Source organism: Siniperca chuatsi, linkage group LG19 (assembly GCF_020085105.1).
Source record: "Siniperca chuatsi isolate FFG_IHB_CAS linkage group LG19, ASM2008510v1, whole genome shotgun sequence".
Classification (NCBI taxonomy): Eukaryota; Metazoa; Chordata; class Actinopteri; order Centrarchiformes; family Sinipercidae; genus Siniperca; species Siniperca chuatsi.
In genome coordinates this window covers 10,592,126-10,877,319 of record NC_058060.1, presented here as the reverse complement: position 1 = coordinate 10,877,319, position 285,194 = coordinate 10,592,126, and the positions used below count along the sequence as shown (strand labels likewise).

The following is a 285,194-nucleotide window of genomic DNA, read 5'->3' as shown; positions in this document are numbered from 1 at the left end:
GGATTTACTGCTTTTCTCTGCTTCATGTGATAGTAAACTAATATCTCTGGGTTTGTTAGTGGGACAAAAAAAGACATTTAAAGATGCCACCGTGGGCTTTTGGGAAACTGTAGTGGGCATTTTTACCATTTTCTGACATTTTATAGACCAAATAATTAATTGATCATGAAAATTAACACAAAAAAAACCTTAAACTAGATATGATGTTTTTCATGTTAGTTTCTTCAAAAAGTCAGCCATGCATCAAGGACAAGATAAAATCAAAAATAAAACCAGACAGGAACGGAAGGTGCAGGCAGCACTCCGACCCCCCGTACATCTGTCTGTCTTAATCTCACAACTCACAGCCTTCTCCCAAACTGTCACCCAACTGCCTGACGCCCGTCCCCATGTTCACTCCACGCTGGGGATCCGACCTAGCACCAATATGCAATTTCACCAATCCGTGCTGACAGCGTTCATGTCGACTACTCACAACCAATCCCTCCCCTCTCCTTCTGCAAGCATCTGTATGGTTAAAATACAGTATTCAGTCAGAGAGCTTTCACAGGTCATGAAAGGTAACAGAGGAGACAGGCGGGGCTGTGGCCCTGCATCCAAATCAGTGTAACAACATATTGTAAGCTACAGACTAAGCAGAGGGGGATATATCCACAGGACTGAGGCTGTGTTTATGGCTATGCCTGCCTTGGGAAGCCCCACGGCACTATCAGTGACCCCCACTGTAGATTTCCTTACTAATGTGACCCCAGATTGTGTATCACAATCGGCATGAGAAAACTCCCACAGGCTACAGTTAGTCCTGGGCACTGGGGATCGTTGTCCTCAGCCCGCCTGAGTACAGACAAGATGTGGCAGCTTGGAGGCATTTAGTTAAAGGAGACGCACTTTAACGCTGCAGGCATGCATTTATGGAAGCCCTACTAGGGTAAAAGTGTATGACGTGCTGGAGCCTGAAAACAAACAGCAAAAGTGGAAGGTTAGATGAAAAAAATAAACTGAGAATTAGCCTTACCTTGTTCCATGGCATCTAATCATTTGTGATAGTCTGTGTACTCATTCTTATAATTAATTTGTTTTCTGGGACAGCTTTTTCTCAACAAATTGGGTTTAAAAATATCATCTGTTCTTTTATATTAAGTACACACGGTAAAAGGGAAAGATGTGGATACATGGGTATGTGCAAGGCAATAAACATCAATGAAAGCAGTTCACATGAAGCACAGCTGCTGCCTATATGAGAATCAAGAGGTCATAGATACTCAACATTTAATAAAACTAGTAGTTCGTAGGCATTCGTAGTTATCTTATTATGTTATCATATTCAGTGAGCACAATTGATTTGCTATGTTAAAGTTGATGCTATGTAGAAATATGATAAGAAGCATGACAGCACTGGAAATACTCTGTGTAATCTAGAACACCATAGGACTACTGAGTATATACGATGACAATCAGGTAAAAGATAGATAGACTTCTTGTATTTTCTGTGGCCGTCTTGTAATTATAAGCTGAACGGTGTAGTGTTGTATACTTTGCCCTAAAAAGTTAAGCTGAATTCCATGATGTGGAATATGGACATCGTATTAACCATTTGCCTCCTTGTGGTGAAAAAATATGAGCCACAAAAGTTCAACTAAAAAGAGACAAATATAGACAAATGTATAATAATATATAATACTATGAATATATATTCATGGATACTGCTGTTGGCGCTCACATGCCTTTTTCATGGAACACATTGTGACATGTCACAGCAGGAAAAGCACAGGTGTAAATAATAAAATGAATGATGACTCACTGTCACACTGTCAGGAGTACTGGGATACTTGAATAGGACTCAGCCCTCGTTAATGTAATTAGTAACACCTGTGCTACTATGACAAATCAAAATGTCTGCCTAATGTATTGTGCTGCACTGAAAATTATTTCCTCCAATTAAGTGGCTGATGACTCCACACTTAGGCAGATTTCCAGTTTGTCACATGCACCTACTGGCTCCCTTGTTTATTGCACTGAACAGTTTTGGTCCTGTACGCAAATCCAGTGGTGGAAAGTCACTTAAGTACATTTAGTCAACCAAAACCAGCTACAATAATAAAATACTATTTACAAGTGAATGCATCAGTAATAATAATCCAATATAAGAATATATAATAATATAACAGTGACGGGAGCAATTCTCCCTGTAAAACGAGTACTTCTACCTAAACTTAAATTTTATTTTAGTTAGATTTGACTTTCACTTGTACTGCAGTGTTTTTAAATTGTTGTATTCCAACAATTACCTATGGACCTGAATATGTTTTCTACCATGGCATAAATCTGCCCAGCCACTGTAAGTAAATGCAGCCCTCATAAACTACAGTACAAAGTTGCTACAGTGGGCTTCAGTTTAGACTCGCCAGCGTCTGTCTTCCTTACTCCCCATCTCTTATATATTTTATTACAGTCTGAATAAGGTCAATAAAAATTCAAAATATGAATTTGATTGGTATTGCTACAGACATCACCTCGAGCCTTGTCATCCAGGTGAGCTGTTATAAAGTGGCACCGCTGGGAATGAAAAGAAAGCTTGTTGTGTGACACCTTAGCCCAGCTGACACTCTCTCTGGTGTCACACACACACACACACACACACACACACTTCGACAGCATATAGTTAATAAGCCCAGTTTTGACTGACAGGTGACATTTCATTATGGAGAAATCGTAGAGGCACAGTGCAAATTCAAACAGACACGACACACACAATGTCACAGCAAGACACACTGCAGAGACAGACAGACAGGACAGGAAAACTTTGCTGCAGGACTTCAGACTGAAACTCCAGACCTTCCACTGTCATTTTGATTCTATTTAACCACAAATCCTCATGAAGAAGTCCTGCGAAAACAGACATGTTAGTATGAACTGGCAGGATTGCATAACACTCATTTTTGATCAGGTCACCCCACGCTGCTGGGGGTGGGTGTTTGGATTACAGAGTTGAGCCCACCTATATGCTGGGATATGCTCATATCCAATAAAAGCATACTGTACTGACAGGGTGCAGTGTTTGTGTGTGCATTTAGTGAAGCCAAATTAAATAAGTTTTTGGAGTTTCTTTTGTTTGTAGTCAAACATACTCACCAATCACACCAGTCTAGCAGATCAAATCACGACAGATGTGGGGGAGGGGGTTTGTTTGTTTGTTTTTTATACTTGTAGGCACTTTATGGTAATCTGTGATTAAACCTTTTGTAATACTGTAGCTGATGTGTGAGAATGATGATTCCAATGTGGCCTAGAATTAGAAATTGTGAAATCTACTTGCAGTTTATTTTAGCAGTTTAAACCTACAGTAAAATATTTCCTTTTACATAGGGAAGATGTATATTTTCTTGATATTCTTAAATTTCAGATTTAAATTTCTGCTTTCTCCTGTATAAAAATGTGAATTTACACCAACACATCCTGACATAAAACTTTGTGGTCCCTATACCCTATTTTTATAACTGATATTATAGCCGATCAGACAAAAGAAAAAAATAATGCTCTTATAAGTGTGAAAAGTAATAACATAATATGGTATTATAATTTAATTTGCAATTTCACTTGTGAAGTTAACCCACTGTCGAATATTATATGTAATTGAAAGGATGATGGCTCATTCACTGATGCAATGTAATGACGGACTCGCATGCTGTGCTTTTATTGGCTAACGCTACAGTCGGTCAACTGTCGTGGGCGGGAGTTGACAGTTTTACCCAATCAGATCACACACATACTGCACTGCCCCTCCGACAGTCAGAAACATGGCGTTACGGGAGCTATCGTCGCTGGAGAAATACTTAGGCTTGAAAAAGCCGAACAAGTACAGTACACAGGGGGATAAAAAGGTGACATAACTGTACATCTTTTTGGCGTCCACTGTTGGCTTTAAACCGTTATTTAATTTTATAGGAAGCTCATAAGCTATTGTAATTAGCACACAGTAGCTAACTAGATAATGCTAAGAAGCTATTCATGTGTGTTGAAAATATAGGTCGTTTTCGTAGCATAGTTACCTTGTGTTATCATTTGATAGTCAGTGATCTTTTTCATCGATTAGGCTGATACTCAGAGCAAATCCAGGCAGCAACATTTGATGCCAGCTGTCTTATTTCCACAACTCAGTACAATGGAAATAACTCCATGCTTTGCGCATGCCCGTTCGTAGAAGTAAAGTGAGGGGAGGAGTGGGCTGTCACTGTCTTCTATAGATTAGCTGTACGGAGTTACACTGTAGCTCTGTAATATGAATTGCACCTTAAGTATTGATGACTGAAAGGGGAGGAGAGAATTAAAAGTGAGGGAGAAGGGCATAAATCAAAATGTATGGCTTCTGTCTTCAAGTCTGCTTTACTAAAGGTTAAAACAGCCTAATCTTAAAGGAAAAGGTTGAAACAATTATTCTTGTATCCCCATATTGAACATGTGGATGTTTAATTGATCTATTTTATCAAGTGAAATGTTGATAACCACTGTGCATATGACACACTCCCTCAGAGCAAAAACAATTTTATGCGTGAATGTGTAAAGTTATCAAGGGGGCATGCTGCTGTCTTTGGATCTGAAGCAACATGTTCTTTAAGGAGGTGTAAAGCAAATATGTCTGAACTTGAATCAAATAAAATGAAAATCACATTTTTCCCGTTTTTCTCTCTCCATCTCACTGCCCACTCTCTGTCTCACCTCTCCATGCAGGTACCTGTGCTACAGAATAGTAATGGTCCTCCACTGGTGGGGCTGGTGACCATCGCCTGTCACCTAGTGAAAGAGGCCAAGCGCCCAGAGCTGCTGGGTGACTCTGCAGAGAGCAGGGCTGTGGTGCAGCAGTGGCTGGAGCACAGAGTCACCAAGCTGAACGGCTGCACAAAGGAAGACACCAAGACCATCCTGAAGGTAGAGAAGCTGATATTCAAGGAAGTCTTTTGCTCTTCCAAACTGCTGTTGTACTGCATCTGTAGACTTAAATGCATCTGTAATGACGATTGTCCCAGATTTGAATGCAGTTGATTCCAAGCTTGCTCAGAATCAAGCTTTTGCTTCCAGCTAATTCTGCTTGGGGTTTTTTAGGACTTTTGAAAAGGCAATAATTTAAAAAAAAAAATCATTCTCTACCTTTGAGAGGCGCCACAGCATCTCAGTTTCTCTTACATTCTTTCTCTGTCTACCAGCTAGGCCACTGTGCGTGCGCGCATGTGTGTGTGTGTGTTTGTCTTGTTAAGGCACAAGCGACAGGAATACAGACTGATGTATGGCCCTTCAGTGACATGGCCCCAAATGACAGAGAAAAATGCTTTAATGTGCCTGACGCCAGTCAGCGTGAAATGGATCGCCAGCCACTGGTCTGCTGGACGCTAGGCGCCTCTTGGCACTGTCATGTCAGCATGAAGTGTTTGTGTGTGTGTGTGTGTATTTGCACACTTCTCAGCGTGACACACTGTTGTGGCATGGCTGAGGAATCATGCTGTGCGGCAGCATGTTATCTGGACAGGCCTCTTAAATATTTTAATGGTGCCACTTACAGAAGGAAGTTGCCCTGAGCAGCTCAGCTCTGGTGCCTGGTGGCCCCTGTCCTGTCCTGCTGCTTTAGCTCCGTCCTTCACACTCTTCTTTCAAGCACACTAGTCATCTCCCATTAAATTATCCAAAGATAAAAACTGTCAACTGCAGGACTTCTTAAACTTTCTCACCTCAGGATGCAAATATGAAATTCATAGTTTTTCAAGCTGAGACTTGTTTCTGAAGTGAATATCTTGTCACTTGTGTAATGTGACGATAAACAAGCAAATTTGGCTTATTTGGCCTTGAACCCAAAGTTAACTGAATGTTGGAGAAAGTCTGTCACTCCACCTTAAACCATTTAGACTAGTATTGGGTGACTTCCTGCTGCCACAGAAGTTGATTATTGTCATTGGTTTTATGAAGCAAATGCTCAAACATACAGCCAATTTACATCTGGGTCATTTCCCACTTTGTCTTACGTCAACAGAGAGCATCGACATCTTGAACTCCATGTACTGCATTACATGCACCATTAATATGAAAGATAGAAAACAGTTTAATTTCAGATTTTTCTCAAACTTTTAATGGTATTCAGGCATTACAATTTTGAGAGTTGTGAGCTAGGCATCAACAGTAATGGTTGCCTGAAGGCCCAGGGCCAGTAGAAAGTGGTGTTACAGTGACCTCACAGTGAGTATACTGTATCTGGATCAAATATGTAGAAAGGCAGCAACAAAAGAAAATGGTCTCTGGACTATCGTGACAGTAGTCAACTGTCAGCTTGTACAAAAGTACATCAGAAGACATGGGCACAAAGACATGGAATGAAGTGCAATAGCAATATAAATATATCTTGCAGTATTCTTAGTTATTCATTAGTTCCATTTCTGTCTAATATAAAAATTAACAGCCTGTACATGACCTACCCAAAAGGCAAAAAATAGAAGTTTTTCACATTTTTTTTGAATTCCTGAAAGTGTCTCTGTCTAAATTCTAGTACAAACCAAACTTTGCCAGCATTGTTTGTTTGTTGTTGAGTACACAGTTAAGGCGGGGGCAGGTAGAGAAGAACCCAGTTTTGGTGCTCCATGTGCTGGGTGGGGGTGGCAGGAGAGCTGCCTCTCCTCTGATGCTCGACTGGGCTTCAGCTCCATGGCTGTAGGCTAAGAAAAGCAAGGATCTGATTGTGGAAGGGGAGGAAGTCTGCAGTCTTCATGCCTTGTTTGGCATCACCCACTCTTGCCGCACAATAACTCCATTTGCCCCCAAGATGCTCCGTGTGCGTGGAGTGTTTCCTTCACACAGTGTACAAGTGCTAAAGATGGCCCCTTCCCCTGGGACCAGCACTTCCATGCACGACTTTGCACACACAGACATTGACTGAGAAATACACAAAATGATGCCCAAGTTTAGGATAGCTTCATTAGATTTGCAAGCGAGAGTTGTAGTCATTTGGTAGTGGAGTAAACAAATAGCCTGTTTTGTACAGCATCTGTGCTAAGTCGCCAGTCATGGGGAGAGATGCTATATCGCCTCAGGTTACATATTCTTCCTATCCACATAGCACAGCACAGACACACACGCAAGCTTGGGTCCAGACTCATGTACCTCACGCACCCACAGATATATAGGTTAACGAACCTGCTGTCATACCCTCTTTTCGGTCTGTAGTGTCCATCAAGAGAGTAACCTTTTGTAAACAATAACAATTTTACATGAAAGTCTTACTTTACGGAGCTCACTTTACTTTCTCTTTTGTTTCAGTTTGTTTTTCAGCGTAGCACAAAAGATTCAGACTTTGCAGTAAATCTATAGTGCAATGTAGAATAAGTCATGATAGGGCCGACAACAACACCACCTCTCTTACAGGAGGCTTCATTAGTGATTCATATAAATGTCGTTTTCTATATAATGTATATATCTGTCATGTGTTTACATTGAAATACATACTGTAATGCATAAATTAATGACCTCATTTGCATAGCTGGTTATGTTGTGAAAATTATTCTTGCAGGACCTCAACCTCTACCTGCAAGACAAGGTCTACCTGGCTGGCAACCAATTCACCTTAGCTGATACTTTTATGTACTATGGGATCCATCCTCTCCTAGTAAGTTAACCTTTTCTCTCATTTCCGCACCTCTAGTTGACACATGATTCAGATTTCCTAGTGCTTATTGTCGGCACTACTGGGACACATTTAAAGATTTTTGTAACTAATAATGACTAAAACATAAAGGCACAAAACCTTTGAGAAAAACTTTAAGATTTTCCTTAGTTTTCCAAAGTTGTGCGGGATTGCATTGTGAATATTGCATTGTGAATATTGCATATTCAGGGGTAAATGTGATTGATTTGTTATGCCTCAGTACCGTTCTCACCACCATTTACCAAGGACTCACTCATCCATCCCTTCATCCCTTCATCCAGCCTTTTCCCTCCCTATCAGCGCTAACTTCAGTCAAACCACAACTTTAATAAGCAATTTGTCACAGTGCATAACACATAATTAGACCAGTCATGTGGCCAAAGGGCATCAAGTTGGCAATAAACATGCGGGTTATAAACACATTCTCACTTTTCTTCAGAGAAATAAAGTGATGCGGCACAAAGTGATGTCTTTAGCCGCAGACCAGGGACAAGGAAGTTTGTTATGCCTTCCAGGATAAAAAAAAAAAAAGAGTTTAGAAATGGGAAAGACGGAATGAGATGGAGGGAGGGAGAGATCACATGTTGTGAGATGTCAGTGGTTGTGGTGGAGATGGAAGGTTGCCCCCCCTGCCACCAGGCAGAAGAGCGTCACTTTGGTTTGCAATCAGTGTGGTTTTAACCTCGGGGACAAAGGGTCAGCTAGCCCAACCCTTAACCACAGCCTGTCCTGATGTTCAATTCATGGAAAACAACATTACACAAACATTAAACCTGACTGATGCTAAAATGGTTTCAGGCTGGATTGTTGTCTGTGTGGGGAATTTCCACATTCCAGTTAATTAGATGATGAAAAAGCACACGCCTAATAAGATTATTTCCAAGGATGTCCTGATGCATTCTGATATTATGCTTTGTTGTTGTTGTTTGCCACCTGCATCGTGCAGTAACAGGAAAATATGTGTTTGACACAAACTTGTCAAACAATGCCAGTTCCTAGACCGCTTTAATAAGCTTTGTCCTACAGTAAATTTACACTCTTCCCATCATGTACTGCATTTGTGGTACTGAGAGTCTGTGTGGCTATTGCAGTGCCCCACAGAGGGTCTTTCCTGTAGGCCTGAGTAATTCAGTTCAGAAGTTATGATTGGTTAATAGTCATTACCATCAACGCCACATACGTTGTTTCAATTACATTTTTAAATTCCATAAAATATTAAAGCACAATGCCCTCCATCTTTCACAGCCAACAGCATTTACTGAATAAAATGGATTTAGCAACCTCACCAGCTTTCACATATGGTGGCTGATGTTTTTCCTCTTCTCTCGCACCCAGGTGGACTTGGCCATCCAGGAGAAGGAGCAGTTTGTGAATGTGACGCGATGGTTCAACCACATTCAGCACTACCCCGGCATCCGACACCACCTCCCTCCCGTAGTTGTGCTCAGGAACAGAATTTACACCGGCAGACACCACTGAGACCTGATCCCGCCCAACCCAGCCTGACTCGTCACAAGCTCGTCTGTCTTTTAGACCAGACCAAAATCCAAGAGTGTATCATATCACTGTCGTCATCATCATCACAATTTGAGTTTCCACAAAGTCACTTCCATCCTAGAGCTCCTTTTATTCCTGTTTCTCGGCTCATGATCCCTGTCTTTATGTTTTGCCCTGGTCACATACCTGAACTCTACCTGTTTAACCAGGAAAATCAGTAAAGAACAAAAAAAAAACTAAAACCTAACAGTTTTAGTGTATGAGGTACTGAAACTCTATTAAGGGATTGCTTGCTAATAAAAATCTAGTTCAGTTCATATTCTTTAAAAAAATGTCTGTTTTTAATAATTATGTAACGGTTGGGAGTGGAAGCAATAATCTCTCGGTCATTCAGTCCTGCTAACACTATTTATAAGAAGTTTGGTCTCTTAACCCTTATTCAGTAACTAGGGAGCAAAGATGTGAGACAGTTACGTTGGTCTTTTGTGTTTTTTGTTGGGAATTTTTGTAGTACTTTCCGAAGTCTACATTTGTATAGTTGCCTAAAAAAGGGAAGGCTGTGTGGGTTGCGGTGAAGTGATGTGCTGCTAGCTTGTTTAAAACGTGTTTCTATTTATAAATGGTGGTTAAATGTTGATTCTTTGTTTAATCTGAGCCTTGAACATTCAATGCGACAAAGTATTACAGGTTCAAAGAAGACTTGAGATGTTACTTAACTGGCAGTACATTATGTCCTTAGGAAAAGCAGCTTCCTTCCTGCCATATCAGAGCATTTTCACCAACAGTTTGTTCAAATAAATGTGGTTCCTGGTTCTACATCATAACCTCATAATGACCACAGTCACTGCTGAGTCCATTTTGTTCTGCCATTTCTCTGCCCTGATGAATATAGTCGGTCTCTCAGCTCGCGTCCCTATCAGGACTGTGGTGTTGGGGTTTTTTCTTACGATTTTATGCTTTTCACATGAAACTCTCAGCCATTTCACTGGACAGTTAAGTTTCTGTGTGTGTGTGTGTTCCCCGCTCTCTGTCCCACTTCCTCACCACCAGTCGTGTGGGCAGCAGTGAGCAGTTGAGCGTCAGCCCCAGAGTCAGAGATCAGAGTGAGGCTGCAATCAGTCCCACTACCACCACTGTTGATGCTGCAGGCCAGAGAGAGGGCAGCGGGCTCACCAGCTGCCACACAGATCCAGCCAGCCAAGGCCAGAACCCAGGCCCCTGGGTGACAGTCAGCCAGTGTGTGTCATTTCAACCCTCACGCTCCCACGGGGCTACTGGAGAGAGAGGGACGGGAGGGAGGGAGGCCACAGAGAGAGAAAAAGAGCACCCAGAGGCCGAGGGATCTTTTTGTGACATGTGAACAATGATCCGTGCGTCTGAAGGCCTTACTGCTGCTGGCTGGAGGTTTGCTATTAACACCATTAACAGGTCAAGGCGTGGCAGTGGTGGCAGAACCTGTAAATTAACAATATGACGGTAATGATAAAGAACAGTAGGAAAATGAGGTTAGATTAGAGAAGCAACTTATTGATCAAAGTTCCAATTTTGCTTGTTTTTGCTGGTGTATCACACTATTAAAAGAAACGTGTACACATTAAAATCTTTGAGCACGAAAATTGATAGTTCTAGTGGATAATTCTTATAATACTGGATGCTTTTGTTTGCATCAATGCTTCTGTTATTCTTTACTATCGTGTTTTAAAATGCTCCCATTTCAGCCATCTGTTTATTTTACTCCATCCTAGCAGGCTCTTCATATCTTTGTCTGTCGCTTATAGCTTCAGTGGTTTTGTTATCTGATGCAGTCATGATGTTCATCCTGTGCCAATAAATCAAAGGGATACGCAGCTCATGGCCCCTGACTTCTCTGCAGAAATTTCACTGTGTGCTTTTCACATTCTCCAAGATTTTGTTTTGCGTAAACCAGCCAGAAGACAGAGCCATTGTTCAGTGAAGTTCCGTAAAACAGCTCGCTGTGTGTTTGTGGCAAGTGTTATGAAGAAGATAAAAACGGCTTGCAGTCATTTGAGCAAGCCTTGTGACTTGTCTGGGCAGTTTATGGTGTGGTCTACCATCAAAGAAGTCCTTGTCCTCTCGGTTATGTTAATATTTGGTTGGAATGCTGTGTGCAATGTCAGACAGTTGTGCTTATTTCTGAGGTGTAAATCAAGCTTTGCCCACAAACGTTGCAGCTGGACAAATTGTTCTAAATTCACTTTAGAATAATGTGTTTGTGATGTAGCCATGGTTACAGACCATGCAAAGTTAAAAATACTTTTGTTACTCAAGCAAGGTCAAATTATAAGAGCCAGGTTAAGATGTTTGACTTTTAGAGAGCTCAAGATGACCACTGCCAAAATGTCCTTAAATAATTGAGTCATTTGAATTTGGTGAGTGTTGATGATTTCCTTTTTTTCTGTTTTAGTGTATTCCAACAAGATATTCTTCACTGTGCTTAAAAATTATTCCAACTCTAAAACATACAACGATGATTAGTGAGTCATTCTGAAACTACTCTTTTCTTGTGTGGCTTTGTGCTGACTGTTGGCAGAATCTCAAAATGCTAGTGTGGTTTGGTCGCACAGTCGGGTTCCTCCCTGATCAAACCTGAGAGCAGTCAAAGCCGGACGCAGTGATGAGGCCACAGCAGGTAACCAGGACAGAGGCGCCAATTAGAGGCGACCTTCCCACCAACTTCTGAAGGCGAGAGGAGCAACACTCTGCGGGGGGCGGCCCTCACACCTAAAAACTCAAGACCCACCCACTTCATCGACTGTGCCCGCCCCCAGCAGCCTTTTTGACCTTTGACTGCTCCCCACCGCCTGGTGAGGGAGAGGTCAAAGGTCAGTAAGGTAGGGTTATCATCAGCATTTACTGATGACTTAATCTCTCACCATGGAGCTGTCGCAGGGAGCGGTGCCTCTCTCTCTTTCTCTCTCCAGCAGAGTTTAAAAGGGCAGAGGTGGAATAAGCTGTGAAAACCTGTTTAAGAATATAACACTTTGGAGGGTTTTCTAACTGTATTTCAGGTTCAACTGAACTGAAAAAGTTCATATTCCATGTGTCCATATGCTCTTTATTGACTCCTAATACAGACATCAGACCCATTAAATCTGCAGAATTCGGGGGTATTAGTTCTCTAAAGGCCCCCAAACAGTGGGCTTTGGGGCTGTTATTTCACATAACAATAGTAATATACAGAGATGCATTGACTACAGAGGCCCATGCAAGCAATCCACACAAGAAGCAAAAGAAAACCAACAAATCAGCAACAACAAAAATATGAGTACAGGCCCAGAAATAAGTACAGTCTTAATAATAGAGCATTAATAATCACTGACATGAAGTAATGGGCAGCATAATACATCACTACCAAAGACGTCATGACCCTAGGTGGCCCTATTCCCTGGCCTACATCAAGTCGTCTGAGCATTACAGAGTCAGCATTGGAGGAAAAACAAATAAAGACAAACGACAAGAAATCTAAATATCTATTCCCTTACCTCAAGTCACCTCCCCTCCCTAAATGAAAATGAATCCTACTCATCTAAACCACTCTATCTGGTGATTGTGAGCACACCCGAAATGTTGATAGTGAGCCCTCATTGCACACGCTTTGCCTGTGCAATGAGTCCAAGTTGAAGTATGAAGTCGGCCTGTCCAGTTACACAACAAGATCACAATATGTTTATTTACTTTCTAAATTGTCTATTGTCTTAATTTAATATTGGGTATGTTAGCACTAAGTGAACACGTGTCATGAAATAGTGTGTCTAACTGTGAGCATGTGATAGTTTTGCCCAAGAGACTGTCGTTAAAAACAACGACTTTCTTCTATAAGAGGTGGACTGCATTACTATACCAAGTCATATGTAGGACTATATAGAGGCCCTATTTATCAAATTGACAGAGCACTCTGTGGAGGTTGACAGTCATGAAATGTGACAGAATGTGAAATCTTTGCTTGTCAATCCAAAACAGCGGTTTTAGACACGTACGCTGACGGACGATTTAGAGTTTTGGAGGCCAAAGACAGCTTACGTAATGACAGTGTCAGAAATTCAGCACTATATTCTCCAAATGTGATTGCTGCTACGATCCTCAATTATCATACAGTCTGACACAGATTGCGACCGAGGTTTTATTAAACCAATCTCGTACACTGTGACATGCAATCAACTTGCAAGATCGCTGTTATCGTACAGTGTGGGGGAAGCCTTGAAAGACCCTATGAAACTGCAATATCGAATTTAAGTTCAGCTAAGGACCCTTGCTGTATGTCATCATCACCTGCACCTCCCAATGTTTCCTGTCACCTTCCACTGTCAACTTCCTAATAAAAGCCAGAAAATAATCTTTAAAGAGCTGTTGAGCTGATGATTCTAGCTTCCAGTAACACTACACAATGTAAACAGAGGTAATTGCCCAGATTCTGGAGGTGAGATGGACTCACAGATTCATTGGGATCATAACAGGATAACAAGACCTGCGACACTTTAGTCACTGTCCCACAGTGAGCCAAAAGCTGCAGGATTTATTTCAAGCAGGTGTCACTGTTTTTCCTTTACAATGAGGGAAAGGAGCGTTCAGCTCTTACCCATGTCACCTCCTCATCATCTCCCAACACCTTTGTCACCTCGCGTTTACTCACCGTATTAGATAGACAACCACCCACGCAACAACAAACAGCCATTCAGCCGCCACCACCCTTCATTAATTCTTATTAGCAACATCAGGAAGAGGGAAACGTATTGGCCGCGACATCTGCTAAGAACAAGACTCCCCGTCTCTCGCTGACTGATTCAGTGGAACAATCAACACTGTGTGGTGGTGAGGGGAGCGTTGGCATGTCGTAAGCTCTTTTGACAGGACTTATCGGCCGCACTTTATCGTGGTGTTACACATTGTGACAGTTGTACCATGCGCCTATAAAGATGGCATCTGATTGTCCATTGCAGTTACATGAGCGTATGAGTGAGGATGCAGCTATGATGGGCATGGGGGGGGGGGGAGATATTCCTGTAGACATGAAGGAGAGAAATGTGTTACCTCCCAAGGAGCAGGAATGTATATGCTCACATTTTGTGCTCACATGCATACTTTACTGCTTGCTAGCTCCAGTATACAACTTATATCTTATGATCAAATATACTTTCCTCAGTTATAATTGATAACATTTTTCTGATGCAGTTTGCAGGAAGTTAAACATATGGGGTGGTGTTGGTGTCAAAAATAGTATTTGATGCTCAGCAAGAACAGTATTAAACTGGGTGATTTTGGGGCGGGATGACAGGCCTTCCATGTTATACTTCTGAAGGTGTGTTGACTTCATCTAATAAAACATCTGTCATGTTGGTGGATGAGTAGACAGCTTTAGTAATGCAGATATTAAAGGATAATTCTGGTTTATCACAAGTTGGATCTTTTTTGTTTTTGTTTTGGCCATTGTTTCTATCAGTTATGTTAACATTGTACATTGAGACGGTGTAGTCCCTCATTCGTCCAGGAGTGTTCTATCGTAGAAAAGGTTTCGGTCGTAGTCATCTGGACACTGTTTTCAGAATCAAGACGTTTCGGCTCCCATCCGGAAGTCATTCTCAATTGTGAAAAAATTGGACGGGAACTGGAAATTTAAACTACTCTGAGTTACATAAGCCCTGCCCTCAGGAAGGAATCTGCCTGAGTATCTGTTAATAGCTAGTTTCACCTGAAACTGACCTAATAGTTTCAAGATGGCCCAGTAATCAGTAATCAGGCCTATTGTTCTCTGGCTGCATCTACTTCATCACTGCTAAGTGCCTGATTAGCATGTGATAGGCGTGACCAAGGTGATAATACACTCTGATAGACTTTGGGCAGATTAAATCTCAGACCACCATTTCTGTTCAAAGAGGGTTCTCTTTTTCACAAAAATGGCTTCCTTGACGCCCGTTCAAACCAACTGTTCTCTCTACTAAGAATCTTCACCTCGCTGTCTTCAAATGTGTGGTTTGTAGCTTTTAAATGCAAATGCACGGCGCTCTGTAATCCTGAGTTAACTCAGGATTACAGACTACGACTGAAACCTTTTCTACGATTGTACATTGAGTGTGACATCACTCAAATGAAGTATGGCGGGGCAGTCCGACAATTATACAGGTTGTAAACAAATGGGATGGGAGCCGAAACGTCTTGATTCTGAAAACAGTGTCCAGATGACTACGACTGAAACCTTTTCTACGATAGAACACTCCTGGACGAATGAGGGACTACACCGTCTTATGTTGTAAACAAACCCCATTATACTAACCCAATCTGTATCAGATGTTGAGTTGTTTAGCTTCATTTATACCTCTGCGTTAAGGGGTTACGCCATACCTACATGTATGGCGGCTACCAGTTGAGCCGTAGCTGACGACTCAAGTTGTAATAAAATAGTTATCCTTTACCGTTTTTGATTCGGGGGCTAGTGAATGCCGATCTTATGGATGTATGCATATTCTGATCTTCTCTTTCGTCACCATCTGTGGAATAATACATATATAATTTAACAACTGAATCAGACATCTGTGTGATTGCTTACCTCAGACTATGGCTTTAGGGGTTTTTTATCACCATTGTAATTCTGCAAATACCAGTTTACCATATGTATGTATGTATGCCAACAGAATTTCACGAGTTGTTTTTATTCTCTCTATCCCTCTCTAGCTCTCGCAGCCTCACCTTGGATTGCATAAGGATCCCAGGTGTGCAGCGAGACCAGAGTTTTACGAGATGCAACCACTCAGCTCATCAATCAGAGAGATGGGTGGCTGATTCGGCACGTTGGTGCTAAAGTACATATGTGTGACCCGGGGCAAGGAGATTGCACAAGATTGCACCTCAAGTCTCACACACACACACACACACACACACATACACACACACAGATAACTGTTGTGGAATTAGCCGCCTCGATCGCTCCTCACCCCTTCTGCTGATCTACCTCAGCTGCAGCTTCGCATTTGTTTCTGTGTGTGCATGTGTGTGTGTGGTCATTCATTGGGTTTATGGTTTTGGCCTGGGGGTAAGAGGTGAATTAAGGGTGAAGCAGGCAAAAAAAAAGCTAAAGAGAGGGTGGACTCACTCAGCTGAATGAGTTCAGAAAACGGGCCTGTAGCAGTAGTTAAAAAATGTGAAATGTAAAAAATTCTTCTGAGACACACACACACACACAAAATGTTAACCATTTTTAACTGTCCTATTAAAAAGATTTCATGCTATAGAACGCTTGGGCTTGGTTGATTCAAGGACTTCTCATTTGCCATGCCGTCACATTGTGTGGCCCTGTCACATTCCTCATCCCTTTATTCAAATGTTCCACAAATTAGCCATACATTTATCCCCCCCACCCCATGCTCTATCCAACCCACAGGTCATGCCACTTAACTTCAGCCTCCCCCTGCTATAATAGGTTCTGATAGGAAGCCTCTAGGGAAGTTGACTTCTCACTGAGAAGTGATACTAAAAGTAATTGCAGCTGAAACCCTGTGACGAGGGGGGGGGGTTACTTTGAAAAAAAATGGAGAGTGCAGCACAGAGAGGGTGGCATTTGAAATAAGCATAGAGGATATTTGGGGGGGGGGACAGACAAACTCCTGGGTGAGCAGAGAGCACTGCCCTCAGCCATTTACTGTAATTTGACCTCCATGGGAAAAAAAACAGCAACGGCCTCCTAATTTACATATTTCTCCAACTCATCTGCATACGTCACCAGGACGGTGTTTTTTTATTCCCCATCTTTTTTATTATAACAGTTTGGTTTTAATTTGAGATGACTAATTTATTTAAACCTGCAGTTAAATGCAGAGTACTTTCTCTAAAAAAAATACAGGGGGCTGATGACAATGTAATAGAACATAAACAAGGTTTCATATAATTAATTTTGAATATGAGTTGTTAACTTAATGACTCCACTCACTTTATTATTCTTGTGTGAAAACCAGCTAGTTGTTTTTTTTTAATGAGGACATGGATGTGGTGGTTACGACTGACAGAGGAATGCTGTACGAAATGACCTGGCACAATACTTTCACCATAAAAACTAAAGATTTTATTCCAAAGAGAGAGGAGAGTCCATCTGCAGGCAATTTAAGAAAGCGCTTAAGTTTCAGTACTTTAAATGTAAACTCTCCCTCAAGAATCACTGGCTTCCCCTGGGCAGAGATTAATCCAACAACACAGATAAAAAGTATTTCTCTTAATAATGTTATGAGCTCCTCTGTTTCCATTTTAAAGATTAATATAATCACCATTATTTGATTCATTTTGAAACGTTACACTTCCACCTTTTCTTGGATACGTCTACTATGATCTACACGACTACAGCAAACATCCCTGCCCTGTATCCTCCTTGTTTCTTTTTTAGGAAACATGATTTTCATCCTTTTTACTTGAACTGAAAATGTATCTTAAACCCTTTCCTGACAGGCATTCATATTGTTGCACTTGTTTGTACAAATAGAAAGTGACAGAAATAATTGTGTAAAGAATTCAAAAGAGAACGGAGAGCTTGAGAAAGAAGTTCAAACCCTGCTTACCTCCTCAGCTCCACAGAAACAGTAAATGACCTCAATTTTGTTGAAAATGTTTATCAAACATGCAGAATTACAGATAAATATGATGGATAGAGTTTATATGATGATGTGAATATGAATGATGGCTGTACAGTATAGTGCAGTACATCATACAGTATGAGTGAGTGAGAGCAGCCAGTCAACGGTACTTTAATACTGAAACACACATTTTACTCTTGTTCTTATGTGTGTGTGTTAGAAGGGTGGCTTCACTGCTGACTGGTTATCTAGTGGACTAAGGGCATGAAGCTACAATCTGGCACAGGCAGTCCCCCCACCAACACACACACACACACACAGACAGTCTGCTCAAATGGCTGCTTTTTTGCTCTCCCTCAGTCTCACACACACAAACAGACAGTACATAGAGATGCATACATGACATCCCACAGAAAAACTGGGCTGGGTCCGTCTGACGGGGAGAGAAAGGGAGTGATGGGTGAGACATGCAAGAGGAGGAGGAGGATGAAGAGCCAGCACTAAACCAACTGGTCTCCTGAATTCTCATAAGTGAACCTATTGAATAATTTATTGGTTTGTATATATTTGACTTTGTGGACATATAAAGTATTCCTTTTTGCAAAGATTCACTTTACTGACACAATATCTGGCTTACAAATGTTTGGGTTTTTTTGCATTTACACGTCACCTTGCATGTGTGGAATCACTTGCATTTATTAGTGAAATCAAAAAACAAAAACCCACATGTTGCAATTACATGCTGGTAGAAATACATCCAACTTTTGAGTGTGTAAAATGTCTACGTAGGAAAGGCATTTCTTTTCTCTCTTTTTTTTTGTTACATTTTCTGCTCCCAGCCCATTAACTCACACACTGTATGCTACCAGTCCAACGTTAAAATGGGAACCCAAGCAAACTAGTGACAGATAAACCCGGATATTTTTCTCCAGAGTCTGTGAACCAAAGAGTTAAAACATCAGCTGATACAAGAATTATGTTTGACAGGTGATGAGAAATGATGCACATGTTTCAGCTTGTTAAGCAAATATCAAGCTTTGTTGATGCAAGTTTATTTCGGAGTCTTTCCACAGTGATCAAACAATAATGTACACAAATCATCATTTATTAATCGTTAAAAAGTAGTTCCTGAATCACTCCAAACTCCGAGGACTATATAGTAATAATAATAATGATACAGTAAGAAGTATCATAAAGTAATAATGATACACAAAAAGTAATGAGTAATTAATGAGTCGTTACTAGTTTTGTGCTGCTCAGTTCATTAATACAGTATCTCCCAATCTCTTCTCTGGTAACTCATCATTATCTACCCAAAATTCTTCAAAATAAGACGGTGTAGTCCCTCAGCAAAGAACGGTACATAGGCGAGACCAAACAGCCACTTCACAAAAGACTTTATCAGCACAGACGACATGCTAACTCAGGATTACAGAGCGCCGTGCATTTGCACCTAAAAGCTACAAACCACACATTTGATGACAGCGAGGTGAAGATTCTAAGTAGAGAGAACAGTTGGTTTGAACGGGGCGTCAAGGAAGCCATTTTTGTGAAAAAAGAGAACCCCTCTTTGAACAGAAATGGTGGTCTGAGATTTAATCTGCCCAAAGTCTATCAGAGTGTATTATCACCTTGGTCACGCCTATCACATGCTAATCAGGTACTTAACAGTGATGAAGTAGATGCAGCCAGAAAACAATAGGCCTGATTACTGATTACTGGGCCATCTTGGAAACTATTAGGTCAGTTTCAGGTGAAACTGGCTATTAACAGATACTCAGAGTAACTCAGAGTAGCTTAAATTTCTAGTTCCCGTCCCATTTTTTCACAATTGAGAATGACTTCCGGATGGGAGCCGAAACGTCTTGATTCTGAAAACAGTGTCCAGATGACTACGACTGAAACCTTTTCTACGATCATCATTATCTACTATATAGTCCTCGATTCAGAGTTATTCAGGAACTACTTATTAACGATTCATTAATTGTCAGGTTGTTCCTGATTCGTTCTTCAGTTGTGTTGCAAAAGAAAATAGTTTTCCTTCATATTCTATTATATTCAGCTCTGAAATCCAAAATAAAATCAGTGAGAAAGACGTGTTCCAGGAAAATAAAAAAAATTTAAATTTCGTCACAGAGATGCAGACAGCGCCTCATCAAGAACTCCAGCAGGCGCAAAAACATAAACCATTAGAATTTGAAAAATTCAGTTCAAATGTTGTACTGCATGTCAAAAACCTTCAGCTTAAGGGTAGACTGCGTGTTTAGAGCATGCATGTGTGTTTAACAGTGACAGGCATGGATAAGCAGAATACAAACAGATTGCTGAAAGGTTCAAGGCAAGCTAATTCTCCAATTTGCAGAGTGTGTGCTGTTGAGGGCGGGTTTTATTTTCACTGGCTGTGTCCCATGAAATGAATTACAGCCTCTCTGTACAATACAATAGCCAGTGGGTCTTCTTGTCAAAGTGAAGGGCTAGGGGCCTCAAGTCACTTCCTTAAATCCAAGTGCCAGTTGCATCTTAAAAGTAGACGGTCATTGCATGGCATGATAGTTGGATAGTTATAATATAACTGATTGTTCTAATGAAGAGAATGTATGCCCAAAAACGGTGGAGCTCCTGTCGAGTTAGGAACCCAGAGGGACAGTCACTGATTTGTGTGTGCGTGTGTGTGTTTTAGTACAGTGTTAGTGTTTGATCTTGAGGGATGACCAAAAAACACTCCTTATTCAGGCTAAATTTAACAGCACATGACACACAGCTGATCACTGGCTTCTTTGAAAAGCAACTGCAAACGAGGGTGGTGTGAAATCGACATTTGGACAGGAAAACACAAAGTCATCTCTGTATCTCCTGATCCTCTAAAGTTGTGCTGCTGAGGTTTATACACACACACACGCAGTGAACTATCTGTCCATCTCAAAGATGCCTCAGCATTTCATAAACTTTGACCCATCCAAAACCACCACCAGTCTTTTGAAGTGAAATCCTGAGGATATAAACACACGGTCACATACACACACACCCACACACACACATGCACGCACGCACGCACACAGCCTGCCTCGGGGGTGAAGGTGGGAGGGTGAGTCGGCAATGAAAGATGCTGTTGATGAGGCGGAGGGATGGGTTAGGGGATGGAGGATGTGGGGCGCTGATAAAGCGCTGATAAGCTCTACAATAGACTCCAGTGTGTGGCATTTAGCTTCAGGATCAGCCTCATGCAGGCACAGAAAACAACAACACTCAAATGCATACACATTTTTTAAAACATGCACATACTACATACACCATGACTATCATATTTCCTCACAGATACATATAGATCCACACACACACACTGCCTTCTTTACCGCGCTGGTGGACTCCCCTTGTGACTTTCACAGCTGTCATGCTCCTCTTTACAGCCTTCATTCATCCACTAACCTCAGGGACAGGAGCATGTGATGATGCCTCACACACACACACACACACACACACACACACACACACACACACACACACACAAACACGCAAACACACATAGTTAATGTACACAGATGCATAGATACAATTAAAAAATAAACTCGCCTGACATGGTGTTCATGTGGTGTGTTATTTGTCCTAATCTCATTTCACACTGTCTTCTGCCATTACAATGCTAATGATATGGACTGTTATCAAGTTCTGTGTTAGGGCTAATTATATCAGGAACTTTATAAATGTTGTTGTTATGGGTCAATTTGATCAAAAAAGGTTATTTTTCATGATAAAGGTGGGAAACTTTTGTCCTCTCTCAATAATCTGTTTGTCACAATGTCAATAATGCAAATTAGATCCGTTTCTGATGCAGTTTAATCTGAACAAAATCAATCAATGTGTGATTGAAATGTTTTAGTCACTGTAAATAAAAGCACTGCATTCATCAGAGGAGAGGGTTTCAGCAAATTAAATGATCCTTGCATGCTTTCAAAACTAGTACATTCTTCATTACGGCACAAAAATAAGATAATGTCACCTTTCCACAAGGCTTTTATTTAGAAGAACTTCCTTCTACAGCTAATGTGACACCACAGTCTTCAATGCTTGAAATGAAAATGTCCCCTCTCTCCACAGCATCGCTATAGAACAGTTGAGTAGCTTATATGACTTTTTTTTTTTTATCGCTGTAGCCAGGAGTGTTATGCACCCCGTCAGTTGGCTTTTGTGCTTTTTATAGGCGACACAGTGTGATAGACCCTGCCCGCAAACCTTCCATCACAATCATATTGGTCTCCTCTCAACTGTGTTCCTATGGGGCACCGTCACTGCCAAGGCTGGCTGAAGTTTAGTCAAAGACATTAAGAGAGCACCTCCAGGGACAAACATCAGCAGAGAGAAGAGTTGAATGAATGCAGAAACCTCAAAGCTGCAAGCCATAACTTTCGGCACGTTCAGAGATGTGTCTAGTGTGACATTTGTGAAGCTGTTTCAACATGTTGTAAGCATGCAATGAAAAATACAACCAGGTAATATGAATGCGGCTATTTTATTTCCTGAAATGATGAAGTTAGACAGCATGGGCACCGTCCACCATTCTAGTGTTACTCCAAACTGTGCTCTAACCCTGCTTTCACACCACATTTGTTATTCATGATTTTCAATAGAGACTGTGACTGTGCTCTCCTGATCATCTGTTTTAGCCAAAGCGGCATGTTCCGCCAGGTTTTGTGGCCAAAGTTCAACTAAACTGAACTTGTCTAGTGCCGTTCCTGCATTGATAGGAGGCAGAAGTTACGACCGCCAATTTCACAGACAGAAGCGAAGTTAATTTTGTGTCTCTTCAATTATAGCCTACTTTTAGTCTTATGTGAGGATTATTAACGTTATGTTTTAGTAGTGTTTTATCTGTTGTCCGCTTATGTATTGTTTTGTCTGAAAATTTTTATGCTGCCAGTTTCCGACCTCTATGGGACTTTCTCGGTTAAATATAAAAATAATATATAACTCTATTCTTTGATCCTACCGGGACGTCAGAGAGAAATGATTAAGATTCATTAAGATGAATCATCTGGGGATCATGAATGTCTGCATAAAATTTTTTAACGGACCAACATCACACAATCTCTCTGGGTGGAGTCTGCATGTCCTCCCTGTGTTACCGTGGGTTCTCTCCGGGTTCTCCGGCTTCCTCCCACCGTCCAAAGACATGCATGTGTAGGTTAATTGATAACTCTAAATTGCCCGTATTGAATGAATGTGTGAGTGAATGGTTGTCTGTCCTTGTCTGTGTCTGTGTTCGCCCTGCGACGAGTTGGCCACTGTCCAGGGTGTGCCCTGCCTAAGGCCCGAAGTCACTGGGATAGGCTCCAGTCACCCGCGACCCCCTAACGGGGACCAAGCGGTAGAAAATGGATGGATGGATGGTATGTAGGGGATATTTCAGTCTGGACCAAAGTGCTCCCCTGCTAGCGTGGCTAAAAATCTTAACTCAAGGTCAACTTACTAGCTTTTTCCAGGGCTTTCAACTGCATCTCACAGTTTTCATCAGTGTATGGAGATTGTACAGTTGTCATGGAGAAACTGTAGTTGTCATATATATCATATATATATATCACATCCACTTTGTGTCATTTATATATGTCATATCATAGATAGCCGTTTTGTAGATAAGTAATGCTCTTTATCCTATGCTCCACCTCATGCTCGCTATTATATTTGGCTTGAAACTTGCATAACATCTTTTACATATTCAAGCTCTAATGACCAGTAAAAAAAAAAAAGCTCCACATAAACTATACTAAGTGACCATATTCTTTCTCAAAAGACATAATGAGAAACATTTTTTCAAAACCACAATTCTGAAATGTCCATGGTGAAAACATGATCTTCCACTGAAGTATGTTATTTTCAACACACTTTTCAGGCCTGAACAAGCTCAGCAAGTAAGAACAATCACACACCCACACTCATACAAACATAGAAGAGTGACAGTATCTCCCTCAAGGAGGAGTGCTGCCATCTCTCGCCGTGGTGGTCATCAGCGCTAAACTCCTGTCAGGTTCCATCTTACACCCTAGCGCACAAATACACACACACACACACACTGGTCTGACTCAGGGCAGGACAGGGTCTCCAAAGGGGTCAGCGTGTTGTCACACACACCAGGGAGCAGTGTTGTTGTTGGCAGTCCCTACCTCCTCACTTTTGTCCATGTCACCTCACACACAGAAAACCTGCTGTGGCTATTAGCGTGCCAGCATGGCAGGGACACTTTGGGCCCAGAAGGACATCACCCTGGCTAAAACTTGGCAGCCATCTTTTATTTATTTATTTGTTAGAATAAGGGAGCAGTTGTTTCTCCTGCTCAGTTCGCAGGCAGTGCACTGTACTGATAAAACATCAGAGAGACAAAACTGAACAAAACCTATTTTGTACCAATTCATTTTTGAGCTTGGTACATAACAGGTCTGGAGTAGTGTATACTGCTTAAAAAAAATCAGCCACTCACTTTTCATAATAAGATGCAATGAAAATCATGATAGGCTATTAATTTTGGAGTAATCTTGGTAAAGCTTTACTTTCTGGGTCTGTAATTTTCTAGGAAGTTTCCTGAAAATACATTTGTAATTTGGAACTAATTACAGTGGGAAAAAAGGAATTTCTGTGAAAGAAAAGCACAATTTAAAACCAAAGTAAATGTTCTTTCATTATTCATTCATTATTGGAAAATGTATTTCATACATGCTGAGCTGTAGATCTCCACATTTTACATTTTGCATGTTCAGCTGACCTGTGTTTGAGTAAATAATTTACTTCACTTTTTGAAAAGATTACGGCAAGGAACTGTTCAAAAATTCTTGGAGAGAGGGCAGTCATGTAAGGGGGAGGGTTATGAAAGTTTTTGTTCTTGCTAAAGGGAGGGTAGTCTAATTTCTTTAAGGCAGGGGAGGGTCACATAATAGATGGCTTTTGTGAGGGCCACAGGTCAAAATGTTGGCTGTCGATGGCTTTGTGAAAATGACTGTCCAATTGACATATTATGGTTTAATTAGTTTAGATCATTTTAACACAAAAATAATTGTACCAATTTTGTAATGTTTTATTATTTGGAGATACTGTGATTATTTATAAAGTGAAACATTAACAAAAGGTTCCGCCCTTCTCCTCACGCCATTAATTTTGTACAATCCCTTACCGTAATCTTTTCAAAACACCCATCCATTATCTATAATCACTTATCCTTGGAGGGTCGCGGGGGCCTGGAGCCGATCCCAGCTGACATTGGGTGAGAGGCGGGGTACACCCAGGACAGGTCGCCAGTCAATCACAGGGCTGACACATTGAGACAGGCAGCCATTCATGTCAATTAACCTAACCTGCATGTGTTTGGATTGTGGGAGGAAGCCGGAGAACCCATGTAGGCATGGGGAGAATGTGCAAACTCCACACAGAAAGTACATTAAACATTTCTTAGTGATGAAGTGACCACATCAACAGCGCTAGGTTGGGCAAGTTGTTTTATGTCTTTCATTCATTTATGTCTTTTGTGTATTATGTATAAGTTCATTTAGTGCATGGTGTCTCCTTTCATGTTGCTGCACTACTTAGAAACTAAATGAACTATGTTTTCAGTTTGTCACAGTAACTACATGATCTCATTTAGACTAAATTGACTTAATCCTTAGGGCTTTCGATCATGCACCTTTTTACACATTCAACAGTTGTTTCAAATCTCACTTTTCAAACAGGCTTTCCTTGATCATTTCCTGTGATGTAAATGTTCACTGAGGAAACATTTGATGTTTTGTTTAATGTCATTTTTGATCATGTGCCTGACATTCACAGCTGTCTTACAACTGGGACAAGAAGAAGTACAACAAAAAAAAAAGCCTTGGTGGAAATGCCATTCCACTCAAACATGGTACATCTCTCCCAGGTGACTGCTTAGCACTGGCAGTAATTGAAAACTCGCCCCTGGCACTGTGTATGTGAGTCTGTGTGTGTGTGTCTGTGTGTGTGTGTGTGCATGTGTGCATGTGCGTGTGTGAGTGAGCACGTAGGGTGCACACGTGTATATGTGCGTGCAAGTCATGAGGCGTGTGTGCATACAATAACAGTTTTTTCTGTGTCTGAGCATGTGCATCTGCAAGTATCAGCATGTATGTGCGTGCATGTGTGTGTTCGTTGGTGTTGGAACAGTGTGTGTGTGTGTGCATACATGTGTCCTGTGTGTGTGTGTCTTCATTACTAGGCCTCCCCCCTCCACAGGTTCACACTAATAAGTCCACCTTTCCTGATTTTCATGTTGTTGGTAGTTTAACCATTTTTCCCAACAGGAGGATGAATTAATAACATTTTTTTAATACCACCCTCCCTTCCCCCCTCTTTTTTGCTCTTCCACAACGAGGGGCCAAATCTCTTCAGCATTTCCAGCCCTGTGAGCTAATTTGACAGCTCACGGGGGTGACGCTGATTCCACTTCGCAGAGACAGGTACCCTAGGGCTAGCCAGCTGGATCGCAGCGGATGCTTACAGATTTGGCTTTAGCTTCATGCTGGGTGTCATCTGTCTCTTTGGTCTGGCGCGGGATAATTTTTGTGTATGTGTGCATGTGTGTGTGTGTGTGTGTGTGTGTGTGTGTGTGTGTCCGCCCTGACATCATGTGCCTGAGCAGTTTGTGCCTGGCAGGCCTTGTCTGTCCAGGTTGGCCATCAAACACAGCCAGCATGGCCCTAATCTGACGAGGCACTGCTCCAAACATGCCACAGCAGCCCGAGAAGTGTGTGTGTGTGTGTGTGTGTTTTGGTACGAGTGTGTGTTTGAGTTTGTGTGCATGTGTGTGTGACCCAAGGGCAGACCCCCTTTTTCCTACTCCTTGCCTTTCTCCTCTGCTCTGTCCCACGTCGAATATCACCGAACACACACACTCACACACACACAAGCTGAAGAAAAACTTCAAAAACCATCAAGTTGAGCTCAGTCAACGCTCCCCCTCCACCTCACAGTCTCAACTCCTCTTCTGCTCAAGTTGTAGTGCGTGTGCATGCAAGTGTATGTGTTATTAAAGTGCATATGTGTGTGTTTGAAATGCTACAGCCAGGAGAAGCGATTTTGCCCGCCACAAACGGAGAGATATCCTCGTTCAGCGCTCCCTCCACCCCAACATCTGTCACTTTGATTGTGGGCACTTTGCGGGACGCTCTGCCTCAACAGGTTTGGAGCCTCCCCCAGCCTGTTGCCCTCAGTCGACTTCGACACTGCCTCTTGGAGAATGAGACGATCCCTCCCCCATGTTGGGACGGGAGAGGACAGGGGGACAGCCCCCCATGGGAGAAATGACAGTGCGGTTCCCGTTAATCTCGGGGACGAGCCCCGAAATGGCGGCAGGGGCCCGCCGCAAACGCTAATCGTAGCCGACACACTGGTCTCCCCCTACAAACACATACACTCCCAGTCCTCCCTGAATGCCTCAGTGCCGATCTCAAGCTCCAAGGAAAAGGGGCAGTTCACCGTCATCGCAAGATGAGCCTGACAAGGTTTCGTTCTGTTTTGCTGTGAAAGAGAAAAAAATCTTTCCTTCCCTGAAAAGCGCAGGATGATGAGTACATATGTTGATTTTCAGGCTGTGAGCCATGTACCGCCACTGTGTCTTCCCATCAGGCCTTGGGACAGAGTGACAGCGGGATAGTGTCATGCTACACAGTGACTTGTAAAGTGCCACTGCGAAAGGGCCTTGAGTGTGTTTTTTTTGGGTCTTTACCTTCCTGCTGCACTCAGTGCTTCATTTTTTTTTTTACTGTCTACCTTTTATTCTATTTTCTGCTTTCACCCGCCCACCTCCTTTCCATGGTGGACAGTTCTGAAGCATACCGCCTCCAGCAGGCAGAGGGGCAAGAAAGTGGTGGCGCCAGGACGAACGACCCCAGGGACTGAAGGAGAGAGAGAGACAGTAAACGAAATAAGAAACTGGATATGGAGAGAGAGAGGGCAGAAGCGGGTAGGTGGGTTGCTGGGCAGCAGGTCCTCTGCTACCACCCCTCCACCCCCACCTCCCCTCCGGCCCAGAGGCCTTGGCATCCAGTGAGTAACACCCCCCTCCTTCCCTTCCCTTTCCCCCTTTCGCATCCCCCCCCACCTGTTCATAGCCACGGTGCAGAGAGTGGCGTACAGTGCGTTGTGAACACAAAGCAGCGGCCCTGCGGCCCTACGCCTGGACCTCGGTGTCAGGGCCCAGCCGAGCTGAGAGAGAGAGAGACAGAGGAAGCATGAGAGAGAGAGAGAGAGAGAGAGAGAGAGAGAGAGAGAGAGAGAGAGAGAGAGAATGGAGAGCAGCAAAATGCAGAATAATTATACCCAGTGGGTAATGCGAGCACCGTCGTTACAAGGGCGGTGTGGTCGGGCCGGGGAGGAGAGAGGCACAGAGGCAAGAGCGTCACCGGGGCGAGCTTGCAGGGCCAGTGGGCATGTTTGATGAACCACACTCACAGACCTCCCACTGCCCTGCTGAAGCACCGTTTGTGGAAGTGCTGCAGGAGATCATCTGGATACTGGCGAGCATGTATGCACGGGGGGTGAAACACTGCTGCTTTGGTCCTGCATACTGTGTACAGATCATATGTGGAAGTGTAATAAAAAAGATGGGGGAGAAATGTTGTGTCTTTTATGACAAGGAAAATAGATACATGTGGTTATAGTGTTTATTGTGTTCACTGTGCTCACAATAAAAATGTATAAAATAATTCTTCAGTGGTTTGGCTTTAGTACTACAGTCTTGGGCTTCAAGCTGATAATTCAAAGAGACTCTATAACAGGAAATACATTTTAATATACATACAGTATATGATTAAATATGTTTATTTAAGACATTGTTAAAAATGTATTTGGGTTAAGAGGGAAAATCGGAACAATTCATGATTCATGATTAATTAATTTCTCAATTTCAGCTTAATTCATATTTTCCAACCAAACAATTAAATAGTATAACTGAAATCTCATTTGCAGAGCTTCAGCTTAATATTAGCATTTCTATATTTGTTTATACTACTTGACAATATATTAAATAAGTCAGCCACACAGAAATAGGATAATGTAAATATTATAATAAAGTAATGAACTGAGTTAAACTGGTGCTGAACTGCATTCAATAAAACTATTCTGAAAGGCTTTTAAGTCTGAACAGAATTAAAATGATCTTATCTAATCTAGACAGCTACTGAAAAAGATATTATTCAATTAAGCGATGGCATATTTACCATGAATACTTTTCAATTCTCTGTTATAACTTTGAACACTGTCTTTTCTTTTTTAAGCGACAATTTTATAGAGTGCCCCAGAAAGGCTTTGTGTTCTGTGCAGGGGTGTCAAATAAAAAGCACAATTCACTTTATAGACCTGTGGGACAGAAATATGGACAAACACATGATCTGCTCTCATGCAACGAGCTCACGCATGCAAACTGCAGCCGAACATCAGGACGCTTGCAGATAATGATGCAGAAGGACAGATATTTCCTCGTTATGTTGATGTTGGCCCGGTCCTCCAAATTCTTTAACACTGTGGAAATCTAAACTTTGGATAAGTTTAGAGTAGTGGAGGTTTGAACTGCTTTTTCTCCTGTAGAGTCTTTGCATTATTTAAAATCTAATTTAAACCGCATTTAATTGTTTATTAAATTTCAAAATAATGCATATAATAAATGATTTAAGTTCACATTTTGTAGAGAAGTTCAGAATAATATTTTAGAACTCCAAATCTAAATCATTATGCTAATAATGGAACATGGATTTATTAAAGACTTCCAATAAATATATCATATTTTTAGTCCGTTATTATTGGTCTACAAACAGAAAATTTTGAGTTATTAAACTGTTACTACACCATTTTTTATTAATCTACAAAATATATATAAAAATATAATATACAGTAAGTATAAAATAATTCATCAGATGATTTTAATATCTTCTATTATTTTTATTATTGTAAACCACAAATTAGATTTTTATGTTCTGCTGTGCTTTAAATATGGTAATGAATGCTGCATTTAACTGGCCCTTCTACCATTCTCAAAGTTGATCTTAATAATTTCACCCTGCAGAGTCATAAATAAACAAAACAACAGGATGCACGTTCCTGTTACGGAGGCCTTTGCTGGATCCGACATGTTCTGTTGTCAGAGATCCTCTCGTGCTTCTTCAGACGGCTGCAGTGGAGGGCTTGTTTTTATCCCTTGGCTGTTGATCAATCATTTAATCTCTTTAATAGGCCCAAATCAAAACTAATGGTGCATGTAATAAGTGTTTAACTAAACAATGTGGACAGTGGGGGACTTAAGTGGTGTCTTAATGATTTTCTCTTAACTGAGCATGACAGTCCTAATAAATTTAGGGCTCACAAACAAACTTTTGACAACTAAAATGCAACATTTGCCCCAAACAATGACTCACCATGACTGATTATCTGCATGTACTTTGCTCTTGCCACAAGTGCTGTGTTTATTAATACAATTATGCCAATATATTTGCATTTCATCAAGTGTAATAAAAGCATTTGCTAATCCAAGATAATTCAGTCAGCCCTGGACTTTAAAAGCTAACAGGAGAGATTTTGGTGCCATCTTGTGGTGACTGTGGTAAAGACATTTTTTCAAAGAAACATACTTAAAAAATATACTTGTATCTAATTTCTCATTCTAGCTAATTTCACTATAGAGACATTTTGATGAATGCAAATTTTGTACACCTAAGAAACTAATTATGAATTTAACTGTCCCAACGTAGAGGTCTTACTGTGTGCACTGTATATGATAAAGTCATTAAACATTAAATAGGCCTATGTAATACTCAGTATTTCTATTTGTTAATAGGGCAGTTATAAGTGTAGGAAATGCATTAATAAATACTTGTGGGTTCACACTTCCTAATAAGCCATCAAGTCATAAATGTTCAAAGTTGTTAATATAATGGAATTTGGTTTAGATACTCTGCAGGTTTTCCCAGACGGTAAGTGGTCCATTAGAGTGTCTACCTAATGAGCAAAAGAACTAAAAGATAATGTAAGTGTAGGACTACTGCTGGAGGAGGATAAACACCAGCTACAGGGATGTTTCACAACCTGGCAACCTTCAAAGTAATTCTTATTAATGGATTATAATTCATGTATAAAGCATAAGTAAATTAGCTCTCAACCGTGAATAAAGCCATTAGTTAAAATGTCTAAACCCTTTATTTAGGATGACTTATTACAAGGTGCTAACAGGCTTTAAATGAACCAGTTGGGGAAAGAGTACAGACTGTGGACTCCTATTTGATTGTAAGCCACATAGTCAGGAAAAGTGTAGCGTCTATATGTTAAAACGACACATTCCTATATCATTGGTCAGTTCAGTGTATTTTGAACAGACAAGTAATGTGTGGAAATTAGTTTTAAAAGCAGGTTTTGATGCTACTTTGTTCTACCACAGAGCAAGACTGACATCTGCTGTCCTCAGTCTGCACTGCTGCCTCTCATCCTGTGCCTCACACACACAAGCTTGCAGACATTTAAAAGCTCCAGAGTAAACAGCACGTGACCGTAGCCTACCTCAAAGCAAGACTCCAGAACAATGTATTTCATGTGGACTGGTAAAAAAAGATCAAAACGCGAGTGGACCGCTTACTAAGCTGAATGTGACACCCCTCTTTCAGCCGCTTGGGTCAGTCCACGGCCTCGTACCCGGAAGTAGTAGTAAATATTTACACTGCGGTCAGCTGACTTCCATTCGCCTGACTACAATTAAAAAAAGACCATTGCAATTCTTTCATAATGTAGCTGATATGTATGACTACAGCATTAAAGGATAGGCTACGTTAATGACTGATGTTTTAGTTCTGCTTAGTTTGCTCTTTCGCTTTCACAATTAGCCGCCAGCTAGCTTCGCATTTGGAATATTTAGAAAGTGATTAGCAGCTAGTAGCTGGTTGAGCTACCTGCTCCAAAGGAAACAACAGTTTGATTTATCTACTAAAACCAACGTTTCAGCGGGGTTTGTAATAATGGACAAGATTGCTCAAGGTGAGTGACATCCACAGCAGAAAAATCCGTCTCATTGTCGGCATGTTTGCCTCGCTGCTAACCTTTTACAGCTCAGATTGCAGCTGATCTGATAAGATACAGATAGATAAGAGGCTGTTCAAAATATCAGTGTGTCATTAACAGTGTGATAGACATTAGGATTTGTTATCCTAGGATCTTTATTTGGCATCTAAAAATTAGGCTAATAATGATAAAATGATACCTTTTATAGCATGCAGGCTGACTAACACAACATTAAAAGCATGCACAGTCAAGTGTGCTTAAAGTAGGCTATTGTTTTAAAACATGATACTAACTTGTCACAATAATGTTCTAAACATATTGTTGTGTTCTTGTTTAAACTGCATATAATCTGAGCTGTGTTGGTCCTGCAGATGTGGGTGATATCCAGTCCCGACTGTTAGACCACAGACCAGTCATCAGTGCAGAGATCCGCTACTTTGTGAGAGAGTTTGAGGTACTTGACATGAAATGATTAATTATTGAATTATTATTACACTGTGACAACAACCATGGCCCTACAAACAGCTACACACACGCTGAGAATCTACATGTCAGGAAAAATCGCTTTCTTTTCAGTATTAGAAAGACATTAACCATGGACATTAAATCTGGTGAATGCACAAATGTCATAAGACCAATATCAGAACACCTGCTATGAATACATACAGAGACATGGCTAAACAGAAGAAAAAAATCTGTCGGGGGACACAATAGAGATGCAAACACCAATGTTTTTTTGGGTCACAGATAAATTAAAAAACATTATTTTGTAGTTTTCATCATTATGTTTTATCCATGTACCCCAATAAATGCATTGCAAATTTCCATATACTTTCCATTTATTTCCACTTTAAGAAATTTCTTGAAGTACTGAACTTAGTTTTTCTGATTAAGTGAGAGAATCTATCTGTTGTTTTTACTGCATATTGACTTGTTCAGAAATATTCCCAAGCCAAATAACATCTTTAGTGGAGTGAGCAATATGCTTTAAAGATACAGTATTGTCTCTTGCTCAGTGCCAGGTAATGATTTCACTCATTTTAATGGAAGCGGCATGTTAAGACCCAGTGCTGGACTAAATGACTTATGAAGCGCATGTTTTCAGTGTACTGCGTGGTATGTGTGCGGTGACACTAAGCTTTCCTCTGCTGCTGTTTAGGAAAAACGTGGACACAGGGAGAGCAGACTGCTGGAGAGCCTCGATAAAATGGTGCGGGAAGCAAATGAGCAAATGCTGCCCACAAATTTAGAGGACATGAACCAGCAGCTGTGTGACATCACTAAACGGTGTAAGTCTCCTCTCTTAGATTCACACTTGACTTTGTTTTAAATTGTGCTAGAATCGTGTCATTTCATGCTTGATCTTTTGAATCCCTACGATGGTATGATAGGAAACCTACTCTGACGAACAATACTGATCTTAAAAGTATTTTTATGTCTGTGTTGTGTTGTGGTAAATGTACATTTTGAATATAAGTATTAAGAATATTTGTCTGCTTTTCTCCCACAGTGGAGGCTGCTAATCACATGGTAGAGAGAGTCCAGCAGAGGGAGCTAGAGGCACAGCAGGTAAAAACAACTCCAGGCAAAGGACTTAATACACAATGTCATAGGATTGCAGATTGTACAGGCATTTATGATATTGTGTCCTCTCTGTGTGTATATACAGCACAAGGAAAATTGAGACTAACTTTAAGACATTACACACTGACTTGTAAGCTGTCTTAATCGCTTATTTACTGTAATTGTCCCCTAAAACCTCTGGTCAAGCTGTGCAGTCAAAATGAAGAATCTTGTCTTTTCTATGGATACGAATCAAGATCGGTGCAAGACATTTGCAAAAACTCTCCGCCACTCTCCGTGTTGTGTGCTCATCTTCTCGTGTCCTTCCAGAGCACCCAGCTGCAGGCGAACATGGAGCGTTTGAAAGATGAGTGGGCGGAGTTTCTGAAGGAGCAGCAGAGATTAAAGGAGGAGGTGGATGAGGAGCACGCCAAGGCTGTTGGACAACTGAGCGCTCAGTACACGGAAAAGAATAAGGACTTGACCAAGTTTCCACCCCTCTAATCATTTGATGTTTGTGAGGGTGTAAGCGAACAAACACACACTCTCTTATTACATGAACGCTTGTGTTTTTTATGGATATGGACGTCTGTTCTGCACGTGCAAAACAAAGTTATTGGCTTTCATTGCTGTACTTGGTGGTTGGCATAAAAAAAGGTTTTGCTGCTGCACAAACATTTTCCAAATCATAAATATGAAAGTGTTATTAACAATGTTGCATTTTCACAGGCCAGCAAACTCGCAATTTTCTGTCTTTAGCACATGGAATTTTCCCGGCACCTAAAAGGCCTGGGACATGTCGTTTTTAAACAAGCAGCATTCGATTGCTCCTTGGCCATGAAGTTTTCAGCATTTCAAGATTTTTAATGGATGCCTGCCCGAAGGGTGCTGATGATAAATTTGCATCAGCCTCAAGTTGAAAGGAGCCCAGAGTTTGGCACTAAGGCGAGATATTCTTAGCACTGAAAGCGAGATCATTAAAATGGTAGAAAAGCCCTTCTGAGCAGGTGTGTTTAAAGCACAGGTCAAGTGTTGTAGAAACGAGCTCAAACAAAGCCATTTCCAGAACAAGCCATCCCTCACCAGCTCTCCTGTGTTTAGAACATTTGACCTCTGACTTTAACTTCAAGTAAACCAACAGTCTATGAAGTAACTTTCATTATAAAGGGCCTTTGCTGAAACCCATTTGAGTGATCAGCAGCAGCTGTTGTTTGTTTGCTTTGCCACTGCAAATCAGATTTTAACAACTCACAAATCCAATAATTTATTGCTGTTTAAACAGGAAAAAAACATAAATCAGATTTTGGTCTTCTGGTTTGAATTTCCTTCTGGTCATGTATACATAACAAAAAAAATGTCAGTGGTTGTCATGCTTAGAGTGCTTAATCTACACAGAATGATAAACACAAACTGCAAGTGTTCATTTCTATTTAGCTCTATTAGCACACCGAGGCATATGTTACAATGTAAATACTCACTTCTTAAGTATTTATAACAGCTAGCACAATAATATATAAAAGTTGTAATATGAACTACAAAAGCAGTGAAATCATGTGTGTGGGTCTTGACCCTGAAGCAGAGAATCTCTGAGGGAGATGTTAGACTCACAGTACTTTTAATGCAGTGTTTTGTTTTTGCTCCCGACAATGGTGGGTTGTTGGACAGGTTAATGGATGGGTGGGCACACTGGGCACATTCCTGGCATGGCTGAGAACAGAGTTCATCTCAGACAATGTAATAGAACAAATATTTTAGATACCACACATTCACATCCCTACCACACACACTCCTTTAAATTGCCCAGACACCTCAGTTGTCAAAAGGCCCATCTGAAGAAGCAGATTTGGACTTCACCTCATCCATCAGCTGAAGTAAAAAAAAAAGAATAAAACAAAAGAAGACAGCAGTGGAAACAATATGGAAACATGGCCCACCAAGGCACCTTTTCATCTGCCCTCGTTTATTTTTTGGGTTTTCTCTGGAAAGAATGAAAAACAGTCCGAGTATACGAAAGGTCACCGTTAAAGTCATATGAGTGTTCGCTATTCATACGAGAGTCATACACTTACAGTAAGTACTTGTTGGGCCTGATATGTACATTATTTATATCTGTTATATTGAATTTTGACATTCAGAATCAGAATCAGAAATACTTTATTGATCCCCGAGGGGAAACCTTTTTGCTACAGCAGCCCACTATCACATCAGTGCACATTGCCGTGTTATATCAGATTTAGAAACAAATTCGAGTCAGCAACATTTTGGATCATTTTGTGAATTGATTTTGTAAGTAAGCCCAGGTTTGTTTTTTACATTGACAGTAAAAGGAACACATAAAAGTGGTTCTTCCAGGATTTAAAAACTAGTCATAGGTGCACATGTAGATCTCGGGACATGACTTTGACCATGTTTCTGGTTGTTGCCAGGCCTGCTCCTTGCTGGTTCAAATCCCCCAAAACAGAAAATACCTGCCTAATGGATCATGTTTAGTCAGTGTGGGAAAGCCCCCAGGTTAGAGCAACCTTCCACCGTCCACAATCGCACTACAAGACCATTGCTGTCAATAATAACATGCTCTTCGCCAAACTAAATTGACATTAAGCAATCTGGGCTTTAGATCAACGTCTATTTGCAACCAAGGGATTGCAACAACAACAGGTTTCGACATTCATGGGAATGTTGGTTCTAAAGCCAGAAACCTCAGCATCTGGTCAAGTGATTGTTGAGTGACTGGGATTAATCAACAACCTTATCAGTGTCTTATTTAGTGGTATAAAACACGAAAACTAACTAACATTAAGGGCTAAAGCTATCTTGTGTTTTTAGAGAGAATCTGCTTTATCTGGATAGATATCCGTCAAACATTAAGGGGAAGCTGTCAAGCATCCCATCTGCACAGGCTGCTGGCACAGAAACTTTCATACACAGACCAGAGCATACAATCCAGTAAGACGACATGTGCAGTGAAGGGTTGGGCGCCGGCTGAAATCTCCTGTTATCATCCTCCTCAGCCTGCTGCCTCATGCCTCTGGACACTTGTTGGTTTGTTTTTTTGTCTCCAGTGTGCATCAGAGAGCAGTGTGTTCTTCCTGTTTTGAAAGGAGAGCAGTGCTCTGGGGCCATGGAGCTGCCGTTCCCCGTGCCAACATAAATGGTAAAGGAAACGGCAGCACCCAGCTGGAGCCCCATTGGGCGAGGGACATGGAGAATGGGTGTGTTGGTTAATGCAATCTGATGCTCTGTCTGAAAATGAGCTTTCCACATCCACTGGAAAGGAATGAAATATATCACAGGGGTGAAATGTGCAGTTCACGTTATGAAGACATTTACTAAAAACAGGATTTGATTTTAGTACTTCATGCTGGATTGAGAGTCTATAGAGAACAAATTCAGGCATGTGCGAATGTACCCAGATTTATCAAGCCACCGTGTCCCATGGCAGTCCAATTTAAACAATCAGTCTAATCAACACTACTCAGCGCAAAATATTGGCATACCTAAACCCTCCCAACATCTGCCAAATCTCAACGTGTCTTCTCTCCGTGTCCACTAACCTCACATGGTGCTGTCGCCAGCCAACATCTTACCTAACATTTTCCAACCTCACCATCACTCTAGACAACAATAGGCTGGCTTGAAAGAAGTCATTTGGTTTTCAGAGATTGAACTGTACCCTTATGAACTGGCTAAAAGATCATTCCGATGAGCTTGAAACAATACAAGCTTAGTTATATCAGCTGCCAGCAGATTTAAAGTAAATATGTCAAACAATTACGGCAGGAACTAAGGACGATTCTTATTACCAACATCTACGATAGCTGTGCTATTATAAAGTACAAAAATACCCATTTCTGTGTTTTTCAACTCAGCAGACTAAAAATGTGTGAATCCTTACTTGCATTTTTCAGACTTATTAACTACAGCTACTAGTACCGTCCAAATTATATCATTTTAAATGCCTCAGTTGTATCACTATATCAGATCACCAACCAGTCTTAATAGTCACCTTCATCACATGTCTACCCTTTACTAATGGAAACCAAAGGAGAGAGCTGAAGTTAATGTAACCTGTAGCTGACATCTTGTTCTCCTCCATCAGTGATCCCTCTGGGCTTTCACACACAGCTGTGGGGATATTGATTGGACTGAACTACATGAGCCTGAATAGTTACACATTCATCTGAGTGGTGTGCAACATGTGGTGTGCAGATATCAGTAAAAGTATGTTTGATTCTAATTGTATGCATAAGAACTATGTAAGGTGTGTTTTATTTATTTCTGGCAACCCACCAAAAAATGTATAAATATAGTTTTTGGATTTGTTAAGAATATGCCCAATATACTGTACGTGTAATCCATCCGTCTATTATTTATGCACAGGGAACACTTTACCACAAACTTTGGCCTCAAGATTTAACATCTTGTGTTGAATCCACAGCTTTCTGACGGGATCTTAGCAAGTACTGGATATTATAAGCTTAAAGCTTCATAAACGTACGGGTAACTGTCATTGCAGGATACTGCAGTGGACTGCATTAGTGTTCATGATAATGTGTCCACCTTCTGTGTATGTACCCAATTCCATCCATGGTTCTATCCCCAGTGATTTGTCCACAGTGCGCTCTTTTATACATCCTGACAGTGGCCATCTGGGTTTTTATGTGTGGATTCTTATCTTTGGCTGCTTTATCAGGAGAAAATGTACAACGTACACTTTTACGAGTGTTAGACAGGTCAAATGCTGCTCATGTTATGGCTTTATATTTAAATGTCTATTCACTCTTCTTTACTGCTGTACTGTTTGAAAACTAATAAAATACCAGCGGAGATTGAACTTCCTTGAAGAAGCAAATAAAATACACATGACTTTAGAGGACTGCTACAGTTTCTATGAAGCTGACGGCAAGCTTGGCCTCCCCAAATATTTTCTTTTTGGCCTGATCACCTTTCATTTCAGCTGACTGATGAGAAAAAACAGGCCTAACAGAAACACAATTTCACTATTTTGTGTCGGAACAATAGAAAGCGGGGAGGTATTCATTCACACTCACTTTCCTGACAGCTTATGAGAATTTTCAGCCTCTGCATGCTCACTCTCTTTCTTTTGTATTACATGATGGGCCCCTGTTACTCAATTACTAAGGGGTCCAAAATGAAAATGCCAATGAACAAAAGCACCGTGCTTTCAAGTTAATAATCCGGCATAAAACCACCCCAGGGGGTCGGTGATGGGTCCTGGGCAGACTGAAATGCAGGTGGTAATATGAATTCTTTGGCAATAGCAAACGTTCACCCAGTGGATCGCTAAATACGCAAGGGAGAGCTCTCAAAGCTGCAGTAAAACAAATTAGGAAATTGATATTTCTCTGAGGGAAAGTTGCAAGGCATGCTGGATAGTCTCACCAGACCCTGGCAGCTTAGAAAATGAGCACTGAGTGGCATATAAAAGCAATCATTGGAAAGAAAAGGGATGGAAGTTAAACGTCCCACCTTTCACCATAAATGCCAGCGTTCCCTTATTAGCAAGCACTGATATGCTCCCTAGTGAAGGCTGACACTGTAATATGTCAGTTTTTATTCTGTGCAGTGAACAGAGTCAGTTTCTTAACCATATGTCTTGATCAGGTTATCTCTGTTTGAAAGACACACATTCCATTACATCTTTTGTGCAACAGAGGTCTAATTAGCTGAACTGTACGTGATGTTTTGCGTCTGTTCAGTTTCATCAGACAGCCTTGCTAATACAACAGCTCAGTGTTCCTGCCAGGTCCAAGAAACACAGATAAGAGTCCAGCAACAACAAACACCTTCCTCAGTCAAATCACAGGGCAAACAATAGCCAGAGAGGACGCAGAGAACGGCCTGTCATCGGCCGGTGGCCACCAGCAGCAACAAAGCTTGTTGTCGTCTAGATTCCTGAACCGTAGAGTCTGGAATGTCTGGCTTCACTGCCAACCACATACCTTCTCAATGGCTCTGATTTTCCCTGTTTTCTGTACCAGGCAGGTATTTACCTGATGTTATCTCTTTGACTGTTGCAGTTTCAATGATGCTAAACCCTAACACTATAGAACATCACTTCTTATGGCAACCAAATAGCAAGAAAATTTGCAGATATAAAAAAAGGTAAACTTGCCCAAAATACAATAACTTAATTTTTGGCCACTTGCGGGCAGCAGAAACAACCTTTTCAGTTGATGGCTAAATTGTTAGCAAACATAGTTGTCTTCTTTACCCATCCAGCAGATATGAAGCAATGTTAGCATTCATTTGGAGTTGTGTTTCTGTCCACCCAACGAATGTAAGTCCAATATCAACTCTCTTTTAGCTCTATTTTTGATCTCCACCAACTCCTGAGGGAAATGTCTTTTGGCTTTTTAGCAGTTATGTGCTCGCTAGTCTTTGATGCTGGGCAGGAAGCATGCAATGGGCTTTTTTTCACTAAAACAGCTGCCAGTTGTGGCTGGAAATGTCGCTATGAGAGCTGTGAGAATGAAACCAAAACAGTAAAGTTGCCACAAAACAAAAACAATGAGCTGAAAGATGCTAAAAAGCTTCATAGAGCTGAGAGAAACTGCAAAGACGTGCAATAATTCTCTGTGAGTGTGTCACTACGTGTGATCCCTTTCACATACCAGTAGTCATGTGGTTTATTGTAAATATAAAACTATTGATTATAGCCACTTGAAATAATCAGCTCACTAGAACAAGCTCAAGAGAATTCACTTTAGTCAATTTACCTGACTCCATTACTGAACTTCCTGCCAGCTCATTGCACTCTAGATTTACATCTTCTTCCCTTGAAATGTCCCTGTTTTGACATTGTGAAATAAAGCCTATGATTTAAATCTAATCCACTGGTCATGAGAAAACCATTTGGTCTGAGTCTTTTCAGGCTTAGTTAGTTATTTATAACTCATTGTCTGGGTACTGATTTAAGGAAATAAGTCATGGAACAGAGAGGAAAAAGGTAAGCAATATAAAGGATGATTCAAGGCCTTGGTGACTGAAGTAACAGATGTTGAAGAATACAGTTTGTGAAGAAAAAAACTTAGAAAATTGAAAATGAAACACTCAAAATTTCCAAGTATGTTCATCAGTTCAGTGTTCAGTGTATGTTCCTGAATGTGACTTTGTGAGAACTTAAGCCATACCCACAGGGCTTTTCCAAAGGAATATTTTCAGTTACAGCGTCGTAATACTATAAAATAAAACTGATACAGCTGTAAAAGTTCAAATAAAATAAGACACCATTCTCAGTGAAAAGGCACAACAGGTGGTTTCCAGATTTGCGGAAGATGTTTGCAGCCACAATTTCTTACTGATCAGCCCTAGTTTACTGTCACTTACCTTAAATCTATAGAAAGAAATGGAAGTCACTGCCAAGAAATAATCTTTCAAATACATTTTCCAATGCACACTTTTTTATTAGCTGGTACAAGAGGTTTCAAAATACTTAAGTTTACTGTTATCAAGTTTGTATGGAAATCCCAGCAGTATACCCTTAAAATCTAATTACACATTAAAATCATTGATGGTCATATAAACTGCACAAAGAAAAATGAGAATTGGCTGTTATTAACAGTGACTGAAGGATTCTCCTTTCTTCCAGTGTAGACAGAAGCTTTTAAGATGCCTCTCAGCTCATGATATATGACAGGCATCTTAAAAACAGGATTATCTATCTCTGAACATTTCTGTGAGGCTGGACCAAAGTGTAATGAAAGAAAAAGATGAGCTCCCCAAGTAGTGGACATTTCACAAAGCTAACTAAGCATAACAGTCCTTAAAAAAATACTTTTGTCCCATTTTGGACCCAAGACAGTGGAATTTCTCCCGTTGTTCTCCGAGCAAGCCCTTTGCTCTCACTGAATGATCTCACAATGAGATCTCCAAGGAGCATCTAATATCCCACCTACCTCAGCCCCTGAAATCCAATAAATCAATCAGTTATGCTTTACAAGCCTGCGTGTGTGTTATTCAGGAAATAGAGAATCCCTGCTGTGGATCACAGCTAAAAAACCATCCTGACTAACAAAACAATGAGGGAGACAGGAGATGGTGGAACAAGGTGCATGCATGAATGTGTGTGATTCCATACTTGTTTGTGCCTCTGCGTGGATGTGATCTTTGTGTCTGTGTGTGTTTGTAGCAGCTCCAGCCCATGAACCCCCATCTGAATGTGAGTCAGCTTCTCATCCCGGCTTTCTCCAGGGAGGCCCGGGCTCTTGGCAGAGGAATGCATGGGAGTGGGCTCCTTCAATAAAGACAAGTCTCTTTCAGGGCCCCGGGACGGCCCTGGGCTTTACTTTTCATCGTTTCCCTCCCTCTGTCTCTCTGAACCCAAGTGGGCTGCTGCTTTTGCTACTGCTGCTTCGTTTCAAGCGTAATGGCTTTACCTTGAGGCTGAGAGAGAAAGACACAGAGGAAGGGAGGTGTCCAGAGCTAAAATTATGACTCACCTACTGCATGCCCGTGTTAAGCACTGGGTGTCATGACATCTTAGAGCTCAACGTGATTTTGTCTGTCATCCCTCAGATAATGGTGAATCACATATTTAACCAGACATTGGATTTTGCACCAGCTTAGGTAGAAACTGCATGTGGAGAAAACAGGAGAAACATATGGGTGAAGGAAAGTTCTGTAAAACAAGTGTGCCCCTCCTAAATTATAGACATTATCTTAAAGGAATAGTCTGATTATTTGGGAAATATGCTTGCTTTCTTGCCGAGAGTTATATGTGAAAATGAATATCACTCTCATTCCCGTAAGCTATATATGAAGCTACAGCCAGCAGCAGCTTAGCTCACTTTTTAATTAGTGAGCTTTAGAGGAGTTGGTAGGTGGATTGTGTTACTTAAGGACAGAGCCAGGCTGTTTCCCTCCTGTTTCCAGTCTTTATGCTAAGCTAAGCTAAAGGGCTGCTGGCTTTAGCTTCGTATTTAACACACAGACATAAAAATGGTGTTGATCTTCTCATCTGACTCTCATCTAAGAAAGCCAATAAGCTAATTTCCCAAAGTGACGAACAATTCATTTTAAAGGTGAGGAGGTTTAACACCTACTATCCACTTGTTCATTCTGAAGGAATTGCCTGCATAATGAATCAGCAAAGTTTCCTTGTTAGCAACTTGCAAGCCTTTGCTACCTCTCTTGCAACGATCCATTGAATGCATAAATTTAAACTTGCACTCATTGCTCTGCACCCAGTAGTGTCGTTGAGGTCTAGCAGATGTGTGGCTGAAGTACAACTAAGCTCTTTGACAGCTATCATATGGGGAGAAGAGAAAGTGAGGGGGTGAAACACAAAAAGAGAATAGAAGAAAAGACATCTGAAGAAGGAAAACTTGAAGGGGGGGGGGGTCAAGAAAGAAAAGGTCAAGGAAAAAGGCAGCAGATAAAGCAGAAGAGCCATTAAAAATAAAGACAGACAAAGTAAATGGAGGTGATGACACCGATAAGAAAAACTGAGAAAGGAGAGGGAGAAACAGAGGAACAAAGGAGGAAGACAAAGATGGGATGGAACGGAAAGACACAGAGAAGGGAAGACTGGTCCCTGGCCTGCAGATCAAAGCAGGCAGTGAGCAGCAGCTCCAGGCCGGTCCTCCCAGCACCTGCTGCTGTGCCACAGCCAAGTCAAACACATTATTCCAACAGACACACTGCTTAATGGCTTCTGTGGAGAGACCTTTACCGGGTCCATGACTGCCTCTGCAGACGCTCAGAGGTGCAGGCTGCACTGACACACACACACAGAAACACACAAAGGCTTCCTAAAGCTCGTTCATACTCACTGCTTACACAGGGTGACACATCCAGGAGAGCACACACACACACACAGGCACAACTTTCCTATGTGTGAATCATCAGATCATTTTATTGCACATCTGCTTGAGAATGGACAAATCCAGACACCTGTCAGAATCATAAACTCACCTAAAGTACCCACGGACTGATGAAGCATGCATACAATAAAAGACATTAACAATACAGCATAAACACCTGGTTCAAGCATTGTGCCCCTGTCTGCCCACTGTAACGCAGCGCTCTGTTAAAGGGACCTGGGTTATGGTTGGACCCAAGTCAATATTGAGCAGAGAACAAATCATCCTTAGAAAAACAGTAAACATCTGTTTTGTGACTTGGCCACCTCTCACTGGCAATGTCAGCCTGACCTCAACGAGGCTGGGCCCCTTTTACATTTTCCATGAGAGCAAGCGGGAGTACCAGTAAGTGGGTGACAGCATCTGTAATTTCTTTTTTTTTTTTTTTAAAGCAGGGAAAAATAAAAACAAACCCTGACGCAATGAAGGCAGGTACTAGGGCACTCTTAACATGTCTTGCAGTATGTCCAAAAAGAATAAAACCATGGACAGTCTTTATATACAGCTTTTGCTGAGGCAAAGTGAAACCTCATTGGTTATTGATGACATTTATGGCTCGCCTCGTATGAAATACTGTCTGCTGAAATATCACTTTAGATCCCCCCTTTCCTTGTAGCTTCAAGCCTTTATGGCAGCCGCTTGATTTGTAGTCTGTCAATGATATTTGGATGCACCACTCATGTAAGAGCAGACCTAGCATTTTCTTTTCTTGGACACAAACAGTATGTCATCCTCTATTGATCTCTGTAGGGAAATTCTGTTTTCTATTTCAGAGGCTGGGCCCGGCAGCATTTCAATGTCTTGCTCAAGGACACTTTAGCATAATGGATGCTTTCCAATGTGTGGGCTTCAAAGAGGTCTCTGTTATTTTTTATACCATGATATTAATTTGTGTAGCATATACCGTTTCATAATGCTAAGGGGGATAGATTAATACTCTATTTAACCCTTTTTAAAACTGGATTGTAATGGATTTAAAACATCTCAAACACGCTAAATATCCATCCATACATAATTCATTTTAATGATGAACATGTCAAGTTTCCAAAGGCCCTAAATTAGAATGACTCATTTACAACTTTCCCACTGAGGCACCAACGGACTAGATAGACTAAAGTGGCTGGCCTGCAATCTGGAAACACCAGGATGTCCACGAGTCCAGGTCCTCTTTTCTCCTCTTCTCTCACACTCCTTCTTCTCTACCTTCTTCTCCCTCTCTCTGCCCCACCTCACCCCCCTCACAATCTGGCCAGTATATCCTGATGGCTTTACCAGCAGGAAGTGGGGCTTTTACAGTGAAGGCTCTGGATCAAGGAGTGTCTGTGAAAGGCAGACTCCAAGTCGAGGTGGGTCTTGTCGCCACCTGTCATGTCTCACCTCAAGCGACACGTTTGAATGTTCAACAAATTGCAGTGCTGTGCAACCTCTTTTATTTTTTAAACACTTGTTAACATAGACAAGGAAATAAATGGTAAGTGATAGCCCAAGCCTAAGTCTCATGACAGGGTGCTTAAAACTTTATGGTGATCAGTATAGGCACCATCAGCAGTGTGTAAACGGGATCAGAAAGTCAATGTGTTTGCATTTCACAAAGGAAATGAAACTCTGCTGCATACTGTAGAAAATCATTTTCTGCTAGGGGCACTATTTGGTCACCCAGGCATAAAAAGAGGATTTCAGTCAAGCTTCTTTTTTTTTTGCCAGAAATGTCAGTTGAACAATCACAATTTGCACCGAGAACATCGATCAAACATGACGATCTGGAGGAAGTAAAAACTGCAATAAGTTAGTAAGTAGGCGAGCCTACAAAAGGATCATTCTCTACCTGAAAACCTAAATAATAAATCAGATATGCAGATCAAAGCTGCGCTCTAAATAGCTTAAAAAACAGCTTGTAAATGAACAAGGCTAAGAGTCTACAGCCATGCTATCGGCTCTGTGAGAATGTACTTAGGCACAGCAGTGCTTTGAGCTACATGCTAACGTCAGCATGCTAATATGGGCACAATGTCAGTGCCAACATGCTAATGTTAAGTATGTTCATTATCTTAGTTTAGCTATTGCTAATTAGCAATAAATACAGTACAGCTGAGGCCTATGGGAATGTCATCATGCAGGTATTTGGTCATAAAAAAAAGAAACAATTAAAATTTTGACCTGAAGATGGCACTAGATGAAAAATGAAGGATCCCCAGAGTGATTACAATTCATCTTCGGGACAACATGAATGTGTGTATCAAATTTAATGACTATCCTTCCAACGGTTGTAGAGACATTTCATGTAAAACCTCAAATGTAAACCTCAGTAGTGCTAGAGGAAAAGTCAGGGGATCACCAAAGTCATATGAATCACTTGGAAACCATAAATGTATGTACAAAATTTCTTGGTAATCCATCCAATAGTTGCTGAGATATTTCAATCTGGACCAAGTGAATGAATTAATGTGTTTTTTACACATATAGTCCTATATCATAACTATTGAACTTCAGGTCCTGTAATCAATGTGTTGCTACATGAAAAAAACCTCCTGTATGAAATTTTGATCCGTTGCCAACACATACATCATTAAAACATTTTGAGGTCATTTATGTGTTGACTCAATTTCATGATGGTTGACGCCTATAAAAAACAAAGGTCATTTTTGCATATGGTCTTTCTCAAACAACAGCAATTTCCAGTCGCACCTGTCAATATCCAACCTGTTTACAGCGTCTGTGTGGAGTTTCCAGCAGTGGGAAAGCAGCTGACCCTGTAACTACACAGGCCTTGTGGAAAATGATGGTAATTCCAATACTGTAGATACCTCAGGAGACTTGGCACAGCATTAGTCATCCGCCTGGATCCAGCAGAGAGCAGTAGAACATAAAAACACTTGGGATACAGTGGGAGTTGTCATGGTAATCCACAACCACCATAACCATTTCTCATATCCCTACTTCATTTATCTGATTTCTCTCTCTATTGCACCCCTTTCTTTCCTTTCATAAACAATTTTTGCTATTACTATATAGCACTTTCTTTCCTTTGTTCTTTCTTGCTTTCTTTCTTTTGTTCATTCATTCTTTCTTTCACTTTTCATTTCCCTCATTCTCTTTCCTTCTCTTTTTCTCCTCTCTCACACTCTCCTACTTCCTCTCTCCCTCTTTTAGCCACCCAGATGAAAAGACAAGGTGCTTTTCAAATTTCCATCCCTTGACGTTTGTTTCTGGAATTATTCCAATCATGTGGGAGAGCCCTTTCCCCACTGTCTTTTCCCAGCACAGGTGCCTACAGCAGTGGCTCTAGTAAGCTGTCTGCAAATTACATTGGTTCCCCTCCGTTGGTCACATCCTGTGTCCCGGATATGATACTGCCATGAGTCTCTAATGGAAACAAGTTGGCTTTGGATTGCATGATGTCCAGTTGTGGGAAGACGGTGCTGAAAGCATTTCTACAGAAAGACTGAGTGTCCGACAAGGTAATTCCCATATGTTTACATGACAGAATAAGATTTGGTCAGAAATAGCCTCTGAAATTTCCAGAAAGTCTTCTTAAAGGTCTTTTCTCAGTGTGTTCCTTGGCAGTGTCGAAAAGCAGACCCCTATTGGAAATAGATGTTTGTGAGCGGTAGTCTACAGCTATTAGAGAGGAGGGTCAGTATTGTTTCTGCAATTTATTTAAATTGTATGATGATCAAGTAAATTACTTCATGAAGATTTTTATGTTCACTTAATGTATGTACTTGCGAGAGTGTCATAACATATCAGTGGTGTTGATCTTCTCATCTAACACATCTAACAAGAAAGTGAATAAGTGTATTTCCCAAAATGTCAAACTATTGCTTTAATGATGTTATTACTAAACACGTGCGGAAAGCATATTGTTTGTTTTAACCAGCAAGTCAAAGAGAATCTAGACAATCAAAGGAAAGTATTTTGGTGTCTTCTCTATATCCTGTCCCTGACCAGCCTGAAAGACAATGTATTTTGCTCTGACTGGAGCACTTTTGCATTCGGGAAATTTACTTGTACTGTAGACCTGGGTTATTCAATTACAAATTCAATTGAGCCAGATTTTAAAACCAGGAAATGTAGACATTTTCAGCAGCCTATTTAAAAACCTTTTTTTTAGTTTTTGGTAATGACAAATTTTAAAGAAATGTAAATGAATGTAATAAAAAGTAGCAGGTGTTTGGAGATGGCGGTAAAATAAATAAATACTTGCCAGTCCAGGTAGAGTTAAACTGAAGGTTTCAGGGTTGACAGAGACATATTTCCCTACTTGTGACTGTCAATAGCCAGATGTTTTGAAAAGCTGTGGTCGGAACTCACATGAGACAACGTTGATTTGTGAAAGACATGATTGGCGGTGTCGTCCGTAAACATCCTGCCCGATCGGTACTGCGCATGTGGAACTCTCAACAGAGATGAGAAGGAAGCGAGATGGCTCACTCGTTAGCTACTTCCATACACTATATATGTAGTTTACTTATTTTGTCATGTATCAGATTTATGTATGCTGGGCCACTCGGAGGCTGCTTCTGGACCGGACGTGGCCCACAGGCCGCCAATTGAATAGGCCTGCCGTAGACCATAGAGACACCTCATGATGAAAATCTTGGCACCCTGCCTTGAGTTATTGCCCACTCTCTGAACTTAGTGGCCTAGAACAATATCCAACTATTATGAACTAAATTCACACACACTCCTCCTCTCTGTTATTCGCTGTCTCTCAGTTCTCACTTTCACCCGGTTTGCCACCTGCAGACTCTTGCACTCTCGACCGCTAACTTGAGGCAATTAAGAAAATAAACAGAATGTCCTCGGGTCCCCAGGGTTCATTAATCTTTCTTTTTCTTATTACACCATGCTGTAGCTGGCCTGGCAAGGTGCCTGGCCATCAACAATGGGTAACCAGTAGACACCCACAACTATGCAGCCTCCACTTCACCACTTCAAAATGTAGAATGTGTCAGCAGCAATTTGCTCATATTTACCACAGCTATATGACATGTTGAGATTAAATAGTGATGTGTAGTTATTGGCTTGCCATGGTAACCATAGAGCCCCTTTGGGTGAGTTGGGTCTGTGTGTAAAAGTCAAGGAAAATAATCTCATATATAATTTTTCACCTCCAATTAACTATAAAGGCGTTTGTGTTTCACTGAGCGAGCAGCGGCTGGAATGTGAGAGTGTAGTGAGAACTCAGCGGGTCACGAGTGGATGTCAAGGCCATTTTTTGATATAACAGCACAAATAAACTTTAGTGGGTGGCAGTTCTCGTACTGCCGACCCCATCGTGTCAGCACAGTGGACTAAATCAGAGCAGGAATATGATCACAGCAGTCATAACAGTTGAGACAAAAATACCTTTGATGTGAAATGGAAAAAATTCAAGAAGGCAGCACTCTTTCAGTGTTCTTTCAGTTAGTGTAACATATGGGTGTTTATTAAAGGAATAGACACTTTGGGAAATTAATAGTACTGTGAGAATCTGTCAGGGTAGAATTTTAAGCAATAGCATAACATTTTGGGAGATATGCTTATTCGCTTATTCTCTTGCCAAGAGTTAGATGAGAAGATTGATACCACTCTCATGTCTGTCCTACAACCAGCAGGCTGCTGGCTTTACTTAGCATAACTGGAAACAGGGGGGCACAAACACAAGACAAAGATAACAAAATCCACCTACCAGCACCTCTAAAGCTCACTAATAAACATCTTGTATCTTGTTTATTACATTGGACAAAAACTGCAGTTCAAAAACGGCATTTTGCCATTTTCTGGCGGGGTTATGTGCCATGTAGCCTATTTCTTGGAAATAGTTCTGACCAACCTTAAAATGGCAAATTGTTGCTTTTACACAATGGGACTTTTGCATGGATTACACAAACAAGATAAAACGTGTTAATTAGTGAGCTTTAGATTTGCTGGTAGACAGATGTTGCTACCTTTGAACAGGCTAGCTGTTTTCCCCTCCAGTCTTTATGCTAAGTTAAGATACCTGGTTGCTGCATATTTAGAATACAGACATAAGAGTGCTATCAATCTTATTATCTAACTCTCAAGAACTAGAATAAACATACTTCCCAAAATTCAAACTATTCCTTTTACCCTTTGGCTATCAAGAGAAAATTAGTCTTTCTTCAGGCCCACACACATGGAAACAAAATGCACTGTGTTCTTTATGGGGAGGCCAAACAAATCAGTTTTGGTCACATTGCACAATTCAAAAAGCATTCAGGCGTCTGCTGACTGCTGACTCTTTGGATTTGTTGTTGCTCTCTGCAAGTGAGGTCATGGCCAAAAGGTAAGACATTTCAAGTTCTTCAAAGAGAAAGTATGTTTGAGTTTTTACAGCCGAAGGTTAAAGATCGTCTCTTGTCAGCCTTGAGGTCACTGTAGCATCATCCATCTCTGTGAAGGAGTCTCTTACAAGTATATTGCTTCTCCACTGAATGTTTGTACTCCCTGTGGACAGAATAATCTGTGTGTGTGTGTGTGTGTGTGTGTGCATGCATGCATGCATTGTGTGTATGTGAGAGAGAGTGAGAGAGAGAGTGCGTGCCTGTGTGTTTAACAGTGGAATTTAAACGGTTGTCAAGGGAAGAGCAGAACAATCTCCTGACACTAGTTGCCTCCAAAGTACCAACACACACACACACACACACACACACACACACACACACACAGGACTTCATAAACACCTCAGCCTGTAACATATATATATAACTTCAGACACTAACTGTGAATGGTAAGATCATTTTCACCCTCTTTTAGCATATAGACATTCAAGAAGACCGGGTTTTATGAAAGAGCTGAGACAGTCTGGAATAGTGTTATATACGGTACCATAGTGCCGCTCTGGGCGCCACCTCTGTCTGTTTCCATGCTGTAACCTCTTCCTTTCCTCTTCTCACGCTTCCTGTTGTCCAGATGAAAGGAAAAAGGGGGATGATTAAAGAGAAATACTGTACATATGGCTGTCTCCATTTGGTTTCATGAAATCATGACTATATTAAAAGTGAAGAGGAGAGGAGAGGAGAAGGGAGGACTTGCCAAAGAGCAGTCAATCCCTGAAGCCAGCAGGTACTTGCTACTCTGGGAACAGACACACACAAACACACACACTCTGTCGTGGGAATAGATGCATGATTTATATACACTGTCGCCATTACGCGAGGCTACAGTCCCCATGAGAGGCACTATTTATCCAATGTAATAAATTGGATTAATTATATTTGCCTAAAATGTTCTCACTCTCAAGCATCGTTTCCATCATTGCGGGGGCAACTCTGACTCATATCTGACCATCAGTGTAGAAAACCAACAGTCCATCTGTCATCTGACCCAGCAGTGATGTGACACCTGAGCCATGGTGCCCATATTTTTACAGTTTAAGCAAAACGCTAACTTTGTGTTCTCTTAATCCTGTGTGTATTTTCATAATATTTCATCTTTTCATGGATGTCTTAATAGATTTATACCATTGGGTATTCTAAGAGCAGCCAGTTTGTTCTAGAAAGACAGCCTTAGGTGTGAAGGAAACTTAGACTGCCTGCCAAAGCGGTGCAGTCGACCGGAACTTACCGGACCATTTATAATCAACCAATCTGGCTTTTCCTTACTCTACCAGAGGTGAACAAACTCTCCTAAATGTCTCTTAAATTATATCCTAATGACAGTTTTCCCACTGAGCTTCCTACTATGACTTCATTGGCTTTCCTTTAACATTTAAAGTGAAACTTCACATTTGAAATTTTGTTAACTTCATATTCATCATCTTAAATATGGCGTTAAACTGTTAACCTTGTGTATGTCTACCTGTCTATAAAAGGTTACCAATAATATAACTGCGGATGTAGGGATGTGGCACAGCTATCACCCAAAATTTTTAAACTTAACGATGTAACATTTTTATGTTCATTTCAGCAATTCTCTGGGATTAGACAGATTCATTCTGTGTAAAACAGTGCTCCAACACCTATTTTAGAATAAACTACAGACTTTTACTTAACTTCCAGGGGATGCTGTCAAATCCAATCAAGTCAATTTTATTTATATAGCCCAAAACCATAAATCCCAAATTTGCCCCAAAGGGCTTCACAATCTGTACAACATATGACACCCTCTAATGTTAGACCCTAGGTTCAGATATAAAAAACTTTGCTTTATCAGCAAAAAGCTAATAAATTATACTCTAGTGGCCCCACTTGATTATAAGTTAGGTATTGTACTGATGTTGGATATTGGTACAGTCTGACAATATACTGTTTTCCTGGGTTGGTATTAATAAAACTGCACTACTTTGGTTCAGCTTAGATTTACTTAATATGTTCAAATCATTGGAAATCGTCATCAGTTATTTTATCAATATTATTGTTCATGGAGACCAAATGTTCATGAGACCAAACCATAGACTGTATAAAATAGGACCAAACCTAAATAAATACCCTATGACTATTTGAGTCTATCATGCAGCAATAAAAAAAACATAGGACAAATGCACGCATGCATACACCATTGTAGGAATGATGCACTGTATCTTCTTTAGTTTTAGTAAGATATGGTATTTATGCAGTATCTCCCTTCTAGTAAAGTCGCTTTTACTAAATAGGCTTCCATACTTCTTCAGAGAATGGTTTGAACCTGTCAGGTTGCATAGAGTTGCAAAGAGCTTGCGGGCTGCCACAGATCTACACAACATCCAGTTTGCATGCCCGGCTAGAATAAGAGGAATCCCCATATGCATGTTTCCCATCCACAGTCCACATTCCTTTAAACTGAGGCTGCCAGAGGGGCGTGCACGTTGAGAGTCGGTCTTTTCACACCAGCAGGGACACTGTTCACCCACCGAGAGATTCACCATGGCCTCAGCACTAAATTGCACACCCTTTATGTTGTGTTTTATTTATTTTTCGTTACTGTTTGCCAGTGTGTTTTGCGACGATGATGCAGAAGAAGATGAGCATGCCAAGCACACGTACACGGTGGAGATGTTCAACGAGGCGGTGCCCACTGCACCCCACTTTGTCATGTTTTACGCCCCATGGTAAGTGAGCAGTTAGTTACCAAGTTTTTTCCAGACGACGTTGAATAAATGTATCGGCAATAACCTTTGTTTTTCTTTAACACCGCCATACACAGCGAAAATAGGGGAAACAAATGTTAAAGTTGGATTAGAGCTAACCGGCAAGTTAGCAAACAAGCTATTTAGCAGGCAAGCTAGTTGGCTATCTAGCCCCTTCCTTGTGGTCAACCGGTGTGGTTAGCTTAGCTGCTAACAGTTAGCCAGCTGCAGTTTAGCAGATTGGAACATTTTCACAGGGGGCCTCCGTGCTAACAATGCTAGTAATTCGCTAGCTGTTGAATTTTAGTTGAAAACGTTCTAGTGAATGTTGAACGCTTAAACACAGTTTGTGACGCTATGTTGATTCACAGTTAGTGCAGATATAGTTACTCACAGTTCAAAGTTGTAGTTTGGGAAGCTGTGCTTACGTGGCACGCAGTGATTGACTGATGATTGTGTCAGCGGTTCCAAAAATGGGGTGCACGGAGGTCCTTGAGCTGGTCTCAGGAATTCGTAGTAAAAGGAGTAGTTCAATTTGATCATTACCCAATGTAATGTAGAGAGAGAGAGAGAGAGAGAGAGAGAGATTGTATCTGAAGATAAAATCAGAAGTTAAACTCTTTCCTTTCCTAATGTTAAAGACCGACCACTAAAGTGTCAATTATCTCCCACGGGTATCTGTTGTTGGACCAAACCTTTGTCTAATACCCAGACTGGTATTCTTGGCATGGACTATATCATTTATCAGTTGCATGCAGTGTCTTTCTGCCTTCTCTACATTTGAGCTAAATATCCTTTTACTGCAACAAAGCAGTACTACCAACATGTTTCTTCTCAAATTTCTGACTTTGTCACTGAGACTTTTATTTGCTTTTTCATTGACATGTATTCACATGTTTGTGTCTGTACTCATTAGGGGATGGTATGCACAATAGTAAGAGCTACTCTTACTTATTATTAAAATATTACATAAAAGCTCTGTGTGGCTCTCAGTGCCTGAAATAACCACAAGTCTGAACTGAAAAGTAGGAGGCATGTTCCTTTGTTGTTCTTGTAGATTAATCAGAGGACAGTGAAGAAATCAAATGTTTCAGTAGTAGGCCACTATCTGCATTATGATATTTCTAAGAATGCAATGCCTCAGAGACACCATTATAAACCTGTAAACCTTCATACCATCTTTACCACATAGGCTGTAATGCGTTTAATTCCACATTTCCTTTGAAGGTGTGCTCCGATGATGGCGTTTAACAAGGACCGCAGTTTAGTTATTTAGACTAAAAGCTTTAAGAATAACTTATGTTGTACACTGACAGTATTTGTACCACTGTTGTGTCCAGGTGCGGCCATTGCCAGAGGTTACAGCCGACATGGAATGAACTGGCAGACAAATACAACAGCATGGACGAGCCCCCGGTGTATGTGGTAAAAGTAGACTGCGTCCCGGACACCAAGTTCTGCTCCAATGTCCACGGGGTTAGGGGCTACCCCACGTAAGTACTCGTCGTGCCAAGTCTTGAATTCATAAATTAATATTCATTCGTTGCACTAGATATTTCACATTTTTAGATCAACAACTGAAACAAATTAATTGAAATGTAGGATAAAAACAACTCTTGCAACATAGAAGTAAACAGTCCTTTTCATCACTGATTGACAGAGAAGTGACACATTGACCTGCATTTAGGTGAATATTCTGCCAGTATCTTAATGACATCCTCTTAAATCTTGGATGTTGCTGACTGTATACTGTACCTGCAAACACAGCAGTCACTGGATAATGACTGACAGAACTTTTATAATAATAATATAATCAACTGTGCAGTCCTAGATCTTATAATGATGATTGGATAGACTAGTTAGAAAATAGTGTGTGCATGCAAGGGTCAATGAGTTTTAGTACACTTTCTTGTGTAAGCTCTAGACTTGAATCTCAAGTCTGCCATCCCACAATTTAATTCAATTTCAAAAAATTTTTTTGTGTTATGTGTAGGCTGAAGTTGTTTAGGCCAGACCAGGAGGCAATTAAGTACCAGGGGCCCAGAGATCTACAGTCGCTGGAGACCTGGATGCTGAAGACACTCCAGGAGGAGCCTTCGGTGAGTTGTGAATTCAGATAACACCTCAAGTTTATAAACCAGTGACCCTTAGAGTGCAAGAACGGTGTTGTCCATAGCTGCTTGTTCTTGTGTGTCCTCCAGGAACCAGAGAGTGAACAGGAGCCTCCTAAAGCCCCAGAGCCCAAACAGGGCATGTATGAGCTCACTGCTGTCAACTTTAAGGCCCATATAGCCAAAGGTAAAGCTCTAGTAGAACATTTATAATCATGAAAGTGCTGTTGTATCACTTAACCCAGGAAAATGAATGGTAAACTTCATCTTGTGTATTTATGCAGCTGCATCCTGCCTGAAACAGATGAATTGTTTCTGTTACTTTCAGTTGTACTTTCAGTTTTCAACCACACTAAGTAGTGTTTCTAGATCCCTCGTTAGAGAATGGAAACACTTCATTGCCTTGATTGACATAACTGACATTTCAACACGAGTACCTGAGCCACAATCCACAAAGTTAGTCAACACGAACCAACTGTATAACACTTGTCTCCTGTCACCTCACGTTTCTGGATTTTCAGACAACGGCTGCAAAAATAAACAGTGCTCACGATAATTGTCTCGTTGAAATTGTGGCTCTTAAGCTGCGCTGAAGTTGAAATGTTTTGGTTTTGAAGAAAAATAAATGATTTCTTGTTTGGAGACGAAAAAAGGCAGGATATGACATAGGTATTTTTAAAACAGTGTTTATTGGTCCCACCTTCACGTCTTGGCAACACAGCTGCAATAAACGTTGTGTAATTTGTTGCGCATAACCTCTGTGTATATTTTCATTTATGGCTGGCTATGTTGAGTTTGTAGTGGAATCAGCTTTTTACATTGCTCCATCAAATCAAAAATCTGAACACATACACTTGTTTAGTACAGAATTGTGCACTTGTGTATAATTATGTCCATGTAGAAATCGGTACACTTTGCAAGGCATTTTACTTTTACTTATTGTATGTATTATTGTATGTTCTTTTCTTTTCCATTTGTGTTTAATTTTCTTGTTAGCTATCTGCAGTTTCTTTTTCTAATATGGCTTTTTTCTTCTCTTGCTTCAGGTGCCCATTTTGTCAAGTTCTTTGCCCCATGGTGCGGTCACTGCAAAGCCATGGCCCCAACCTGGGAGCAGCTGGCCACCAGCTTTGAGCACTCTGATGACGTCAAGATAGGAAAGGTGGGTCCTTCAGACTGTGTACAGGTCAGCAGGTTTGTGATACAACCACTCATAAATGATTAATCAGATATTAAAACAATAAAAAACCACGTACCTTGACACGGGTAAAAACAGGGCAACTACAGAGGTATTTGTTTTTACAATAATGGTCGCCACAAAAAGAAGTTTCCTGGGGTTTTTTTTAGCCATTCAACAATGTGAGCTTCCTTTGTGACACTTGTTGGCAAACGCTGTTATTGCAGTGTTGAAGCAGTGCTCGTTTTGCTCTCTTGATCCTGTTACCTGTTTGACAGAACAGGATGCTGGTCATATGAGAAGCCACCTGTTTGCATACTGGCTTACAAACAAACACCTTTTTAAGCAAATTTTGCTGGGGCAATGTTTGCACTGACATGTTGTTTCATTCTAGTTTAATAACGCATGTCCATATATTTCTGGCCTAGGTGGACTGTACACAGCACTATGAGGTGTGCTCTGAGAACGGCGTACGGGGATATCCCACACTGTTCTTCTTCTACAACGGACAGAAGGTATGTAAGAAGTTTTGGACTGCTACGGACTTTCCATTCCAAATGATCTCTGCGAGCACAGCCATTTGACTCACTCTTATAAAACAATAATAGATTTTCTCAATTATAGTGTTCTCCGGGGTCGATGTTGAGTTCCAGAGGTCCAAAGAAAAAATGTATTGATATGACAATGGCATAATTCACTATGCTAAGAAATTATTCAAATAGCCTCCACATTTATGGCGAGCAGTAAGGTATTCTTGTGTGTGTGTGTGTGTGTGTCTTTTTGTAGACAGAACAGTACAAAGGAAAAAGAGACCTGGACTCTTTCAAAGACTTTGTGGACAACCAGCTGAAGGCTGCCATCGCTGAGGAGCAAGAGCAGGAACCAAGCGAGGAACAAAAAGGAAACGAGATCCCCGCTGCTGAGCCAGCCGAAGAGGAGGTAAAGGTGGGTGTGAACAACAAAAAGAAGAAATGTCATACGATAGAAATATTCCTGTTTTCTTTTCTTGGTGTATTTCCTGCTTTTTGTCAGGGTTTGATTACAGTCCTAATGGATCTATCAGCCTGTGTCTTTTTGTAGTGAAAGGGTTAACATGCATTTTAGTGACCTGTTTACGATGATTATGAAGTCCCACTTTTGTGTGTAATGACATGTACAAGTTTTTAATGAGATGATGTGGGTCCAAAACGTTGGCATGGCATCCAAACTCCTAGCTGCTCCTTTTTGGTTTTTTTTAATAAAAAGAATGGCAGTCTTTCAAGTTGAGGGGCTCTGTGTCAGGACCAGCACAGTTTAATATCAGAGTTTCTTTCCTCTCTGCAGTCCAGCGTGTTGTCCCTGACAGAGGACAACTTTGACGAGACTGTGGCCAAGGGCCTCACCTTCATCAAATTCTACGCTCCATGGTAAGATCATCATTTTTGGAACAAGTGATATTTAAATCACGCAGATATAAACATATACTAATTAGCCTGTAGATGTAAATTTGAGTCCATAGGTGTTTTATATGGAGCCCTTAAAGTCCCGAAAGGTACGATTTATTTATTTATTTATTTATTTTAATCTTGTGTGCAAGTTAATATCTGCATAGTAAAGGCATGATAGGCCTATGCTTTAAAGACCACAGGGCTAAGACAGGCTCCGTTTATAGCTTTTAAGAGTTTGTGGATTTCTCAAGTATGTTTGAAACATGGCGCCGTCCATTGCCTTATTTGGACAGTCAATATTTAAAGTAAATTATCTTGTGCACACAAGATAAATAACTTGTGTGCACAAGATAAAAAATATCACCTTACGGGACTTTAGGGGCTCCGTAGTTTTATTATTCACATGTTTAACGTGCTGTTCCCAGTTAAGCTCCAGCATGCAGCACTTGCATATTAAGTAACCACTGTTTGAACTTAGCTTCATGTATGACTTTGCTGCAGTAGTTTCAGCATATTGTGTGATACAAAAAAATACACGAGTTGACTCAAATTACTTTTGTACAGTTCTTTAAGTAACTGCAAAAGAGTTTGAAGTAGCATTTACTAACACCAGTTTTCAAAATTCTAAAGGTGTTTTGATGAAACACTGACATTACAGTCTCCCAGCATTTTCTCAGTCAGTTTAAGTGATGTAATTCCTGTTATCCTGCTGTCAACTGTAGGTGTGGCCACTGTAAGAACCTCGCTCCAACATGGGAGGATCTTTCCAAGAAAGAGTTTTCTGGCCTCACTGACGTCAAGATAGCCAAAGTGGACTGCACTATTGAGCGCACACTCTGCAACAAGTACTCTGTAAGTATCTGGGTGTTAGCCACAATTTATATTATAAGACACCATCTAAACTGAACTTGTAGCTCTTTCTCTCATACCCTTTCTGACAGCTTTTTTTTTATTTCAAGATTAAGTGGGTTGTACAGGATGTAATAAAACAAAGATGGGGTTTTTATCACAGACCCATAAAACAATTTGACTGCCACATACTTTAATTAGATGCTACAGACTGTAATCCTAAATCAGATTTAACACTGTTATGGGCAAAGCAATGTTGCCACACACACACTGTCGTCAGCTCTTGTCTTGATTCAAACTAGCCTACAACATATCTACAATGAAGTTATAAAAAGCTCAATTACAGTTAATCAGTTTGCATCTTTAAAAAGTAAGTTCTTGAAGTTCCCATTACTATTTAGATTTGTTTGCAATTTTGAAATCAACTGGATAATCATTAAGCCAATTTGTCACTGTATACAATGTACGTTGTACTGCTTGCAGAATTGCTGCATCAGCGTTCAAGATCCACAGTTATCTCTCTGACTTGAGTGATGATTCACTGTGATAACATGCACCCTTTTTGTTGTGTTTTTATATTTAAGATATCTTCTCATATAAGACTTCACATCTCAAAGTCTGACTGGTTTTCCCACTGCCACTGTAATTTGAACTCTTTAGAGAAAAAGTTACCTCTGTCAAAGAGGATACGGCTCGGTCTTTTAGTCAGAAACATATCTCAATATTATGACTTTATTTTCAGTTTGGTGGACAGGCGGGTCTCTGACCAAGAAAGAGCTGATATGATTTTAGGAGGCGATCTGGGATTTCCATTACCACAAGACCGTTAGTTTCAACAGCATCATTTAATTAGGTTTACCGCATGTAGCATATGTAGCATGCAGAATAACTGGTTTTGAAAGATGACAAAGCACATGGAATAAGCCTGTGGTGGTGTTCTTTCCTCTTTATTCAGGTTCGAGGTTACCCCACCTTGATCATCTTCAGGGCGGGGGAGCAGGGTGATGAGCATCACGGCGGGCGCGACCTGGAGAGCCTGCACAGCTTTGTGATGAGGCAGGCAAGAGACGAGCTGTAGAAACAGTCAGGTCAGCGCTCAGTTCTCCACCACTCTGCTCGCCCACACTGCATAACTGGCCAGTAGGACACCACTCTCTCTCCTACAGTAGCCAAACCTCTCTCTATCTCTCTCTCTCTCTCTCCACTCGGGTTCTCTTCAGAAAGGAGTCAGCCAATGACAAACTGGTGCAGTCTGTTCTTTCTCCAGTGTTCAAGGACATAATGATTCAGTAGAGTGTTTTGAGATGTGAATGTATTTCTCATTGCTGTTGCCCAACCTTAAATCTCCTAATATGGAAAATACCATCCTATTGGTTGGATCTACAATTGAAGTAATATGTCTGACAACCACTTTGCAAGCACTGCTCAATCAATCAGAACCGGGATTCCTCAATTGTTGTTTATTAAAAGGGTAGCACTTAAGGACAGATGTCCCAGTTTCTGCCTGTTAAAAAAATCTATTGTTTCTGATGAACTTCTGTAGCCATTTGACTTTTTTAAATGCTAAATTTTATACATGGGATCTGTTGTTGAATCATAGCCATTAATGTTACAGTACTGTTGTTCAAAAGTTTGTGAAGGTCGTCACCCAAATGTGAAGTTGAGTGTTAAGTCGAGGGTACTTTCTATTCATGCCAGTGATGGCCTATCTGACTTAACTCTCAGGGAAACGCCCACGCAGACTAGATGAAGTTGTGTTGGAGGCATCACTGTTATCACAGGAGTCTGATAATGGCATACGGACATCTCAGTTGAGCATCTTACCCATTTTGTGACTCCTGTGATGTCAATTAACCATCCCTCGCCACTCCTCCTAGCATTCAGGGTCTCAAGCCTGGACCATGTTGCCCCATATATCCATTACTGAACATATTTAGTTACTACTGCTTCTTTCATATTTTCACTTTATTCAGAAACACCCATCAGATGCAGCTCATTGAATACAGCTTGGTGTGAAATCTTTTTTAAAACAGGCTCTTTTTTATCCTCAAATGTAGTACAAAAAGTGTGAATGTAAGTATTTGTGCTATATTTCTCAGGCCAGGCCCATGTTCAAAGGATTTGGGAACCAGTAAGTAGAGCGGGAGCATCACTTGGAGCCAGCGTTCAGGGTAAAACATGCAGTGTTAGTTTAGGACCTTGTGAATGAGAAGTTGAGCTCTACTTCTGGCACTGAACTGTCATTCACAGCTCTTTGTGATAGTGCTGTTCACCTGGTCATCTTTTCCAGGAAAGAATATGCTTCATTAGAGCTTTTACAAGCTTACCTTTGTGGTTGGACATTTTTGTAATAATACTTGAGGTTGGAACTGAAACGAACATTCACTGCCGCTCAGGGTCAGGTGGGCTAGCTAGCATCATGTCACCTTTCTGACTATGATTGTGATATTTTCTTACCTAAGCAAGACCCAGCTGCATCTTGGGTCTATATAATTTGCTTTTCCTGGTTCAAAATAATATTTGTAGATGTCATATACAGTGGAAATCCATGCTGTGAAGCCAACATCTTTAGGCACCAAAAACTATGGACTGAATAGATGGGTATAGTCTAAGCTACATGGGAAGTGGGGTGATCTGGTTGCGACGCACAGCTACACCAGCTGCTGGTTTCTACGTCTCACCAGCCAGTAAAATGGTCTGGAAAAAGAAGCATTATTTTCCAAATGCAACTAAAATAAACAGGAATTTGGCTGGTGATTGGTTTTAATTTCCCACTCTGACTATAACCACTAGTGAGATGAATTATTCAAATTGAAAACTTCTTTAGTCCGCTGTATACTATATCATAACCATCAACCCACAAATCCAACAGTCAAAGGCCAAGAAAATGCCATCTGTCACAGACCTGGTTCTAATAGCATTTGCAGTTTTGCCAATTGAAGTTTGTCTTTTCAACGCCCTTTCTTGTGACTAACTGTGACTTGACCCACCTGTTAGGCCATGCCCATTACACTGCAAGTGCTCTTTGACCCAGGTTATGTGAAAAGTATGTGCTGCATGATGCAGGGCTACATTTATTGTCTAACCCAGGTACACAAACAGTCAGAGACGGCAGGTTTTTTTGGTCAGTAAAAGTTTTTATGGATAGCACATGGTCTAAGGAACTCCAGTGACAGAAGTATTTTTTTCCTTGTGAGTCATGGGTTGTGCACTACCCATGAATTTTGTACAAAAAGAGTGAATAATGGCAAGTTGTAACATGAGGTTTCATAATAAAAAAAATTCAAAAATAAGTTTGTATTTTCATTTTGTTCTTGCATCTGTCTGTTAATAAGGTATGTGATTTTTCTTTTTAATAAAAGGTGCAATAAATAAGCTGAGAATGTACAAGTATTTACAAAAAACAGTCTAAACATGATCACAAATGTAAACAGCAGCTTACCAGAGGTATATTTTGTAATTTATGATTGGTTAGGCACATAAGGTATTTTGATTCTTATTAGTTTTTCATTAAAATATGTTCTCTAAAAAAAAACTCCATGTCATTCAAAGCTCACAGTAACATGTTCAATCGGGAAGATGTTGCCACTGGACACAAATCTCCACATAATTTTACCCTCAGGGTTGAAAAAGCAAAGGGCTAATTTCAGAGAGCTGGCGTAGAAACTGTTCTGCCAGCTGTTTTTGACTCGCTAAATGTTTTTCCACAATCTCTTGATGGGTTGTCAGGGGTGGAAGCGTTTGTTAACTTTGCGAGTGCAGCAACATGGAAATGGCCGTTTGCGGTATGTCGGAGGGATAAGGCTGTATTCTTCGGTTCTTTGGAGAAAAACATCAGTTTAGCCACAACATGCATCATGTTGAACCAGCCTGGTGAATCGCAGCTCAGCGTGAGTCCGGCAAATATTGACACGGAGGGGATATTTGGAGCAGTGCATTACTAAAATAGCTTGCGGTCACTTTGGTTTAGTCCATATTATATTTTAGGAGGGCAAATATGGCTTGAGAAGAAAATACATTAGGAAAGAGGAAGGAAATATGAATCCACTGGCTCCAATGTATCATTCATTTAGTATTAGATTGTTTGAGTTAACATTTGCACTGCAAAGGAAACTATGAGTGTATTTTCCCATCTCTCTCAAACCATTTATACGCATTTTCTGTCATTTGACCAGGTCATGTCACTGATTACTGTTGGTTAACGCTGAGTCAACTCCCCAGGGTCATGCGCTGTAGAGAAGTTGTTCATTCAGTAATTATCCGAGCGTCTTCTGAGAACTCATACACCATGTTTTTCTTGTGTGTGTCAGAGAGTAAAAGGGAAGGAAAGCAGCGCTCGGACTGGTCCCACAACAGTTCAGTTTTCCCCCTTGCCCTCTCAGTGAGAGAGAGGGTGCAGTAGCCTCTTCATACACACACTTCCATAAACACATAATATACAAACTTACACACTCCATCCTTCCCACACACACAGTCATTCACTCAGTTGAAGACTCCACAGTTGATGGAGAAGGTGACAACTTGGTGGCTCAACACTGGAGTAGGGTGAAGTTGCCTATAGATGAGACCCATATAGTGTCATTTTTGCAATGGTCCCCTCTCAGTTTGATGACGAATGTTCATATTATTAGATGTTTCAAACTATCAAAGATTATTGGAACACGGTAATGATCTTTCAAGGTGGACATTCCTTGCAGGCTGAGGATTTGGGCAGGAAGCTGGTGTCTAGTTGAGGTCAACATCACCTAGGAGTCACTGGTGCAGTTGCAGTCCTTTACCAACCCAACTTTCAATCGAGCATTATCGTCCCTCGATGTCTGTGTCAGTGGCAGCCGCAGGCCCGTACCACCATGTTCTTGTATTTCTTCAGTATGACATTGGAGTTGTCGTCAAAATAGAGCACTGAGATGGCGTGGAGCTTGGTGGGGGCGCAGCATGGCTTCGGTACGTTCTCAGGGTTCATCAGATGCACCTGAAAATCAAAGAAAATACTTTAAGTGCAATCTGCAATTAGCATACAACACTGTTTCCATCAAACCACAGGGTCCACATTCAAAATAGACTACACTTTAGAAGAACACTTCAACAAATAAAAGTTAAAGTGGTTATTCTTTTTAAAAAGCAATAAGAGGTCTTAAAGGGGCCCTCAGCAATTCAGCATAACACCTTTCATTAAGTTGTGAAACTCATGAGCGACAGATTTTTAAAACTAATGATCAAAATCGAGCCCAATTCAAGATAACCCTGAATAAAAGACAACTTTTTTCACAACTTTAGTAGTATTCTTCATGACAAGTGACCTTATCTTCATGTCAAATCAGAGGAGTGCCCCGTTAAGTTAACGGTTTCACAATCACTGGAATACAATGTGTATTTATTGATCTTTAAAGCCCTTTAAAAAAAAAACCCCACATTTTAAGATTCACACAAATGATGTGATAAACACATATCCATCCAATGAAAATCTAAAAACAAATCTTTGAACTCTTCTGCTGTTGTAGTTATCTCTTTAAGTCATTTAAAAAGGATTAATTCATTCCTTTAAACACAGTTGCAGACATTGTTATATCTTATTGCACCACTCCGGCAATGTCCATAAATCCCTCAGAGGAACTGTATGAACACTATCACAAAAACCTGGCAGGGAGGGGCGATTTAAACTCCAAACAACTTCTCCAACTCTGTGTTAAGAATATACTGAGCATGGTAAACTCCTGTGGGTTGGTCTTACCAGTGTCTGTACAATGGCGTGGTTGGTGGCATTCATGTGGGCATTAAGGGGGAAGGAGCACTCTCCATCACAGTAGTTGGCTGCATAGCCTTCAGGAGCAATGATCCAGTCCTTAGAGAAACACATGACGGTAAACATAAAAAGCAGCACAGTCAGAGCGGATAAAATTAATCATATTGAGGAAATAAAGCATCTTAATATAATAACTAGTCTATCAGAAAGATAAAAGTATGTCTTTGTTTTGGAACAGTAGAAAGGTCTGGTTCTAGGCCACCTGACTCCTGTTGGTAAATTTAGTGTTAACCTCGTCTCTGAGGACAAACACTCCTGTCTGTGGAATCGCTCAGGGAAGCAATCTCTCTCCTCCTTCCTTCCTTCCTCTCTGCGTCTTAATGTTTCGCTCCGACAAATTCTGTGCATGTTTTACCTCTTTCTAACTTGTTTTTGTGTTTTTATCTAGTGCACCTACCTGTCTGTGTCAATGATCTCTCTCTACCAGTGTCTTTCTCTTCTCACTTCTCTGTCTGTCCAGCTCCTGTCTTGTGTGTGTGTGCGTGCGCATATGTGTGTGTGTGTGTGAGAGAGAAAGAGTGCTGGCAGTCTCCCTCTAGATGTCAGTGCTGTATTACCAGCTTACAGCTTGTTTGGAAGGATGTACGTAACTTTGCCCTTCTATTTCTTCCTCAACTGTCTCCTTGTAAAAACACACACACACAGACCTCAGTCTACTCCCACCAAGCTACTTTAACTATTCTCTTTTGACCACCCTTGCTTGGCAGTACTAGTTTCATATCATCCTGACAGTCTGTGGTGTTTATAATGTGAGTATACAGTAAATGACATTTGTTTTATACCTGTAGGTATAGCAAGTACAAAAATAATTCACAGACGGATTTTTTTATTTTCTATATTCACCACAGGGGAGTAAAATGCACAGATGTTTCTTTACATTAGCATGCAAAAGTAATTTAGCTTCAGGATTGAGTCCTTTTAACCAGTCACCAACAGTGAGTGCTGGCAGTTAGAGTACATAATCAGTATGTTGTTTGTGACAGAGTTGTGTTTGATTAATGTATTACTCAGATTTAAAGGCTTCATGTGGAGTTTTGACCTCTAGTAGTACTATGGAGCTGTTTTTCTATGAGTGGGTCCCTGTTTTGTTTATCTCACGCACACGCATGAGGACACGTGCGAGTGCACTCAGGTGATGTGATACACAGTCCTACTGTTGGTTTCACACTATTCCACTGATCAACAGGTGGCGGTAATATGCCAAGATATGCAGCAATGCGACAGCAAAGACGGGGAGGAAGAAGACTGCAAACATTGATTGAAACTTATTGTTGGTAACAGTTTAAAATAACTTGGTCCTGAAGCTTAATGACTATTGCACATTGAAGAAGACGAAACATCTGTGCATTTTGCTCCCCTGTGTTACTAACATGCTAACTCTTTTTGTGCCTGCTAGACTTGTGTGTATGTATGTATAGAAAGAGATCATGCAAGAAATCCACAATCATCCCTATTATGTGTAGATTTACATCCAATATCGTGTGTCTATGGATCCACAGTGAACCAAATTCCATCTTTAAAAGTCAGTTTTATTTGTGTTAGCCTCTAAAATTGTTCTATGTACAGTATGGTACCTAGCGGTCAGTAAACAACTGTGAGGATCACTACTACCGTATCTGTTCACCACGCATGTGTATTTGGACTTATTTGGATGTGTTGAATGAGAAAATGTTTACTACCTGCCAGCCCAGCTCTCTGAAGCTGACGTAGAGCTCATGTCTTCTGCATGCCGTCTTCTGATCGCTGCTGTTGTAATCTGCAACAGAAAAACAGAAATCATCAGGAAAGTCCATCTTACTTCATGTAATTTTGCCCAAATAAGAGTGGGTATAGTATATCAGCATGAATTTGAGCAATAACGTCTATATTATGTTGTTAATATCTTTCTAGTAGCCCAACATGACTAAATGTGGCCCTCAGGGTGTGTCTTACTACATGGCTGATTGGACGGCCATGGTCCCCTTCCCTGGGTAAATCATTTTTTTTTAAACATCTTAAATAAACCTTATGAAAGTGATGCATTACAGTCAGAATCTGAGAGCAGAAGAATAACACAATACGCCTCATGTAATGCACTGGGTGGAGACACATGTGAGGGTGTAGACCAGAGTACAGGCACAGATGCTCATTACAGCGGTCACTGCGCTGTACGTGCTTCACATTCATCTGCTGTCTAATGCGTCTGAATGCATGCCTAATTGAATTCATCAGCATTCAAATATTGCTTGGCGTGAGCACAAGAGGTGACACAGTGACAACAGTGTTTATGGACTCTCCTGCCCTGCAGTTTGTACTTAATTATCTCTGTTCCATGCTGCAGCAGCGGGGCGGATGGCTGCAGACAGTCCCAGGTATAGGTTTGGCTTTCACAGTCGAGGAGGTCATTGCTGGCATCGGTCACCACGCTGAAGTCAGGACGGTGACACCGATTTTCCACTGACGTTTCGAGGGCTCTCTCTCTCGCTCACTTTCTCTGTATTTTATTGTGATTATTTTCTTTCTTCTCAAGCCTCCCAGAGAAAGACAATAAGAGGGAAAATTGCAAGCTATGGTACTGGTGGTTAGAGTCCTGTATTTTCAAAAGAGCTCAGGCAAACTACACTTGGCTTCTTGGTGGCCCCACGATGCCTTAAGCAATACATCAGCCATGAGCCCACAAGTGATTTTAATTGTAGTTGGTTGTTGGTCTGCACATTCTCACATTGCAAAGTTAATTATAAAACTGTTAACCAACGGTTTTGGCAGAAGACCTTCTAGTGGTTTCCTATTTTTGTTGGGGTTTTTTTGTGTCACTTGTCATTACGGTTACAATGCAGGTTTCGGATTCGGATAGTGCTTAAGGTATTTAGGCTACAATATCAAACAAACATTTACAGCTTTGAGTCTATAGGGAACTGGCTCTCACATCCAAAACCGTCATTTGCTACTTTTTCAGATTTGCTCATTGCATTGTTTTGTGAAGCCACTTGTCCTGTCAAGCCATGCAAGGATCTGTTTGCCTACAGAAATGGGCTGCACATTACTGAAGTTGCAACAATTGCCATATGATATATAGACAAGCAAATAATAAATGTATAGATTTATGTCTATGCCTGCAAACCACATCATCTGATTTTTTTTCTACCAGAAAAGTGTCTGTGTGTGTGTCAGAGAAAGAGAGCGTCAGACTGCAGACGGGGATTTGTCACTCAGTCACAGCCACCACCCAGCCACTCACCTCACTTACTCACCAACAGCAGCCTTGGTTAGTCTGCTGGAGTTGGAGGCAGACACGCACACACACACACATACACACAGACAGACAGACAGACAGTATATACAAACACATTTCAATTATGTAAGGGTCATTGATGCTGGTTCCTTACATCTCTACATCTATCATTCATTACCACTGGCACTGTACATACACAAATACACACTCACACACAAATGACCTGATGTTTATCTGTTTAACAGCCAAATCTACTTAGCCACTCATTAAAAGGCAGAGTTGTAATTTAAATTCATCACCAGTGCTAGTTGCATTAAGATTTCATCATCAAATCACATTTAATTTTGAACAGACGCACTGACCACACTGCCCAGACCTGTGTGTTTTAGCTGGACTCTTCTCAAATATAGGAAAGAGAAACAGTTGGATTTGTCACTTGGATTCATCTCAGCTTGAAGTAAATGAGGAGAGGGGGAAAGAGAAAATAGACAGAGAGGACTCAGACAGAGCAAGAAAAGAGAGGGGCTAAGTAGAGCGTGACGCTAACACTGCCTGAGTTAGGGCTTCAGTTTCTACCACCTGTGCTAAAAATGTGCAGGTGCTCTGCAATAATAAGGCACTTTGTGAAAGAGCATCCACCAAACAGCATGTAGAATAATACAAGAAACGTCTACAGTGGGTTATACAGCACTCATAAGGATTACTGTATAACTCACTATAATGCCAAATGTTTAAGATCACTTTAGATAATCACAGTATTTAATTTTAAAAAGGTTCATGGAATTTGCTACCATCTATATAGTGCATAAAAATGTTCCCAAATACTGTTCACATCACATTCAACCCAACTCTCCTCCTCAAATTTGCCTTTCAGATGTCATCAACCAAATCAGTTGCAGATCAAGTGCAATCAAAATGTTCCCTGAACAAGAACAACAATGGAGTTTCTTTCTATTGCATCAGAACATGAATATGTCATCTGATTAAACGGGTTCATTCTGCAAGAGACAGGAAATGAAAGGTGAGACTGGTCACGACAGGCAGTTGCAAAGTGAGGTCAAATGGTCATCCGTAACCATCAAATACAGTCAGGTGTTTCCCCAGTTTAGGGTTCCTTCCTTTCCAATAGGAAGGGAAGGGTGGGTCACTGGGTGTCTGTGAAAATACAGTTTATACGTGTGTGTGTGTATGTGTGTGTGTGTTCGCTGGTGTGTATGCTTTTATGGGTGCACGTGGACTATGTGGATTCAAGCACGCATGTTTGGCTCCATGTGCATCAGTGTGTGCCTAAATATGTGTGTGCAGATGATACACATGGATACCGGGTCACATGTGCTCGTCCTGCCTCCCTGCGGACTGACTGGCCTGCCATAGTCTTCAACAGCAGAGAGCATTCGGACTGAACAGATTTACTGTATGGAGACCTCCACAAATGAGGAAACAGGCTTGTCCTAGACCAGCTGCTGTAGGATTCTACTGATTTTTTCCTATGATTATTACAATAACAAAATCAACTTGTTTTGGGGTTTTTTCTTGCATTGTAAGGCACATTTGTAGTGTGTACAGTGTTTATATACAGCAAACATCCAAGGACAGAGGAAAAGCTATTGAAAGAACTAAGCTGATTGGCTAAGTGACTCGGCTGACCTGATATGAACTTGAGGTGATGTTTATAGAAAGAGGAACTGAAACATTACAGTATTATAGGATGATAGGGCTTCCACACAGTTAATGTATAGAGATTTATGAGTCTGTATTGGAATATGGACCGCTGGGGTTTTAATAACTCTGGGCTTGTCATTTGCATGCCAGTCAACATGGCTCTGTAAATAACATACTGTATTCAATGCTTCCAAACACTGACATACACACTGGCTTAGACTGCACACACCCATATTATACACACACACACACACACACACACACACACACACACACACACACAGACCCCCTGCTCCTTCATCCACGTCTAGTTTATGGTGCGCGACATTCAGCTTCGGGTCAAATCACAGCCCAGGGTGGAGGGTGAATGAGGCTGCAGTGCTGCCTGCACACTAGTCAGACTTCTACACCAGTAGCCAGTAATGTAGTTCCTCATGAGGTGTCTATGGTTGCAGGCAGGGTGGCAAAATCTGGTCGTCTGATTTATTTCTCTACACTTCTCTGCACACAGCTCAGATTTGCATGCTATAAATACCATTAAATGAAATGCTCCAATACTTACTACAATACTACTAAATTAACAGTGTATTCTTCTATTTGTTTTTAGGATAATTTAATGCCACACTTGCAGCAGTAAATGGGGTTTAACACATTTGGATAGCATACTGAGATACTGTCATATTATCAGCTGATAATTCCTGTAATTGTCAAAATCTTCTTAAACTAACTGAATTGAACAAAACATTAAAATAATATCTTGCTTTGCCGTATGCTGTGCAACACAAGGTATAGTATTTAGCAACATATTCCCTTTTCCTCTCTTTCTCACACACACACACACACACACACACGCCTCCACACACAACTCATTTTCCCTGCACCTCTTGGCCTTCAAAGCCATCAGCATTTACAGTCTGTGGGGCTCTTTAAGAGGAATAAAGCTGATATTTACAGTGGGCTTTCATTGAGTGTAAAGGCCCAGATTTGTGGTGCCCATAAACCACATCTCCCCTTCCTGCTTGTAAAAATTTAATGCCACACAGCTACCGCTGAGCTCCGGCTCCCATGAGGCTTCTATTCATTGCTTTTTCCTTCCCCTGACAGAGAGCAGAGGTGGGAAGGAGAACATGAAAAACTTACTCATACATATTATACTTATTATACTCATTTGTATACTACTACTTTCTGCTATACTAATTCAAAGTCTGTGCTTACTACACTTCAGTGTATTTGTGAGTATTCCAGCAGGTTTTAGTTTTACACTGTAGTAGGTCTGCACAACAATAATAATAATAAAATAATTAACAAATAAATAAATAAATAACATAATTCAGATGGTTTTATGACACTCATTCATTAAAGGAATAGTTTGACATTTTGGGAAATGTACTCCATCGATATTACTCTCACGCTAAATATGAAGCTACAGTTAGCAGGCAGTTAGCATAGCTTAGCCTAAAGACAGGAAACAGCTAGCCCTGCTCTGTCCAAAAGGTAACAAATTCCACCAGCACCTCTAAAACTCACTAATTAAAATCTTGTTTGATCTCATATTTAATCTGTACAAAAACCAAAGTGTAAAAACAACATGTTGTGATTTTAAGCTAAGCTTGGCTAAACTAACTGGCTGCTGGCTGTAGCTTCATGTTTAATGGACAGAAATGAGTGGTATCAATCGTATCTAACGAAATAAGCATATTTCCTAAAATATCAAACAATTCCTCGGCAGCACCTAAAGAACCAAACCATGAATTCTAGTTTCACCTGCTTCTTGTACTGATGTCAGGACCAAATATTTGAACATCAAATAGAAGCAGAATTTCCTTTATTGACATGGTAATGTGAATGAAGCCAGTGGCACAGTCCTACTCCCATATTACAGCAAGTTTACCTAACAGTGTTTAACCTGGAAATGTTTCTCTGTGAGTAGACAAGCATCCATTTGACCATGTGTCACTAAAACTCCACTAAAACCGATTCACATTGAATTCATTGAGCGGTTGCCGGTTCCCCACCCTGTCTATAGCAGGGGAAACACTGCTCCTTAATAAACGTAAGCACTGTAGCTCTTTAACACTGAGACTTTCGATATACTGTACTGTATGAGTCCTAGGCTGATATTAACCCTTCGCTACACTACTTGCCTTTCATTAAGCCCCTAAACACTTTCACCAGCACCTATGTCAGGAGGAAAAGGCTATAATTTATATTCATCACATGTTGTTCCAAAAATACGAGAATTAAATGGTGCCAATTCAGACGTTATAGCCAGGGTGTTTGGTGTAGGAAGTGTGTGTGTGTGTGACATTTCAACCCCAGCAGGCCACAATCTCTCAAACCGCTTCACTGTAATTCTATAGTTTGCTCCAGCAATTTCTCAAATCAAAAGTGAGAAAGGATTGCGGCTTTTACAGTAGCAATTACATAAATTCCCACAGAGGTAGTTGTGACAGAAAACTTGGGTCCTATAGGCCCAATGTTTAAAATAAAATCTGGGTCCTTAACCTAGAAGAAGGAAGGAGAGAGTCCCGGTGGCCATGAAGACATGAAAGAAGAATGTCACTGTTGTCCCTGATGTTCCTCCTCTCTTTTCCCTCCCACCAACCACTACTACTGAAGTTTATCTTTCTTCCTGTCTTTCATCACAGAGGTTATTAAACCCTGTGAGGGAGCTCCGCCATGTCTAATTACTCCAACGGTAAACAAAAGGAGGTTGGGTGGGGAGGGAGTGAGGAGAATGAGGAGGAGGAGGGAGGAGAGGAGAGACAGATGAAAAAACACCGCTGGCCAAGTGCCGTGTTATTATAATTCTTTAAGCGATACTGTTAGCATGGTCAGTCTTTTAGCTGTGCAGCTAATGACTGGCTAGGCCTAATTACAGGCCGCCTGTGCTGCGCCGGGACGTGATGGTTGTTAACTTCCCCCACAGTCAAAGCCCAACCCGACTCCCATTACCTCCCCAGCCTTCTTCGCCCACAAAACCCCAAATTACCTTCAAAGGTGTTGTATTGTTCTTTTGGCAAGGTACAAAGCAGCATTTTCCACTGTGCACACATCAGGCACACCCAGAGGGGGCAGAAGCATCAAGCTGACAAAAACATTCATGCATCTAACTTATAACTCCAAATTTAAGAAAAAATATAAACTAAAAAGACCAATTTGCGAATAAACAAGACATTAGTCTGTCTGGTCTGTAAATTGTCTGCTTTTGTGAGTGAAATATGAAAAACAAAGATGATTTGTTACACATATAATCACACCATTATCTCAAAACTAATGCTGCAGATATTTATTTGGCTGTATTTGGCTTTCGTCATCTGGAAGACATTTAATATCACACGTCGTTTTCAATCCAGCTTGCTAAAGTCGTGAAAATGAGAAAATAAGGCCCAAGGCCTCACAGGGAATACAATAGGGAAAATAAAGTTTCATAGTTAAAAGGTTGTTTTATATCCTTAGCAGGCATTTTAGTAATTTATGACAAAGCCAAGCAATGTAGCCAAATGTATTCCATCTAAATGAAAATTGACAAAAATAGCTCTTAAGGTTTCAGTTATACTTAAAATGAGGACAAAATGGTACCAAACTGATAAAAAAGATCCAGTAAAATCAGGACAGTGGTTAACCACGCAGGTCAGGAGTGTGCAATTTGAGCAGAGGAGGGAAACTATTTTTAGAAAACACACAGAGCAAAGTAACTCATGCTGAAAAAAGGTTTTTAAAAAGCTTCTATGTGGAAGCTAGCGCACACTAGAGCAATTAAAAACAAACACATTGCTGCCTTCCGGCCTTAGATCTTGTGTTTTTTCGGAAAACAAGTATCAGGGTGAATTATTGGTGAAATACTCCTTTTAGCTGGAGCTGTGGTGGCCTGAACTGATGTACTGTAGCTCTGTGCCAAACAGAAACTGGGGGACAACGTCCACATTTTGTTTCTCCCCATGAGCGCTCCTTAAGACGGATGCTCTCCCCATCTATCCTGTCCTCCTCCCTGTCTCTGGAGTGAGTGATGCCGTATTGAAACCATATGCCCTCCTGAATTCCTCACGGATCCTCCCATTCTGTCCAATCCCAGCAGTCCTCTGCTGGCCACGGACACTCGGCTGTCGCGAGGGGGGCCTCGCTGCTTCCTGTGTAGGATCTAAATATTTACACTCCCTGTCGTCCCGAGTGGCGAGGCGGAGAGGTCTTGATGTTTTGGGTTATGTAAAGTCCAATCCTCCAGGACGCATATTTAACAGATTGTCCTTGTTAGAACAGATTTTTGAGCTGATTCACCTCCGAGAACATTTTGTCATCCTCCTGATATAGACACAAAAGCAGACTATAGCCAACTGCCTTGTTCACAATTTGCTTATAAAAATAAGAGACAGTCTATTAGCATTTAACTATTTATTTAATTATGAATTCATTTATATTTGACAAAAATATGCCTTCATATATTGAAAGAGAGCAGAGATCTGTTACAGAAACGCTAACCCACATTGTGAGCACATGGTGTGCACCTTAGCCCTCTGATTCACTAGTGTACCCCAGTATCACCGCGTCTTCAATCTTGACTTAAAGTCTTAAGACATCTCAAGCCAAAGACAGCTGGGTAGAAGAGAGTACAGGTCTGGAGCCAAAACTGAACATGTGGTACACTCCAAGTGTCCTGTAGCATAACAAATGATGAGTCTTTGTTCTCTGTTATGTCAGCTAAAGCTTTCATCTAATGCAATTACTGAGAAAAAGGCCTGCAGGAATTCAACTTACAACCTCTTCTGTTAACAGCAGCACACTGTAACCTACTGAGAAAGTGAGGGAGATGCACTGAACAAACAGGAATCTGTCAGCAAGTGTTTTTCAGAGTAGTAGTGAGAACAAACCCAACTTGTCCCACAAATACGTCTGTATACCATGCAGATGGTAGAGCCATTAAACGGGGCAGCAGAAGAAGCAAAGCAGAGGTAAATCGCTTCCCAGGTAGCCAGCCAAGTCGGGTCGTTTGCAGCTGTGTGTCAGTGCACTAAGCTGTGTTCTGGCACCAGAGAACTAAATGTGAGCCCACTCTGGCCCGGATTTAGCCAGGTTTTTGGGGTGCAGACTCGAGCCATTTTGGGCTGAGATTCAGCTACAGTTAGCTAGGGCTAGCTTTGGGCCAGCCTCAGCCCTGGGAATCAGCACAAGTATACTTGGGCTGATTTTCGCACGTCATTTATCACAAGTCTGACATAAGTTCAGCAAGCAGGTGTGCCGAGCTTAGGCCACTGTCGGGCCAAACTATTTTGGCTACCTGAAGCTCAGTATATACAAAGCCCTATGAGATATTTAAATACAGCAATACTATGTGCTATGTAAACTATGCTACAGCATGTAGACATTACTACTGGTATACTCAGTTTTACATATCTTTATTTGTGGATCCAGGTTTTAGGCTGATATTACTCACATAAATCCATGGTAGACTATAAGTATTTTCTGACCAATTTAAGTGATTTAAGTTATATAATGTTCACATATATGTTTATATTGCACAGTTTTGTAACCATAACCATGATCATTAAACTTTAACGAAGTGTTTCAGTTGCCTAACCTTAACCACACTTTAACTGTAGTTTATTTGCCACAACCATAATCTTTCCATTACCTTAACCGTAGCTGCTAAGCGCAGATTTTGAAGAAAGCAAGAATTTTAAAAATGTTGGACATAAGGAACTAACTCCTAACTCTTAGAAATATCACCAACAATTAAAATATACTGAGGTTTTTTACCGCTGCATACAGGGCTCGCCTCTGATACATAGCATAGAGTCAAAGCTTTGAGCCGTGAAGGCTTAATATTAACACAAGGCTTCATCTGTCAAATTAGCCAAGGATCAGACCGATATTAACAGCAGGCTCACTGAGCGCTAGCTTTATGTATTGAACTAGTCACACAATGAAGTCTCACAGGAGCAACTTAGCTTTAAGCGCTCTAAGGTCTGGCCAGAATTACACAGCAGGTGAAAGGCGGGCAGATTAGGGTTTGATTTAATTTGAAAAGCTTGCAGAGCTCATAACATCAGGCTTATATCTGCTCATTACATCATCTGCTGAGTAGAAAGAGAAGCAGGGAGGACTGGTGAGGATGAGGTCACCTGTCACGATGGATTCGCCGCCTGCATCCTAAATCACTGAAAACTCACTAATCCACTCTTTTGTGTCCCTGCCATTTTCATGTATTGTCTAAAATCTTCTCTTCTTATCATACACATCTTTCATCTTTCAGTTTGACCCCAAATTCTTAAACTCCTTTCTCTTCTATACTCTCTCCCTAACACCACCCATTTGCTCTTTGACTATAAAGTATTTTTTGCTCAAATCTCTATCCAAACCCTCCATTCAACTCTCTAGCTCAACCTGTCTGGAGAGGTGCCACATAAATCCCCTTCATAAATAAAACATCTTATATAGTGCTCTGAAAAACACTATTCCCTGCTGAAGATGCAGGTTTCGGGATATACCTCACTACCCTAAATCCATGCAGAGAAACTACAGTAAAAACAGATTTTGGACATCATCCCTGGGCTAGGATTTTCATCTGATGGGGGCTGATTAGAGAGAGATCCGGATGAAGTCAGGTCCAATTTATCAAGTGTCTCAAAGAGGAATACTTCAACCAGACTTCAAACACATGCTACCCATCCACCGATCTAAACAGGTTAGACATCACTTACGGATGTAGTGAGGTTAGCTTGAGGTCAGTTTTGTGTCTGATTGTGTTCATGGTTGTATTGTTTGATGAGGTCAGTTAAGGTTCAGTGTTTGCGTAGCAGACATCAGACTGACCTGCTGGGCCTGGCCCTCTGGATCCCTCCTGTGGTTGTGTGGATCGGTTGCGGTTCTGCTGGCGACGTTTTCCGCCAGTGGAGCGGGCGGTGCGGATATGCATTTCACTGACTTTGAAGAACGCCACCATGAAAGGCTGCTTCTCCAGCGCACCGTCACGTCCCACGAGCCCTGCCTCCTTGGAGCTGATGCTCTGCCCTGTTTGAAAAGACACAGCACTTAAAAACTACACAAGGCAACATTTACCATAAAGGTTGTGTTGGTTTTAACAAGTTGCCTAAATTACATTGTCAGTTATGGTCATTTTGTCGACCAGAGGAAGTGACTTACTTAAACTACTAAAAAATGTAAATGTTTCTTTTAACTATGGATTAATGTTGTGAAATTGTGTGCATTGTGTGCTGTGAAAGTAAAAAAAAAAAAAAAAGTGATGTAATCTCTTACCGCTGCTGGTCTCCACGCTGACCTGCAGGCCCAGGTTGTGCACCGGGCTCATCACCCAAAGGTTGCTGGTGGCTGTGATGTCAAACTCCAGCCAGCCCTCCTCAGCTGCCCACAGCCTGCGAGACTCCAGCAGGAACAGGTCTGCCTCTCTGAGAGAACATGGGAGAAGATACAAAAGAAAAATAGCTTGGATCATAGATAATAATAATAGTTTTGGGACTTGACTGTGTCAGGGCTGGGTGAAGCTAATTAGCCAAAGAAACATTTTTGCAACCTAAGACTGTCATCTAATGAAAAAAATGATGGGTAGGAGAGAAATAAGCTAATATTATCGAGCCTAGCACCGTAGCACATACTGGTAAAGATGTAGTCAAACCACTTTAAGTTAACTAGTTGATGTGGTTATCAAAGGTGGCCTTTAAAGTTCAAAACAGACAAGCTAGTTAGTATGCATGTTGGCTTTTTGCTAACCAGGTTTTGAAGTCTAAGGTTTTTAAGACCTTTTTTAGTATTCAAAAAAAAAAAATAAATAAAAAAGATAAAGTTGCAGGTTGCAGAGAGAGTCGATGCACATGAAATCACTAGCAAAGACGGGCAAAAGTAATATGCAGGAAACGTCGGAAAACAAAGGTGTATAGTGTGCTTGACTCTGATGATTATGCTCTGTATAGTTGTTGGTACATTGTATTTTATGCTGTTTGACTAAAGCAATAAAATACAGAGGTACAGAGGTACCGTACAGTGTGATTATAGCTCAGAACACCGATCTACCTCTTTAAGAAACCAAGGGAAACACAGGAGCTGTTGGTTTGTATCAGGGTAACAGTATCATAACAGAGTGACAGAAAGATGGATAGCTTTGACCATACAGTCTACCTCTCTGAGGGACAGGAAAAAGGAAGGAATTAAATCGTTGGTATCAGGCTACAGGCATGTTAATATCATTTACAATATTTTGTGTGAATGAAATCAGGCTGCAAAATGGAAGAATGTGTCAAACGGGGGAGGAAAAAGACCCACGTACTACAACTGTGGACTAATTAATGAAAAGAGCAGGGGAGTTGTAAAGAAAAGACAGAGCGTGAGTGATAAGAGGGCCTGTCCTCCCACTGTCCCATTACAGTAGTAATATCACAGCGTCGGGTCTGTCGGACCCTCCTCCAGAGCCGACATCAAAGCCTCACGACCATCCAGGTGTTTCGGAGAATGCCCCTGCAGTCATGCATCAGCAGCCCCTCTTTATTGGTCATTAATAAGAGTGTTTCTGACAGCTTCCGTATGAGCTGGTATTCCTTGTTTTCCCTCATGCACACACACACACACACATTCATTCCACCCCACTGCTAAGTTCACACATTTGTCACAGCGTGGGCCAGTGTACCAATGTTTCCGCCTCATCGTCACAGCCGCTGTTCGGCTGACGAAGGACGGCAGGAGGTCCATCAGAGAGCCGCCTGCAGGGTGAAGGCTACTGAGAGCCGACTGTAAAACTTCTTATTGACTGATTGCTTAAATGAACTGGAATAATAAGGTCAAGGGTGACAGTTGTGTTTTTTTGCTACAATAAATCTCCTTTATAAGTCTTGTCAGTGAGTGTTGTTAAAAATGTAACGCAAGGTGGGAGAGTATAGCTCACAGCTGGTCTGGTTATTTCATGTGCTTTCATCTTTTAAACTGCTGAAAGGGCATATTCATAAAATTGTAAAAGCAATATGCAAGTCTGACATCTGGAGGGAAAGGATGCAGAGGTGTTCAGTACAAGAAGGAGATTATAACTGCCAGTATACCTAAGCAACATTTTAAGAATCAGAATAAGGGCAATATTACTGTTAGCAGGAATTGAAATATGGTTATATGGAAAAAGTTAGGTACTCTATAATAGCTGGCAAAGTGCTGCTGAATGGGTTTTGGTCAATAAAAACAGCCTTTGCAGCAACCTGCCTTTTCTCAATACGATGTCAGGCCTGCCACATTTTTGGCATTGTAATCTCTCACATTCTTTGCCTGCTGTTAGCGAAACCACCCCAATCAAATGAAAAGTACAAAGGGTGTCAGGCTAATTAAGCGCTCTATCATTACGGCTTAGAGTCAAAACAGGAGTCAGGTTTTTACGGGAAGGAGGGGCACGCGGTAGTTAATAGGCTCCCCACTGATGGGGCGATTACAAAGGTACAGTTTTGCAAAAGGTAGAAAATGGGGGAAAACAACAACAAAGACTTTTTCTCATATAAACCGTCAAACCTCAGACGTTACTGTCAGCACTGCGGAGAATGAAGGTAAGACTGTAAAATCAAAGCAGTTACAACTTTACTGTCGTACAGACGTTACTGATTTTTTTCAGTGGATGCATGTTGCACCTTGAATTCACACCTACAAATCACAAACACCGCGTGAGCAAATTTTCTCCACCTGAGAGCACACCATCCAGGCTGTAATTTTCTTCAAGGTAAAAAACCTATCCTACAATAACACAAAAATTGGAGATATATGGGCCCTTTAATCTCCAAATATCTCCAAAAATAAAAGGCTTTACCACCAGGCTGGAGAGCACAAACCACCCATTGTAGGGATAAAGGAATGCAACAAATAAGTAGTACCCATAGAAACCTTTTGACAGACAGAAAAATATACTTTGTCAACATCTATAGCTGACGTACTTTTTCACTCTGCAGACCTCAGAGTGGATCAGCTTTAGCCTGAGACATTTGGTGTTAGAGACCCCACCTTAAGGTGTTCAGGTGTTTCTTGATGATATTCAACACAATATATTAATCAATTCATTGATGTGAATTCATTGAGAAACAAAATATACTGGGTGACATGAGATGTTAGCCTAAAAATGTATATCAGAAATTCTCTTCATCTTAGAGTTGGTTCTCACTGGGCGGGCTTGATAAAACACAAATAGCATTCAGAAATCTTACTGGATGTTTATCTGCCCCTGCAGACGTAATGTAAATGTTTGGCATGTATTAGCTGTGCTCATTTGGGGGACGGGAGGATTTTGAAGCTGTGCTATTTCTGTAAGACATGGTTTTGCTTGATTTTACAGTATAAACACTGCAAGGGCCCAGAGTCTGTGTATCACACAGGGACAGACAACTTTTTTATAATCAGAATCTTGACCTTTTTGTATCCAGAAAAAGTCAACTGAGCATGCATGCTGTTGAATTGTTGATTCCCAGTACAACCACAGTGCAACCCCTCTGCAAACCTACCAGATCCACCCGAGTTCGGGTTAATGCACAAGCATGTTGCATGGCCAAGCACTGTTCCAATCCACAGAACTTTATTTTAAATTTCACCCAATACGTCAAAGCTTTGTAAGATACCAAATATGGCAGGCTGAATTACAGGGTAATGTATATAAAATGATAACATGAAAATCAAAACTCTGTGAATTTAGGATGACAGAGTCTGAATATGATACAGAGAATTGCATCTAAGCTCACTATGTAATCATCACTGTGTGTGTGTGTGTTACCTGTCAGGGTGCTCCTTGACCACCTGGTAGACTTTGAGTAGGAAGGTGTCATTGCGGAAGGCGCGGCTCACACACTCCTTGTAGAGGCGAAACTCTGCTGCGGTGACGGCCTCGCCCTCTGGGATCTGTGACAGGTTGAACTTAAACTCCTTGTGGTGACGCCGCTGCGCAGAGAGCTCCCTGTCGTACTCCACTGTGGGATGGAAACACACACACACACACTATCATAACATTATGCACAAAGAGAAAGAGACAGGGAAAGATAATACAAGCGAAAAAAATGTATTCTCCGAATAAAGTTAAATACTTGTATGCAGGTTTTCTACTCCTAATCATCAGAAGAATTAGTGTTTTGATTAGATTTGTACTTTGGCAAATAATGTAGATGATAGTTCATTGATCTGCCCTTTGACCTTTACAATGCTTCTTCTGTGGTTTTTCTCACTTTCATGATGCATTTTCTACAAATAGGATCAAATTGCATATTTACAAACAGGGTTTCAGTGTAAATATACAGTTGTCAGTGATGAGCGGATATCCTTTTTACAGACACAGAGGTCGACCATAGAAGCCTTTAAAACGATCACATGTCTAATAGGTTTTCGTGGCTTCCAGTCTCCCTAAATAAACCCCTGTTATCATCAGTCCAAAGCAAAAGCCCATGATTTTTTCAGCGGCAGCAAACTTAGAGACGTTCTGCGACCACTTCTGATGCCGTGAAATGACAAAAACCAACAAATGTGCTCCCTCCTATGCTTTTAAGTGCAATATGCGGCATAATGATAATGTTCTCTCCGGGGATTCGGTTCCTGTCTCAGCTGGAGGTTTTTCTCCCACAGCAAAGAGCCTGCAGAGTCAGTATGTCGATGGACACACAGAGTGAGAAGAGGGAAATGAATAGAGGGGCATGTCAAATGCAATTAGAAGGTCGTGTACAGAAATACCCATGCAGACATAAACGGTAAATGCTAAGCCTCAAATATGTGCTATATTCTGCAAAACACACAGAAAACTAGTAAGATAATTGCTTGAGTGCCCAAAAACACAAGTCAACGCACTCTTACTATTCTTACTCCATCACACTTTTACTGATTGAAATACTTTGTGTGTATGTGTGTGTAGTGTGTAGCATATGACACTCTATCGTCATCTCCACTCCAGTGCAGTGAGGTTCAACAGGCTGCAGTTTCACCACCACAGACTGCAAGCGCAGACTCACTGGGAACCACAGCTGGCAGTACACTACCGCCTCAGTTTTTCACTCTCAGTGGGACCAAACATAGATGTCCAACATCATGCATTTGCTTGTATCTGTCCTCTACTACCGCTGCTGCAGCTGCTCCAGCCTGCAGGATTTTAGTTAAAGGAATAGTTAGACATTTTGGGAAATACACTTATTTGCTTTTTTGACAAGAGTTTGATGAGAAGATTGATACCACTCGCTAAATAAGAAGCTACAGCCAGCAGCCGATTAGCTTATTTTAGTGTAAAGACTGGAAACAGGAGGAAACAGCCAGCGTTGATGTTTTTAGCCTGTAAAAATATTGTTTTGCGGCACGTAACTAGGGGTTATATGCTGGATTAAGACTAAAATAGCCAGTCTGGCTAGTTTAGTAGAAGCAATCGTTCGATATTGCCCAAAATTATTACTTACTAATATGAAGATACTGCCTGACTTGATAAATGACAGAAGGCTATCCACTACAAACATCATGGAGTCTTCCTCCTTCCTACATTAACCCAACACATGGATTCATAATTAGTGTGTGTCCAACTGTTTCAAACATACTTAAAAAGGTACATATCTGAGGTAGTAAAAAAAAAAAAGTAAAGGGGAGGTCTATGAAGCCAATATTTGTTACTTTTTATGTTTCATTTTGAATATTCATTTGGGTTCTTTTATTGCCCAAACCTTAGGTAAGAAGAATTGAAATTTTTGTACCTGAGCCAGGCTTGTTAAAACTTTCTGGTAATTTTATGAGGTGGGGACCCACCCAAAATGGACCAATGACACATTTTGTTCCCCGAGTCATAGCCGAAGAGAAAATTTTGTTGATGTGAGAACACTGGAACCAATCAGACTCTCCCAAAAGTGCCAGCCCCACCTTGTACCCACACCCAGGAAGGTCAACGCTCCCCTCATCCCCAGACAATTCCAAGTTACATAAATGCTTAACTTAAGTAACAAACTGAGCAGAAAAGGCAGGGAGGGAAGGCGTGTCTTTCTAGCTTCATTGCATTTCTGAGGAAAATCAGTACAGTCCAATCCTGAGGCATATTGCTGTGACTTGGTCAAAACAAATTACAATAATTGAAGCCTCTCAGTTTAAGTCTGAGCCAGTTCTGCCTCTCTGTACTTCAAACACTTTCCACTGAAGCAAAGGAAACCACCTATAGAGAATGAGATGTTATTCACATCAGCGTCACTGTGACTTCTATCAGATGTGACAGTGACCATCTCATCATTGTACTCCACAAGCTGCCCACACACACACACACACACACACACACACACACACACACACACACACACACAGATGTCGCAGTAACTGTGTGTGATAACGGGTCTGTTTTTGTGTAGGGTAGATAGATCAGCTAAGCTTGTGTGTCTGTGTGTGGAGGACTTAAGCAGAGGTCATGGTACTCTAAATGACTTTACAACACTCCCTTCAGCCGCCCTGGGCTTAAAAACCAACAGCTTGAAATTTGATATTCCCTATTTAAGAATCGACTGACTTTTTGGCACAAAAACTCTTTGATAAACTGACTGTAGGTGGTGAGAAGGTCAGGAGGAGTTATATATCAAATATTTATTACATCTGCTGCAATGCGGTGTATGTCAAATCTACAAAATATCAGGCACCTAACTGTACACATTATTTTTTAACTGTATGAGATTGAAAACTTTTAACGGAAAACCTGCGGTACAAACTGGAGGTGTGGGGTTTGAAAGATTTACCAAGCAGGAAGGCTCTAACGAAAAGATGCTTTTGGTTGCATTATGGGAAATGTAGGATCCAGTGTTTTTGGATCTTGACCCTTACTAGGGACTAAAAGTCAGTATATCTCGGCCTCTGTTGCTTCGAATTTGATAATTCTTTTTTTCAATCTGTCACCCACAAGTCCCCCTACTTTATGGAAGACCAAATACTAAATTGCTGGAGTGCCCCTTTAATATTCATCACCCACTTTTCGCCAAGTGGGTGATATAGTAGCTGTGAGAAATTCCCAATTTCTCTGACTTGGAATTACAACTCGTAAGCTGACGTGACTAGGCTACTCATAATAACTGTTTGTACAATGTGACATGAACGCAGCATTAGTACGCTCCTCTGACTTCTTTACAGCCATTTTTAAACTTTGTGTAGCCAGCACAGGGCCAGTTACACATACACAAACTGGGAGTTATCCAGTATAGCTGTGGTCTTCCAGTAAGCAGCTCCAGTGAAGCAGCAAGGGTGTTAACAGTGTGGTCCTAGAATTAAACTGCAGACTTTTTATATTTTGTATTTCCTGAAAAATGCTACAAAATCTACAACAATCATACAAGAGCAATGACAGAGATTCTGGCCAAGGAGGAAACTGTTTTCAGTGTGGTTAAAAAAAAAAAAAGAAAAAGAATGCATCCACTGATTTCATTTTAATGAAATTCACAGGACACATTTCAACAAGGCACTCCTGAGCTCACTCAAAAACTCACCAACCTGTTCAAGTTCAAATCAATCTTATTTGTTTATCTCAGAGGGGAGTCTTTTTGAATGGCGTCCAGACGAAGACAAACACTTAAAACTATGAAATATGAAGACAGCGACAGCATCACATCTCACATTACCGTACACTTTATCACTGCAGTCACTCTGCGAAGTGGCCTGGGAGCCACACCGTTAGCGGCTAAGTAGCATTCCAGCTGCTTCTCCACCTTCTCAGCTTGAAATTCAATTGAAATCCACTGAGGTTTTGCATCTAAAATCAAAGGGAAGTCTTTACACGACGCGTACAGGGAGCGTAACCTCTGTGCTAATCTACCATGACGTGAGCTTTGAGACAGGAACACACAGAAGGGAAAAGGGATTTAGCTTTGGATGATTCAGAGAGGAATTCATTCAGAGTGATTCTAAAGATGGGAAAACTGATTATATTAGTGATTTGGTGCAAACAGTGCTCGATGGAAACCGCAGGAAAAGAGTGTTTATGTGTGATGTGTGTGTGACTACTAATCTGTAGGTGTATTTTATGGCTTTATTTTACTACCACACTCCCACCGTTGGTCACCAGTTCATGAGAAAATACACAGAAACATAAAAAAAATGACAAGTTCATTTAAACAGTCAACTATTTCTCTTTCATTCTCACTCGCTTGAACACACACTGAGGCAGCCAAGGTTAACCAGAAAACCTGATAATAGGGAATTTCTCTGATGAATCACCTAAACACTGGGGGTGATTTCATCTGCTATGAGAAACAGAACGACACATGAGAAAGAAAGAGAAAGAAAAGGAAGAGTAAGAAGAGGAGAGGAGAAGGGAATAAATGATGACTGCTTGAATGGTGATATAGGCAGAGATAGACAGACAACACACGACTTCAAGTTTTGAGGCAAAAATATGGAACGAAAGACAAAGAAAGATGGTAGACAGAGATAAAGAATGAGATTGAGAGAAAAGCAGCGAAAGAAAGAGATTAAGAGAAACAGGAAGAAGAAGAAGAAGAAATAATAAAAGAGATGAAAATGGATTAAGGATTTGTTTGGGGGGAAGAAAGTTTTTTGTGAATGATGTATCACATTGGATAGCCTGAATGGAAACAGCAATACAGCAAAAAATAAAGCATAATTTGTATGTCAATAAAAAAGAAAAAGGTTAGGTCCGTTAAAATAACACAGGAGAAGAAAATGACTGTGGGAGAAGTGGATTAGATGACAAGTCCAGACGAAGAAAGACAAAGTCAGTTGTCAGAGAGGGGAAGATGGAGAGACCAAAGGGACAAAAATGGAGGGAGAAAGGGAAAGAGACAGAGTCTGGGATGCAATGAGAGGAGGAGGGAAGGAGACGGTTAGTGACAGAGAGAGAGTGAGATGGACGATTTGCAGATTCACTTGGACGCTTTGATAGGAGCTGTTCTCTCGTTTCCACCTGCGCAACATCTGGCACCGCTGTCCTGTCCTTGCTGCTGTAGGTATTATGGCAACCCACACACACACACACACACACACACACACACACTGACCCTGGGAATCTTTTGCTATCACATGTATTCATATGGTCCTTATATTCACAGCCTGGCTAATAGTCCACCTCACATCAGTGATCATTCTAATATGATAAGGGAATATCTTATTGAATACTATGCATTCTGAACATTATATCATTTTACTGTAATGGTAAATCAACAGCCTATGACTCTGCATTAGTGTTGGACAGACTACATTATTTGAAAAAACTAAACAAAAATCCTCTACAAACTAGCTTTGGAAGAACTGAAATCACACTGGAACTTCAGTGTGGCTTTTTATAAACTGAGATGCGTGCCCCTTTAAGAAGCAAAGGAAGGGAAAAGGTGCTGAAAGAAAGACAAGTGAGTGAAACTTTGAGCCAGAAGGCTGTCTGTGCAGGGGGAGGCTGGCGGATGAGTGGACAAACAGGCGAACACGATTGAAGAAGAGACAAAAATGAATCTGACCATGACTGATAACCACAACCTCTTGAGTAAAAATAAAGTACAGCAACTGCCAGTAACAAGTTAAAAGACACTGAAAGCTTGTGAGGATGCGATCGCCAATTTGGTAGGAATGATGGAAATGTACCAGAAACAGAAGAGAGCAGAGAGTGGGATGAAAACTATAAGTAGAAAAAGGAAGGAAGGAAGACAGACAAATTTAAAAGAGAAACAGGAAATACTCTAGAAAAATAGTTTAGAGGAGGAGCATAGCAGTGTTCTTCGATGTGAAGCAGAAAAACCAAGAGTGTGCACTTAAGGCCCTGGGGTGACAGGCTGACTTGTCTGTGGTCAGTGGTCAGTGCTTTTGCTCACACTCCTAACACCGTCCAGCCAATCCCTCAGAGGGACAGCTGGCGAACAGCCGCCTGCATCAAATCCCTCCTGCTTTCTCTCACACGTCCCACAACCACAGAGCAAAACAACCAACAACCACCTTCTCTTACCAAAATACTTTTTCGCCCTTCATCAACACTCAGCTGGTAAAATTAACTAAAAGGGAACATTATGGATGGCTTTTTCAAAAGGTAATTATGTCGTCAGATGTCTATCCATTTTAAAGAGGGGATTATTGAAAGCTTTAAGCCTCAAAGTTAGATGAGTAATTAACTTTTCCCTTGTGGCGTTGAGGCTTGTGCAAGGAACCACCAGAATAGGCATGTGGCACAGTCTTTACGAATTAGATTCCTAATCAAAAGTGCATCTTCTGAATGAATCTTTAATGCCAAAATATTTTCCAGTGTAGTATCCAGTGCTGCGATGTAGATTACAGAGAACAGAGCACCTGTGACCCAGTTAATATAGTCTTAAGGGAGCTCTTATTAGATCTGTCAGTGAGATTTTACTAAGTACCAGTTTGATGACAGAGATTTGGATCATACTGCCAATTTAAACACGGTTGCAGACATGTAAAACACACAAATGCAAATCCCTCCACCTCAGCCTGTAGCATGCAGAGCCTGTTCTATGCTGTTTTGTGCCACAAGACAGTCAAACAAGACTACGTAACTGCTGAACAGTGGCCACTGTAGCCACAAGTGTCTTTTAAAGGATAGTGGTACGTTAAATTTCCCTTCATTTCCCAAGATTCTCCTGAGTCATTTGTGGTCAGACTATTAAATAGTTTATCTGTGACATGCTAAAACATGTAGCACAAGTAGAGAAGAGTTATAAAGACTGACTCAGTAATGTCAGTTACACAGCAATACAGCATCTATTTAAAGCTTGCTAACATTGACTAACATTAGCCACTATAAGCTACTGGTCATACCAGACCAAGTAAGGCTTTAGCTGCAAAACCCTTGAGTGTACTGAACTGAAGGGTGCGTTTTCTTTTGTAAGAGGAATCTTGTATTTCCTCTCTCAAAAGTTACATAGTATCACTTTAAAAAGTTCAGAGACTTCTAAACAGTACATTGCATTCATAATAAGTGGATGGGCAATCAGATCAGATTCAGATTAACGCTGCCATTCAAACAAATCTTAAGCCCATACACCCTGATCTCTTCTTCTTATAAAAAAAATACACACACAAAAGTAATGTGTTGTCTCTGTAAAACATCAGCATAAAGCAAACTAAAACTTCTCAAGCCTGAATTTCTCACAGTGATGTAATTACTGTGTATTAATTCCCTCTAATGGGAGAGCTTTATTTGTGCCACTGTCCTATATGCAACATAAAGTTGCTCTGATTAGATCCATAAGGTGTGCAGATCTGTTATGTACCAGGTTATGTAGCAGGTTACTGGATTAATTTGTAGTATAATGCAGTATATTTCAGCATTTACTGAGATTCAGGGAACAACCCTACTGGAGCATTGGAGAGTTGAATGCCTTGCATAAGGGCAGCTTAGAGGGAATTGTTCAAGGAGATGAAAACGCATCTTGCACAGACCCTCCTCACAAATTTTCTCAACCCCATCGCCAGAAAAGAACGTAGATATTGGATGATTCTGCAAAACCCAGGATGGCAAAAAAAAAATTCTACAGTATCTGTGCATGGAAATTACGGCATGGTTAAGGTCAGGGAAAGATCGTGGTTATGGTTAATAAAAACTTGGACGTTAAATGCAGGTTTGTGATGGGAGGTGAACGCCACCACCACAACCTCCATACCCTTATTTTTCCAGAAGAATACACTACTTCATGCGTTTGTACTGGCATTGGACGTAAATTGTAAGGTGCAGAATCAGCTAATATGGATGGAATTCCTAGGATACTGGACTGGCTTTTCTAGTCAAGATTCAAACCTGCAAGCCACACTCTCATCAATCTTTGTTCCTCCCATCTCTATCCCATAATGCACCACACAACCCAGGGTTTTCTCTACCTCTTCCACTTCATCCAAACAGGAAAGAGTGGATGTTGACATTTAGTTTGAGAGACAGGTACAGTTTCAGTATGATTTAAAAGACAGTTTCATGCTCTGGCTTACTGTCCTTGTAGCAGGCAGTGTTTGGTTTTAGGTTTTCCACTCAGTGTCTCCTGGAAGAAATAGGATGATTGCAGTCGGAACCACTGACCTTGCTGAACTAACATGGGAACAAGAAGACAGTGTTGCTGTAAAACAAGCTGAGCTTTTCTCTGCAGTACTGCAAAGATTCCAGTATCTTCTCAATAACCAAGCAGTGTGGGAGTTTTATGCGTAGAGCATGCCAAAACTGAATCCCGAAGACCCTCGTAAAAATCTCTGCTTTCTAATTAAATCTGTAATTTACTATTGCCTCTGACACATAATGCATCACACTGCAGGAGAGGCTATGAGAGGGAGACAAAAATGAAAGTGAATGAGGGAAAGGAAAGAATAAAAAAGAAGACATTTTCACAAACACCCTTCAATTAAATGTTTGCACACCAAGAACCTGTCAACATTGTTAAAGACTTTGCGGATGGCTAAACCAATAAAAAAATGTTCTGGATGTCCAAGGCATGAGAAGAATCCATCTGTGTTTATGTAATTACAGCCCATAATCTGTCTGTTTTTTCTCTCAGACTTGATGGTTTCTGAGGATAGGTCAGATATGTCCATGTCTTCCATTTGTCGTTAATTCCTCCAAAGTCCCAACTAATTAAAGGTTTGGCCCATCAGATTGACTTTCATGAGAAACTTTTGCAGTTGATACAATCACAACTCTTCGGCGAACACCACTATTTCATTCACAAAGAAAAACATCTCATTAAGTGGAAATCTTTATGCTGTAAACACTAGTCTTTCTGAAGAGGCTCAAACCAGATTTTATGCCTCAAACTCTTTAACCTTTTGCATTGATGCAGTGTGGAAAGATAAAACACGGAGACAGCTGTTGATTTTTGCAAAGCAGATGAATACTGGCAGCTTACAGTACACACACACACACACACACACACTGCAGTGGTGTGAGCTGCCTGAGGTGTGCTTGGCTGCCACCAGGCACTGTGTCCTCCTTCTGCTGAGTGTTTTGGCTCTTTGTAGTCAGGCAGCTGGCAGGGCAGCTCCTGGGGTCGAAGTACGGACGAAAGGGCTGGGGGTCTGCTGGGAGTAATCATTAACTTTGAGCAAGGGTGTGTGTGTGTGTGTGTGTGTGTGTGTGTCTTTGGAGACTCATCCTGTGCTCTGATCTTCTCCCCTGACCCAGCATCAAAGCCGACACACTGAGCGCCACAGGACCAGTCAAGGGCCACTGGCAAGAGCGAGAGTTTATGTCCGATGCATGTAGGCACACACACACACACACACACACACCTCTACATGTATTATAAAAGGGCTTCCACATATGCATGCAGGGTAGTTACATGTATATGGGCACTGGCACATGCACAGATACGGACATAAATGTCAAAGCGAAGAATTAAAACACACCCTTGCATTACAGGATCCTGCACACATGAGAAAAAGAGAACGGAGAGGCTTACACTAACATTCCCACACACACTTTGCGATACACAGACAGTCCCAGAAGTCAGTGGTGTGAGAATTCAGGGCAAGGAAGGAGCATCGGTCCATAGCGAGGATATGAGGCAGTGAGACCAGCCCTTTTTCTGACTGTCAAGCCCCATTAGCAAACACAGAACAGCAGCCGACAGCTTTACTCTCAGTGTCCAGCAGAAATCAGTACAGTGATTTTAGCACTTACTAATTACTGTTATGTGTTCCTGACAGACAGCTGGGAACAACCAAGAAATGTGTTTAATGCTTAGAAGGCCAGGCACTTTAGGTAATATAGCAATTTGCAACGATTTTATATAAATAAACTTAATTTTTGCCACAGAAACTGTGATTCAACCCACAGTCGGTTCATGAAAGCTTTTACGTTTACGGCACAAAACACCATGTGTGGGGTGTCTTTCCTGGGAAAATTCCTCTGGTGCACAGGAAGTGATGCGTTTTATGTTTCAAGCAGGTTAGTTTGGAATAAACAAAAAGAAAAAAGGGGATCTCTGGGAAATGCAGCGCAGAAACATTACAGCAAAGACAATTTATGTCAGACAGAATGTTTAGATGCAGGCAAAAGTGCCCCAAACCGTTTTTACCCAAGTGTAACACATATGTCTGTGTTTTAATTACAATTAAAACATACAGACACATCGAATTTGGAGGATTTGATTGGGGTTCTGTTCGGGACATTACGGTGTTAGATCTTTTACTATTTGGAGTAATCTTGGCTCTCTGTCACTAACTTTCCCACATTATCTTTTATAAAAGATTGCAGAGCCTATAGCACAGATAACAAAATATGGCATTAGTGAAGTAACCTTGATTGCATTTGTTTACTTCCACCTGAGCTGGTTGGATGTGACATTTTCGTGACCTGCCCAGATTGGTTTATTGGAAACATAATGATAACACTAAAACAAATCACAGCAATAAATCAAATTGTGTAGAAAAGTTTGTATTGTTAAGGTCACCTCATAGGCTGCACATGAATGTCTCTTCAAGTTGAATGGGAGCTTTAATATCATTTTGATTAAAAAAATTGTTTTTCATCATGGCATAATGTCCATTTCTAGACATCTGAATAGCTATTTGTGCCCAATTAAATGCCTATTTAGATTCAATTGCTCAACTGATGTATTTCCTTTCACTTTATTTTCCTGCAAAGGATTAATAGCACTGTCAAAATAACACTTTATATAATACGTAGCACTTCCTGAGAGCCTGACAATTTAGGCTGCATTTTTCCTCTTTCACACACACAGACACAAACACACACACAGACATTCATCAAGGGCCTGGATATCCAGCTTGCTCTTCTTCCATTACCTCCCACAGGTTATAGTACATAATGACCTCACTGGACAGGCATCCCCAGGAACAATGGCCCCATTTGAACCATATAATCACATTTTTCTACAGCCATCATCCTCCATATAATCCTTGAAAAACCATTTGGGTTTGTCAGGCATACTGTTCCAGGATGCACACAAACACACAAACTCACACACATCCACAAAGGACGAGTATTTGATTTTTGTTCCCACCAAGCCGAGCTCTATCACCACTGTGCTGCATTCCATGCAAGATGATAAAATAAGGGCTGGACACACATCTATCTTTTGTCGTTTTGAGATTTTTAGCTAGTGCACAATATGTGTGGGGTTGTATGTGTGTGTCTAACCCCAAGGGTAGGCGGATAATTTGCTGTAATTGCTCCTCAGCTGGGGCTTTGCTAACAGATAGATATCCGAGGTATGGCTGTTGGACTGTGTAGTATCAGTATTTTCCATCGATGGACTGACAGCTGAGAGGTAGCAGTCATCAGCTCTCTGTTGAGTCTCCAGTTGGCCTGCAGGTAGCTGGATGTGTCATACCTGTGTGTCAATAGGAGATTTTATTCCATCTCTTCAAACGCTATTACTTAGGATTAAGATGTGGAGCCACTAACTCGGGTGCGGGGGACAGTTAAACAAGGTACGTGAATGTTTGTGTTTTTCTGTTCTTGCTATGCCCATTTTCCACCACTGTATTGTACGATAAGGTAACATAAGGTAATGGTAACACAAAATAACATAAGGTAAGGTAACGTAACATAAGGTAAGGTAACTCAACGGCAGGTAAAGGTAAGTAAGGTAATATAAGGTAAGGTAATGTAGCGTAATGTAGCCTAGCGTAGCATGGCATAATGTAGCATAACATAGCTTAACATGTTGCCATTGTAAGATGTTTGACTTTTACTTCTATTGTCATCTGCACAGTTTGGCAAGAAGTTGATGTCACAAAATTTTGGCTCTGCTCAGATTTAAATTATAGGCAGTGCTAGGAATTCTGTTCATCATGATTCGTCAAGCATATCTGTCATCATATTACAACAAACACCATTTACCAACACATCTGTAATAACACTAACTATTAACAAAGCCAATGAAATGTGCATGTTAGACAAACAACAGCATTCAAGCCCTGATAAGCATCTAGGGGAGAAGAGTGTTTGAATCGGCTGTAAAACATGAAAAGGTGTACCAAAGGATATCAAAGAATTTAGAAGAATCAGGGATGCACCACACAACAAAGTAGAAGTACAAGGAAAATACTTCAAAAATGAAATAAGATTGTACAAATATCAAGGTCCACAACAAGCACAGCAGAGCAAAACCACAAAAAAGTATTTTGAAGCAATGTTTTAGGCCAAAGTTATCTTGTATTTCTGAAGCATCCCGGTTTGTAAAAAACAATGGAAATGCAAAACAGCACCGAAAGCCAAAACCTCACAAATGTGTAAAAGTTCAGGTTATGGAAAGTCTCAGTTCATGAGTTGTTACATTTTTGCAGTCTTTTAAAACTCACTTTGCCCAGTTCTTCTAAGGAATGTTATTTGGGTTTAGTGTTTTAAATAAAGATTTAAATTAAGAGGTTCAGCATTTGAGTGAAAGTTCAGGGGCCCAGTTCACAGAAGCAATTTTGCAAGCATTGCTTACAGTTCATCACAGCAGCATCATGTTTCACAAAAGATTGTTGCTTGCAAATTGCAGATAAATTTCCAAGTCCTGCAGTCCTTTTGCATACTAATGTTTGGGTCACATATATGGCATTTGTTTTCATCATGTGTTTTAATTAGCAAAACATGTCAGAATCTCATGTTGCAGATGCATTTTTGCAAATTTGGTGAGACCCAAGTTTGGAGATAAGGAGGAGCCTTGTGAGTGCATGTACACATTCAACCTTCACACCCATGGCTATAATCATTCTTTATACAGCATTTGTGTCTGTTTGAACACTCACAGGTCTTAATGGCCACAGAGAAAAGCTCATTGACATTAATGGCCAGTTGCGATTTCCCCAAAAGCCCCTGTAAAAACAAGTGTTCGTTTCACTGGACACCAATTCGAGCCAATGAGCTGTCAACAAAAGACGATGCTACATCTTTTTCACATTTATAAGGAAATTCCATGAAATCAGGAAAGAAATGAGCTGGAAAATAAACAACGCAGAAATGATTTTTTTCCACTTTATGGGATGTTAATAAAAATGTAATTCTACAGTAGAGCAGCTGTCACAACAGCCTCTGGTCAGACTAATGGTAGCCTACACTTCACTTCAACTTAGATCAGCGGTCTTCACACAAGACTTGGTTTTGTGGACGGAAGAGCCAGATGACTTCTCAAATCCTCAGTGGTGGAAAGAGCACTACACAAGACAGCGCAAATCCAAGTTCAGTGAAAAGCCACTCAATTACTGTGAGAGGAGTAAATGTAATTAGTTATTTTTACTCTTCAGCGACAGACAAAAATAAGGATTCGGTCCTACCATTTTGGTCACAGCATGATAGGTGCACTTTAATTTAAAAAAATCAGACAATTGAATGGGCTCTTTGGATAAAAGCACAAGATTTCTGCTGGAGTTTGGGCCGTGAATCCATTTTGTTCCTTCTCCAACATCTTGTTCTCTTTGGGGGCCGATTTGGCAGAAATACTACTGGCTGTTTCATTTAGACACGAACAAGAAAATAAACGCAACCAAACACTGCAGTCATAAACAAAACCAGTGACACCAAACACTTCACTGTCTAACGTATGTGACTAACAACAACAAGCCTAAACCAGAATCATTAATCTCGCACTACACTGCGCAAAAAAAGATACATTGTTTAGAGTTGGTCAGATTGTCAGGATCTGATGTCCTTTGGTTGTTATAGGATACAGGGGGAAAACATTTGGGTGGCCAGCAGAGAAGGGTTTGTCTGAGTCTGCGATTCTCTGCTATAAAACAGAAGTTGCTGCTCTATCAGCAGATTGAAAATAAAGTGATTTTTGACAGTTGCTTGGTCACAAAATGAAATCCCCAAATGTAGGATAACTGGTGGACCCATAATAGTTTTCTAAGATGCCATTACAGTCAGTATTTATTGGGGAAATCAGTGACCATGGCATACTGATCGAAAAAGGAAACTCTTGTTCCTTCTTCCTGCGAGATTCTCCGTCCTTGATGTTTGACTCCATTCCCTCTGCGATTTATATGACAGAGGATGGCTGCGTTCCTCTTGGGTCGTGACCACAGACCCTCTCAGAAACGACTCCCTCGGCTGCTTTAGAGATTCGCCACCATTCAGCGCTAAGCGAATATTCCGTAAACAGAAATGTACTCCCATGGTTTCTGATGGGAGTTCATTTTGAGCAAAACAAAACATTTCTGTGGGTTTAGGCCTCATTTTTATTCACTCTGTGTCAATACAGGGATGATGGTTGTCAAGAATCAGGCTTTGTGGGAAACCATCTGAAGACTGATCACACAGGCATGTGTCTATGTGTGGTAGTCTTAGCATACTGTATAATGTGCCTTTATTTGTCTGATGGCACGTATTTTTGTGTGCCTCTATCAAAGTGCAACAGTACAGGCAGTAAAGAGGCCTGCTATAGTGATCTGTGGTTAATGTCTGCTTTTGGGCAGCAGGTGTGCGAGTGTGTGTATACGTGTATCTCTGAGCTAAGCCGGTCTGGTCCCAGATTTAGAGGAGGAAGCCGGTGTCAGGGCCAGGAGATGGATCTCTCCTGAGGGATCCGATAAATAAGGAAAAAATATCTTTGAAAAAGGGAAACGCAGCTGTTTCTAAAGGAGAAGTCAAAATATTGGTGGCTTTGCATTCCACAGCCACAAGGCAGAAGGCCAGCGCACTCTGTGATACCTTTAGGTACTCTATTTTCCCTCCCTCTCACTATGAACACCTCCCTTTCGCTTCCATCTCTGCCTCTCCGCACATCTTTTCTCTACCAGTATATCTCCCTATCCTCACCTCTCTGTCTGCCTTTCTTCCCCTTCCACTCTCTCTGTCATGAAGACAGTCGAGCCTCAGTGCGATTCCCTTTGGAAAGTCCGCGGTGACCACAACGCATTTCAGCGGCTTAGAGGCAGAGCATATGATCTACTGATAAATCAGTTTGGGCCAGCTTCAATCTCCCCCCTGGGCTGACTTATACGTAAGACCTACTGCTTGTTTTACACACAGGCACAGCTCCAAAAACAGCGACGGTAACCAGATACCTGGATATTCAAAAAGCAGGTGGGAAAATCAGGAGAAAAATAATCAATGTTTCTAATAATACATCTGTCCACAGTGTCAACACAATATTGCTGAGATGAAAGTGTAGAGAACTTTGGCTTTCTTCGTGTTATCTGAGTTTTCGCTGAAAGCCAGAAATGCACATCCAAACTACCTTTCAAAATGATGTGTGATTTTTCAGTATGGGGGAACCTTTCAGTGGGAACTTTTCTCTAAATGTACAATGCTGTGCACTAAACATGAGGGCTGTGCAGTGTGTTTTTAAAGCCTACTGTAAAAAAAAGTAGTTAAAAATAGAGCAGCAATGGTAAAAACCACAGTCATTAAAAGGGGGAAATTAGAGTGTTAATCTACTTCATTTGTTGATTGATTGTTTAATTTTTTTTGGTGTAATTATAGATTTAATCCTATTTAGGGGTTTTACATCATGTTTTAATATAATCATCTGTGAAAATCAAACAGTGACTGATGACCATGTTGGAGGATAATTCTGGTTCATTACAACTTGATTCGGATCCAGATAATCACGGAGGTTGTAAACAAGCCAACAGTTCAGCCAGATGTTCTGAACCATATTATTTGGAGGTGAAACTGAAAGTGGTGATGAACCCCCATTGCGCAGGAAAACTGCGTGAGCAACTAAAGTAAGCGTAGTAGGATCAAAGTTGAACCAGGAAGTCTGAAAACCGTGATGAATGTTTAAAATGGACAGTTTGGGTAATAATTTTACAGTTCACCTTTGTTTTCTCTTCCAAGTAAGTTAGGCTAACATGGGAGTTTATTTACAACCTGACTCATCTGACTACTCGTGTTTCTTGCCCCATCTCACTTCTTTTTAGCGATGTTCCTTGATCTCATAAATTGACTTGGTGAGTACAATGTTATTACAAATAGAAATTATGGCCAAAACTACAAAAGTTAGACCCAACTTGTAATAAACCGGCATTATCGTTTAACATCATGCTTCTGACTAGCTGAAGTACTATCCTAAATCACACGCACAGTAACAATGTAAAGAATCTGGACTTTGACATCATGATTCACCAGAAGACACTTTATTAGTCTGGTTTGATTTCAAAGAAAATGGTGTGAATAGAAATGCAATTTTGTTGGACGTTAAAGATGTCAAAACCTTATATTGACACAGCAACAGCTGTTATGCTGCAAAGTTGATAGCTCAGATCCAGCTTATCACCAAAATGTGATAACACGATTCTTGGGCCAAGAGATATCGGTCTGTCCACTACAAAGATTATCTATAATATAAACAGGGAGAGAGAGAGAAGTTATTAAAAAGAATCATTCAATTCTCTTGGTCATTAGATGAATGTCAGAGTAGCATTCCTCTCAAAGTGTACACACTACCAGCTGGGTTTAGACGGCAGCTAATCTCAGACAGTATGTGTGTGTGTGTGTGAGTGTACTGTAAGAACTACAATGTAGATACATAGCTAAAAATGTGAGCCTTCCTCTTGGACTTTTAAACACTCAGTCAGATAAGGAGGCTGGCTTCTCGGAGGTGTGGAAAGTGACGGTACAGGAGGAAGGACTGGGCAGAGTTTCCCCTGCACATCCTTAGTGATAAGATCCTTTTATCCAGATAGACTCACAGCACTGGGAGTGGATACTTTCTTCTTATGGGTGACCTCATTGGGAGTCAAACCCCTTACCTCTAGACATATGAGTGTACTGTTGTACCCGCTAAGATACGAATAACACCATCTTTCATCTTATTTCTTTCTCACCTGACTGTCTTTATCTTTCTTTTCTATATTTGCGGTTTCATAATCTCTCAATGGTCTCACCTTGTATTTTCATCTGTCACCCTATTTTTCTTTCTCTTATGACGCCTGTGCTTAGCAGCCTCTCCCACCACTTTTTGCGAAGAATGATGTACTGAATTAGGAAAGAGGAATGGAAATCAAACAGATTTGTATACAATTCTTTATAACTAAAGATTTTGCACTTGCTCCAGGTCTGTTTTCGACTTGGATGAAAAGTGATGAAAATTACACACTTGTTATTCGCTGTCAAAAACACAGCATATACATGTCTTGCCTCTCTTCCTCCTCTGTGCTCTTTTTCTCATCTCTCTCTTCCTCCCTGCCTCCCTCCATCCCTCCCGTCTCCGACTGTTTTCCTGTCAGTATCATGTTTGGAAAGTCAGCCCGCGGGTCAGCCTAGGGCTCGTAAATTTGTCAGCGCAGTTGAAAGGGAGGCTACTTGCTCAGGAGGGTCAGGACCATCTGCGCTAACATGGGGCCCTTTTCTCACTGTGGACCCACGGTTGTTGTTTCAGGCATGTCCTCTTTAGAGAGACAACCAGCCTGGGAACATGCGAGGGGCGCAGCTTTCTCCGTGACACCAGTATTTGATGAAGACTTTTTGTATAGCAAGGTGGGAGTTCTCGTTCTTGGACATTCACATACACTCCAATTATCAGTGCAGACACACACAAGCCAAGTCACATATGTCTGTATTTGTGTACTTGTAAGGACTTTGCATGAATGAGTGACTACATTCATTCCCTAACCCTTGACCTTGACCTTTGAGGAAAACTCCACCCACACACACTTATCACTGTCAAATAAACAGCTATTGTTATTTGATCTACCTTGAGTTTCTGGGTCCACTGTGTTTTATAGTGGTGTATTTTTCTAATTTGTAAGAATAACTTGGCCAAAGACAATTTGTTGGGTGATATTTAACAGAATCCGCGGATTACATTTTCCTCTAAACATATCCATTACATGTCTAACATGAACCTTAAAGCCATCTCCTGATGCTGACAGCAAAGGACCAACAAACTATGCGATGCTAGCAACTCTGTGAGGCTGTGCTTGAACTAAATGCTAATGTAAATGCTAATGCACTCGCAATTTAAAATGTGTGTTAAAATGCTAACATTTGCTAATTAGCACTAAACAAAGTACAGCTGAAGCTGATGGGAATGTCATTCATTTTAGTCTTTAGTAGTATTTAGTCATAAATCAAAGTACTGGACGTTAAATTCTAAAACTGAAGTTAAATTCTAACCTGATACTGGCGCTGGATGAAAAGTGAGGGGATCACCAAAGTTATTATAAATCATTCTGAGGGGGACATTGTCTGTACAAAAGTTCATGGCAATCCATCCAATAGATGTTGAGATATTTCAGTGGTGGACAGACCATGCCGCTAGCATGGCTAAAAAAAAGATTTCCATCATGTTTCTACTTGTTCTGACTATGAAATATCTTCAAGTTGCATTAATATAAACACAAAGACATTTGTGTACACATAAACGCGTATATGCAACTCCCAGAACAAAACACACACTCACACCCTCCTTCCTCTGCTCCTTCAAGGTCACCAAAGGCTTTAAATCACCTTTCATCTGTCCCAGAGTTTCTCACCAATCAAGTATCCTCTGGGTGTGCCTTTTTTCTTTCCTCCCTCCTTTCTCTCTCTTCCTCTAACTTTTTATGTACTAGAGATAAATCCCTGCAGGTTTCCTGGTGCCTTCACAGAAAAATGGAATGTTTAGCGTGACACTTACGCCATTCCTGTCGGCTGCGGTCATCTCCATTACCAGAATGAGCCTCTCCGGCAGAGCAAACGACGGAGTCATTATGATAATGGATGGGGTATACTGGGCATACAAGGACATGCCGATTCAGAGTTCAGCAGTTCACAGGTTCACAACCTTTTTTAACACCGGGATGGACGAGAAATTCCAAAGACATACCAACCAGTGTTTACTGAAAAAGCTTGTGTCCTGTACTGTGTAATGTAACAGCAAATGTATCATCATACAGATTTAAACGATGGCAATGAATGAGTCCTTTGAGGGGGGAAAATTTGCCTAATTTGATAGAATTTTATTGAAGTAAATGCAAAACCACCGTAGAATATTCCTACAACAATATGACTGTCAGGTTCAAGCAAAAGTGTGTGTGGTGATTCCCAGCTGTTTCACATCAAAATAACAGCTACATGATGATGCAGTTTGCACTAATCCCACCTATGACATCCACATGTTCCTCTATCCTGTAGCATCCTTTATTTTATTCTTAGTTACTCCAAACCACATCACATCCACCTAAACTCAAACACAGACAGCAGGTGTTTTTAACTTTCAACAGAATGGATTTTGTGGCTTTGGGTTTATTTGTAGACAGAAATCAGGGGAAAATGCAGGAATCAAAACAAAGACACACATTTGTTTGCATCTTTGCCTCTCTGTTTCCTTCTTTGTCTCTCTCTTTCACATATACAAACTTCATATATACAAACACAGCCTCACACAAGCACACACACACACACACTAATTCCAGGTTAATGATCTCCTCTGTGTGTCCTCCTCATAGACAGTTAAACACAAGACAAAGGCTGACAGTTTTGCGGCACGTTTAGCAGGAAAGAACGATGCAGGAGAAAAAAAATACACACACACACTCGCTCACTCTCTTTGTCTCTCCTCGTTTTCAGCTCATACCCACACACTCAGATGCACATGTTGATACAAGGAGTTACAACAATCACTAAACATGCAAGACTACAACTGCAAATTTGCAAAAGGCTTTCTGAGTGCTACAACAAGATCACAGTGAAAAGTCATAATCGCCTATACTAATATATATTAATATTCTGTATTAACTTTGCCATAAGTTGACAATTTGTGCCAGACTTCAATATCTTTAAATGGTGCCTTTTCATGCTAGAATTTAAACTAGCATGAGTTTATGTATGTGGACCGCCAGACTCTCCGGTGAAACCCATACTATAATCACTATGTTTAATACAGGGCCAATAGCCTAATATATCATGTGCTGTCTGTTTATATGAGCTCCTGAAGGAGGCCATCAACCTGTTTCTGATCAGCTGCTTCTTGTTGCACAGCATGAGGTCAAGACTCCCTCTGAGGTTTTTCCAGGCTGATATCAAATAAATACAGCAAGATGAAATACAGCAATAATTTGACACACGGCAAATACAGAGAGAAAGAGACATGTAAAGACAGACAGATATGGAGAAAACAACAGACGTGTTTGAGGACACTGAGGCACGGCAGGAAAAAACAGAGCAAATTCCTTTATGCGCGCACTCAGAGGTGATAAATGGGAGCAGTGGGCCCTAATCTGATGTTCTGCCAGGGTTATCGGCTCCGTTCGATAGCCGCGAGTGTGCCTCACTTCACCTCTTTATCTCGTCACACTCCTCCATCCCACGCCACCGTCACTCCGAAATGGAATGTCCAATGCAGACGTGAGACTGGACGGGAGAAGAAATGAAGACAGAGAGAAAAAACAAGGCAAGTGTAATCTCTGTACTTAGCCCCAATCTCAGCTGCCATCTTCTCAAGTCGGAGAGTTATGGCGTGAGAGGGAGAGATACCATCAGACTGGGTGGGCGCGGGGGTGGAGGAGTGATGTGTGTGTGCGCATGTAGTGGGGTGTTAAGAGCAGAGTGTGTGACAGAGATGACTCCGAGTGTAAATGGAATGTTCTCTTATAAATGGTTATCTGCTGACCTTAGGGTCGACCAACCGTGTGTGTGTGTGTGTGTGTGTGTGTGTGTGTGTGTGTTGACACCCACAGCAAAAAGGTTTGCTGCGTCAATTCCTTCACCTACTGAGGCCAATACTGTCAGGAGACATGCACGCACTCATACACACTGTGAGGTATGTGGCAAAAACTCAGACGGACAATAGAGTTGTCCTGTAACACCTCGTCTCTTTTATGACAGACGTGAAGCTGGACTGGAAAAGACATAATCCGGTTAACCGAAGATGTTTCCCCCATCAACCCTGTTTGTTTCTTGAGGCAGCTGCGTGTTTTGCCAAAAAGCTTGACAACCAATACAATCCAAACATGAGAAAAAGGAAGCACTTCAAAAACTGTAACTCAGTAAGCAGAATTATTTGTATATCTTGGTCTGTTCTTGAACATCACTGCAAGTTCAAGTGAGCTTGTAGCGGCAGTGAAATATCTGATACTGTAAACAGATGAAAACAAACACAGAGGTTTGTAGTTTGTTAATGTCATTTTACTCACCATTGCAGGAAGGCTTTGGCTGCCAAGTTTATGTCTCAGAAAATATCCTTTATTCCACTGCAGAATATCTTAAATTCCTTGCTCAACTTCTGGCTAATGCTGTTTACGGTATGCTCCGAGTTGAGGTGAAGTGACGGGTGGTCTTGTGTTCTGTTCTGGCCTCTGAGGCTTTGCAGGAAGTGTTTCAAGACGGTTTAGTGAACATTTTCCAAAGCTCCCTTCTGCATCAAACAATTGACTCTTTGATCGAAGCCAACTAATTATTTGATCATGCTGGGGCTTTGGGACATGGTTCGCTGCAAAGGAAGTGGCTTACCTGGGCTTAGGCACTGAGAAATGCAGCCAGGCATCATAAGACAAGGAAAACAGGCCTTTAATAAGGGCACTTCATTTCAGAATAAGCCCAGGGCTGTCTGGACCCGGCTAATCTCCTGAAAACCCACTTCTTAAAGCTTCTGGCTTGTTTGCCTTTAAAGTGTGGGAGGTAGGCTGGTAGAAAGCTTGGCTGTTGACTTAGGTAAGAGGTCTAGTGACAGCTCAGCTATAGCCATGCAATGGGGTGTGCGAAGACGGAGAGGAGAAGAAAAGGAGAGTAGTCATGTTGACAGACAAGTGCACAAAAGCATAAAATCATTTTATAATATTTGAGTTACAGGAGGCATGTGTCATTTAACTTCCCAAACACTGGAACGGCCTTGAAATGGGCCGCAACAACTTAGACCGCATTTACACGTAGCCACTTTATGTGTCTTAGGCGGATTGGATAGTTATCCGATATCAAAAAAGCAATGTGTGAATGCAGCCAAGAAGCATTAGAGACAGATTAAAATATGATTGTCGGTCTGTGGGAATAGCCACTGACAGCGCCTGTCCCTATGAGTGAGAGAAAGGTCTGAGAGGCTGTTAAGACAAATCCAGCCAAGCAGTAGTCATAATTAGTTGTATATAAACATCAAAACTGCATACGCTTTTAGCTGTTACCAAACAGCTTCAGGTGCATTAAAACCATCCTCTGGACTGGAGTAGCACCAACCTTGATTTTAGCATGTAGCCAGGGAAAACAAAGACAAATGCACTCAGATTAGTGATCTGGCAAACGGAGGCACATATACGTGGCTAAGTGCAAACAAAAGTTTATTAAAACTCATCTGGGTTTTATCCAACAGTGAGACACATGAAATGACAAGTGTAAATGGGGCCTTAGAACAGAAGACAGTCCACCAATTAAAAAGGAGGGCGGGGTCAAGCTCACCTGTTAATCATGACAGGGTATTTAAAACTGCAGGAAAAGTAAAACAAGATCGACTCTAAAACCCTGGATGGATTTTCCTGGAATATTATGGGACCTTCCCTCTGGTAAGACCCAGCAGACAAACAGCAATGGATGGGAGAGCAAACAAGGAATGGGAGCTTTGGCTGCACTCTGAGCCAAGCCAAGCTTAGAGAGGCCTCCACACCTGTCTGGCTGGCTGGCATGGGAGAGCAACGGCGAGGCAAACTCATCACAGTTAAATGCAGATGACACAGGAACAACATTTGGAGTTCCTGTTCTGTGACCCGTGAAACCAAAGCCATTTCTGTGCATCCTTGACTCACCATAACCAAAAGGTAACAGCTCAACCACAAAAACCAAACCTGATAGGAATAGCAAATTTTCCCCTGCTGGCTATTAAAGCCCTCACGGTGGCTGCGGATATTTGTTCAGCAATATGTCACCCTTCATTTATTGAGTGAGCATTGACCTCTCGTATTTGTTTTCCACTGGGATGCACCTCACCAATATTGGTCAGTGTCTCCCCACTCACTCCACAATATATTACCTTGTGTGAGATTTATAGAAGGTCTGTGACCAGAGACCAGCATCTGAAAAGGGTAGGTCATCCTTTTTACACTAAATATGTCTCAGCTGGAGTTCTCCTAAAATATAAATATGAAAAAAGATGCAATTGTACTTAAAATGGCACACAGAGTCTTCTCAGAGGGACTTTTCAGGATTTGCTGCACATATACTACTACTAAGTTCTTTAAGTACATTGATTTGTCTGTTTAATGTATGATTATCAGTTTCCTCTAATAAATAAAATGGCAAAAACACTTGATTTCATGTGTGTCTGCATGTTTAAGCCCCAAAGAAAAAACCTACAAAGATCTACATTCAACAAGTGTGTACAAACTTTAAACTCTACAGTAGTTCACAGCTCTACAACTCATCAAAACGCATTGAGTGTATCCTTTAACAAACGTGTCGATGGAATTTCCTTCCTCACAAAGCTGATTTTTAAAATATTTTAAAATCCTGAATTGTTTAAATCCATATTTACTAGCTTGCAGTCTTCTTCTCTCCTGCTTTTGCTGGCGCATTGCTGCATATTTTGGCAAATTACTGCCACCTGTTGACCAGTGGAATAGTGTAAAACAGTTGGGAGGAATGTGTACCGCGTCCTCATGCACGAGATTAACAAAACGGGGACCCACTTATAGAAAAACAGCTCCATAGTCCTCCTAGAGCGCTAAAACTCTGCAGGGAACCTTTAACAGTGAGCGTTGCCAGTACCCGAGGACCCTGCTGTGCTTTAGGACATGTTCAGAGCTGCAGCGTGTCACACAGCATGAGTCATTCAGCACACAGTGTCACTTCACTAGACCTCAGTGGAAAGCAGGACGTCCGCAAGGCAAACAGTGATGAACGTGCTATTCTAGGAATGAAGATGAAAAAGGAGCTGGAAAATATGCTTCTCGTCCCCCAATTTGAAGTTTTCCACCACAACTTCACTTTTTTTTTTCTTCAATGGGTCATTCTGAACAAGTGATGAAAGCTAGTGAGAATGGATGACAGAACAAGAGGTCTGCATGAATCGTGCGGGGGGGGGGGGGGCATATGGTTTGCAGAGTGCACACTTGAGACTGGATGTAACGCAGGGGCTCTTAAATCTATCTGAGCCCCAAGAGAATACCCTCAGAAAATGAGCTCTCTATCCGTGCTACTGCCGCAGCTGGCTGTGAAAGACATCAGCTCAGGCCGAAGCTTAAATCACTGTCATAGTTTTATTTGCTATGGGTCACTTTAAAGTCTGAGATCCTTACATCTACAGGCAGGGAGGATTTGCTAATGTAAAAAGGCAAATCCAGTTTGAAATCAGATCATCAGTGTAAACACAACCACTGCATTCTTCTTTGCTTTGATTTGGTTTCACAAACACAGATTACGTGGGGAAGGTGCCTTTCAATGAATGAATCTGCTTCAAGGCTCTGTTCTGCTCCATATTTTTCAAATCGTTTCAGACAGATTGTTTGGCTTCTTCTCTTTTCTTCCTTTCATTTATCTTGATTCTAATTTGTAGTTTCACTTTGGCCACACATGATATCCAGATTTTTAGGCCGGTTTTGAAACAAGAAGGACCACCCAGAAGAGTTTCAGGCCTCTTTCTACTAGAGCTTTCTAAGTCGCACCACACAAACCGCTCCAATCGAGCAAGAGACACATTAAAAACTAATCGGATGGCGATGACACACGGTAGTCGTGCAAGGCCTTATTTGCAAAGCAGATGGAAAGCCTTGGCCTGTCCAACATTAATTACAATCACATTCAGGGAGGAAGCCGTCCCTCCTCCAGGGCGGTTAGGACTCTGTGTACGGCTGGAGGAGATGGCAACCTAATCCCCCGGTCACCGCACAAATCTGAGGGAATCGTCAAAAGATGCACAGGACGCAATTAATCAAAGTGGAGAGCCAGATGTGCAACAACACAGGAGTATAAACCCAAACTGACACAGCACAGGAATACCAAAACCACAGACACACAAACACCACGCCGCCACCATCACACTCCCACACAGAAGCCAACACAGGGCGTTCGATATTTGAGACCAAAACGACGGCCTCCTTCTGTCTGAATATCTGGTTTTCATCATTACATGTTGCAACACCAATATTCACAGGACCAATAAGTAGAGAAAGATTTGCTTTTTCCGACTCCAATCCTAATTTTCTTCATGTGTGGTACTCGGTGACTATTAAGTGGTTTATAAAAGGTGAGGTCAAATATTTGAAGGACTTCTTGTTTCAAAAGAAGCTAAGGTCAGAAAAACTATGAGACTACATTCTTCGGCAGAGATACATTCCCACTGTTCTCATGGCCGGATCATGACAATGCCCTTAGTTACCAAGGAGAATGACAATCAATCTGGATTTAAGCCTCCTTGTCCACCAGCGTCCGAGTCTGTTTATCTTCAGGCGCTCTGTTTAGAGTCTCCCAGTAAACACTGGAGCTGCTAATGGAAGGACGGCCTTTGAGCTTTTATGTCCCAAACTCGTTATGATTAAAGAGTCCTTCTTTATCGTCCCCGGAGCTAATTAAAGACAAATTTACTTGGGTAACACAAACAATGCGACGCAATTTACGCACAGAAACCGCAACTCGCTGCGCAGGAGGTCAACGGCAGGAATAGCCCTTTAAATACAAATACCAGCGGTGGTGGTTGATGGTTTGCTGAGGATACTAGGTCTATTTTTTCCGCGAAGACATAAATCATGGAGTAGATTGCAGAGCAAGACTGACCACAGAATGTCGGTCCTATAACGAGCCGAGGAGCACCAATCTACCCGGAGAGGAGATGTTTAACAATAAATTACTCAAAAAGAATACATACCTCGTCAGTTTTTCTAACCCACGGTGGGGATGAGGGAGTATCTGTCCTCTGTGTGCTTCACACAATGAGCTTGTTCATGATCCATTACTAAATGTGCGTAGCGGTGCGTCTACTGTGCTAGTGTCCTGTCCTCAGTGATGGAGTGGTAACTTAAAATGAGGGTCAACTATGAGCTCCAGGTGTCGTCAACAATGTGAAAAACAACAAAACATGTATTCTAAAGATGAACAGGAGGCCTAATTCATGCTTCATTTAAAAAACAATAAAAAACATATATAGCAAAATGATGTAAATTTACGGGGATTAAGATTCTTCCCAGCGACGCTCCACTTCAACCTTGCTTGTGCCAAACACCTGTTCACGCTTAATTCAAACTGGCAGAGTGAGATTTTCTATTAGTTTCATCGTTCTAACAAAAAACATCTCACACGAGCGCAATTACACACACACACAAATCACCGATAAAATAAAAGAAGTTCAAGTAACTTACCTAGATTAACGAAGCTCATCACCATATCTGCGTCATTTAGAAAGGCAGTTTCTTGATATGTGGCTAGAGGAGGACTCTGGGTCGTCCGCATGGTCTGATATCGGTCCAGCATGCCTTCCACTTGGCTTTTCTCCTCGCTAGATATGGTGTTGTACAAGTCCAACATGAAAAGTGGAGCGGAGTTGTACTTTCCGTGTGACAGATGCGGTCTCGGTCTGTGCGGCAGCCCGAGGATGGACAGGATCTCCTTCTGCATCTCCCTCTTCTCGTGCGTCCGCAGCCGCCGGTGGATGAAACCTGGGTGCACTTCGTCGTTTCCATCCAGTGAATAATTACTCCCCGCGACCAGGAACATGCAGTAATAAGCGCTCCACCACAATCCGACCAAGGCAAGCCAGCAGCTGGTCATGGTGTTGTCCCGCTGTGCTCTCCGGAGTCCCAAGTGTGTCTGGCTTGGAGCTTGAGTCGTCTATCCAAATGTAAAATGTGCGTAATGGTAACCAAAGTCCGTCCGAGCGCGCTGTTATCTGTCGCAGCCGCTGATCAAAAGCGAGAAAAGACTCGTGTATCAAGCCATTTGAAATAATTTCTAAAGACAAATGCGCAAAATAGCGTCGGTCCTGCTTTCATTTCTGATTCCCGTAGCGCGCTGTGCTGCTTCAGGATAAAGTGCACCATGTGAAACTTTATTCTGAGCGCTCCGGTAAGTCGGTCAAAAGACACCGTTTGAAACGGAGTTCACCACTAAAAGAATAACAAGTCCTCTGAAAGAAGCCATTTTACTTAAACGGATATGTTTGCTCTCCAAAATCTAAGATTTCCCAAAGTTGCGCACTGAAAAAAGCCGCCCTTTAACAGTTGAAGTGTTCTCAGTGACGGTCACCTACTCCTACAGGCCGTGTGTGAGAGTCTAACAGGAATCCGCAGGTTGCAGTCCATAATATGCGTGCGCGCGCGTACGTGTGTGTGTGCGTCTGTGTGTTCTGAATCCGCCCACTCCGTGCGCACTTAGCCAGAGGTGGAGCTCTTCAGGCTACAAGGACAACTCTAACATCATATTTCCATATTTTGTTCGCTGCAGAATAACAGCCTGTCTATCCTAATAAAAACACCAAGTTAGTCTACGTTGCATTTGCTCATAATGTTCCTGCTACAGTATTTTACAGTCTCTGTGATATGACTTCATCATAAGCCCAGTTTTTGATCATTTTGTTTAACTTTTGTTTGTCTTTACTAGTATTGGAGTATAACTTCAGACTGGCCAGCTCTGTTTAGTTTTCTGCAGCAGGCTTGTTCAGAGTATGTTCCTAAAATGTGTTTGTTTTGTTTCATAAGGTTTGGTTAGTTGCGCTTGACATAAAGTATCTAAAATGTATTTACTCCTTGAATCTGAACAGGTCGGCACTTTAATGGAATCGTCAAATCTGCTATAAGGAAGCATGGAATACATATTTACACATAATTAAGGTGTGCGTCGACTCGTTTAAGCAGAATAAATGTTGCCCAGTTGAGGCACGAGCCCTGACGATGAAGTGGGAAACACCAAGCAATGACTCATAGCAGTTACAAAGGAGAAGTGATCTGATCTCCTTTAAACATGGAAAGAAACGGTCTTAAGTATTCTAACTGTATAACTTAACATTTAAAATTTAAACCAGCTGCATGATAGGGCTGCACCTTGAAGTCACCCCCTTTGTTAAATATGAACAAATCACACCAATTAGTAAAATGCCTGCTGTCAAAATATACTACAGGTCTATAATAATACATATTATTATGAAATAATGTCTATACTAGCAGAGCACAGGTGAATATGTCCCAGAAACCTCTATGTGAACAGAAGAGAAATTCTTTAAAATCCTTGTATGTCCTTCTCTCCCTCTTCTTCCTCTCATCATTCCTTTCACCATAACCTGTGTTATGTCTTCATGGTCCCCTCAGACTGTGATGGTCCTGGTGATAAGGCCCAAAAGGTGTCCATATCTCTCTGCGTCTCTGCTACTGCTGCTGCTGCCAGAGCCTATCTTATCTGCATGTGAAGAGTGAGAACCAGCATCAAAGCTGCACATACCACCACCAAAAACATACACACACACACACACACACACACTTGTACTTCTATCTTTGTGAGAACAGTCATTGTGATAATGCATTCCCCAGTCCCTTACTCTAACATTACCCATCACAACTAAATGCCTAACCCTAACCATAAACTAATTCTAACCAAGTCTTAATGTTCAAACAGCCCTTTGTTGTGAGGACCGGCCAAAATGTCCTCACTCTGTAGGTAAAAAACGTGTTTCAGTCCTCACTAGGTAGCAAGTACAAGTACACACACACACACACACACACACATACATATATCTGTCTACACCAAAACTAGGTTTAACCTAGCTGAATAAACCAAACTGTCTTTTTTAATTTGAGTATCAGCCTATTACTCTGATTTGTTTATTTGTGAATTATAAATATACATGTTGTTTAAAGAAATGGTCTTGCACCTTCATTTTTTTCCCAAGCAAATCATTGAGTATAATCACTGAGATATCTGTGTGCTGGGCGATGCAGAGCTATAAGAGGGCTGTGACCACAAAACTAGTCCAACACAAAAGACTAAAAAGGTATCAAAAGCATGAAACCTGCAGCAGCTCGCCATTGTTCCTTTGACTTAGAGTGAAAAACACTTGATTACTGGGATAAGACGTGTGTGCGTGAGTGTGACCTAGTAACCATAGCAATATACTGTAATTATTGCAGAAGATTCAGCACTTCTTGTCAGATCTGTGCCAGGTGTAAGCATTCCTATGGTTTTGGAGCACACTTCCCCTTCATTTTGCGTGTTGGAGAGACGTGTGTGTGTCGTACTTGAGCACACAACACACATACAAGATTCTCTCTGTGTGCAAGTTTGTTTGAACTCTTTCGTGACCTTTTTAATGCTCTTACATAAAAATGTCTCGCAGGAAGACTGAAGATGAACAAAAAACTAAGATGTATGGTTGTGTGTGTGTGTGTGTGTGCGCATGTGTGAGTAAAAGAGATAGATACAGACAGACAAAGACCTCATTAGGTCTAGGAGGTGTCCTGTCTAGACAGTGTGATGACAGGACACAGAACCTCTGTTTAATGTTTCCTCCTCCTCCCTCTGCTTCCAATTCACCCAGCATACACACAGATCACCTGCTCTGCCTCCGAGGATGCACGCACACGCACACGCACACGCACACACACACACACACACACACACACGCGCGCTTAATATTAAGCAAAATGTTACGGACATATAGAAGTATTTAAGTGATTTTTTTAATCTTTGTCAGCCTACAGTGTGCAGCGTTGTGATAGCACTGGAAAGCACCAAGGAAGAAGAGGCTGACTGTTTCTGTGCTGGCTTGTGTTTGTTTAATATGACACATGCCCAAGGTTAATGGCCCATGAAGTGTTTAAAACATGGATTCCACGCAGTTTGTTACCATGAGCAATAAAAAATCACCCATTTCCTTTCATAGTTTTATCCACAAAAGGACTATTTCCCTGTCTGTTCAGTGCCAGAGCCAAAAAAGCATCTTGAGGAAACTCACCATTCGCTGGGTAATTGCCAGTGAAAGAAGTCCATTTTATTTTTTGTTGCCCAAACTCAGCTTAACCACTGAATCTGTATTATAAATCAGGAAAAACTCTCATTTAAGTAAATGGGAATTTTGAGTCCAAGAAAAACTGAAAAGGCTGATAAATGACATCCTTTTGAGCACCGGTTCTCTGTCAGCCCAGTATGGTGTCTTCAGCCCTGGTTCTGTTATTTTAGAGTTTGATCAGTCTGTTTCCTCTCTAATACACACACATGGGCACACAGGTACACACATAATTTTATCTCAAACAAGTTTCAAGTCTTTGCACATTATTTTTATTCTGTACTGACATTTTAAAATTAGAAAATCTCATCTGGTATGGTAATAATAACAACAACAATAAACTGACAGCTCAGGTAAGATCAGGATATGCTTTCTGATAAAAATGTGTTTTGAGAAGAGATTTAAAAGAAGACACTGACTCAGACAACCTAATTTCTTCTGGCAAGTTGTTCCAGAGCCTTAGGACCCTGATGGCAAAAGTTCTGTCCCCCTTAGTTTTCATCCTGGACTCAGGAACAGACAGAAGACCCCTGCCCAAAGATCTCAAACTAAGTGAAGGTTCATAAGGGATTAAAAGGTCTAAAATATAATCTGGAGCCAGGCCATGAAGAGCCTTAAAAGTAATCAATAAGATCTTAAAATCAATCCTAAAACAAACAGGGAGCCAGTGTAAAGAGGCTAAAACAGGTGTGATGTGATCGTACCTCTTGGTCCTGGTTAAAAGCCGAGCAGCTGAGTTCTGTACAGTCTGCAGTCATTTCAAAGTTTTTTGATTAAGACAAGTGAACAGACTGTTACAATAGTGCTGTGGTGCTGACAAATGCCAGATTGGAACTTTTCACTATTATTTTCCACAGCAGTAAGAAGCTTTGAGAACCTTGGAAATAAAAGGCAGTTTGGAGATCAGACGATAATTATCCAGGAGGGTGGGATCAAGCCCAGGTTTTTTTTAAGACTGGTTGGACACAAGCAGTTTTAAAGTAACCTGGGACGCGGCCAGTAGGCAACGGGCTGTTAAAAATAGATAACGAATGGGGCGCAATACAGTCTATAACTTCCAATAAAAACCTAGTTGGGATTTTGTCCAGGGGGCTGGAGGATACACTCATAAGAGACATGATGTCTGCGAGTTCAGGCAGAATAATAGAAGAAAAATTGCTCAAAGAATCCCTGAGCGGGTGATCCACATCTAAAAAGGCAGGGTTGGGGGCGATACCAGATCTTATTAACGCCACCTTACCAGCAAAGTGCAAAAGAAACTTTTCACAATCAGTATCACACTCAGCAGGGGCACAAGGAGAGGCAGGGTTAACTAACTGGTATGGTGTACTACTGTAACTACTGTAATGGTATTCTCAGACACAGACTAAAGACTAGTTCTAAAGTGTGGCCACGGGAACGGGTTTGGCCAGACAAACTCATTCCCTACAATAATAATATTTAAACATAAAAATACAACAGGGTGAATGAAGTGAACTTTCTCACCCTTTTAGTACAACTCGATTGCAGAATGAAGGCTTTGCAGTTGCATTACTTAAAAAAAAAAAAAAAAAGTCAACTTCTTGTATTTGACACATCTACCAGTTACCACTATCTGCTTCTGAAATTTAGGAAGTGATGCTTAGCTACCAAGCTAATATTGTTGGCTAGGTAATGAGATGGCATTATCTTAATACAAAATCTACCAGACGCATCAAACATTGTCTAAAACAGTGCACAAATTGACCAGGTTTGGTCAGTATGGTTAAAAGGGCTGAGTTCTACTGTACGTTGTTTTCATCTGTGGTCTGAAAGCAGTGAACCTCCAACATGGATGCAGAAAAATGTGTTAGATCACCTGAAAAATCACAATTCACAAGGCCTCTGCAAACTACACGCTAGGAGAATTCTCCTCCTCTTCCTGCTCCAGTAGTGAACCTGGTTGCCCCGGTGACAGCTTCTGACTGGATGACAGGAATTCCATGGTTGATCTCATACTGCATGGCCTGGACAGAGGAAGACAGATTAAACCAATTAAAAATTACTTTTTTTGAATGAACTCAACCTGGTGGCAATTTGAGAAGGCAAATGGCATGATCTGTTTGATGAAATATGAGAGAAAGGAAGACATATTAACTTTGAAAACCTGTGAAAGAACCTAAAAGTTGCGCACAAAATCACACAATGCGCACAATGGTGATTAATTCCATTCACTTCATTTAATTTACAAGTGAATGACATTACCCGCAACTTTTTGGTTCTTTCACAGTCAGTTAGATCTAACACCCCTGTCTAAGACATTCCGGTGCAATAACGTTTTAGTAATTGTATGTGACAGTATACCTACCATAAATGACAAATGATCTCTCATGAAGAAAATGCTTTATAGACATTAAATCACCAAAACAACTGCATTATGGCAAGGATTTATGTCAGCACAGCAGTGAAAGAATTAATGTGTATTTTCATATTCTATTGTCATATGAAGCTGACATGCTGGTATAAGGTATGATAGTGTGAAACTCCTACAGCAGCTGTACCTGTGTGAAGGAGGGAGCGTCGTAGCAGCTGTACATGGCTGAGGAGCGGTCGGCCCGCAGACACTGCTGAGGGAAGGAGCTGATCTGCTCTGCTAACTGCAGGGCTTCCTGTAAAGCTGTGGTGGCAACACGAAGTCAGTCCAACACAGTGACACAGGTGAACATTATGCATACACTAGGAAATGCGGCCATTTATAAACATAGAAAATGCATACAGGATAATGTGTTAATAACCCTTTCTCTTATTACAAAAAACAAAATCACCAGCCCTTCCACGCTGCATTTCCCTGCTGCTGTATCTCTGTGAGCTTTACCCATGCCATTCTGCCTGCTCACCCACATGAAACCACTGGACCACATCCAGATCAGTCCTATGGAAAATACTACGCCTCATGACGCCACGCTTTGATGCCCTGTGTGTATATATGTGTCGGTGAGCTGCTACTTCTTCGTTTCCCTCTGATGTTAAACCCGCGCTAAGTGATCATCCCTCAGAGAGGCCAATTAGGCCGAGGCTTGACTGTGGGAAGAGGAACTTCCTAAAAGAATTAAGCTAATCTTCTTCTAGCGTCTAAGGAGAGAGGGGAGGGAATCGGAGATTCGCACACGGAAAGGCTTTTTTGGGATTTAAGGATACGGGAGTGTTCATGCATTAATATAATACAGGAAATGCCATGTTGAAATGCGTGCATAGCTTAATCCTCAGACTGCTGCTTGAATGAGTGAGGAGAGGACGGTGCTAATGTTGAGTTATGGCTTCAGCGCGATGTTGGAGCCAAATAAAGAAAACAGATTTACTGGAACAAATTTAGATTATATATGATTTTGTCTGATCTTACCTACAAGACAGTTTCTTAAAAACTATGTTTCCTGAATGAAAATGGGTCACAGGCCTGTTTCTCTGTGGTGTCTACATGACTGCTCTTCACAGTGAATAACGATTTCTACTTCCCCCCCACAGACAGAGGACTTCCAGCCTCCCCCATATCTGGTCATCACATCTCTACCATTTGCCATCAAATGTCCTAAAATACTAACTACAATACACTGTAAACACACCATTAACATCCTTGTATGCTGCACTGGACTGTTTCCTGAATTTCCTTTGTCTTCACCTCCCACTTGTCAACATGTTTTGTGTTGTGAGTAGAAAAATCTGGCTATATTTGACTACTACAGGATGAATCCACAAAAGCACTGCAATGGCAGTTATGTTTTAGACTGATGACCATGTAATTTTTAAAGGATGTAACTTGTGTTTTTACACTGGCCCCTCTGATCATGAAACTCGTCCATTTATGTGAAAACATTAAAATAGCCCTCTCTTTTAACGTAGAAAAGGTTTCAGTCGTAGTCATCTGGACACTGTTTTCAGAATCAAGATGTTTGGCTCCCATCCGGAAGTCATTCTCAATTGGAATGACTTCCGGATGGGAGCCAAAACGCTTGATTCTGAAAACAGTGTCCAGATGACTACGACTGAAACCTTTTCTACGTTAGAACACTCCTGGACGAATGAGGGACTACACCGTCTTAGCCCTCTCTTTTCCAATTCAAAGATAAAGTAAGCAAACCTAAGAATCTGACCAAACAACGCAAACTGTCAATACTCAAGACTTTCGTTACGCGACGCTATGGACACATTTTGGTCAGTATTTGTGATGTATTGAGGTACCCAGCCCTATCCATGACACACAAACACAGAATCTACACTAACTCCAATACCTTGGCCATCAGGAACAACTCTGTTAGCCAGTCCATAGGCAAGAGCCTCCTGCGCTCCGATTGGCCGTCCAGTCAGAATCAGGTCGAGGGCTCGTGACAGACCAATGAGACGAGGGAGCCGCACTGTGCCTCCATCAATCAGGGGAACTCCTGAAAGAAGATGAGATGTCCAGTATAAAATATGTCTGTGCCAACTTATGACTGTGATACAACGTGTACCAAAGGGACTCAGATGTGTAGAGTATCCAAAATATTCCATGCTACATCTCAGACCAATGCATTATATATATTTATCCTAAAAGTCCTTTTACACTGGGCCTCAAACGATTAGTTGATTTATCTATTATTCAATTAGTCAGTCAATATTAGTCTTTTATCAAGAAAAAATGCCAAATATTCTCTTGTTTGAACTTCTTGGATGTGAGCGCTGGCTGCTTTTTTCTTTGGGTTTTAGTTTGGGACAAAACAAGCAAATGACTGACTCTATTGGACTCTAGGAAATTTTGATTTTGTAACGTCTTGTCTAACAGATAAATTGAACAAAATGTATCAGATTGATTAATAATGAAAATAATTGTTAGTTGCAGCCCTCTCTTACACATTGAAAGGTAGTCTGTATTACAGAGTGACTGAAAATATCCTCACCTTCCTGCTGCACTGTTGCTCTATCACATTTGGAAATTCCTGTGCCAGTGAAAAATATATCCAGAATAGGGGGGTGGGGGTCTATTGCCTATATGTCTATTGTCTATAATTACCTTTAAACAAAAATTGGGATTACTTAACTGTAAAAGATGAAAGGAAATGTAGGCCACTGTGCCAGTGCAATGGGTTCAGGTCACTTAAGCTGTGTGAAAACAGCCAAAGAAATACTTAAAAATACATAATATACCGCTGGCATTAATCTGGGTTACAGCTGTCAGGGGAACAAAGTTTTGAAACAATTTTACTCCTTAACTGTTACTCTGTTTTCTTTCCGTCAGTATGTGAAAACTCAAACTCCTCCTTACTCTCATTCTCACTGGACACATTTAGATTATTACTGAGTCTACCAGAGAGAAAGAGGGATAGGAGGGAAGGGAGGTAGAGAGAAACAAGAGGAGAGAGAGTACACTGCAAGGTATAGTAAGCTTCTGGCATCTGTCCTAATTTCTAAAGAGCACCAGCTGGAACTGGCATACTTTCTACCGTTCACCGCTCCCAAGTTCCACGCCACAATCCCGACTCCCTAAATCACTGATTCTATTTGACCGCCCCTTATTGAGAGCACATGTGTCGGACATGTTTTCATAACCCCAAATCATCATGCTAGCTTTCTGGGTTTTTTTCTCCCCCCGCTCTCATTCTGTAGAGAGAAATACTGTGATTCTATTCATACTCCGCAAGCTACTCTCTTTCTCCATGTCGTTCAAATAAATTCAATTGGAATACATGGAATACCAATGTTAATACCAATGTTAATACACGTGCGACCAATCCAGGGGCCTGGTTTGGGTTCAGACAGTCAGCACATATGGCGCTCTGACAGACAGAAGACTGTGATTAGGTGGGGGAGGAGGTGTTACGCTGTCTGCAAATACTAGATTTCACTCAATTTTTCAGTCAGGCCCCATTACAGGAATGTAGTCTACTAAAATGTAAATTACAGAGTGCAGGGCTGAGCACCATGAGCCAATGAAATGCAACATAAATGATGCCAGAATTCCCTTTGCTTCAATTATAAGAATAGCACAGATCCTTGCAGCACAGGTGTGTTTCTGAGGTTCAAGGTCTTTTCAATATTGACTGAGACAACAACTGAGTGTGTTTCAGCCAGGGTTTTGTTCCATGGAGCTTTGTCTTGCACCACATCTACACACACTTGCATGCACAAGGGCATTCCTATACAAGTATGTCTGTACAGCATGCGCTCACTCACACACAATCTTGTAGTCCAGTGGTTCCCAACTTTTATTGTCTGGTGTACACCCACAGCCCTATCAGATGAACTCAAGCACCCATCAACACCACCCATTATGTTCCAAATGTGTTCATTTAAATACATTTTAAACTCATATTTAACACTATTTATAATATAAATACATACAATTGAAGTGCCAGTGTTTAGGTCAGTTTGGTCAAGTTTGCATTCATTCTACTACCACTTAGAGTGGGAGAGGCTGGACCTTTCAACAATTTATCCATTACTTTTAGCTATTTCAACCATTTTTGCAATACTTTAACTATTTTAACTGTGTATCCATTACTTTGTTTTTTCACCATTTATTAATTGCTTTTAGCATTTTCACACATTTATCAAATACTTTTACCTATTACAACCATTTATTCATTACCTTTAGCTAATCATTTCAATCTTTTATCATTACTTTTAGCTATCTATTTCTAGCATTGATCCATAACTTTTAGCTATTTCAACAGTTTAGACTTCTCTGCTCGCTTGCTAATCACAACACTTAACGTTCAGGTGTTACAGCTGACTCAATATTTGATCATAATTTTTTAATCAAATCATAATTTTTTCCCCCCAAGTTTGTTGAGCTACTCTACTATCTTTCCACTGGCAACTGCAGAAGTACACCCTATGGTGTACATGGACCCCTAGTTAGGAATCATTGCTCTAGTCCTCAGTGACAGAAGGTTGATCAATGCAAAGCAACAAGAGCTTCTCTATGTTGTGTCCAGCACTATCACCCTTGATTACACCAAAAGACAGAAAGAGGAAGAAAAAGGAATGACAGAGAGACAGAAGGCTGGCTAGAAAACAGTGAGAGGCACGCAGAGGCGGAATTAGGCAGAGGAAGACAGAGCCTGACACTAAGAAGGATAGATAAAGAGCCAGGTTGACCTCCAGTCTGTCTGTCTTTGGTGCTGCTGTTGGCACCATCGCTATCAGCAACCGGAAGGATCTCCCTTCTTATCCACTGCTCTCGTCTCCAGCACCTCCAACCCTCACCCTCCTCTCTCTGTCTGATAGTCCCGTCTCTGATGTGTCCTGTTTGCGGGAATTTACACAGACCTGCGCTTTGTCCCACATGAATGGGAGCAGAGATGTTGGGAGCACCTCCTTAAAGTAGTTTTAACTCAAAAGGTATGTTTGGCTTGAAAGAAGGTTGGTTGATGGCTGAGGCGGAGAGCGTTGGCCTCTGATCCCCTATTCCAAGTTTCATAGAGGAAAATGTTTGATCCTGACACAAGATAATCAGTCAGCATCTGCAAAACAAAAGTGTGGATTTGTCATCATTGGTCTTCAATAATGAGCTAAACATTTGGAAAAGAGCCCTCAGCCTTTTTGTTCAAAGCAGATAAGCCCATTGTCAAGACAGCAGCTTGTTATTAACAAGGTTGAACATGAGTCAGCAAAGCCTGTTGTTTAATAACTAGATATAAGAGGTGGTTCTCTTCCTGCATCATAGGGCCATCACCGCTTATCTGACTGACGTGTAGGAGAAGTCTGGAGGAAAGAAGAAACCTTGTATTTTATCTACTTGCTACAGCATTTGATGTGCTGGCCTGTGATAGCAGCACAGCTCAGCTCTTCCTGAATCCTATTTGAGTCATCACAAATGGCTGCATTTAGAAATTAGGCTTCTTAGGTAATTTTGTTTTTTAGGATCCTCAATCAGCATTCATTTGCAAAAAAGACCATTTAAAATAAAATAAATTATTATTATTATTGTTATAATAATAATAATTATTATTATAATAGCACCTTTTTAAAAAAAACGCATTTCAAAAGTATTTCATTGCAAGGTGCTTAATTTTCCCTTTAACTGCTGTAACTTGTACTGATGTTTCAGAATGTTGACTAATGATGCAGATGCACTGATGGGCTAAAAGGACAGTTAACTACATTGCAAACTGACTTTTTAAAAACCTAAACTATGGCTTTTTTCTTTCTTTTTTTACAAAGCAAAAGGCATAACATAATGTTAGCAGTGGTTCCTTTAACTGCGCTAAAATGGTAACAAAAACATAAAGATGAACATAAAAAAAGAGGTTAATCTATGTGTTTAGTATTTAAGTAACCATCTTTCTTTTAAAACTGCAAGCATCTATTCAGTACATAAAATCAAACCAGGCAGCAGTTATTTAAGAAAGAAAAACAGAGATGGGTTCAAGCCTCCTTGTCAGCTAATATTCACCGTGCAGAAATGTCAGAGGAATCCCTACCAGCTGAAAGACTGCTGCTCTGTAGCTGACCTCTGAACTATTTGTGCACTAGTGCAACCAAAACAGAAAATCATTTTTGTACCTGATATTGGTACCAAGTCCGACGGGAGGAGACCACACTCCGCGGGACATTGCATCCGCCCTCTACAGCTGCTAATAACCTGAGAACAGAGTGTGAAACACGACACACTAAGGTGTTCTTGTTAGCTGCTGGTGCTGCTGGCATCCTCACCACATCAAAGTAAAACCCACTACAATGGCCTCCCATGAGGGTAATGCGAGTAAGTTTGATGTGGATTAACGATTTCCGGACAACTCCAGACTAAATGGACAGAGGGAAAAGAGCAGGCCTTCAATCAGAGGCTCACTTTGAAATACTCACTGGGAATCAAGGAAAATAGCTCCCACTGGGCTGGGTCAAAGATGAGTGCCACACAGTTAACTTGATTTCATGTATTTAGCCCACTGAGTTAATACCAGGGCTGTGTATTCTTTAGTGTGCAGAGCACCATTATGTGAGACCACCAAGGCTACAAACAGGGCCTTACACCATGAAAATGGCAGAGGATGTGTAGCACCTCATGAGAAAGAACAAAAACCACATGAAAGTTTAAACATGATCAGATCCTATCAGGAACCCAATCTGCCCCAAAGGCACTAAATTTGAGGTACAAATTATTCAAATTTTGGGTAAAGACATGATTTGTCTTTAGATTAATATGAAGCTATTTGTAACTGTCCAAAATGATGCCCATATTTTGCCATCAATTTATCCACTTAAAATGTCCGCACACAACTGATTTGTCCATTCACTCTTTATGGAAAAGAAACCTGAAGTTTCAAAAAGCAGTGCTGGTTTTTAGGCGAGATGATGTAATCACTGGACTATGTCACTCCGTTTCAAACTCACTGAGCGGGTGTTTGAATTGGCTGATGTTATGTCAGCTTTGGACTGAGGTTTGACTTCAATTCAACATGTGGCTTCTTCTTCTTTGGCACTGCTCATCTGTCCCTCGTCCAGGTATGAGACAGGACTTGAAGAAGAGAGAGGGAGGAGACACTGGCAAGACTGATTGGTGTGTGTGTTTGACGGGTCTCCATTTAGTGGTCTCTATTTCAAACAGGAAAATCAGGAGTACTATCGTAACAATCCTGAGCAACCTCCATGCTTGCCTGATGTAGCCTCACCATTTAAAGAAAAATCCTTGAATGAAGTATTACTGAACTAAGTTTCCTTTTCCGGTGCCAACTTTTGCTTTGTGATGTTCATCTGGGTTAAGGAACCAAAGTAACATCAGGGAATTAGGTAAGCACGGTGGTTTTTCATTCAGGTCTCTCAAAATTCAACGAGCAGCAGACACTAATACCAGACTCCTGTGACGCAACCATCTCCTCCTTCTCATTTCCTCCTTGGCGGGGCAGAGGGGCCCCAGACAGGAAGCCACAGGTTCGGCAGCCAATCACGTGCCAGAAAGCTGTCAGATCCTTATGGTTGCCATTGGCCCACATCAAGAGCGGTGCAGCAAGCCTCTGAGGGTTTTTCGACTCCAAAGCCACCAGGGATTCCCTCCGGCTGCTGCCATCTGTGCCCGACCCCAAAACGGTTACAGAATTCAACCATTAAAAAAGGAAATAATCTGTAAGAAAAATAGGATCTTTAAATAAACTGTGCGCCCCACAGTGCAGAGCTATTTTTGATGTAAATGGGGAGGGAAGTTCGGTTTTCAATTGTTTAATGTTGGGAAAATAAAGCAAGTTTAAATGCATACTGCTGTGACTATTTCCACTGTAAAGTCTGTTTTTTTCTAAACTTAAGGTCTTATGAGAAATGTCTCATTCTGGAATGTAGCCCCATTAAATCTTGCTAATGTTCCCTCACCCACACCAGGATTTAAACTACACTAACTACAGGCTTGAAAATGTGAAGATGCTGGTTGTGAAACATAAAACTACGCAGAGTATGGGTATAAAAATGCTGAAAACCAGCAGTCAAAGTAATAATCACTCTGCTAAATGCACATCTGAATGAAAAACCGCAGTGGTTTCAACTACGCTGGGGGAAACGACTCAAATGTGTTGACAAACAAGCCTTGAAGATATGTGGCAATCAAAAGGCTGAGAATTAATTACTGGGAGGAAATGTGCAATTTAATGTGTCGAAACCACAGTAATGCTTATTTCTGCCTCCCAAACATAGTTTTGAGCTGATGGAAGAGGTTTGGAGTGCAGGCGTTAGATTAATTTCATCCCTAATGGGACATGCAGGGCTCAGACTGAGATTTTTGAATATGTTGAAAGAAGTTTGTCAGTTTGTGCCCAGAGCTGCACTGATAATCCATCATTAAAATGATAACCCTGGTCTTATGCGTCTTCTCCTGTGTCTCCCCTAAGCTGTACCTCCATCTTCAATCCTAGTGTTTTCCTACTACTCATCACATTTCTGGCCAACAGCCAAGATGTTGAACTTGAATGTTAACGGCAGGTAACACACAGAATTAATAGTGGCAAGCGTGATCATTTCTCTAGGTGAGATATGTAATTTTAACACTTAGATGAATGTTTTAACTTTTGGACTCTAATTGTACAAATCAATGACAAGCAGAGGACATATGCAATTAGATGTGAAAAACGATTGGTGGTAATAAATAGAGTTGGGTATTGTTTGAAATGTTTTCATACTAGTGCCAGTACGATACCGGAGTTTCAGTACTATTACCAAAAGAGTCTTTTTTTAAAAATTTTATTCCTTAAAGAAATATAAACATGTTTTATAACATGTAACAAAAGATGCCCAACTTCTCAAATGTTAAATGTTGTCTAAACTCAAGCAGCTGTGCAAGAACTGTGCCTGTATAAAATAGTCTAAAACTGGAAAAAAATATTTTAAATGACAAACTATCTGATCAAAAAACAAGTAAACAAGATTATAAATGGGAAAAGACATTTGATGTCAGTTTTCAGTAGTACTTGTCAATTTTTGATACTCGGTGCTACAGATGTATTTTGGTACTGTAAGTACCTAGTTGGTGATCAACTAATTGAATCGATTAAAATAATTAGCATGCTTTGATGTTTGCTTGAACTGAAAAAGTAACACTGCGGAGAGACTGGAGCGAGGTCTGGCACTGAAGACTTGCCAACAGACAGTCTGGGAGGACAGACAGTTGAACAGACTAAAAGACAAGAACACTGCCAGGATGTTCTCCTGTTAAATTACAGGCCTGAGATGATAAGCCCTGTATGTTTACACTCAATCTAGTACTGCCAGTAAATTATAGTACAACAGATGTATTTATAAACACCATGGTCGTATTTTAAACCCTCTAGCAGCATGGCTAAAGCAATGACAGCGATATGAGAGATGCTGCAACGGTCCAACACGAGCTACTTTTACATAGTGAAGCCAACTATGACTTGCTGGGATCAGGATTAGCTTAAAGTGTTTACAGCAGAAGATCCAAAGTACTACTTGTTCTTTTAAAACTATAGCCGAGTCAGCGGGCAAACCATGCCAGTAAGCTACGAGACGCCGAGAAAGGAAAATGTTGTTTATGAGGAAATTGTGTGACATAAATAATATGTAAGCCCTGTTTGGCCCTGCAGTGGAAACCTGGCAGTCGGTTGCTTCCTCTCCTACTTATCAAGACTGCCCAGCAGACTGTGGCTGTGATGCCAAAAGGTCACAGTCACTGGTGTTATCGCACTATGACTCCGTCCTCGCACACAAACAAGAGGAGGCTGGAGTGATAACAGAGGACAGAGTAACAAAGTTGAAAAATAGAAACAGCGTCGACTTCCTGGTATTAGGTGACAGATGATGTATGCTTGGATGCAAAGAAAAACACAATGATACATTCATGGACAGACAGAAGGAGCAGCAAAAAAGAGAATAAGGGGGGGAGAGAGACAGTCTGCTGAAAATAAGGCCCCTGGCTCTTTTACAGCACCAGCGGTAGCCGCAGAACTATTCCTATTACTTGTGCCAGCGGTGATAGGATTGTATTAGTATTTTTAACAGTAGCAAGATTAAAAGAGAAACAGTATGCCCATTAGTATCTCTAGTATGACAAGTAGAAGAACATCAAAAAGAAATAGTCAAAGTAGCTTGAGCTAGTAGCAGCAGCATGAATATTGACAGAAGATGAGTCAAGTGGAAGCTACAACATCAGCAGTAGCTGAGATAATACTAGTAGTGGTAGTAGTTGAGGTAATACTAGTACAAGTAGAAAGAAGTGTTTCAGGTAGTTGCAGCAGCTACGCAATTGCTAACAGGTATCACTGCTACTGCTATAACTACTAGTAAGAAAGATATACATTAAGTGGCAGCAGTAGTTGTTGTAACTGGTGATGTTATTTGTCATAGTAGTACTGTGTATTAGTTGTTTCAAGTATCAATACAATCAGTGATAGCATTAGAGAAACTTTATGGAGTTATATTTGCTGAAATAAAAGCTAAGACAGTAGTAAAAATACTAAAAAATAGTAGCACCACTAGTAGAAGAAGAAGAGCCTGTAGCAGTAGTGGTAGTAGTAGTAAAGGAGAAAAATGTAATGTATTTATAGTTTCACTGAAGCAAGCTTGTGACCTGAGGGACACTGGTTCAATCTCTACCAAACCTGGGTGGAGAAAGTGAACGAGCTTGAACCTTCATTACCACCACTGAGTTGCCCTTAGGCATGGCCCTAATGGATCTAGTGTAGCTGTTCAGTGGCCAGCAGATCAGACTGTGGCTGTATTGGGCAGCTTCTGGGTTTGAATGTTTGTAAACAAATAAGTAGTAGTACTGTCCTACCACCACTACTAGTAGTAGTAGTAGAAGAACAGTACAGCATAGTACAGTAGTAACTGTAGTAGCAGTAAAGACAGCAGTAGCATGAGGTGTCAGACGTACCAAACCTGCGACAGAACACCCCCATGACGGCGCTCTCCTCCACCACTCTCAGATCTGCCAGCAGAGCCAGTTCCAGCCCTCCAGCCACAGCGAAGCCACTGACTGCTGCTATCAGCGGCTTCGACAGTTCCAAACGGGAGGGACCCTGGAGGAAACAACTGGATTAGTACATCAAAAAACACACACACACAGTTAACAAGGCAGCAACACAGCTCCCTGTAGAATATATCCTCCTTACGGTATATTTGAAGCATGTCTATATGAATGTATATTTTCACCATCCATTTCATGCTCTTTTTTCCATGGTTTATGTACTAAAAATGTTCCAGATTTTTATTTCCTGATTTCTTTCTTAAACTGTCAAACAAAGGAGTAACAAATGATCCAAGTTCTGGCTGTCGCTGAACGAATGAAGCACTGTGTATTCTGTAAGAGATAGAGTGCTATAATTTTCTGCACAGGAGGTCCACTCAGTCCCAAAGACTTAACATGCAATCCAAACGGATTTTTTGCAGGCTGCAGTTTTTATAGCTCACAGTACATCATTTATGTTTTTATCCTTGTTCTTTGTCAAGAAGCGAGGACTTTCTGCAAATGCACAACACACACAAACACACGTACACACATATAGCTGCAGTTATTGAGGCATTTCCCTGATTCATTCCCTAAACCCAAACCCTCACCACTACCTGTCTTCCTAAACCCTTAAAAATATTCACAATCATGACTGACCACATCTTCTGGTTTTATATTTTTGTGGAAACATTTAGCCCTCTATTAAGATCACAAGGAAATATAGATATAACCCTTACTAGCACACGCAAACAACCCAAACAGCGCTCACCATCGGCCCGGGACCCTTGGTGACATCTTGCTCCAATTTGAGGGAGGCTGTGTGATTGGCCAGCTCTTTCAGATCATAACCAGCGCAGAAATTCCCTCCTGGAGGAGACCACAAAATTACAAAGTATGGCAGCTGGAAAGTCAGAGAGGACAGGAAAATGATGAGGATGAAAAAAAACAACAACTTGAGCTGGAGTCCGAGGGCTGCAATTTGGATAGCAGCTTGCTTTGGGCTGGCTGGCACACAAATGCTTCTCTTCCCTAAAGAGCCCACATCCAATACATATTCACAGATCATGCATGTGCTCACACACACATATGCACATACACAATATCCTCATTAATGGAAGACTAACATACTCCAACCACAGCCCATTCCGTTGGATTCATGTGGTAATTACAACATTACCCAAGAGGCCTACAAACACTATGTCACAGGCTCAGGCAGGGACTCATAAAATCCTCCTCTCTCCTTAATGTAACAGTAATGAAAATGATTATAACGAACACATGTGCCAGCAACACCCATCAACTGGGAGCTTTGATTACAGCTGTGGGTCAACGCAGGGCAATTATAGAAAAACAGTGCGTCATGCTGTTTATGGGAGCAGCAATGTGATGGAGCGCCCTAAAGCCCTTTGTCCTTGTAGGAAAAAAAGAGCAGAAGCTATGAAGAGCTGGTCCATTCATTGAGGATCTTTAAGCATTATTTAGAGTCTTAAAAGGAGATTTGTTAGTGAACTGAGAGGCCAAACAGACAGACAGATATTCTATTTACTTATAATTTGAGCAATGAACAGTTAGACATGAACTCTTTCCAAATAAGCGGCGCAGTTAAATCAGAGATGTTGCTATGAGAGAAGAGCAATGATTGGGAGACTCAGCTGAAGCCTTGTGGGTTCAGATTTTTTGGAGCTTTAAAGGGTAATTTTAAGGGTTATTATGATGGAAATTATGAAAATGTCTGTCCTCAAAGGGTCACAAGACAAATCTGAGGTGTGGCAGGATGATTAACAGGGTAGTAAAACAGAAAAAAACGTGATGTGCTAGACAAAATCTCTAGAAGCCTCTAGAAATTTTTCATATAAAACAGAAAGGGGGATCAGTCTTTGGTTGACCTGGTCAAAAATGAAAGACATACAGAACCAGTGATGAAGACTCACATTTAGACATTGCTTCATTTTAAGGGGGTACAAGCCAAAAACATTGGGAACCACTGTTTAAACCAAGCGTGCATTTAAATTTTGGTAAAGTAGTTTGGGGAAAACCCTTTCCTGTTTCAACAGACATTTTGACTTGTCATAGCAGGAAAAGCACAGATGTAAATAATTCAATTAATGATGGCTGAATTCTATTTAGCTGCTTCAGTTTCAGGGTCTTGGTATTGTGCATGCTGGCTCACGGTCACGCTGTCATGGCTTACTGGGACACTCGAATAGAACAGAGAGTGTAAAGGGTTATTAGGAACACCTGTACTTTTCCTACTATGACAAGTCAACATGTCAACTGGAACACTGATTGTTCTCTCTTTTAGCAGAGATGCTGCTGCTGAATTGTTTAAGTAATGTTTCACGGTTTCCTTTATTTGAGTGGATTTCAACAAATTTCAACAAACAAAAGTTTGTCACTTGATGACCATTTCAAAAACACAAATTTTAGGATTGTACAATGTGTTTCTATGGGACTAGTGAGGCTTTACAGACATTAAAAGTGGCTTCATCTCAGTTCAGCTGAACATGTGCTTGTAGTGACACAGCTGGGATGACATGTAGATTGTACTTGTCCACAAACGGCCACAGAAATCTGAATCCCAAAACACTCCAAGTATGTGCCAGCATACTCGAAACCTGCAGAAAGCAATTACTCTTAATTTCACAAGTTAAAAAAAAAACAAAAAAAAAACATGTCGACACTGAAAAATGAGAGCTGAGAGAGTGATCGTGTTGGCGCTAATTTGAACAAAATGGATTCCTCATGTTTTCAGAAACACTACAACCAAACTAGAACCACCCTGCTTGTCATCTTATAACACAGACAGACTGCTAATCACCACTGAAGGTCAGTCTTCTTGTTACAGTGGAGCAGCAATACAGATAACCTGCTGACAGGAATGTGTGGTGGGATGATTAAAAGCACATTACAGACATTGTGGGAATCACCCAAGAACCACTTGCTGAAACGACCTACTGTGCCGCTCACTGCTAACCCATTTAACACGGGCTAATTACTCTCACACACACACACACACACACACACTCAGAGTGGCACTCAACAGCCGTCATCTGGAGAGGCTTCAACCTTTGAAGTACCAAACAAAGTATACACTTGTGTCTTTTGAGGCCACAGTGCACTTTATACAGCAGACAGGTTGAATACATTATTTCCACTGAGAAAAGGAGTTCATTCAGTGTGTGTGATGATTATTTTTAGAGGTATTAGGAGCCGTGGCATGATTCTGGCTTTGAGCGGCTGACACAGTGCAGGCCACCTCACAGGTGTGTGTGTGTGTTTTTTCTGTGTGCGCACTAATCTGGTCACCTCAGCACTTCGGCGAGATCTAAGGACTCCACGGAGCAAAGGCTGGAAAAAAAGATGCAGAGGAAGAAGGTGTCGGAGAGAGGGTAGGTCGAGAGCTGAGGACTGAGGAGAGGAAGAGATGAAGGGCTGAGGAAGGATGAAAAGAAGTTGGAGTAAAACAAATAACGAAACTTCAGTGAATATCCCATGACTTTCCATAACTGCATCAGAGCACTTCCATGACCTACAATGTTCTCCCTTTCTGGTTTGCAAATATTTTTCAGCTCATACAAATTAATAATAAAAAGGACAAAAGAGTCTGCTTTCCTTAACTTATTAAACCATGAAGTTAAGTTGTAAATGCCAGCATGCTCATATACAATTACCCTTTTCTCTAACTTGCCAAGACAATGCTTCCAATTGCCTGAAAAGATCAATACTATTCTCATGTCTTTACAGTAAATATGAAGCTAAAATATGAGTCTTGCATCACTGCAATGTTGCCAAGCAACCTGTGGAGACTCCATGAAGTTACTGCTCCCGACGAAGAAATAGTCCAGCACATAATCCCCAATAAAACCACAATGTGTTGTTTTTGCACTGATTTTGTACAGATTATACAAACAAGATATAACATGTTAATTTGCGAGGTTTAGGAGGTGCTGGTAGGTGGATTTTGTTACCTATGCACAGAGCCAGGCTAGCTGTTTCCCGCCGTCTACAGTCTTTCGGGTAGCTAAGCTAACCGGCTGCTGTCAGTAGCAAAAACATTTAGCATACAGATATAGGAATGGCATCAATCTTCTTGTCTAACTCTCTGCAAGAAAGCATATACACATGTTTCCTATTTCTGTAAGGTGTAATGCTCTCAAAGTTTCATGATATTCCAAAAAACTTCCATGACTAGTTGTAAAGCTGAAATGTTAAAAAATGGTAACAATTAAACCAGGCCCACAATCTGTAGTATGTCTGTAAATATCTGCCTGAGTGAAGTACCTATGAGCAAGACACTCCATTCTCTTACCTTTCCCATGCAGGACAGCCACGTTCAAGTCTTTGTCACTGTCGAAGGCCTCCAGCTCTTTGAGCAGATGCCTCGCCGTCTCCTGGTTCACCGCATTACGCACCTCAGGGCGGTTTATCGCCACGGTAACCACGGACCCCCTGCGCTCTGTGACCACAATCTGTCCCACATCTAATGACAGAGAATGATAAAGATGCACAGACAGAAACCAATATGGACCACAACACTTAGAAAGAGGCCGACCCAGAGACATTAAGATTAAACCCCACAGTAGGAGGGATGGAGATGGAATGTAAATCGTTTTGTGTGGACAGACTTGATAAAAAGAAACAGTGGCAGACAGTGAAACAATGAAAGAGATGGTCTGGGCTGAGGTGAGGGCCTTGGTTCTCGCTCTGTCTCAGTGTGTGTGCCAGTGATTGTGGCTTGAGGTTGCAGCAGGCAGTTGACCTTGACATTGTTGGGGTCATCCCAGGGAATCCAGCTGTCAACCGCAGCCAGAGGCAACTGCATCCAAGAGAGAACGGCAAAGGAAAACAAAGCTACTGGATGCATTAACCTCGTTCACACAGGCTATTCTAAGGAGAAGGGACTGCTTAACAAAACCCAGTGAAGTGAGGCCTGGCAGGATGGGGGGAAAAAAGGCAATTTGTCTCAGGCAGACCTTTCTACTCTGCTACACCTCAAACTAATTATCACAAAGTGCAGTGGGAGTGGAACCACGTTTTAACTACCTGTTTGTAGTGTTGTTTTCCATTTTATTTCACAGTTGCATTTTAGGACTTAAGCTCTGCTTCTGAGCAACATGCAGTGATCCAGCAGGGCAACGCGGATTAAACATTAGGATCACATTTTAGTAATATAATTGTTTCATTGAGGGGTTTCATTTCATTTTGATGCATTTACAACACATTTTTAAAACTGCAAAAACAATTAAGCCAAACAAATAGCACTGAAATGATTAGTCGATTAAAAATGAGTCACCAACTATTTTGATAATTGACTCAAAGCTCAAGCAAGTCATATGTGAAAATGTTCTGCTTTTAATATATTTATTAGACAAACTTAATCATAAAATGATAGGAGCAGCCCTGGTTAGCAAAGCAACTATTGGCCTCTTTCAAAGCACATATTTTAACATAACAGGAAAACTACAGGTGGGACTAATAATGGCTGCATACCATTTAGGTTTACCACTTTCAAGGCCTTGGTATTGTGCATTCTGGCTCACTGGGATGTCTTACTGGGTCACTTAATGGAACAGAGCCCTCATTTAAGATGATTGATTACACCTGTGCTTGTTCTGTTATTACCCGTCAACACGTATCCTGTGAAAAATGTTTATCAGTCACATAATGCGTGAAACTTAACTGTGAAAAGCGTTTAGGTTGTGAGGGCACTGAAAAGTTAACCTTCATGTGTTTAATTACACAATTGTACACAAATGTTTCTTGGCTTCTTTAGTGAGCTTAGCTCTTTTTCGTGTTCCGTCTTGACTCAGTGACCTTATTGCTGATATCCTGCTTTGAAGACCTACAGTCCTCGCATTAATTAAAATAGAGTATGATACAGGTGTGTAACGTCTGTGCTGACGTTATGGTAGCCTCTGCTGACTCCTACAGTCATTCCTAAGTTACTGCGTGTTTTCACACATACCTGGTCCTGTGTCTTCACCTCCCGCTGCAGTGCTGTAGGATTTTACTGGCCACAAACTCGCCTTTATCGACTGTCCAAATGTTTTACTTTGATAGGTAGCTCCTAAAATTGATGTCAACGTCCCAAAATGTTTAAGCGCCATTGCTAACACTCACGGGTGAAAAACTTAGAAGCTCGAATATTAACTCATGAAACAATCGACAAAGTAAGTGCTATGTCGCATTTCCAAATATTCATGTCTTAAAACAAACTAGCATTATAGAATGTACTCCTCACGAAGTATGCTAACTTGCTTCAACACAACTGCGATAAGAAGGCGCAACACTTTTACACTTCCCACAGAAACAAAAACAGTACACAAGGTTCTGGGACACAAATTGGCGCATTGCAGTGTTTAAAACTACCAACGTACAGCAGAGGGCGCCATTGAGCCACTTTGCAGGTCAACCGTTTCCCCTGCAATGCAACGTGGCTCTGTAGTCCTGTAAATGATGAAAGCAAACTCCACAAGAGATTTTCAGTTTTTTAATAAAAGATTTGTCTTTTGTGTTGTTTTTACACATTTTAAGGCATCATGCACAAAAAAATTAACCATACTAGAGGCATTATGCTTACCCTCTACCAAAAATTATGTTCTAGCATTTGCTGTTAAAAATAAGTTTGTACAAATATGGCATGTAAGCTGGCATGTCAGTGAATCTCAAAGCAGAACTTAACTGCTTTCACCGTTTTTGTAAACATGGCTTTGAGCAAAATAGGGCTGAGGAAAAGACAAGAGAAAGGGAAAGCATGCTTCAATATGGGGCTAAATTTCCCTGAAAAGCATGCAATGCATCTTAAATCATATTTAAGCATGCAATGCATCTGAAGTCATATTTACAATGCATCATTTTTACTCACAACAGAGTTCTTTTTTTTATTGTATCAGTTAAAGTTAAGACATTAAAAAAAGTTTGTTGACAACAACAGACAGACTGACAGATAGAAAGACAGGATGTGTCCATAATATTCCCCAACCCCAACACAGACGTAGCTTTGTTGTTATCGAACAAAACACTACAAGATTTTTTTAATACATCAAGCATTGTACTTGTACCTCCAGTCAAATACTGTCATCTGGAGGGTATTACAACCTCAAAAAACTGAAGGTTCCTTTAAGTTTTCTTGTATTAATTTTTATAAATTTGTGTGAAACAGCCCAACTAGGGCTAAAAATTTGGTTGAAAAAAATCTTGTAGTGTCCACCATGGCATCCGGGAGGTGCCGGTAGCTTTGGCACAGTTGTGTCCAGTTGTGCTCTTCTGTGGTGATCCGTGTGCGTTATACTATATTGAAGACCATGGATAGATACTGTTCATATGAAACCTGGATCCAGCCATCCTGGTCTGTGTCGTACCGCCTGAACACGTCAGTCAACCTCTGTGGAAAGGAAGGAAAAATACAATGGGCATACATTTATTCATATACATTAGGTGCCATATTGAAACATCATTGTTTCAACACTTTTTAATCACGATTTTACAACATCATCATATCAACATTGGGTCACTGAATAGTATAAGTGCTCTTTACGCTATGTTGCTGGAGATGCAGAACAATCAACACATCAGTCAACACAAGGCCACGCATTTAAATCCAGGTCTGACAAAAGTGGCAAACAAAGTGAATGGCTGACGCCTCTAGAGCTATTGTGATACCTTGAGCGAGGCACTTCAAAAGCTACTGTTATATTACTATCCTAGTGTATCCGAAGAGCTGCTTCAGCAAGGTTATATTTACACTTGGCAGCTTCCACTACAATTGTATGTGTGTGAAATTACTGAACTGGAGCATACAGGCTCAAGTGGCACTTCCACGGTAAATTAATAATCTAAAAAGGGAAGACTGTGACGCGTTTCATAAAATATGCATAATTAAAACTCTCCTTTGAATCTTATGAATACAAGAGTAGCCTTGAAGTGATTCAAGTTCTAAACCGAAAGACATGCTATACTCATGTATGTGCATATATGTGGGGGGGAAATGGATAAATTATATTATATACAGTTTATTTTGATTTAGTGTGAATCTGTTACCTGTAGTACAATACAGCACTGGATGAAATCATCAAAGGCAACCTGTCCCTTCCTCTGGCGGTCGAACTTCTCTATCAGCGTGTTGTAGAACTGATCTGATAGACGATAACCTGCACACAACAGCAAATACGACATTAACAATACGCTGGACATAGATTTTAACTTCTTGGTTAGTCCCCATTATGGACACCTACACAGCCTTGCAAAGTCAAACGTGACCTTGGAACACCTGAGGCTCCTCAGTAGTGAGTGGGGACAACTCTCAAGTACAAAAAAGCTTGGCCATGTGATGACAGACACGCTTTTCACTGAGCCGTTACCCCAGCTTTAACTGGAATATATTGTCAGTGACGATTTCAACAACTTATTGATTATGGCTCTTCTGGCATTTACTGAACTAAAACAAAAGCCTTTAGGGATTTTGCTGAAGACACTATTAGACAGTAGAAACACATGGGACAGAATCACAAGGACAAACAGAAATCATGTGAAGTCAAACAGACTGAACAGTTTTGGGAAATTTTTGAATTTTAGAAATTTTAGACACAAACCTGCAGCTTTTCATTTTTCATTTGCAGTTTCTGTAATTAGTAGAGGACAAATTCAAAACCCTTGTTCAGGGCAAAATCAGCCACCACTGTTCAGCCAAAGCTAACACAAGGCTATAGCAGTCTTCAAATTGTTATTTCAAACATTTACAGTAATTTTATTGCTAATTTGTGCACTCTCTCTCCCAATTGTATGTTGCAAATATATAATATATAATATAATTTGCCAAGTTACATTTCTGTGGAATCATGTTAGCTTTGTATGAAACACAAATGTTTTATTACGCTAAATAACAATTTTGGATTTGTCCTCTATTATTTGCACTGCATTGTAAATGGCAAGCTGCAGCTACACGTCCAATATAAAAAGGTACGGATGGATGATTGTGAATGTAAAACCTAACATACAGTATTTACTACATGAGCTCTGAGAATAATTTAAGGATAGAATCCCAAACCATTCCTTTAAGAAATATTTACCAATGGCATGTTGGTCTGTCCAAACATACACTGAGCTACTTAAAAGACAGAATCTGACCTTCTGACCCGGAGAAAGGACATTCCTAGAGATAGTTATGGAGCCCTCCACCACATTCTTCAAATTTAAATTCCCAAGCATACTTTGCTGCTCACCGAATCCAGTCAGCGCCTGTCTGAGCTCGTTCTTATCGATGAAGCCAGAGTTGTCCCTGTCGTAGGTCCTGAAGATGTTCTGCCAGTCTGTGATGTACTTCCACACGCCGGCGAACTCGTTGAAGTTCACCCCGCCTTTATTTTCCCTGTCGAACATGGCTGAAGGAGAGGGGGAGGAGGTCGAGAATATGGTATACTGTAAAAGACATAACTCACTCCCTGTCTCATACACTCCCGCATACACACTCACACAACTCTATACAAGTTGGACTTCAGCAAGCAGTTTGGACGAATCCTGTGGCATGACAGCAAAAATGGTACCACATATATAGTTTTAAAGGGCTGTCAGAACAGAGAAGTGTAATCTGTGGATCTCACACTTGACTAAACTCCTGCCTGATAAGACTGTGTTATAAACAGTGAAAAAAAACTGTTTGATTCCCCCACCAATGCTCCACTCCTCACCCCTGTGCGGTTCAATCCAATTACCTCCCAACAAAGGGAGCGTTATCACAGGATATGCTTCTTGCTGGGGGACTATTAAACAATGGATTCACTGAGCACGGTACAGTGGGAAGGGGACGCAATGGAATTATAGGGATTTACTCTGCAAGTCACACAACAAAAAGGGAACAAAAGTACATATGAGACCGGGGGAAAAGATATTTATAACATAGTTTTGTCTATACTGGAAGCAATAGCATAAAATGTGCCAGGAGTTTGAAGTTAAACCACACATTCTGCACATCCAGCCACATTCTTTCATATTCCAAAGGAGAGATACATTTTAAAAACTATAAAAACATAATTAGCTTTATTTGTGTTTAGGTACAGTCCGACCTATATTAGTACAGTTAAAAGGCTGTCAACCTAGTCCTCAACTACACTACAGAGTTTAAAGTTTTTAACTTCAGCTGCATATTACAACTCTCTAAAGAGTGTAAACAGATTGATATTTGGAGTCTGAGGCAATCGGCAGCTAACTTTCCCATTTCCCCCAGATGCTCCCTCCTCCTGCTTTTATTAATGGCTGCATGTTTCCACTAGAGCAGCAGTTGCTGAAGCCAAAGATAAGTTTGTTTCTGCCCTCAGATTGCTCAAAATGTAATGAATGTATCCAGTTGTCATGGAGAGGAGGCAAAGAAACAACTTGCATAGTCTGAGAACAACAGACGGTTGTGTAAAAAGGAGTTAAGTCCGTGTCAGCAGCTACTTACATATGATGGAGCGCACCGTCACTGGGTTGAAAGGAGTCCATGTGCCTGTGAGACAGAAAAATACCAGTTAAAAACCTACCAGCCTAGTGAGACTGTTGACCTATTTTAGTATCTATTGTCTATAACAACAAAACTAAAAACATCTATAATAACTTTACTTTTATAGCAGTTAAAGAAAGATTTTGATCTTTAATGTCATTATTAAAAAAAAACTGTTTTCTTGGCTCAATTATAACATTTTCTCAAGATAAATATCTTTTAGTGCCCATATTCATTTTTTAAGACCACTACTGTATCACCAGATACCAATTTAAAGATCTTGTTTTCTCAAGATATACAAGCTTTTACTCGTGGATTAATCATTTCATTATCTTGGGATAACAAATGAGAGCAATGCTGATCTTAATCTCAAGATAAATAATATTATTATTAATATTATGTGTGGGATAATTTATGTTATTCTCGTCACGCTGTCATGGCTTACTGGGACACTTGAATAGAACAGAGCCATCGTTTATGTTATTAGTAACACCTGTGCTTTTTCCTACTGTGACAAGTCCGCTGTGAAAAAGGCCTAGAAAGATCAATCCCTCGATCTACAGTTTAGTGCTAGGAACAAAAAATAAAGTCTCATCAGATGACCTTAGATTACGTGTCAGTGAACAGTGGTCACTGACATGTGATGTCAAACATTCAGTGGTCATTTAACATCTTAAAATCATTTCTGATATCTAGTGGAAGCCAGTGCAATATTGCCTAGATTAGGAATATATGATTTATCTTGCATCTATAGTCTGCTGTAATAGTTTAGCCCCCACACTTCCTACCGTGGTGATGGTTGACATTTTGTTAGTGAAGTAGTAACGATCTGTGTGTTGACAAATGATGGACAAGAGTCATGTTCAGTTCCCACAGGAGCCACCCACACTAATAATGCACTCACAAGATAAAGAGAAGATAAAAGCATTCACCAAATGGCAAAAATCACATTAAGGAGGCAGTGGATGACATATGAATGCATCTTAATATTTCATCACAACAGAAATAAAAGTAAGAAGAAGTTCTTTTAAAAAAATAAAATAAAAGACTTGAAAGCAGTTGAGTTTTGTGATATTTTATGGCCCTTTTCCCCCTAAACACACAAAATGGTAATTTTTCATCTATAGGACAAACTCTTCAATCATATGTGAATATACCTGTCATTTATATGGTCAGAAAGAGACTGATTGGGCTTTAGTTTAGCAGGGTGTTTATACTTTATAGTCTTCTTCACATTCTGAACTTTCAAGACACTGATTTATCAGGGCATCTAAATCCTTGCTGACTCACCATCTCACTTTATAACAGTAAGGCCTGACAGTTCAGGACCAGAAATAAAGAAGGGTGAGTGTGGGAGGATGCAGAGAAGAGAAGAACACATAAAAGAGAAGAAAGAGAAAAAAAATGCAACAATAAGAGAGATAACCAGATGAGCAAAGGCAACAAAAGAGAGGAGATATGAGGAGATGAGAAGGAGCCCAAAACACTTGTGGTTTAGTTTTTGTTGCAGAAACTGACAGTAACCTGAACTCTCCAGCCTACTTTTGCTGACCTAAGATTCCTCCCTGCAACTCTATCTGCAGACCCTAAAACATGTGCAGAATTGCAACATCTCGTCGGCGTAGTGTGAAGCCCTTTTCACACTGTGCTGTTCCTCAATGCTTGTTTTTGATTTCTAGCTACGCCAGCAGTAAGCAGGTTTGCAGTGAGAGCCATAAGAGTTTAGATAGGAGCCCTTTGAAAGAGTACCTCATTTAAATAAAAAGGTTGCAAGAAAAATAGAAGAAAATTTGTTTTATTGTTGATTTATTTTCACTTAGATTTCACCTTTGAAAAAGTCCATAAAAGCCTCCAAATAAATGATAAAGGGGCAGAGATTACTTTAGGATTTCAAGACCTCACTTCTTGGGATGCCAAATATAGACTCCAGATTTTACTTCAGTGTTTGAAGAAGACACTCTGCATTTCCTTCCTCTTCCTTGGTTTGTTTTATTGATGGGTGAGGCTGTCTGGGACTGTGGGTAGAGCTGTTCTGGGACCAGGCCTGAGGCTCTTACTGGAGCTGGGGTTTGGGCCAGAATCTATATTCTTACACTATCTATTTGAGTGCTGATCTAAAGCAATGAACAAAGTATCATAAGTGCACTGATGTGAGACCAATTTGTAGAAGTAACTGCTGTGTTTATTTGCTGTGCAGTCCGATTAATGTCTCCCATAAGTTGTTTTTTTAATTAAAACAAAACTATTTTCTTAACTGATAACAGTATTTCAGAAACTACACAGTAACTTTGGAATGTGTTTAACTAATTGTAAACGATTAATTGGCATAAACCCTGCATGACACTTCCACCAATGCTGCGCTCTTGAGCCCAGATCCCCCTCTTGACAGGAGCCATAACAGAACTAATGAGTAATACAATAATCCACTTGTTTGGTCTGCTCTCTCCACACTCAAGTTCACCTGACACCACCATTTCTAAATGGCAAAAAACACACACCAAAAAAACAGGGTTTTTTTCTTTTGTAATGTTTTTGCCACACTAGTGGTATTGCTCAAGGGCAATGTCAGTTGGTCCATCACTTTGGTCGAGACTGAATATACCTGCTGAACAGCATGTTAGCATTGTCAATGTGAGCATGTTAGCATGCTGACGTTAGCATTTAGCTCAAAGCACAACTGTTCCTAAGTATAGCCTCACAGAGCCGCTAGCATGGCTGAAGACTCTAAATCTTGTTTTAACATAGACACTTAACATTAACACATAACATTTTTTGATAAGGGCACCTTAAATTTGTTTTTTTAAAGAACTGTGACCAACATATCTATTGAACGGGACATTTAGTAGTTGAAAAATGTCAGTGCTATCAGGTGGAAAAACTATGTAATGGAGATGACCTCAAACAAATCTCTGATATTTTTGTACTGAAATTGCTTGTTACTTATTGGCAGATGTATACACTGATACTGACATATGTGCAATAAGCTAATATCAGCCAATATATAGGCCTGGCTGATTTATCGGTCTAGCTCTACTGTACCACAAAAATCACTAAAAAGTCAAATGGAACCACGGCTATTATCTTTACAATGGTATTTCGTCCCAATTGTGCATCTCAAAATGTTACATTCCAAGTTAAATCTGCAAGATGACCAGCCTATCAGACAGACAAAGATGCAGAGACATCAGAAATCCTTTTGTAACATCTGCCTAAATGTTGCTCCAACATTAGAGCCATCAGAAAAATTACCAAAGGCAGAGAACTGAAGAACAAGCTGTGACCTTTCCAGCCACACTGATTCTTGTACTCTCTCTCTCACACACACACACACACACCACACTTTTCACACCAGTAGCTAGCTGTGAGGTCACCAATGTATGCCAGACAGACTGCGGCTGCCCAGTGTGAGGTGGTCAGTATGGTTGAGATGTTTGTGTGCATCTGTGTGTGCGTCTGATGGCCAACTGAGACAATATACCCTCTGTCCAGTCCACACACTGGGCTCTCTCACTGGTGAGCCCAACTGCCAGTGGTGAGGCAGAGAGAGAGAAGTGAAGAGGAGGGGGGAGAGGGAATACAGGAGGTGAGGAGAGAGGCAGGCTGGTGGAAAAACAGAGTGAATTGACCGCAGTGTATACGCATACATATAACGGCTGTGCTGGAGCTCAGTGAGACACTTGTACATACACACTTGACATGTACAAGCACCCATGAAAGTTTCAAAGTTTCAGCTATACACCTTACAAAGTAATTTCACACATTTGAACCAAAACACCCACAAGTTAAATTCTGTCTGACTTTGGGAGGTGAAAGGGAAAAAAATTACTAAATTAATATTCTCTTGGATTTTCCGAAACCTTGTATTTCCAGTTCTGAAATTAATATTTCTAACAGCTGAGATTGTGTCGCATGTATATACAATATTTAAAAACACCAGGACACCAGCCAAATCATTGCTCATGTGTCATAAAACATTAGAAAGAGAGAAAGTTAGTGAGAGAGGGCAAACAGACAGAGGACACAGCAGGCACTGAGACGATGCCATATCCTCCTGAGGAATGTAGGGATGAAATAAGAGAGGAGAGGAGAAAAGAGGAGAGGACAGAGTCCATCTTGAAAACTCATCCAGTCTCTGGTAGTCATGTCATTCTGTTAGTTTGTAATAGGGGTGTGCCATATTGTATCGTTCACGATAATATTGGTATAATTTTTACTATGATGAAAAAATTCATATCGTGATAATGGCAATAACAACAAAAGAAGGGCAATACAACAAACTTATTTCACCACCTCAAGTTGAAGCACCCGGTTAGGTACAAGGAGAGCCAAAAATCCAGCGAGGAGAGCTTGTGTGAGTTCTAAACCAAAAACATGTTTCAGTAATTTGTCATTTCTTCAAGAATATCATTATCGCAGAAATACCCTGAAATATCGTGGCAACTGCCATATTTTAAATTGTTTGAAAAAGTGTTTTGATGCTTGTTAGGCTCTATGCTCACTGTGGGATGATACCACTTTTTCTAGTGTTATAAATGTGACATTCCTCTTCCTGCTGGCAGATAATTATTTTGCTTGTGTTAATTACAAACTAGGGGTGGGCGATATGGCCCTAAAATAATATCACGATATTTCAGGGTATTTCTGCGATAATGATATTCTTGAAGAAATGACAAAATACTGAAAAATGTTTTTGGTTTAGAACTCACACAAGCTCTCCTCGCTGGATTTTTTGGCTCTCCTTGTACCTAACTGGGTGCTTCAACTTGAGGTGGTGAAATAAGTTTGTTGTATTGCCCTTCTTTTGTTGTTACAGTCTTCTTGCACATCCTACATATTACTGTGGTTTGTTGTATATCTGGTCTTTTGTAACTGGTTGGCAGATTTTTTCACTTTGAAAAAAAAAAAAAAATGGACATCTCCACAAAGTAGGACAGAAACATGAATTGGGAGGCTGACAGATTTCAGAAATACAAAAAGACAGGTATTGAAGGCAGAGCATTGAAATGAGAGATGAGAGAGTATGTGGTGCAGAAACAGCAGAGGAGGGAGGAGTGTAAACAGCGACAGCAAAGCCCCAACAACCCCTGCCTCGCTCCCCAGCCTCTAGGGCCGTGATACTCTGTGCACTCTGCTCCCCCGAGTGAGGATGAGAAAAAAGGACAGAGGAGAAAAGAATAGGTAGATGAGAAAGAAAGAGGTCAAGAGGGACAACATGGCAGACAAAGTTTGGTTGATGGTGTGAAACTGAATAAATAAAGCAGCATTTGCAGGGTCAGCAGAGTCACGACAGACAGACAGTGGCAAGGTTGGTGGCTCTAGCGAGCGAACTGCAGGACAGGATGCAGTGCGGCGTGTGATCAGCTTCACTGGCTCTGTTTCATATCACAGTGAGCCTAATGAACTGGCGGAGACTGGACCGGGAAAACCTGCCGTTCACCACACACACACACACACACACACACACACGCTAAGTCTGTAAAAACAAAAGGGCTACTTACTGACCTCTTGGCATAAATGCAGACAAAATGAAGAACACTCACACACATACTGTAGATAAACACACGTGTTCATGCATGCATAAAACACACTCACACACTAATCAGTATGCTGAGCCAGAGCCACTGAGCAGCCTGATAACAGCTTCTTTCACTGCTGCTGCTGGCTTCGACACTTCTTTTTTTTCTCCTATGCCCAGAAAAAGAAGGTTTCTGAGAGAGTAATCCTATCAAAAGTCTTTGAAAATCTGCCTGAGCAATTCAGCCATAAACTTGATGGGGAACACATTATTTTTTAACGAGAAGACAAACATGAACATGTCCTGCAGTTTCTGTGCAAACTGCGCTCCGAAATATGCGTCTCATTAATCATTACCGTATTTCAACTGCAAATATTTTACCAGCCTTTTACTCTTCTCAGTCCAAGTAAGTGTAACACTACCTTCACTTGCCAGAATTTGAGCAGACAAGATGATCTGTATCATTTATTCAACACCAATCCATAACCTGCCTTGCAGAATCACAAGTATACTTTTTTTGTTAAGAAGGCCCCGGTGGGAACTGAACCCTTAATCCTGTTTGAATCCTCCTCCCCCTGAGCTACACAGGACCAAGAGCAATTACACTTGCATCACTAGCAGCTGTAATTCTCATGTTCTCTCCCTGGGTCATTTTCATGCCAAAGACAGGTCCTTGATATCAGACACTGGTCTAAAGTAGAGATGCCCTGAGCCAATCCTAAGGATCGGTATCGGGGCCGATCCAGGTATATTTTAATGGATCGGTATCTGCTAAAATAAAGCTGATCAAAATCTAGTCCTTTCTTTACTGAACTCTACTGTATTTTGTCCACCTCAGCCTGCCAGTGTTGCAGCACTGCTGTCCTTTACCACAGCTGGGCTCTAAACTGTGAGCATTACGCTCCATATGAGAGTGTGTGAATTTGAGTTCATACACTGAGGTTGACAAAATACACGTATTCGCTAGGCTCCGATTCTACACATCATTAGCAAAGAGCCACTAACGTTAGTGTACACTCTGATATAGATCATCCAGGCTTCCACACAGTGGAGCTGAATGGGACTTTGTTTTTTTAAACCAATAACCCCACAAAATAATGTAGTATGAAACGCCACTGGCCTTGGAAGTAATGCTGGATTACTACTGTAGCTAGTTAACTACTGTATTATATAGTAAGATAGTTAGGTGGAAATGCTAACGTTTGCAGCTTACGCAAACACACTGTTTAAACGATTCCTTACACTTTTGCATTTTGTTTTGGAGAAGAAAAAACTTTTTAAATGTCGAGCATCACTCGTATTGATTTCATTCAATAAAACTACAAGTGATACCACTTGCTGGATCTCTGGCTATAATTTTAAGTTCTCCACTAACTGTTATGAAGGGGAAAAGAACACTTCCTGATCTTGCCCTCCTTTCCTTACACTTCCCGTCATGGCGGGACCCTCCAGAAGTAAGTCTGTGATTGGACTGGTGTGGACTGTCTGTGACAAAGTCCACACCCACAGTTTTAACCATCAGCTGTTACAGTGTTGAGTCCTGTCATCACAGGGACACTGAGGCATACTGAAGCTACTCTTTGAAGCTACATTGATAAACTTTTCACCTGCTTCTTTGTTGTCCTGGGACTAAAATAAAACTCTGCTCATTTTTATTCAGTTCACCTGCCACTCTGGGATAAAAATAAAATCACAATCCATTTTCTGCTTAGCCTTGGCAGTTGCTTAAATCAAAGAGTGGCAAAGAGCAATGGTGTGTAACAAGGAGATGGGAGGGAGATGGAGGGATCAAAAAAAGAGGCAGAGAGGGAGTAATAAAAATGGGGAAAAGTCAGAGAGGAAAGGAGTATGAGAGATGGAGACTGGGGGAGGGGAGAGAGGTGGGAACAGAGCACAAAAGGTCAGAAATAAGGAGATATAAAGGAGAAAAAACAAAAGGGAGTGGCAGAACAGTCAGACACTGGTACATACCATTCGATAAGGCCTGCTGAAGCTCGGAGTCTGATATCACGCCACTCCGGTCCTTGTCGACCCTGGGAAGGAAAACACAGATTAGATACCGGCTGCATTAACCACTTCACACACACATACAATCCAGCACACAATAGGAGCAGGCATCAACACTCGCCAGCTGAAACGTTATCCTCCTGAGCGCGTGTTAGTATTTCAACAGTCCACTGAGAATGAATGGAGTTCTGTGATCAGGACACACAGGGCAGCTTGTACGCTTGTGGCTCCCCTGAGACTGGCCAGACAAGCCTTGTGAGCGCGCGCGTGTGTGTGTGTGTGTGTGTGTGTGTGTGTGTGTGTGTGTGTGTGTGTGTGTGTGTGTGTGTGTGTGTGTGTGTGAGTAAATGTGTTGATCCTGAGACAACAAAGTGAAACTGAATGTTGGCAACCATAACCGTATTTTTAAGTGAAAATAAAACCAAATATAGCCTAATGCTTTAGATACCACAATGTCCCAAGTTTGATTCTGGCCAGGGACCTTTGTTGAATGTCATAATCACCCCCCCCCCCCCACTGCATTTCCTGTCTGTATCTCTATTGTCACTATCAAATAAAGACAAAATGCCTTTTAAAATAAAATTGCTTCCAAAAGGGTAAACATTAAGAGTAATTCACTAGTATTACACATGATGATAAAATAAACTTTAATCTTTACACTATCCTTCACTTTTAATATTGTTTATGCAAAAATGCCAATCATTCTCTGTTTCCAGACTCCCAAATGTCAATTTGGATTTTGGGAAATTATGATTTTTCATTATTGTCTGACATTTTATGGACCACACGATTAATTGATTAATGAAGAAAATAATTGGTCATTGATTAATCTTTGTGGTCTTTGTTTTTATTAATAAATTAGACTATAAAATGTTTAAAAAGAGTCCAAGGTAAGGTCTTCAAATTGCATTTTCTGTCAGACTAACAGTCGAAAACCCAAAGATATTCAGTTTACAATTACACAAAACAGAGAAAAAAGCCCATTGGAGAGGCTAGAACCAGAGAATGTTTGGCATTTGTGCTTGGCAAATTAATGAAATGATTAATCGATTATCACAATAATGAAAATAATTGCAGTCCTCCTGGGGTTATTGATGTGTTAATGGTTTGGGTGCCCCTTCTTTAAGTGAAACGTTTAATTCTGTGTCAGTATTTAAAGGTAGAACTGAAAAGTGCACACCTATTCTAGGGAGGTGCTGGCTGGCTGGCAGACATCAAAGAAAGGAAGGGAAAGCCACACACAAGTCCTAAAGGTAGGAAGATATGAACAGGCTGTCAAGTTATTATGGAACGTGACTGGCTATGTCTATGTCTTGGCTCAATCTTCTCAAAAGGATCTTTAAACACCCCCTGTATTAATAGGTTGAATAAGTGCCAAAGCGTGTGTGAATTAGTGTGATAAGATGTTTTTACCACTTTTTATAACCTCTAGGAGTTATGTTTTTCTTCTTGTGTTTGGTCAGACTCAAAGTAGAGCTTAGAAATACTTTCTGGAGATGTCATTATCTCCTGACCAATGAGCAAGCATGAGGGAACACCCTCAGATAAAGTCATGCCATGACAAAAATATCTAAAAGCTGTAAGGGTATTCTGTTGATTGTTAAACCATCTCCCTAAATACAAGGCAGCTGACAACGTAACTATTAAGATACATTTACAAAACTCAGCCCTAACTCAGCCAAGAGTCTTTCTCGGAGATGCAGAGACAAAAACATGAACAGGCTGGACTGTGACACAAATAATGGGCCTCACAATTTGACATGTAGCTTAGTCAAACATCCAGTGACTCAGTTGTTCCTTAGCAGCCTGCCTGGCCCAACCTGTCGACATAGAGCATACTCAACAAACACAGTATGAATACCAGGAGAGAAGAAGAGCGAGGGGAGGAGACGGGGAACCCCCCTACAGAAAAAAAAACACAGGACCAGTCCAGTGCTGACTTTGTGGGCTGGGCTTCCGCTCCCAGTTGTGACGCTTTATGTGCTGTCACATCTCCATGTCTGCAGCCTTCGTGGATTTCTACACAGTGATCAGCTATATGTGTTCGCCTCGCTTTACCTTCCCCCACCTAAATAAAGAAAAACAAACATAAGGAGACCTGCCTCGTCTCCTTGGGGGAGAAAAACAGCTCTCAACATGTCTCCATAAATGAGAGCTTTGTCACAGTGAAGGTGAGGAGTGGTTGGGTGGGTGCAGGCAGTGGGGGTACCCGGCCTTTACCAAACACTGATAGATTAACTCAAAGAAGTATGTGTGTACAGTATGAGCTCTCCCCTTTTCTCCCACCTCCTCTCCTCCCGTCTTCCTCTCACTAAGTCTCTCACTCAGCCTCAGGTAAAGTTACCTCGCCAGGCTATTACGTAAAGCGGGCTAAAAAAATGGAAACATTAAAACTCCCTCTTGCCTGCAGCACAGACGGTTAAGCATCTGGTGTTTCCATCTTCATGTTGTCAAGCACAGAACTTGTATGTGAAACAGCAGGACAACATAAAACACCATGGCTGAGTCGGTTATTCTGCTCAGATTTTCCCATGTTTCACTGTTTCCTATTAGGCAATTAGGTTAGAATATGGCTTGCGGAACAAAGACCGTCCTACTTTCCACATAAATGGTCCAAAAGTAATGCGATGTCACTGTGGCACCCGTAGTGGAAATGGGAAACTTCCAAATTAAAGCAGCATTCACTAAACCTTCCAAGGAAATCCTGGGGTCCAACAGTCAGTTTCCATTGCTACTTTTTGTATTTTTAAGTTTTTTTTAATCTATGGTTTAAGTTGAGGATCAAGTCATGGGTCTGTTTCTGCTTAGACAGCCCACACATTTCAGTGATCATATCATCTTTTACTGTATGTAAAAAGAATCTCACTCACTCCTGTTCATTTATTCTAGATTAACCAAATTTCCTTCCTACAAATTCTAATTTGTTTCTAATAAGTTTGAATATGTTGTCATTCCACATGTTCAGTATTCACCCAGCGGTGGCAGTCAGTGAACATGTTGTTGCGCTTGCATAGCAACAAATCTGTATTAATGATCTAAATCCAACTCAAAACCCAATGTTGTTCTTGTCCCTTGAAGGGTTGGGTGCAAACATTTTTGTCATACCAACATAATTCGTCAGAAAGTAGATAAAACAGGAGAGAATGACTTCCTCATGATTGATTCATTCAGTGCCAAGTCGTGGAACTGAATACATCTAAGAAATAGGCTACATTTAGAGGCCGACTAGAGCACGACTGCAGTCTACCTTCACCATTCATTGCGCAAAACACCTTGAGAATGAGTGACTTCATTTCTTCTCCTGTAATGATTAAACAGGATAAAGAGAGTTACAAAGTGTGACTTAAGCTGAATGGATTACCAAAGACAGTGGGAAAGTGGGACGGTGTGTTATAGTGTGTAAGTCACAGAGACTGAGAGGCCTCCCGCGTCAACTATGCTCTATTGACTCCGATCACATGACTGAAGGGAATTCCAGCACGGCTCTGCCAGAATTTCAGCAGCAGATGAGGCAGCACAATGCTCATGTGAGAGATGACTGTGTGTGTTCATGAAAGTCATATTCTTGTATTTGTATGACCTAAAGTGATGATGAATCCATATGTGTGTACACAGTCATGATAGTCATGAGAAGTGCTGTCTGCGTGACTGTGAATGAAAAATTATGAATGTGTGAGAAAGATAAAGAAAAACAAAGAAAAAGGCAAAAGATATAGATGAGACAAAATGTGTACAGCCGACTGGATTTCTAAGGGGTTTTGCACCATACATAAATAATTCGTTAAGGGTGTTTCAAGCCTTGTAATGCGCGCAGCATTTCAATGTTGTGAGGAAGCAAAGCAGCAGGAAAAAATCCTCTGCAGTATTACATAACTCTATAGCTTACTACTACCAGGGGCCAAAGTATATCAACTATTTCCCTTTCTGCCTACTACTGTGACCTTCTTAGCCTCTGACACACTTTTGACTCTATTTGAGGCTATGGTAAAACTGACTGACTATCAGTGGTTGAGAGCTGCCACTGATACTGTAACATGCAGCTCAGGAAAAAAATATAGTTTGTGGTTATGATGTTGGACAGAGCTTTCTAATGTATTCATGTCAGCCTCCCATAAATAGACACACACTGCGTCATATAGACTCACTACTGTCAGAATTTTTTAGGAAACCCCATCTTGAGAGGATTTTTCACTGCTGACTTGGTGCAGATTCTGTGCAGAGACAGTAGCTGGAAGAACCCAGAATAAAAGCCTTCAAGGACTCCTGGAGGTCCTTAGATCCCAGTTTGTAAACTCTCATTGCTGTAGAAGACAGTTCACTGATTGAGCCAGGTGGTCGCTTGTGATTTCATTTCAAGACAATTTAACGGCAATAATAAAGCTCCGTGACACAGCTAGGTATAGTAATCTAATGTATTGTAATATGACCAGTGAGTGACGTGTAATAGCTATTGGCTATGTGTTGTACACGGTGCAGTAGTACTTCCAGGAAGCTCCACAACTGAGAGGTAAGGGTTAGTGACAAATGACTAATATCACCGCGGAGCACTGCTCTCAGCCAAAAAACAGTTATAAGGACACAAGGGTCAAGACAAAAAACGAGCTGTCAATGAAACATTTAGTGTCACCAACAGTCCACCACCCAGCCCCACTCTCTTCCTCTCCGCGCCACGAACGACAGCAGTTTTCACTGCGGAGCGGAGTGAGAGACAGGCACACAGCAGAAGCTTAACAAACCGCCTTTCCCCACTCACCTCTGAAAGATATTCCACAGAAAACCCTGGTCCAGAGGAGCGTTGGTGTGCGGGGGAGCTTTGTACGGACTGTGATACGCCATCTTAAAGGGAATGCTCTGTCAAAATTGTGTAATTAAGACCGACAGACTGCTCTTCCCCCTGCCGTAGTTTCTTCACTGAGCAGCTTCAATCAGACTCCACCACTCGACGTTCACGTTACCGCCTGCCCTCTCGCGCACAGAGGCGTGGCCAATTATTCACCACTACCCATAAGGAGGGTGACGTCACATTTTCCTCTCCTTTCAACTAAGTAAAAATAGAAATTGTATTGTTTAGGCTACTAAAACTGATGCTAAAATTAGAAAACGGATATCTAAGTGCATAAAATGAATTCCCTCACCAGAAGTTTAAAGACAGTGAAATGAAAAATACATTTTCCAAGTTTTAATCCTGTGCTACTGTGGTAATTGTTCATTTATGTTTTCTTACATGCTAAATATGTGTCAAATAGTAGTACTGAAATATTATCAACACAATGTACTTAAAGTATCAAAAGTAAAAGTAGTCACTAAGAAGAATGTCCCCCGTAAATGTTATATTATTGAATCATTATTATTGATGCATTAACATGCAAATAGTACTTTAAAGTTCTAAATGGAGCTAATTTTAACTACATTAACATACTGCCAGGTGGTTTTATCTATAACAGTGCATACTATTTTAGAAACTGATCATGTTTTTTGTATGTCTGAAAAGTAACGAACTATAGCTGTGATGTGGTGAATGTAGTGGATGTGGATGTGTGAATGTAGTGGAGTAAAAAGTACAATATGGTGTATTAATGTAAGCATAAAGTAGCATAAAATGGAAATACTTGTGAAAAGACGACAGTACTTGAGTAAATGTACTTTCCACCACTGCTAATTATTGAGTATTGAGTATTTAATGCTTCCACTCATTGACATAACTGTAAAAAGAATAGATTAATGCCGTAGTGTACTTGTTTCATTATTCACAGGTCTCCCTAATTATCTCAAGCACTAGTACCTACAATCTCAGTTTTCTAATTTTTCTAATTTGCATGAATGCATCATGAGTGTTTACTTTCAATGTGATGAATCTCGCAACCTGATTGGTCCAGTGTGATTTGACGCGGGAAAACCGTTTTGCGAATTTAGACATTAGTTGCACTTACTAAGTTTTTAATATTCTAAAGAAATTTCTAAATTCCTTACCATTTTTCCCCTGAATATCTGCTATATATATAAACTTTAAAAATGTTTTACTACCCAAACGTCCTCCACCGCCATACTGGATGTTTTTCAACAATTTGGTGAGTTTAAAAAAAGCTAGCTCATTAGCTAGCAAGCCTGAGTGTTGACTTAGCTAAGTTACTCCAGCAAGAAGCCTTTAGCTATAGCTATATGAGCTATATGAGATTAGCCTGTCAGATATGGTTTATTTCTAAATTTTGTAAATGTGTTTTGTTATTCAGGTTAGCAGCCACCAGAGGTATCAGGGTCACTCGCAGAGAGCTTCTCAAAGTCAATGTCAAGCGAACATGGTAAGAATATCCACAGGAAAATTGCTGATGTTAGCTTATCTGTCTGGTTTTGTCTCTAGCAAGACTGATAAAAGACGTGTTTAATTTTTGTATTATATATTTATGATTTTTGTAGTAGTTTTTGTAACCATCAGCTACCCATATATCACTGTGTCAACTGTATATTACTTGGTTATATAAATATTTTTAATTTTATAAGTTTCCTGGGATGCATCTTTAGCAGCTTGTTCTCAAGCGATCTTTAACTAGTCAAGTGTGATGTAACTACCTAAAGTAGTATAAAAAAATACAATAGTGTTATATTCTCTTTGAATTTAAACATTTGAATGTTATTTTTAGGGATCCAGCGCAACTTGTTCAAGATGAAATACAATGTAAATTTGTATAATTCATTTTGTTGAATGCTTACAGCACAGACATTTTGGACTATGTGACAGCTCAGGTTCCCCCACCGCAACCCAACCTACCGAGGCCTCGGTTCTCTCTCTACCTGTCATCCCAGCTGCAGTATGGAGTGGTTGTAGTCTACCACAGGCAGTGTGGCTTCCTGCTCGGTAAGGGGAAAAGACAAAGTGGAACAAGAAAGAGTAGATAGACAGGGTTCAATGTTAAGGTTTTTTTTACTTGGTCGGTCGGGCAAGTGGGTCAGAAATCTACTTGCCCTAAGTCAATTTTTATTTGCCCCTATACAAATTGTTTTCTTTATTAGTGGTTATCAAATAACAACAAAAACTAAAGTTTATTGTCATGTTTAATCTTTATTAATAAAGTAAATGAATCAGAACAAGGACACAGTGTGTCATAGACGCAAAGCAACAAACATTCTTGCATATTGAAAATGGTATAACAATCCCCCCTCCTTCTGGATGAGATGGACTCCTTAACTGTGAGTGAGTGATAAAGTATCTAAATAAACTTTCTAATTTTCTCGTGAGTAGGGATGGGTATCATTAGGATTTTATTGATACTACTATTCTTATCGATGCTTGTATCGGTTCTTTATCAATACTCTTATCAGTTCTTTTTCATTACTAAATAATTGCTTTTTAAAAAACATTACTTTAAAAAAGAATAAATTCAGAACAGGATAAGAATTAAATAATTTAAATATAACTAAATGTTGTTTCTAGAGCAGCAACAGTGTTTACAACAGCAAAGTCACTATATAAACTCAATAATATCTCACTGGAAACAAATCTAAAATGTCAGTAAATAAATCATATTCCTGACATCAAAATACTGAGTGATGTCTGTGTTCTTCATTCTTTCTAAACATCAGTATCAGTCCTTCCTCCTGTTCTCTGTCCTCCTCCCTCTGCTGCTGGTGTGATTCACTGCTGTTACCGCTGGTAGAGGGAGGAGGGGCTGGTTTGTCTCAGCCAGCAGCTAAGTTTACAAGAATTTGCCAAATTTTAAGATTCATGGCAAACTAAGATAAACAGTTACACTACACACAGACAGCTTCATTTTAGCGCGTTCATAACAATTCACTATTAGCCGAGCTAGCTCGCTGTGCTTGTGTAAAACATATGAGAGACTGCAGACAGAGCAGATTAAATATATATGCCCAATCGGTATGTGCAATTCTCAACAAAGATAGCTACTTCCATCATCAGCTCCAGAAAAATACATGTGTTTAATTATTTTTTATTTAGTTGCTAGATTTACTTGTCCGACGTGGCATTTTACTTTCCCCGGGCATTTGGGCAATCCTTATTGTTGAGCCCTGCCAGAAACAGAAAATTACAGTCAATCAGTCGTAACTCTCCTCCAAGTAACATTGTCTACACACAATAAACTAACTTTCTGCTAGGTGAGAGAGAAGAAACAGTGAATAAAATGAGGGGAAGACACAAAAAATAGTCTTACTTCTTTATGCAATATAAAAACCACATACTGTATGTTTAGTTACTGTAGCAGCAGTCTCATTTTATAGCATATACCAGTAATCAGGGAGTAGAGTGAGTGAGCATTAAAAGGGGGGGGGGGGGTATTACAGCTGTATACTTATAAAGGATTAGCAGAAAGTCAGTAAGCAGTGTGATTTTCAGTTTAACAAGAAACATTATTTTATCCTGGGCCTTTCCAAGGTAAGCTCAGGTGAACTGAAAATGCTGTTTGTTCAACTTATGCAAAACATAGCAGACAAGTTGCTTCTGTGAGTTGCAAAGTGTAGTAATCTCAGAAATGCTGTTTTGGTGTAAAACCAAAAAAGTGCTATTGTCACATTTGCACAATGCATGTTTCCCAAATCACCCTGGCAAGTCTGATGTAGAAGCCAATATAGAGCTGATTAATGCAATATCATCAAGCACAGCTCAACAGTCTCTATTCATTTGGTCTTAAATTAGACCTTGACACTGATATTGCATCCTACAGGTTCACAATCATGCTGTTGTCATGGCTGATGAAAACTGAAATACAATGCAGGGTGATAAACAGGAGGAGAAGCCAAGAAAACAACCACTGTCTGTTGTTTACAGTGGCTCTTGGATTCAGCAATGGCATTTAATTTCATCAGTAGAATAGCATAGAACCCCCCTAAGCAGTCACAGTGAGAGTGCATAATATGTTTATGCTGTATTTCATAAGCATGGTGTGGTGGGGTTTATCCTCTCGGTTTCTGTGGCATTCACAGCTTGGATGATGCAAAAAATTATCTGTAAACATTGATAGAAAATCTAAGACAAATGCAGAAAGCAAATGCACCCTGAAGAATTTTCCACCTTTTTCATTATTCCAGACTAGGGTGTGGGTTTCAGTAAACTCAGAGTTTATGCATAAGAAATTACCATAAGACCTATGGTGAAAATGTCATTTAATTAGGATGCCTTGTTGTTCGTTGCCTCCTATTTAATTCGGCGTGTATCTGATCCACCAACTAGCACGTATTTTAGTGAGAAATTTTGCCACTAAAATACCACAGCGGCTGAGAGGCTGGTAGTGAGTTGAGGTAACAAAATCCAAAATGTGAAGTACGGTAAGTTAAAATACAGTTTACAGTTTATCTTTATGGATTATATTGATGCCAAATTGACAAGAAGGCATTTTTATCTTGTGTTTCTAGAGTTATGTGTTTTTGCAGACATGTAAGGAATTGTTAATATGTCATATTTTTTAAAGGGAGTTTGGGTTAATATTTTCCCCGGAGCGTGCGGGGAGCATCAGTTTTATTCAAACTGCTAATACTGTATGTAGCCTATATTTTTTAATGTTTTGTCACCACTACAGAAACACTAGGTAACTGCTAAAGTATGATACGGTTGTCTGACGTTGAATGCGGTCAGTAATTAGTTTGATTAATGGTTTACAGTCTAATAATGTGTGTTTGTATTTATTACTGACGGTGGCTGATCAGGCTAATTATCAGCTAATTGTACTCAGTTTCTAACAGCAGTATGCAGTAAATGGTTGCCCATTGTGTGCATGTTTTTAAACTACTTTCCTAATTAAACATGCTGTGCTTGATGGTGTTATGACACCTGATGAAACTTGAAAGCTCAGCATTCTCCTTGCCCTTTAGCTTCCCTTTTTAACATTTATTCACCCATAAAAAGCTAATATTTCTCTCTCTATATATATGTATAATATGACCTCCTCTTTCTGTCTGCTGCTGTGTGTCTGTGTGTCAAATTATATTGGGGACCCACTCTGTCTCTAGGTTTCAATGTAGTGAGTCCCTGGGACCCACAGGTGGTCATTTGAGTGGGTCCCAGGGACTCACTACATTGAAACCTATCAACATCACTGCTTTTAAAAAAAAAAAATTTTTCATGTCAGATACTTTAGACCTCGACTTAAATGTGACATCTCTGCTTCTGTTTCTGCAGGAAATGACTACACTGCTAAGAGATGTGTGTGAACATTTTTAACACCTTTTCTGTTTTCCAGAGGAGGTTCAACAGACCATTGACCGCCTGCTGCGCTCTAAAAGATGCATACGTATTGACATGGCTGAGTCTGACAGGTCTGCACACACAACAATTTGATCATGCACAGTGGAAGGGAATTTTGTATCCTGGGGCACCTACGATTTTTAAGCTGAACTGTGCAGAGGTTGGACGTGTTTGGAGAAGTCTGAGCTCAAAAGCACTAGTGGAATATTTATGATGGAGATTATTTTGGAGAATAAAGACTGTGAAAAGGAGAAGGTAGTGTTTTATTGAGTGAGTGATGGACAAATTGAGCTACTTTCATGTGAAATACTTCATAAATGTTTAATAAGCCGTGTTATGGAACAGCGGTAATGTATGAGCTCTTGTTTCTGCTTTCCACATTCTGCACTCTAAAGATGCTGTATGTTAATCTTATTCCAGTAATATTTTATTATTTTATAATTCCATGATGAAACCAACAGTGCAGATAAAAGTATGCCTAGTGTTGCATTAGCCACTACAGCACTAATTGTGTGTGATGTTTTAATATTGTGAGTAGTAACAGTAGCAACAATATTTTTCTCTCTTTATCTGGCAGGCTGGCCTTGGATGTGCCTAACAGCCTGTACAGGATGGAGGAGGCTGAAGGAGCTCAGGACCCCTTCTTTGGTCTCATGGAATCACACCAACTGCCCAGCCCCTATAAAATACACCAGGTACATTTATGATATATACACCGTTACAGCCATATACTGTATGTGTTGGTGTGGCTCTGAAATATGCCAGGGAATCTACACAAGGGTGTAACCTAATGTCTGTGTCTGTAGTGTAGCACAACAAAACTCAGCAAATATTAAATTTACCTATACACAGTCACCATCCCCAGGTAACCTGCACTTTATATCAAATATTCACTCTGTAAACATGAGCAGGCTGGATGGATGTTGTGAGCAATTTTTGTCAGGAGCAGCAGTAGCCACTCTAGTGTCATAATAATAGTTGTATTTACCATGACTCATAATAGTAGCAGTTTGAGGTAATCCAATGAACTATACATATACCTAACATAACACATTTAACATTTAAAGGATCCGTGGACTGGACTGGACATTGGCTTTCAGCTGCTTAAACTGCTGTATATTTAGTTTGTTGTATTTCAATATTTTACACATCGCTATCATTTAGGCCATATCACATGTCACCCATATGAGGCAAAAGAAGAAAAAAGAAAACAAATTACTTCTGAATCAGTTTGGTCTTTAACAACCCTAACCCCATGTTTAAACACATTTTGGACATGAAAAGGTAGTTTTTGTCAGGCTCAGTTCACATTCTGGAATCATCCAAGAAATTAAAATAAATCTGTTTCGGTATTCTGTCTTGTTATATAATATATGTAATGTGTATTTCTAGCCAATGTTGGTGATTGAAGAGGCAGGTTCACAGCACTCCCTGGTGCCCAGTCCCCACACCACACTTGACAAAGAGGGTGAGACTGATTTTTTACCATTTGAAAGACTAGCTGTGTCCCATTTCAGGGGTGGCTGCCTTTTAAGTCCACATTTCAAGACCTAACATGTCATAATGGGTTAATAAGGTTGCCCCATTTCAAAGGCTCCAAGAAACTAATAGGTTTCTACTAGAAAATAGAAAAACAGTGTTTATGTTTATGATCCCAAAATCCATTTCCCACTGCTCACTTGTCTCTGTGAGACTAGGAGCAGAGACTCGGAAAACACTACAGTAAATCCTATTCACTCTCTCATTTAGGGAGGATGTGCAGTTTCAGTCTACTAGCCTACAGTCCTCTAAAAGCTACATCTTTATAGACCACGTCCTTTGAAAGAGGCCTCACCTGAAATGGGACACAAGGATATTTCTGGATGTTTCCAAATTGCTTTGTGACACTTGTGATTATGCTCTTTAAATATAGAATATTCTGATTATGATTTGTAATAGTGGCTGTGGTAACATTTTGCATATTTCCATTCAAGATAATCTATCTTCAGAGGTTTTATAAATGGGTCAGTTCATTAGTTTAGATTGTGGATTTTCTTCTAAATTTAAACTTTTGGCACAGGAAGGTTGCTATTTCCACTCCTGTTAGGAAAATTGTGAATAAATGCTCTGTCATCAGCAAATCAATCTTATTTTATCTGCACATATTGAATTAAAAAATGCATCAGTCCCAGGCTAAGCCCAGGCCCAGATTTCATTGTCCTGGCTGTTTTTTCTCCCTTAAGTGCCACAAACACGGGTGAATCTCAGCTTGTCTCACATCCTTCTTGTGCTACAAACGTGCTTGGCTCCTAATTCCTCCTGCTGTGTTAAACCAGGTTTCAGGTCACCTCCAGCTGACATCACCCTGACAGAGAAGGAGCAGTTGCTCATCACCGCTGCTGAGGTAAACTATCTGTCAGAGTCCAGGGACAGGAAACATCCTAGGCATCATGTTTAGGTACAGCAGGCATCCTGGTGAATCATTGAGCTAGGATGTGGATCGTGTGCCCACAACAGCTTTAGTTAAGGTCTTTGTCACAAGTTAGCTGCTCGCTTGTTGGTCGTTGCTGTCACTCAAGTAGCATTAAAGCCAGTACAGATTCTATATTGTCCAGTCCGTTTGTAAAAATTACGTATATTTTTTTAAGTGAGTTTTGTGGGAAGTATGTGGTTTTCACTGCTCAAAAAATAACAGATATTTATGGGAAACAGGGTTTTTACAAATGTTTAAAAATTCCATACATTTTCTAAATGGTGTGTATAATGCAGTGAAGTTAATGGTGTAGGAAAATGTGGACATAAAATATGGGGTGCCTAACTGACTGCCCTGATTTCACCTATCAATGTCCACAGTGTATAAGAGAAGGCAGAGCTATATTGCCTCAGTCATAAAATGCAACTGTGTTTCACTAAAGTAAGTCTGAGTCCAACTGTACCTCCACACACTATTAGTCTCCTCATTCTGTTGCTTAGGTACTGATAATGCTCCTCCTAAAGCATCATCAGCTGATGAAGTCCATTTTGACTTTATAAGATCTGACTTAATTACATCAGCCTGCACTCACAGTTTGTTTACGGAGATACGTGGCTCACATTCCTGTTGTCCTCGGCCCCCGCTCGTCTGCCCCTTGGGTTTGGTTTTGTTTTGCAGGCAAAAATGTCATTTTTTCATTTATCCTTCAGTTCTTGTTGTTGTTGTATTTTACTGCTGTTTTTTATAGCGCTTACATTATTCATCACTGTGGACGCTTAACTGTGTCCTCCTCTTACTTTTGTCCCTCTCTCTAATTGTCGCCCTTTATATCAGTATTTTGAGGGAGATGACCTTCCTGAAGCCACAGCCAGAGAGATTGACTTGTTGATGGATCAACCAGACCAGTTCCGTAGAGGTATGTGCTTCTGTCTTTAACATTTATCTTTGTGTATAATAAGCATTGCATGTGTATCTTTGTGTTTTAGTTGTTTAGTCTAATGTCATACTGTGGGTTTGGTCTAAATTTAAGGACCTGGGAAGTGTCTAGTTTCTCAGTCCCACAGTGTGTTCCTCTCTTGTAATGTGTCTGCACCAGTCAACCAGGTCAGATTTTTTGTGCCACCGCTATAATTGAAAGGGAAAAAAAGCAATTCTGACTCTGTAAGTGCTTTTGCCGCCAGAAAGAAAAGGTTTATTTTCAGGAGACTGTTTCATTTCAGGGGATAATAGAGAGGCAACAGTTTGGAAAAACCTGCCTTGCTTTAACAAAAACTAAGAAGGAATACATGACTGCCTACTGTTGACATCACAAGGAAAAAATGGCAGTAGCATGTGTTTAGTTGGGTAGAGTTTGTTTTCACTTCCTGCAGTAAAACAGCAGTGAGAAAGTAGAAAACAAATTTGTTAAGAGGTTTGGTACAACAAGGAAAACCGGTTTCCTTGTCATTTGATCGCTAACAAGCTTTTTATAAATGAGATCATTTTGGGAAAAATGTATTCTCTTGAACACCTGTTTATTTGTGTCCATGTGTTGTGTCACATTGTTTCTCTGCATTATGTACATGTGTGTTAAACAGAGGTGGAGGAGCAGCAGGCAGAGCAGAGGACCAGGGAACTTGAAGGAGCCATGTCCTCTATTGACCAGTGAGTCTTGTAGAGAAACTTTAAACTGAGGGGGCCTTCAGGGCAATGTAAACTTCAGAGTGATACTACCAGTCTGTTTTTGTGTGTTACCAAACAAGTAAATATTGACAAAAGAATTGTCACATCCTGTAGTTTTAAGAAAGACTTTAAACATACTGCAGTGACTGAATATTTTGTCATCAGTCAGTCAGTATATTTAGCTCAGACCTGTGATGACAAATGTGTAACATGACAGATAAATTAGGTGTGGGTTAAAACATTTTGTGTACAGTAAGCATGTGTTATTGTTTGCAGGCTGAAGGAGACAGTGCTGGGAGCAGAGCGGGACAGTGTGTGGCTGTTAGACGAAGAGTTGGGTCAGCCTGTGGAGGTTCCTCTGGCAGGTGTTGCCCTGGAGATGACCCCGCCGCAGGTTGCCATGCCAACGCCACCCTCTGGGGCATCTGGGAAAGAGGGAGACAGAGCAACCGAAAGTCCCTATGAAGAGGTGAGACATATGTGATGCTGTCTATTCACTAGTTTGTTCAGTAGTAGTTTTGTATTGTGCAGAATTTAAACTGAATTAGTCTTATGTCTGAGTGTGAACAAATACTTATTTCCACTAATTGCTGTACTTGCAACAAGTAATTAAGAGCATACATGCCACTAAACGTGTTTTGGAGACACCCTGTCATTACCAGAGGCATGCATTTTCTCTAACTTTAGTTCATTAATTGTCTAGTAAACCTATGTTTAGTGTATCTTTGCACCCATTATGAACCTAAAACAAATTCTCGGTATCTTTTCATTTAACTGCTGTCCGAAATAACATGTAGGAAACATGGAGATGACAGTGACAAAGCGATTGCTGTTGTGACAGTTGTCATCAACTTTAATTTACATTCCACAAAGTGAGCAGCTTGTTTCAATTTGGAAACAAGAAATGGAAAACACATGTGGGTGTGTCAACACATAGATTCATAATTTCCAGTTTGTGTGCTGGTGTGTGACGTCCTTTTATAGATCCAGTACTGTATACATTAAAGCTGTGTGTTTCTCACTATGCCATCAGGTGGTTGTTCCTCCTCTTAGGAAGCCCGGTGGAGGTCGCAGGCGTCAGCTGGTCTTTGCAGACCCTCAGGTCCAGATATCTGACAGAGCAATGCAGGAACAGATCAGAAACCCACTGGCTGAGACACTGGACCTGGTACAGAAACACACTTTCTCTCAGCCATACAATTTATATGTTTTTTACTTATAGAATTTATATTTATGTAAGTGAATCCACTGACATAAAATGCAATATTTACATTGTTAAAATATTCTAGTCATTTAAAGTGAAGTTTGGTGTCCTTATATGTTAATCTGCACCACATGGTTCTGCTACTTTTTACTGACTGAACAGAGTTTCTGGAGTTATTTAGGCTTATTCGGTGATCTCACTCACATACCAGCACATTAAAAACAGCCCTCTCTCTCCCTCTCAACTACACGTCATGACTTGAGCACACACACACACACACACCATACCAAAAGCTGTATATACTGTATGCACACATGTACATACGCATTCTTTCAGCTGTAATGCTGACCAATTCAATTTTCAGTCTTTACCATTCTGTAATCAAAGTCTTGCCATCAAAGTGTCTATTCACCAGGGTGTCGGTTAATTAAACTCCAGCTCTCCAGTTCTCTTCCTGCTCTCTAAGCCCACTGGGATAGTGCTCATTGATTTTATTTCCTTCCTTCTTTCTTTCCTTCTTCCCTCCCTTCCTTTTTTCTTTAATTTCCTTTGAGACACTATCATCACACTCTCTCTCCACAGTGTACTAAAAAGCAAAAATCCTATTTGAAACTGTACGATCAAGCTAATATTTTGTTCTTCCTCTCAGTCCAAGGTGTTGCTGGACTTGACCTCCTTGACTACGTGTGCCACACCTGCTCAGCTCTTCAACGCCCCCTGTGGATGTCAGTGCTACACTTCACCCCTGGCTGTAGAAAAGCCCATACTATTGACTGATTATTAACAATTATTTCTCAGCTTTTCTCTTAAATAATGAAATTCCAGACAGATGTAAGGATTATAAAATATTATCAAGAAGAACACAAGAGGGCAAACAAAAAGAAACAAAAAACTCATCAACAAATGCATTATAAAAAATACAGTAACTAACAAGATAAATACATAACATAATAATGTTCAGTGTGGTGGCCTTCTGAAACACTGACAATAATACCAAACCCCAAAACAACATCAGTAGCACAAGTATACGCCATCACAAACTCTGAGCATGTTTTCTAATCAGCAACAACCTTGTAGGGCCTCTGAAACAGTTTATTAGTATTGATCACAGCACTTTACAGCAGCCTGTGAGTTGCACTAACGTTCCACAAACTCTTAACATCAGCTCTGGTGAAGAAAATACAAAATATTGACCAAAACCTGCCCTTTCACCCCTCCACAGCCCTCCCCCATGCTGACCTCCAGTCACTATGGAAACAGTGTGCCTCATTCACCGTCCTGCCTGGACATAGGGAAAGACAGAGAGGGGAGGAGGAGGAGGAAGAAGAAGAGGAGGCAAGAGGGGAGTCAGAGCAGGACAGAGAAATACTGAGGACAGAGAGGAAGAGGAAGCACTTAAGCATGAGGGAGGTGGGTCTGTCTTTTATGTCTTGTTTTTATTTTTATTTTTTTACATCTCTTCTCCTGGTACCATATAATGATCTAAAGTGAAATAGGAGCATCTGTGGGGGGAAAAATATAAAATATTATATTTAAATATTCTCACCAAACTCCAGTTTCATGCTAAAATCTGAGAGGGTATTAGTGAAACTGTGGCTATAATAATAAAGGTTATCCATTTCCCAGCTAGCCTGCAGTCGTAGCCTGCCAACTGAGTGTTCAGTTCAGTGGTGAGACAAATTAGATTATAAACCTTTTTTATTTCATGAAACTGTCTCTCTCTCAGATATCCAGTGAGTCAGGGCTGCAACCCGCAGAGGGCTCATGTAAGAATTCTTCCTCTCTTTCTCAGACACATTATATACATTTTTCAGATCATATTTCGGCAGCACAATAAACACACCATTCATTTAAAACTGACAGCTATTCATTGTGTTTCTTTATGTTTGTGTGTGTAAACAGCTGTATTAGATGTGATCCTGGACATGTCCAAAGAGGACAAATCCGTAAGCGATGTGATCACTCCCGTCAGCAGATGGTGAGTCTGGAGAGATGGATAGACAGGCAGACAGCAAGATGGATAAAGAAATAGATCACTGTGTGTGTGTGTGTGTGTGTGTGTGTGTGTGTGTAGGTCTCCGCAAGAGGAGGCCCAGCTACCGATGGAGCCTATAGCGGAGGAGAACATCGAGATGCCCGAGGCTCAGACTGACACAGAGAGCAGGGACATGCTGAGGTACATCGTAGAGTATACACAATACACACACACAGAACACAAACAAGCTTACAAACACACACCTAAGTTGTGATGTTTCTCCACGTTATTACAAGACTCATAAAACAGCATTTTGCAGAAGCACACCTTCGTGTAAAACATCAAGTGAACATGCCTGACGTGAGAACACTGGTGGTTATTTACGCTCTGGATATACACGTGTAAGATTCACTGGATGGTAAAAGATAATAAAATAATAGAAGAAAATGCTGGAAACCTTTCTTTGAGATTTTAGTCTAGCCTGATTCCTGAGTTAAATGTTTTGGCTCTGTATTCATGCTGCAGACCTCCAGTTGCACTAGTACTTGTCCCAGCATTGTTGCCAGAATCATCCTGAGGCGATGAGTGTTTTGTGACATGGCACGTTACCCTGCACTGTCTATTTGAATAAAGGTAGACTGTGATGGGTAAACCATCTCAGCAATGAAGCTCAACCAGACTTTTGGCGATGATATTCAATTTTGTATTCTGATGTGTGCCAAGAAAATACTTCACACCTCTACACCACTTTAGACACATGGCAGACTTCATCAGTTAATTGATCAGTGTAGAAAATAAAGATTAATTTGACCAGGTAACATTTTTCCATTCTTACATCACCCATTTTTAGTGGTCATGTGCTCACTATGACCATATTTTCTTCATCTGCTGCTGCATCTCCTGCAGATCTTGACAAGTTGTGGTTTCAGTGATGCCCTCCCGCATAACACTGTTGTACTGAGCTCTCATTTGCATTTGTATTTTTGGTCTTTTTGTTTGCTTGATCAGGACATGTTCAGTGTCAGTTATATCTAATATATACTGTATATCAGTTAGGTGACCATGCACATTCAAATGTTGTTTATGTTTGGAAAAAAACACTTGTTGCCTCCGGTGTCACAGATTGACCCACATCCTATGTCGTCAGATGTCGACATCTGCTTTGAAATTCAAAATAGAAAGCAACTAGTAGGCCTGAGGGATAAACCTGAGACACATTTCCCTATTGAACTCGTCTACCACGTTTGTACCACTGGCAGTAATAGTGGTTCTATAAATACTGGTTTCACTGGAACATTTTAGTGTCATGCGGTCTTAAAGCTTTCTGCTCCATCATCAATACAATTCTGAAAAAATCTGAATCATTGTTCAATTTCAGAATTTGTTGCCATGAAAACAGACATATGTTCCATTTTGTCCATATCAGTCCTCTAGGTTGAATCCCATAATGCACTGCTCACTCTGCTTGTCTTTTCCAGGTGGATCTCCTCCAACCTGCAGAGGTTTGGAGAAGTCACCTTTGACTCTCTGGTGCCCCCAGAGGTCGACCGCACCACTGCAGCTCACACACTGCACAAACTGCTGGGTGAGGAAATCCACATAATGTTCCTGTTCTTCATTGACTAGCACTGATGACCTGAAAATAGATTTAATTCGTATAGTGTTATAGAGATTAGGAATAAGGCAGATATACATGTTAAAATAACTGAGACAACCAAACATTTTCAAAATAAATCAATACATTAACGACTGGAAAAACAATGGAGCTTTAATTTGCACATTTGAGAAACTTTTGTCAGTTAAAGATGCACTTTGATGCTAGCTCTAAAATAGCTATTTTCCTTCCATCCAATGAAAACACACATAATACAGTCTTCAGTTTGAGTTTGTCAGGTTTCTTCACTGACCTCCACTGTAACATTGAGTGAAACATTGTGATGGTATTAATCTGTGAAGTTTCTCTTCTTCAGAGCTGCTGTCTGCTGGCCAGGTGACTGTACAACAGGCTGAACCCTACAGTAACATCACTGTACACCCCGCAGCACTCAGGATGACTGCCTGAACATATACACGTACAGTAACTCACACTATAGTCCTGCACAGGTACAGTTAATGCTACTTTTTTATTGATGAATATAATGAATGACTTTGATCCTGTGACTCTTTTAGTAACACATGAGATCATCAAAACTCACACTCTCATGATATCTTTCATTGTGTAAAAAAGATGACACGGGTTAAATGTTTTTATATGATTGTTAAATTACTCAGAAGGGTGAACTTTGCTTTTACCCAGTGTTTTAAAGAATGTTTACAAAATTTTTAACCATTTTAATCTGGTTATATTTTGTTCATGTGGTTGTATTTTTAAATATTTATTGCCATTGAGTTTCTCAGTGTTACATAATTTAATTTCACATACTGTTATTGAAGTTTTAAACATCTGGACCTAGTAAGTGTTGTTATTCAGTTTGTATCTTCTGTATGGCTTTTTATCCTTTGTAATGATTTTAAATTAAGCTTTTTATACAGTCTGTATCTGCTGTGTGAATTTTTATCCCTTTAAATTATTCTAACTTGAAATTTTAATAAAATGTGTTTTGCTCAGTAGAATAGCATATGATCTCAAATTCTTCTTCCAAACTCCAAACATATTCAGGCTGGATAAACTTTGTATTTCTGTAGTTATTTGTGAGGTTTGTGATTTTCTATTGTTTTCTCTAATATTAACTGTTCCAAGAATCACTGTCAACATATTTTAATACTAGTTAACACTAGCTCTTACCTCACACTGAGCACAGCCAAAATCCTGAGTGAGCATGTGTTTTTGACCAATAATGATAAATCCCAGAATAATAACACTGAACGTGAAGCTTGAAATTCTGGACTAAAAAGCATCAGAGAGAAAATCCAGCAGCCTACAAATCCAACAGTTTATTTCAAATACTCTGATTTGAGCTGATGGTGCAGAGAAATGTATAGAAAGCACTGAATGTGACTTGGAAGCACATCAGCTGCCTCCAACAGGACCATATTGTGCCTCGCTGGTAGAAAACTCAAGTCTGACCTCATGCCTCAATAACTCCACACAATTAAAGTGTTTGCTCGTTAAATACACTGGGGACTGCTGTGTGTGTGTGGGTGTGTGTGTGTACATAAGAGTAAGACCATGTCCATGTGCCACCTTGTTGTGACTGAGAGGCCTGAGCTGAGGTCAGTGCTGCAGTCACAGAACAGAAATCCTAATTCACATCAACATGGTAGAATGGTAATTTTGTTGATACTGCTTGTGATACATTCAGGTTGTGGTGCTATACCACCAAATGTCCTTTCCACTGCCACGTAATGTTTTGATACAAAAATACGGCACCTAAAACCGGTTGACTACTTTTTTCTCTTGTTTCCCACCTATTACCTCCTTCATACAGGTACAAACCCTCACAGGTTAGGGCTAAATGCCTTGCTCAAAAGCAGCTTGATGGTTAGTCAACTATGGCACAAACAGGTTGCAGTGGGCGTCTTGTATGATCCACCACCTCCACTACTGCTGCATCACTGGCACTGCAGGACAAACTGTAAGTGTGACTTCACTGTGTTTACAGCCAGGCACACTGCAGGCTCATTAGTGAGGCTAGAAAATCTACTTATTGGCATTGAACATTATGCAGGTGGTAAAATGCCTTTGATAAAAAAAAAGTATGTTTTATGAAAAGGTCCAGCCTGTCAATGTATCAGGATATTTAAAGCAGCACAACCTGCAATAACAGATGTTTTCTTTTTGGCCTCTTGGGGGCAGCAGAAACAAGCTGTGACCACAACATTGACATATTATCGCCTCGTACAGTCGTCATGGTGAACTTGTTACAGCCTGCAGACATGAAGCAACATTAGCATTCCACCTGGTGATTCTAAGTCTTTGTAGATCTGGTTTCTGCTGGAAATATCTGGCTCTTTAGCTGCTAAATGCTCAACTATGTTCCCCAGTTATAGTCACTAACTGCGTCTCTCTGCCGTTTGGTGCAGGGCTGATAGCGTACAGCGGGTTTTCAAGAGTTTTTTCGCTGAAAACCGTAAAGTACATCAAAACAATGAGCTGGAAAGATGCTGTAAAACTGAGGGAAACTCATTGTCGGGCAACAATTCTCTGTGGGTTTATCACTAAGAGTGACCCTTTTCACATGCAAGTGGTCACCTGATCCGTTGCTATAAAAAAAAATAGTGTAGCTGCTTTAATGAGCAGAAAATCCAACATGTTCTACCATAACCTGCTGCTTAGACAGTTAACCTCCCTTTGGCTCTATACATTCCCAAGCCTTTACATCATCTGTATCCCTCCACAGTGCTGACGTAAGGCTGGTGTCTGTGTGAGAGGATTTATTGTGGCTGCCCATGGAATGTGACATGCTGAGTCCAGAGTGCTGGTTTGGTGGGAAAAGATCCCTGCTGTACAGGACAACACACACACACACACACACACACACACACACACACACAGCATGGGACGACACGTGTCCCGTTTGCGTCCACTACAGCGAGGTAGAGCAAGAACGCATTTTTCTAAATCTGAAAATGTGACGCTGTGATGTGAACGGCCCATATATCAAGCTCCTGTTCACCTAAACTGCCAGAGAAATGAGAGAGAGGGAACAGAGGGAAGACAAACAATGAGTGGAGGTGTAGATATGGAGGAGTGGATCATCTCAGTACACAGTATACAGTCATAAATCTGTTATCCAAACTGAGCCTGAAGGGACCTCTTGGCACTTTGTTATGTAACCAAATTTATACATTTCAAATATAAGTATCAATTATGCCATAAAGCATTCAATCTCAATGTTTCTTCACAGACTGCAAGAACTTGAGGCCACATACTTCCTTCATTTACAATCGAAACAATAATCCACACAGACACCTGGCAGTACAAACACCACCATCCGTCCATCATCACCCCCCTCTCCTGACAGGTTAATAAACCTAACATCTGAGTGACACATAACACACATTCACAGCGGCTGCTTATATCAGCCAGGAGGGCAGAGCACAAGTCCGTATGCATTAGACACACACTCACACTTTCCAGAGGGCTTTATCATCAGACGAGGCAGAGCTCTGACTCATCGGCCCCGAGAGGAGCAGAGCAGACCAGCCAGTATCTGCCAACAACACCAGCCGTTGAGTAAAGATCCGCTGGAGACTAAAGGTGCAGATACCGAGCCTCGGTCACAGAGATAAGGCAAAGATCATACAAGCAAGGGGCGAGGGACACGTCACATTCTTTCTTGAGATCCTGATCAGAAAAGTCAAGCTGGCGGCAGACGAGACAAAAAGCTTGTTGGAGGAGGGAGAGGCCGCAGTGGAGCAGGCCAACGGAGGACCGGACAGCCCAGCAGGCAGGGGGTGCCCCGGGCCACATGGCAAGATGGTGCGCGTTGAACTGGAATGGGAGATCCCCATGTCGGTGACACTGCCCATCCAGACGCAGCCCGACCCGGCGCACCAACCGTTCCCCTTCCTGGACACGACACTGGCTGACCTGGGCATCCAAGAGTGAGTCTGCTCTCAGCGTGAGAGGGTCTTCAAAAGCACTTTTGTGTCGATTTTTTAAACACGTTTGTGTGCTTGCGTGTTTTGTGTGTGTGTGTGTCCAGGTCAGAGGTGAAGGAGAGGGTGGTGTGGGTTGACACCAAGAAAACTCAGGTTAAGAACAAAGCAGGGAAGCTGAAGGAGAAAGAGATCACCATCCTAGAGGTATGACTTTAAGATGGCAGGGAAATAAACTTCTAAATCCATTTTGAGCTGCTTTTTTTTTTTTTTTTGTCCTGATCTACATGGAAGCAAACAAAATGATGTCTGGGGCAGGGGAGTAAAATGGCAACAATTGTGTTTCCCCTTGTAGGTGAGAGTGAAAGCCCAGAAGCCTGGAGACAAACAGCTCCAGGAGGTGCTGTACAGCACTGAGGCCCACACTGACCGCTCCTTCTGTCGCACAGGAATGAACATCCTGCCCTGGAAACACAGATCTACAGGTCTGGAAGCAGTTTAAATCAAGCAATCCTATATTGAAATCCTGCAGTTTTATACATGTTAAGTTTTTAATGTAACATATGTTGCTGCTAGCCCTCTGTGCACAACCATGCCCCAAGTCACTCAGCCCTGCCCGCAGTTGGCAGCGACCTCTCAGATAACGGGTGAGCTCAGACTGATGTAGATCACAGTGGTGTGCCAGAGCCTGAGGCACTGAAATGAGATCATCGTAAACATTACATCAGTGTCCAGATAAAACCTTGGACCACAACATCATCAGGAATTTGTGAAAATCTGTTTCATTTCTCCCAATCATGGCCATTTCTTTATTTTTTTCTCTATTACTAATAGTGACAGGCTCCTGTACAGAAAAGGCTGATTGTTGTGTGACAGAGCATTCTAAAGATTATGCCTGATGTCAGTAACAGTATAAAAACAGGGTAACTGCAGAAATAGAGACAATAATAATAATAATCATAGACCTGACCTATCTTCTCAGTTGTGTGTTCACCTTCATAGGGCTGTTTCCACAGCTGCTATTCATGTGTGGTATTTGTCCCTCTCATTAGCACGTACTGATTTATCTCTGTGGTTTCAGTGGCACATCCATTTTTTTTTTTTAAAAAAAGGCCTCTGTGTCTGTGACAGGGGAGAACGGACTGACACCGGTGCAGATGACTCTGGAGTTGGAAAAACAGCAGCCTGACTTTACTGAGGCCCAGGCACAACGGGAGATCTGAGGAGCAGCAAACAGTCACCATCACTAGTCCACGGCAAAGCACATTTTAACACTATTGTACTCGCGTTTATTTAGAGGATTCAATCGTCTGTTTCTCATTCCACAGTGAGGCGAGGTTGAATGGCTTGACATTAACTGCATGGCGAAACTTCCCAGCATTGTAGATCATGTTACAGTTTTGTAGCATTCGTTAAAAAAAAAAAATCTCTTGCACTTATCAAATATGTGTTGTAGGAAAAAAGTGTTTTTAACAGACCAGAAATAGCACCGTTAGAGACGGAGTGGTTCAGGTTAAAGTCACAGGCTGAGCTGCTCCGAGCACCAACAGTGTGTACTGAGGGGATAGTAAGTGCTGTTTGTGAGTGTGGCTCAGTATTTCCAGTTAGTCAGTGAGCTCTGGGGGTTCTCACTACTGAGTTCACACAACACACAGCTGCAGTGTTGGCCCATTAGAGAAACCCCTTTGTAAACAGCAGATACATCTCTGAGTAAGGCAACGCTAGAAGAGAATAGCGTAGGGATCAGAAGTTTACAGTCCACTGACTTACACTGGGAGATGGGAATGAAACATTTAATTTATCAGGAGATCAAATTCATTGCTTCACACTCAGATAGCAAAGCCAGAAGTCTGTCGAACAGTGGCAAAAAGGGGACAGTATCAATTAATAGTAGCACTTGACAGGAATAACAGAGAAACAAAATACAATGGTAACAACACAGGATGGTAAACCGGAACTCTTAAAATAATAAAACTTCAACATAAAAGCAAATAAATTAAAAATGAATACTCAGAAGCATAACTGCCGAATGTGACAATAACTATATTAGAATGGTTGAAGTGCTGTTTTTAGATCATTTTGGGGAAACATCTTAAATAACTGTCCCATTTTCCACCTACAGTATAAGATTCATTGTTTTCGCTGGCTTTCACACAAGAGTGGAAGGATGTGTGTGGGCTACGAGGCGGAGATGGCCGCACTAAGCTTGGCCTGCTGCTCTCCAGGAAGTGAGGTCACAGCTGCTTGGAAGTCTGCCGAGTGGTGCTGTGCAAATTCTTTCATCAGCATGGCCAAAGTGGTCTGGGTGTCTGCGGGGGAAAGAAGAGTTTAGAGATGACAGAAAAACACTGAAGATACATTACTAAAACAACAGTGTTACAACAGAATGCTGATACGAGTGCCGTGCAGGGACTGACTGAGGAAGCTCACTGAGGGGCAACATTTAACTCAGTGAAGGGAGAAGTGTGTGTCAGCTGTACTATGTTTTCGCTTTGTTTTTCAATAACTTTAGATGCACAAATAGCATGAACGCTAAAGAGTTTGAGCATTCAGTTCAGCTGAGGTGGGGGCCTCTTTCAGTGCAATCTAAGTAAACAGGCGGCTGAAAACAAATCTTCACCTTCATCAACGATCTTGTTGCCAAGGACATGACTGGAAGCAGCAACTATGGGCTTTATTAGCTTCACAACCTGAAAGGGGGAAGAAAAAAAAAAGATATATATAGTAACAATTTTCAATATCGGTGTCCAAGTCTATGGACTAAATTCACACACTGTCTGAGAAACCACAACTTTCAGGATTGTCATCGAAGCATGTGATCCGTTTGTTAAAACTGACTGTTCTGAATCAAATGTTTCGGTTGTATGTCTTAGTTAAATTCTTAAGTTTGTCTGAATTCTTTAGGATTGCATGATCAAGAGAGTTGAAATATGTTGTATGCATGCATAATGCGTTGTAGTAATACTGTATAAAAACATAACAACAGGAATAAAAATGATTGAAAGATTGGCCTGATAGTCGTCCATACAAAGCATTTGTTGGGATCATTGTAAACATTTGAACAGCTGCTCCAGCATCAATAATGTAGAATTATCCCTCACTTTCTGCTTGTGTTTGTTTTACTAAGAAAATCTCATCGTGAGACATCACCTCTTTCAGGCATGAGAAGAAGCACTGAAGGAGAAATTGTAACAAATGAATGAACCCGGGGTGCTTGCGCCCCTACATATTGTCACCATGAGTTAGCCTGAATATCACATTTAAACAAAATGGCCAATACAGTTTTCTGAAAGGCAGGAAACACATTTTCCTGGATCACAAATGGACAGACATAGTATGTGAAAGTGATAGCAGGTGTAAATGGTGTTTGAACTGTACCAGAGCAGGACTGTGTGTGTAGAGCATAGCCAGGCAGCTGAACACTGTCTTGTTCTCCTCCAAGTCCTCTTTGAGGGGAAGATGAGCCACCAGAGCAGGCACAACCTGTTAGAGAGCGTGTGATTCGACTGAACTACATACACAGAGTATTTGTGGAGGCTAAAATAAATAGCGTCTTGACAGGAGAGGTGCAAGCTGTAAATATACCTGCTCCAGAGGAACAGCATCCACATTGCTCATGATCATCCTGCAGAGGGCAGCACACAGGTTGTCAATCACCCTGAGGTCTGACTCTCTGGACAGCAGGTTGGAAAATACAGACAGCATCATGGGATAGTCTCTGGAACACGCTTTACTAAGGAACAACTGTGTGTGATGTTTACTTTTTTTAAACTATGCATTAAAACAAACACACACACAGCCACAGAAACACACACAAGTAAGAAGGATACGATACAACGATGGGTCCAGCTGCCTGGGCCAGACATCCCATTCCGAACACGCTGTTGTTGCGAACCTCAGGATCACTGTCCCTCACTCCAGCTACCAGTACGGGAAGCAAACGATTGGACAGTCGGCCTGCCAGTCCCCGCCCCCCGGACACGCTCACAAGGGCCTGCAGGATTTCTCCAATCGTACCTACAGAGAAGGACCGGTCTGCCACCGTGCACGAGGATTTCTTTTGAGGGAGAAAGAAAACTGATTAGTGCGATACTGAACAAAAGGCACACATAAAATGCATTACTTTGTGACAATACACCCTTTCAAGGAAGTTTGGTGTGTCTGAAAATTAGCTTGTAGTTGCAAAGAGTTTAGAGCAATTCCCTCCTTCCCTCCAATTCCCTGCAGTGTCAGGAGTTATAGTATCACCTTAAGACAGGACTGGGATCATTTTGAAATTTTGAGAAAATGTGTTTAAGTTAATAGACTTCTGTTGAACTCCTGTTCTTGTCAGTAGGACCGGACTCACCGCTTTGCTCATGATGAGAGGCAGCAGGTCGTTGAGGAAAGGGGCGAAGTTGTCTGCAGGCACTGAAGAGGCCAGCAGGGGAATTCCCTCTCCGGCAAACTCCTGGAGCATGGCATCATACTCCGCCTGAACCAAAAAGCACACTGAGTCAATGGGCAGTCATGTGGACATAGAAATGTGGAAATAATGGGTAAAAAAGCAGCCTCTGATTCAATATCTAGAAGTCTTCGAATGTTTACTGCATGCAGTATGGTGGATGTTTTTATTTTGACTGTGTCAGTGTAATGTGAGGGCATACACTTTAACGTGGATGGCCGCAGAAGAAACTGAACATTAACAGTGTTGTGTTCTATTCCATTCATATCCATTCACCTTCATAGGGATAATTCAACATGTTGTATCTACAATAATGCCAATTCACATTCATCAGTATATAAAATAATTTTGAATTAGAAATCTGCTTTAACATGGTGACACTCAAGGATAGATCGCTTGTATGTGTAGATTGACTTTAATGTTCGTGACTGTGACTCTGATATGCAGCAAGAAGACAGTCAACCTGTTGGTCTTCATCATCAGCTTCATCACCACCACCGTCCTGACAAACAGTCTGAACAGAGAGAAAAACAATGGTGGTGGGTTACTAGCATAACTTCCACCTAGGAAATATGATTTATGCTGAAACAAATAAAGCCATCTCTCGATCCCCATCACGCTCCCTTCAGCTCACCTTTTTCTTGAGCACATCACGGATGACATAGCTGAGCTCCTTAAGGCGTAAAGGGTTTTTGAAAACCTCCTCCTTGCAGGACTTGATGACATTGTTCATGGTTTCCAGGATGCCCATCACAACCTGGCGCTCATGCTCTGTTCGCACCGTTTCAACAAAGCAAGGAAACACCACATCCAGCAACTTCAGTAGGGCTGGGGGGGTATACAAGATGTACAGGGATGAGGAGGAATAAGGTCAAATTAGCTAAAGGCAACTGCATCGATACCTGTTTGACACAGATGTAAAAAAACTAAGTTAGCTGTCCTCTACCTTACTGTTTGCAACGTTTTTACAATTTTACAGTATACTGTATCTGCTTGAAGCCCACTTGTGTTTTCTCCCTTGATGTTGTGCATTAATAATCCCCACTGCAGCAGAACACAGCACTGCCCTTTACTCTTCCTAAAAATGAAAGTTAAAAATAATAGTGTTCCTAAGAAGAGAGGCTTTACCCTGGTGGTTGGGCTCAGTGGGATTCTGCTTCCACACTTGGTGCTGAGCTCGACAAAACTGGCCCATGGCTCCAAATGCTGCCCTGCGGACGTCCTCATGGGGAAACTAGGGAGGGAGGGACAAAAAATATCAATTTAGCACAATGGGTAGTGTTGCATAGAGTAAATATGCAACCCCACACACACACAAAATGACTAATGGGGTCATGAGGAGAGAGACCTGCCATTCAGAAGTGTTGTTAAACAAGACACCAATTCCCTACTATGACCAGTGGAACTAATCTAAAGTTGACCCTGACCCGTGCAAACACAAGGAGATGAGAAAGGCCTCAGTCGACTCTAGCGGGGTTTAAACCCAGGACCTTCTTGCTGTGAGGTGAGAATGCAGACCATTGAACCAGCGTGCCGCCCTACATCACAAATCAAGCCCTCAAGTTTCACTGGGTTAACTGTGCTACCTCCATATAAACACGTTTTGTTTTGGGTAGGTTTTACTGTTATGTATTAGCCACAATTTACAGAGTGTCTTTAACCTTATTGTGGGCTGTTGATGGTACTAAACCAAATCAATGGTCTAGCCAAATCAAGAAAAATGGAAGAAGGAATATTAGAAATTCACAGAAAATTTATTTAAAGTAACTGTACTGTATACCTTTTAAAGCTGACTTAAGATAATATTATGGTAGTTCTTATCACGCTAATGTATGTTCTAGTGTTTATTTTTCTTATAAGTTTGGTTCTAATTGGTTATTTGATGCTATAAAAACGGGGTTTCACATCATGATTGACAGCTGAGGCCAACTTGCAATTGAACTGGCTAGGTGTATGGGCGGGACCTCGATACCGCGGTTCCAACTCTGAACACTACTGCGCAGACTTTGGCTCCAAATGACGTCACTAGCGCAAGATAGCAGCTCCCGTATCCGGGATATTTTGGCCTCATTTTTGTACAGTGTGAGGACGCGTCATCCATCTATGTATACAGTCTATGCTACAGACACTTCCATTTATACAGAGACACAATGTATACACAAATACAGACCACAGAGTGCCCTTCACAGCACATTAGATAGAGAGGGATGATTGGGCCGACCAGCCAGCCACAGTGACTTACATCTCTCATCTCGTAAACCTGCTGGAAGCTGGACTCCAGGAAAGGCTGGAAGGCAGCGCTGTCAGCGGAAACCACAGCAACACAGGTTAAAACATACACACACAAGAAATGTCTGACAAAGTTAGTATTGCAGGCTGACCTGACAAAATTAGACAGACAAGAAACTTAAAACTATTCATGATCACTACCTACAAAATTACAATTCGGGACACAACTGCACACACATTAATCTAATGACTGATGGCTATGTTACCCAGTGCTGAAGGCAATTTCTCCCAGTGCATCACAGGCATCCTCCTTCTCATCGATGTAGGCGTTTTCCACACTGAACCTGAGAGATGGATAGATGTAGTATCAGACGGAGTGACACCAGTCTTTTGCTCCACAGAGATAGTAAACATACATGCATGCGTATGTGTGTACTTGAGTGTGACCCCCACCCTGCAACATCATGGACATCTGTCTCAGTCTCGTCTTCCAGGAAATCAACCACATCTTTTTCTTCTTCATTATCGTCATCATCGTCATTATCCAGCAGGACAAATGTCTTGTCCTCTTCGAGGTGTGCCTGAAGAGAGGAGGATGAAAAGGGAAATGCTGTATTATTATTCATATTATGAATAAGCCTGTAGGTTTCAGAGTGTTGATTGTATGCTTTGTACCGTAATGCCTTCGTTGGACTTGAGGGCGAGCAGCATGACTGTTGTAATGGCAGTGAGGTGAGGAGTCAGGCAGTCTGGGCTGACTGTGGATACAGCAGAGTATAGACTGTACCTGACAGATGGAAGTACAAAGAGAGGTGTGTTGAGGTGTGATGTGTATACGCAAGTCTGTACAGAAACATACATATGTATTTATTTATTTTTTTTGGAGAACCAAAAACACATTCACACACACACACTGAGTTACATACGTGCAGCGTCTCAAGTCAGGGTCATCAATGGTGTCAGTGAGGTTGAGGCCCAGCCGAACACACTCTGCAGCAAGAGGACTGAAGACATCTTTGCCGATGGTACGCGCCAGCACAGAGAGAGTATCTAACAGCAACAACAAAAGATCATCAACATCCATCCATTCATTCATTCATGCTGTTGAGTTTGTTGTTATGTAAGTGAAATGCAATTTGTGTTGCCTTACCAGAGGAAAACAGAAACTACAGTATATGTATGGCAAGGTGTCATACAGATTGCTGTATTCTGTATAATCCAGAGTTCCTTTGAAAATCCCTGGGGTTTACCTACCCAAGGATTGAGTTTGCAGAGACCTCATTTCCTCTGTGGTGGTAGTCAAGAAGCCCTTCAGGTTTTCAATAACTGGAGGGAAGTAGGGAACCAGCAGCTCCTTGGCAGCATTGGCTGATAAGACAGTGATTCACAATGGGGCTTGGGTCACTTCACTTCAATCCAAGCAGCAACAATATAACAAGTGTTTGCAGGCTGACGTTACTCCAACCACCCTGCTTGATGGTTTTATTGACTAGGATCCCTTCAGCCAGAAATTCTCTCTCTCTCTCTCTCGCTCAGCCCTCCACATCAGAAATACCCATCCCTAAGCTAAATGAACCTATAGACTTGCAAACTGTTGCTCAAAATCACACTATGTAAACTATGACAATCTTGTGTTTTGTAGTGTTAGAATTTGGAAGAAAACTGGACACTGCCAAAGTTAAGCTTAACCTTTAGCTTACATAGTAAGCTGGAAAAACATTTTAGGATTATTTTCTTGTGCGTGTCTTTGGACAAATCTTTAACAGCTTCTTACCTATGGCACCTATGGCAGACACAGCAAGCTCTTTTATCTTGAGGTTTTCAGTGTTGTTGAGGGCAGACAACATAGTGTCCATCAGGGTGGGCAGGTAGGGCTCAATATCTGCTCCTGTCCAGCAAAAAAGAAAGAGATACAGCACGTAGATCATGTTCCAAAATCTTTGGCTAAATCCTGGATAATAATACAATTACATTGTATGATGGAACCTTTTGCAACCATTTATTAGTTGTTTTTTTTACTGGTTCATTGGAAAGTGTGAGTTTTTTTTTAAATGAATGTCAGGAAAGTTAATGTCTGTGGAAGTTTCATGTTTCCTCTTGCAGCGGAAAAGGTGTGCAGGTTCTACTGTGTCAGTCACTGCATGAACCTTTTTTCAGCTTACCTAGGTTCTCCATGAAGTTCTCTAGGGCATAAAAGGCCTTAGTGACATGGCCGACCTTGGCCTGGTTCAAGGACGAAAGGTAGCCCAGCAGCAAAGGCATCAACTCTGCACAGTACTTGCTCACTTCAGGCTGGGAAGAATAGGTGGATTTTTTTTTACCATAATAATACAAATTCTTGTATTCTGTAAAACCATAGATTTATAGGTGCACTTATATTTCTAAAACTATACTAAGTAAGCAGTACTTTGTATCAAAGTGAGTCCATGCCGAGAGATGCGATATTGTACTGTAATTTGTATCCCCTCCTACACACACAGTCCCAAGTCTGAACTGTGAGCATTCAACTGTTTCAAAATACCAAAATATTTAATAACAATATCTATTTATAAACACTTTTCATTAAAAGCATAATCTCAAAAAATGTGTAAGCAAAGAAAAAAACTGTATGTACCACGTGTTACTGTGATGTGTGTGTTGACTCACCTGTAAATGTTCAGAGAACTGTCCCAGGGCAAAAAGGCCGGCACTGCGCACCACCTGATTACTGTCAGAAAGACTCTGGCACACTGTCTGCAGCACTGATGACAGCATCCTGACGCAGATACAGACAAAAAGGTGAACATACTCAAATCCTGGTGATTGTTATTAGTCAGCCAACAGCCACAGCTTTAAAAAAAAGAAATATAGAGGGAACTTGTTCCATGTCAACTGGACGTACTTGGTGCGTATGTGGTCAGCACATCCTTCAGCCAGCACAGCAAGACACATGAGACCTCCCTTCCTCTGATAAGGGTTTTCACTGGCAAGGCAGGCCTGAGTGAGGGGCATCTAAAACACAAGATACAACGGAATACACTGTTAAGAGCCAGGTACCTGAGTCGGGGCTCTTACTTAATGCAGGTTATTTAAATGCACAATGCAGCTTTAAAAATTTGTCAAGACCTAAACAAAGACATCCACATAACAGATCTGTTACCGTTCACATCGACATCTAGATGACTTACCAGTTGTTGAAACAGTTTCTCTGGGGGCATATGGAGTGCCATAGTATCAATAATCTGGAAATACAACAAAAACAATTCATCAAGCTTAATCCTCCATGCAACTCCACAGTGAAACTACTAAAGCTGCTGCAAAGTACATTTTGTTACACAACAGACAAACACATTGTATATCAACACAAATAACTTTTCCCCACCTGAGCAGCACAGTGTTTGGGATTGTCATTGTCTGCGCCATCTCCGTTGTCATCCTCCTCATCCTCTGGGTCCAGCTCACCAGGTGGGGGAGCTGCAATTAGCACAGGGAAAATGGCCTGCAGGATGGGGTTCAGCAGCTTCTGCTTCAGCACCGTCTACAAAGTAGAGAAAAAGATATGGTTTTGTTTTTGTTTTTTTATTTAGTCAAAATGTTACTACGCCAAGCACTATGTTTCTGGTCAGGCTAGCTGACATTGCATGTAATTATCCAAAAAAGGAAAGATAAATAAATCTGTCTTTGGTTTGCATGCAATCAAAAAAAATATAAATAAATTATTATTTCGCATAAAAATATGCAAACCCAGGAGTCCTGGACATTTTTGTTTCCAATGAATTATACCACATTTAGGTTTATAAAGGTGTGTCGTTTATGTCTTTCATCTGTACCTCTGAAAGCTATTGTACACTCCACCTTTGGTAAAACGAAGAGCACCATTATTAGTATATGTTTTTCCCCAAATTCAGAAGACATTTTCCAGAGGATTGAAGGAACTTTGTTTTCCCAAAACAGGGGACAACAAACTCATTTGTAGTGCACATGGAACATTTGTGGCTACAACAGTAAAAGAAACAACTGTGTCAAGTTCTGCTGCAACTATCTGTGCATAAAACGACCTTTGTTAAATGTCCATGAAAATCAATACAAGACTGAGGGACAGCTGTGCACAATCTCCTAAGAATAACAGATCCAGAAGGATTAAGGTCCACCATAACTACAGACACTGTAGATCCACTGTTCTTGATCCGTGTGACTCATTACAAACTGAAGGACAGATATAGGTCATTTATTTATAGTAGCTGATGCGTGACTTTACCTTGCTCTTCAGCTTGATGAGGAAGGCAATGCAAGAGAGTGCTTTCACCCGCAGAGAGTCACTCAATGTGGTGTCACTGCCCACCTGACACAAACATTGATATTGAACAAATGTTGTTATAATTCTCATGTCTGACCCTTCAAGCACTCAGATAACAAACATTATTTGTCAGTTCAGAAATTAGAATGAAATTCATAAAACAAAACTGGGAGGAAAAGACAGAATTAAGACATTCAGCTCCCACCTCCAGGCAGAAGCGGACAATGTCAGCAACATGAGGGACGATGATGGACACCTCACTCTCCATGAGCTCATTAAACACCTCCATGGCCTCGCTGGCTTGGTCCTGTAAGACACCCAATAATTTAAACAGGTCTGATTTATCCATACCCTTAAATACACTTAACTGAAACAGCAATACTTGTAAAAATGTCTTTAACATATTACAATATACCTGATCTGCCTTGATGAGGTGTTTCAGAGCGACAATCAGACTTGGGATGATGGAACGCATCTGGTTCTGTAGGCAGCAAAATGTCACTTGAGTCATTAAAAATGTCTTCTGCATGTTCAAAATGACAATGTTTTAGATACAATTTAGACTATATTTCGTTTAAACTTAATCTGTGACATATCAAAAGGTAATGCATCGCCAAATATAAATCTATCCCATCTGTAATGGTTTGAATGTCTACAGTATACTATTTGAAACTCTGTTCCTGCCAAATGTCAAAGTTAAAACAGTAACACTGCCTCACCATCTCTTCTGAGCCAGTGTATGCAGTTATGGCTGTGAGGGTGAGGATGCAGTAGTACAAGGCTGTTGGATTGTTGTGGTCCTGCAGTACAGTACTAAACAGCTGCAGCAGCTGGCAATAGTGCGGTTTGAAAGGCTCAGGGTTGGACTCCATCACCTTATTCAGCAGCAGGAGGCCAACCTATTAAGACAGAAGAGTGTTGGTATTCCAAGGCTGTTATTGACCATGTAATACAATATAACAGAAGATTTAATTATTTAAACTCTAAACAAACTGTAACTCTTAAGTCATAAAATTAAAAAATAACATAAAAAAAGCTCACATCTGACTTTTATCAGCTGCACCAAAATAATATGCAGTATTTTGTTTTCACTTAATCATTCAGCTATAAATTCTGGCAATTGTGACACGGCCATCTTGTATCCCATCTGTAGAGAAACTCATCTGTAGCCACAGCATATATATTAGTCCAGATATTTTCAGCCCTCATTTGGAGGTCCTACTGCAAAAATACAGTCAGCTAATAAATTAGGAGATAAATGAACCTCAGCTAAACTCCTAGGTGTTCCATGAGGCCTTTACCTGTCTGTCATGAGGGTTGCTGCTCTTGGTGGATTGATTGAGGAGCTGCAGAAGGGCCGGCCAGCGGTCTGGTGTCTCATGTTTAACCATCACTGCGCACAGTTGGGAGAGTGAGTGCTGCACTGTGTGCCTGCAAAATGACATTTCACAGGTGTGTATAGCTATATATGGCCATAGACACTTGAGGTAACATTTTATCTGTGTCCATGTCATTTCCAACAATTAAAACCTGAGTAATTTAAGACAAAGTAAGTTATTGTATAGACTGGATAGCTTACTCTGTTTCCTGCATGAAGGCCTGCAACACCACTGCCTTAAGGCTGCATGAATAAAGGCAAACATCACAATTACAACTCATTTTCAACTTAATTTCTACTATAACAACTGGGTGTTATAGTAGTAGTAGTAGTAGTATTCTTCCATGAAAAGTAACAGCAAACCTCTCTCTGTCATTGGGGCTAATCTTCTTCCAGTGCTTCTTCACTCTCAACCTCAGCATCACTGCAGCTGACTGACGAATCTAAGATGTAAAATCAGGAAAAGATGAAGTTTACATAGATGAAAGCTCACAGGGACAAGAGCTGCACCCATCACTCTCACTCTCTACACACACACACACACACACACACACACACACACACACACACACACTTGAAATGATACTTGGATTCCATAGGATAAAACTATGCTCTCAGTGCTCTCTCTCTCACACACACACACACAATACCTGAGGGTTTTGGGAGCCACTCATGACAGCACACAGGGCTGGTATAATGGCTGGGTCTTTGAAAGCCTGTTTCAGCTGGGCTGTGGCCTAAAAGGGGACAAAAGAGGTCTCACTAAGTTAGACTGGCTGCCACCAATACATTATTGTAGAAATCACAGCCAGGGCACCAATTCATATTACAACGTGCAGATAAATTAATCACAACCCAAGCTTTGATTTTCCTTTTTTACAGTAAAGTTTAAGTTAGCTATTACTTAACTGACAGTAGACAGCTAATAATTTTGAACACAGTGATGCTAAATATCATGACCAATTGTTTGACAGTTAGCTAGCCGTACGTTACCAGACGTTAACTTAACTTAATTCGATAACCGTTAGTTTTCAAACGTGTCGTCTTTTCAACAAAGTAATGCTAACTTGAACAGAGTTATTTGTGGCGTTACCTGCTGAATGACTGCATTGTCAGGCTGTGTCAGCTGTGAAAGAATTTGCTCAAGTTTCTCTGTCATCTCGACTATTCAGAGCTATCACCGTCGGTTAATCTGTTGTGACCGTTAACGTTAATATTTCTAATAAACCTGTCTAGATACACGAGTTGTCCTTTCGCTGTGTGGTTACCTACGGTGTCCCAAGTATGCTACACTTGTCAAATATGTAAACAAAGCCTCTGTGGGCAGTGTTAATCGCTAGCTACCGAGTGAAAATTCACTTTAAAAATACTCGAATACGTATTAAGTTATCACGCCGAAAAGGAGCGCCTGACAGATTCGAGCCTCCTGCTCGGTCTGGTCAGTTAATGCTTCAACTGCCAGCACGCGGGGCAGAACCGGCCAGGAGTTCCATGTGAGTTGAGTTAAAGGGACCGGCAGCCATCACTGTTTTCAGTGTCATGGAAACAAACAGCGCCTGCAACCGTATAGGAGGGCATGGTGCAACAATTCTAAATCAATGGTGGAAAATAACTAAGTATATTTAGTGAAGTTGAGGTACTTGTACACTACCTTAGTATTTTAATTTGAAGTTACTTTATACTTCTACTCCACTACATTTAAGACGGAACTTGTACTTTTTATTCCACTACTTTTATCTAACAGCTATATTTACTATTTTAGTCACTTTGCACATTTTACATACAAAACATCCACTCAGTTGCTGGTTTTTTAGGTACACCTAGCTAAAACTAATGCATTCTAATAAAACAGTCCTGCAATAAATCCTACCTTCATGAAGGTTTGAATTTTCGGTTTTTATTGAAACAGTTTTACAGTGTGGTCATTTTGGAAAATGTAGTTTCTGGTGCTGTTGAATTGTATTCCATGTGTTTGTTATTTTGCCTACCCTCATTGATATAAATGTGTATATGATCATAAGAGTTAGACCGATAAATCAGCCAGGCTGATGTAGCAGCCAATATTAGCTTTTTGCAGATATATCTGTATCGCTGTGTCAGAAGAAAGACTTTTCGGTACAGAAGATGGCTGCAATTAACAATTATTTTCATTATTGGTTAATCTGCTGATTATGTTTTCGAATTGTTGATTAATCACAATTTCAAGTCCAAGGTGACATCCTCAAATGTTTTGTCTGGAAGAAAAGGCCAAAGCCCAAAGACATTGAGTTTACACTGAAATACAGAGAAAAGCAGCAAATCCTCACATTTGAGAAGCTGGAGCTAAAGGATATTTGGCATTAATTGTCAAAATTGTTGCTTTTCTGTCAATCGATTAATTGATTAATTGTTTCAGCATTGGTACAGAAATGCCAAAGATGTTTGATGGATAATGAAGATAATTTAGATACAGAGACTCTATTACATAGTTTGTTCACCAGAGAACATGGAAAACTTTAATTTTCAACTATAAAATCTCTTACAGGTGTTCTGATCAAAAATGTCTGTTTGTGTTTATGTTTTTTTTTTAAAGGATATCAACTAATATATTATTAGCAGTTTTTTTTAAACTCTCAAAATTCAATATCAGTCTCTATATACTCCAAATCCAGTATTGGCCAGACTATAATAATCATCTTAAAAAAATATGATGAAACTATGAAACTACCCTACACTATATAAAGTAGTTGTCTTCATTTGACCAGCTACCACATTAAAGTGATGCTTACACAAATCAGTAATGATAATACAACACTGAAATGGACCAGTCTATATGATGGGTAAGTTTACTTATGATACTTACATTTAGCCGATAATACTTCTATACTTTTACTTAAGTCAAATTTTTAATGCACAACTTTTATTTGTGTTAAAGTATTTTTCCATTGGGTTATTACTACTTTTACTTAAGTAAAGGACCTGAATAGTACTTCTTCCATCACTGATTAAATCAAAACATAATTACTGATTAAACTACAGAAAAGGATTGCATGAAAAGGGCCATATTGTTGCAGGCCAAGGTCAATTGGGAAAAGGGACTCCATAAACTATGTGCTGGAGAAGGTAGCCACATGAGAGATCATTTGCACACTTTTCAGACAACAAAAGAGAGAGTGATGGTCTTACACTTCACGCCCAAAACACCCATTACTGAAAACACAACTTCACTGACTAATCTGCACTGTAACTGAAAGGAACACTGAAGAAGTCATCATGTCACTTGTCGTCTGAGGACAGCAAGAGGTCTAATTCAGCATCAGTTTTTAGATATACTGACGCCTACTGGGTAATCAGTATTTACTGTTATAGATTTATTATAGGAGGATAAGAAAATCGTCCACGGTTTATGTAATAGCAAAAAAAAGATATGAAAACAAACCATAATTGATTAAAATGATGATGTTCAAATGTATGGCTACTCTAGCTAGTACGCCCTTTCTTCACTGTAGCAGTGCCTTACAAACACACTTAAAATACAGTACAGTATGCCTAGTCATCAAAGACCATTCTGTAGCCCCATTAGCACATACCAATGCTAATGCACTGGACACCTGTTCACCCACCCCGATACACACCTACACCATCGACCCCCCTCCTGTATGTCTTGGCTCATACAAGATCAGACAAACACACCCTGTCCATGCAGAGATCAGTAGAAATGCTAACGTGTCCATTAGACTCACTGTTCTCACATCATTTCATCACTAACTGACTCATTACCACGTCAATACAGCCAAAGGAGGGGAACACAAACAACCACTTGGATGGTAACGCTCAGGCTAATCTAATTCATCTTTGTGCAAAAGACTGCAAATGGAGGTTGAAAGCAGTTTGCATCAACATGTCCAACCCTGGTCCAACCCAGAGTACAGGATGGGGGGATGTTGGGATTTAAAGATATAGGCTCTGTCTTTGACGACTTATGTGCAAAGTGCAAAAAATTAAGTTAAATATATGTGGTTTAAATCATGTTTGAGGCTAAATGTATCATTCCTCACAGACGGACAAAATTATATATTTGTCTCCTGCCTTAGATTTATATTTGGATTTCTCAATCATCAACAACAATGCTGACTAAGAAGTATTAGTGGTTCATAAACTATTCAAGCTAGAGACCCAGATACTATATTTAGTCTATTGGTCTGGGACTGAAGCTCATGGAAACATAATTAATTGTGCCAATGGGGGAGTCAACAGACTCATGCCCAAGGTTTAAAAGCACTGAAGCTTATGTGCTGACAAGGCAGCATGTTATTTACAACTTTATTTAATATATATATTTGGATAGCCCCTTTTTGTTACAAAGTTATGTTTAATGTGCAGATGCTGATTTTGTTGGGGTGATGTGAGCGGAAATGTAAAACTGTTTAGTACCCAAAAACCCTTCCCTGCTTAGGTAGATCTCTTGCTGCACAATGTATTCATCAAGGCAGGGAAGTTTGTTGTGACGCTCAAGATGCCATAAAAATATCCTGGGGGGTTTTCTGAACTGTATTATCAGTGAGATGCAATACTGCCCTTTCCTCATTGAAGGAGATAAAAGATGCTTCTGATAGCTGAAGGTGCGCTAAACAAACACAATCACAAAACACCACCAGTGCAAATTGAGTCTCAGAAGCCTTTACGAGACAAAGATTAGGTGCTCTGTTCCTCCCGCTTGCATTATGTACTGTATTCCTAGGCTGGAATATTACATAGCTCACGGTGTGCTGTGTGATAATTTGATTAAACACAAATTCATTTAGGGAATATGCATCACGTAAGCACAGTATAAGCTGAAATAATGAAAGTCTTAAAACTAGATTTTGACACACAAAGCTCTTCAACACAGGTCCTCAAGATTAGGTAACGAAGCAGGATCCGCCTTAAGGCCCTTATCATGCATATTACCAAACAAAATTACAATTATTGAAATAAATTACCAAAAAACAATTGCCACACAGTGAATGTGGGGCTTTTGGGACATCTGGAGTAATTATTTTGGTAATCCAGCAATGACAACATTCCAATCCACTAAAACTCATGTGTAACAATATGGGATGATATACTTTGTCTGATATGTGGTATTCAGACACAGGTCAGACATCAGTTAATGATAACACATCACTAACTAAAAGACAGATAAAGTGATTCTAGATATTCAGTGTATCTAAGTATAATTTGAACATTTGTAATATAGGTAGAGCTCGGTGATAGTGTTAAAGAAGTGGGCTAATTTAAAAAAAAAGGTTGGTATTTAGTAACTCCTCTAACTTCTTTTTGTCTCCAAACCTGAAAAATACAATTTAAAAGCAAATAATTAACCTAGGTGGCCAATGAAATAGCACTACTGCCTTCCATGAGCTGAAGGGCGAATCAAAGAGACTGGCTCAAATCAAAACACCCACCTACATCCCTGCCCACACCCACACACGTCTTTATAAACAGCCTTTGAGAGGCTACGCGCAATTTTTCAAGTTCATTGGCCCCGCCTTGTTATATCTGGACGGGTCTTTATTTGCCTCTTCAGATCTACGGGGTTGTCCTGCTGGAATTTTAAGCTATTTTAGCACCAATATTTGAGCTATTCTTGTATTCTTAGCGTTTTTATATTTTTATCGCAACACACAAAACTGCCAAAGAAATGGCAGACTGGAAATCGCAGATAAGTTACAACTACAACCCCTCTTACCATGCCTACGCCTACGGTCTCGTGTACCAACCCGGGCCCGAGCAAAACCACGCAAACCTGACCAGCTGGGGCGAAACTGGAGTCACGGACTTGAGCAACTACAATGCCGGGGTGACACAGGCCTACTACGCCACCACTGCTAGGACCCGGGAAGAGTCCCCGCCTCGCAGTCCGGAGCAGCATGCCGTGAACGGCCATTGTCACTACCAGGGCTCCGGAGTTGTCTACCTCGGTGACACCCAGGCAGGCCGTCTGCTCCTGGCCGGACCACACCGGGCGGCATACGACGCACGGCCTCATGAGGCCAGGCGGGCCGGGAGCGATTCAACCAGTGACTCGGAGGCGCACACCTCACCAGGTATGTAATGCAGCTTCTAACCTAAGCTAGCATTTTCCAAAGCAGCTAAGATTAGGAGAGAAAGTCAGCGGACCTCCTAGGTGCAGTCATAACTTGCAACATTTAACTTTTTTATGGTCACGTGTCAGCCCTTACATTCCCCAGTTGGTTGTTAAAAGCGATGATTTCTTCCTCCAGAATTGGCCACGAAGTCCAATTCAGTTCCATCTTGATTTTGAAAGGCTTTCCCAAATATCCCGCCACTGACTTTACTGAGTGCTCCTGGTAAAGCGAAGTGGCGACATCTCGCGATAGAACTTGGGAATATCGGGGCTGGGGGGTAAACCAACTGGTTTGTGCTCTATGCTTAAATACGTGGCAGAACATTTACATTAATGTAAAGTATGAGGTTCATCAAGATAGTGTTTTGTTGGGGTTTCCTGTTACATAAAATGTTCAGTGCATCGCAGTGGAGACTGTCTATCCTGAAGTCCTTAAGAGCGGACAGTCTCTCCTGTACACTACAGTAACAAACTGCTTTGACAAATGACCGGCTTGATTGAGGTCCATGTTAACCCTGTAAACTTGGGCTCACAGTTTGTTCCCCCTCACTCACCCCCACAGATTCATGGAGTTCTGGCAGCAGTAGAGAAGGAAGTCTCCCTCAGGCAGACCCTGCTACCTGGGCGAAGAAAGATCTTGACGACGAGGCAAGCACCAGGAGCCCTGATGCCAGCGAGGATGTTTCCTCCTCTCTTGTGGAGGAGCCAAGGACCTTTGTGGTCACAGGGAACGAGAGCACCAACAACACTACCCATCTACATGTACCATTAACTGACCCAAAGAGGCCAAGCACTACTGCTGTAAATAACCCTAAAGGAAAGGTCCGGGCCGCCTTCTCAGAGAGTCAGATGAATGCTCTTATCCAGCGCTTCAGTGTGCAGAGGTACCTCACCCCAGCTGAAATGAAGAACCTGGCAGAACTGACGGGGCTGACCTACAAACAGGTGAGGGATTTATTAAGGTTGTTGGCTCATACACACTGCAAAATTTAATTTATGTACACTTTCTGATCAGTTGGATCTTGTTTGTAGGTTAAGACTTGGTTTCAGAACCGAAGGATGAAACTAAGGAGGCACCAGAAAGACACCAGCTGGGTGTCTGAGCGCTACACCACCAGCAAAGACAACGCAATTCGTGGAACAGTCTTCAACATTCCCTCACATATTCCACCTGTACGTAGCTCCCACTTTTGCAGCATATAACATAATTTGTCAGTGGGGTTGCAGTATATTTATATTCTTAAAATGTATCCCGTATTTTGGGGATTTTACAAAAATTACATGTTTTATATAATTCTGAACAAGAACTCAATAGTAAAGGCAAAAATGTTGGAAGGCAGTTAAAAGTGGGATCAGACCATTGTCCTGCCCAGGTTTCCTGTTAACTGATAACAGCGAAACAGCAGCTTGGACATAGAAAAAAACGTCCATAAAGGAGGCCTAACCATAGTCCGGTTATGGCCTTAAAGGCGAGATGAAACAGTCGAATGATATACTGACTATATAAATTTGATACATTACTAAATTTGATGCTACTACTAACGAACTACCACTTGTTTGTCTTTCAGTATCAGGGAGAGGCCCGGCCCCAGCTCAAGGAGCATTACAACCAGCACATGATGGAGGCAGCCTTCAAGAAGACTACTCCACAGAACCTGGCCTTCTATCTGGCTGCTATGGGCTCTGCTGCTGGATCTGCTGGCTACCCTTCCTGGTCCTCTGGCTCACCCCAGACTGCAGTGCCCACCAGGCCCCAGGCAACTGGCTGGTCCATGCCCCCAGGAGCCAGCCATTATGAATACAACCCCAATGCATTCAACTCAACCAGTGTTACCTCTGTAAATAACACTGGGCACGACACGAGCTTTGAAAGCAAAGATGGGGAGCCTGTCCACAGCCGCAGCTCCTTAAACACAGCCATAGCACATAATGCCAGCCAGTAGTTGATGATTGAGCTGATAAGCATAGACGCTTTTCTGTAAATGTGACCCAACAGCCATGTTAATATTCTTCTATTCAAATTTCCTGACTGTAGTTTGTAATTAAGGTGTTTTTTGTTTTGTTTTTTTTTTTGGTCAGGCTGGGTGTACATATGCCTTGTTCATACTCCTGTTCAAAAGTATTTTACTTTTTATCTTGAAGTTTTATTTTTATATGCAACTATTTAATGTATGTTGGTGTGTTCTTTGCGCTTGGTGATACTAGATGTGTCCAAGTTGGATGCGTTCTTTGGATTACATTGTTTTTTTGGAACTGTTAAGGCAAAGTACTGATATAGATCTGATGTGCACACATTTCAATGCATTTTTTCCCCATATAAATACAGGTTCACTGGCAACTTGAAATATTGTCTTTGTTTTACTGGGTGCGTGATAATATGGTAACATCTTCATAACATTTATGCATTACTTTCCTGTAATTTGTGATTGAATAGTTAATTGTATTTGAGATGACTGTATTGGTAGCTAATTGGGTTGGGATAGGGTTGTGGCCAGCAGTATAAGTGAAAAAGGCTTCATATTCAAGCCATCAAGATTAGTGGGGCAGTTTTGGTTGACATATTTTAGGCTTTATGCTGTCACTTGGCTACAAAAGAAGTTGTATAGTAGATAATCGAATATACAGTTATAGGGGAAACTCAGCCCGGAGTTTGTGGACAATATTGTATTAAAACATTTTATTGAAAAGACTATATTTACATCACAACCAAAGTCAATGGTGACAATAGAATACAATGGCAATATTGCTCAACATTTTGCAACAGCTCTTCAATCTACAAGGCATCATTGCTCTTCCACTGCAGGGCCATGTGGAGCTTGACAGGGCCAGTGCAAAACATATTCTATTATATTCAAATAGGCTGCCACTACTGTATGTGTGGGAGAGTATAAGTGCAAGTAATAACACTTGCACTGCTGCATAATCAATCAAAACTACAGTATGAGTCAGCTGTCTCAGTGGGTAACCAGTGTAATGTGGTAAATATGTAGATCCTGCCAAGCCTTGATAGACCATGAAGTAGGAACCAGAGCAGATAATGCCACACTGCATCATACAGAGATTCAACCCATTCACTTCTGATAGGACACAATCATCCCTTTGTACCGAAATATCCCATTCTATCCTTAAATACATGATCACCCTTCATCTGTACACCCATCCAGCCAGCCAACTATCCCTCATTCCAACAAGGACAGCTCTAGTTCAATTATTAACTTCTGTCAAATCAAGGTAAAGGCCCCTATTTTTCCTCCCATTAACCCAATAGGAGGTGTGTGTGTGTGTTGTGAATGAAAGAGCAAGAGAAGAGAATGAGGATTGTCCATGTGTGCTATGAGGAATTGTTTGTTTATAACGGTGTGTCTGTGAACGCACATTTCGTGACTAGTCCATCTTGAGGCTACGGTAGATGTAGCGAATAAATGCCAGTGAGGCCCAGAACGACACGCTGCCCAGCATCAGTGAGAAGACCAGCGCTGTGAGCAGAGAGTAGCCAAAGAACTCGGTGCTCTGCACCAGGCCGCTCATGGAGGACCGGTTTCGGTAGTAGAAAACAGAGTAGACGAAGATGAAGAGGCCAGTGGAGCCTGTGCTAAGCACGCTCCGCCACCACCACCGGTAGTCCTCGCCAGAGAGCAGGAAGTAGGTGAGCGCCACAGAGATGCAGGCACCCACTGAGAGGAGGATGGCGAAGACGCACAGCAGGATGCCATAGAGGGTGTAGTGCTCTCTGCCCCAAACGGTGGCAAAAATGTAGTACAGCTCCACTGAGATGGCACTGAGGGAGAAAATCGATAGAAAGGGGGAATGAATTTGTCGAAACTGAAATTCAAGATGCTGTACTTTATATTATATTATTATTTTTCCATTGGGATTTATAAATCCTTAGAATAATAATTAATAGCGATGATCAGTCAAGATGACTGAAAAGTGTCACTTACACTGCAAACATTTAGACAGTAGACTTGACACATTATCCAAACCTTTCTGGGCCCAAATAACAAAAAGTGATTCAAAGGCTAAATAACAGAACACCGAAAAGTGTAGAAATACATTCCAAAGTTTTCAATGATATTTTCATTATTTGACAATAAATCCTCATACATTACACTTCTTGACATAAAAATAACATCTCATTGTGGAATATCCTGTTAATTGCTGCAAAAACTTTTTTTATTATGACTACTGAGTAGTGAGTCATGAATTTAAACTTCAAACCAATTTGTGTTGAGTGAAGCTCTTTTTACCTTTAGTGATAATATTCTCATATTCACTTCTCTGCTTTATGGAGAGGAAGGACTAAATTCACCCTTTGATTGTTTTCCACACCTGAAGAAAGCTCACCTGAATGGCAGGAAGCCGCCGATGGCCATGTGTACGGCCGTGTGTTTGTACCAGGGCTGTGTAGGGATCTGCCGGGCGATGTTGCGAGTGCGACAGGGCGCCTGGAAGCTGCCAGCTCGGTTCTTTCCCACAATGCCGCCGATGACGGTGAGCGGGAAGCCCACCAGCACCCAGGCACCCAGCAGAAGGAGCACGGTGGTGGCCGGCAGAGCCTGAGTGGAGCCGCTCCACCAGTGGATCGAGTTCACTACACTCCATGTCAGGAACAGAGGGGCTGTGGGAATGAATGACCAAGTAAATAAAAGGACAGGCATTGCTGTTAATCATTCCACATAATTTTGCCACAGAGTATTGCTAAAAATGACCCATTATATCAGTGTTTTTAATGATGAAAATATAATGAGATAAGGCTACTTGATTACTTTATAAGACCAGGAAGTTTTATGTGCCAGAAGGCATAATATTTTCGAATTACTTCCTGTACCTGGACAAAGTAGTGAATGCATTATAGATAAATGACTAAAGCATTAACTGAGTAGAGTATTATTGTCACATTGTGCAGAACACTAATGGAGATTCCATAATACACTAGAGGTCCCCTACCTATCCAGCTTTATTCTTTAGAAATGGCCCTATGTAAATAAGTGAGTCATTAGGCCTGGGTGAAATCATTCCAGTTTCTCTTCTAAATGTTAACGTAAAAGCTCAAAGCAAAAGTCAGTATGAATAACAATAGTACTGTAAATAAAAAGTAGCAAAGAGAAGTGACAGCCAGCATCTGTATTAACAATATATTATTGAGGAAACGTTTTATTCATTTTCATATAGACAAATGATCAAAATCATCAGAACTACAGTTTTAAAAATGTTGAAAGTTGAATCTCAGTTATATTTCAATAATTTTACAATTACTTCACTGTAAGAGGTTGTTTCCTGACACAACTAACAGAGTGCTAAATAATAAAATTCATCTTCAATTTATTTTTTATGTATTTTAATTTCCAAAATCCTTCTTCAACTTGATTACCTAATTTTGCAAAGCCAGTTTTAATGCTTAAAAGGAAAAGGCTGAGAGGAAAAATAAGAGTCCTGATGAGAAATGGGAGGAAATAAAAAGGAAACTAAGCAAGGATGGAGGATGGATGGAGATAAATGGGTAAAAAAAAAAAAAAAGTCAAGCTATTGGCAAAGAGGAGATTATCTGAATCCATTACAGACAAATTAAGTTTCCATAAACTGTAAGTTTACACTAATAAGTTAATGAACATGGTTTATATTAGAAAAGGTTTCAGGTAAAAGGTAGGGTAAATAGATGTGAAAATGAGTATAATATATTGAGCCACTTTATTGATTGCTCCTCAACCGAGTGGTGGAGGGATATCAACATACAGAACGACAGCACTAAACATTGTGGTTACCACCTTGCTTGAAGACACTCAAGCAAAGTACAGGCATGCTGACACAAGGACCTGGACATGTGCGAGTGCTATATGACTCTGCTCTTACAACCAAAGTGTAAAGTGATCCCAAACCCTTCTTATCCGACTCACCGGAGAAGAGCGACGAGGTGAGGATGATGTTCCACACCCAGCGCTGGCCGTTGATCTGTGTGTAGAAGCTGCATGACACGTAGCCTGACACACAGCTGGTCAGAGCGTACAGGACGATAGCTGCAGAGTTGATGGCACCATGGCGGTGCACGTTGAACATTCCCAGCAATGCCATGAAGATGATTCCTATTGCAGTGATGAGACAATTAAGATGGATCAGACTTCTGCATTTAAGGTCTGCGTGCGTATGCCATTATCAGAGTTCTAGTTATGTCACTCTGCTTCAGTACAAAGACTGTTGCTACGGGTCACTGCTGCACAGAACTAGTCATCTCAATTTTCAAACAGACCAATGATAGTTCCTGATAGTGTTTTGGAATTTGACAGACCTGTGTGTGTGTGTGTGTGTGTGTGTGTGTGTGTGTGTGTGTGTGTGTGTGCTGCTGTGTTTGAGTGTATCTGAGAATGAACGCTCACCAGTGGCAAGGGTAAGGAACTGAGCCCCCACTCCCAGCACGGCGCACAGCAGGCTTTTATAAGGGGGAAACCTGAAGACGTCAGTGTGTATAATCTTCCAGCCGTTGTCTCCCTGGTCCAGATCATCACAGCCGCCCTCCTCCTCCACATTGTACCTGCAGGTGAGGGGGAAAATGTTTTCACCCAAGATGTTATCATGTACCTGATGAGCAGAAAGACCTCAGGAGTTGTCCACAAGTTTCACCTTGAGATGAAAGTTGATCTATTAGATTTAAGGTCTGTATGGGTCGGGGATATTTGTCAAGAGTACACAAAGAAATGCTAACAATCTAAAAACATCTCAAATTCAATTTATGTATTTAAGAATAAACAAGATACTGTATGTAACCTTATATTTCCGTGCACTATTTCAGAAGAACACCTACCGTATGCAATAATGTAGATGCCGGTGGGAAAGATTGCATTATGTCTGCAAGTATACAGGATCTAAACTTATGTATAATTCACAGCATTATGTACAACAGAGAATATGGAACTTTTAAAAGTCAAAATGTGTACGTTTAAAGCCAAACTATTTAAGACCTTTTAAACGGAAATTATGAAAACCAGAGTATTTACTACCTGATCGCAGCTAGTATAAATAGACAGTACAATTAGGGCTGCAACTATCTCCTATTTTTATTATTAATCAATGTGTTTAATAGCTTTTCAACTAATCAACTGATTGTTTAGTCTTTAAAATGACAAATAATAGTGAAAATGCCTATATGTGGACAAACAGTAAAAAACCCAAAGAAATTCAAGTTACAATGATTTAAATTGAGAAAAGCAGCAAATCCTCACATTTCAGAAGCTGGAACAAGCAAATGTTTGGCATTTTTGCTTCATAAATGACAATCTTCATAATTGCTGTAGATTCATTTTGTCAGTTGACTAATCTGTTATTGCATTGTTAAACAAATAAAACCTCTAATAACTATATGTAAGGTATTTTAGTAGCCTTTACAGCCTTTATATTTTTGTTTAAGACTTTTTTTATTACTCAAAGGAATGCTGGTTTGTACTGACAATGCGTTGAGATCAGCCTTTCATTTAGTATTACCTTTCATGTTAAAGACATGAAACATAAAGTTTCACATACATTGGCTCAGAAATAACCACTTGAGCTCCCTCGCTGACTAACCTGGCAAAGTCATTCTTAAGGACCCGCATGAGGATGATGATGACGAAGCCTAGCAGCAGCACCACCAGCACCAGTGAGTTAATGATGGACAGCCAGTGGATCTCCAGTGTTTTGGGGAAGAATGAGTAGTCTCGGAGGCGCTCGGCTCGCCGGGCGTGAGGAAGAGGGGACTCGAACCAGTGCACGCTGTAGGTGTGGGTGACCATCAGGCCGCCTCCACCCACCCCGACTCCGCCCACCGCTGCACCCGCCCCCTCCTCCAGGGGAACAGGTTTGACATCTTTTACTGAGACATTGGCAAAGATCACTGAGTCGCCGTTATATTCGATGTTGAAGTCTAGGTGAGTCCACAAACCCACCTGTTGGAGGTGAGAGATGAATGAGGGCAGGGAGAGAGACAAAGACAGAACAAAAGAGAGCCAAAAAAGAGAGAGAGGAGGAGGGAGTGAGAGATAAGAGGAATGACAGTGAGTGTAGTTCAGCTGAAACAGGAACTTAAAGATAAAAACCTTTAACAAACTTACAAAATCCCTCTGTGTTTCTCTTTGTCTCCCTTACACGATCCAATCTACTCCACATATCCCACAAACCCTCAGAAGCACGATAGGTTTACCTTGTGGCTGTGAGGAAGGAAGCCGCTCTCCTCTATGTATCCCACAAACCCCCAGATTGGAATGTCATCCAGGACAAATTCAAAGTAGAACAGCTCCTCGATGGCCTCACGAAGCTGGTCCACCTGACGCACACACAAAACACATCCTCAATCACATCCCATGTGTTTTAAGGACCACAGCTTGTAGTTCAACCTGTATTTTAAGTGTTTATTTCAGTGAACTAGTTGTGGAAAGAACCTTATTTATCACTGAGCCTCATGTTGGTGTTCTAACATCTGTGATAAACTTGCTCTGCTACATCGCCCTTTTCTCCAGAATCTCCAGAAACATTTACTTGACGAAATGTTAAGCAATGATAATTATCAAAAGTACTTTCAATATTAATACAAAAAGTGGAAAAATAAAACAGTCGTTGTTTTGCAAAATCCACCATCCAGTGAACAATTTATGACATACAGCATTTTCAACTTAAAATCAAGTTACTTAATAAATTATTAACAATTTAAATCACCTTTGAGCCCAGAGTATTGAAACCCAAATGTGTGGCAATACACAAAGTGTTAAGTTCAAACTATCCTGGTCTTGTGTAAATAAATACCTGTTTCTCTGAAAGAGTGAGCTTGCAAAGAGTTTTTTTCTCCACGTTCTCTCTGAATCGGATGTGATATAGCGACTCTGCCATCCTGTCACCATCCAACACTTCTCCCAGACTCAGGGACTTGTGATGAACCTGAAGAAGAAGTGTTACAATATGACTAACAGAGTGTACAAAACGCAGCACAAAGCATTTGTGGGTCATAATTCAAGTGATTTCAAAACAACACATACAGCTGTGAGGTAGTCAGAGCAGGAAAACCGAAAACAAAAACGCAGCTGGCTACAATCACACTTCATCGCTGCATGCTTGGTGTTTAAGTACCATGTCCCGTAACGTGATTTCTCTTTCTGTAAAAGGTCTTTTTTTTCTTTCTATAATAATTAAAATGTATACGTAGATTTTGTGACAATCCAGCCAAAGCCTCAGGACACAGAAAAAAATGCCACCTTAGAGCCATTTCATTGGACCCTTTTTTAAAACATCTTATATGACAACATTTTAATTTTATGGCCAGATGGGGATACAGTACCTTTCAGATAAAGCAGTTTTACAAGAAATGTTGAGACTTTGGTGTTATCCTAACACTAGTGTCTACATTTAGCATGACAAAATAATCCCCAGTTCCTTTGTGAATTACAGCAGCCCACTAATACACAGTGAAACAGAACAAAGACTGACCTTCTCTGGGCTGCAAACAGGTAGGGTGTAGTAGTGATATGTCTCCTGGGGGTTATGATAAGGGCCCACTTTGTTGACAAAGAGAGTCACGTTGTCCCCCGGCTTGTAGCCCACTGCCCAGCCTGAGAGCAAGCACAGGATCAAGACGCAGCGCAGGCCCATCGTCCTCTGGCAGCCACCTGGCAGGTGTCCTGTTCCACACTTCATAACCCCTGTTGCAAAGATAGACAGTTCATCAGTTCATGAGGGACAGGTGTGATTTAGACTGGACTATCTGCCCTGAGACTTACAGTGTGCCTCTCATTTCAAGTCAAGAAATGAGCTCATGTCCATGCCATTTAGACTTGATATGTGATGATTTATATGTGAAGTGGTATAAATGGAGAATTTTATGCAACTTCACTCCCTCAACGTTCAAACAAACACAGCAGAAAATTGAGAAACACTCAGACACTGCGTACTGTCACGAACACGAATTACAATGTATTTCATCAGTTTTATCAGTGCTGTGCATCATCATGCTGTGTTGTTGGGTTTTTTTGTTTAAATGTGACTGCCCCTGAAAGATAATGTATGTGCTTGATGAACAGTGGGCATGGTTTTTAACACAGTGAATATATAGATTTAGCTGGTTTCTGACCAGAACCGCCGACAGAACAACAAGCCTACAACGCCGTGCTGGCCTGGGTGAGCTCTCTGTTGAGTTTCAGCAAAAAGGTGAAGTCTCAAGAAGCTGATCACTTGTCAATAATATTCTCTGTCAAACTGTCTCCTTTTACGCCTCTTCAGGGTAGCAACACAGCTCAACTTTTTAGTGCCAGGACAGCTATTAAAAACCAAGAACCAACCAAGTTTTTAAGATAAGATTTAACACAAAATTATATCCACTGGACAAATAACAACAGCACCGACTAACTACTATAGCCAAAGCAGTCATGTTTTATAGACTCTTTGTACTAACATCTAGTGACTTAAATAATAACTAAAAAAGACTATTCCCCAATTTACTGCACTAAGAGTAAGAGCAAGGTCAATATCAAAGTGCCACAAAACGCAGGGCACATCATATTGCAGATTCTGTGCAAAGAAACGTAACTATAATGAGGGGCCTCAATGATTAAAACAATCATCAACACTGCTTTATTCCAAAGAGGCACATTGCATTTTCATTTTGAGCCCCGACTCACGGAAGTCCCAATCCCACAGCAAATGACTGCAGACAAGAAGTTGGAAAAATCTGCACTACCAGAATCACTGTTGTGTCACTTCAGTCCCGATGCTGCAGATCCAACAAAACCTGATTCCTCGGACTCCAGGCCCCGACAGTCTCCTCTCTGCTCCGGTATGCGCCGATACAGGAGCTCAATGTAAAGATTTACCGCTAAACATCTTGGAAATCCCTGATGCAATGTCCCAACGTATTATGCATTCATTACGTTCATATCCGGGTACACCAAGTACTTGTATTGACACGAGACAGTGTAGAAGAGGGGGTCCGACTCCACGTCACCTTAAAATATAAAAATAACGACGACTCGGTTGAGTTTTCCGGAGTGGGCGGAGAAACACAAATACACCTTCGACGTTACCGGTTATTCGCAGCCGGTAATAGTTCGCCCTCACAAGCCATTTGAAATGAACGTGGTTTATTTTCGTGCTTTAACGCTACCGAAAGGCAACATTTAGACCGTTTGAAACCCTACCTGAGCGACTCTATTATTTTGCTGTATTGACCGGATTTCCTCCACCTCAATGAACCAATCGAATGCCCTTCCATTACTTCCTTGTTAGAACTCAGACCTGTTTAATCATACCTGCACTGTCGATGCGCAGTTCTTCAGCGTCTTTGACGATGTCGTGCTCGATAGATTGATAGGCGATGCCTGCTATTTGATTTCCCGCGAAAGAGACGCAATTCCTCGCGCTCGAAACGCCGGGACAAGTGCACAAACTCGAGTGTAACAGACAACTGGTGAGTCCGTTGTAAACAATAAAACGGTTTAACCTAATTCAAAGTATAGAGATGACAGCTGTTACTATCCGCTATTAGCATGTGCATTGTGAATAAATGTGACATTATTTATGTTTTAGCCCCCAACTAGCCACACGTCTGCAGCCTTAGCTAGCTCTCTGCGGTAAAGTAGTTGCCAGTACCACGTTCTGTCAGTGCAACCCAAATTTCTTTCAAAAAACTGATGTGGCCGTATTTCACTGTAAACCCACTCTCATAGAACATAGCTTACGTTATGTGTTAACAATTAACAGTAGATAGTCATTAATTCGACGTGCATCCGACGAAGCAGCACACATGTAAACAAAATGTAAACTTTTAACGTTAACGTTACTGCTCTCCCGTTTTTAACAGCGCTGGGGGAGCTCAAGCCTTGTGTACCAGTTATTGCGGCGCTTAGAAAGTGTAGCCAAGATAGATGTATATATGACAAAAGAATCAATAAACATTTCATTGTTTTTCAGACTTTGGTGATTTCCGTTTGAGCTTCAGCCCAACACAATGGGAATACACGGACTTGCTAAGCTGATTGCTGACCAGGCCCCTGGTGCCATCAAAGAGCAAGACATCAAGAACTACTTTGGTAACTGTCCCTTTAAGGTCCCTTTCCCTACATATTGATGATGAGGCCAGCATAAGACATGGGAACGAGATCAGATAAAAGTTTAATGATCTCCCTTGGGTAAATTGGATCAATGCTGTATCAGATGGTATGGGGATACGACAAAGATGGAAGATGAATCAAAACAGAGTATAATCACCACCAAAAATGACAGCGATGTCAGATTGTAGGTCTAGTTAGTAATAGTTTCAAATTGAGGGTTACAAACTTTCTTTTCTTTGTCTTTTATTAACAATTTCTCATGTTTATTTTATTTCCCTTTGATGTTCCTTTATTAAAAGTGTAACATATAGTGCTCCAGCTGCTTCAGCTGTAAATCCTTGTGCAGTAAGTTCCATTAAGACTACAGTACACAATGCCTCTTCTACCTAATGCAGGTCTGAACATATGGGCAAATTAAAGAATCTTATGTACTTTTATTTTAGCTTTACTTTACTAGCTTATACATGGTTAAGGAAGTTGTTACACTTGATGCCATTGTTTTGATAACTCCTGCTGTTTGAACATGGCAAATAATTTGCTATGGACTTTTCTGAATTTTTGCAGGCAGGAAAATTGCTATAGATGCCTCCATGTGTATCTACCAGTTCCTGATTGCTGTGCGACAGGACGGGAATGTTCTGCAGAATGAGGATGGCGAGACGACAAGGTACAACCCCCACAAGACAGACAGCTGCATTTCAGAGCAAAAAGTCATAATAGGAAACACGTTAAAGATATAGTAGTGCTTGGATGGATCCTAGACCAGGTAGCTCAAGTCTGGGCACAAGACTGAAATATTTTTGCCACCTGCTTGCTCTTTTTCTCAGCCACCTGATGGGAATGTTCTACCGGACAATCCGCATGCTTGAACACGGCATCAAACCTGTGTACGTGTTTGACGGCAAGCCCCCACAGCTCAAGTCAGCAGAGGTTAGTATGGGCTCTGATTTCCTCCGGTGCTTTTTCTCCCTGCATTCTGTCATTGTGGAAGTGGCAATCGGATTGGTCTGGCTTTATTTATTTTCATTGCTGTGTATAGTATTGCTGTTGTTTGCACTTCACCTGTAGTCTTGATCACCTGTAAGTCAAACAGTGTGGTGAGAACTGTGACATTAATCAACTTTTTGTGTGATGATTGTCGAGTTTCAGAAAGTGACACACTTAACCATGTTTAACCATGGTGTTAGTCTCTGTAATCTGTTGTTTTGATAGATCAGTAAATGCAAAAACATCTTAAAACTGTCGCTATGTGTAAATCATCTATTTGGCAATAAAAGGGGCAAAATATGTTTCATGGACTTTTTACAGACTTACATTTGCTCTCACCCTCCTATTATTAAAATGTGTTTTTGTAACCTACATCATCTGACTCTTGTGTCCTCTTTCTCTTACTCTGTCTTTGCTCTTCTGTTCACCCCCAGCTGGAGAAGAGAGGGGAGAGGAGGGCAGAAGCTGAGAAGCTGCTTGCTCAAGCCCAGGAAATGGGTATGGTTAATACTTTTCGCAACTTTATTTAACAATAGTCATGAATGGTGCCAGTCTGGCTTTATTGTGCTGTTTTTATGTCGGCCTTGACCCTGTTAATGGAGGCAAGCAAATACATTTTGATAACATTTTAAGACATAACCAAAGTAAAAAGTTATGTTTTTTTTTTTTGTCATAACCCAGGGGAACAAGAGAATATTGACAAATTCTCCAAGCGTCTGGTAAAAGTCACCAAGCAGCATAATGATGAGTGCAAGAAGCTGCTGACCCTGATGGGAGTGCCTTACATTGAGGTTAGATCAACTCTCACTTTGCTACAACTCTTGCTGGCTTTAAGAATATTTCCACATTTGTATTGTCAGTGATTTGCCAGCTAGTTTTGAGGAATCTTCAGTGCTCTTTCTGACATTTTTATCATAATTTTTCCAGTTATGTGTTTATTGTCAGAATAGGTTTTAAAAGCCCCAAAAGACAGAAAATGCCATGTTAATTGTAATTCGTAACATTTCGCCATAAGGAATGGAATGTTTATGAATTATGATTTGCAAAAAGGCATAACAAGTATATTTTTGTTGTTACTTTGACACCTTTGACACACACCTCAAGAAATCAGAGAAATAAATTTGACATTAATGTACAGTGAAATACCCGAAGGGTTTTTTTCTCCATGTCAGAGAAATCAATTGCAACAGGACAGGGTGAATACTTTTGTGAAATGTAATTTGACGTGTTTTGTATTGTAGGCTCCATGTGAGGCGGAGGCCAGCTGTGCTGCTCTGGTTAAAGCAGGGAAGGTCTTTGCCACAGCAACAGAGGACATGGATGGACTGACCTTTGGGACAAATGTCCTGCTCAGACACCTCACCGCCAGTGAAGCAAAGTAATGTTACACCTGCATCTCACTGTTACTGCATCATTGTTTTCCACTCTTAGGCTCTGCAGCAGAGATGTTCAGAGAATGGAGATGATTATTGTGTATATTTAAGGCTTGGAAGAGGAGACTAGAATATGCAGAGTATTACACAAGTTATACACATTAAATTGAATTGCAAAGTACTCTTTATGCACTAGATAATACATCAAGGAATCTATTTGTTTTAGGAAACTTCCTATTCAAGAATTCCACTTCAGTCGCATCCTGCAGGACATCGGCTTGACCAATGAACAGGTAACAGGGTTTTTTTCTGACTTTGAGAAAGTGCAGAAAATTTTCTGTCATTTTCCATTTGGGGTCAAATTCAAGAACCATTACTTTTATCATGCTGGTTGTGCACTCTGCAAACTGTCACCCTACAGTCCAGTGTCAGCATGCCATGCAAATTTGTCAGAGAAATGCCACAATACTCTCATGGTAATTAGACCTGTATGTGCTGTGGAACTGTAAACACTCTTGCATTAACTCTGTCTTCTTTCCATCCTAGTTTGTAGACCTGTGCATTCTGCTGGGCTGTGACTACTGCGCCACCATCAAGGGGATTGGCCCCAAGAGAGCCATCGACCTGATCAGACAGCACAGCTGCATTGAGGAGATCCTAGAAAACATTGACCCCAGCGTAAGTTGATGTCTGCTACAATCCAGAAGTTCAGGCAGTTAAACAAAGGGGGGTTTGGTTCTGATTCTTTGTGTGTGTCTTGCTTTCCTTCATGCAGAAGCACCCTGCTCCAGAGGACTGGCTGTACAAAGAGGCCAGGGGTTTGTTTTTAAAGCCTGAAGTGGTGGATTGTTCCACAGTGGAGTTGAAGTGGAGTGAGCCGGATGAGGAGGGACTGATCCAGTTCATGTGTAACGAGAAACAGTTCAGGTGAACCATCAGCAGACTCTCTTCACCACTGTGCTACATGTTGGGTTCATCTTCTTTGTTTGCTTATTGAGTTTTCTTTCATTGATGATGGACGATGACGATCATGACATTGGTTGCTGCAGTGATTATATGACCAGACCAACTGGTTATACAACATCTGACCACTAGGCTGCACTGCTGGCCATGTAGAGGCAGAGTTTATTGTTCTAGCATCATTTGAGCACACAACCTTTTTACATATGATATGAGGTTTAGTGTCCGTTCCAGAGCCTGTTCATGTTGGATCTACCGTTACTGCAGTCACTTGTTATAAACAGTCGTTTTGTTACTTGCAATTTTATAAATGCTGCTTTGGATGCTTGTTTTTGTTGCTGAGAAAAAAAAATGATGGAAAGTTCAGCTGGAAAGAACATTGTGCATAGGATAATTTTTAAATATTTATTTATTAATGAATTGATTTGTGTGTCTGTGTGCAGCGAGGACAGGATCCGTAACGGCTGTAAGAAGATTGTGAAGAGCCGACAGGGCAGCACACAGGGACGACTGGACTCTTTCTTTACTGTCACTGGATCTCTGTCCTCCAAACGGAAGGTACATTTAGAGTAACTATAGTGCGGTACCCCATGTCTGAATCCTTATCTAGTCATTTTTTTAACTGTAAAGAGTAAGCAGAGGTGTTCAGTAGGCTGCTTTATTTTGATGCCAGTGTATATTATGAATTTTTCCAATCCCTGTTTTTCTTTTTCTTGCAGCAAGTTGCTGTTGTACATGTTCAGTTATCTTCTGAATGTTGGACTCTTTTTGTTCTATTTCTTTTGCCTTACTTAGGAACCCGAGATTAAAGGATCAGCAAAAAAGAAGCAAAAGACTGGAGCCACGCCGGGCAAATTTAGGAAGGGAAAATAGACTGAACACAGGGCTCCACTGATTCCTTTGGGAAGTAATTATTGTAATGTATAACACCTACTAAATAGAGTATTAAAAAGAGCATACAGCTCCAGATGAGGCAGGAAGAAGATGCAACACAATAAGAGGTTGTGTTTAATGATTAGTTGAGCAAACAAGTGTGTATGTACATGACCAAACATGATTTTGTTGATGTAAAAAAAAAAAAAAAAAAAACAATTGTTTAAGCCTGTTATCAAAGTGTGTTTTCTGTTATTGAATAAAAGTAATGTCTTTTTCTAGAGCAATTTGTTATTAGCCTTTTGATTTTAATCATTTAGGGTTAACTGACAACTGGTAACTCAATCATGAGTTATATTTATGACTGACGAAAAACTTATAAATAGCTAGTTATTTCATAATGTGAAATAGAAAGCATTTGGATTTATATTTGGGGTAGACATATGCATACAGTTTAAGTCCTAAATAATAGTCACTGATTGCACTTGCAGTAACTGTCAATACATGTACTGACAATGGCAGACATTACAAACATATGTAAAACACTTGTTTTAAAGACTATTGAAAAGAATACATAAATCCACATGCTCAGGAGTCCAGTGAACCAGCAGTGTGATGCAAGGAGGACATCGCATTCACTGCAGGACAACTAAAATGTACTTATCGTGGCAGTCACTTGTCTTGTCGCTCTCTAGTTTCCCCACACACGGTTTAGTTAGTGTGTGTGGTTCTGAACGTGATGAAATATGAGTTCTGAAAAAATGTAGGTTTATCTGTGTGACCAGAGTGATAAAGCTGTGGTGGAGGAGTTAAGATCACAAGGGAAGCTGGTTACTGCATGATTCTCACAGCGACTGTCGATGTACAGCAAAATATATTTATTGATAAGTAAGATTTTATTTTAAATTCTAGTGTTAGTGGCGGCATTGTTTTAAAGTAGAAGTTATGTGAATCATATATATCCAAATATCAGAGTAAAATTAGATGCTAGATAATGCTGCCGCACTAAACACTAAGAAACATGTTTTCTGAATATTTTCACTTTGATTAAATTGTCTGATACAAATTATTTGTTCATTTAAACCATATTTTGTTAAACAGTGAAAGGCCCTACATGTGTATTGTCTGTTAAACAAATTCATCAGAGAATTGAAAGGCCTGACAGAACATCATGTTGACAGTCTTATTTTTATCAGGTGAGTTTTCCGTGTGTTGTTTTATTTGCTACATATATATTTGTGTAATTTACTGGCCAAAATTAATTCAGAGGCAAAAAAATAATCATTTTAAAAGTGACGGAAAGTGAATGTAAGTGTGTCACTTTAAAGATCAACTGAGCAGTGCAAGAGCTTAAGGAAAGAAAATAACAAACTTGTTTGTCGTAACCCTGACCATGTGCCTTTTAAATACTCATGCAAGTAAATCCTCCCTAAAATAAGCATTTCACATCTAAAATATGTCACAGGAAAACTGCACCACCATACCTTCAATTTGATTATTGCATAAATACCCAATAAGCATTATAGTGATGAGATAATGCTAGAGATGAAGCATCGTAATAACCCTTTACACTCAAGAAATCCAGATATTAAAACATAACTCTATCAATATTCAAATAACACTAAACAAAAGTTACACCATGTTAATCCCTTTAATCTTCATCCGCTCCATAACTCTTTCCTCACCCGGTATCTGGAAGTAACGTAGAGAAGTGACTGTGAGTCGGACAATCAAACACGAGCTTGTGTTTCACACTCACCTGCTCTATGTATATACAATATGCTGCACTCGTATTAAAAAAAAGGAAAACAATTGTACAACTCCTCCCCCTTTCTTTCCAAACATTTCTGATGGACACATCCTCGATTGGTTGCATGTTGACCAAACTACGACAAATTCCTCCCTTGATCCAGCACAAGGAGCCTCAGGCTCGTCACCTACTCTGAAGAATGCAATGCAGTATGAACTTGCAGGTTTAAGACAATCAGCTGGAGTAGAGAGTCTAGATTTGTATCTCCTGCGACTTAGTGCCTCTTTAGAATAACAAACCATTCCACCAAATCATTTTCCTTTAAAAGGGTTTCATACTAAAACATCTAAAAATATAACATCTCCTCAATGTTAAAGCCACAGGTCACTAGAGTAAATCTAGTCCACCTTCCACGAGTAAATACAGAATTTGAAAAGACCTCTTTGCATCATAAAACTATACTGAATTGCAAAGAATTCTCAAACCTGAATGTTTCATCCCACTGGGCAATTTTAAACTTTTAACTATGAACCTATTTTGAGATGTTTGTGATTGTTTCATTTCATTGCATACATTGCTGTACTCAGGTCTCTCTCTCTCTCTCTCTCTCTCTCTCTCTCTCTCTCTCTAAAAGAGATTACCTGACAAAATGAAGGTGAAAATAATCATTTAAAAAAGTGTCATCTCTCCAGTTAAAAAAAACTTAATGTCACTTTTCTTCTCACCACAGTCACACCATCAGTCCCCACAATTGAAGCCTCAGGTGAGCCAGTTGAGGGTGGAGTTGTCACAATAACCTGCTCAGCCATCACTCCCGCTGGAAGCCCCGCTCCTACACTAAAGTGGAATCTCCAACAAGACTCTCAGAACCAACTGGAGGAAAATGGAAATCGAACCTTCACAACTAAAATCCAGGAGAACATCACTCTGTCAGACCAACATGATGGATTGAACATCACCTGTTCTGCCAGCTACCCTGTGAATGAAGGAAGGGACACAATAACAGAAGAGAAGACTCTGATGCTTGTTGTTTTATGTAAGACCTGATTTAATTAATTTCACACTTCCTCCTTAAAACCCCTGGCACTGCTGAAGTGTTCTTAAGCATGTCACTCGGTCCCTACCAACCCGAAGATGATGATCCCTGAGCTCGACCTTGCAGGAGAAAAGGAGTGGAGAAGATAAGGAGTCACGTTGGTGTAATTTATATGTTGTTAAAATGCTGCAGTTGTAAATAAAAAGTAATCCATCTTCTCTTCTTACACAAGAACAATGTGGTGTATAAATATACTGATATTGCTTTTCTAGTTTCTAGGTTTTAATTTGCCATTAAACATTCTAATCTTACTCCTACTTAACAAATCTTTTCTGATCGCTACGAAATCTCTCCATATGCCAAATCTTCCAGACTCTCCCAAAGACGCCATGGTGGTCATCAGTCCCACTGATCAAGTGTCAGTTGGCAGTGTGGTGAACCTGACTTGCTCCTGCAGAGGAAACCCTCCTGTTGTCCACTTTGTCTGGTTCATGATCACTGTAGCAAATTATAACAATTACTGTATTTTCAAAATAACAATTCATTAGACTGATGATAAAAAATACTGTACTGTATTTTTGACAGTGGATGGATTTTTCCTTTGCAATACTTTAGAATATTGTTAGATTGTGACTGGGCTTGTCATCTCTTATACATCTCTTACAGTAATATTACTATGCTAGTTTCCTGCAATGGAGTACAGGCACTGTGAAATCAAAGGAGTGCTTTTTCCAAAAATCTGTGGCTTACGTGAGTTTAAGAAGTTGCTGGAAATCAGGTAATGAATGACATTTTCTTCTTTCTCAAACATTTGTTTTCTTAAACAACACGCCGTTTATCTTTGTCACTCACATTAATCTGTTGTAACAAAGCTGACCTTACAACCACCTCTGTGTTACAGGAAGAGGCAGGAAACAAGTAGCGATTCTATCAATTGTAAGATGCAGTTCACTGCTGAGCAACAGCTAAGGGCTTTTTTTTTTTTTGAAAATAAAAACAAAGCCTCTAATTTAATGACGTTAAATTACATGAAAAAGAGCTCTGGTACTTGAGTACAACAAGTACAAAATTGTAGTTGTAAAGAAGCCACCGTTGTTGTAAGTGGCTTCTTACAACTACAATTGTGTTAAACATTTGCATTTATTGTGATATATTTGACACTATCCCACTGTAAGCCAACTGTAACACAGGTGCTACAGAAATGACTTGACATATTGCAACCATTTACGAACACCACTCGTCCTGTGGGTTCGTTTCCACAGGACGCAGGGGAAGCAGACGCTGTCAACAGAGTGACTGAGATTCAAGCACCATGAGCCAGAAGGTGAGGAGGAAGATGTCATGTTAACTATCAATGAAATGATATATTATTTTGTCTTAACCCCTGTTTCTATGTGTCAGTATACCACATACGAGTAAGTGGATCACATTAGTTTTTTCCAGGCCAGTAAATATTACTTTATATAATCTCGTAAATACGAACACGATGGCCCCAGATTTGGGTGAATGTTATTTTAATGTAAATTAATATTACTTCTGCCTAGAGTGCAAGGACAGATGTATTTATTTTTTTATTTTTTTTTGCAGTGTTTAGTTGTGAAAATCAGGATAACACAAAAGTAAATACATCTTTTTTTAATAATTTGTCTCAGGTTGGGCACTTTTCATGTTTTCTTCAGCTATTTTTACTCAAGTGCTGTCAGCGTGGATTGTTGGTTTGACTGTCATTTGTTTTCTTTACCTCGCCTCACCTGTTTTCCTATCTTTTTTTAAAAACAAAAAAACATGGCTGAAATTAGAAGTGTCAAATGATGAGGAAGAAGAAAATCTGAAGGAGGAAAGCATTTTTATTTATATATTTGATCATTTGTTTTTGTATATACAGCATATACACATAGGTTTATGATAGCTGTGTAACTGTCTGTGGCTGCCACTTAATATAACATCCAGCACACTGTTGCAACAACTCTATAAAATAACTTGTCACTTATTTTTTTTGTTTTATTGTCACTGCACACAGTAATTACAACGGAATACAGTATTTAATGATGTGTAACAACACAAACACAAGTGACTGAAGTGAAGAAAGCATGTCATCAAAAAACACTGCGGAAACTACATGTATGCAAAACATGGAGTCAGTATTTTTATCTGTCACTGTGGCGTGTGCCTTTCATATGTCACCTATGTCACATATGTCATTGTGTTTAATATATTTCACATACAGAAGACATGGCATACAGGCTTGCAGTGAGTCACATGATAAAAAATATTAAGAGCAGTAAGGATGAGAACTGCTTACTTTTCTGTACAATTGCTATACAGCAAAACCAACTGCTGCTTTTGTATTACGATGGGTAAATAGGGTGGTTGCACACATTTCCTAACAGCTGCAATTCCAGAATTAGAAGACCTCATTGTTTCCCCTTTTTGCTGTAGGCTTGTTTGGTAAGGCGATGAATTGTACTGCTTCCACTGATTTTACTTGTTACCCTTTTAGGCCACAGAGTTATATTATTTGCCTTATGCTTGGCATTGAAAAAAGACAATATTTCCTTTTTCAGGTTTTCAGGTATTCAGGTAATTAATGTCATATGTCAATATTTTCCTCTGCAGATGTTAATCACTGCTTAAAACACAGTGAACTGTTGTACAAATTTAAGTAGGGAAGTTACTTCATGAGAGCATTAATGCTTAGTAAAATCGACATAAATAACATGACCAAGAATACTGGAAAGTAACTGCACTGTTGTTTTCAAATCCAGGTTTATGAGTGTCATTGCAGTCCTGTCTGTGAATATGGTGACAACCAACATGTTACTGAGCGTCTTCTTTCTTTCAGGTGAGCTGTTTGTTCAGTCGGTTTTATTTAAAAACATTACTTGAATCAATTACAGTTTGAACTTAATTTAGAAACAAAGCACATCGTTTGTTTCCCTTAAATTTATGTGAATATTATGATCTGTATTTTCTGCCTGAATTCTTTTGTCACTGTGACAATACTGACTTAAGTTATCTGGAGCTATTTGGTGGGCATAGATGGGGTCAGCCTCGAAGGGGGTTAAGGGGAGGTTGTTATCTTCTTGTTGCAAACCAATAAAAAACGAATCATTAAAAAAACTTTACAGTGAAAAAAAGGCCATAATACAAAAAAATTTTTTTCCCACATTATGTTAATAATGAGTCTGGTTTACAGGTGCTTTGGCTGTTTGTCCTCAGGATTCAGCCCTCTTCATTACTGCTCCACAGAAGATGGACGCACTGAGTGGATCTTGTTTGCAAATCCCATGTAACTTTAGAGCTGGAGCAGAAAAGGAACTCAACAGCACAAGATCTGCCTTCGGAGTGTGGATTAAAAATGACACCAGACTTTGGATATTTAAAAGCAATGTGATTTTCAACAGTAGTGGGACAGTTAACATCTATCCAATGAATATTACTGGAAACCTGAGTCAGAAAAACTGCACCACTTTATTTTCCAGTTTACTCACAAGTTATACAGACAAATACTTCTTCAGAATTGAGAATGGGCCATTCAGGGCAACAGCTTCTTGTGATCCTCTTCAAATAACAGTTAAAGGTAAGAGTTTTTTTGTTTTTTTCAGTCAGTCTATAATGTTATTGTTTAAAATAATAAGACTAAGACTAATAACACTGGCGTCTCTGTGAAGCTGTACGTTGGCACAGCGGTGCTTTGAGCGAAATGCTAATGTCAGCATGCTAACATGCTCACAGTTACTATGCTAACATGCTGGTGTTTAGCAGATATAATGTTGACCATGTTCACCATGTTAGTTTAGCCTTTTAGCATGCTAACATTTGCTAATTAGCATTAAACACAAAGTACAGCTGAGGCTGAATGTCATTCATTTTGAAGGCATTTGGTCATAAACTAAAGTATTGGACAAATTAAGATTTTGACCTGATGATGATGCTAGATGAAAAGTCAGAGGATCACCAAAGTGATTACAATTCATCCCGATGAGCACATGAAAATTTCATGGCAATCATAGTTATGATGATATTTCACTAAAAGCCAAAAAATGTCAACCTGCTGGTGGTGCTAGCTACTAGGCTTCATCCTCTGGGGAAAATGAATTTCATGGCGAACCATCCAGTAGCTGCTGACATATTTCGTATATATCTGGACCAAATTGGTGGACCAACCGACTTTGCCACCTCTAGAGCTACATCGCTAGCTTGGCTAAAAAGTGAAATCAGTTGCAGCTTTGGCCTAAACAACAAATTCCATGACCCAAACCTTAATTATGAAACTATCTACTGCAGGATTAAAAACTGTGTAAGTGGAGAAACCAGCTAAATTCTTTTGGATATTAAAAATAAATACTTAAATAGCATCCTATGTTGTGTCCACTGTCATACATAAAAATGTTTTTGACATTTGAAAAAAGGAAATCTCATGTATTGAGTTATTATTACTCCTTAATATTTGTTATTAATCTCATGACTTTGTTTTAGTTTGCTTCAGTTTTAGGACTGACATTTGACATTATTTGGATTCATTGATGTTCACTCAACAACCCCAGAGAGTTTCAGTGTCCCATGATGATGGTTATCCACATTACCACAAATCAAAATCTTAAAGGCCTCGAATTTCTCAGTCAGCTTCTCACTATGACTGACGGAGTCCTACATAAACACGTTTTTCTACCAAAGCTAGAACAGTTTTGTTTATTTGAGACAGCTCTGTATTTTGGTTTTTGTCTGTTCTTTCCCTTTTGAAGTGGGCGGAGCGCAGTTGGGAAAAAGTGTTGTCATGTACGAATCAGGATTTAGCAACATTTGCACCAAAATGTGACGACAGTTGGTGTTTTTTTTGCTTAAGTCGTCTGTCAAATCTGATCAAACCACACCCACACAGTCCTGATGAAGCAGGGTAGCTGACTTTTTGACTGTTAATCTCTTAATAAATAATATTTAAGGATTTTCCCCTATATTTTCATCTTTGATTGCTGCTTATTTAGTTATTATTATTTCATGTTCTAGAGAAATATTAAAGATTTAGAGCAACGGTTTCAGGGGCTTTAATGAAACACACATTTTGTTACTACAGTAAAAAAAAAACTAAAACAAATTTGGGGACATTGAAGCAATTTATATACAAAAGCATCTGCCTTCAAAAACCCATACTGGTCCACAGTACATCTGTTTAGTGACTGTATTATTTACTGAGTTTTTCAGCATATAATCTGTGTTTGATTTGAAACCACAGATTCTCCTCCGAGCCCCAGAATTGAGATCTCAGGTGATCTGAAGGAGAAGGAGTCTGTCACTATAACCTGCTCAGCTCTCACTCCCTGTCCACACTCCCCTCCTAAACTCACCTGGAGCCTCCAACAAGACTCTCACAGCTACACAGAGGAAAACACAGATGGAACCTTTACAACTAAAATCCAGGCCACCATCACTCTGTCAGACCAACATGATGGAGACAACATCACCTGTTCTGCCAGATATCCTGTGAATGAAGGAGAAGATGTCAAGACAGCAGAGGAGAGAAAGACTCTTAGTGTTTCATGTAAGACAAGCAGAGTTTGTTGTTGGATCCTGTCAGCACATGATGATTCATGTGACGTCAGCTGATTTTAATGAATAAAGTGAATGTCACATTTTCCTCAGATGCTCCTAAAGACACCTCAGGGTCCATCAGTCCATCAGGTTTGGTGTCAGCAGGTAGCTGGGTGAACCTGACCTGCTCCAGCAGAGCCAAGCCTCCCGTCAGCCGCTTCACCTGGTTCAAGAAGAGCACAGATGGACCCATGACTGTATCTGAAGGACAGGTTTACAGCTTTAATGCAACAGATGGAGGAGTTTATTACTGTGTGGCCACAAATGATCTCGGTAAACAAACATCATCAGAGATCCATCTGATTCTTGAAGGTAAACATGGAACTGTACTAGATCCAGTGTTGCAGTTGCAGAGAAATTTTTTTTTAAATGACCCATCTTTCGAGAGAGCACTGAGGTTTATAAATTATGGTTTCCTTGGTTATTGATTCACCTCAAAGGGTCTTATTTTACCAGGAAATATTCTTTGTTCTCTCACTTTACAAATGTTTTTTGATCAATCCAAAATCTCTCCATATGCCAAATCTTCCAGACTCTCCCAATGACGCCATGGTGATCATCAGTCCCACTGATCCAGTGTCAGTTGGCAGCGTGGTGAACCTGACTTGCTCCTGCAGAGGAAACCCTCCTGTTGTCCACTTTGTCTGGTTCATGATCAGTGATGGCAGACTGGAACAGATCAGAGTTGATACACAGGTTTATGGCTTCGAAGTGACCAGCAGCGATCGAGGCAGATTGTACTATTGTGGGTGCAGAAATGACCTGGACATTCAACTATCAACAGGATGTCAGTTGATATTTGAAGGTAACTGCAGGAATTATGGTTTCAGATGTTTTAGAGTAAAAACATTTTAGAAGGTGGCCATGCTGTTGTGTTACAGGTGATCAACAGTCTGAACTGGTTGGTGTCCAAGTTATAGTGAAGACCCTGGGAATCCTAACGCTTGTCAGTACGTTGGTCATCTTTGAGTGGTGAGACAAACTTTTCTCATATGATAATTTGTACATTTTAAATGTGGTTTGGCTGTATGAGAAAGATCAGCACCATTACAGCATAAACATAAAAAAAGCCTTAATTACATCATCTTTTTCTTCCAGCTGGTTTAGATCAAGACGCTCCACCAAACCAGCGAAGGTAAGCTACTAGACGAGGAGAGTTGCTGTGTATCGTTATCGATCAACTTAACTGTCTGCAAGTGTCAGGTGGAAGGAAAATAAAATAGCTCCTCATTCAGCTCTTAAGAATCACTTAGCAAGGGTTTATTTGTTTGTACAGGAATAATCCTTCAAAGGCGATAATGTTTAAAGGCCCGTGTCTGCACCATCAGCAGTGACACCAGACCACAATGCAATGCAGCACATTAGAGTAACCTGATCTCTCTTTTTCTTGATAAATCAGAGCTGAATGCAGTAATTCAGGAATGTTCACTATTGATTTTGAAAGGAAGGTACGTTGAGGGAATGAAAAGAACAAAAAAGCTAATTGTGACACTTGACATTGCAGACTGGTGAGGTTAGCAGCTGGCTGGCAAACATATAGAGCATTTAGCAGCTAAAAGAACAGTGAATATTGGACTTACATACGCCAGATGGCCAGAAACACGACTCCAAATGAATACGAATGTTACTCCGTATCTGCTGGTGTGTGAATAGGCAATTCTTTGCAAATACCTTTGTACAATGGTTCAAGGTTCACTTCATTCATCCATAAATACACGGATTGCTGATTAGAGAAGATCAGAATTACCCATAAAATACCCATAAAACAAAATCAGCGATTAAAAACAACATAAAACTACATTCCACAATTTTAAAATAGCAATTAAGGCAAACCAGCTTTAAACCTGCATTCATTGATTTTCAGCCTTTTGGGGGCAGCCCAACAAGCTGTAAACACAACACTGACATATTATCATATGGCGACCATCATCTAATGGTCATGTGTGAGACTTACTAGTCAGGCAGGTTTGTGATTTCATCCTGATTTTTTTTGTGTGTGTGTGTGAATTTTAACTTGTTATTTGAGGGTCTAATTTTGGTGGTTGATTGCTCCACCTGCTGTTCTATAATGTGGAGGTTGTAAAGCTCTGTGACACTTAACGCAACTGTAACACAAGTGACTAAGTGCTGCACAAACGGCATGTAACAGGCACCCTAGAGGGCACTGCATCACGTTTTCTTGCACATTGGGCCACCGTAGAGGTCACTTTTGTCGTAAGGCGAGGTGCTATATGGAGGTATGCGGACCCAAAAGCAGATGACGAGGAAGCGGTCTCAGGGTGAAGTAGCCGGATGACTACCGTGTTTATTGTGGGGTGGAATGCAGGCAAGAACAGGCAGAGGTGAGCAGACAGGTAATGAGCAGACAAAATGCAGATGAGTACCGGATAGCATGGATGAAAGCAGGGGAGTGAGTCCAAGGGGGGAACACAGTTCACAGAAGAGCAGGCCAAATCCACAAATCCAAACAAGGTTCACCGGAGAACAAAGAATCCAATAGTCAAGGGCTCGGCAAGGAACAACACCATGTGTACAACAATGATCCGACACAGAACAAAGAAAAGACCAAGACTAAATACCCAAGGGGAGGTGAGATAACAAGACACAGGTGCCAACAATCAAGGGAGGACCAACAATCAAAACTGGAGGGAAAACACAGACAGGAAGTAAAATCACAAGACACACAAGGGAAGAAGAATATTACCAAAATAAAACAGGAAGTGATACACCTAAACTACCACAACTTTATCATGTTTTATCTACCAATGGGGATATCCAAGAGGGCTCTTTTGCGGCATTTGTTTTTTTCTTCGAACATGGGGGCACCCCTGAGACCACCAGTGAGCTGCAGCAAATTCACTGCAGAGTACTAACACCACTTTCTCTCGTTTCATTTCCACAGAACACAGTAGAAGCAGACTATGTCAACAGCAACATGTCATCATGAGTCACAAGGAGAGGAGGAAGATGTCATGTTCACTATAAATGGAACAACATACTGTTTTGTCTTTTCTGTATTCATTTCTCAGTCTTAGTGTGCCACTTACAATAACGTGTAACATTTTCTCCAAGCCGGTAAATACTACATGGCACTACTTTCTTTAAAGATGACCCCAGACTTGGGTGAATAATATTTGTATGTGATGTTTTTTCTGCTCTGTGTTTCTTTGTTAAAGTGAGCGTAACACAAAAGTGAAAACATCTTCTTTAATGATTTATCTCATGTTGAAGTGATTCATGGCACTTGTCTTTCTTTTGTTCTTAAGATAGCAAAAAAGATATTGAGACTATGTAATTCATTTTTATTGATTAACTGGTGTTTCCATTGGATGCATGTAAAGTGTGTTAAATGAAATAAAAATGAAGCTTTTCATGCAGCAGAAAGTGTTTAGGAGGAAAGCACGTTTATCACTTATTCTATCATTTGTGTTACACATGTGTGTCGATGACTGCTGATATAATGTGACTTTTACAGTGCAGAAGTCAGCAAAAACACGCGGTAACTGTATGTGTGAATTACATAATGTTAATACTTTCACCTGCTCAAATATGTCATTATTATTGTCAGTTACATAATATATACATATAAAAGCTCACTATGAGTCGTGTTAAAAATAAAAGTCCTTGTGGATGAATTTGTCATTTGAAACCTAAAGATTTTAAGATGTCGTAATATCTGACTTCCTCACAGGATATGAGAAGTAAGAACAAAACTCCCTGTATTTCTTCAATATTTTAGACATGGGGGTCATGTGATATCTAGCAGCTTTGCAACAAAACAAAGTGAACTGCATTTCTTAAACAGCAAATCCTCTTTCAGTCATATTACAACAGTTAGGTTAGGTGGTTTGTTGCAGTTCTGATAAAATTGACAAATTGCCTCATTTCACTCTAAAACCATAACACTTGTCTTATTTTGTAGCTGTGGGCTTGTTTGGTAAGGAAACATTTTACTGCTTTTACTTCTCTGCTTCGTAAACTAAAACTTTAATTTAGTCATTCTTCATGTACTATTATTTTTTACTTTAACTGAAAAAAACATGAACTCTATATTTTAACTGATTTCAAACCACAGCTCTGCAGACATTGTTAACCATTACTACTGTAGTGAAGTTTCTTTAAAAGACAATGAATGTGTTGTAAAAACTTAATAAGTCTTATGATTATTACAACTGACAACTAACAGTCTTATTGTGTCCAGGTTTCTGTCTGTGAATATGGTGACAAACAACATGTTACTGAGTGTCCTCTTTGTTTCAGGTGAGCTGTTGGTTCAGTAATTTGGAGATATTACTTGAATCATTTACAATCTGAATAATGAGTCTGGTTTTACAGGAGTTTTGGCTGATTGTCCTCAAAAGCCAGGCCTCTTCATTACTGCACCACAGAAGATGGAAGCACTGAGTGGATCTTGTTTGCAAATCCCATGTAACTTTAGTGCTGGATCACGACAAGAGTTTGACAGCAGAAGTGAAACCTTTGGAGTGTGGATTAAAAGTGACTCCAGATTTGGCATCAATTCAAACAATGTGATTTTCAACAGTAGTAGGACAGTTAACATCTATCCAATGAAAATTACTGGAAACCTGAGTCAGAAAAACTGCACCACTTTATTTTCCAATTTACTCACAAATTATACAGACAAATACTTCTTCAGAATTGAGAACGGGCCATTCAGCGCAACAGCTTCTTGTGATCCTCTTCAAATAACAGTTAAAGGTAAGAGTTTTGTTTTTATTGGTCAGTTTATAATGTTATTGTTGCAGCTCAACCAACAAGCACCATGACCCTTACCTCCACCGTGAAACTAAACATCTACTGCAGGACGATCTACAATATCAGTGTTGGCCAAATGTTACAGAAACCAGCCTGTGATCAGTCTGGACATTCAAAATGTCCTGATAGTTGAAAACTGCTGGGATGTTAATATTTTAAGAAATGTTTCCTTGTTACATATTGACATGTATACATATTGTATTACATATTATATTTTATTTTTTGCATTACTATTAAAAACCATGCATGTGAACAGACTTGAAAAAAGGGGAGTCTCGTGGTGATCTTCTGTCGCTCCTTCACATTTATCATCAGTGGAGGAGAAAATCTACATACATTCATAAACATACACCTAAATTTGGAACAGACTCTAATGCCCCATGATGAGGTTTTTCCACATTTATGAAGCTGACTGAATTTGCAAACCACACCCTCACAGTCCTGATGAAGCAGGTTAGCTGACTTTTTGACTGTTAATCTCTTAATAAATAATATTTAAGGATTTTCCCCTATATTTTCATCTTTGATTGCTGCTTATTTAGTTATTATTATTTCATGTTCTAGAGAAATATTAAAGATTTAGAGCAACGGTTTCAGGGGCTTTAATGAAACACACATTTTGTTACTACAGTAAAAAAAAAACTAAAACAAATTTGGGGACATTGACATCTGTTTAGTGACTGTATTATTTACTGAGTTTTTCAGCATAAAATCTGTGTTTGATTTGAAACCACAGATTCTCCTCCGAGCCCCAGAATTGAGATCTCAGGTGATCTGAAGGAGAAGGAGTCTGTCACTATAACCTGCTCAGCTTTCACTCCCTGTCCACACTCCCCTCCTAAACTCACCTGGAGCCTCCAACAAGACTCTCACAGCTACACAGAGGAAAACACAGATGGAACCTTTACAACTAAAATCCAGGCCACCATCACTCTGTCAGACCAACATGATGGAGACAACATCACCTGTTCTGCCAGATATCCTGTGAATGAAGGAAAAGATGTCAAGACAGCAGAGGAGAGAAAGACTCTCAGTGTTTCATGTAAGACAAGCAGAGTTTGTTGTTGGATCTTGTCAGCACATGATGATTCATGGGACATCAGCTGATTTTAATGAATAAAGTGAATGTCACATTTTCCTCAGATGCTCCTAAAGACACCTCAGGGTCCATCAGTCCATCAGGTTTGGTGTCAGCAGGTAGCTGGGTGAACCTGACCTGCTCCAGCAGAGCCAAGCCTCCCGTCAGCCGCTTCACCTGGTTCAAGAAGAGCACAGATGGACCCATGACTGTATCTGAAGGACAGGTTTACAGCTTTAATGCAACAGATGGAGGAGTTTATTACTGTGTGGCCACAAATGATCTCGGTAAACAAACATCATCAGAGATCCATCTGACTATTGAAGGTAAACATGGAACTGTACTGCACCCAGTGGTGAAATAGGAGCAGTTAATGTTGGATAAAATACATCAATGTAAATATATGCAGAGTTGCCAATAATGTGTTTAAATTCAGTAAGGAGAGATTGAGGGGGAAGTTAAAAACAATATTTAGAGACAAAAGTGTTGTCGATAGTACATGAAAACTTAGCATCTGCATAAAATGTAGGGCCAAGAAATTTGGGGATAGGACAGAGATTTGTGAACGAGAGGAGTCTCCACAGTATGGGAAAGTAGAAATGAAGAAATGTATGAATGAAAATTGATAATGAGAGAGGAAAGGAGTGAGACAAAAGTGTAAAATTCAGTACAGAATATCCTTATCACAATCTCTCTGACACTGATTTTCACTTTTTCTTATATTATTGTTCAGTGTAAAATTACAGTGGGTACGGAAAGTATTCAGACCCCTTTAAATTTTTCACTCTTTGTTTCATTGCAGCCATTTGCTAAAATCAAAAAAGTTCATTTTATTTCTCATTAATGTACACTCAGCACCCCATCTTGACAGAAAAAAACAGAAATGTAGAAATTTTTGCAAATTTATTAAAAAAGAAAAACTGAAATAGCACATGGTCATAAGTACTCTTATGACCATAAGTACTCTTATGACCATGTGCTATTTCAGGATCCTTTGCTGTGACATTTATATTTAACTCACATGCTGTCCATTTCTTCTGATCCTCCTTGAGATGGTTCTATTCCTTCATTGGAGTCCAGCTGTGTTTAATTAAAGTGATTGGACTTGATTAGAAAAGGCACACACCTGTCTATATAAGACCTTACAGCTCACAGTCCATGTCAGAGCAAATGAGAATCATGAGGTCGAAGGAACTGCCCAAGGAGCTCAGAGATAGAATTGTGGCAAGGCACGGATCTGGCCAAGGTTACAAAAGAGTTTCTGCAGCACTCAAGGTTCCTAAGAGCACAGTGGCCTCCATAATACTTAAATGGAAGAAGTTTGGGATGACCAGAACTCTTCCTAGACCTGGCTGTCTAGCCAAACTGAGATTACTGAGTAATCGTGGGAGAAGAGCCTTGGTGAAAGAGGTAAAGAAGAACCCAAAGATCACTGTAGCTGAGCTCCAGAGATGCAGCAGGGAGATGGGAGAAAGTTCCAGAAAGTCAACTATAACTGCAGCCCTCCACCAGTCGGAGCTTTATGGCAGAGTGGCCCGACAGAAGCCTCTCGTCCTGAAAACCTGCAAATGCCAAAAAACACACAAAGGACTCCCAGACTATGAGAAATATGATCCTCTGGTCTGATGAGACCAGCTGCAGGGACAGGACGACTGGTTGCAATTGAAGGAAAGATGAATGCAGCCAAGTACAGAGATATCCTGGAAGAAAACCTCTTCCAGGATAGAGGATCCCCAAATCTAGGTGTGAAAAACTTGTTGCATCATTCCCAAGAAGACTCATGGCTGTATTAGCTCAAAAGGGTGCTTCTACTCAATACTGAGCAAAGGGTCTGAATACTTATGACCATGTGCTATTTCAGTTTTTCTTTTTTAATACATTTGCATACATTTCTACATTTCCATCTTTTTTCGGTCAAGATGGGGTGCTGAGTGTACATTAATGAGAAATAAAATGAACTTTTTTGATTTTAGCAAATGGCTGCAATTAAACAGAGTGAATAATTTAAAGGAGTCTGAATACTTTTCGTACCCACTGTAATTCCACACCATGTCTGCAAACAGAAGTGACAGACAGCATTTTTGCATCTGGTACAAAATGTTTGCAAACTACTGTATAAAGTAAAGCTGAGCATCACATGAAAGCTGGGTGACAGCCATGATTTTTATTAACTTGACTTAGCCACTTATGTTTTTGTTTCTGTAGGAGCAAAACAGCCTGATAGCTCTTCACCATGGGGGGCAGTTGCTGGAGGGATCATTGGGATCATTGTACTAATCTGTGTGGTTGTTGCCGTTTGGTAAGTATCTCAAATCCATTTCATATACAGATTTATCCACCCAAAACAATTGTAATTCTGTACATATTTTCTTCTTATTTTTAATGTGTGATTAGCTTGTTAATTACATTGGTTTTTCCTTAGTATTAGTTTCTAGCTCAGGTCTACATTTTGATACTGCTGACTTTTCTATTTTGACTCAATGTCTTCAACAATGGGTTGAAATCTCAGGATCTGTTTTAAATTCATATCTTCAACACACAAGTCAAAGGTGCATTTGTGGAGTTTCTCATGGTTCTATACTTGGGCCATTACTGTTGTCTACATGCAGCCACAAGGTCACAATACACACTTACAGAACACAGATATTCATTTTTATGACACAATTCTTTTTTCTTGAGTCTCTCAATATCAAGCGAGTTGACTCATTAATGATTGGATGTCAATAAATATTTTGGAACCAAATGTTAACAAATCAATGTAAGAAACCTTTCGCGCTGCAGAAACCAGGCATTGTCTTTTATGGTGAACTGAATCTAACAAAGCATACCACTGCAGTTACACAATCCTGTTTCTTTCAGTTACATAAAATATCTATGATTTAATTATCCTTATAATTATCCTTATGCATCTGTCACATCTCGCATTGACTAATGGATCAGACAGGTACACAATGTGTACCTGTCTGATCCATTAGAACAGTCTAGAAGTCAGTTAGTACAAAATTTTGCAACCCGACTTCTCACTAGATCCAGAATGAGTGAACAATTCAAGCTAATTTACTGTCATTGCTCTGGCAAACTCTGAGTTTTAGATTTTAAATGTTGTTGTTTTTTTAAAATCACCAAATGTGTGTTTTACAAGCAGGAACATTGTCATGATCTCAAACAATGGGTGAAAGATTGAGGGGGATTAAGGGTTTGCATTCAAATCCTCTAAGCTGTGAAAGGTCTTGCTTTTATGTATATATTGTTATTGTATTATTAATTGTTGTCTTTTTCTGTATTTTATTGATTAAATTGCATTTAAATCACTTTGTAACTGATGAAGTGAAACTTGTTAAATGCACAAAATTTTGTGTTTTGTGTAATAGTAGTAATAATAATAATGATATAAATCATTATTATTACTAGTACACAAAACAATTAAGCTGACAATCCTCTTATGTCTTCCAGGTGGTTAAAGTCAAAACATCCAACTTCACAACAGACACAGGTTGGAAAATACTTCAATGTACGCTACAGAATTGTGTGTTATGAATATGTTTCTAACCATTCATACTGACTGCACTCATAAGCTCTAGACTGGACTGAACAGGTTACTCATTAGTGAGTAAATGTGGAGAAACACAGGAAATGTTATGAAACATCCTGTTTGCAAACTCACATTAACTAATGTATCTACAAGTACATAAGATTATTCCATTGCTGTGTTCAATAAAAGCTGATTATTCTGACGATTATCACTTTATTATAGCAGTGGGAGCTGAGTGAGGGACAAAATGAGAAAATATAAACTAAACTGAAGGAGGCTCACCTTCTGCTCTTCACAGCATTTCTCGTTTGGTGCATTTTTCACAGAGCCTAACAGCTGAAGAAGCAGCCAGAGCAACAGAAAAAGAAGACATCCATTATGGAGAGATCGACTTCTCCAAGCTGAGACCTGCTCCGTCCTCTGACTCAGCGCAGGACAGTGGACAGCAGCAGGATACGCTGTATGCACAGGTCAAAGTGTCCCAGCCAGCAAACAGCTTAACGCAGACTGCTGACGGCCCAGAGGATCTCTACGCTCAAGTGAAGAAAAAATGAATATATGGACGTATCTCTTATTAAACATAATATATTAAAATATTATTTTATTCTTATTATTACAAGGAAATGTCTTCTTCACTGCCTGTAGTTTCTTGCAATATATTTGTGTGTGGGACATTTTTTATCAGTACGTATGGTGTTTATAGACCTCAAAATTCCTTTTCACCACACAATGCTGATTTGCTCACGTAACATGCATCATATCTGTTTATCATAACTGGATTTGTGTTTTAATTACAACTAAACTGAAGATGAAGTTCAGTCATAGTTTCTGCATGTGAAGCTTTATATTTATTGCACTTTAATAAAAGATTTGGAAAGCAAAAAAAACCCCTGCATTTTTTGACCTAACATTGTACTTGTTATATTTTTCAACATGACCAAAATCATACCATTAAATCACAAGAAATTAAAAAATAAAGTAAGAGGAATAGTTACTTGACCTCTGACAAATGTTTTTCATATCAAGCTCAGGAGGAACGATAGTAGCACGAAATACTGTACAAACAAATTGTGACATTTCTTATTCTATAAAGATGATGACAAATCAATAACTGAGAAACTGGTTGTATTTTGGCAACTTTCTGTCTGAAGGTCATAAGCTATCTAGCTGATTTACAACATTAACCAACTGGAATTTAATAAGTAATCATTAAGTTGAAATTTAGCTGAAATATCGCAAATTCACTTCTGTGGCACTTTGTTGATTTTACAATAAATATAATTTTAAAGTGCAGCACTGCAGATGTTGATGTGTCACTACATGCAACAGAGGAAACAACTAATAACTAATATGTTGAAAAAACTAAGTAACTGTATTATGTAGTTGGGTATCATGGCAGCCCTGTCTGTGAATTATCATTAGTGTTTAGTATTCATAACTTGAATCATTTACAATTTGAACTTGAGGCTTGTGTGTTTTTTTCATCTGTATCCACAATATGTTCCTTTTACATGTAATAAAGAAGGAGAGTGGTGTCTTTTTTATGATCTGGTATTAAGTGACCACTTACTCTGCTATTAACACACTGGTTTTGCACCCTGCACACTATCACACCTATGGTACAAACAGTCTCATTATTATGACTGTGTTTGAAGTAGTGTCATAATGCAATCCAAACCAGTTATCTGAAAAGTAGTCAAGGTGCACATCTATCTTTCTTCATATTTTGTTGTGGGAGGCTGTTGTCAGCAACAGAGGAAATCCAGAAATAAATGACAAACTCTGCCATTTTAGTCTCCCACTGCACTGTGGGCAGTTAAGCCTGTTTAATGAGGAGCATCTAATACATTAAGGGACGGTGCAACTGTGCTATTTCCAGATTTAACTGTAACTATGACTGTTTCTAACTTACTCTTTAAGATTTACAAAAAGTATTCTGAGGAACTGCTCAGACAGAAGGGTTGCATCAGCTACAAGGCACTTGAGGTATGATTCACAAATAGGCTTCGTATTCTAAAGAATTAGTTTGAAATGAATCCAATATCCGTATTTGCTGTTACTGATATATGGGCTGATATTTCTTTTAAACAGAAACATAACACAAACAGAAACATTTTATAAGGATCCCTTAAAGGCCCTGAAAACTTATTTTCTCAATCATTTTCTTTCTACAGTGTGAGTGATGAGGTCGTACAAGAAAACACTATTTTCTGCAAAAGTTTGAACAGTTTTTGTTATTTCACATGAGAGATTTCTCTGTTTATTTTTTCTCTATGTTGGTTCTCACTGGTTTGAAGTGGGCGGGGCTCAGTTGGGAAAAAGTCATTCAGGATTTATTTGAATCACAATCTGATGACAGTTGATGGGGTTGTTTCGTCACTAGTCAATCAAAACTGAACGAATCCCATCCATGAAGCAGATTAGTTGAGTTAAGGAGGATTTATGCCAAACGGTACTGAACTATAATAAACATTAGCCTAAATGAAGTAGTGTGTGGTGTATGTATTAATTTATCTTCATATGAGAGACAGTTCAGCTACTTCATGTGAACCATCAGCAGGCTCTCTTCAGCACTGTGTGCTGCATGTTGGATTCATCTGCATTGCTTTTGGAGTTTCCTGTTTGCATTTTGCTTTAAGTCCTGTGCTAATAATGAATGCAACAGAAGCACATACAGCGTTCAGCTTCTTGCTGAAAGACACCTTGGCCGGACTCATGAAGTTGGACATGACATGGGTTGTTGTTGCAGTGTTGTACAGTGAGAGCAACCTGTTACACAACATTTGACCACTAGGCGGCACTGTTGGTCGCATAGAGGCAGAGATGATGGTTTTGGTTAACCGCACAAGCTTTTTAAATAGCTTTCCTGAAATGGCAGGATGAGGTTCACTGTACATGTTAGAGTGAACCAATGGTTCTTTAATGGTTGATTAGACTAGTTGGCCATTTATTGATTTAACCTCATGTGTGGTACCCCATGTCTGAGTCTCTCTGTTTTTTTATAACACTAATAAGTGAGCTGAGGTGTTTAGCTGGCTGATTTATTATGATTTCAGTGAAATATTCTCCTTTTTTTCTGAATGCTGAACTCATTTGCTGTTCTTGTTACCACAGATTAAACAATCGGCAAAGAAGAAGCAGACGCTTGATATTAAAAATTTAGGAAGAGCAAATATACTGAACATAGGGCTCCAGGCGATGTGGGAGGAAGCTGCACCAATGGGAGGTTGTGTGAAATAATTAGCTGTGTATTGTACATGAACAAACTTGATTTTTTTAAACGCAAAAAATACATCTCAGAGTACTTTAATGAGAATTTGAGGGGTTTTCAAGGTGTGTTTAAGGAATAAATGCAATGAAGGATTTTTGCATTGACATCTGTGAATTACATTCTGTGAATTACATTTTAATCAAAGTTTTCTTAATATAAAATGTTTCTTTCAGCCTGGAGGGCAGCACTACGACAGATGTTTTTTTCTGCAGAATGTTCCTTTATTGTTTGCAAGTTAATATTTTCATCATATTGCAAAGAAGATATAGCATCTAAGCTTGCAGTGAGTCATGGGATTTGAAACACTCATTTATGAGAAGTAAATGTGAGAATTTGTTGTATTTCTCTAATATTTACAAGTAGTCACTCAGGCCAGATTATATTTAGCAGTTGCACAACAAAACCAACTGGATTTACACTACTCTGTAGGCTCGAAACACGGGAAGTCGACTTAAGTCGAGTTTTAAATAACAACAGATAAACAGGGAAGTTAGTTATTTGATGTGATGCACTTCAGCTGAAATTCATAAAGTGAAGTATTTCCTATTTAAAATCACTCAACTCAGGATCTCATTGCTGCTCTCTTTCTGATGTGGGCTTGTCTGGTAAGACAAGATGTTTTACTGATTTGACTTTTTAGCCAAAACAATCTTATTATTTTCTTACTCTTCATGAACTCCACAAAAATACATGAGCTAATATTTTATTTGATGGCTTTTGTTTAGCAGAACTAAGCCCTAAGAAGCTGCTTCAGCAGCATTTCACTAGTGTGACATTATTCAGAATTTACTTTAAATATTGTGTTTCAAACTGCAGTTCTGAAGATGTTAATTGATCACTACTTACAACAAAGTGAATCCTGGTTGTAAAGTGCAAGTTTCTGGTGTGAATGTGTTCATTTTAAGTGCAGATTTACTTACATTCTTTGTAACAGCTCAAAAAACATGTTTATAAAGTAACTACATTATTGTGTTTGCAAATCTAGGCAATGGGTTACATGGCAGTCCTGTTTATGAATACTGCAACATGCAACACATTACTCCACGTCCTCTTTCTTTCAGGTGAGCTGTTTGTTCATTATTTGGACACATTACTTGAATTGTTTGCAGTTTGAACTTCATTTAGAGTCAGAGATCAGTGCAGAGTGCAGCTAATTTTACATCTTGAAGATTTATACTGGACTTGTTAGCAGCACATGAAAAACGACATGCAGCATCCTGCTGCTGAAGTATATTTTGTCTTTCTATTCATAGAGATTTGTTCCACATTATGTTAATCATGAGTCTGGTTTTACAGGTGCTTTGGCTGTTTGTCCTAAAGTGTCAAACCTCTTCATTACTGCACCACAGAAGATGGAAGCACTGAGTGGATCTTGTTTGCAAATCCCATGTAACTTTAGAGCTGAACCAGAAAAAAAATTTGATGGCATCAGAAACTTTGCAGCGTGGATTAAACAGAGTGACAATTTATATCCAAGCGATGTGAATTTCGAAAACACTTATCCAATGAATATTACTGGAAACCTGAGTCACAACAGATTGACGACTCTGGTTTCCAGTTTAAACCCAAACTATGCAGACACATTCTACTTCAGAATTCAGAACAGTGCATTCAGGGCAACAGCTGTTTGTAATCCTCTTCAAATAAATGTTACAGGTAAGAGAGATTTTTATCATCTACAATGTTATAGTTAAGAAAAAACAAGACAATTAGGTGCAGTTTTGACCTAAAAACAAAACAAACTATATACAGTATATTACTTGGCCAATAAAGCTGATTCTGAGTCTGTTTCTAAACCACAGATTCTCCTCCGAGCCCCAGAATTGAGATCTCAGGTGATCTGAAGGAGAAGGAGTCTGTCACTATAACCTGCTCAGCTTTCACTCCCTGTCCACACTCCCCTCCTAAACTCACCTGGAGCCTCCAACAAGACTCTCACAGCTACACAGAGGAAAACACAGATGGAACCTTTACAACTAAAATCCAGGCCACCATCACTCTGTCAGACCAACATGATGGAGACAACATCACCTGTTCTGCCCGATATCCTGTGAATGAAGGAGAAGATGTCAAGACAGCAGAGGAGAGAAAGACTCTTAGTGTTTCATGTAAGACAAGCAGAGTTTGTTGTTGGATCCTGTCAGCACATGATGATTCATGTGACGTCAGCTGATTTTAATGAATGAAGTGAACGTCACATTTTCCTCAGATGCTCCTAAAGACACCTCAGGGTCCATCAGTCCATCAGGTTTGGTGTCAGCAGGTAGCTGGGTGAACCTGACCTGCTCCAGCAGAGCCAAGCCTCCCGTCAGCCGCTTCACCTGGTTCAAGAAGAGCACAGATGGACCCATGACTGTATCTGAAGGACAGGTTTACAGCTTTAATGCAACAGATGGAGGAGTTTATTACTGCATGGCCACAAATGATCTCAGGAATCAGACGTCATCACAGATTCATTTGAATAATGCAGGTAAATGTAGAACTGAACTGAATTTGCTTATTTTCATGTAATCTGCTCTCTTTTCTATTTCTTCTTTTCTGCTGCTGTATTGCTTTGTTTGTTTGTTTTAGTACCCTTCAAAGTACTTTTTATTGGATTTGTGTGAAATGATACCATAGAAATAATTAATAAAACAGTTTACATTTGAGGTTAACAGAAGGAATTATATAACAAAGGATGGAGTGCAAACAGGACGGATGTTTTTCTTTATGGAAGATAACACAAATATAATATACTGTAGCTTCATCATTAGTTTGTATGAGATCATTATTGTAATTCTTTTTCTTTGCCTCAGCTGTGTTTTCTTTGTATGTAGAAATAGAAATAGAAATAAGGTGTTTAATGTGTTTTTTAAGGTTTTTATCAAGGTCTGTTTTCCGTTATGTAATAAAAAAGTAACTGAGGCTTTTTGTGAAGCGGTTTGCTATTTGCCTTTTGATTGGCTCCTTTTGCGGGGTTAGTTGTTAACTGATCTGTTATAAGTAAGTAGTTATTTCATCATGAGAAAGCTTGTGAGTATGCAGGGCAAGGAAAGTAGCCTGCAACATGTTTCCTACTTTCCCCTTGAAAGCATTTGGTTTTATATTTGTGGTATACATTCAGTGCATAAGGTTTAATTCCTGAATCCAATTCAGCTGTTGAATTAACTGTACATGAACTGACAGTTGCAGACATTACACACATTACAACACAGACAGCAGTGAGGTGCAAGTCCTTCCAGAGAACACCACATTCATTGCAAGACACATCACATGTACACCCTGTGGCGTCTAGTTGACTTGTCACTGTCTAGTTTCCCACAGTACTTGATGATGTTTTGATGCTGAAGATGCTGCTGCAAATGCACTGAAATATAAGTGTTAAAAGCACAAGGCTGATCAGTGTATGGTTGATGAATTTAAGTGTGTAAAAGAGAAGTGGTGGAGGGTAAACTGAGGATGTCATGTACAAAGCGCTGAGACAATGCTGAGAACTTTAAGTTTACAGAAGAAGTTGGTCATTTGGCAAAAGTACTTCATCGTTAAGTCCCCAATTTAGTTTTAGTTCATATTTCAATGTCAGTATGTTACGGACAGAGCAGGCCGAAGACACCAAGATGAGCCAGATAGTTTTTATTGCACACGATGTAAACAGACAGAGTGTTGATGGTACTGATACCATCCTTTGGTTGCCTAGATGGAGATCTGGGGTTGTAGTGACACACACGGGACAGGAATCGGGAGCTCAGGAGATGCGAGGTAGGAGTCTGAGACGTTGTGATGGCTGTATGCAGAGATCTGTCCTATTACAAACGAGACCGGACACTGACTGAGGTGACTGAGGTGGTTATATACTGGGGTGATTGATGAAGTGCAGATGAAATGCAGGTGTGTGATTAGTGACAGGTGTTTCTGATTAGTATTCTGGTGAGGGAGTGCGTTGTGTGTGTGGAGTTGTGGAGCCTGGCGTATCTGTGACAGTACCCCCCATGGCCTGCTCCAGAGGGCTGGGGACCCTGACGTCGTGGCGGCCATCCTCTTCATCCTCATCCTTTTCTGCAGGGCAGGCGCATCTTGATGTCACGCGTGGACAGCCAGACCTTTTGACCAGGTCGATATTCTGGAGTGGTAGATCTTCTTTGGTCGGCTGTCAACCCACGCCTGCAGAGTGCTCTTTGCAGCTGGTGGTGCGCTGCATCCCAGACCCTCTCGCTCTCTCGGAACCAGTAATCTACCGCGGGAACCTCCGAGGGCTCTCCAGACCACGGGAAGAGAGGGGGTTGTTAGCCGAGTACGCACTGGAAGGGAGTGAGTCAGGTGGTTGGTTGATGCAGAGAGTTCTGGGCATACTCGGCCCAACCCAGGAACTGGTTCCAAGAGTCCTGGTGGCCATGGCAGAAGGTATGTAGGAAGCGCCCAATTTCCTGGATTTTCCTCTCCGTCTGGTCGTTGGTTTGTGGGTGGAATCCAGAGGAAAGGCTGACGGTCACACCTAGGAGCGAGATGACAGCCTTCCATACCCGGGATATGAACTGGGGGCCTCTGTCGGACACGATGTCTTCTGGGATCCCATAGTACCTAAAGATATTGTTGAACAGGCATTCCACTGTTTCCATGGCCATGGGTAGTCCTCGGAGAGGAATAAGTCGGCATGACTTAGAGAATCTGTCCACGACCACTAGAATGCATGTATTATTGTTGGAGGGTGGTAAATCAGTGATGAAATCAACTCCTAGGTGTGACCAGGGTCTGTTGGCCGTGGGTAGAGGGCACAGTTTGCCTGCTGGAAGATGGCGTGGGCTTTTGGAAATGGCGCAATCTTGACATCCTTGTACGTACCTTCTCACATCCCTAGCCATGTTAGGTCACCAGAAGCGTTCCCATAGCAACGAGAGGGTTTCATTGGCCCCTGGGTGACCAGTGCCCAGAGATGTGTGGGAGGCATGGATTAGAAGATTGCGTTGGGTTCTTGGGACATGATCCGATGATTCGGAGGGCAACCCGGCGGAGTGCTGGTGAAGGCATTGGAGGAGGGAATGGATGTTTCTGTCCACTGGATGGGATTCACGGAGATTTTGGGAAAGAATGGGTTCGGGTTCGTCGATGGTGTTGTCGGGAGCATGCAGTCGGGATAGGACATCTGCCTTGATGTTCTTGGCGCCGGGACGGTATGAGATGTTAAACTGGAACCGGGTGAAGAATAAAGCCCAGCAAGCCTGGCGAGGATTGAGCCATTTGGTTTGAGTTGAGATAGCACCGCTCCTATTCCAGTAGTAGAGGCGTCTACCTCTACAGTAAATTCTGGATCCGGATGAGCTAGGAGCGGTGCACTGGTGAAGGTCTCTTTGAGGAAGGTGAAATCTTCTTGTGCGGCGAGTGGCCAGGACAGAGACTTGGGCTTGTTATGGAGCAAGTTGGTCAGGGGGTGTACTATTGTGCTGTAGTCTCTGATAAAGCGGCAGTAAAAGTTAGCAAATCCGAGGAATCGTCGCAGTTCCTTGATGGAGGTGGGTGTTGGCCAGTTCCGGATGGCGTCCACTTTCCCCTCGTCCATTTGGATGCCACTGCTACTTATGTTGTAGCCTAGGGACTGCACTGAGGAATGATGGAACACACATTTCTCAGCTTTGAGGAAGAGTTGATAGTCTCTCAGGCGTTCCAGGACCTCTGCAACATGCTGGCAATGTTCGGCCATGCTCCGGGAGTATATCAGGATGTCATCGATGTAGACGATCACAGACTTGTGAAGGAACTCCCGGAGCACCTCATGTATGAAGTCCTGGAATACGGAGGGGGCGTTGGCCAAGCCGTAAGGCATCACCAAATACTCGTAGTGGCCGGTGGGTGTCACAAAGGCTGTTTTCCATTCGTCCCCCTCGCGTATCCGGATGAGATTATACGCACTGCGGAGGTCCAGCTTTGTGTAGACAGTGGCACCGCGTAGTTGTTCCAGAGCTGCAGGGACAAGGGGGAGTGGATACCGGAACTTAACAGTGATGCGGTTGAGTCCTCTGTACTCTACACAAGGCCACAAGCCTCCGTCCTTTTTGGCCGCGAAGAAAAAGCTGGATGCTGCCGGAGATGTAGAGGGTCTGATGTAACCTTGGGCCAAGGCCTCCTCAATGTACTCCCCCATGGCTTTCTGTTCGGGAATGGACAATGGGTATATCTTTCCACGGGGCACTGGTTCACCTGGTATGAGATCTATGGCACAGTCCCATGGCCGGTGTGGTGGTAACCGGGAGGCTCTCTTAGGGCAGAACACATCCCTGTAGGCGGCGTAGCAGGGAGGAATATCCACAGACTGTTTCTCTTGCGGGCTTTCGATGGATGTGGAGTAGACTGGGAGTTGCTTCGGACAAGGAGGAGATGGAGAGGGCAAGCAAGGGAAACAGCCTGGGAAACAGGAACTACCCCACCGCAGTACCTCACCTGTGGACCAGGAGATGATGGGGTTGTGTTGCTCTAGCCAGGAACGCCCTAAGATAACCTCTGCAGTCGAGCCCTCCAGAACCAGCAGGTGTTGTTGCTCCTCTTGCAGCACTCCAACTCTGATGGTAACGGGGCCCGCGGCTGATGGGTCTCCCAGTTATGGCATGGTCCTGGTAGCTGGTAGGCGTGAGTGTGGTCTTAAGGCGGAGCTGGAGGCAGAGGGAGCTGGAGATGAAATTGCCAGCTGACCCGGAGTCGATGAGGGCTTGTACTGGGAGGGACAGGTTGGAGGTGACCAAGGTTATTTCAGTAGCGAGTGGTTTACTGTTTGGAATAATAGGAAGGATGGCACTCACCATGGGTCGGAGCAGTCTTACTGGGCAGGTGGATATGTTGTGTCCAGCTGTTCCACAGTACAAGCACAACCCCTGGGTCAGCCGTCTCTGCCGCTCAGCTGGAGATAGCCTGTTGATGTCTAGTTGCATGGGCTCTTGGTCTGGCTCTTGAGAGCGGTGCTTCTCTGGCTGACGGATGGAGGGTGTGTAGGGTTGCTGGTACTGGTGTTCCGCTAAACACGTCTGCATATGGGTAGCTACTCGGATGGCTAACTGGATGAAACATTCGAGGCCGATGGTATCCTCGTATGCAGCGAGATGCAATCTTACCCTGGGCTCCAATCCCTGATGGAAGGTGGTGATGATGGATTGTTCATTCCAGCCACTAGCTGCAGTGAGGGTTCAGAACTCCAAGACGTAGTCCTGGACGGAGCGCGGACCCTGCTTAAGCTGATACAGCCGCTCGCCGGTGGTGGTATCTCCTGCTGGCCTTCCAAACACCTCTCTGAAATGGGCTAGGAAGCTGGTCAGGGATTGGGTGACTGGTCCATCCTGGGTCCAGATGGACTCTGCTCACTGCAGCGCTTGCCCCTTGAGTTAAGAAATGGCAAAAGCTCGGTTGGGTACAGGGAAGATTGCATCTCTAGGACCAGAGAACACTGCAAGATGAAGCCGTTGCAGTCCTCCGCCGAGCCAGAGAAGGGCGGTGGTTTGGCCATGGGACTGGCACATGTAGGAGCGGGTGGTGTGACTGGAGCGGAAGCGGAAGTGGTGGGTGATGAGGCGACTGGTGGTGGAGCGATGAGGCCACGGCGCAGGATGTCCACCAACTCCTGGAACGGATCCGTGGCACACATGCTGTTGTCGTGTTGTGGTCCGGTCTTCTGTTACGGACAGCGCAGGCTGGAGACACCAAGATGAGACACAGATAGTTTTTATTGCACACGATGGAAACAGACAGAGAGTTGATGGTACTAATGGTGGTTATATACTGGGGTGATGAAGTGCAGATGAAATGCAGGTGTGTGATTAGTGACAGGTGTTTCTAATTAGTATTCTGGTGAGGGAGTGCGTTGTGTGTGCAGGGTTGTGTAGCCTGGCGTATCCGTGACACAGTAAGGGCATCGATTAAACTTTTACCGTAGTTCTATATATCCTAAAAATCAAATGTCAGCGTAAAATAGAAGACTTAGACATATAATGTTTCTATGATTTGACATATACACGATAAACTTTTTACAGTTGTGTACTGCAAAAGTGCACAAATCTTCCCACCTTTTTTCAGATCTTATTTCTGATGAGCACTCATTTGTTTGGTTGCATGTTGACAAAACCATAAGAGATTCCTCAGCTGATCCAGCAGAAGGAGCCTTACCAGCTCTGTCTGGTGCCACAATCATCTAAGTCTTTATCCCCTGGAACTGTCCTCCTTACAATACATTACGTTCTTTTTGTTTCAATTGTCACTATTGTCATATATGTATATATATGCTTACAATTAATACAACACCACATTAGTGTGTAAACTCGAATAAATATTAATAGAAAATGCTCAAAATCAATGAAGTCATTTTCACCCTGATGAGTTTAAGATGCAACAAAAGCTGACTTCCTCACTGACAGGGTGTGAGAAGGAAGTGTCAAGACTTCTTGTATTTCTGCAGTATTTTAGTTGTGTGATATGTAGCTTGAAACAGCAAGTTTGTGTGCTTTTACATTACAACGGCTTAGCAGGGAAGTCGGATACTGGGTCTGTTGCAGTTCTGCTGAAATTCACAAATCGCCTGATTTTAAAACGAATAGTTTCTCCATTTTAGCTGCAGGCTCGTTTGGTAAAGGTAAAATATTGCTGCTTTTAATGTTTGAACTTTTGATCCCAGAGACCTTTTTATTTTGCTGCTTTTCATGAACTCCACTGAAAAAGGCATGATGGATTTTATTTGTTGTTGCATCAGCAACAGTTTATATTAACTCTAATATCACAGACTCAGGCTGGATCATTTTGATTTTATATTGAAACTGTTTTCTGTGCAACTCTGCAGATATTATTAATCGCTACGTATAACAGTAACATCTGGTTGTACACGGCAAGTTCCTGGTTTGAATGTGTGAATTTGAGGTTGCTTTAAAAGAACATGAAGGCTTTGTTTAAAAGATGCTTTGATTAAAATCTTGAAAAGTAACTTTTGTTTTCAAATCCAGGTGATGAGTGTCATTGCAGTCCTGTCTGTGAATATGGTGACAGCCAACATGTTACTGAGTGTCTTCTTTCTTTCAGGTGAGCTGTTTGTTCAGTCACTTTTATTTGGAGTTACAGTTTGGACTTCATTTAGAAACAAAGCAGAAAGGCCAGCGCAGATACACTTCCTTTTTCCAACTGTTCATGTCCTGACTGCAAAGTGAAATGTTTTATACTGACATTGTTAAAAGGACAGGGAAAAAACACCAGCATGCAGCATATACTGCTGCTTTGTTTATCATAAAAGTTTTTCCACATTTTGTTAATAAGTCTGATTTTACAGGAGTTTTGGCTGATTGCCCTCAAGAGGCACACCTCTTCATTACTGCACCACAGAAGATGGAAGCACTGAGTGGATCTTGTTTGCAAATCCCATGTAACTTTAGTGCTGGATCACAGGAAGAGTTTGACAGTAAAAGAGAAATCTTCGGAGTGTGGATTAAAAGTGACTCCAATTTTCGCTACAATCCAAACAATGTGATTTTCAACAGTAGTATGACAGCTAACATCTATCCAATGAATATTACTGGAAACCTGAGTCAGAAAAACTGCACCACATTATTTTCCAATTTACTCACAAATTATACAGACACATTCTTCTTCAGAATTGAGAACGGGCCATTCAGGGCAACAGCTTCTTGTGATCCTCTTCAAATAACAGTTAAAGGTAAGAGTTTTGTTTTTATTGGTCAGTTTATAATGTTATTGTTGCAGCTCAACCAGCAAGCACCATGACCCTTACGTCCACCGTGAAACTAAACATCTACTGTAGGATGATCTACAATATCAGTGTTGGCCAAATGTTACAGAAACCAGCCTGTGATCAGTCTGGACATTCAAAATGTCCTAATAGTTGAAAACTGCTGGGATGTTTATATTTTAAGAAATGTTTCCTTATTACATATTGACATGTATACATATTGTATTACATATTATATTTTATTTTTTGCATTACTATTAAAAACCATGCATGTGAACAGACTTGAAAAAAGGGGAGTCTCGTGGTGATCTTCTGTCGCTCCTTCACATTTATCATCAGTGGAGGAGAAAATCTACATACATTCATAAACATACACCTAAATTTGGAACAGACTCTAATGCCCCATGATGAGGTTTTTCCACATTTATGAAGCTGACTGAATTTGCATTACAGTAATTTAGTAATTATGTATGTTTTAGGGTTAAATCTGTACGGAATCCTACATAAACATGTTTTTCTACCAAAGCTAGAAGAGTTTTGTTTATTTGACTTAAGACATCTCTGTATTTTGGTTTTTGTCTGTTCTTTCCCTTGTTTTGAAGTGGGCGGAGCGCAGTTGAGAAAAGGTGATGTAATGTATAAATCGGGATTTAGCAACATTTGCAACTAAATGTGACGACAGTTGGTGTTTTTTTTTGCTTAAGTTGTCTGTCAAATCTGGTAAAACAACACCCACACAGTCCTAATGAAGCAGGGTAGCTGACTTTTTGACTGTTAGACTCTTAAAAAATAATATTTAAGGATTTTCCCCCTATATTTTCAACTTTGATTGCTGCTTATTTAGTTATTATTATTTCATGTTATAGAGAAATGTTAAAGATTTAGAGCAACGGTTTCAGGGGCTTTAATGAAACACACATTTTGTTACTACAGTAAAAAAACTAAAACAAATTTGGGGGCATTGAAGCAATTTATATACAAAAGCATCTGCCTTCAAAAACCCATACTGGTCTACAGTACATCTGTTTAGTGACTGTATTATTTACAGAGTTTTTCAGCATAAAATCTGTGTTTGATTTGAAACCACAGATTCTCCTCCGAGCCCCAGAATTGAGATCTCAGGTGATCTGAAGGAGAAGGAGTCTGTCACTATAACCTGCTCAGCTCTCACTCCCTGTCCACACTCCCCTCCTAAACTCACCTGGAGCCTCCAACAAGACTCTCACAGCTACACAGAGGGAAACACAGATGGAACCTTTACAACTAAAATCCAGGGCACCATCACTCTGTCAGACCAACATGATGGAGACAACATCACCTGTTCTGCCAGATATCCTGTGAATGAAGGAGAAGATGTCAAGACAGCAGAGGAGAGAAAGACTCTCAGTGTTTCATGTAAGACAAGCAGAGTTTGTTGTTGGATCCTGTCAGCATATGATGATTTATGTGACGTGAGCTGATTTTAATGAATAAAGTGAATGTCACATTTTCCTCAGATGCTCCTAAAGACACCTCAGGGTCCATCAGTCCATCAGGTTTGGTGTCAGCAGGTAGCTGGGTGAACCTGACCTGCTCCAGCAGAGCCAAGCCTCCTGTCAGCCACTTCACCTGGTTCAAGAAGAGCACAGATGGACCCATGACTGTATCTAAAGGACAGGTTTACAGCTTTAATGCAACAGATGGAGGAGTTTATTACTGTGTGGCCACAAATGATCTCGGTAAACAAACATCATCAGAGATCCATCTGACTATTGAAGGTAAACATGGAACTGTACTGCACCCAGTGGTGAAATAGGAGCAGTTAATGTTGGATAAAATACATCAATGTAAATATATGCAGAGTTGCCAATAATGTGTTTAAATTCAGTAAGGAAAGATTGAGGGGGAAGTTAAAAACAATATTTAGAGAGAAAAGTGTTGTCGATAGTACATGAAAACTTAGCATCTGCATAAAATGTAGGGCCAAGAAATTTGGGGATAGGACAGAGATTTGTGAACGAGAGGAGCCTTCACAGTATGGGAAAGTAGAAATGAAGAAATGTATGAATGAAAATTGACAATGAGAAGCGAGGAAAGGAGAGAATTTCAGCAACAGAAGAAAAAAGGAGTGAAAGTGAGACAAAAGTGTAAAATTCAGTACAGAATTTCCTTATCTCAATCTCTGTTGACACTGATTTTCACTTTTTCTTATATTATTGTTCAGTGTAAAACTAATTCCACACCATGTCTGCAAACAGAAGTGACAGACAGCATTTTTGCATCTGGTGCAAAACGTTTGCAAACTACTGTATAACGTAAAGCTGAGCATCACATGAAAGCTGGGTGACAGCCATGATTCTTATTAAATTGACTTAGCCACTTGTAATGTTTTTGTTTCTGTAGGAGCAAAACAGCCTGATAGCTCTTCGCCATGGGGGGCAGTTGCTGGAGGGATCATTGGGATCATTGTACTAATCTGTGTGGTTGTTGCTGTTTGGTAAGTATCTCAAATCAATTTCATATCCAGATTTATCCACCCAAAACAATTGTATTTCTGTACATATTTTCTTCTTATTTTAATGTGCGATTAGCTTGTTAATTACATTGGTTTTTCCTTAGTATTAGTTTCTAGCTCAGGTCTACATTTTGATACTGCTGACTTTTCTATTTTGACTCAATGTCTTCAACAATGGGTTGAAATCTCAGGGTCTGTTTTAAATTCATATCTTCAACACACAAGTCAAAGGTGCATTTGTGGAGTTTCTCATGGTTCTATACTTGGGCCATTACTGTTGTCTACATGCAGCCACAAGGTCACAATACACACTTACAGAACACAGATATTCATTTTTATGACACAATTCTTTTTTCTTGAGTCTCTCAATATCAAGCGAGTTGACCTGTTAATGATTGGATGTCAAAAAATATTTTGGAACCAAATGTTAACAAATCAATGTAAGAAACCTTTTGCACTGCAGAAACCAGGCATTGTCTTTTATGATGAACTGAATCTAACAAAGCATACCACTGCAGTTACACAATCCTGTTTCTTTCAGTTACATAAAATATCTATGATTTAATTATCCTTATAATTATCCTTATGTATCTGTCACATCTCGCATTGACTACCGTAACACAATGTGTACCTGTCTGATCCATTAGAACTGTCTAGACGTCAGTTCGTACAAACTTTCACAGCCCGACTTCTCACTAGATCCAGAATGACTGAACAATTCAAGCTAATTTACTGTCATTGCTCTGGCAAACTCTGAGTTTTAGATTTTAAATGTTGTTGTTTTTTTAAAATCACCAAATGTGTGTTTTACAAGCAGGAACATTGTCATGATCTCAAACAATGGGAGAAAGATTGAGGGGGATTAAGGGTTTGCATTCAAATCCTCTAAGCTGTGAAAGGTCTTGCTTTTATGTATATATTGTTATTGCATTATTAATTGTTGTCTTTTTCTGTATTTTATTGATTATTCTTAAATTGCATTTAAATCACTTTGTAACTGATGAATTTAAACTTGTTAAATGAACAAAAGTTTGTGTTTTGTGTAATAATAATAATAATGTGCAATTGTGTATTTGTGTAATAGTAATAATAATAATGATATAAATCATTATTATTATTACTAGTACACAAAACAATTAAGCTGACAACCCTCTTATGTCTTCCAGGTGGTTAAAGTCAAAACATCCAACTTCACAACAGACACAGGTTGGAAAATACTTCAATGTACACTACAGAATTGTGTGTTATGAATATGTTTCTAACCATTCATACTGACTGCACTCATAAGCTCTAGACTGGACTGAACAGGTTACTCATTAGTGAGTAAATGTGGAGAAACACAGGAAATGTTATGAAACATCCTGTTTGCAAACTCACATTAACTAATGTATCTACAAGTACATAAGATTATTCCATTGCTGTGTTCAATAAAAGCTGATTATTCTGACGATTATCACTTTATTATAGCAGTGGGAGCTGAGTGAGGGACAAAATGAGAAAATATAAACTAAACTGAAGGAGGCTCACCTTCTGCTCTTCACAGCATTTCTCGTTTGGTGCATTTTTCACAGAGCCTAACAGCTGAAGAAGCAGCCAGAGCAACAGAAAAAGAAGACATCCATTATGGAGAGATCGACTTCTCCAAGCTGAGACCTGCTCCGTCCTCTGACTCAGCGCAGGACAGTGGACAGCAGCAGGATACGCTGTATGCACAGGTCAAAGTGTCCCAGCCAGCAAACAGCTTAACGCAGACTGCTGACGGCCCAGAGGATCTCTACGCTCAAGTGAAGAAAAAATGAATATATGGACGTATTTCTTATTAAACATAATATATTAAAATATTATTTTATTCTTATTATTACAAGGAAATGTTTTCTTCACTGCCTGTAGTTTCTTGCAATAGATTTGTGTGTGTGACATTTTTATCAGTACGTATGGTGTTTATAGACCTCAAAATTCCTTTTCACCACACAATGCTGATTTGCTCACGTAACATGCATCATATCTGTTTATCATAACTGGATTTGTGTTTTAATTACAACTAAACTGAAGATGAAGTACAGTAACTGTTTCTGCATGTGAAGCTTTATATTTATTGCACTTTAATAAAAGACTTGGAAAGCAAAAAAAAAAAAACAGCATTTTTTGACCTAACATTGTACTTATTATATTTTTCAACATGACCAAAATCATACCATTAAATCACAAGAAATTAAAAAATAAAGTAAGAGGAATAGTTACTTGACCTCTGACAAATGTTTTTCATAGCAAGCTCAGGAGGAGCGATAGTAGCACGAAATACTCTACAAACAAATTGTGACATTTCTCATTCTATAAAGAAGATGATGACAAATAAAACAGGCAGTAAAACCAGGACATATTTGCTTTATCTCATTTGGTTGACTTTATGTTGCCTCCCTTCTCTTCTGTCACAGACATGCCAGGCTCCATCGTTAACCAATCACAGTGCACTCCCTCACTAGAGTACTTCGTACACACACCTGTTCCCCATCAGCGCCTCATCACAGCAGATATAAAAGCACACCACTCACCTCAGTCAGTTGTTTGGTCTTGTTATTATCAGGGATGCTTCAGGTTGGTCTCCAGGATTTCGAAAGACTTACCTGATCTACTCCAGTGTGTTTTCCCCTGTCTCTGTGCTTCTGTGCATGTGTGTGAGTTTACCTACATTCCTCTGGTGTTCGACCTGTCAACAACCATCTACCCATCCATGATCTGCATTCCATTAAGACTCCCTCACCTACCCACTTACCAACATTACTGTGTTTACCATGCTGTTCTCAAATAAACTACCATCTGCTTCCATATCAGTGTCTCCTGCCCTTCTGTCGGTAACATCTTCCTGTCTGACAAGATACGATCAGTAACTGAGAAACTGGTTGTATTTTGGCGCAAGTTTTGGAACAAAGTTTCAGAAATTGTGTTTTAGCAAATGAGAAAAACTGTATTAGTGTTTATAACATGAATCATTTACAATTTAAACTTGGGGCTTGTGTGATTTTTGAAACCTTGCTCCATTTTCTGAAACCATTAAACAAAATCTCATCTTAAAGCACTATTTACAAAACCTGACTCATCTCGCAAAATGAAACAGTTTTACCTGTGTTCAAAATCAAGCACTGCTTTCAAATCAAACAAAGTGATCAAAATGATGTACACTATCAAGCAGTCAGTAAACAATACACCAAAAAACAGAAAACACATTGTTCAAAACATAGTTCCCAGGGAGAAGTACATTTTTAATCTCAAAACAAATGTAATATTTCTCTGTCATTGTCCATCATAGTAGCTCAAAATTCATCAGAAATTACTACTCTGCTTTGCTCTTTGCAATTTTTTGTTGTTCTTCCTCCTCCTTTCACCCCTATTTTTACAGTACTGTACTCTGCATCTCACAAACGTCCTTCGTCTCTGTGATACTGTAATTCTTGTTCTTTGTTGATATGAACCTGCAACCAGTCAAAATCTCGAGCAGTCAGTACTGTTAACAGATGGAAAGCACAATGTTCAGGGCCATACAATGTGTTCATTGTACAGTATACAGCCTACAATGCACTGTACTACAGTATACAATACTAAAAAGGACAAAAATCAAAGGCGTAAACATGTGATCAAGGGGCTTCTTCTTTGGGCTGGGTCAGGCCAGAGAACTTCGGCTCAAATTGGGTCGCACTCTAAATCCTGCTTTCCTCATTGTCAGTCCATGGACAAGAACATGGTCTATTACTGTTGCTCGAATTTCATCAGATATTTCCACTCTTTGTCTTCGTCTTCATCTTCCTCTTCCTCCTCCTCATCGCCCACCTCGCATACGCACTCGTCCTTGTCCTCTCACATTGTTTCTTCTATCCATTCTCAGACTTTCTCCTTTCCACCTTCAACAACCTGTTTGCTCTCTGAACTGGCTTATATTGGTTGTGTCACATCATTTGAAACAGGTTAGATCAATTTTGAGTGGTTGTGTTCAATCAATGATATGCGTTCTCTATCTGTATTTGATTGTTGCCACTTGTGTTTACCAGTATGGATGACGTGCATTAGAGTGCAGAATGTGTTTTGAGAATGAGAATGTGTTTAGAGTTTTGCTGAAAAGTCTAAGTGAGATCTGCAAATTGTGTTTTACCATGTGAAATGGTTTAAGGCATTGACAATAGACTGCACAATTAGCTAAATGAGGTCAGGCAACTGAGAACTTTGTTCAGCCGATGGGTTTTAGTGTTTTAGCAAATGAGAAAAACTGTAATAGCCAGGGCTTTTCAGAATCAGACAACGAGATGGAGCAACGGCAACAGGATGCACGTTGGCGCATGCGCACTACAATATTACAATAATTTTAGTTAGGTTACTGAGTAACATTCATTTGATCTAGCTCTGATGCACAGACAGACAGACGTATACAAATACCAGTAGCCGACCTTAAAAGATAAAAGCTGAAGGTTACCATAATTATTTCAACTTAGATTAATATGAAAAACCGTTTGTTTTGGGTTTTGTTTGTTTTTTTAAAGTTAGTGGACCCTTATGGACTAAAGGAATGTAAATAAATTGAGGAATTGACACACATTCAGACTTTGACCACTTCTGTTACTGTGTCAAGCAGGAACACAAGGTTTTGGACCCAAAATGCAGACACTAAGTCAGAGCAGCTGCAGTTCAGTGAGTTTTAATGAAAGTTTACACAGGATACTGGCAGGCAGAGATCAAAACCAAAGAATGAGTCCAACACAGGTAAACAGGTATAACAGCGAGCAGGCAGAGTCTAAGAAAAACAGGTAGAGAGTCCAAACCATAAAGTAAAGCCACAAAGTACTCAAAGAAGCCAGAATGGTACACATGGTACAACTATGATCTGACACTGACAAAGGACACATGCAGACTTAAATACACTCAGCTAGGGGAGACCACGAGACACAGGTGAAACTGATGAGGGCAGAACAAAACAATCAATCAGAAGAAGGAAGTAAAACTACAAGACACATGAGGGAAGGAGACTATTACCAAAATAAAACAGGAAAGAACTTAACACAAACCCAAAACCATGACAGCTTCAAAGGTAGGGAGGCAACACTTTTTTCCCCGTCTCCCTTGTTTACCATGCCAGTAATTCTGAATGAATCATACTTTGGTGCTCATGGTGTCCGTAAAATGAACGACTGAATTGTGGAGAATCTAACCGATTTAACGATGTGTAACATGTTCATAATGACAAAACATTTGTAAGTGTGATCTAAGCAGCTTAGAACTAGCTCAAGCGGGCGACCCAGTGGGCTTTAAGAGGTTTTACGCATTCAAAGAACTTCTATACAAAACAAAACCCGGTGTCTAATTGAGACCTGCATTTATTTGTCAAAATGTGTAGCCGCACCGGGCCAGTAAAAGGGGTCAGCGTCTCGCGTTTATGGTACATAGCTAATATGTATAGCTAATATTCACTAAATCTCTTTGGGTGAGGAATGAAGAGATTTCTGAAGAGTTTTGGTGCAGAGGCAGATTGCTAACATTAGCTAGCTAGCTTTGCTAGCATCACTTACACTCAGCTCACTTTTCTTTATGCTTCTTTTCTAAGTCCCGTGGTCCCAGCTGTCTCAGTAAGTGTTGCATTGCAGAATTGACATACTGTTGTGTGTTTTGGACGGTGCTTTGCAGATGCAATCTTTGTGGTTTACAGAAGATTTGGCTGACATCTTTTACCAGACAGCCGCAGCTTTTTCTCCTGTCTCTAGTATTCAAGATTTCAAATTAGAAATGAGTCAAGTTATTGATTGCATTTGAAGTTTTACATCCAATCACAGTACTGATGTTAACAAATAAATCAGACAATGCACAGATACAGTTTAGTGAGATTCCAGCAGTTTTGGTCTTGTCTGGTCTTGAAATAAAATCCAGAGTCCTCTTTGTCTGAGACCAAGACAAGGCCAAGTAAAAATACGGTCGATTCCGAGACGAGACCAAGACCTTCAAAAAGTGGTTTTGAGACCAAGATGGATTTTGAGTACTACAACACTAGTGTGTGTATATGTATTTATTTATCTTCATATGAGAGATAATTCAGCTACTTTATTCTTTCATACACACATACTGGAATTTGGGGGCGGTCACTAATCCGCCATGTTGTTGGAGGTGCAAACAAACAGGTCATCGTTGAGATTGCCTCGTTGCATCATTCAGGTTATCACTGAAATATTTCTATTTAGAAAGTAGTCATCTGTTAAATGTGCCCCTTTTAGGACACAAATTCATAAGTGAAAAAAACCCAGAAGAAACAGCTTGATCAATAGTTTCAGGACAGTTTGCAATAAATGCAATTCAAGTGCACTCGGTCTAAAACAGGTGTAAGTATCAAACACGTTACAATGTAGTATATTCACACCAATATTATCATTTTCAAATTCTAGGCAACGCCATTATGAGTAACCAATATATCAGCCACCCATAGCATGATCAAATAAGGACATATTTCGAGATTTCTATAAATACATTTGATATGTACTAACCAGGAGTGTTGATGAGGTAAATGTTTCCTAAGTCAACTGGTGGCCATTTGTGAGGACCATTTAACCAAACATCACCAGGCAAACTGTAGGGACTAGGGTTGCCAACTTCCTGAAATGGAAATACGAATGCCAGCGGTTAAACCCAGTAGGCGATTTGTTCATTTTTAACAGGGGGTGGTAATGGTAACTCAACAATCTTTTTACTTTGTTAATGAATGCAAAAGAAGCACATACAGTGTTCAACTTCTTGCTGACAGACACCTGGACCGGACTCATGATGTTGGACATGACATGGGTTGTTGTTGCAGTGTTGTATTATAGACTGTATATAAAGATGGACGACATTTCAGCTCCCTAAAAGTAAAGCCAAAACATCTTGATCACCGCCTGGCGGCTGCTTGCAGTATAGGTCATGGATGTCAGATGGATGTCAGACATGGGCCAACCTAAAAACTCAAAGTACATGTCAAATACATTTTTCCCAAACATGGTTTCTGTCAGTTTAGGTAGTTCTTATCATGCTGATGTCTGTAATGTTTGTTTTTCTGATAATCTGGGTTCTAGTTATTAGTTATCTGACGCTATGAAAATGGGGTTTCACGTCATGATTGACAGCTGAGCTCTGCTTGTGATTGAGTCGGCCGGGTTTATGGGTGGGATCTCGAGACCGTGGCTTCAACTCTGCACACTACTGCGCAGACTCTGGCTCCAGATGACATCAAAAGCAAAAGATGGCTGCTCCCGTATACAGGATATTTTGGCTTCATTACAGTCTATGGGGAGGAAGAGGAGCGCGTCGTCCATCTATACTGTATATACAGTCTGTGTGTTGTACGGTGAGACCAACCTGTTAGGCAACATTTGACCACTAGGCTGCACTATTGGTCACATAGAGGCAGAGTTTATGGTTTTGGCGTCACTTAAAGGTCCAGTGTGTAACATTTAGGAGGAGCTATTGGCAGAAATGGAATATAATATTTATAAGTATGTTTTCGTTAGTGTATAATCACCTGAAAATAAGAATCGTTGTGTTTTCATTACCTTAGAATAAGCTGTTTTATACATAGGGAGCGGGTCCCCTTCCACGAAGGTTTCTATAGTAGCCCAGAAAGGACAAACCAATCACTGGCTGTAGATAAGGCCATTCGTGTTTTTCTCAGCCACCGTAATTTCTTCTACACGCTTGAAAAGGGAGGATGAGGCGAGCGGTATTCAAGTGGTTGCAATCTGCAATTTCACCACAAGATGCCACTAAATCCTACACAGTGGACCTTTAACTGCACACGCTTTTTATAAATCCATATCTTTCCTGAAATGGCAGGATGAGGTTGACTGTACATGTTAGAGTGAACCAATGGTTCTTTAATGGTTGATTAGACTAGTTGGCCATTTATTGATTTAACCTCACGTGTGGTACCCCATGTCTGAGTCTCTCTGTTTTTTTATAACACTAATGAGTGAGCTGAGGTGTTTAGCTGGCTGATTTATTATGATTTCAGTGAAATATTCTCCGTTTTGATTTCACCATAATCCAGTCTGTATGATGTCGCTTAGTCACTGATATGTTCAGATATATTCAGTAATGTTTGTATTTTTCTGAATGCTGAACTCATTTGCTGTTCTTTTGAACCACAGATTAAACAATCGGCAAAGAAGAAGCAGAAGGCGATGTGGCAGGAAGCTGCAACAATGGGAGGTTGTGTGAAATAATTAGCTGTGTATTGTACATGAAAAAACTTGATTTTTTTTTTCAAACTGCAGTTCTGAAGATGTTAATTGATCACTACTTACAACAAAGTGAATCCTGGTTGTAAAGTGCAAGTTTCTGGTGTGAATGTGTTCATTTTAAGTGCAGATTTACTTACATTCTTTGTAACAGCTCAAAAAAACATGTATATAAAGTAACTGCATTATTATGTTTGCAAATGTAGGCGATGGGTTACATGGCAGTCCTGTCTGTGAATACTGCAACATGCAACACATTACTCCATGTCCTCTTTCTTTCAGGTGAGCTGTTTGTTCATTATTTGGACACATTACTTGAATCGTTTGCACGTCATTTAGAGTCAGAGATCAGTGCAGAGTGCAGCTAATTTTACATCTTGAAGATTTATACTGAACTTGTTAGCAGCACATGAAAAACGACATGCAGCATGCTGCTGCTGAAGTATATTTTGTCTTTCTATTCATAGAGATTTGTTCCATATTATGTTAATCATGAGTCTGGTTTTACAGGTGCTTTGGCTGTTTGTCCTAAAGGGTCAAACTTCTTCATTACTGCACCACAGAAGATGGAAGCACTGAGTGGATCTTGTTTGCAAATCCCATGTAACTTTAGAGCTGAACCAGATTTATTTTTTTTTGATGGCATCAGAAACTTTGCAGCGTGGATTAAACAGAGTGACAACTTATATCCAAGCGATGTGAATTTCGAAAGCACCTATCCAATGAATATTACTGGAAACCTGAGTCACAACAACTGCACCACTCTGGTTTCCAGTTTAAACCCAAACTATGCAGACACATTCTACTTCAGAATTCAGAACAGTGCATTCAGGTCAACAGCTGTTTGTGATCCTCTTCAAAAAAATGTTAAAGGTAAGAGAGTTTGGTTTGATTTTTATCATCTACAATGTTATAGTTAAGAAAAAGTTTTGACCTAAAAACAAAACAAACTATATACAGTATATTACTTGGCCAATAAAGCTGATTCTGAGTCTGTTTCTAAACCACAGATTCTCCTCCAAGCCCCAGAATTGAGATCTCAGGTGATCTGAAGGAGAAGGAGTTTGTCACTATAACCTGCTCAGCTTTCACTCCCTGTCGTAGAAAAGGTTTCAGTAGTAGTCATCTGTACACTGTTTTCAGAATTAAGACGTTTCAGCTCCCATCCGGAAGTCATTCTCAATTGTGAAAAAATGGGACAGGAACTAGAACTTTAAGCTACTCTGTGTCACATAAGCCCTGCCCTTAGGAAGGAATCTACCTGAGTATCTGTTAGTTAGCTAGTTTCACCTGATACTGACCTAATTGTTTCCAAGATGGCCCAGTAATCAGTAATCAGGCCTATTGTTAATCAGGCCTACCTAACAATTTGTTTGGCCTTTGCCACCTCTACCTTCACCTTACGCTGCATCTCCCTGTACTCCTGTTTACTCTCTTCAGTCCTCTCAGTGTCCCACTTCTTCTTAGCTAACCTCTTTCTCTGTATACACTCCTGAACTTCCTCGTTCCACCACAGAGTCTCCTTGTCCGCTTTCCTCTTACCAGATGACACACCAAGTACCCTCCTACCTGTCTCCCTGATCACATTAGCTGTAGTGGTCCAGTCATCTGTGAGCGCTTCCTGACCACCCAGAGTCTGTCTCAGCTCCTCCCTGAAAACTACACGACATTCTTCCTTTTTCAACTTCCACCACTTCGTCCTCTGCTCTGCCTTTGTCCTCTTCATCTTCCTCACCACCAGAGTCATTTTACACACCACCATCCTGTGTTGTCTGGCTACATTCTCCCCTACCACTACTTTACACTGGTCTCTTTCAGATTACAACTTCTGGAAGAAAGTGTTCACTACAGCCATTTCCATCCTCTTTGCAAAGTCTACCACCATCTGTCCTTCTGCGTTCCTGGCCTGAAGACCAAACCTGCCCATCACATTCTCATCACCTCTGTTCCCTTCACCTACATGCCCGTTGAAATCTGCACCAATCACCACTCTCTCACCTCTGGGGATGCTCTGCATCACTTCATCTAACTCACTCCAGAATTTCTCCTTCTCTTCTAACTCACATCCTACCTGTGGGGCATAACCACTCACAACATTGAACATCACCCCTTCAATTTCCAATTAGAAAAAGATATCCATGCCTCTATAAACAGCAGTGACAGTAGACCAGAATGAAATGGAGCCAAATGTCAGTAAGGAGAGCTGATCTCACTTTATATTAGGCTTCGATTTACCAAGACAAGCTCAAGGTGCTGCTGGCATTTCTCTTTCAGCTGCATTAAACTCACTGCAGAGCACCAACACCTCTCTCTCTGTGTTGTTTCATTTCCACAGGACGCAGTAGAAGCAGACGGTGTCAACAGAGGGATGATGTCATGTTCACCATAAATGGAATATTTCTCTGTTTCTTATTCCTCTAATTCTTTAATATTAAATGGTTTTACTTTGCAGAAGATTGGTAAGATGAACAAAGGATGGAGTGCAAACAGGACGGATGTTTTATTTTATGGAAGATAGCACAAATATAATATACTGTAGCTTCATCATTAGTTTGTATGAGATCATTATTGTAATTCTTTTTCTTTGCCTCAACTGTGTTTTCTTTGTATGTAGAAATATAAAGTGAAATAAGGTGTTTTAATGTGTTTTTAAGGTTTTTATCATGGTCTGTTTTCCGTTATGTAATAAAAAAGTAACTGAGGCTTTTTGTGAAGCAGTTTGCTATTTGCCTTTTGATTGGCTCCTTTTGCGGGGTTAGTTGTTAACTGATCTGTTATAAGTAAGTAGTTATTTCATCATGTGAAAAGCTTGTGAGTATGCAGGGCAAGGAAAGTAGCCTGCAACATGTTTCCTACTTTCCCCTTGAAAGCATTTGGTTTTATATTTGTGGTATACATTCAGTGCATAAGGTTTAATTCCTGAATCCAATTCAGCTGTTGAATTATCTGTACATGAACTGACAGTGGCAGACATTACACACATTACAACGCAGTCAGCAGTGAGGTGCAAGTCCTTCCAGAGAACACCACATTCATTGCAAGACACATCACATGTACACCCTGTGGCGTCTAGTTGACTTGTCACTGTCTAGTTTCCCACAGTACTTGATGATGTTTTGATGCTGAAGATGCTGCTGCAAATGCACTGAAATATAAGTGTTAAAAGCACAAGACTTATCAGGGTGGAGGGTAAACTGAGGATGTCATGTACAAAGCGCTGAGACAATGCTGAGAACTTTAAGTTTACAGAGGAAGTTGGTCATTTGGCAAAAGTACTTCATCGTTAAGTCCCCAATTTAGTTTTAGTTCATATTTCAATGTCAGTAAGGGCATCGATTAAACTTTTACTGTAGTTCTATGTATCCTAAAAATCAAATGTCCGTGTAAAATAGACGACTTAGACATATAATGTTTCTACTCACCTTCTTTATGTTTTGACATGAACACGATCCACTTTTTACAGCCGTGTGCTGCAAAAAGTGCACAAATCTTCCCCCTTTTTTCAGATCTTATTTCTGATGTGCACTCTTTTGTTTGGTTGCATGTTGACAAAACCACAAGAGATTCCTCAGCTGATCCAGCAGAAGGAGCCTTACAGGCTCTGTCTGTTGCCACAATCATCTAAGTCTTTATCCCCTGGAACTGTCCTCCTTACACTACATTACGTTCATTTTGTTTCTATTGTCACTATTGTCATATACTGTATGTATAAATATGCTTACAATTAATACAACACCACATTAGTGTGTAAACTCGAATAAATAATGCTCAAAAATGCTCAAAATCAATGAAGTCATTTTCGCCCTGATGAGTTTAAGATGCAACAAAAGCTGACTTCCTCACTGACAGGGTGTGAGAAGGAAGTGTCAAGACTTCTTGTATTTCTGCAGTTTTTTAGTTGTGTGATATGCAGCTTGAAACAGCAAGTTTGTGTGCTTTCACATTACAACGGCTTAGCAGGGAAGTCAGTTACTGGGTCTGTTGCAGTTCTGCTGAAATTCACAAATCGCCTGATTTTAAAACGAATAGTTTCTCCATTTTAACTGCAGGCTCGTTTGGTAAAGGTAAAATATTGCTGCTTTTAATGTTTGAACTTTTGATCCCAGAGACCTTTTTATTTTGCTGCTTTTCATGAACTCCACTGAAAAAGACATGATGGATTTTATTTGTTGTTGCTTCAGCAACATTATATTTGAACTATAATATCACAGACTCAGGCTGGATCATTTTGATTTTATATTGAAACTGTTTTCTGTGCAACTCTGCAGATATTATTAATCGCTACGTATAACAGTAACATCTGGTTGTACACGGCAAGTTCCTGGTTTGAATGTGTGAATTTGAAGTTGCTTTAAAAGAACATGAATGCTTTGTTTAAAAGATGCTTTGATTAAAATCTTGAAAAGTAACTTTTGTTTTCAAATCCAGGTGATGAGTGTCATTGCAGTCCTGTCTGTGAATATGGTGACAGCCAACATGTTACTGAGTGTCTTCTTTCTTTCAGGTGAGCTGTTTGTTCAGTCACTTTTATTTGGAGACGTTCATCATTTACAGTTTGGACTTCATTTAGAAACAAAGCAGAAAGGCCAGCGCAGATACACTTCCTTTTTCCAACTGTTCATGTCCTGACTGCAAAGTGAAATGTTTTATACTGACATTGTTAAAAGGACAGGGAAAAAACACCAGCATGCAACATATACTGCTGCTTTGTTTATCATAAACGTTTTCCCACATTTTGTTAATAATGAGTCTGGTTTTACAGGAGTTTTGGCTGAGTGTCCTCAAAAGCCAGGCCTCTTCATTACTGCACCACAGAAGATGGAAGCACTGAGTGGATCTTGTTTGCAAATCCCATGTAACTTTAGTGCTGGATCACAACAAAAGTTTGACAGCAGAAGAGAAACCTCCAGAGTGTGGATTAAAAGTGACTACAGATTTAGCATCAATCCAAACAATGTGATTTTCAACAGTAGTAGGACAGCTAACATCTATCCAATGAATATTACTGGAAACCTGAGTCAGAAAAACTGCACCACTTTATTTTCCAATTTACTCACAAGTTATACAGACACATACTTCTTCAGAATTGAGAACGGGCCATTCAGGGCAACAGCTTCTTGTGATCCTCTTCAAATAACAGTTAAAGGTAAGAGTTTTGTTTTTATTGGTCAGTTTATAATGTTATTGTTGCAGCTCAACCAGCAAGCACCATGACCCTTACCTCCACCGTGAAACTAAACATCTACTGCAGGACGATCTACAATATCAGTGTTGGCCAAATGTTACAGAAACCAGCCTGTGATCAGTCTGGACATTCAAAATGTTGTATTACATATTATATTTTAATATTTACTATTAAAAACCATGCATGTGAACAGACTCGAAAAAAGGGGAGTCTCGTGGTGATCTTCTGTCGCTCCTTCACATTTATCATCAGTGAAGGAGAAAATCTACATACATTCATAAACATACACCTGAATTTGGAACAGACTCTAATGCCCCATGATGAGGTTTTTCCACATTTATGAAGCTGACTGAATTTGCATTACAGTAATTTAGTAATTATGTATGTTTTAGGGTTAAATCTGTACGGAATCCTACATAAACATGTTTTTCTACCAAAGCTAGAAGAGTTTTGTTTATTTGACTTAAGACATCTCTGTATTTTGGTTTTTGTCTGTTCTTTCCCTTGTTTTGAAGTGGGCGGAGCGCAGTTTGGAAAAGGTGATGTAATGTATGAATCAGGATTTAGCAACATTTGCAACTAAATGTGACGACAGTTGGTGTTTTGTTTTTTTTTTGCTTAAGTTGTCTGTCAAATCTGATCAAACCACACCCACACAGTCCTAATGAAGCAGGGTAGCTGACTTTTTGACTGTTAGACTCCTAATAAATAATATTTAAGGATTTTCCCCCTATATTTTCAACTTTGATTGCTGCTAATTTAGTTCTTGTTATTTCATGTTCTAGAGATATATTAAAGATTTAGAGCAAAGTTTTCAGGGGCTTTAATGAAACACACATTTTGTTACTACAGTAAAAAAACTAAAACAAATTTGGGGACATTGAAGCAGTTTATATACAAAAACATCTGCCTTCAAAAACCCATACTGGTCTACAGTACATCTGTTTAGTGACTGTATTATTTACTGAGTTTTTCAGCATAAAATCTGTGTTTGATTTGAAACCACAGATTCTCCTCTGAGCCCCAGAATTGAGATCTCAGGTGATCTGAAGGAGAAGGAGTCTGTCACTATAACCTGCTCAGCTTTCACTCCCTGTCCACACTCCCCTCCTAAACTCACCTGGAGCCTCCAACAAGACTCTCACAGCTACACAGAGGAAAACACAGATGGAACCTTTACAACTAAAATCCAGGCCACCATCACTCTGTCAGACCAACATGATGGAGACAACATCACCTGTTCTGCCCGATATCCTGTGAATGAAGAAGATGTCAAGACAGCAGAGGAGAGAAAGACTCTCAGTGTTTCATGTAAGACAAGCAGAGTTTGTTGTTGGATCTTGTCAGCACATGATGATTCATGTGACGTCAGCTGATTTTAATGAATAAAGTGAATGTCACATTTTCCTCAGATGCTCCTAAAGACACCTCAGGGTCCATCAGTCCATCAGGTTTGGTGTCAGCAGGTAGCTGGGTGAACCTGACCTGCTCCAGCAGAGCCAAGCCTCCCGTCAGCCGCTTCACCTGGTTCAAGAAGAGCACAGATGGACCCATGACTGTATCTGAAGGACAGGTTTACAGCTTTAATGCAACAGATGGAGGAGTTTATTACTGTGTGGCCACAAATGATCTCGGTAAACAAACATCATCAGAGATCCATCTGATTATTGAAGGTAAACATGGAACTGTACTAGATCCAGTGTTGAAGTTGCAGAGAAAACATTTTTTTAAATGACCCATCTTTCGAGAGAGCACTGAAATTTATAAATTATGGTTTCCTTGGTTATTGATTCACCTCAAAGGGTCTTATTTTACCAGGAAATATTCTTCGTTCTCTCACTACAAATGTTTTTTGATCAATCCAAAATCTCTTCATATGCCAAATTATCCAGACTCTCCCAAAGACGCCATGGTGGATTTATCTTTTCAGATGTTTTAGAGTAAAAACATTTTAGAAGGTGGCCATGCTGTTGTGTTACAGGTGATCAACAGTCTGAACTGGTTGGTGTCCAAGTTATAGTGAAGACCCTGGGAATCCTAACGCTTGTCAGTACGTTGGTCATCTTTGAGTGGTGAGACAAACTTTTCTTATATGATAATTTGTTCCTTTTTTAATGTGGTTTGGCTGTATGAGAAAGATCAGCACCATTTCAGCATGAACACAAAAAAAGCCTTAATTACATCATCTTTTTCTTCCAGCTGGTTTAGATCAAGACGCTCCACCAAACCAGCGAAGGTAAGCTACTAGACGAGGAGAGTTGCTGTGTATCGTTATCGATCAACTTAACTGTCTGCAAGTGTCAGGTGGAAGGAAAATAAAATAGCTCCTCATTCAGCTCTTAAGAATCACTTTGCAAGGGTTTATTTGTTTGTACAGGAATAATCCTTCAAAGGCAATAATGTTTAAAGGCCCGTGTCTGCACCATCAGCAGTGACACCAGACCACAATGCAATGCAGCACATTAGAGTAACCTGATCTCTCTTTTTCTTGATAAATCAGAGCTGAATGCAGTAATTCAGGAAAGTTCACTATTGATTTTGAAAGGAAGGTACGTTGAGGGAATGAAAGGAACAAAAAAGCAATTTATGACACTTGACATTGCAGACTGGTGAGGTTAGCCGCTGGCGAACATATAGAGCATTTAGCAGCTAAAAGAACAGTGGATATTGGACTTACATACGCCAGATGGCCAGAAACATGACTCCAAACGAATACGAATGTTACTCTGTATCTGCTGGTGTGTGAATAGGCAATTTTTTGCAAACACCTTTGTAAAATGGTTGAAGGTTCACTTCATTCATCCATAAACATACTGATTGCTGATTAGAGAAGATCAGAATTAAATACCCATAAAACAAAATCAGCGATTAAAAACAACATAAAACTACATTCCACAATTTTAAAATAGCAATTAAGGCAAACCAGCTTTAAACCTGCATTCATTGATTTTCAGCCTTTTGGGGGCAGCCCAACAAGCTGTAAACACAACACTGACATATTATCATATGGCGACCATCATCTAATGGTCATGTGTGAGACTTAGTAGTCAGGCAGGTTTGTGATTTCATCCTGATTTTGTGTGTGTGTGTGTGTGTGTGTGAATTTTAACTTGTTCTTTGAGGGTCTAATTTTGGTGGTTGATTGCTCCACCTGCTGTTCTATAATGTGGAGGTTGTAAAGCTCTGTGACACTTAACACAACTGTAACACAAGTGACTAAGTGCTGCACAAACGGCATGTAACAGGCACCCTAGAGGGCACTGCATCAAGTTTTCTTGCACATTGGGCCACCGTAGAGGTCACTTTATCATGTTTTATCTACCAATGGGGATATCCAAGAGGGCTCTTTTGCGGCATTTGTTTTTTTCTTCGAACATCGGGGCACCCCTGAGACCACCAGTGAGCTGCAGCAAATTCACGGCAGAGTACTAACACCACTTTCTCTTGTTTCATTTCCACAGAACACAGTAGAAGCAGACTATGTCAACAGCAACATGTCATCATGAGTCACAAGGAGAGGAGGAAGATGTCATGTTCACTATAAATGGAACAACATACTGTTTTGTCTTTTCTGTATTCATTTCTCAGTCTTAGTGTGCCACTTACAATAACGTGTAACATTTTCTCCAAGCCGGTAAATACTACATGGCACTACTTTCTTTAAAGATGACCCCAGACTTGGGTGAATAATATTTGTATGTGATGTTTTTTTCTGCTCTGTGTTTCTTTGTTAAAGTGAGCGTAACACAAAAGTGAAAACATCTTCTTTAATGATTTATCTCATGTTGAAGTGATTCATGGCACTTGTCTTTCTTTTGTTCTTAAGATAGCAAAAAAGATATTGAGACTATGTAATTCATTTTTATTGATTAACTGGTGTTTCCATTGGATGCATGTAAAGTGTGTTAAATGAAATAAAATGAAGCTTTTCATGCAGCAGAAAGCATTTAGGAGGAAAGCACGTTTATCACTTGTTCTATCATTTGTGTTACACACGTGTGTCGATGACTGCTGATATAATGTGACTTTTACAGTGCAGAAGTCAGCAAAAACACGCGGTAAGTGTATGTGTGAAGAAAATCTACATACATTTTTAAACATACACCTGAATTTGGAACAGACTCTAATGCCCCATGATGAGGTTTTTCCACATTTATGAAGCTGACTGAATTTGCATTACAGTAATTTAGTAATTATGTATGTTTTAGGGTTAAATCTGGACGGAGTCCTACATAAACACGTTTTTCTACCAAAGCTAGAAGAGTTTTGTTTATTTGACTTAAGACAGCTCTGTATTTTGGTTTTTGTCTGTTCTTTCCCTTATGAAGTGGGCGGAGCGCAGTTGGGAAAAGGTGTTGTCATGTACGAATCAGGATTTTGCAACATTTGCACCAAAATGTGACGACAGTTGGTGTTTTTTTTGCTTAAGTTGTCTGTCAAATCTAATCAAACCACACCCACACAGTCCTGATGAAGCAGGTTAGCTGACTTTTTGACTGTTAAACTCCTAATAAATAATATTTAAGGATTTTCCCCCTATATTTTCAACTTTGATTGCTGCTTATTTAGTTCTTGTTATTTCATGTTCTAGAGAAATATTAAAGATTTAGAGCAAAGTTTTCAGGGGCTTTAATGAAACACACATTTTGTAAAAAAAACTAAAACAAATTTGGGGACATTGAAGCAATTTATATACAAAAACATCTGCCTTCAAAAGCCCATACTGGTCTACCGTACATCTGTTTAGTGACTGTATTATTTACAGAGTTTTTCAGCATAAAATCTGTGTTTGATTTGAAACCACAGATTCTCCTCCGAGCCCCAGAATTGAGATCTCAGGTGATCTGAAGGAGAAGGAGTCTGTCACTATAACCTGCTCAGCTTTCACTCCCTGTCCACACTCCCCTCCTAAACTCACCTGGAGCCTCCAACAAGACTCTCACAGCTACACAGAGGAAAACACAGATGGAACCTTTACAACTAAAATCCAGGCCACCATCACTCTGTCAGACCAACATGATGGAGACAACATCACCTGTTCTGCCAGATATCCTGTGAATGAAGGAAAAGATGTCAAGACAGCAGAGGAGAGAAAGACTCTCAGTGTTTCATGTAAGACAAGCAGAGTTTGTTGTTGGATCCTGTCAGCACATGATGATTCATGGGACATCAGCTGATTTTAATGAATAAAGTGAATGTCACATTTTCCTCAGATGCTCCTAAGGACACCTCAGGGTCCATCAGTCCATCAGGTTTGGTGTCAGCAGGTAGCTGGGTGAACCTGACCTGCTCCAGCAGAGCCAAGCCTCCCGTCAGCCGCTTCGCCTGGTTCAAGAAGAGTACAGATGGACCCATGACTGTATCTGAAGGACAGGTTTACAGCTTTAATGCAACAGATGGAGGAGTTTATTACTGTGTGGCCACAAATGATCTCGGTAAACAAACATCATCAGAGATCCATCTGACTATTGAAGGTAAACATGGAACTGTACTGCACCCAGTGGTGAAATAGGAGCAGTTAATGTTGGATAAAATACATCAATGTAAATATATGCAGAGTTGCCAATAATGTGTTTAAATTCAGTAAGGAGAGATTGAGGGGGAAGTTAAAAACAATATTTAGAGAGAAAAGTGATGTCGATAGTACATGAAAACTTAGCATCTGCATAAAATGTAGGGCCAAGAAATTTGGAGATAGGACAGAGATTTGTGAACGAGAGGAGCCTTCACAGTATGGGAAAGTAGAAATGAAGAAATGTATGAATGAAAATTGACAATGAGAAGAGAGGAAAGGAGAGAATTTCAGCAACAGAAGAAAAAAGGAGCGAAAGTGAGACAAAAGTGTAAAATTAGGAACAGAATTTCCTTATCACAATCTCTGTTGACACTGATTTTCACTTTTTCTTATATTATTGTTCAGTGTAAAACTAATTCCACACCATGTCTGCAAACAGAAGTGACAGACAGCATTTTTGCAACTGGTGCAAAACGTTTGCAAACTACTGTATAAAGTAAAGCTGAGCATCACATGAAAGCTGGGTGACAGCCATGATTCAGATTAACTTGACTTAGCCACTTATAATGTTTTTGTTTCTGTAGGAGCAAAACAGCCTGATAGCTCTTCGCCATGGGGGGCAGTTGCTGGAGGGATCATTGGGATCATTGTACTAATCTGTGTGGTTGTTGCCGTTTGGTAAGTATCTCAAATCAATTTCATATCCAGATTTATCCACCCAAAACAATTGTATTTCTGTACATATTTTCTTCTTATTTTTAATGTGTGATTAGCTTGTTAATTACATTGGTTTTTCCTTAGTATTAGTTTCTAGCTCAGGTCTACATTTTGATACTGCTGACTTTTCTATTTTGACTCAATGTCTTCAACAATGGGTTGAAATCTCAGGATCTGTTTTAAATTCATATCTTCAACACACAAGTCAAAGGTGCATTTGTGGAGTTTCTCATGGTTCTATACTTGGGCCATTACTGTTGTCTACATGCAGCCACAAGGTCACAATACACACTTACAGAACACAGATATTCATTTTTATGACACAATTCTTTTTTCTTGAGTCTCTCAATATCAAGCGAGTTGACTCATTAATGATTGGATGTCAATAAATATTTTGGAACCAAATGTTAACAAATCAATGTAAGAAACCTTTTGCACTGCAGAAACCAGGCATTGTCTTTTATGGTGAACTAAATCTAACAAAGCATACCACTGCAGTTACACAATCCTGTTTCTTTCAGTTACATAAAATATCTATGATTTAATTATCCTTATAATTATCCTTATGCATCTGTCACATCTCGCATTGACTACCGTAGCACAATGTGTACCTGTCTGATCCATTAGAACTGTCTAGAAGTCAGTTAGTACAAAATTTCACAGCCCGACTTCTCACTAGATCCAGAATGACTGAACAATTCAAGCTAATTTAGTGTCATTGCTGTGGCAAACTCTGGGTTTTAGATTTTAAATGTTGTTGTTTTTTAAATCACCAAATGTGTGTTTTACAAGCAGGAACATTGTCATGATCTCAAACAATGGGAGAAAGATTGAGGGGGATTAAGGGTTTGCATTCAAATCCTCTAAGCTGTGAAAGGTCTTGCTTTTATGTATTTATTGTTATTGTATTATTAATTGTTGTCTTTTTATGTATTTTATTGATTATTCTTAAATTGCATTTAAATCACTTTGTAACTGATGAATTTAAACTTGTTAAATGCACAAAATGTTGTGTATTTGTGTAATAGTAATAATAATGATATAAATCATTATTATTACTAGTACACAAAACAATTAAGCTGACAATCCTCTTATGTCTTCCAGGTGGTTAAAGTCAAAACATCCAACTTCACAACAGACACAGGTTGGAAAATACTTCAATGTACGCTACAGAATTGTGTGTTATGAATATGTTTCTAACCATTCATACTGACTGCACTCATAAGCTCTAGACTGGACTGAACAGGTTACTCATTAGTGAGTAAATGTGGAGAAACACAGGAAATGTTATGAAACATCCTGTTTGCAAACTCACATTAACTAATGTATCTACAAGTACATAAGATTATTCCATTGCTGTGTTCAATAAAAGCTGATTATTCTGACGATTATCACTTTATTATAGCAGTGGGAGCTGAGTGAGGGACAAAATGAGAAAATATAAACTAAACTGAAGGAGGCTCACCTTCTGCTCTTCACAGCATTTCTCGTTTGGTGCATTTTTCACAGAGCCTAACAGCTGAAGAAGCAGCCAGAGCAACAGAAAAAGAAGACATCCATTATGGAGAGATCGACTTCTCCAAGCTGAGACCTGCTCCGTCCTCTGACTCAGCGCAGGACAGTGGACAGCAGCAGGATACGCTGTATGCACAGGTCAAAGTGTCCCAGCCAGCAAACAGCTTAACGCAGACTGCTGACGGCCCAGAGGATCTCTACGCTCAAGTGAAGAAAAAATTAATATATGGACGTATTTCTTATTAAACATAATATATTAAAAATATTATTTTATTCTTCTTATTACAAGGAAATGTTTTCTTTACTGCCTGCAGTTTCTTGCAATATATTTGTGTGTGTGACATTTTTTATAGACCTCAAAATTCCTTTTCACCACACAATGCTGATTTGCTCACGTAACATGCATCATATCTGTTTATCATAACTGGATTTGTGTTTTAATTACAACTAAACTGAAGATGAAGTACAGTAACTGTTTCTGCATGTGAAGCTTTTTATTTTTTGCATTTTAATAAAAAAAAAACAGCATTTTTTTGACATTTTACTTATTATATTTTTTTCAACATGACCAAAATCATACCATTAAATCACAAGAAATTAAAAAATAAAGTAAGAGGAATAGTTACTTGACCTCTGACAAATGTTTTTCATAGCAAGCTCAGGAGGAACGATAGTAGCACGAAATACTCTACAAACAAATTGTGACATTTCTTATTCTATAAAGAAGATGATGACAAATAAAACAGGCAGTAAAACCAGGACATATTTGCATTATCTCATTTGGTTGACTTTATGTTCCCTCCCTTCTCTTCCTGTCTCACAAGATACGATCAGTAACTGAGAAACTGGTTGTATTTTGGCAACTTTCTGTCTGAAGGTCATAAGCTATCTATCTGATTTACAATATTAACCAACTGGAATTTAATAAGTAATCATTAGGTTGAAATATCGCAAATTCACTTCTGTGGCACTTTGTTGATTTTACAATAAATATAATTTTAAAGTGCAGCACTGCAGATGTTGATGTGTCACTACATGGAACAGAGGAAACCTACAGTACAGTAGAGTGCAATATCCAGGTGTGAATTTTAAGATGGGGAGTTTTTTTTTAAAACAACTAATAACTAATATGTTGAAAAAACTAAGTAACTGTATTATGTAGTTGGGTATCATGGCAGCCCTGTCTGTGAATTATCATTAGTGTTTAGTATTCATAACTTGAATCATTTACAATTTGAACTTGAGGCTTGTGTGGCTTTTTCATCTGTATCCACAATATGTTCCTTTTACATGTAATAAAGAAGGAGAATGGTGTCTTTTTTATGATCTGGTATTAAATGACCACTTACTCTGCTATTAACACACTGGTTTTGCACCCTGCACACTATCACACCTATGGTACAAACAGTCTCATTATTATGACTGTGTTTGAAGTAGTGTCATAATGCAATCCAAACCAGTTATCTGAAAAGTAGTCAAGGTGCACATCTATCTTTCTTCATATTTTGTTGTGGGAGGCTGTTGTCAGCAACAGAGGAAATCCAGAAATAAATGACAAACTCTGCCATTTTAGTCTCCCACTGCACTGTGGGCAGTTAAGCCTGTTTAATGAGGAGCATCTAATACATTAAGGGACGGTGCAACTGTGCTATTTCCAGATTTAACTGTAACTATGACTGTTTCTAACTTACTCTTTTAGATTTACAAAAAGTATTCTGAGGAACTGCTCAGACAGAAGGGTTGCATCAGCTACAAGGCACTTGAGGTATGATTCACAAATAGGCTTCGTATTCTAAAGAATTAGTTTGAAATGAATCCAATATCCGTATTTGCTGTTACTGATATATGGGCTGATATTTCTTTTAAACAGAAACATAACACAAACAGAAACATTTTATAAGGATCCCTTAAAGGCCCTGAAAACTTATTTTCTCAATCATTTTCTTTCTACAGTGTGAGTGATGAGGTCGTACAAGAAAACACTATTTTCTGCAAAAGTTTGAACAGTTTTTGTTATTTCACATGAGAGATTTCTCTGTTTATTTTTTCTCTATGTTGGTTCTCACTGGTTTGAAGTGGGCGGGGCTCAGTTGGGAAAAAGTCATTCAGGATTTATTTGAATCACAATCTGATGACAGTTGATGGGGTTGTTTCGTCACTAGTCAATCAAAACTGAACGAATCCCATCCATGAAGCAGATTAGTTGAGTTAAGGAGGATTTATGCCAAACGATACTGAACTATAATAAACATTAGCCTAAATGAAGTAGTGTGTGGTGTATGTATTAATTTATCTTCATATGAGAGACAGTTCAGCTACTTCATGTGAACCATCAGCAGGCTCTCTTCAGCACTGTGTGCTGCATGTTGGATTCATCTGCATTGCTTTTGGAGTTTCCTGTTTGCATTTTGCTTTAAGTCCTGTGCTAATAATGAATGCAACAGAAGCACATACAGCGTTCAGCTTCTTGCTGAAAGACACCTTGGCCGGACTCATGAAGTTGGACATGACATGGGTTGTTGTTGCAGTGTTGTACAGTGAGAGCAACCTGTTACACAACATTTGACCACTAGGCGGCACTGTTGGTCGCATAGAGGCAGAGATGATGGTTTTGGTTAACCGCACAAGCTTTTTAAATAGCTTTCCTGAAATGGCAGGATGAGGTTCACTGTACATGTTAGAGTGAACCAATGGTTCTTTAATCATTGATTAGACTAGTTGGCCATTTATTGATTTAACCTCATGTGTGGTACCCCATGTCTGAGTCTCTCTGTTTTTTTATAACACTAATAAGTGAGCTGAGGTGTTTAGCAGGCTGATTTATTATGATTTCAGTGAAATATTCTCCTTTTTTTCTGAATGCTGAACTCATTTGCTGTTCTTGTTACCACAGATTAAACAATCGGCAAAGAAGAAGCAGACGCTTGATATTAAAAATTTAGGAAGAGCAAATATACTGAACATAGGGCTCCAGGCGATGTGGGAGGAAGCTGCACCAATGGGAGGTTGTGTGAAATAATTAGCTGTGTATTGTACATGAACAAACTTGATTTTTTTAAACGCAAAAAATACATCTCAGAGTACTTTAATGAGAATTTGAGGAGTTTTCAAGGTGTGTTTAAGGAATAAAAGCAATGAAGGGTTTTTACATTGACATCTGTGAATTACATTCTGTGAATTACATTTTAATCAAAGTTTTAATATAAAATGTTTCTTTCAGCCTGGAGGGCAGCACTACGACAGATGTTTTTTTCTGCAGTATGCTCCTTTATTGTTTGAAAGTTAATATTTTCATCATATTGCAAAGAAGACTAAGCTTGCAGTGAGTCATGTGATTTGAAACACTCATTTATGAGAAGTAAATGTGAGAATTTGTTGTATTTCTCTAATATTTACAAGTAGTCACTCAGGCCAGATTATATTTAGCAGTTGCACAACAAAACCAACTGGACTTACACTACTCTGTAGGCTCGAAACACGGGAAGCCGACTTGGTTTTAAATAACAACAGATAAATAGGGAAGTTGGTTATTTGATGTGATGCACTTCAGCTGAAATTCATGAAGTGAAGTATTTCCTATTTTAAATCACTCAACTCAGGATCTCATTGCTGCTCTCTTTCTGATGTGGGCTTGACTGGTAAGAAAAGATGTTTTACTGATTTGACTTTTTAGCCAAAACAATCATATTATTTTCTTACTCTTCATGAACTCCACAAAAATACATGAGCTAATATTTTATTTGATGGCTTTTGTTTAGCAGAACTAAGCCCTAAGAAGTTGCTTCAGCAGCATTTCACTAGTGTGATATTATTCAGAATTTACTTTAAATATTGTGTTTCAAACTGCAGTACTGAAGATGTTAATTGATCGCTACTTACAACAAAGTGAATCCTGGTTGTAAAGTGCAAGTTTCTGGTGTGAATGTGTTCATTTTAAGTGCAGATTTACTTACATTCTTTGTAACAGCTCAAAAAAACATGTTTGTAAAGTAACTGCATTATTGTGTTTGCAAATGTAGGCGATGGGTTACATGGCAGTCCTGTCTGTGAATACTGCAACATGCAACACATTACTCCATGTCCTCTTTCTTTCAGGTGAGCTGTTTGTTCATTATTTGGACACATTACTTGAATTATTTGCAGTTTGAACTTCATTTAGAGTCAGAGATCAGTGCAGAGTGCAGCTAATTTTATTAGTACCTGAAGTATATTTTGTCTTTCTATTCATAGAGATTTGTTCCACATTGTGTTAATCATGAGTCTGGTTTTACAGGTGCTTTGGCTGTTTGTCCTCAAAAGGCAAACCTCTTCATTACTGCACCACAGAAGATGGAAGCACTGAGTGGATCTTGTTTGCAAATCCCATGTAACTTTAGAGCTGAACCAGAAAAAAAATTTGATGGCATCAGAAACTTTGCAGTGTGGATTAAACAGAGTGACAACTTATATCCAAGCGATGTGAATTTCGAAAGCACCTATCCAATGAATATTACTGGAAACCTGAGTCACAACAGCTGCACCACTCTGGTTTCCAGTTTAAACCCAAATTATGCAGACACATTCTACTTCAGAATTCAGAACAGTGCATTCAGGGCAACAGCTGTTTGTGATCCTCTTCAAATAAATGTTACAGGTAAGAGAGTTTGGTTTGATTTTTATCATCTACAATGTTATAGTTAAGAAAAAGTTTTGACCTAAAAACAAAACAAACTATATACAGTATATTACTTGGCCAATAAAGCTGATTCTGAGTCTGTTTCTAAACCACAGATTCTCCTCCGAGCCCCAGAATTGAGATCTCAGGTGATCTGAAGGAGAAGGAGTCTGTCACTATAACCTGCTCAGCTCTCACTCCCTGTCCACACTCCCCTCCTAAACTCACCTGGAGCCTCCAACAAGACTCTCACAGCTACACAGAGGAAAACACAAATGGAACCTTTACAACTAAAATCCAGGCCACCATCACTCTGTCAGACCAACATGATGGAGACAACATCACCTGTTCTGCCAGATATCCTGTGAATGAAGGAAAAGATGTCAAGACAGCAGAGGAGAGAAAGACTCTCAGTGTTTCATGTAAGACAAGCAGAGTTTGTTGTTGGATCCTGTCAGCACATGATGATTCATGGGACGTCACCTGATTTTAATGAATAAAGTGAATGTCACATTTTCCTCAGATGCTCCTAAAGACACCTCAGGGTCCATCAGTCCATCAGGTTTGGTGTCAGCAGGTAGCTGGGTGAACCTGACCTGCTCCAGCAGAGCCAAGCCTCCCGTCAGCCGCTTCACCTGGTTCAAGAAGAGCACAGATGGATCCATGACTGTATCTGAAGGACAGGTTTACAGCTTTAATGCAACAGATGGAGGAGTTTGTTACTGTGTGGCCACAAATGATCTTGGGAATCAGACGTCATCAGAGATTCATCTTACTATTAAAGGTAAATACTGAGCTGGACTGAATCCACTTACTTTGATCTTTGAAAAGTGGAACTTCTGCAGTGGTTACATCAGTTTTGTCTTCTTTAAGTCGTCACTTATATTTGGTGTGTTTCTATGAGCAGAACCACCTGATGGATCGCTACAATGGGGGACAGTTCTTGGAGGAATCATTGGGATCATCGTACTCATCTGCCTGGTTGTCTGTGTTTGGTAAGTATCACAAATGAAAGCAGCTAATGTGACTCAGTTTCTGGGACTTAAGTTTCAGCTACAGCCACATTCAAGGTGAAGGCACAGATGATTGCGTGATCTGTCGGTTTTTACATCTCTGCATCGCCGTCTCAAAGAGCAATTTTTCTACATTCAATCTACGTACTGATCCAGATTTCTCATTGATGGTTTATTTTACAGCACTCTCATGTCTTGGAGGCGGTTAAAGTCGACGCATTCAACTCAACAGAGTCAGGTAGGAAAATACGAAGCACGCACAGCACTGCACTCTAAATGTTTTGCATCTGTTCACAGTGACTGTGTACTGTAAGATATATGAAAGCACTTGGACTGAACACTAAATGGACAATCTATGAGACTGACACACGAGTAGACATTTCATTTTTAAGGTCTTTTGTGACACAATAAAAGATGTTTTGTCGCTGTGTCCAGTAATGGATCAAGGTCCATATCCAGCTACTCACAACATTTCATGTTTTTGCAGAGTCAAGCAGGTGAAGAGCTGGCTGTTAAAGAGCCAGCAAGAAAAACAGAAGAGGAAGAAGACATCCATTATGGAGAGATCGACTTCTCCAAGCGGAGACCTGCTCCGTCCTCTGACTCAGCGCAGGACAGTGGACAGCAGCAGGATACGCTGTATGCACAGGTCAAAGTGTCCCAGCCAGCAAACAGCTTAACGCAGACTGCTGACGGCCCAGAGGATCTCTACGCTCAAGTGAAGAAAAAATGAGTACTGTTTTGTTTGTGTAAAGACACGGATTAAATTTGTGTAGAATTCATATTAAGTGGACCTTTCTTTTTATTTATATCTTTTTTTTATGCCAGTCGATGTAGACAAAGACACTGGAGCCTGGACATGAAAATGTTGTGTTTGCTGCCTACAGTTCAATGAAGGGAAACTCAAAAACCGCCACATCGTGCAGCTTTTTCATGTCAGTTATCAACATGTTAATATGTGCATGCTGACCTCACGCAGCTGTTGTTATGTGATATTTACATGGCAGATATGTGTCAATACAAGTCCCAAAGCTCTAAATCGAGAACAATAGTCTAAATTACACCAGAAGCATTTCTGCACACACATTTACAGTGACGTGCAGGGCATTTAGTATGAGAGTATTTTTGAATTAATCTTGACAAGACATTGTCAAAAGTAATCTCAGTTTTGTATTGTGTATCCCATTGTTTTAAATAAGTAGTTGCGACCATGTATATTAATGCATCCAAGTGTGCATGCATTTTCATACACACGATCATAGGTAGAAAGTTGTGCTTGCTATCGGATGAGCACAGCTTTGTTTTGTGGACCAACGAACTGATGGACCAACAGAATGAGATACAGAGCTACTGGTTGCAGTTAGTGTGGTGATGCAAAATACTGTGTACTTCTGTGTTTGAATGTGAAATTCCTTCTGTACTGGATATCTGGCCAAAGAAAGTGAAGAAGTAAAAGCTACTCTCTGCTGAGTGCAATGATGCCTCCCACAGGAGTCTACGACAAAAAGTTTGTGAGTCATGAAAGGGGGCGTGGCTAAAGTGTAGTGGCAGGGCAAACCGTCACCAATGAAAGTGTCTATGCGTATGTCCGTGTGTGGGTGTCTTTCTAAAAAAAAACAGTCAGAGATCAGTGCAGAGTGCAACTAATTTTACATCTTGAAGATTTATACTGGACTTGTTAGCAGCACATGAAAAACGACATGCAGCATGCTGCTGCTGAAGTATATTTTGTCTTTCTATTCATAGAAATTTGTTCCACATTATGTTAATCATGAGTCTGGTTTTACAGGTGCTTTGGCTGTTTGTCCTAAAGTGTCAAACTTCTTCATTACTGCACCACAGAAGATGGAAGCACTGAGTGGATCTTGTTTGCAAATCCCATATAACTTTAGAGCTGAACCAGATTTTTATTTTTTTTGATGGCATCAGAAACTTTGCAGTGTTGATTAAACAGAGTGACAACTTATTTCCAAGCGATGTGAATTTCGAAAACACCTATCCAATGAATATTACTGGAAACCTGAGTCACAACAGCTGCACCACTCTGGTTTCCAGTTTAAACCCAAATTATGCAGACACATTCTACTTCAGAATTCAGAACAGTGCATTCAGGTCAACAGCTGTTTGTGATCCTCTTCAAATAAATGTTAAAGGTAAGAGAGTTTGGTTTGATTTTTATCATCTACAATGTTATAGTTAAGAAAAAACAAGACAATTAGGTGCAGTTTTGACCTAAAAACAAAACAAACTATATACAGTATATTACTTGGCCAATAAAGCTGATTCTGAGTCTGTTTCTAAACCACAGATTCTCCTCCGAGCCCCAGAATTGAGATCTCAGGTGATCTGAAGGAGAAGGAGTCTGTCACTATAACCTGCTCAGCTTTCACTCCCTGTCCACACTCCCCTCCTAAACTCACCTGGAGCCTCCAACAAGACTCTCACAGCTACACAGAGGAAAACACAGATGGAACCTTTACAACTAAAATCCAGGCCACCATCACTCTGTCAGACCAACATGATGGAGACAACATCACCTGTTCTGCCAGATATCCTGTGAATGAAGGAGAAGATGTCAAGACAGCAGAGGAGAGAAAGACTCTCAGTGTTTCATGTAAGACAAGCAGAGTTTGTTGTTGTCAGCACATGATGATTCATGGGACGTCAGCTGATTTTAATGAATGAAGTGAATGTCACATTTTCCTCAGATGCTCCTAAAGACACCTCAGGGTCCATCAGTCCATCAGGTTTGGTGTCAGCAGGTAGCTGGGTGAACCTGACCTGCTCCAGCAGAGCCAAGCCTCCTGTCAGCTGCTTCACCTGGTTCAAGAAGAGCACAGATGGACCCATGACTGTATCTGAAGGACAGGTTTACAGCTTTAATGCAACAGATGGAGGAGTTTATTACTGTGTGGCCACAAATGATCTCGGGAATCAGACGTCATCACAGATTCATTTGAATAATGCAGGTAAATGTAGAACTGAACTGAATTTGCTATTATTCTGTTTTTCTTCTTTTCTGCTGCTGTATTGCTTTGTTTGTTTGTTTTAGTACCCTGTAAAGTACTTTTTATTGGATTTGTGTGAAATGATACCATACAAATAATAAATAAATCAGTTTACATTTGAGGTTAACAGAAGGAATTATAGTTTAGGATATTTTAGAGCCATAACATTTTCCATTAAGGAGAAGGTGACCGTGCTGTCTTGTTACAGACAATCCAGAGTTTGGGGTTGTTGTCTACGTTACAGTGAAGATCCTGGGAATCGTAGTGCTCTACAGTACAATCGTCATCTTTGAGTGGTGAGACAACCTGTTCGATATGAGCTGAAGACTTATTGGTCTCTTTGAAATGTTTAAAGTTCATGTTGAACTTTTATTCATGTTTATTCATTCCATCTCCTTTTCTTTCAGGTGGTTTGGATCAAGATGCTACAACAAACCAGTGAAGGTAAGCTGCTAGACGAGGACAGGCGCATTATTCTTTCAACAAGAAATTGTCTTGGAAGAAAAAAGGGAGAAAAGCTGCTATCATGAAGGAGCAAAGGTTTGTTTGTAGGCGTCTTTGAAGGTTGATGTTCAACAATCATACAGAAGAAATCCTTTAGAGACAATGGTGTTTAGATATCCATGCCTCCATAAACAGCAGTGACAGTAGATCAGAATGAAATGGAGCCAAATGTCAGTAAGGAGAGCTCAAGCTCAAGGTGCTGCTGGCATTTCTCTTTCAGCTGCATTAAACTCACTGCAGAGCACCAACACCTCTCTCTCTGTGTTGTTTCATTTCCACAGGACGCAGTAGAAGCAGACGGTGTCAACAGAGGGATGATGTCATGTTCACCATAAATGGAATATTTCTCTGTTTCTTATTCCTCTAATTCTTTAATATTAAATGGTTTTACTTTGCAGAAGATTGGTAAGATGAACAAAGGATGGAGTGCAAACAGGACGGATGTTTTATTTTATGGAAGATAGCACAAATATAATATACTGTAGCTTCATCATTAATTTGTATGAGATCATTATTGTAATTCTTTGTCTTTGCCTCAACTATGTTTTCTTTGTATGTAGAAAGAGAAAAAGAAATAAGGTGTTTAAGGTTTTTATCATGGTCTGTTTTCCGTTATGTAATAAAAAAGTAACTGAGGCTTTTTGTGAAGCAGTTTGCTATTTGCCTTTTGATTGGCTCCTTTTGCGGGGTTAGTTGTTAACTGATCTGTTATAAGTAAGTAGTTATTTCATCATGTGAAAAGCTTGTGAGTATGCAGGGCAAGGAAAGTAGCCTGCAACATGTTTCCTACTTTCCCCTTGAAAGCATTTGGTTTTATATTTGTGGTATACATTCAGTGCATAAGGTTTAATTCCTGAATCCAATTCAGCTGTTGAATTATCTGTACATGAACTGACAGTGGCAGACATTACACACATTACAACGCAGTCAGCAGTGAGGTGCAAGTCCTTCCAGAGAACACCACATTCATTGCAAGACACATCACATGTACACCCTGTGGCGTCTAGTTGACTTGTCACTGTCTAGTTTCCCACAGTACTTGATGATGTTTTGATGCTGAAGATGCTGCTGCAAATGCACTGAAATATAAGTGTTAAAAGCACAAGGCTTATCAGGGTGTGGTTGATGAATTTAAGTGTGTAAAAGAGAAGTGGTGGAGGGTAAACTGAGGATGTCATGTACAAAGCGCTGAGACAATGCTGAGAACTTTAAGTTTACAGAGGAAGTTGGTCATTTGTCTAAAGTGCTTGATCACTAAGTCCCCAATTTTTTTTTTCATATTTCAATGTCAGTAAGGGCATCGATTAAACTTTTACTGTAGTTCTATGTATCCTAAAAATCAAATGTGAGTATAAAATAGACGGCTTAGACATATAATGTTTCTACTCACCTTCTTTATGATTTGACATGAACACGATACACTTTTTACAGCCGTGTACTGCAAAAAGTGCACAAATCTTCCCCCTTTTTTCAGATCTTATTTCTGATGGGCACTCATTTGTTTGGTTGCATGTTGACAAAACCACAAGAGATTCCTCAGCTGATCCAGCAGAAGGAGCCTTACCAGCTCTGTCTGTTGCCACAATCAGCGTTTTTCCTTTGGGTCTGTGATCTGGTCTGAACGCACTAAACAATTGTAAGTTTGACAATAAGAAACTCAGCAGGAGCGGATCATCTCAATCTTTTTCCCCTGGAACTGTCCTCCTTACACTACATTACGTTCATTTTGTTTCTATTGTTACTATTGTCATATATGTATATAAATGCTTACAATTAATACAACACCACGTTAGTGTGTAAAGTTGAATAAATATTAATAGAAAATGCTCAAAATCAATCAAGTCATTTTCACCCTGATGAGTTTAAGATGGAACAAAAGCTGACTTCCCCACTGACAGGGTGCGAATATCTACATTCAACCTTTGTTTTTCTTCTCTACAATGGGGTTCAGCTCTTGGAGGGATCATTGTCATCATACTCATCTGCGTTGCTGTCTGTGTTTGGTAAGTATCACAAATTAAAGCTTCTGACTGTTTCTGGTACTGAAGTTTCCACTAAACCTATGGTCATGGTGAGGGCATGGATGTGATCTGTGAGTTTTGTTCATTTTTGCACAACAGATTCCTCACTTTTGCATTTTTTGTACTGATTATAGTGGTTGACTCTAAAACTGCTAAAAGAGAACAACAATATGATTCAAGTTTTTGTCTAACCACTTGTTCTGTGACTTAACATCCTCTATTGGTTTCATCATCAAACTCTACCAAGGGGATTTTAATCTGGATATTTTTTTCACTTCTGCACATCATATAATGTCTGTTTCCCATCAGAACTCTCTATTGGCACCACACTGTCTACAATATTTAACCTGAAACACAATATAATTATTATTATACAAAACAGATTCAGGGGGGAAAATACTAAACTTCATTGTACAGTACTGAACTGTGTGTTGTGTGATCTGTTCACAGTGACTATGTCCTTAAGATATGTGAAAGCATCACTCTTAACAGTAACTAGACAATCTTTGAGAGGTTACTGTAGGTTAAATATTAAGAAACACAACAACTGTGACAAAACGACCTGTCAGCAACACATGTGGTTGGAAACTGTAAGCAATCACCCGCTGAGACTATGTATTCTTCAGTTTGCACCACACTAACAATTTCTGACATGGAGATGAGTTGTTACTAAATATTTATACCTGCCAGGTGTAACTGTTCAGGCTGTTCTCATTCACTTTTCGTAGTTATACCTGCGAACAGAAATACACTATATTTCGTATATAACCCACGTAATCTGGAGCCACGGCGACAACTTCTAGCGGCCTCAGTAATAATGACGGGAGCAAAGGAGGAAGTCACATGAGGAAGTATAAAGACCATCAAAGTCCATGTGGGGAGGTGGACGGGGTGGATGGATGGGTGGATGGGTGGATGGAAGGATCGGGGTCAAGCACATGACTTTCACCCGGAGATAGGCGCTCGTGTCCCGTGTGAAACCGAAAGTCAACACTGACTTATTTTATGTTACGCTTACTTATTTGAAGTTATGTACGTAGCTTAAGTTTCGTACGTAATCGATTTAAGTGAAGTTACGTGATTTACGTGAGTTACAAACGTAACTTAATTATTTTAACTGTAACCGTGAGCTTTTCCTAAACCTAACCAAGTAGTTTTGGTGCCTAAACCTAAACAAAGTACGACTGTTTCATAATGTTAACCACATGTTTATTGTTACCATGACGACGAAGATCTGGAAGGTCTGTTGCTGGTTGCTGGACATTAGTAGGATTATGCAGGATTCAGCCTCATAGGTAGAAAGTTGTGCTTGCTATCGGATGAGCACAACTTCGTTTTGTGGACCAATGAACTGATGGTCCAACAGAATGAGATACAGAGCTACTGGTTGCAGTTAGTGTTGTGATGCAAAATACTGTGTACTTCTGTGTAGTTTGAATGTGAAATGCCTTCTGTACTGTATATCTGGCCAAAGAAAGTGAAGAAGTAAAAGCTACTCTCTGCTGAGTGCAATGATGCCTCCCACAGGAGTCTACGACAAAAAGTTTGTGAGTCATGAAAGGAAGTATCTATGTGTATGTCTGTGTGTGGGTGTCTTTCTAAAAAGTCTGGCCATTTTACCTGACTCTGTTTAGAAGCTTTGTGCCTTTTTGTTACAGGCCACTCCCACCCCACACAATTAATCAGCTGACCTTTGGCTCATGACCAACCTTTCTGCAAAATCTTGTGCAAGTCTGTGAATCCATTTAGAAGTTATTTGCCATGAACACAAACACAAACTTTTGTGGACCGACCAATCAACAGGTCCCGCCCGTGTGTTCTCGCTCGACCCATAGACCTTTCTTTGTGATGTCAGATTTTTAAAATGCTGTACATATATAAAACCTCCATGGATCAAAAATTCACAATAGAAATATTCATAATTGACCTTCTTTGCAGTTTAAGGTATCCTGAAATATTCATAATGGTGAGGCACTCATTGCAATAACAAGAGTGGCCACTGTTATCCACATCTTATTATACATCCTCTTCCACCATGTTTCTAACACTGGCTCTAGATAGGGCCTGTTGAGTTTCGCAGAGCCACCATGGCTTCTCCTTCATGTTTGGAAGGGGAGGATGAGGCGAGTGGCATTCACTTGGTCCATTTGCATGTAATAAACAAGGAGAGTGGTGCCTTTTTTATGGTTTGGGATTCAATTCAAGAAACACTTCCTCTGCTATCAACACACTGCAGACAATCACACTGTGGCACAAGCAAGCTATCTTCAATTTAAACCAGTCAAGCCAAATAAGTCTCATCTCATTGCTCATTATTATGACGCTAAATGTGTCATTTCTTTATTTAAAATACTTTTATAATGCAAGCCAAACCAATAATTGGGTTGTCCCTCCTTCTTCTCTTGTATGTGCAGTTTTCCACCTGCTACACCTTCATGGAAGGTACATTGTGCTGTTATGACAAATATCTTCATAATACAAATTCATGTCAGTTAGGGACCATTGTAGAAATAATCCTGTCCGGCCACAGCGTTTCATCTACCCCAAGTAGATAATATTGCGTGCATGTTGTGGCAACCACTTGTCTTGCTTCCTTCTGCCTGGAGAGCAAAAAGGGCAGATGTTTTTTTTAATTTCTTCTCCCCCCGCATGTTCCTTTATGAAGGAAAACAAAAAACAGCTACAGCATCAACAAACTATGTAAGACTGGGCTGATTTGGCACATTTTCATGTTTCCTTTTTTAAAAATAAAATTAATTCTTTGCCAGCTTATTCTCTCATTTACATTATATACAGTATGTATACATCCAGAACACTCATGTCATTTATTTAACGATAAAGTTGTAATACACAAATAAAAGCATTTGAAGTGAAGAAGACATTTTCATCACAGATCTCTCAGTCCAGTAATCGTAGCGATGAGGTCTTACATGAAACAACATTTTCTGCTCAAGTTTGAACAGTAATTGAACAATTATTTCACAAGAGAGATTTCTCAGTTTTTCTCTTTATGTTGGTTGGTTGGTTTTCACTGAACTGAAGTGGGCGGGGCTCAGTTAGGAAAAAGTGATGTCACCTACTTATGTGCATCAATCAGGTTGAGCAACATTTGAATCACAGTCTGATGACTTGATGTGCTTGTTTCATCACTACTCAATCAAAACTGATCAAAATCCCACCCATGGGATATAAACAATATCAAGTATAACAATACATTTACAAAGTAATCTTGAACTTGAATATATATTGTTGAATAGAATAATAAACTCATATATAAAAATGCAGCCTACAATTGGATTTATGCTAAACGGTACTGCACTATAATAAACATCAGCCTAAATGAGGTAGTGTGTGGCAGTGTTGTAATCAAGACCAAGCAAAAACACTGTAAGCTAACACTACATTAGCTAGCATTACATCAATGAAAGTTTACACGTGATACTGGCAGGCAGAGGTCAAAAATCAAAGAATGAGTCCAACACAGGTAAACAAGGAGCAGGCAGAGTCCAAAGTCTAAGAAATCAGGTAGAGAGTCCAAACCATAAAATGAAGCCACAAAGTACTCAAAGAAGCCAGAATGCTTAACACATGGTACAGCTATGATCTGACACTGACAAAGGACACATACAGACTTAAATACACTCAGCTAGGGGAGACAATGAGACACAGGTGAAACTGATGAGGGCAGAACAAAACAATCAGAAGCAGGAAGTGAAATCACAAGACACATGAGGGAAGGAGACTATTACCAAAATAAAACAGGAAATAACTTAACACAAACCCAAAACCATGACAGCTTCAAAGGTAGGGAGGCAACACTTTTCCCCCCTGTCTCTCTTGTTTACCATGCCAGTAATTCTGAATGAATTATACTTTGGTGCTCATGGTGTCCGTAAAATGAACTGAACGACTAAATTGTGGGGAATCTAACCAATTTAACGATGTGTAGCACGTTCATATTGACAAAAGTTTAAACATTTGTAAGTGTGATCTAAGCAGCTTAGAACTAACTCAAGCGGGCGACCCAGTGGGCTTTAAGAGGTTTTACGCATTCAAAGAACTTCTATACAAAACAAAACCCGGTGTCTAATTGAGACCTGCATTTATTTGTCAAAACGTGTAGCCGCACCCGGCCAATAAAAGGGGTCAGCGTCTCGAGCTTTGTTTTTAATTGAAGTTTTATGGTAGATAGCTAATATGTATAGCTAATATTCACTAAATCTCTTTGGGTGAGGGATGAAGAGATTTCTGAAGAGTTTTGGTGCAGAGGCAGATTGCTAACATTAGCTAGCTAGCTTTGCTAGCATCACTTACACTCAGCTCACTTTTCTTTATGCTTCTTTTCTAAGTCCCGTGGTCCCAGCTGTCTCAGTAAGTGTTGCATTGCAGAATTGACATACTGCTGTGTGTTTTGGACGGTGCTTTGCAGATGAAATCTTTGTGGTTTACAGAAGATTTGGCTGACATTTTTTCCCAGACAGCCGCAGCTTTTTCTCTTGTCTCTAGTATTCACTGTCTTGGAATGCGTGTGAAGGGGAGGGGTAACAAAGATTTCAAATTAGAAATGAGTCAACTCGACAGCATTTAAAGCAGCAAGTTTTACATCCAATCACAGTAATGATAAATCAGCAAATAAGCAAATAAATCAGACAATGCACAGATACAGTTTAGTGAGATCCCAGCAGTTTTGGTCTTGACTGGTCTTGAAATAAAATCCAGAGTCCTCATTGTCTGAGACCGAGACAAGGCCAAGTAAAAATGCGATCGATTCCGAGATGAGACCAAGACCTTCAAAAAGTGGTTTTGAGACCAAGATGGATTTTGAGTACTGCATGTTGGATTCATCTGCTTTGCTTTTTGAGTTTCCTGTTTGCATTTTGCTTTAAGTCCTGTGCTAATAATGAATGCAACAGAAGCACATACAGCGTTCAGCTTCTTGCTGACAGACACCTGGACCGGACTCATGATGTTGGACATGACATGGGTTGTTGTTGCAGTGTTGTATTATAGACTGTATATAAAGATGGACGACATTTCAGCTCCCTAAAAGTGAAGCCAAAACATCTTGATCACCGCTTGGCGGCTGCTTGCAGTATAGGTCATGGATATCGGATGCGACATGGGCCAACCTAAAAACTCAAAGTACACGTCAAATACATTTTTCCCAAACATGGTTTCTGTCAGTTTAGGTAGTTCTTATCATGCTGATGTCTGTAGTGTTTGTTTTTCTGATAAGCTTGGTTCTAGTTATTAGTTATCTGACGCTATGAAAATGGGGTTTCACGTCATGATTGACAGCTGAGCTCTGCTCGCGATTGAGTCGGCCGGGTTTATGGGTGGGATCTCGAGACCGTGGCTACAACTGCGCACACTACTGCACACACTACTGCGCAGACTCTGGCTCCAGATGACATCAAAAGCACAAGATGGCTGCTCCCGTATACAGGATATTTTGGCTTCATTACAGTCTATGGGGAGGAAGTGGAGCGCGTCATCCATCTATACTGTATATACAGTCTGTGTGTTGTACGGTGAGACCAACCTGTTAGGCAACATTTGACCACTAGGCTGCACTGTTGGTCACATAGAGGCAGAGTTTATGGTTTTGGCGTCACTTAAAGGTCCAGTGTGTAACATTTAGGAGGAGCTATTGGCAGAAATGGAATATATTATTTACAAGTATGTTTTCGTTAGTGTATAATCACCTGAAAATAAGAATCGTTGTGTTTTCATTACCTTAGAATAAGCTGTTTTATACATAGGGAGCGGGTCCCCTTCCACGAAGGTTGCCATGTTTCTAAAGTAGCCCAGAAAGGACAAACCAATCACTGGCTGTAGATAAGGCCATTCGTGTTTTTCTCAGCCACCGTAATTTCTTCTACACGCTTGAAAAGGGAGGATGAGGCGAGCAATCTGCAATTTCACCACAAGATGCCATTAAATTCTACACAGTGGACCTTTAACTGCACACGCTTTTTATAAATCCATATCTTTCCTGAAATGGCAGGATGAGGTTCACTGTACATGTTAGAGTGAACCAATGGTTCTTTAATGGTTGATTAGACTAGTTGATCATTTATTGATTTAACCTCATGTGTGGTACCCCATGTCTGAGTCTCTCTGTTTTTTTATAACACTAATGAGTGAGCTGAGGTGTTTAGCAGGCTAATTTATTATGATTTCAGTGAAATATTCTCCTTTTTGATTTCACCATAATCCAGTCTGTATGATGTCGCTTAGTCACTGATATGTTCAGATATATTCAGTAATGTTTGTATTTTTCTGAATGCTGAACTCATTTGCTGTTCTTTTGAACCACAGATTAAACAATCGGCAAAGAAGAAACAGAAGCTCAGAGTACTTTAATGAGAATGTGAGGGGTTTTCAAGGTGTGTTTAAGGAATAAAAAAGAATAGAATAGAATACTGTTTCTGTGTATTTTATTTCTTTATATTTCGCCATTCACGGTGGTATTTTATTTCTCATATTGTGAAGCACTTTGTACTCTGTTTTGATAAGTGCTCTATAAATAAAGTTGTATTATTATTATTTATTATAAAAGCAATGAAGGGTTTTTACATTGACATCTGTGAATTACATTCTGTGAATTACATTTTAATCAAAGTTTTCTTAATATAAAATGTTTCTTTCAACCTGGAGGGCAGCACTACGACAGATGTTTTTTTCTGCAGTATGCTCCTTTATTGTTTGCAAGTTAATATTTTCATCATATTTCAAAGAAGACATAGCATCTAAGCTTGCAGTGAGTCATGGGATTTGAAACACTCATTTATGAGAAGTAAATGTGAGAATTTGTTGTATTTCTCTAATATTTACAAGTAGTCACTCAGGCCAGATTATATTTAGCAGTTGCACAACAAAACCAACTGGATTTACACTACTCTGTAGGCTCGAAACACGGGAAGTCGACTTAAGTCGAGTTTTAAATAACAACAGATAAACAGGGAAGTTAGTTATTTGATGTGATGCACTTCAGCTGAAATTCATAAAGTGAAGTATTTCCTATTTAAAATCACTCAACTCAGGATCTCATTGCTGCTCTCTTTCTGATGTGGGCTTGTCTGGTAAGACAAGATGTTTTACTGATTTGACTTTTTAGCCAAAACAATCATATTATTTTCTTACTCTTCATGAACTCCACAAAAATACATGAGCTAATATTTTATTTGATGGCTTTTGTTTAGCAGAACTAAGCCCTAAAAAGTTGCTTCAGCAGCATTTCACTAGTGTGATATTATTCAGAATTTACTTTAAATATTGTGTTTCAAACTGCAGTTCTGAAGATGTTAATTGATCACTACTTACAACAAAGTGAATCCTGGTTGTAAAGTGCAAGTTTCTGGTGTGAATGTGTTCATTTTAAGTGCAGATTTACTTACATTCTTTGTAACAGCTCAAAAAACATGTTTATAAAGTAACTACATTATTGTGTTTGCAAATCTAGGCAATGGGTTACATGGCAGTCCTGTTTATGAATACTGCAACATGCAACACATTACTCCACGTCCTCTTTCTTTCAGGTGAGCTGTTTGTTCATTATTTGGACACATTACTTGAATTGTTTGCAGTTTGAACTTCATTTAGAGTCAGAGATCAGTGCAGAGTGCAGCTAATTTTACATCTTGAAGATTTATACTGGACTTGTTAGCAGCACATGAAAAACGACATGCAGCATCCTGCTGCTGAAGTATATTTTGTCTTTCTATTCATAGAGATTTGTTCCACATTATGTTAATCATGAGTCTGGTTTTACAGGTGCTTTGGCTGTTTGTCCTAAAGTGTCAAACTTCTTCATTACTGCACCACAGAAGATGGAAGCACTGAGTGGATCTTGTTTGCAAATCCCATGTAACTTTAGAGCTGAACCAGAAAAAAAATTTGATGGCATCAGAAACTTTGCAGTGTGGATTAAACAGAGTGACAACTTATATCCAAGCGATGTGAATTTCGAAAGCACCTATCCAATGAATATTACTGGAAACCTGAGTCACAACAGCTGCACCACTCTGGTTTCCAGTTTAAACCCAAATTATGCAGACACATTCTACTTCAGAATTCAGAACAGTGCATTCAGGTCAACAGAGTAAGGTAAGAGAGTTTGGTTTGATTTTTATCATCTACAATGTTATAGTTAAGAAAAAACAAGACAATTAGGTGCAGTTTTGACCTAAAAACAAAACAAACTATATACAGTATATTACTTGGCCAATAAAGCTGATTCTGAGTCTGTTTCTAAACCACAGATTCTCCTCCGAGCCCCAGAATTGAGATCTCAGGTGATCTGAAGGAGAAGGAGTCTGTCACTATAACCTGCTCAGCTTTCACTCCCTGTCCACACTCCCCTCCTAAACTCACCTGGAGCCTCCAACAAGACTCTCACAGCTACACAGAGGAAAACACAGATGGAACCTTTACAACTAAAATCCAGGCCACCATCACTCTGTCAGACCAACATGATGGAGACAACATCACCTGTTCTGCCAGATATCCTGTGAATGAAGGAAAAGATGTCAAGACAGCAGAGGAGAGAAAGACTCTCAGTGTTTCATGTAAGACAAGCAGAGTTTGTTGTTGGATCCTGTCAGCACATGATGATTCATGGGACGTCACCTGATTTTAATGAATAAAGTGAATGTCACATTTTCCTCAGATGCTCCTAAAGACACCTCAGGGTCCATCAGTCCATCAGGTTTGGTGTCAGCAGGTAGCTGGGTGAACCTGACCTGCTCCAGCAGAGCCAAGCCTCCCGTCAGCCGCTTCACCTGGTTCAAGAAGAGCACAGATGGACCCATGACTGTATCTGAAGGACAGGTTTACAGCTTTAATGCAACAGATGGAGGAGTTTATTACTGTGTGGCCACAAATGATCTCGGGAATCAGACGTCATCACAGATTCATTTGAATAATGCAGGTAAATGTAGAACTGAACTGAATTTGCTATTATTCTGTTTTTCTTCTTTTCTGCTGCTGTATTGCTTTGTTTGTTTGTTTTAGTACCCTGTAAAGTACTTTTTATTGGATTTGTGTGAAATGATACCATACAAATAATAAATAAATCAGTTTACATTTGAGGTTAACAGAAGGAATTATAGTTTAGGATATTTTAGAGCCATAACATTTTCCATTAAGGAGAAGGTGACCGTGCTGTCTTGTTACAGACAATCCAGAGTTTGGGGTTGTTGTCTACGTTACAGTGAAGATCCTGGGAATCGTAGTGCTCTACAGTACAATCGTCATCTTTGAGTGGTGAGACAACCTGTTCGATATGAGCTGAAGACTTATTGGTCTCTTTGAAATGTTTAAAGTTCATGTTGAACTTTTATTCATGTTTATTCATTCCATCTCCTTTTCTTTCAGGTGGTTTGGATCAAGATGCTACAACAAACCAGTGAAGGTAAGCTGCTAGACGAGGACAGGCGCATTATTCTTTCAACAAGAAATTGTCTTGGAAGAAAAAAGGGAGAAAAGCTGCTATCATGAAGGAGCAAAGGTTTGTTTGTAGGCGTCTTTGAAGGTTGATGTTCAACAATCATACAGAAGAAATCCTTTAGAGACAATGGTGTTTAGATATCCATGCCTCCATAAACAGCAGTGACAGTAGATCAGAATGCAATGGAGCCAAATGTCAGTAAGGAGAGCTGATCTCACTTTATATTAGGCTTCGATTTACCAAGACAATCTCAAGGTGCTGCTGGCATTTCAGCTGCATTAAACTCACTGCAGAGCACCAACACCTCTCTCTCTGTGTTGTTTCATTTCCACAGGACGCAGTAGAAGCAGACGGTGTCAACAGAGGGATGATGTCATGTTCACCATAAATGGAATATTTCTCTGTTTCTTATTCCTCTAATTCTTTAATATTAAATGGTTTTACTTTGCAGAAGATTGGTAAGATGAACAAAGGATGGAGTGCAAACAGGATGGATGTTTTATTTTATGGAAGATAACACAAATATAATATACTGTAGCTTCATCATTAGTTTGTATGAGATCATTATTGTAATTCTTTTTCTTTGCCTCAACTATGTTTTCTTTGTATGTAGAAATATAAAGTGAAATAAGGTGTTTTAATGTGTTTTTAAGGTTTTTATCATGGTCTGTTTTCCGTTATGTAATAAAAAAGTAACTGAGGCTTTTTGTGAAGCAGTTTGCTATTTGCCTTTTGATTGGCTCCTTTTGCGGGGTTAGTTGTTAACTGATCTGTTATAAGTAAGTAGTTATTTCATCATGTGAAAAGCTTGTGAGTATGCAGGGCAAGGAAAGTAGCCTGCAACATGTTTCCTACTTTCACCCTTGAAAGCATTTGGTTTTATATTTGTGGTATACATTCAGTGCATAAGGTTTAATTCCTGAATCCAATTCAGCTGTTGAATTATCTGTACATGAACTGACAGTGGCAGACATTACACACATTACAACGCAGTCAGCAGTGAGGTGCAAGTCCTTCCAGAGAACACCACATTCATTGCAAGACACATCACATGTACACCCTGTGGCGTCTAGTTGACTTGTCACTGTCTAGTTTCCCACAGTACTTGATGATGTTTTGATGCTGAAGATGCTGCTGCAAATGCACTGAAATATAAGTGTTAAAAGCACAAGGCTTATCAGGGTGTGGTTGATGAATTTAAGTGTGTAAAAGAGAAGTGGTGGAGGGTAAACTGAGGATGTCATGTACAAAGCGCTGAGACAATGCTGAGAACTTTAAGTTTACAGAGGAAGTTGGTCATTTGTCTAAAGTGCTTGATCACTAAGTCCCCAATTTTTTTTTTCATATTTCAATGTCAGTAAGGGCATCGAGGGCAACTTTTACTGTAGTTCTATGTATCCTAAAAATCAAATGTGAGTATAAAATAGACGGCTTAGACATATAATGTTTCTACTCACCTTCTTTATGATTTGACATGAACACGATACACTTTTTACAGCCGTGTACTGCAAAAAGTGCACAAATCTTCCCCCTTTTTTCAGATCTTATTTCTGATGTGCACTCATTTGTTTGGTTGCATGTTGACAAAACCACAAGAGATTCCTCAGCTGATCCAGCAGAAGGAGCCTTACCAGCTCTGTCTGTTGCCACAATCAGCCTTTTTCCTTTGGATCTGTGAACTGGCCTGGAGTTGTTACTAAATATTTATACCTGCCAGGTGTAACTGTTCAGGCTGTTCTCATTCACTTTTCGTAGTTATACCCGCGAATAGTAATACACTATATTTCGTATAAAACCCACGTAATCTGGAGCCACGGCGACAACTTCTAGCGGCCTCAGTAATAATGACGGGAGCAAAGGAGGAAGTCAGATGAGGAAGTATTTAAAGACCATCAAAGTCCATGTGGGGAGGTGGACTCTTCAGGGCCTGGCCCCAGACTATATTTTAGACCTTGTAATCCCTTATGAACCTTCACGTAGTTTGAGATCTTCGGGCAGGGGGTCTCCTGTCTGTTCCTGAGGCCAGAATGAAAACTAAGGGGCACAGTGCTTTTGTTATCAGGGCCCCAAAGCTCTGGAACAACCTGCCCGAAGAAATTAGGTTGTCTGAGTCAGTGTCTTCGTTTAAGTATATTTTGTCATTCACTGTAGTATTTTATTTCTCTTGTTGTGAAGCACTTTGTATTTTGTTTTGATAAGCGCTCTATAAATAAAGTTTGATTATTATTATAACATTGAATTCTGTAAGAACTGAAGAAATAAAATGTCACAACAATAGCACGAGGCACCAGCTAAATGGAACTATACTCCGTTTACTAACCTTTATATTTGCTGAAATAGTTGCTCTACCTTTTACGGCAATTGTTTTTACCATGTAACTTCATAGTACACAGCTTATTTAGCAGTATTAAAATGAGTTATATGGGATATGAAAAATAATCTTTGAGGATAGAGGATCCAGAGATTTTTCCATTTATTTTTCATCCATTCTCCACTTTGGAGCCTATCCCAGCTCACACCCTGGACAGGTCACCAGGGTGTGAGGTGGGAAAGGCTAACACATACAGGCGGACAACCATTCACACACTCACATTCACACACGGGCAATTTAGAGTCACCAATTAACCTAACCTGCATGTCTTTGGGCTGTGGGAGGAAACCGGAGCACCCGGAGTAAACCCACGCAGGCACGGAGAGAACATGTAAACTCTGCACAGAAAGGCTGTGAGGTGACAGTGCTAACCACTGCACCACCGTGCTGCCACAATAATGAGTCCAAGAAGGGGCTATGTAGGGTGGGGGTTGCAAAGAAAAGTGGGTTGGGGGTTAGCAGAGAGTCGAGGCGGGGGCAATGGGGGAGGTGGGGGATGGTCTGTTGTCGGCCATCAGAGTGCCAGCAGCACACTAGCCTGTTCAAGAGGCACAAGAGTCCTGATGTTACCAAAGAGCTCTGCCATGGAGACGCCTCCTTTATGCAGCACAGGGCTGATAAGTTCAGCAAGGCAGAGCCAGATTTCAGGTATGTCTGCATCGATGTATTCTGCAACCTCCAAGATCTCTTGCAGACCTTTAAAGACCTGCTCTGCTGGCAGCACCCCCGACTTGTGCAGTTCCAGCAGCAACAGGCCCGTCTGCCTCCGAGTGTTGCTGCTACACTCGAACGTCAAGTCCACAGCGAACCTGACAAACACATGGAGGACGGAGGGGCTGCTTTGCTCTGCCACGCAGTGCAGGGCCTCCTTTAAGTCATCAGTGTTCAAATATTTCTCAATTACAACCTCAGAGAAGGTCTCCATCTCCTCCTCTGTGAGGGAGGGTTTCACAGAAGAGAGAGTGGGGCCTTCTTTCTCCGACCGTAGCTGGCAATCGCTGTCCTCAGCCTTGTCCGGAATGTGCTGTGACTTTTCATCCAGTGTAAGCTCAGTCTGGGCGGCAGAGCTGGAGGTTGCATCCTTCGTCTGAGGAACTCTGCAGCCAGTTTGTCCCGAGGATGTTAAAGGATCAGATGGCTGCAGGGCTGAGGAGCAGCTGTCTGTGCTGTTAACTTTCACACAGGTCTGATCAATCTCACTACTTTCAGGCAACCAGTTTCTCTGTCTCAGATCCACTGTGTCCTTCATCACGATGGAAACCCTGGATGATGTCCAAGACCCGCTTTGCCGTGGCCACCTCCAGCTCCTTGCCTATAATGCCAAAGAGCTCGCACAGGCACTCCAGAGACTCCTCATTACGGTTCTTTAAAAGTCTCTGAATACAGCTGTGCACGACAGCCTCGCTTAAAATCTTTGACTTGAAGAGCTCCCCGATAAACTTGATGTTATTGACTGAGCGACGAGAAGCTTTGGCATCATCCAGCTTTTCCTTTAGTCGCTCCAGCTCTTCTTCCTGTTGACATATTACAAGGAAACATACACGTTTAACTGTTTGTTTTGTCTACGTGAACCATTGGGAATATTTTCATGTAGAAATATTTAAATTTTCCCCTCAATGTTTTTTTTTTTCAATTAAATCCCAACCGCTGTTATATTTCTTACATTCTTGGCAGCTTCCAGCCGTCTCTGCCTCTCCTCGAAAACGTCATCCCTGAGGTGGTTTCGTTGAAACTCAGCCTGGCAGCGTCTCATGAGCAAAGTTTGGAAGCTGACACTGACTGTTGAGTTAGCTGTGGTTGGGACTTTGACCTGAAGAGAGGAAAACCACAAGGAAGCCTTGTTAGGGCTCACATTCAGGAAAGAAATGCTTATCAGAAAAAACTGAAAAAAAGAATTAACTGTGCTGCTTTGTTTCCTAAATCTTCTCATGAGATTTTAAGACTCAAAATGAGTTCTTAACTGGAGCAAATAAAGGTCAGAAAGTGCAAAAACGCGGCCACAATTTTGAAAGTTAAGCGATAAGAAAAAGAACAAAATTTGCACCCAGTCACAGATGAATAACTTACCTTTGTGAGACAGCGGCACATGTTAGCATACAGCACGGTTGACTTTGGTCTCAACATGGCCCTCTCAAAGATGAGGTTGATAACTGTCTCCAACCTCTCCTCTGTCTCCACTGTCAGCTTTTTCAGCTGTGTCATCAAATCCTGAAATGTTTCAGGAGTCAGCCTATTTATGATGCTTTTCACACAGCTGAAGAGCTCTTTGGGCTTGACCTGCTGGTCCTTCTCTGCTCCACAGGGCAGAGCTGCAGGTTCTTCAGAGGGAGCTTTACCTTTACACTCCCTCTGTTCGGGCCCCTTCTTCATCCTCCTGTTGTTGGTGGGATGATCAGAAGCCCTGTTTTTGGAGGAGGCTGGACAGTCTTGTGAAACAGCAGGCTCTCTCTGTTTCATCCTCCTCTGGGTGGATGAAAATCCAAAAGCAACCTTGACGTCTGGTTGCTCTTTGGAGGAGACTGAATCCACAAAACCACCGTCTCCCTTTCACTGAGCCTCCTGTAGATCCTTCTCTTCTCTCCTGCCGTCAAAGGAACTGGCATGAAGGTTAACTTCATGCTCTTCTGCACTCCCTTCATGTTCTTTTTGGTTTTTGTGGTTTCCGTAAGAAATTTAAGACGTCTCTAAGTTCACGTTGGCGTTAAATACACCAAATGAAGACTGACTGACTGACTTACAATAAGCAAGAACTTCTGTGAACCCAGGTGATGTCACAAAGCTCATAGAACACTGTGACATCACTGACTGGGTTCCAGAAGGAAGTGTATTTTTACAAACAAAGTACAAACTGTGCAGAAAGTAGAAGAATAATTTTGGGATGATGTAAAGACTTAAAGCTAATAGGTAAAAGAAAAGGCTATAAAAATGAATTGATAGACGATAAAAAGAACACAGTAAAAGGTTATATAGGAGATAAAGGGTTTTTTTGTCACACACACTTTTAGTTTCATTTGAATCCCTCAAAAACTGTATCCTTAATAGATTCCCTTTTAATGTGTAATGGCAGCCTCGAGTGTACGCTAGGACTGGAGTGAGCTTACGCTCCTTAAGCTTATTCTGTTCAAAAGATATGGACTGTCAAATACGTCTTGTGCACTTATGACAACCATCCACTTCATGGGGTTGGTTGTCCCTGTGTTATTTTAAAGGTAAAATAAATTTAAAAAGTTTAATTTTTTTCTGCTTTGAGATAACATAAACAGGAAAAATCATTCCTAGAAGTGTATTTTGTATCCTTATATAACAATATAAAGAACAATAATACCCAACTCATCCTTATATCAGTTAGTCACTATCAGAGACACAGTTCTGACAGATATACACTGGCAGTCCAGGTGTGCAGTCCTTGTGTGCCCACTGTGACTTGCACGGGTCCTGTACAGTACTTGAAATGCAGCTACTGCCATCTTGTTGCACTTATGTGTTACTACAACATACGGTTTGCAAATTCGACAATAATAAGATGAGTAATCCAGAACAAAGTCAACATTATGCTTGGTTGGCATGCACATTATATGACAGACACCTGGAGTTTATCCACCTTTGTCTTTTGTCTTTTATTGTTTCATGGCAACCACGCCCCAGACCATTATTTGAGAATATATATAGTAATTCAATGACCACGTGAAGCCTGGTACTCATCATTATCACATACTTGTGTGAATCTTGTTATTATTTATATATCATGATACGCTCATTTATTACTACTTCCTTTTCTTTAATTCTGTCACATAAAATAGAAGCCATTCACTGGTCTTGTTATTGGGTTTATTTGGTAGAAAGTATTTCCATTAAAGAATGGTCACAGTGTGGTCTGTGCATTATCCAGGGAATTGTTTGTTGATGTGGAAATTTCAGTGCCGTGAGCACCCCAAACAAAATTCACCTCAATTCATCTCCTTTGTATTGGGGTGAAGTGGAAATCTCTAAACCTGGGCAAAAACAACTACAGTCGTAGTAGTAGCAAGTAGATACACGATAGTGACTAGAACTAAACAAGTCACGTCATACGAAAGCCTTCATGTGCAGTTAGTAATACAGCGGTATTGCATGTATGAGGCCCTGCTTTCAAGCCACAGCATCTCCATTATGTTTTAATGTTGACCATTGCTGTGCAGGACACCAAACTGTAGTGACATGTCACATGTAATCAAGCTCCTTCAATCCCCAGCCCTGAGACATACAGCAACATGACAGTTCTTGTACCTTTATTGACTTATCAAAAAAGATTCAACAGGTGGAATTCACAGGTTTTCAACAGCGATGGTGGTATAGTGGTGAGCATAGCTGCCTTCCAAGCAGTTGACCCGGGTTCGATTCCCGGCCATCGCAGATGTTTGCTTCCGAGGGCAATGTTTATAACACAAGTACAGTTCCTCCTTCATGTAGGAAAAGAGCCTGACACACATTTACAATTCGTATCTTGTCACTCTGACGACTCCACTAATGGCATCGACAACTATCTAGTAATTCATCGCTGAAGTCATTTATAGAGCAAACTGCTAAACGTTGGCTGCTTCTAGCTGTGAGGACCTGCTGCTCCTCTTTGTTTGATTTCATTGTAAATTGAATATCTTCAGGTTTTGGACTTTGCAGTACACATAACAAGCCATTTGGAGACATCACTCTGGGTTCTTGAAACTTGTGAGGAGCATTTTTGTTGGCAGGATTTGGAAAAAAAACCCATCCCGCCAAAAAGGGCCAGGCAGAGAGAGGGGATCTAAACTGCAAGCAGTCTTAGACAGAGTACAACTTTCGCATCCTCCAAAGGCAACCTGAGGATGCTCCACAGCAGGCTGCTACACCCGAGGGTGTACCACCACAAGCGGTTACACCTTCTGGTGCGGTCTTGTGGGGCCACTGAATTGACAAATTGGCCCTGTCCAGAGGAAAAAGCTTTGGACACCACCACTACCCTACCACACCCCTCTGACAGAACATTCAGGTGAGGTGAAGGTCACTGATTTTAAAAGGGGGCCCTGTCTAACAGACGGGTAGAGGTGTTTCTGATATTCTGACCTCTCATTTATGTAAATAGGTGGACAAACAAATTTAAACACCTCTCGGTATAATGTAGTCCAGTCAACAAAACAATGTCAACAAAAACTGAACATTATAAACTTTGTATAAGTCGACTTTATGGCAGAGCCTAATAAAGTGACCACTCTGAGAGATTCTTTTCCATATACTTATGTTTCATTTTATATATATCTCAGAAAATAATGTTGTAGTCAATCTATAGATACTATAGTTCTAGGCATAGATTCTGTAAATAATTGCATCTTGAGCCGCTTCATCAATCTTGATCATCAGTGAATTAAAATGTAAAATATTGCTTAATTTTATTGCGGGCTTTTATTTGAGAAAATACAATAATTCAGTGACCATGTGTAGCCTGGTATCGTTTATATATCATGATACGCCCATTTATAACTAGTCCTGAGACTTGCTTTTCTTTAGTTCTAACTGTCACATAAAATGGAAGCCATGGAGAGTTGAAGATGTTTTGACTTTCAGCTGAATGGCTGCTAAAGTTCTGATCTCCAGTGGAGAAGTCAGAGGACAGCAGGTTGTTGTGGCTGAGTGGTTAAGGCGATGGACTAGAAATCCATTGGGGTCTCCCTGCGTAGGTTGGAATCCTGCCAACAACGTAGTGACATTTTCACTGCTGTGAACCAGAATTATGTTCTGTAATTAAAGTGGCCATCACTGAATGAAAACTGACTGTTGGCTTCTGAATTATAACCAGTCATGATGTAAATAAGGTGCTGAGTAGGATTGCCAACTTCCTGACTCCAGGAGGGGTGTGTATGTATGTAAGAGCAGTGTTTTCGGCCAAACTTCATTCATAAATCCTACAGTTTCGTTTGCTGTTGATGTACAAAGGCACTCACGTTTAGATGTTAAAGAGGGTAAATTCGGCATGGCTGATTGCCAACAAAACAACTCTTAGACTCGACAAAGTGAAGGGACAGTCATCTAGGGAGAGCGAGAGAGAGACAGAGCGTCGCAAACAGCTGTTTCTACGCGCCTCCCCGGCTTCTCTGTTTGGGTAGTGGAACATAACAGGACAGACAGGCTGAGGGACAACAGAGCATCTCATTCAAATCGCCCTGTCTTAACCTGTAATAGTTCTCTCCCATAGAATTGCACTGAATTGATTCTCAGAAATACGGAACAAAAGCCCGTATCGGTTCAATACGCAACACGTCTTTTAGTTTCCAGTTATGGGACGATTCCGTATTTTACGGGCCGGTTGGCAACCCTACCAGTGAGCCCAGCGATGCCAGTTCAACTGCTAGTCAAGGTTCTGCAACTGTAGCGGTAAGACAGAAGACACTAGGGATAAGATAAGGTTTGGGTTTGGCTAGCTGGCTATTTAGCTATATCGTGTGCCTTTTGTTGAAACATGTTCAACTTTTCATAAAGTCGATGCGCTCGTCATTGCCACTTTTCGTGAACCGACCAATCGCAGCCTGGATGGGGCGGGACATTAAAAAAAGGTTGAGCCAACTTTCAAGTGTTGAACTCATTGTTATGCATGAATGGTTATGATTATAGACAAGTCAGTACTTAGCATTAACAAATTAGAGACTGACCACCAATGTAGACCTTTTTTCTTGCACAAGGATTTAATGAAGGAACAAAACCTACAAAAATTAAACTGCTGTATTGTCCAATTGGAATTAATAGCCTATTATACTAGCGGTATATAGCGTAAGCCTACTATTATTTGAAATTATATGAATATACTAACATTATATAATGAATGTAAAATTATAGTATTATATTAACATATTACTCAATATGATATAGTTTCATATATAAAAGTCTTGTGTGGCTTGGGTTGTGTGGGTGTTGGTGTTTCGCTGTGTGTGTTGTGTGTTGGGGGGACATGAAACGCTCAGTAATTGTGGGAAAGAATTGGCTTCAGTCATAATAAGAATAACTTTGCTCAGCTGTTGCCGTGGCCTCAGACATCATGGCGTCTCCAACAAAGACTCTGTGTTGCCATTTCTCTTTCAGCTGCATTAAACTCACTGCGGAGCACCAACACCTCTCTCTCTGTGTTGTTTCATTTCCACAGGACGCAGTAGAAGCAGACGGTGTCAACAGAGGGATGATGTCATGTTCACCATAAATGGAATATTTCTCTGTTTCTTATTCCTCTAATTCTTTAATATTAAATGGTTTTACTTTGCAGAAGATTGGTAAGATGAACAAAGGATGGAGTGCAAACAGGACTGATGTTTTATTTTATGGAAGATAGCACAAATATAATATACTGTAGCTTCATCATTAGTTTGTATGAGATCATTATTGTAATTCTTTTTCTTTGCCTCAACTGTGTTTTCTTTGTATGTAGAAATATAAAGTGAAATAAGGTGTTTTAATGTGTTTTTAAGGTTTTTATCATGGTCTGTTTTCCGTTTCCGCAATAAAAAAGTAACTGAGGCTTTTTGTGAAGCAGTTTGCTATTTGCCTTTTGATTGGCTCCTTTTGCGGGGTTAGTTGTTAACTGATCTGTTATAAGTAAGTAGTTATTTCATCATGTGAAAAGCTTGTGAGTATGCAGGGCAAGGAAAGTAGCCTGCAACATGTTTCCTACTTTCCCCTTGAAAGCATTTGGTTTTATATTTGTGGTATACATTCAGTGCATAAGGTTTAATTCCTGAATCCAATTCAGTTGTTGAATTATCTGTACATGAACTGACAGTGGCAGACATTACACACATTACAACGCAGTCAGCAGTGAGGTGCAAGTCCTTCCAGAGAACACCACATTCATTGCAAGACACATCACATGTACACCCTGTGGCGTCTAGTTGACTTGTCACTGTCTAGTTTCCCACAGTACTTGATGTTTTGATGCTGAAGATGCTGCTGCAAATGCACTGAAATATAAGTGTTAAAAGCATGAGGCTTATCAATGTATGGTTGATGAATTTAAGTGTGTAAAAGAGAAGTGGTGGAGGGTAAACTGAAGATGTCATGTACAAAGCGCTGAGACAATGCTGAGAACTTTAAGTTTACAGAGGAAGTTGGTCATTTGTCTAAAGTGCTTGATCACTAAGTCCCCAATTTTTTTTTCATATTTCAATGTCAGTAAGGGCATCGATTAAACTTTTACTGTAGTTCTATGTATCCTAAAAATCAAATGTCCGTGTAAAATAGACGACTTAGACATATAGTGTTTAAACTCTTCTTCTTTATGATTTGACATGAACACAATACACTTTTTACAGCCGTGTACTGCAAAAAGTGCACAAATCTTCCCCCTTTTTTCAGATCTTATTTCTGATGGGCACTCATTTGTTTGGTTGCATGTTGACAAAACCACAAGAGATTCCTCAGCTGATCCAGCAGAAGGAGCCTTACCAGCTCTGTCTGTTGCCACAATCAGCGTTTTTCCTTTGGGTCTGTGATCTGGTCTGAATGCACTAAACTGTTGTAAGTTTGACAATAAGAAACTCAGCAGGAGCAGATCATCTAAATCCTTATCCCCTGGAACTGTCCTCCTTACACTACATTACGTTCATTTTGTTTCTATTGTCACTATTGTCATATATGTATATATATGCTTACAATTAATACAACACCACATTAGTGTGTAAACTCGAATAAATATTAATAGAAAATGATCAAAATCAATTAAGTCATTTTCACCCTGATGAGTTTAAGATGCAACAAAAGCTGACTTCCTCACTGACAGGGTGCGAGCAGGAAGTGTCAAGACTTCTTGTATTTCTGCAGTATTTTAGTCGTGTGATATGTAGCTTGAAACAGCAAGTCTGTGTGCTTTTACATTACAACGGCTTAGCGGGAAGTCGGTTACTGGGTCTGTTGCAGTTCTGCCGAAATTCACAAATCACCTGATTTTAAAACAAATAGTTTCTCCGCTTTAGCTGCAGGCTCGTTTGGTAAAGGTAAAATGTTGCTGCTTTTAATGTTTGAACTTTTGATCCCAGAGACCTTTTTATTTTGCTGCTTTTCATGAACTCCACTGAAAAAGACATGATGGATTTTATTTGTTGGGTTTTGGTTTAGCAGAAATGAGCCTGAAAGAAATGAGAGGTTGCTTCAGCAACATTTTATTTGAACTATAATATCACAGACTCAGGCTGGATCATTTTGATTTTATATTGAAACTGTTTTCTGTGCAACTCTGCAGATATTATTAATCGCTACGTATAACAGTAACATCTGGTTGTACACGGCAAGTTCCTGGTTTGAATGTGTGAATTTGAGGTTGCTTTAAAAGAACATGAATGCTTTGTTTAAAAGATGCTTTGATTAAAATCTTGAAAAGTAACTTTTGTTTTCAAATCCAGGTGATGAGTGTCATTGCAGTCCTGTCTGTGAATATGGTGACAGCCAACA

At 40.4% G+C, this 285,194-nt stretch overlaps 18 protein-coding genes, 2 non-coding genes and 2 pseudogenes across 32 annotated transcripts in view; 15 read left to right on the top strand and 7 right to left on the bottom strand.

Annotated features, from left to right (window-relative positions):
* Positions 1-3,726: 3,726 nt before the first annotated feature.
* On the top strand, positions 3,727-11,025 carry eef1e1 (eukaryotic translation elongation factor 1 epsilon 1). The gene is made up of 4 exons (XM_044177213.1): positions 3,727-3,881; positions 4,729-4,926; positions 7,547-7,642; positions 9,017-11,025. Exons 1-4 carry the CDS (start codon positions 3,798-3,800, stop codon positions 9,158-9,160), a joined length of 522 nt encoding a protein of 173 aa, XP_044033148.1. The 5' UTR covers positions 3,727-3,797; the 3' UTR covers positions 9,161-11,025.
* A 20,383-nt stretch (positions 11,026-31,408) lies between these two features.
* Positions 31,409-34,662, top strand: bloc1s5 (biogenesis of lysosomal organelles complex-1, subunit 5, muted). The gene is made up of 5 exons (XM_044177214.1): positions 31,409-31,761; positions 32,157-32,239; positions 32,945-33,074; positions 33,296-33,354; positions 33,679-34,662. The coding sequence occupies exons 1-5, from the start codon at positions 31,743-31,745 to the stop codon at positions 33,850-33,852; spliced, it is 465 nt and encodes a 154-aa protein (XP_044033149.1). The 5' UTR covers positions 31,409-31,742; the 3' UTR covers positions 33,853-34,662.
* A 17,313-nt stretch (positions 34,663-51,975) lies between these two features.
* Positions 51,976-61,138, top strand: txndc5 (thioredoxin domain containing 5). 2 transcript variants are annotated; one of them, XM_044177206.1, is made up of 11 exons: positions 51,976-52,263; positions 53,622-53,774; positions 54,275-54,380; positions 54,483-54,579; positions 55,439-55,554; positions 55,998-56,084; positions 56,356-56,514; positions 56,893-56,975; positions 57,719-57,848; positions 58,801-58,933; positions 59,945-61,138. In XM_044177206.1, exons 1-10 carry the CDS (start codon positions 52,079-52,081, stop codon positions 58,921-58,923), a joined length of 1,239 nt encoding a protein of 412 aa, XP_044033141.1. In that variant the 5' UTR covers positions 51,976-52,078; the 3' UTR covers positions 58,924-58,933; positions 59,945-61,138. The 2 variants fall into 2 exon arrangements, with proteins under 2 accessions (XP_044033141.1, XP_044033140.1); XM_044177205.1 differs by having other exon boundaries at positions 58,801-61,138.
* Positions 60,723-106,669, bottom strand: bmp6 (bone morphogenetic protein 6). The gene is made up of 7 exons (XM_044177204.1): positions 105,620-106,669; positions 79,260-79,452; positions 75,776-75,924; positions 75,332-75,529; positions 65,328-65,404; positions 63,577-63,687; positions 60,723-62,817 (listed from the first exon to the last, which is right to left on the bottom strand). The coding sequence occupies exons 1-7, from the start codon at positions 106,026-106,028 to the stop codon at positions 62,668-62,670; spliced, it is 1,287 nt and encodes a 428-aa protein (XP_044033139.1). The 5' UTR covers positions 106,029-106,669; the 3' UTR covers positions 60,723-62,667.
* On the bottom strand, positions 79,321-128,959 carry zgc:101569 (uncharacterized protein LOC449822 homolog). 5 transcript variants are annotated; one of them, XM_044177210.1, is made up of 8 exons: positions 128,598-128,953; positions 126,942-127,112; positions 123,402-123,499; positions 122,558-122,702; positions 113,496-113,645; positions 111,771-111,886; positions 111,089-111,236; positions 79,321-79,452 (listed from the first exon to the last, which is right to left on the bottom strand). In XM_044177210.1, exons 1-7 carry the CDS (start codon positions 128,737-128,739, stop codon positions 111,129-111,131), a joined length of 930 nt encoding a protein of 309 aa, XP_044033145.1. In that variant the 5' UTR covers positions 128,740-128,953; the 3' UTR covers positions 79,321-79,452; positions 111,089-111,128. The 5 variants fall into 5 exon arrangements, with proteins under 5 accessions (XP_044033145.1, XP_044033144.1, XP_044033143.1 ...); XM_044177209.1 differs by lacking the exon at positions 79,321-79,452 and adding an exon at positions 107,008-107,648; XM_044177208.1 differs by lacking the exon at positions 79,321-79,452 and having other exon boundaries at positions 111,025-111,236.
* A 149-nt stretch (positions 128,960-129,108) lies between these two features.
* pdcd6 (programmed cell death 6) lies at positions 129,109-145,591 on the bottom strand. 2 transcript variants are annotated; one of them, XM_044177095.1, is made up of 6 exons: positions 145,385-145,591; positions 140,596-140,657; positions 133,071-133,115; positions 131,842-132,012; positions 130,673-130,782; positions 129,109-130,016 (listed from the first exon to the last, which is right to left on the bottom strand). In XM_044177095.1, exons 1-6 carry the CDS (start codon positions 145,465-145,467, stop codon positions 129,918-129,920), a joined length of 570 nt encoding a protein of 189 aa, XP_044033030.1. In that variant the 5' UTR covers positions 145,468-145,591; the 3' UTR covers positions 129,109-129,917. The 2 variants fall into 2 exon arrangements, with proteins under 2 accessions (XP_044033030.1, XP_044033031.1); XM_044177096.1 differs by having other exon boundaries at positions 131,854-132,012; positions 145,385-145,588.
* Positions 145,592-146,518: 927 nt separating this feature from the next.
* Positions 146,519-160,877, top strand: rec8b (REC8 meiotic recombination protein b). Its single transcript, XM_044176983.1, has 18 exons — positions 146,519-146,699; positions 146,862-146,930; positions 147,342-147,484; positions 150,822-150,897; positions 151,404-151,521; positions 152,219-152,294; positions 153,142-153,209; positions 154,113-154,194; positions 154,856-154,922; positions 155,217-155,409; positions 155,974-156,108; positions 156,794-156,869; positions 157,367-157,554; positions 157,871-157,910; positions 158,047-158,122; positions 158,219-158,320; positions 159,598-159,704; positions 160,090-160,877. The coding sequence occupies exons 1-18, from the start codon at positions 146,644-146,646 to the stop codon at positions 160,179-160,181; spliced, it is 1,764 nt and encodes a 587-aa protein (XP_044032918.1). The 5' UTR covers positions 146,519-146,643; the 3' UTR covers positions 160,182-160,877.
* A 184-nt stretch (positions 160,878-161,061) lies between these two features.
* Positions 161,062-165,073, top strand: si:ch211-196f5.2 (uncharacterized protein LOC556372 homolog). Of its 2 annotated transcripts, none has more exons than XM_044176991.1 (4): positions 161,062-163,666; positions 163,768-163,867; positions 164,016-164,145; positions 164,773-165,073. In XM_044176991.1, the coding sequence occupies exons 1-4, from the start codon at positions 163,539-163,541 to the stop codon at positions 164,847-164,849; spliced, it is 435 nt and encodes a 144-aa protein (XP_044032926.1). In that variant the 5' UTR covers positions 161,062-163,538; the 3' UTR covers positions 164,850-165,073. The 2 variants fall into 2 exon arrangements, with proteins under 2 accessions (XP_044032926.1, XP_044032925.1); XM_044176990.1 differs by having other exon boundaries at positions 161,089-163,666; positions 164,792-165,073.
* A 366-nt stretch (positions 165,074-165,439) lies between these two features.
* ipo4 (importin 4) lies at positions 165,440-182,324 on the bottom strand. Of its 2 annotated transcripts, none has more exons than XM_044176979.1 (30): positions 182,191-182,324; positions 176,638-176,724; positions 176,351-176,430; positions 176,189-176,230; positions 175,911-176,040; positions 175,329-175,508; positions 175,025-175,090; positions 174,815-174,916; positions 174,571-174,654; positions 173,695-173,850; positions 173,501-173,554; positions 173,215-173,324; positions 172,980-173,088; positions 172,496-172,625; positions 172,108-172,221; positions 171,588-171,701; positions 171,260-171,383; positions 171,009-171,120; positions 170,787-170,914; positions 170,600-170,677; positions 170,347-170,404; positions 169,233-169,338; positions 168,739-168,932; positions 168,568-168,618; positions 168,009-168,134; positions 167,491-167,717; positions 167,246-167,378; positions 167,039-167,143; positions 166,281-166,350; positions 165,440-165,969 (listed from the first exon to the last, which is right to left on the bottom strand). In XM_044176979.1, the coding sequence occupies exons 1-30, from the start codon at positions 182,260-182,262 to the stop codon at positions 165,839-165,841; spliced, it is 3,273 nt and encodes a 1,090-aa protein (XP_044032914.1). In that variant the 5' UTR covers positions 182,263-182,324; the 3' UTR covers positions 165,440-165,838. The 2 variants fall into 2 exon arrangements, with proteins under 2 accessions (XP_044032914.1, XP_044032915.1); XM_044176980.1 differs by lacking the exon at positions 182,191-182,324 and adding an exon at positions 177,081-177,479.
* On the top strand, positions 181,467-184,441 carry nanog (nanog homeobox). The gene is made up of 4 exons (XM_044176988.1): positions 181,467-182,055; positions 182,659-183,041; positions 183,129-183,269; positions 183,665-184,441. The coding sequence occupies exons 1-4, from the start codon at positions 181,650-181,652 to the stop codon at positions 184,037-184,039; spliced, it is 1,305 nt and encodes a 434-aa protein (XP_044032923.1). The 5' UTR covers positions 181,467-181,649; the 3' UTR covers positions 184,040-184,441.
* A 317-nt stretch (positions 184,442-184,758) lies between these two features.
* Positions 184,759-193,352, bottom strand: tm9sf1 (transmembrane 9 superfamily member 1). Of its 2 annotated transcripts, none has more exons than XM_044176982.1 (9): positions 193,244-193,352; positions 191,541-191,752; positions 190,863-190,994; positions 190,264-190,386; positions 189,651-190,009; positions 188,468-188,622; positions 187,991-188,176; positions 186,441-186,714; positions 184,759-185,874 (listed from the first exon to the last, which is right to left on the bottom strand). In XM_044176982.1, exons 2-9 carry the CDS (start codon positions 191,745-191,747, stop codon positions 185,481-185,483), a joined length of 1,830 nt encoding a protein of 609 aa, XP_044032917.1. In that variant the 5' UTR covers positions 191,748-191,752; positions 193,244-193,352; the 3' UTR covers positions 184,759-185,480. The 2 variants fall into 2 exon arrangements, with proteins under 2 accessions (XP_044032917.1, XP_044032916.1); XM_044176981.1 differs by having other exon boundaries at positions 192,787-193,291.
* A 23-nt stretch (positions 193,353-193,375) lies between these two features.
* Positions 193,376-198,631, top strand: fen1 (flap structure-specific endonuclease 1). Its single transcript, XM_044176989.1, has 12 exons — positions 193,376-193,512; positions 194,016-194,134; positions 194,720-194,822; positions 194,983-195,085; positions 195,577-195,640; positions 195,824-195,933; positions 196,384-196,520; positions 196,742-196,808; positions 197,062-197,193; positions 197,291-197,442; positions 197,919-198,033; positions 198,271-198,631. Exons 2-12 carry the CDS (start codon positions 194,053-194,055, stop codon positions 198,346-198,348), a joined length of 1,143 nt encoding a protein of 380 aa, XP_044032924.1. The 5' UTR covers positions 193,376-193,512; positions 194,016-194,052; the 3' UTR covers positions 198,349-198,631.
* A 4,945-nt stretch (positions 198,632-203,576) lies between these two features.
* LOC122866827 (vascular cell adhesion protein 1-like) lies at positions 203,577-216,996 on the top strand. Of its 3 annotated transcripts, XM_044176987.1 has the most exons (10): positions 203,577-203,706; positions 203,900-203,976; positions 204,331-204,714; positions 206,368-206,673; positions 206,775-207,035; positions 212,236-212,541; positions 212,643-212,903; positions 214,783-214,876; positions 216,031-216,088; positions 216,436-216,996. In XM_044176987.1, exons 1-10 carry the CDS (start codon positions 203,591-203,593, stop codon positions 216,661-216,663), a joined length of 2,091 nt encoding a protein of 696 aa, XP_044032922.1. In that variant the 5' UTR covers positions 203,577-203,590; the 3' UTR covers positions 216,664-216,996. The 3 variants fall into 3 exon arrangements, with proteins under 3 accessions (XP_044032922.1, XP_044032921.1, XP_044032920.1); XM_044176986.1 differs by lacking the exons at positions 212,236-212,541; positions 212,643-212,903; positions 214,783-214,876; positions 216,031-216,088; positions 216,436-216,996 and adding exons at positions 207,605-207,695; positions 207,822-207,858; positions 209,626-210,107; XM_044176985.1 differs by lacking the exons at positions 203,577-203,706; positions 203,900-203,976; positions 204,331-204,714; positions 206,368-206,673; positions 206,775-207,035 and adding exons at positions 210,466-210,660; positions 210,925-210,983; positions 211,059-211,442 and having other exon boundaries at positions 216,031-216,070.
* A 2,700-nt stretch (positions 216,997-219,696) lies between these two features.
* LOC122866822 (B-cell receptor CD22-like) lies at positions 219,697-221,553 on the top strand. The gene is made up of 4 exons (XM_044176977.1): positions 219,697-219,985; positions 220,366-220,441; positions 220,677-221,036; positions 221,183-221,553. Exons 1-4 carry the CDS (start codon positions 219,971-219,973, stop codon positions 221,551-221,553), a joined length of 822 nt encoding a protein of 273 aa, XP_044032912.1. The 5' UTR covers positions 219,697-219,970.
* Positions 221,554-221,716: 163 nt separating this feature from the next.
* Positions 221,717-252,992, top strand: LOC122867078. Its single transcript, XM_044177446.1, has 20 exons — positions 221,717-221,850; positions 228,329-228,404; positions 228,649-229,032; positions 230,155-230,460; positions 230,562-230,822; positions 231,448-231,541; positions 232,726-232,783; positions 233,131-233,355; positions 244,228-244,303; positions 244,562-244,945; positions 245,993-246,295; positions 246,376-246,657; positions 246,966-247,056; positions 247,184-247,220; positions 248,446-248,473; positions 249,791-250,096; positions 250,198-250,458; positions 251,084-251,177; positions 252,321-252,378; positions 252,726-252,992. The coding sequence occupies exons 1-20, from the start codon at positions 221,845-221,847 to the stop codon at positions 252,975-252,977; spliced, it is 3,582 nt and encodes a 1,193-aa protein (XP_044033381.1). The 5' UTR covers positions 221,717-221,844; the 3' UTR covers positions 252,978-252,992.
* Positions 252,993-256,262: 3,270 nt separating this feature from the next.
* LOC122866820 (vascular cell adhesion protein 1-like) lies at positions 256,263-262,546 on the top strand. Of its 2 annotated transcripts, XM_044176975.1 has the most exons (10): positions 256,302-256,369; positions 256,751-256,826; positions 257,005-257,364; positions 257,502-257,807; positions 257,909-258,173; positions 260,705-261,012; positions 261,107-261,367; positions 261,615-261,702; positions 261,814-261,850; positions 262,192-262,546. In XM_044176975.1, the coding sequence occupies exons 2-10, from the start codon at positions 256,754-256,756 to the stop codon at positions 262,243-262,245; spliced, it is 1,752 nt and encodes a 583-aa protein (XP_044032910.1). In that variant the 5' UTR covers positions 256,302-256,369; positions 256,751-256,753; the 3' UTR covers positions 262,246-262,546. The 2 variants fall into 2 exon arrangements, with proteins under 2 accessions (XP_044032909.1, XP_044032910.1); XM_044176974.1 differs by lacking the exons at positions 260,705-261,012; positions 261,107-261,367; positions 261,615-261,702; positions 261,814-261,850; positions 262,192-262,546 and adding exons at positions 258,293-258,380; positions 258,582-258,636; positions 258,886-259,883 and having other exon boundaries at positions 256,263-256,369; positions 257,888-258,169.
* An 8,280-nt stretch (positions 262,547-270,826) lies between these two features.
* LOC122866818 (vascular cell adhesion protein 1-like) overlaps positions 270,827-285,194 on the top strand; it is a 34,916-nt gene continuing 20,548 nt past the window's right edge. The window contains exons 1-3 of the mRNA XM_044176972.1: positions 270,827-271,016; positions 271,397-271,472; positions 271,708-272,026. Of these exons, the coding sequence (XP_044032907.1) occupies positions 271,002-271,016; positions 271,397-271,472; positions 271,708-272,026 (410 nt within the window). The 5' untranslated portion in view covers positions 270,827-271,001. The remainder of the gene's footprint in view (positions 271,017-271,396; positions 271,473-271,707; positions 272,027-285,194) is intronic.
* LOC122866817 overlaps positions 276,250-285,194 on the bottom strand; it is a 21,463-nt pseudogene continuing 12,518 nt past the window's right edge.
* Positions 276,815-277,962, bottom strand: LOC122866823 (eukaryotic translation initiation factor 4 gamma 1-like). The gene is made up of 2 exons (XM_044176978.1): positions 277,417-277,962; positions 276,815-277,267 (listed from the first exon to the last, which is right to left on the bottom strand). The coding sequence occupies exons 1-2, from the start codon at positions 277,681-277,683 to the stop codon at positions 276,959-276,961; spliced, it is 576 nt and encodes a 191-aa protein (XP_044032913.1). The 5' UTR covers positions 277,684-277,962; the 3' UTR covers positions 276,815-276,958.
* Positions 280,074-280,145, top strand: trnag-ucc. Its single transcript has one exon. It is a non-coding gene; the product is annotated as a tRNA-Gly (tRNA).
* On the top strand, positions 281,383-281,464 carry trnas-aga. The gene has a single exon. It is a non-coding gene; the product is annotated as a tRNA-Ser (tRNA).
* LOC122866821 overlaps positions 284,389-285,194 on the top strand; it is a 4,132-nt pseudogene continuing 3,326 nt past the window's right edge.

Excerpts from the sequence above, each read along its gene's own strand:
- fen1 (XM_044176989.1), top strand. The coding sequence starts at position 194,053 with ATGGGAATACACGGACTTGCTAAGCTGATTGCTGACCAGGCCCCTGGT. Across the intron at positions 195,934-196,383 it reads TGGGAGTGCCTTACATTGAG|GCTCCATGTGAGGCGGAGGC; the intron begins GTTAGATCAACT and ends TTTGTATTGTAG. Across the intron at positions 196,521-196,741 it reads CTCACCGCCAGTGAAGCAAA|GAAACTTCCTATTCAAGAAT; the intron begins GTAATGTTACAC and ends TATTTGTTTTAG.
- LOC122866827 (XM_044176987.1), top strand. The coding sequence starts at position 203,591 with ATGAATTGTACTGCTTCCACTGATTTTACTTGTTACCCTTTTAGGCCA. Across the intron at positions 206,674-206,774 it reads AAAGACTCTTAGTGTTTCAT|ATGCTCCTAAAGACACCTCA; the intron begins GTAAGACAAGCA and ends CATTTTCCTCAG. Across the intron at positions 212,904-214,782 it reads GATCCATCTGACTATTGAAG|GAGCAAAACAGCCTGATAGC; the intron begins GTAAACATGGAA and ends TTGTTTCTGTAG.
- bmp6 (XM_044177204.1), bottom strand. The coding sequence starts at position 106,028 with ATGACCAGCTGCTGGCTTGCCTTGGTCGGATTGTGGTGGAGCGCTTAT. Across the intron at positions 75,530-75,775 it reads CAGCGTGGAGACCAGCAGCG|GGCAGAGCATCAGCTCCAAG; the intron begins GTAAGAGATTAC and ends CTTTTCAAACAG. Across the intron at positions 63,688-65,327 it reads TCAGAGAGCTGGGCTGGCAG|GACTGGATCATTGCTCCTGA; the intron begins GTAGTAAACATT and ends TGTTTCTCTAAG.
- LOC122866820 (XM_044176975.1), top strand. The coding sequence starts at position 256,754 with ATGGGTTACATGGCAGTCCTGTCTGTGAATACTGCAACATGCAACACA. Across the intron at positions 261,368-261,614 it reads GATTCATTTGAATAATGCAG|ACAATCCAGAGTTTGGGGTT; the intron begins GTAAATGTAGAA and ends GTCTTGTTACAG. Across the intron at positions 261,703-261,813 it reads ACAATCGTCATCTTTGAGTG|GTGGTTTGGATCAAGATGCT; the intron begins GTGAGACAACCT and ends CTTTTCTTTCAG.
- LOC122866822 (XM_044176977.1), top strand. Across the intron at positions 220,442-220,676 it reads CCACGTCCTCTTTCTTTCAG|GTGCTTTGGCTGTTTGTCCT; the intron begins GTGAGCTGTTTG and ends CTGGTTTTACAG. Across the intron at positions 221,037-221,182 it reads TCTTCAAATAAATGTTACAG|ATTCTCCTCCGAGCCCCAGA; the intron begins GTAAGAGAGATT and ends TCTAAACCACAG.
- si:ch211-196f5.2 (XM_044176990.1), top strand. The coding sequence starts at position 163,539 with ATGGTGCGCGTTGAACTGGAATGGGAGATCCCCATGTCGGTGACACTG. Across the intron at positions 163,667-163,767 it reads GCTGACCTGGGCATCCAAGA|GTCAGAGGTGAAGGAGAGGG; the intron begins GTGAGTCTGCTC and ends GTGTGTGTCCAG. Across the intron at positions 164,146-164,791 it reads CTGGAAACACAGATCTACAG|GGGAGAACGGACTGACACCG; the intron begins GTCTGGAAGCAG and ends TGTCTGTGACAG.
- LOC122866823 (XM_044176978.1), bottom strand. The coding sequence starts at position 277,683 with ATGAGAAGATTTAGGAAACAAAGCAGCACAGTTAATTCTTTTTTTCAG. Across the intron at positions 277,268-277,416 it reads GGCTGGAAGCTGCCAAGAAT|GAAGAAGAGCTGGAGCGACT; the intron begins GTAAGAAATATA and ends ATATGTCAACAG.
- ipo4 (XM_044176979.1), bottom strand. The coding sequence starts at position 182,262 with ATGGAACTGAATTGGACTTCGTGGCCAATTCTGGAGGAAGAAATCATC. Across the intron at positions 171,384-171,587 it reads TCTGCAAACTCAATCCTTGG|ATACTCTCTCTGTGCTGGCG; the intron begins GTAGGTAAACCC and ends TGTTGCTGTTAG. Across the intron at positions 167,379-167,490 it reads GCTGGACCCATCGTTGTATC|AGACTATCCCATGATGCTGT; the intron begins GTATCCTTCTTA and ends AGCGTGTTCCAG.
- tm9sf1 (XM_044176982.1), bottom strand. The coding sequence starts at position 191,747 with ATGAAGTGTGGAACAGGACACCTGCCAGGTGGCTGCCAGAGGACGATG. Across the intron at positions 190,010-190,263 it reads TCCTTCCTCACAGCCACAAG|GTGGGTTTGTGGACTCACCT; the intron begins GTAAACCTATCG and ends CACCTCCAACAG. Across the intron at positions 185,875-186,440 it reads GGCGGCTTCCTGCCATTCAG|TGCCATCTCAGTGGAGCTGT; the intron begins GTGAGCTTTCTT and ends TTTCTCCCTCAG.
- bloc1s5 (XM_044177214.1), top strand. Across the intron at positions 32,240-32,944 it reads ACTTTGTGAGAGAGTTTGAG|GAAAAACGTGGACACAGGGA; the intron begins GTACTTGACATG and ends GCTGCTGTTTAG. Across the intron at positions 33,075-33,295 it reads GTGTGACATCACTAAACGGT|TGGAGGCTGCTAATCACATG; the intron begins GTAAGTCTCCTC and ends TTTCTCCCACAG.
- pdcd6 (XM_044177095.1), bottom strand. The coding sequence starts at position 145,467 with ATGGCGTATCACAGTCCGTACAAAGCTCCCCCGCACACCAACGCTCCT. Across the intron at positions 140,658-145,384 it reads CTGTGGAATATCTTTCAGAG|GGTCGACAAGGACCGGAGTG; the intron begins GTGAGTGGGGAA and ends TTTCCTTCCCAG. Across the intron at positions 130,783-131,841 it reads TGGATTCGGTGAGCAGCAAA|GTTATCGTCTATCAGATCAG; the intron begins GTATGCTTGGGA and ends TGTTGTGTGCAG.
- rec8b (XM_044176983.1), top strand. The coding sequence starts at position 146,644 with ATGTTTTACTACCCAAACGTCCTCCACCGCCATACTGGATGTTTTTCA. Across the intron at positions 151,522-152,218 it reads GCCCCTATAAAATACACCAG|CCAATGTTGGTGATTGAAGA; the intron begins GTACATTTATGA and ends GTGTATTTCTAG. Across the intron at positions 158,123-158,218 it reads ATCACTCCCGTCAGCAGATG|GTCTCCGCAAGAGGAGGCCC; the intron begins GTGAGTCTGGAG and ends GTGTGTGTGTAG.
- nanog (XM_044176988.1), top strand. The coding sequence starts at position 181,650 with ATGGCAGACTGGAAATCGCAGATAAGTTACAACTACAACCCCTCTTAC. Across the intron at positions 182,056-182,658 it reads GGAGGCGCACACCTCACCAG|ATTCATGGAGTTCTGGCAGC; the intron begins GTATGTAATGCA and ends TCACCCCCACAG. Across the intron at positions 183,270-183,664 it reads TTCCCTCACATATTCCACCT|TATCAGGGAGAGGCCCGGCC; the intron begins GTACGTAGCTCC and ends TTTGTCTTTCAG.
- LOC122867078 (XM_044177446.1), top strand. Across the intron at positions 246,658-246,965 it reads GATCCATCTGATTATTGAAG|GTGATCAACAGTCTGAACTG; the intron begins GTAAACATGGAA and ends GTTGTGTTACAG. Across the intron at positions 251,178-252,320 it reads TGTGTGGTTGTTGCCGTTTG|GTGGTTAAAGTCAAAACATC; the intron begins GTAAGTATCTCA and ends TATGTCTTCCAG.
- zgc:101569 (XM_044177210.1), bottom strand. The coding sequence starts at position 128,739 with ATGGCGCTTAAACATTTTGGGACGTTGACATCAATTTTAGGAGCTACC. Across the intron at positions 113,646-122,557 it reads GGTGTTCTGTCGCAGGTTTG|GAGTTCCCCTGATTGATGGA; the intron begins GTACGTCTGACA and ends ATCTTCTTTCAG. Across the intron at positions 111,237-111,770 it reads ACGCTCCCTCCTTCACACAG|GCCATGCAGTATGAGATCAA; the intron begins GTACAGCTGCTG and ends TCCTCTGTCCAG.
- txndc5 (XM_044177206.1), top strand. The coding sequence starts at position 52,079 with ATGGCCTCAGCACTAAATTGCACACCCTTTATGTTGTGTTTTATTTAT. Across the intron at positions 55,555-55,997 it reads ATGACGTCAAGATAGGAAAG|GTGGACTGTACACAGCACTA; the intron begins GTGGGTCCTTCA and ends TTTCTGGCCTAG. Across the intron at positions 56,085-56,355 it reads TCTTCTACAACGGACAGAAG|ACAGAACAGTACAAAGGAAA; the intron begins GTATGTAAGAAG and ends GTCTTTTTGTAG.
- eef1e1 (XM_044177213.1), top strand. The coding sequence starts at position 3,798 with ATGGCGTTACGGGAGCTATCGTCGCTGGAGAAATACTTAGGCTTGAAA. Across the intron at positions 4,927-7,546 it reads ACACCAAGACCATCCTGAAG|GACCTCAACCTCTACCTGCA; the intron begins GTAGAGAAGCTG and ends TTATTCTTGCAG. Across the intron at positions 7,643-9,016 it reads ATGGGATCCATCCTCTCCTA|GTGGACTTGGCCATCCAGGA; the intron begins GTAAGTTAACCT and ends TCTCGCACCCAG.